The sequence below is a fragment of the Hippocampus guttulatus genome, chromosome 19, assembly GCF_054856545.1.
Source record: "Hippocampus guttulatus isolate MCC_2025c chromosome 19, RoL_Hgut_1.0, whole genome shotgun sequence".
In the NCBI taxonomy this organism is placed as follows: Eukaryota; Metazoa; Chordata; class Actinopteri; order Syngnathiformes; family Syngnathidae; genus Hippocampus; species Hippocampus guttulatus.
Window position 1 is genome coordinate 9,246,888 of NC_141279.1, and position 211,402 is coordinate 9,458,289.

Genomic DNA, 211,402 nt, shown 5'->3' on the forward strand with positions numbered 1-211,402 from the left:
GAACGAGGGAATGTGAATGACACACGACTCTGGAAAGCAGCTTATTAGTTGGAGTTATATTGTGAGTGATGGCGAAAAGAGATACGAGGCTGGTTGGGAGTACCTGAAAAGATTGCCAGAAACAAGTTTTAGGCTAGTCAACTTTGTTCCTTGTCACTCTAAAAATTTTGATTATCGCGGTTGTTTTTGGCCTCTGGAAGCGTCCAGAAAATGGCCCTCGAAATCGTTTTACAGAGAAAGTAAAAAATAAAAACGAGTCTGATGATGGAGTGGCCTCAGTCCGCTGCTGTCCAAACCAATCCCCGCACTCTGTTTTGAAGGTGAGAAAGTCAAAGCTTGTCTGCTCTCCACCTTATCAGCAGTGCCCCCCCCCCCCTCAACCCCATATTTATCAGCGCTAGCCTTTCTTCTCCTGCCACTACCCCCCCCCCCCCCCCCCTTTCCCTCCTGTTTACTCTGCACTCGCTCTTGGCAAATTTATCACCAATGGCCGCATCTCAGGGAGGAAACCGCTGCTGCTCCGCTCCAAATATCTCTGTGATAGAATTCGCCTGCGGCATACAACATCCTGTGACCATCCACTTTCGAGAGCTCAATTTTCTATACCTTTTCTACGTTGTCCTCATTAGGGTTGCGGGCGATCTGGGGCCTATCCTAGCTGACTTGAGGCGACAGGGAGAGCACTCCCCTGAACTATGATTTTGTTGAAACAATCAGCAGTGTGATTTTACGGCTAACTCGCAAAGCTCCACGCTCTTCTTAACACTACTTGGGATGATCAATCCGCTGAAGATGGCATCTGGCGGGCAAAAAAAAACACAAAAAAAACCAAACCAAAAACAATTGATGCGCAGTGTGCAATCTTGTCCCATGATGTCATAGTTGGCAAAGGATTTAAGCGTGTTTGTTGTTAATCCCCCTGCGGCGACTTCTGTGGATGAGTGCCTCCGCCAATGGTGTGCATCAACGTCACTGGATTAGCGCGTCTTTTTCCCGCTCTCTCGTTCTGCGTGTGTTGTGTTTTTTTTTTTTTTTTAAGACAAATTTCTTGGATTGCTTTTGTCTTCAAAGTAATCCGAGCACAAACGCCAACCCTGCTAGGGTGGAGTAGCACCTCCCCCCCAAAGTTCTAATATTTCAACGGGTTGAATTATTTAGTTGTGGGCCACATGATCGCATAGACGTAAGAATGAGCATCAGGGGCGACCAACAGCGGCCGCTCAGGTGTGGGTAGTGTTTCACCTCTTCGCTCCTCCCTTTTTTGATAGGCGTGTATGTAATTTGAGAGTTGAAACAGAACACATGTCTATTTTGCGATCCTATAGCGGTCCATTTTCTTTTCCCTGATGCCTAATCCGAGCGAGCGGTCGCCTTTCAGCGGGTCTCCATGCCAGCGGGGTACATATTGCTCCGAGGGCCAAAGAGACGGGGCCGTCAGTCGCTGTCATTACTGTGGGACCATTCCCGACCTGAGGAACTCATTGGCACAAGGCAGAGGTGAAGGTGGAAGTTGCTTTTTGCAAGACTTGGATCGTAAGACCCAGGTTCCGTTCCTTGGATCGTCGGCGCGTGATCCGGTCCGCCAGCCCGGGCAGCGGCAGTTCACGAGTAAGACCTCTCAGCCGGATCTCGGCGACAGCCTTTACCTCAAGCAAGTCATGTCGGGCCGGGGCGCCGCACCGCCTCATGGTTATTTTTTTCCGGCCAGCCCACCTGGTCAGCCACCCGAAGACCCGGGCTTTCATCGGGATAACCACCAACCACTCGTGAGATCAGCCTTGCATCACGGGCACGGCGCGAGGGGGTTGAGGCCTCTATGGGATCAAGCCAGAGCCACACCTTCCGTGCAGGCCTCCGGTTCTCTACCTATCCCCATGCCCCCACCCACGCCGCCTCCTCCCCTTCCTGTCCAAGAGCTGAGCCGTTTGTACAGGGAAACTCTGGGATCTAAGATTATCTCGGACGCTCAGCGAATTGCCGGCAGCTCTCCTTCACCTGCAATCTACGGACCTCAGCCCCATCTTTCCGATTACACTGCCGAGCACTCGTCTGTCTCCGCTCACCAACCAATCAACGATTTCAGCCGCTTGTCACTGGAACCCCGTCAGTCGGCTGCCGCCGATTTCGCGGTGGACCCGACTTCGCAGGGAATGGACGGCACTCTACCTCGTGCTTATGGAGCCGTAGCCTCCCAAGGACTTCCTTATGACCCCAACTATGATCCCAGCGTAGCCATGATGGCTTCCGCTGCAGGAATGTCCGCCGGATTGCCCCCTCACCACCCTGGCGCCGCGGACCCCAAGAAGATGGCGGACCCCTCCCTCTTGGCATTTTTGCGAGCTGAAGGTCTGGCTGAGAGTACCATCACTCTCCTGCTGCAACATGGCTTTGATTCCTTCTCCGTGCTGGGTATGATGGAGGACCACGACGTCCGTTCCGTCGCCCCGAACTTGGCGCAGGCCCGCGTTCTTTCCCGCGTCGTGCAGAGTTCCAAGACCGGCGGAACGGCACCGCGTACCCGATCCAACAGCTTCAGCCACCGCAACGACTATTACGTGCAGCCTCAAGGTTTGACCATGGATGCCGGCCTGATGCAGCAGCCTCCAACCGCTGTCCAAGCGGCGTCTCCCAGATTGGGAGAATTTCTCGGGAGGAGACCCAGCAGCGCTCCGTCCCAACACCTTTTGGAGACCACCGCTTACCCGGCACCGCGCCCCCTGGCGGCTGGAGCTTTACCGATCAGCCCCGCAGGATATAGCCATGCTGTGAGCCAAGGAAGACCCATTTCCATGTACAATGCCCACACTGGCCTCGCCATGTCTGCTCTTGGCCAACAGCCCCCACCTGCCCCAGGAACTCCTGGAGCTGCGCCCAAAACCTTCTCGGGCTCTTATTCCCCCATTGAGCTGATGAAAAGAGCCCCCAACCTTCCCCCGGCGTCACCGGTAGCTACTCCAAGCCCCCTTCACAGCCCGCAACTCCTCCGGAAAGGGATGAATGCCGCATCTGAGAGTAACGTCGTCGCCTCGGCTTCCTCCGCTGCTCTCCAAACGCAAAACCGCAACGCCACCAAGTTGGTCGGACGCCGCACCGGTCCACCCGTCATTGTGTCAACCATGACCACGACACCTGACACAAGTACAGTCATCTCTCTTCTCTCACTCTTTTCTTTGTTGTCCATTGATAGACTTCGAGAAATGAGAAAGGGCTGACTCCGTCATCCGTTTTATTTCGCGTAGCACATTTATATCACGTTTCGCCAAGCTGCAATGCGTCTCCTGAGCAATCTTTACTTTTTATCTTGGCAAGAATCAACTTGAGGCTTATTTGGTTGTTTTGTGGCACCCAGCTTCTTTTTTTCTGTTGGTAAATATCGCCGTCGTTATTTTACACTCCACTCTCTCCTACAGGTGCTTAACTGCCGTGTTATCCAATTAGTCTAATAAGATAGACCGTTGTATCGGCTATTATAAGAATCGGTTTTTATAGACACCTTGTCTGTTTTCGTCGCCATCAATATTTCATTACTTCTGACTGTAATCGTGGAACTTCAAGTCCCTGCTCTTTCTTCTTAAAGGTTATTAAACCCATAATTCTTTTGCTTTTATTTACACAAGGCAAAAAAAAAAAAATCCAAAGATTTTTCTGGTCAACGTAATCTTTTCCTTATGCGTGAGCGATGACCATGAACAGAAATCGCATGCTTGGCTTGTGAAAGGCACGACCGAACGTTTTTCAATTACGTTAAACATCAGTGACTGTTATTTGGAAATCTTATTTTAGGTCTGTCGTTTTTTTTTTTAACCCTCTTTTCAGCCGCTAACGCTCTCATAGTTCTTTGGGCTACCGAACAAGTTCATAAATGAATGACTTTGATGAAAAGGCTTTCGTACTGTTGATTGAATCAGGGAGCGGCGAATTGCTTCTTACCAAGGTTATATTATTATAATTTATTTTTTGTTTTGCTATCCTCGCAGCACAGCAAACTCATTTCCATGAAGCTGATATTTGTTGCTTCGGTAACTTCATCTGATAACGGCCGGCTCTCACACACAGACAATCAGAAAGCGTACTTCTTAATTGCGTGTTGCCAGGCAACCTCGGCAATGGTGGCAATCAGAAGGTGGATAATCTTCACATTTCAGGAAAGTGAGGGAAAAGGGACGGTGCTGTGTGTGTCCCCCCCCCCCCCCCCCACTCAGAGCAAGATAAAATTGACCGCAAATAACTGCTTCTTTGTTGCCGTTTACTTCTCGAGGGATTTCTTATTTCACACGCGGGGGCTCTTGTCCACTGGTGAAGAGAGTCCCGCAACTCTTAACTGACAAGTGTGTTTCGGTGGGATTCATGTCCCAGTCACGTGATTGATACACCTGAAACAATTTTCAACGTTGAAATAAAGCAGCATAAGTCTTCCGTTAAGAAAGGTGAGATTGCACAGCTCTAGAAAGTGTCGGGTGGTGGGAGGGTTCTGCGTCAGGGCACCGTCTTGGTTGGCTAAGCGGCGTTAATAATGGCATTAAAAACGCTCGAGTCCAGCTTAGTCGCGACAGTTACCTTCTTCTCCGCCAAAGTAGCGGCTGCGCGCCTTGGCCATGGAGTTGTCCGTCAGCGGCGTCCCGCAGAGCAGCAGCGCAGGTGGGTAGCTTCCACGTCACGTGACGCCAGCTCGGCGTGTAATTGGCTTTGAGCGGAGGTGGAGAATAGCGTGCCGTCACGTGCTTTCCTGGAGGAGCTAATCCACTCAGGATCAGCCAGCCTTTTTTTAGCGGGAGTATTAGGGTGGGCGTGGTGTGTTCAGGGGGCGGATTTCAGCGCTCTGGAGTCATGAGGGAAATATCAAGCGACGGCTTTTGGACACGGCGCCCAGGTGTTATGCGCAACTTCCTGGGACATTTGTCAAAAATGGCAGATCCTTTTCAGGGGGGGGGGGAATGCCTGGAAGCAGTTAAAGTTGCCTCTGACAGTTTAGTTACCTTGTGTAAAAGAACTGTTTGGCGTGTTAAGGGGGGGGGCTCGGAATAGAAATGTAATCTTTGTATATTTAATAAGAGCAGCACAATGACTGAGCGGGTCTGCATGTCTGCCTCAGAGTTCTGTGGTTCAAAGTTCCAGTCTGGGCTTGTGGGCTTCCTCCCGGATCCCAACAAAAATCAGAGCGTTCTCAGTTGCTTTGCGTCACCACAAAGTTAAAGGCTCTAAAATAAAACCGACGCGCGTTCCCTAAAGGCACACCCCCCTTTTTTCTTGATTGCTGTAGAAATATATCCTTGATAACAGGTTGCGCCGTAGATTAACACATGACATTAAAAAAAAAGAATTTAAAAAAAAGAACAAAAATCAGAACAGTGTTTCCCTCCCCCGGAGCAATTGCTCATGTTCACAGGGTGGGTGGGGGATTAATGACTGTGGTGATGGCGGCCAAGCCCGCCGAGCAAATGAGGAACAGCTTTTCTGGCCCCGCTTGTGACACTTTGCTGTGTGGTGGTGGCAGCTGACCTCTGCGTTGTCCAGAAAGTGAAAAGATGTTCAGAAATGTCACACGAAAAGAATGGAAGGCAGAATATGGAGTGTTCTTATTAAAGTGTGGGAGGGGTCAAGTAGGCTTTTAGCCCTCGTTTTAGCCTCGGCCCAACAAAATCTCACGCTTATTTTTCACAGAAGTGTCGCGTATTTAGAAACAAATCTTGGAATTTGCCCGTGGCTGCTTCAGCGAATCCTTCACGTGACGTCGCAGCGCTTCACGATGATCCCCCCTCCCCAATTACCTGCCGCCATCTCGTATTAGCGCCGTGCTCGTCAAATGGCAACAGCTGCCAAAACAGACAAGCGCGCACACCTCCTCCCTCCCGTTTTCTTTTTTCTCAGTGTCTCAACCCTCTTCCTTTCTTCCTTTTTATTTTCCTCTCTCAGTTGTGGGCAGGTCACCCTGAATTATTCATCAGTCTGAAATGAAAAAGCTCATGGATATTGAATATCCTCTGTGAAGTGTTGGCCAACCTTGTGTGTTTTATTCACAACCCCCCCACCCCCACTCTCTTTCCCTCTGAAATCTAGGGAAAAAGTGTTAGAGAGAGCCATAGCTCACCGCCAGGCTGTTTCAAAGATTTACCAATCACTTTGCCTGCTGCACATATTTACCTTAGTCTCTCCTGGACAGCGAGTGGTCAGGGAGGGGGAGGTGAGAGGAGAGGAAGATCAAAAAGCTGGAGATGAAAAGGGGGAGGAAAAAAAAATACACTGCTGTCATCTTTTTGGGCAGAACAAGGAGCCAGTAGCTGGTTAGCTTTGACGCACCGTATGCAGTACTTCCTGGTTGCAGTGGTCCTTGTCATGCCCCCCCACCCCCGCCCTTTACTTTCCCACCTTGTCTTGCGGTTTGATCTGCAGCCCGCATTGTAAATCGATGTCACACGTCGCCAACAAACCCAGCGGGGGCCTAGTCGAGCAGTTGTGTGTGAAACGGTCTCATCTCATGAAATCAACCTGACAATTACGTGAATGCGAGCGCGCCGGCTGAGTAAAAGGCAAAGTTAGCATCTGCGTGCATGTGGTGTTTTTCTGAGCAGTATTTCCTTTTAGACTTTTGCATTAATCGCTCACCCTCCAACAACTGCGCTGGGGAGGGCCATTATTTTCCTTGGTTTTATCAGTATTATAATTATTGTTATTTTGTGATGATCGCACTTAGTTTTGAGATGCGAGATCATGTGGCTAACACACATACTGGCGTCGAGTGTCCCGAGAGGCGTATAGAGAGACCCAAAATCTCGAAATCTCCTGCCGCATAATTTTTGAGGTGGCAAGAAGTGTGGCGAGACGAACACCTTGTCGGAGAGTCGATTCCGAGCTGGCTGGAGCACAGCTGGGCCGCACTTTGCCTCCCGGGCTTAATAGCCGTATGACAGCGCGGGAGGGCGGAGGTGACGGGGCGCATTGCATGTGTGCGTTTTTATTTGCCGGTGTAATCGGGGGCGCACGCGGGGAGGGTGTGGAAGGTTCTGCCTGGCCAGATGGCTCCTGTCACTGCCGAGGAGGGACGAAAAAGGGGAGGCCGGGGGTCCTAAAATGGACCGGATTAGCCCCCTTCCCCCGAGTCACCACATCTGGGGACCACCTGCAGCCGACGTGGTCGCAGCGGGGGCGGGAGCGTACCCCACATCTCCTGTTTCCTCAATTTACCCTGGGGGAAAATATTGCTTTTGTTTCTGTGCTTGGAGGGAGATTCTGAAGGCCCTTTTTCAGCTGATCCCGACCGACCAAGCAACAGGCCCACTGGCCATTTGCTGAACCGGAAAAAGAAAATTGTAGCGCACGGCTTCAAATGATGGTTTCTTTGAGGGAAATCTCTTTCATTGTAAGCGTTTTTCCTCCTTCATCCCTCATTGGTCGGTGTGATGAGAAAACAAAAAGCCAAGAGGCCCCTGTTGACTCAGGCTTGTTATCTGGACCTCTGGGGCGGCAGCAGGTGCCTCACACTGGATAAGACCTGCCGGCCTCGTGTGTAAACAGCAGGGTCTAAATGAGAAACCGGGGCAGGACTTGCTGTGGGCTGCCAAAGAGCTGCTCGTCCTCTAGCGCTCGTTTTCTTCAAATTTCTTTAATCCTCCCACAGGGCACAATGACGAGATTAGGCAATTGGTGGGATCGTCGATGCCTCGTCGGGCCAAAAGGTGGCGCTTTCTGGCAGTTGATTTGGCTCGGAATTCCAACAAATGCGTCGGAGGCATCGCGGAATGGCTTCTTGATGTCCGCAAACCTGCAGAGCATACGGGCGCGTTTGTTTCCGAGAAAGGGCGGACGGCAGTCATTTACAGTAAAAGTGCGCTTGGGCCACATGTCCGAATTTCCCCATCTGGCCGCCATTAGTGATGTCTTTGGGGGGCGGGGGGGTTTGCGCTCGACAACTACTTGCTAATGAAAGTCTTGCTAAAGAAAAGATTGAGAAGAATAATCTCTCGAGTTAAAGTCATGGTTGCTGTGCCCATCACTTGTGCGCCCCCCCCCCCCCCCCCCCAATTCAGCTTTACCGTCACTGCTAATAGCTTTTGGCGTCCGACTGCGACCCCCCCACACACACACACACACCTTCGCCGCGGCAAAGTCGCAACGACATTGTTATTCTAAACAGGCCGTTTTCGCCCACCCGTGGTCCTTCGACACAGCGACCTGTCAATCATCTGCCGTCTTGTGTCCCCTGGGGACAAAATTGAGCTGCTGCTGCTCCCAAAAAAAAAAAAAAGACAAGTAAATCGACTGAGGCGTTGTCATCCTCGGCGCAAACGGGAATGAAAATACTTGAATTTCACTTCCTTCAGCGAGTAGCTACTGTCCCCTCGCTTGATATGCCACTATTGCCGTCGAGGGGGGGGGCAGGAGTAGAGGAAATCAAATAATCTGGAGGCTGAGGGGGCGTGTGTATATGAGAGGGGAGGGGTGTGAGCAGTCCAGATCAGAAATAAAACATAGTCCCAAAAAGCGGCGAGGAGAAGGAGGAAGAGGAGGGAAAGGGGAGAATGAAGGAGGGAGGGAGGAATGGTGCTGCCGGAGCACCAAAGTAGCAGCGAGCGATGAATGGCCGGTGCGCCGCCGCCGCTGCCTGAGAAGGAAGCAGCCATTCCACCGCCTTTTTCCATCCCGGAGGCACTTTTTCCAAGGTCCAAAATTGCATCTTTCCAGCAAAGATGATGCATCTGCCATCTCAGTGATTTCTGCCCCCCCTCCCTCGGACCGTAAGGTTGGGGCGGGGTGGGGGGTCAGGTAGTGGGAGAGTGGGTAGGTCGTCCTTGGATTATCTTCCACTTTTTGGGGGGGGGTTTTCCCCCTTCCCTCAACCTTGTTTTTTTCTCCCCCCTGCCATGCGACGTTTATAAGTGAGGAAGAATGTGGCGGCAACATTTTCCAGGCAAGCGGCATGTTTCCTGTTTTCTTTGCTGGATGTCTAATAAAGTCTGGCATGTGGGACGGAACATGGGGGAGAAGGTCAGTCGGTAGGGGGCGGGGGCTCGGTCACCGTGTTGTCATCCCTCCACACCAACACTTAGCTCTTACTTCCTGGGTCGTAACTTGGCAGGTGTGCAGTCTGTTGAAATTAGCTTTTGTTCTGCACCCCACCAAAAGAAATGAGGTGTGCGCTCAATTTCTTGGGCAGCGGTGTGGCGGCCAGCCGGGTGGGGCACAATGTGGGACAAGTGGCCTTTGTGCATGACTTTTTTCTGGGGGGGTGGTGGGGGGTGGGGTGACAGCCAACAAAGGACGCTTACTCCCCCCCCCCCCCCCCCCCCCCCCCCGCCCCATGGGGGGACCTCGTGCTACCACGGGCCGATGGAGGCTTTTCTCCATGCAAATGACTCATTTGCCAGGCTGGAGCTACAAACTGTGGCAGAATAAAGGCGGACACACCACCTTAGCTTCATGCGCGCGCGTTTGTGAGAGAGACTCCGTGGGCTCACATAGTTTGCCAATATCCAAGAATGTGTTTTGTCCACTGTTGTTAAAGCACCGTGTCAAGGCCACTTGTTCGGTGTGAGAAAACGAGCGGAAAAAATGCAAAATACAGGTCTGCGAGGGCTTGGCGACCAAAAAAAAAAAAAAAAATCTCTGTGGATGTTCCCGTAAGCAATAAGCAAATAATAAGCATATGACAATGACATCAATCAAAACATGTTTTCGTTGTACTTTTTCCCCATTCTGGCAGTTGGCTTTTATTTGCCCTGATACTAATCAGTCTTTGAAACAGTTCTCTCCCCCCGTGGGAATTTACTTGCATCAACTTCTGTAGAAATCATTGGAATGTCAAAATATTTTTTCTTCCTCGGATAAGAAACACTCACAGTCACGCATACTACAGCGTACAACATGAGAATCTTGTAACTGTTCTTAAAAGTACATCAAATATTAGTGGGGGGGGGTCTTTGTGTGTAATCAATTTGCTTTGGCAAGGGACTCTGCAAAAATGGAAGTGGAATCACTTCCATTCTGAATTGTGAAGTGAAGTAAGCGGCTCATGTTTCATCTTCGGATGGTCACTCAACATCCGCCAACCTCCTTTGAGTTGGTGCTGGCCACCTGCAATCGGCAGCTTGCGGTTGCTAGGCAACCACCAGCGGGCCGTTGAAGATAATACGATGGAGAGCATGTCTGCTCGTAAATGTGTTTCCCCTCCTGGTTCTTCTCCACCCGCCAAACACCCACCATACCCGTCCTCCGCCCCCCCCCCCCCTCGCAGCGGGAAGAAAAGGCTGGCCACATAATGGAAACTCTGGCCTCATCTGCTGCTGCATCAGGCTGCCAGACTCGTAAGTGTCGCTGGCTCCACCAAGAGTAGCAACAGCAGCAGCAGCAATCTTCCAACTTAGCTTCCGTGCGTGTTTTTCTACAGGAGGAAGGAGTAGCACTGCATTGAGCAAAGTCTCATCGTCCGTGCCGGTTCGAGTCCCCGAGTAACTTCCGTTGCGACCTTTAACCCCCGCAGCCGTTCAATGCTTGCCGCCCGTGAGTTAGCACGCGGTCGCTGTCACAGTTGCCACGTTTTCATTGCCTTGTTTAGCTGTACGCTCATTAGCATTTCTATCTTGGTGTCACGGTTCATGTGTGTTGCAGTCCCGTTGGCAAGCGCCGCTGCGACAGCTGCCGGCTTCTTCCGAACATGCGCGCCTCCCGACACGCACGCGCGGCGGTGAGGCAACAGTTAAGCAACAAGCACCACGGCGACGTTCGGTGGATTCAGTGCACATTTGTTGTCACGCGTTGTGTTGTTTTCTCCCCGGGGTTGTGGTATTACACTTGCTGCACTCTCCACAGCTTGCGGCAAACATGTCCGGCGCCCGCCCCCGCGCACTTTTTATTCCTCGGCGCCACGAGAGCGCCTTTGTCACTTCACGGCTGAGAGCTCGCTAGCACGAGTTAAAAAAAAAAAGTCTTTTTGCTATTTATTGGCTTCTTTCGTGGGGATCGGCCCCCAGCAGAATCGGAAGCGTGCGGCGACAGCGCGCTTGTAAAGTAAACACGGTTCGAGATCCCAAAACGTTATCAGTGAACGTGAGGCAACCAGTCCTGGAGGTTCCGGTTTAATGTGGCTGCTGTCCAGGGGGTGACCGGCGAATGTGTGTCGAGTAACGCCAGGAAGGCACCCACCCGCCGGCCATCTCACCTGCGACCTGCTGTCCAAAATCAAGTCAAAGTACATTTGAAGTGGCAGCCAAGGCCGCTTAAGTGATCACCATGACAACAGGCTGCGATACGACACCTCCTCTTCCGTCATCCTCTTCCTCCTCCGCAATGTCAGACCGCTCGCTTGCCTGCCTGCCTTCCGCGTTCTTCGTTTTCTCCTCTTTTGTCGCCAATGCGTCTCTTGGGAGCAGTTGGGGCTAACGGGCTGTGTTACCTTTGTTTGTTTTCATGTTCGTTTCACACAAATGTCACCCCCCCACACACCCCCACACACCCCAGACCCCTCCCCTCGCTGAACAGTGAGTGGGTCTACACTTATTGTCCAAATGGTTGAATTGTAGTGACATTTAATAGGATCAATGACACTCGCAAGTGTCTTTGATCTTGTCAAATATTGAGCTTGCAATTACTGTCGTTGGAATTGCTGACATTCAACATAATTGATAAAACTACCCAAAAGAGTCTCCCATCTCGCCAAATAGTGAACCGACATTAATTGTTGAGAACATTTGACATTTCACAGAATCAATATTATGCTCCAGTATCTTTCAGCTTGTCAAATAATGAGCCTACATTTTGTGCCGGCGCGTGTTCAGGCACATTTGACAGAATCAAAACAACCATCAACTGCCCAGTAGGGACCTTAAAATTATTTTCGAAAACATTTGCATTGGTGTCATTTAAAAATAATAATAATAAAAAAATCCAAGTGTCTTAGATGCAGCGAAATAGTGAGCCTGCACTCTTTATCGTCTAATTATTTGACTTGTAACGACATTGAACAGAATCAGTACAACCACCAAGTGTCTTTGCTGTTGCCAAATAGTGAGCTAACAATTATTTTCATTGTATGTTCGACCAGAAGGATACCGGTCAGGACTGCGACATCAAAGCTGAGCCGTTGCCCTTCCTCTGTCTGTCCTGCAGGTATCCGACCCCAAATAATGAACGGGCCCATGCACCCGCGCCCGTTGGTGGCGCTGCTGGATGGACGCGACTGCACCGTGGAGATGCCCATCCTCAAAGACTTGGCCACCGTCGCCTTTTGCGACGCGCAGTCCACGCAGGAGATTCACGAGAAGGTATCACAATGATAAATATTTGCCAGAAGATTGTGGAAGATTACAGCAATGTGATTTTTTTTTTTTTATTCATTAACGTACATGCAAAGTAAAACGTGACCAGATCATCATTTCATCTGCATTTTTTGTTTGGCAGGTATCTCCACTGCAATTCCTTTTATGTCACTGTGAAGCGAATGATACGAGCCTCGCGTGTCGAGTAGCGCGCTTGCACTTTAATGTTGCCCTGGAAGCATCGGTGGCGTTGTTTTATTATCGCGCGGTGTGCAGCGGGGGGTGCACTGTAATTACTCTGGCTTGTGGAGAGGAGGCTCTTTTATTTGCTGCGAAAGCAACACACGCCCCCCCCCCCCTTAGACGGGTAGGTGCTATCTGTTGCTGCATCTTGCAGATGGCAGGATGTGCCCCCCCCCCTTCCTCCCTTAATGCGAGTATGATTAAAAAAAACACCCCCAAAAAAAGCAAGCCAAGGCAAACATTTACATGGAGATCAATTCAATCAAAAGACCCGCGGACCTTTGTGTTGTTTTCACGCCGTCTTATCAGGGAAAACACGACGGTAATGTTCACCTCAGCAGTGGGCCGTAATAAGCGCAGATAGCCGGAGGAGGCGCCGGGAAAGATTGAAAATGTCCAATCTTCTTCGCATGGGCCCGTCGTACATTTCATTACCTTGCACATTTTGACAGGTTGCTGATAAAGAAAATCACCAGAAAGGTTGGTTGAAAAAAACAGTACAAGGTTAGCGCTGTGCCATTCTAGTCATTGGGGAGGAGCCAAATGCTACATTTTCTGCTTCTCTGACTCGCCTTTCACTCTTGAATTAGACGATGACTGACAGACTTTCTATGTAATAGTTTTTTTTTGTTTTGTTTTGTTTTTTTTCAACAAAGTAGGTTTGCGAATTCGGGTGGTGGGTGGGAATTTCCACGCCGAGCAGCGGGTCACCTCCAACCTCCAACACGTATTCATCAGGCCTCGGGTCTTGTTTGGTGGGCAGGTGCTGAACGAGGCGGTGGGGGCCATGATGTACCACACCATCACCCTGACCAGGGAGGACCTGGAGAAGTTCAAAGCACTGCGCATCATCATCCGCATCGGCAGCGGATACGACAACATCGACATTAAAGCCGCCGGAGAGCTCGGTAAGTATGATGGCGAAGACCATGGCTCGGACGCCGCCACTGGATCAAAATGGAAAAATATGGCCAAGAAGACTCGAGGGTATGAGGAAAAATGTACATGTGAAAAAAAGTGGGCCCATTTTAGACCAACTGTGATACAGATACGTATTTGAAGAATATGCAGCCATTTTGGATGCCAAATGCCCCCTCCCCACGGCAGGCATCGCCGTGTGCAACATCCCGTCGGCGGCCGTGGAGGAGACGGCCGACTCCACCCTGTGCCACGTGCTCAACCTGTACCGGCGGAACACGTGGCTCTACCAGGCTCTCCGGGAGGGCACGCGGGTCCAGAGCGTGGAGCAGATCCGAGAGGTGGCGTCCGGCGCCGCGCGCATCCGCGGGGAGACCCTGGGCCTCATCGGATTTGGTGAGCGAGCGCGCCGGCTTGACAAAATGAGACTTACAAACCGTAGCTCTCATTTTGAACCTCACTTACACCCTAACCCCTCGTTGATGGTAACCGATGACGACCGCCCCCGTTTCACGGCCCCCTCGATGCCTCACCGGCCGGCGTTGTGGTTATCAGGTCGCTCGGGGCAGGCGGTGGCGGTGCGCGCCAAGGTGTTCGGCTTCAACGTGCTGTTCTACGACCCGTACCTGCAGGACGGGCTGGAGCGCTCGCTGGGCGTGCAGCGCGTCTACACGCTGCAGGACCTCCTCTACCAGAGCGACTGCGTCTCCCTGCACTGCAACCTCAACGAGCACAACCACCACCTCATCAACGACTTCACCATCAAACAGGTGCACACCCCACAGCAGGGCGCAGTCTTGATATTGCCCAATCGATTTGGAAGACCCTGCTGCAGCGAAGCACGTCATAGTTTTGATTTGTAAACATCATTTGTAACCTCGTTTGTCTGACAATGTGTTCTCCATTCAGAAATATTTACGAAGGGGGAAGGTGGTGCGGCAGATGGCGCTTGTTTTGGTCCAGATCTCGTAAAAATCCAAACCTTATATGTATATATTTACATCTTCCCTTATTTTCACAATATTGTCATCTCATGCCACCAATGTACAAACAAGGGATAGGAGTGGGCTGACACCTGCTGCCGAGTCGGGGGAACTGCAAGACCCAAGCCCAAATGCTTCTTAAGCGACACTTGTCATTTTGTGTGTGTACAGATGCGTCAGGGAGCATTTCTGGTGAACACAGCCCGGGGCGGCCTAGTGGACGAGAAAGCCCTGGCCCAGGCCCTGAAGGAGGGCCGGATACGTGGGGCCGCCTTGGACGTCCACGAGACCGAGCCCTTTAGGTCAGTCTCGATTCAAAGAATGACAACGTATGAGTTACTTTATAGTTCAGCATGAGTGAAAATGCACCGCGAAACCCCACCCCCCCAAAAACTGATTTTAGTATATTTGTTAGCGTGCATTGGATTGAAGCCCCTGTTCAAATAGCAGTTTTTTGTTTTTTCCTCTTTCAATTCATGAGCAAAAATGCAGATATCCCCCAGATATGTGACGATATAAAGACAAATTGTGGGCGTTGCAGCTTTGCTCAGGGCCCCCTGAAAGACGCGCCCAACCTGATCTGCACGCCTCACACGGCCTGGTACAGCGAGCAGGCGTCTTTGGAGATGAGGGAGGCCGCCGCCACCGAGATCCGAAGAGCCATCACGGGTAGGTGGCGCGTTTCGTCCACGCGTGGGCAGGCGGCGGGCAACCCAAAGTCTCGTTTTCGCTGTGTGGCGCGACAGGCCGCATCCCGGACAGCTTAAGAAACTGCGTCAATAAGGAGTTCTTCGTCACCACGGCGCCCTGGGCCGCAATGGACCAACCGGCTGTTCACCCCGAACTCAACGGCGCCGCCTACAGGTGACCTCACCCCCTCCAAACTAACAAACCAAAAAAATCCGACAGCGACTTCACAATTGACGTGTTAGTTTCCGCGACGATAAAGTTGTCATGACTTCAACGGACGCACCTCCGCGATTTGTGTAAAAAGAAGCAAATGCGGTGGCGATTCATGCCTTTCACACTTGTAAAGAAAACCTTGTGACGTTCAAGTGCAACGTTGCACAGTGTGTGTGAGTATGTTGTGGTTGGCGATGTTGTCGTCATGTCCGCAGTGTTGTTGGTGTCGTTCCACGCAGCCACGTCAACCAAACGCTGCCGGCTGCTGCTGCCGGCGTTCCCCAAGACAAAATAAATGCCTAGAGGGGGAGCAGGTAAAAGCACTGCAAATCAACGCTAGAACGCCACCCGTGTGCGTGCGTGCGTGCATGTGTGTGTGCGTCCTTCCAAACCTTTGATATCCGAATTATCTTTGTGGTAAGCTGTCATTTTAGTTCTTACTAGTTTGGTCAAGGATTTGTCTTGTTTTAGTCAGAATTGTCCAAAACTATAGGAAGCCTGACTTTACATGGTCATCTTATTAAAAAATGCCTTATTATGCGTGGTCGTTTTTTTCTGTCCAAAAACGCCTGACTATACATGGTTGTTTTCTTTGCTCTGCCCTCCACCTTCCTCAGATACCCGCCAGGCGTGGTGGGCGTGGCTTCGGGCGGCCTCGCCGGGGCTTTCGAGGGCATGGTGCCCGGCGGCTTGCCCGGTGCCCACACCCTGCCCTCGGGGACGCACCCCTCGCAGGCCCCGTCGCCCAACCAGCCTTCCAAACACGGCGAGCCCAGAGAGCACCTCACCGAGCAATAGCGGCCAGAAGGGACCACGAGCCCCCCCCCCTCCCCCCCCCCTCCACCCCTCCCCATCTCACGCCCAACCGGGACCAAGAGACAGTGCCCCTATTCTGACAGGTGCCGGTGGAATTTGTATTTTTATTGTATTGATTTTTGAGGTAGGATTGGCGGGCAACCACGGTGGACTTTGTCTTTGGAACATGCATCAAACACCCCCCCCCCCCGCTTTTTTTTTTTTAATGCATTCTCTGCCCCCGAGCCACCAGCCCCCCCACTCCCCATTCTTGTAAGAACTTAAAAATCATATCTACTACTCATAAAAAACGGATCTGAAAACCAATTAGTCAATAGGCGGACCAAATTGAAAATGGCGCCCTTGATTGTTGATTCATTCCAATGTTATTCCAGTGTGATACGAAAAAGGTGGCGATAAAGTTAATGACTCAGGAATACCCCACCTTTTTTTTTTGGGTGTTTTTTTTTTGCAGTTTTGTCTGCGAGTTAAAGAAAAACTGAAAAAACAAAAAACATGTCACCTCTTCAGCGTTTGACAAGTTTGGCAGAGTCTCGGGCGATTGCTGTCAATGAGTTGGATGTTCTTCTCCGCGTGGTCCCGCGTGCTTCGCTCCCCACCCCCCACTCCAATTTTCGTTGTCCAGACTCATCTTGTACTCTTTGTCAAAAGCCATCACAGCAGTGCGAGGCAGACCCCGAAAGCCCAGCAGGTATGCTTTTGTTTTTAGCCCAAGTATTTGCATTTGTTTCTTGTATCAGGTGAACATTTAGCATTCAGTGCAGTTCGAATTAAAAACAACAAAAAATGACAATATTCTCAAACACCTTGTTGTGTGGTTTGATTTTGGGGCCCACGGGAGTATTTCATTTTTTCTCCAATTCCCCTTGCTCGCTTTCATTCTTGATTCTTGTTTCCAAGTGTTTCTCGAGGGTGAGGCCTTTGTCTTTTCCTTAAATACTCATGTCGAATTCGACTCCATAGTTCCTAATATCCAATCGGAAGAAGATGGCAGACAGAAAATGGATGGATCAAGACTTGCCCTCACTCAAGAGGATCGATCGTAGGTGGTCGCTTAAATGGCTCTCTCATTTTCAGGGTGCACGGCATTTCAATGTTTTCTTCAGATCCTAATTTTCAAAAATAAATGTGCAAATACTGAATTTATAAGATGTCATTTGACACACATTTGCTTTTCTTTCACAGGTGCCATCTGAATCCCACTTGTTTTTTTGGGGGGGGGACACCCCAAAATGTATTTGAATATTAGATTTTGATCCCCCCCCAAAATGGTCTTTTTTAATGGTAAATATGAAATTGATATTTTATTTTCTGTTAAATTTCTTTCAGGACTCCAGACCAAGCGCTTCGATTCAAGGTTAGTATCTATTTGTAAATTTGATGATCAAGGATCGGATTGTAGACGGTGGCTTGAATTCTTGATCATTGATCTGCATATTTGGTCCTTTGATTTATTTTTTACATCAATCTCACATGCGCAATTCCTCATAATTTCTGTTGAAAGAGATCCAGCTGCAAGTTGCGCCTTACAGATGCACACAAGGGAGGGGGAGTCGGGGGGGGGGGGGGAGCAAAGCAAAGATGCAAGTGAATCAAATTTAATGAAATGAATGCACTCTGTCAAAAGAGAAAGCATGTGCTTCTTCTCTCTTCCCGGCCGCTGCCACTTCCGAGCATCTATGTCTCAATGTGAAACTGTCAGTAAACTGCGCCAACCCCCACCACCACCACCCCTCCCTCGCAGAATGCAGCCGTTAATCTATGCACAAAAAAACAAAAACAAACCAAAAATAAATAGCTTCAAGAATGATCAAACGGGTCGGGGGGGGGGGGGGGTCCTTGGGTAAACGTCTGTCAGGCAAATTGCAACCCCCCCCCCCCCAAAAAAAAAAGTGGTGCGGTACTGTACTGGTAAATCTATGAGGTGGACAAGTGGATTTCCTCCAGCAGCACAAGCGGGGGAAAAAAGTCCTCTCGACTGTGTCCGCGCTCTTTTTTTTTTTTTTTTTTAACAAGTGTGCGTCACTCACTCGTCGTCGTCATCGTCCTCCTCACCGTCGGAGAGCGCGGCGCAGGGTCGTATTTGTCGGTAGGTGTCCAGCCACTTCTCCAGCATCTGCGTGACCAGCGGGTGGTTGCGGCGCCGCGAGCTCTTCTGCACGGCGGCCAACATGCCGCCGTCCGTCACGCTGCAGTCCAGCCACGAGCGCAGAAGCTTCTCCTGCTGCTCCTCGTTGCCCATCTGAAGGAAAAGCCGCCGCAGCTTTCAAGGGGGCCTCTCCCCTTTCAACGTCAAGCTCACGAGGATCCGGCGGCGTACCTCCTGCGCTGACAGGAAGTGGATGTGCAGCAGCTTGCGCTCGCTGTCCACCAGAGGCAGGAAGGTGACGGTGACATCGTCGTCCGTGTCGAGGTTGGCGCCCGCGCCGCGATTGTCGCCGTAGCCGTCGTTCTCCATGGCCACCAGGGCCGAGAAGTGGCCGCGCGTGTAGCCCAGCGCGATGGGGCTCTTCCAGCAGAAGCTCTGCTCCCACAGCAGCGGTAAGTACACGCCTGCGCACGCACACGCACAATCATTTGCCCTTTTCCGCACATTTCGCCTCACTGGCCTCCGATTCAATCCGAGCCCAATTTGACATCTCTCAAATATATGATTGCGCAAAGGCACAATTTGACAAATTTAGCAATCTGGTGATGAATTCTGGAGTAGAAATGTCTTTTTGGGCACTGCAGTCAGATGGTAGAAACGTCCCCGCGTGCACTCACCTTGAAATCGCGCGTAGCCTAAAGTCTCCCCTCGGAAACTTTTGTAGTACTTCACGCCGTAAACGATGATGGGCCTACGGAGGATGTGTGCCAGCACGAAAATGTGGGTCTGCTCCAGGCTTGCCCCGGGCTGCACCCACAGAAAACGTATACACGCGCACGCAGAAGAGACGTCACACACTCAGCGATGGAAGCTTCATCTCACGTAAAGGTTGATCATATTCTCGTGTCGCCAGGTTGTTAAATGAAACGCCGAGCTAAAATGGCCGTCGTCCGCCCGTCACGTGACACGCGGCGTCGCACGACAAGAGGAAGCCAACGTTTTCCGCAACGCAACGGGACTCCACCTGGCTGGCCAGAGACGAGATGAAGGCCCAGTCCTCCTGCCACTGCTCCTCCCGCAGAGAAAAGTGAAGACCGAAGCTTTGTGAGTACCACGATTCCCACTCCTTCCAGCGAGTGTAAAACCTGCAAAGACGACAAACAAGCGGCAACGCGATGAAAAAAATATATATATGCAGGTTGATGGATAATTTTTTTTTCCCCTCCCTTATCTGACCAGTGCGAGCAGTCGTGCAGGCTGTCGTGGAGCGTCTTGCGCAGGACCGAGTCCTTGTCGTAGATGCCCCACGTGGCCTGCAGAACCGAGTCCAGCAGGCAGTCGCCGGCCGTGCGGTTCCACAGCGCGTACAGGCGGCTGTCCAGACGCGTGCCCAGCTCCATCGACCAGTTGATGACCGGCGATTCTTCCTCCAGTTCTGCGCGGGAAACGCAAGACGACGGCGGGGCCGAGTTGGCGTCAACGCGCATCTGACGCGAGGGCAACGTACTGCCACGAAGCAAACGCGATCACGCTGAAAGACGAGACAAGTACGGGAAAGCGTCTCACCTTTTTGCACGTCCCGATCAAGAACCTCATCAAACAGTTTCTCCTGGACGGTGGGGGGCAGGTCCTCAATATCTGCGGGCGACACGGCGGTTAGAAGACGGAGGACGGGCGCGCGGCGACAAAACGGAGGGGGCGCGCTTCACCGGCGGGCAGCGTGAAGGTGACCAGGTCGCTGAGGAAGTAGCAGGCAAAGTCGCCCTTGCGCTGATGCAGCGACGCGGCGATCTCCCGGCGGATCTGCTCCGTCAGCTCGGGGCACGCCATGGACGGGATGCGCTTGGCCGCCCGCTGAGTCACCTGAAACGGTAGGCGGGGGGACCGCAAAGGTGACACCCGTTGCCCGTCGGCGAGCGAATTGGCGGCGCTGACCTCGGTGAGGAGGACGGCGAGCATGTCCTGCCTCTGGAAGCGAATGGCCAGGTGCACCAGCGTGAAGCCCGTGTCGAACGCCGACGCTCGGTTGAGCAGCTGCACCTCGTCGGCGGTCAGCTGCCGCGCAATGTCGCCGCCCGACGACTTGTACGCCTCCACCGGCGCCAGGTCTCCTTCCACCACGCCTGTCGGGGAAAAGAGAGAGATAAACACATTGGAAATCATCCCCCTTTGAGGTGTGTGCATATGGCGACGCGAAGCAAGGAAGGTCATAGTCACGAAATCAATGCGTGTAGACTTGGAGAACAAAATCGATTCAAATAGAAATCTGATTTTAGGAGGGAAAAGAATCATTCTGAGATTCTCCCTGTGCTGTCGCTGCACTTCAGGAAGCGCTCGGCCGCCCTCCGAGGCGCCGGACACTTCCTGTGCTGCTGGGAACCTCGGAATGCGACGTTTCTGTGTGTGCGCGCGCGTGCCACCTGACATGAAACTAAAGCGAAGCGCCAACGAGAACGGTGCTCTCTGCCAAGAGTGAGCGTGACTGTCAACAAACACGAGAAAGAAAATTGCAGAACGTTCACAATTGTGTGGTGATAGTTGGGGGCCTACTTTCCTTTTTCATAGAAGTTGATGTCATACAATACCCACTCCCCCTTGCCATCTATTTCGGTGGTGTTTACAAGGAAGGGGGTGGGGGGGGGGGGCGAGATTGTTTTGAGCCACATCCAGAAAGTCCTTGCGGCCACTCTGCCGATGGCCAGACATGCACTTTCATTGCCACCAGCTGGGCCAGCAGGCCGCCCCTCTTAGCCCCTCAAAGGCCCTCTTCAGTCAAAGCCATAAAGGGCCGTGTCACGCTCGCCCGGATGCCGTCTGTCTATGTCAGCACCCGGCGCAACAACTGCCGACAAGTTTGCAGGTTTCGAGTCGGCCAAGCGGCACAAACAAATCGGTCGGCCGGAATTGTTTCACAATCCGCCAGCGTATCTCCTGGCCCAAACAGAGGCCGAGGAAGGACGCCATCTCTGCGTGAAGGTGGATCACGCGCGGTCCAAACATGAGAGCGACTCACCGGCACAAGCGCTGAGAAACAGCCAGTCTGTTTTCCTCATGCGGTTTCGTATCTGCTTGAGCTTCTTGAAGTCCGTCTCCCGCTCGTCCTTGCCGCTCACGGCTCCCGCCGCCACTTCGATTCTCTGGAAGTCCATTTGGACGCTGGCCTCGCTCTCGGCCAAAGAAGGCGACATCCTCTGGCCGAGAGGACCCGCGCCGGTGCCGCAGCCGCCGACCGCGCGACCCCTCCGCCGCGCCCGTTCCTGCTCATTGATGACGAGCGAGCGCTCGGCGGAGGGGGCGGCCAGCTCGATGGCCTGCGGGTGGTCGCACACCACGCACGTGAGCGTTACGGGCGAGTTCTGGTAAGTGCACGACGAGCAAGTCCAGTACTGCCGGTGGGTGTTCAGGCGGTTGCGGTCGTTGTACTCCTCGCACGGGTCCGCGGGAAAGTAGGGCGGTGCCGGGCGGCAGCCGGAGGCGTGGGGCGACTCGGTCGGGCTGCCGTTTTTGGGGCGCCGGCACAGACACTGCGTGCAGCGGACAGCTCGGGGCCAGTTTAGGTAGGTGCACATGTGGCAGGACCACTTGGTGGCCATCTCCGCCATGCTGGCCGGCCGCACGCGGGGCCTGGCGCTGGAGTCCGGGCAGATGAGGAGGCTGCCGCTGCCGCCCTCGCTGGCGCGGAGGTCCCACGGACGGCGCGCCGGGTCCACGTCGGGCCCGCTTTTGTACGGCTCCTCCGTGATGATGGGAACGCGGGACCTGTGAGCGCGGCACATGGTGCACTTGGTGGCGGAGGGCCAGTTCTCGTAGGTGCAGTAGTCACAGGCCCATTTCTCCCTCGTGTCCGTCATCGTGGATCACCTGCGCGGCAGCAGATCAAGTGCACAGGTGTCAAGCTCAAGAATCATTTGATGCGGCCCCCCACAGAGCACATCCTGTACTTCGAAAATCTGTACCAAAATCAAAACGGATTAGAAAATAAAGTCGAATACAGTGTAACTTCCAAAGATATTCTTCAACGGGTCGGCGTGGAAGAGGATCTTGCCCAGCCTGTCTACAAAATTGAAGTCTGTGAAGCACTTTAATGACTAGCAGATCCCTGTCGAGGGGAAGACGGCGCCACTTTGGCTGTTGTGCTGGGCACAGCTTTTAAATAGTGTGCATACAAACTCCCAGATTCCAAAAGCATGCATGGTCGGTGAATGGAACACTCTAAATTGTCCCTCGGTGCGTTTGTGAATGACAACCAGTTCACGGTGTATCCCATTTTTCAATTTGGAATATTCCCCAAATACCCCATCATAACATACTATGAAAATTCATCAGAAACGTCCCTGAAATTTACCATGTTTGAATTCCTTCGCAAGAAGATGCAATCCCTTGACATAAATTAAGATTGGTTGGAAACTTTTTCCAATATCAAATTGTCGGAAACAATACGAATGAAACACTGAGCAATTGTGGATACAAAAATGTAATATGATGTTTGCACCATGTGTCATTTTGCAAACATAATGGCCCCCACAGGCATGCCAGAACTATGTTTTTAATGATGCTGGACAAATATGATGATGAAGATGATGATGTGGCCAGCGGCGAAAATGAGTCGAACAGCCTTTTGTTTTATTTAGTGGCGAAGTTGAAATACGACTGTGCAGTGTGAACTCGCCATCTTTGCATACTCAGTTGACCTGGCGACGCATTGCACCATGACACGACCAAATATTTCATCATATTCGAAAGGGTGCAAATCTCTTACCGTCTCACTTGACGTGTTGTGTGGAGAACCACAACAATGGCTTGTTGTGAGGTCCCCCTTCCAATTCCTGCGCCGCCGCCTACTGCTCGGTCGAATCTTTCCCGAATCGACGTCTTCAAACGCCTTTTATCCGTTCACATGTTTAGCTCGACGGACACGTTCATCACCACGCCGCAGAAGAAACAGTCCGTCCGTCGGCCGGACCTGTGAAGAGCCACGACCTTCGTTGATTTTTTTTTGTTGTGTTTTGTTGCTTTTTGTTTATGTTTTTTTTAATGGCGGCGATGCAGAGACGAAAGCGTAGCCTGAGCCCAAATAAACGCTGGGCCCGTTGACGTCACAAATCAGCTGTCCCAGCGCTCGTCGTGATTGGGTGAGATCGGGAGGACAACAGCGTTGCGTAATGTGCGCGTCGGGAGGTGGGCGGGGGGCCGACAGAGAAAGTCATGAGGCGTTCAGTATAGTGGGATATTTGGGTTTTCCAGGAGCCTTTTTTAAAAAGGAGCGTTTTGAAGAGATTTATTTTATGTTAAAACTATATAGCCAAAGCAGTCACCCTGGCGGGTCAACGGGTGGCGCTCGTGTGCAAAACACCGTGGAACAAGCAGCGGTAGAAGAAGGTTGGCTCGGATTGGCCGACGTGACGTCAGGCTAGCAAATGAATTGGAGTCAGGTGTGCAGAGGGGCAGAAATCGAGCGCGGTGCACAGCTGCGGCAAGATGGCGGCCGAGCGAGCACACGAGCAAATGTTTGTCGCTTGTCGTCCTTTGTCACGATGTCCTTTTGCCCGATTTGCAGCGTAGGAGGTTGAACTGCAGGACGCCACGACCCGTTCGCCTTTCCCTTGATTCCCTTGACATTGTGCTCTTCGTTTCTCTTGCCGCGTTTTCAACTTTTTGGGGGTTTGTTTTAAAGCTGGCCAGCTTTTTTTTTTTGGTTTTGTTTTAAATTGTTGCAAATGACAAAACCATTGTCTTTGTGCTTGGGAATTGAACGATGAAAGGTTTTGGTTTGTTTGTTTGACCAAATGTTTGAACATTTTCTGACAGGTGGTACGCATTTATTTCTCCGATGCATATGTCTGGTTTGATGAAGTTTACTGTCTTGGTCAAAAATGTTTGGCTTTTTCCCCCCTCAGCCAATATGAGGAAGCCCAATTGCATGTCTAAATTGCAGGTTATTCACCAATATCCTTCGCTGTTCCATAAACGTGAATATTACTGCGGAAGCCTGAATCGTTTCACGAATGCACATTTTCAGCCCTTTCTGCTCCAAACACAGCCCAAAGTACATCTTTATCCGTCCACTTGCGAGAGGCAACAAGATCCATGAGGCGAGAGTAAGAGAACCAACGGTTTGAGCAGTGAAAAATGCAGAACCCGAGTTTCTCATTTTTATTTTTTGCGGTGTGAAGTCGCTATTTGGGGCAGGATGCGCCAGCGAATTAGAGCAGCATGAAGACGAGAGCCGGACAAAAGCAGTCTGCGTGCTTCGGAGGGTGGAAGAGGAGCCCGATGAATTGGAAGAGTGTGCGGAGGTGACAAAACACATGGCAATTGAATAACGAGGGGCACCTGCAAAAATGTTTGACTTTTTGGGTTGCAGGGCTCACATGGAGCTGAATGGGATGAGAACAAGGAGCAGTTCAACAAACGAAGCAAGCGGCGCACCGATGAGGATCATCTGTCCACGGGCTGCCTGGAAATGCTGAACAGGAGGGGCCAGAGTATTGAGCTTTGCGTTGTGCCTCGTGGTCGGCGTGGGTTGTCAATATCTGATGGTAACGGTGGCCGCGGCGGGCGGCGCGTTTGGAGCCGGCGGTGGAACCCGTGTTTTTGTGGGGACTCGAGTGCTCTTGGGCAAGGCGTGTTGGAGATGGTCAGCTAGTTGTTTGGCTTGTCTGGATCTGGAGCAACTTTGTGGTGGTTGTCAGTTGGGATGCTGCTTTGTGGGCGACAGTGTAGGCAGGCTCGTTTTGCTGGATGAAAGAAGGGTCAAAATGTCATGAAACACGCGGCCAAGAAATGCGTGAGTGGCGTCAGGCTAACAATGTTTTTTTTCTTTCTTTCAGGGCTCCGACATGGATGTGATCTGGAAGAAGGGCCACTTGCGCTAGTCGAAGGGGCTCCAAGGTGAACGCGGCTCCTGAGGTGACTTGCGCCTGCATGAAAAAGGACAAGGCATGTGACACCCCCCACCCGCAGCGTTCCCAAACGAGAGAGGCGGAGGCCAAGGCGCCGGGAGAGCGAAATGCCAAACCTACAAGGGAGAGTATGTCGACGTTGTACCGCTCGGGTGTTTGTCGCCGCCGCTCTCTCACTCACTCACTGGGTGTGCACTCACTAACGCGAATGCATGATGGGGACGTTGTCAACCCCTCAACGACCAATTCAATAAAATGTTTCAGCATCTTTGGTATTGTTGTCAATGACATGCACAAAACTCTCAACAAGTTGTGCAAATCTCAGTCGGTCGTCGGCGCAGCACGCGAACAGCAGTTGCAGCTTCCGTTCGGGCCGACAGCGGCAGCAGGCTTGTTGGAGGCGACGGCGAGGCGGACGGCAGCCGGGCCCTTCTCAAGGCAGCAACGCGTCGGTTCGACATGGGATTTTTTTGGAGGGGGCAACCTGTCGGCTATTTCCGTTTGTCTTTGTTCTTGAACCAAGGTGAGAAGGGCGGTCAAATGGTCTACTTTAAGCATTGGGGAGGGTGTACGCGTAACGTGTTTTGTTGTCGGGGGGTTGTAAAAGAATGACAATTAATTTGAGAAAATGCCATGACTCGAATAAACATTGGGGGGGCTAGTGACGTTTCTGCCTGGGGCAGTTGGGCTCTTGTGCATTTCATTTTATTTGCTGTGAATACAGTACCGTCCTTCCCCCGTTGTCGGTCACGCTTCACGGTTTTAGTCGGACGTTGAGTAAAAGTTTGATGGTTACATTTGCATGTTAGTTTTATGATAGAAACGTGTTGCCTCGTGGTCCAATTGGCTGTATCTGACAAAAAGTACTCTTCCTGTAATGCGTGCACTTGAGGCAAAGTATGCAGTTCTGTCGGTTTTGTATTCCTTTGAACTTCAAATAACTTGAGTTTCTGCGCCGATGAACGAAAAGCTACCTTCCACTTTAAATATTTACTCCGAGTATTTGCTGTCACTGAACTTGGCCCGGTGAGGGAGGAAGCGGTTCGTGCGTCGACCTCACGGTGCAGGGGTGCAGGCTCCGACTCCGCCTCGGGGCCCCCCGTGGCCGCGTGGATTTCCTCCGGGTACTCCGCTTTCGTCCCACATCCCCCCAAATGCACGGCAGGTGAATCGAACACTCGGAATTGTCCCGGGGTGTGAGCGCGGAATGACGGTCATGTCTGTGTGCTTGCAGGCCTGCGATGGGCTGGCAACCGGTTCAGGGTGCCCCCCGCCTCTCGCCCGAAGGCGGCCGGGATAGGCTCCGGAGACCCTCGTGAGGATAAAGCGGACGGATCGGCAAATGAATGGATGAAGTCGGCACCTGAGGTTCGCCGTCTGCGTTGCGGTCCCGTTATTGTCCGGCACGTCCCGGGACCCGGAAAAATTCCGCTTCGAGTTCTTCTGACTGCCGTACTGAGCAAGGGTCGTCGTTTTCCGAGCCAATTTGAACCAAACACGAGGACCGGCTTTTCTTAAGCGCGAGGCGTTCTGGTGTTTCTTGTTTTTAGCCTCCAAAAATACAAAACGTTTGTGCGCATGCACAAACGCCACATGAGTGACCGACGGTTAGCGTTAGTTTACACGCAGAAAAGAACGGGAGGCTAATTTTCTCATGACGTTTATTTAGGGTTAGTGCCACGCGTCGTACAGCATGAATTGGTTAGTGCGGTGCAGTACGTTGAACACAAATGCATTTCCCCTTGCCAGATTCGAACCCTGGGTGAACGAACCCGCGGCGAACCCTCTCGGCCGGCGGTGACCTGCCGGCAAGCTCCTTGTCCGTTCATCCCCGACAATCGGACGTCCCGATCCGCGGGGCGCCGGCCGTGGCTCGCCAAGAGTAAAAGTCACCAGCGGCCGGAACTCGCCAAAGCCGTCCAAATCCTCGTCCGGCTGTCGATGCTGAACAGAAGGCAAGGCACGCTCCGCAAATCCACGTTTCACCCCGCCAGCAAATAGTCACATTTTGAATACGCCTATATTTATTTTTAAAGTCATTAAGTATTTTTAAAAAATATACAAATCAGTCTGTTAGTTAACATGAAGGAATAAAAGGTTGATTACATTTCTCATGACATTTGGTTATTGCGGAACTGCTCCTTCTTCTCATCCCCAGTCGGCTCCATCGGACGCCTGCAATCCAAAAATAAACACATTTCTGCAGGTGCCCCATGACGATGAAATTGCCGTGCGTTTCGGTACCTCTACACGCTCTTCCGATTCATCAGGATCCTCTTCCACCTGACAAAGCCCACAGACGGCTTTAGTCCGGGTCTGATCTTCATCCTGCTCTGCTTCATTGCCATTTGGCACTGCCAAAAGACAAAACAAAAACCCGCATGTGTACATGTGCTTCCTCCCCAACGCGCAAGGTCGACCACTTGAAGTCACTTCACATTTTTATTCAAGGACAAAAACACCAAGAGAAACGGCTCACGGCTTCCCCCGCGGCCCCCTCAAAAATAAACATCTGAAAATACTTCACAGTACACAATGGAAGCATCGTTGCCTCGAGAAGGCTCCGGCCGCCGCTCTTCTTTCCCGTCGCCTCCAACAAGCGGACTTCCAAAAATCCACCCCAAAGGTATTTGCGGGCCGGTCGTCATCTGCCGAGGCGTGCTGGAGAATCGAGGTCGGCAAGGCTTGGCACATGGATGAGGAGCTGAAAACGACGGCCTGGGTCCAAAAGCCCCATCACGCAGTCGGCGTTCGTCAGAGAGCACAGCCAGCGAGAGGCCAAGACGTACTTACTCTCCCTTGCGGGTTTGCCACTTTGCTCTCCCGGCGCCTTGGCCTCCGCATCTCTCGTCTGGGAAAACAGAGTCCTCTGAACATGACTTATCTATTTTTATTTTTTCAATGCAGACTCAAGTTGCACTGGCCTCAATCGCTACACCGCCGGTCGCCCCTCTGACGAGCGAAGTGCCCCCCCCCATCACATCCATGTCCGAGCCCTGCAAAGATGAACATCGTCAGACCGGCGCCGCCTGTTGATCTCTTCGCCGCGTGAGTGTTTTGCCACCTTTCGACCGGTCTTTTCGTCCGGCTCCTCTTTCAGGCCGCTTGGGGTTTTCTTCTCTCTCACCCCCGTTGCGCTTCTTTGGCGTGCCAAACGGCTCCCCTTTCCCCCTGCAAGTATAGAAATGCAACAAACGAAGCGTGCGCGCAGATCGGTCGGCGACGCCCGTCCCGCCTGCAAAGTGTCCACAACGGGAAAAGGATCGCCAAAACCTACGTCGGACCGCCGCCAACGGGAGAATCGGATCACGGACCGGGACGATGCAAACGTGACTGGAGCAGAAGAACGCAAACAAACAACCGATGGCTCAGACAGAGAAGCAACAGAGACCAGGAAACGGCGCACGGAGACTCCCAAAGATGAAAACTTTTGTTCTTGCACACGTGGAATTGATTTCTCCAGACCCCGCTCTGGACGGGAAGGGCACAGGGGTCGAGGGCTTAAAAAAATAAATAAATAAATGGCAAACGCAAAGCTTAAAATGAATTGCATACACAAGTAGAGGTAAGACGTGTCCTTTATAAAAAATATATATATATCTCGAGCCCGAGCAATGAACTTGATTTGCAGGCCTGAGCCCGAAATTTCACATTTTATTTGTATTTTTAGCAGGAAAAAACGCAAGACTTCTTAAGGTTCAAATCATGGACCAATTTTAGCAATGAAATAACACTGAAACACAGAATAGGAGGACAGACAAAGATCCTGATGCGCATTTGCTTAATTATGCAGATAAATCCTGCAGCCCACGAAGCTTTAAATTGCATCATTCAAATAAATAGATGAAATTATTTCTATAATTTCATTTCAACCAAATTTAACATCAAAGTTTCAAATTTCGTTGTCTGCAATTTGGTGCGACATGTGCGCAAGTGACGGCCCGGTAGTCCAGTGGTCAGCACGTCGGCTTCACAGTGCAGAGGTACCGGGTTTCGATTCCAGCTCCGGCCTCCCTGTGTGGAGTTTGCATGTTCTCCCCGGGCCTGTGTGGGTTTTCTCCAGGTGCTCCGGTTTCCTCCCACATTCCAAAAAAAACATGCATGGCAGGCTGATTGGACGCTCTAAATTGTCCCTAGGTGTGAGTGTGGGCGTGAATGGTTGTTCGTCTCTGTGTGCCCTGCGATTGGCTGGCAACCGGTTCAGGGTGTCCCCCGCCTACTGCCCGAAGACGGCTGGGATAGGCTCCAGCACCCCCCGCGACCCTAGTGAGGATCAAGCAGTTCGGAAAATGGATGGATGGACGTGCGCAAGTGCATGCTCAGCGTCTGGCCGTCTGCGCTCCCGTTTAGTAGTTAAATCGCAATTGCATTACAGCGCCTTCTCCGTTTGCTTTAAAACAAGTATTCCTTCGTTTAGTATTCGCACGTCATTTTAGTGTACATTTAGTTTTAAAAAAGTCAGTGAGAGAGAGGCCCGACCCCGAAGCAACGATTGACATTTTCGACCCCAAATTCGGTTGGGCCACATCTTACCTCTATACACAAAAACACAAATGTCGTCAAAGAGTCCCATCACTAGCGCATTTTTCACTTGGGTGATTCTTACGCTGCAAGTCATGAAGGGATTTTTCTCCCTTCATGACTTGCAGCGTAAGAATGTCGGCCAATTAAGAGTGACGGAACAACAACAACAAAAGACAATCACATGACTCGTCGTGCCTGAAGTCAACCGCAGGCTCACCGCCGGCCGATCGGGCGCGCGTGAGACGGCTGCGTCAGTGGGAGTCGGAGTCGTCGAGGCCGGAAGCGCCCCATCAGCCTCTTTGTTGGGACCTTGGGCCGCTCGTCCGTCTTATGTACAGCAGTGAGATGACCACCCACTCGACGGCCGAGGATAGAACCGCCGAAATGCCGTGTCGTAGGTTGTCGCCGACGGGCACATCCAGCCGCACCATGCTGACCATCTCTGCCAGCACCATCCGAGACAAAAAATTCAGGTAAAAAATGGGGGGGGGGGGGGGGGGGCGGCGACGCTGCCAAGGCATTTTAGGTGGCGGCTGGAGATTACCCGGGATTCAACTGGACAGGAAGGCGGCGAGTTGGATGGCTCCACTGTTTCACTTCAAGAAAAAAAATAACCTCAATTCAGCAAATAACGTTTGTCGGCTTCGCATACTTGACAGTTTGACGCTTTGTCCACCGCGCGCAACTGGAAAAAGAAAACTCATGTTAGCGGCGTGCCCGTCACCTAATTTGCGACGTACTCCTTACCCTGGGCCGAGATCCTCTTGCGACTCCCCTCATGCGGTCCGGTGCCTGCGCGACCCTGAAACACAATGTTTTACCTTGACGGTATGACAGAGTCCTTCCTGCAGCCCTGCCTACACTGTCGCCCTACAAAGCAGCTTCCCAACTGACAACCGCCACAAAGTTGCTCCGGATCCAGACAAGCCAAACAACTAGCTGACCATCTCCAACACGCCTTGCCAAAGAGCACTCAAGTCCCCACAAAGACACGGGTCCCACCGCCGGCTCCAAACGCGCCGCCCGCCGCGGCCACCGTTACCATCAGATATCGACAACCCACGCCGACCACGAGGCACAACGCAAAGCTCAATACTCTGGCCCCTCCTGTTCAGCATTTCCAGGCAGCCCGTGGACAGATGATCCTCATCGGTGCGCCGCTCGCTTCGTTTGTTGAACTGCTCCTTGTTCTCATCCCATTCAGCTCCATGTGAGCCCTGCAATCCAAAAAGTCAAACATTTTTGCAGGTGCCCCTCGTTAATTCAATTTCCATGCGTTTCGTCACCTCCGCACGCTCTTCCAATTCATCGGGCCCCTCTTCCACCCTCCAAAGCACGCAGACTGCCTTTGTCCGGCTCTCGTCTTCATGCTGCTCTAATTCGCTGGCGCATCCTGCCCCAAATAGCGACTTCACACTGCAAAAAACCAAATAAAATGAAAAACACTCGGGTTCTGCAGGTTTCACGACTCAAACCGTTGGTTCTCTTACTCTCGCCTCATGGATCTTGTTGCCTCTCGCAAGTGGACGGATAAAGATGTACTTTGGGCTGTGTTTGGAGCAGAAAGGGCTGAAAATGTGCATTCGTGAAACGATTCAGGCTTCCGCAGTAATATTCACGTTTATGGAACAGCGAAGGACATTGGTGAATAACCTGCAATTTAGACATGCAATTGGGCTTCCTCATATTGGCTGAGGGGGGGAAAAAAGCCAAACATTTTTGACCAAGACAGTAAACATCATCAAACCAGACATATGCATCGGAGAAATAAATGCGTACCACCTGTCAGAAAATGTTCAAACATTTGGTCAAACAAACAAACCAAAACCTTTCATCGTTCAATTCCCAAGCACAAAGACAATGGTTTTGTCATTTGCAACAATTTAAAACAAAACCAAAAAAAAAAAGCTGGCCAGCTTTAAAACAAACCCCCAAAAAGTTGAAAACGCGGCAAGAGAAACGAAGAGCACAATGTACTACATCTAGGGAAAGGCGAACGGGTCGTGGCGTCCTGCAGTCCAACCTCCTACGCTGCAAATCGGGCAACAAACAAAAGGACATCGTGACAAAGGACGACAAGCGACAAACATTTGCTCGTGTGCTCGCTCGGCCGCCATCTTGCCGCAGCTGTGCACCGCGCTCGATTTCTGCCCCTCTGCACACCTGACTCCAATTCATTTGCTAGCCTGACGTCACGTCGGCCAATCCGAGCCAACCTTCTTCTACCGCTGCTTGTTCCACGGTGTTTTGCACACGAGCGTCACCCGTTGACCCGCCAGGGTGACTGCTTTGGCTTACCCCGGAAATTGCTCGACTTTCGACCCCAAAGTGATTAACATGGCGTAAATTACGACTTCTTTCTCACCTTCGACAGCCTCCACTCGTCCTCGTCCACCCGCTGCGCCGCACACCTGTCCGCAAGATCATGAAAACTCCAACAACGTGCCTTTTTCTCGTGATGGGTCCATGGGGCGATGAAGCGTGTTGACCCAATGATGCACCGTGTGGATCCTGACTCCTGCTGGACTTTCAACGTCCCTGCAGACAACCCACGTGACAGACTGAACTGACCGATTTGATGACAGTGTCTCCCATAGAATTGACATCAATGACTTTGTCTTCAAAAATCTTTATTCAGAAAAATACGTTGCTCCAGTGTTTGGAATTTGAGTCTGTTGCTTTCCTTGTTTGCTATTTCCCCTACTGAGGAGAACACACGCTCACATGGTACTGATGATGCCGCCGTACAGAGGAACTCCCTTGAGAGGTGGGAGAGGTTGGGAAAAGTAGTGTGTTGGTTCCTCCAATCGTATTCCCCTCTGCCAGGTACCGCTGGACCTCAGATCGAGCATCTGCTGTTGCGCTTCTTCCCAGTCTCCCCACCTCATCATCCAAATGCTGACGCGGGTCATCTAAAAAATAAAAACCCACGTGCGCCTGTCGCATCTCCGGTTGAATCAAAGGGGGCGGCTCTCTCACTGATGGTCTGCAACACTTGATTCAGCGGCCACTGTGTGAACACGCCGTAAGAGCTAGACAAACTAAACATGAAATACGATTACTAGCTCCAACGGTATGTTTTGCGCATCCTTTCAACCTTGCTCTTTGCCTTTGTGTATCCCATGAAATAACATGAACCATTCAGAAAATACAGAATGATCGCAAACAATACTGAACCTTGTGCTCTTGGTATTGCTACGGATTTATCAAGGTGCATTAGCACCCTCTGGTGGATGAAAGCCAAACAGCTTTACAAAGCAGCAAATCACAAAACAAAGTGAAATAAAGCGAAATTCATGACAATCAAACATTGCGTGCGAATCTCGTTCCCAGCTCAACCAGGCGTAAAGGAATCGATCACTGTTTTACGGGACTTACCGCCTTCAGATTTGTCAGTTTTTACCCTCGAGCACCTTTCTTCTCTGTCCATCGGAATTGTGCGACAATTATTTTCCTCCACCCTTCAAAATAAAAGCGATAGTGGCAAGTCAAACCATGAACCAAAAACAAACGTTATAGCACGGTTATTTCTCATATCAAACATGAACATTAAAACAGCATTTGCAACCCTGCACTTGCGTCAATCCGAAGTTATCAGCGGAGCTTTACAAGGACGAACGATCAGGGTCATACGAGGCATTTACAGTCCATCATACTCAACACAACCAAAGTGGTCAGTTTTTCCCCCTCAGTTGGCTGAAATACTGCACAGAAGAAATTGCCTTACCTACAATGCACTGAGTCGATTGTCCTCGACCATCGGGATCTGGTATCAGGGAGACAGGGAGATGGCGACAACATGGCACGTGTAGACGATGTGTTGTTGCGTGATAACCCGGGTGCCCTTCTTGATGATGTCATTCACTTGTAATTTTGTGGCATGAAATTCAAGCAACAATTGAAGACAAAGCAGTCACCGTGGCGCTGCTGGATGATGACGACGACAGGCGTGCAGGTCAACCTTCAGGTGCGCAACACTCACGATTGTACGAGTGTGCAGCACACCACTAATAGTTCACTCGCAACAACCTTAACCCAGATACAGTTTCGTTCCATTTGACACTTTTCTGAAGGCCAATGTAAAATCTCTCTTGTAATATTCAAATCAAACTGAGCGAGAACACGCAAGCTCCACGCGGGGGGGCCAGAGCGGGATCAAGCCTCGCACCTCTGCGCCGGGAAGCCAACCGACTCAGTGACGGCGGCAATAGTTGCCGTGCGACCGGTGAACAGTTTGGTGTGTCGCTGGCCTCCCGCTCAAAGCGCCCACCAAAACTCTGTTCGGGAGAAGCGGCGTTCACGTTGGATGGATTGATGATTGACAAGTTTCAGAAACTTTCGTTTGACACTCAAACACAAAAAATAAGATGACAGGTTCTGAAATATATACATATATACTAAGTATTTATTAAGGCATCTCTTAATAAAACTCCCTCGTGAGATTAAGTTAGCACGAAAACACCAGAGCTGTATATACAAGTGGGGGGGGGGGGGGGGAGCACATGGATGGAAATGCTTCAAAGTGATGCTAACCAATTTTCAGCAGTAAAAAGTTAAGTCTTTTTCGTGAGCCTGGAAAAAGGCGTTTTGCCTCTTGCCGGCGACTGAAAATGGCGTCGCGTATTTGGAGCTCAGGTCACGAGCAATCACGGCTCAGATTTCGAACTACTCGTGAGCCATCAAAAATAAAGTTAACCGTCGACCGCTGAAAATTGCAAAATTGGTTCACATCACTTTTTTTTTTGTTTTTTTTTTTGCCCGTAGCGCAACGAAGGTTTTATCGTCAGGGGAGGTTCAATGCCGCAAAGACGTTTGCCAGAGATACAGCAAGGGAGCGGAGGGAGGGCTGCGTTTTTAATACATGTAGGCTTTGGAATAGGGCTGGGTGGCGTGGGGCGGGTGTTCGGCGGCAACGTAGGGCGGCCCCCCCTCGTCCAGGTGGGACAGCGGCACCGTGTCCTCCTCGTTGACGTAGCGCTCCAACTCGGCCTTCAGGCTGGGCCGCTGATTGTCGGGGAACGCCAGCGAGATGAGCGCCTCGGGCTCGCACACAAACTTGTACACGTAGCGCTCCCCCGCCACCTGCGCGCCAGATCGACGCTTAGACCGACAAAAATGGGCCGGAAATGTTGGACTTTACCTTTTGCATGATTCCTTTCTCGTAGTAGTAGCGCAGAGAGCGGCTCAGCTTGTCGTAGTTCATGGCGGGGCGGTTCTTCTGCATACCCCACAGTCGGGCCACCTGCGCAGGACCTTTTGGTTAACACGCCTTACTGGGTAACTCGAGACTGCGGTTTCGGGAGGCTGATTTAAAAAAATGTTCACATTTAAACTGGTCAAAAAAATTGCAGTTTTTCTATCCAGCCAAAGTGCCAATTTAGTACCAGGGCTTACTACAGTCATCATTTTACAAAAGTCTTAACAATACAGTGTTTTAAAAAAAGAAATCGCCTCAGTTTACATCATGTATAAATCATTTCATTATTTTTAAAAAATGCTTTGTCCCATATTTTTTTCAAAACGGTGGGAGTACTGCAGCGTCTTCCAGCCTCATGTTTGTGCGATGGCTGAGTGCTCCGTGCCTCTAATTGCACTCGTACATTTTTAATGCCTTGTGAAAACATAATGGAAGTGCGCACCAGTGTTTGGACCCACCGCAAATGGATGCCCCCTCATAACCACGTTGCTAATAGCACAATTACAACGAGAACACAACTCACTCTTTGGTGGTGGCTGCGGCGGCGACAGTTTTTTGTTTGAATAGCTTATTTGGCCGTAAAATGCTGTGAACGGACTTGATGTGTATGTTTCATGACAATGACTACTTTCCTATTCACCGGGGCTTTGGGATCATCTTTTGGCGTTTTGGAAAGTGCACGGGGTTGCATGTACCTCTTCGGGTTCGATTAGCTTGAACTCCATCCCCCGGCCGGTCCAGGCGATGAAGTGCGCATTCCCGGGGTCGTCCAGCAAGGCCACCAGGAACTGCCACAGCTGCAACGAGCCTCGCCGCTGGTAAGGCGTTCCCTCGCGGAATACGCCGCCGCCCGCTTCCTGCTTCATCTCGCCTGCGGAGAAGACAACAGTTGTGAAAATGATAATGAGGGGGCCACACGCTGATTCATCAAAAAGATGGAGGACATTTTTAAAGGGGGTCTTTCCTACCACGGTGCCCCCTCTACTGCAGCAAATTATTTTGGTTGTTGGGAGTGGGGTTTTTCTTTTTTTGGTGTGTTTTTTTTAAATAACCAAAGGAATAAAGTTGTCGTGTCATTCCAAACATTTCTGTGTTGTGTCTCTTTGTTTTAATGCCTTACTATACGTATCACAGTTGCATACCGTCATATTGCATTCCTTAATTGTGACGTGGTCGTGGCTGCGTTACAATGTGGATTAAATCAAGTAAGGTACCGAACGCACAGCATTCACCCGGTTCCGCTTGAAGACAAACAAGGGGATATTGACCCGCACGAAACCATATTAGCAAACGGAGGTCGATTGTACGCCGTAAACAAAAGTGTGGAAATGCGAGACACGCGACCGGTGAGAAGGGGCACACGTCAGCGCCCTGAGGCGCTCCGCACCATCAGTGACTACTTCTCACGCTGAAACAAAAGCCACTCAACGTCAAGTCTGGCGTATTGCGTTTCCTTCTGAGACAGAACTCACCTTCAAACTTCTCCGGGACCACGCGGGAGTCGTTCTCGAACCCATAACCTGCAACCACAACAACAAGCACATTTGCGTTTGCGTCAGTGCGTCACAAAAGAACAACAACAACAAGAAGAGGCTCTCGGGAATCAAGGAGAATCTCTTGCAGTTTAAAAAGGGAGCAAGGAGCTCCCGACAGAAGACACCTTAGGGGTCGCACACATGAAAAACTACCATCAGGCTCAACAGGAAGAGGGACAAGCCTATGCAAACATGTTCAGACTATTGATTTTTCCAGGAAAAAAAAAAGCATTCTGGAGGTGGGATGGGGGGGGGGGTGACCTTTCCATAAAACAAACTTCCAGAAAAAGGTGGATAATAGTGAGGGGGGGATATGTTGTGAAATGGTAAAAAAAATATTTGTCATTTAAAAAGAAAAAAGTTAATTTTGGGGGGGAGAAAAGGCGCTTTTTTTGCAGTAATTTCTTTTCCACATTTTTACATTTTCTTTGTAAAGTGTTTTTTTTTAAGAACTGTTTTTTCACGTTGTAGGAAAAAAAATTCTTTTTTATTAGGGGGGAGAAATTCTCTTTGGAAACGCTAGTAAACCAATTCCTCTGGAAAATTTGATAAAAGTGTGTCTATGTAGACACCTGGCCGAAGGGAGTGAATCTTTACACCCCATTTAGATTGCAAAAAAATAAAAGTCAACCAAGTGTCAGTTTGAAAGTGTTTGAGGAGCAACCCTTGCTTTACCTTCGGGGGTCGGCTGGGAGGTCGGGTAGCCTTCACGGTGGTGGTACATGGAAGGGCATCCGGACACATCTACCAACATGTCAAATGGAAGCTTGATTTAAACTCTCAAATTGGTGTGGAGATTGATAGCTTTAGAAAACCAATAAAAACCATGCAGGGAAACAGGAGAAACAGTGTGTGTGTGAGTCCTCGGAACAAAAACAAGGCAGCATAATGCGCACAAAAGGTGCAGCAGTGAGTCAATGCGGCGGAATGCAACGCTCTCGATAAGATGCCATCGAGTGTGCGCCCGCCTACGCAAGTGACCCGACGGTTTGTCACATTTCAACAATTATTCATCATTTTCTCAAAACGTTGCATTTTTTTTTCCTATCTCGGTGTCACCTCCGAATGAGTCGGCGGCACCAACAGTTGGCCCGGGGGGGGGGGGGGGGGGGGGGGGGCGTCAACCAGCGTTGAATTGTGGTCGTCGGGTCCAAGTCTTACATTTATTTTTGTTTTCTTTCCTGCTTTTTTGGGGGGTGGGGGGACTGGTTTTGCATTTAAGAGCCGATTCAAAACTCCTTCATACCCAAATGCCCCCCCCCACCCCCTTTCCGCCCCTTCGCGAGAGGCTCGGGTTACTGCAGCCTCGCTCACTTTTCCATTAGGAGTTGATGGGGCTGCAGCGAAAGGAAGCCGCCGGTGCAACGTGAAACCCTGCAGCCTCCGCCGGGGACTCTAGTCTTTCCTCTGCCCTCCATTTTCTCAATGAAATTCCTCTACCGCAACCAGGGAGAGCGGGGAGGGAAGACTTTGGAAAGCAGGAAGGGGAAGGTGTGAATGTGCTAGAAAAGAACCCCCCCCCCCCCCACCACCCTTGAATGTCCAAGGAGTGAAGCGGAGGAGGAGTCCCGTGGCTCAAGGAGAAAAAGTTTGCTTCTTTACACGGACATTTTGTTCCACAGATGGCTGAGACGACATAAAATGAAGGGGAGGCGGGAGCTTGAGGTTTTGCCTCACGAGGATTTATTTTGGGTTTTTTTTCCCACCGAAAACACTTCAGTGTGAACGCTCAAGATGCTCACTTTGCTCCCAATCCAAATGAGTTTGTTTTGTGGTTAAAAAAAAAAGACCTATTTCAGAGATTAAGGATTTTAAGAATAAATAAAAAAAGAAAGCTGAGAAAAATAAAGATCTTTTTTTTTAGGAAAAGCATCCAGATTTGTTTTGTCTAGAAACATAAAGGCTATTCTCATAAAATTATTTTATTCGAGAAAAGCATTTTGGGGATTAAAAAAACAAACAAAAAAAAACTACGAGGTATACTTTTATTCCGAGACGTTTTTCTCGTGAGATTGAGTTTTTTTTTTTTCCAATTTGGCCCTGACACTTGTGTGTATTTTCTTATTTTTGACCTCAAAGGACCACCGTCCTCATGTCCTTGCTTCTCACCTGCGTCGTAGGTGTAGTCTGCGGGCTCCTGCTTGACCATCATATGTGCCGGCGGGAACCTGTGCGGGTGCAGGTGCGAGTGGTGCTGGGGCGCGTGGGGCCCGCGGCCATGCCCTGGTGCCGCGCCATGCGCCCCCACCTGACCCGCCCGCTCATAGAGGGGGTCCATATATTCTTGTTTGAAGCTCTGCTGCAGGTAGGGCGCGCAGGGGTCCGAGTGCTGCCGGTGGTAGCCGCCGGCCCCGCAGCCGTGGCCCGCCGGGGCGGGGGGCATTCGCTGGAAGGCCTGCGACGGTGCGGGGAACTGGGGGCCCAGGGGGTCTCCCGAATGGCCCTGATATCTGCAAGTGAGAGAGAGAAGATTGACATTTCCGACTTGAAACTTACACGGGCGGCCGACCAAATTTTGGGCTCACTCACCTGCCATTGAGGGGGTACGCGTTGCTGGGCAGCGGCTGCGATGCGGCGGCGGGGTTCATGTAACCCGCATCGGGCCGGCCGGCCGCCGCCGGTTTGGGCGAGTAGTGCTGCTGCATGGGCGACAAGGGGGTGCCCGGGCAGGAGCGCTTGGCCACCCCGGCGCCGGGCCTTTTCTGCTCATAGGCGCTGCGGATGACACGCAAACAGACTCCAGATATAGCGTCACGGCATTATGAACGGAGACTCGCAAACAAGCACCTTTTTTTTCATGCCCTCGAGCTCACAGCAAAGGCAGAGCAGTGTCACTGAATGCCAAACTCTACACGTGAAAACGGCCATTGGTTGTGGCAAAGTGGAGCGCGTGGGGAAGGCGTCTCATTCTTTTGCTGCTCGGAGATGGACAAACCCCTTCTTGGAAATGTAACCTTCTCTTCTGGACGAGTACCTTCCCTCAGACCGAGAAGCGTCTCTCTCTTAGGACTTCAACTTCTTCTCTCATGACAAGAACCTCTCTGGTACAAAAATCTTCTCTTGGGACTCGAACATTGCGACGAGAGTTTTGGAGGCCAAAGGCTATGTTCCGATGCTTACCCGGCATAAAGGCACTGCTCTCCATTGGCCACGTAGCCAAAGTTGGGCTTGTGGCTGCACGACTGGCTGGGGTCCGAACCCGGACTCTGTGGCTCCTTCTTGATGGTGACGGGCGGACTGTGAAAGGCCACCGCTATCAACACGCAGGAGAGACAAAAGACGCACGGTTAGCACGGCGCTTCAAAGGGAGCGGGACGTTCGCTGTCAAAATGCTTTCCCAATGTTTCTGGTTATTGAGACAACAGATGAAACATTTTTAGGACCTTTGAACTTGGCATTTGTACTTTAAGTAAACATTTTGCCGGCTTGCAAAGGTATTTTCATTTTGAAAAAGTGTACTGTTTTCACTCCGCGTTGGACGCATCGGGTCAACAGCGAGCCAAAGTCAAGCACTTCTCTGAGGCGTTTCAAATTGACACTGCAAATGTATATTTCCTTGATAGAGACCTGAAGACTTTATTGTCATATGACAACACGCGAGTCCTTTGTCTGGTGTCACTCGAGTATGATTATACACAGAGGCACAATACACAAGGGCAGGATATTTACATTTAAGCACTTGAACATCTTTCACATGCAACACATTGCTTGCGTGTGTGTGTGTGTGTGTGTGTGTGTGTATGTGTATAGCAAACACATGGGCACATTCCAGGCCAAAGTCTCCTCGCCCACTTTGCCTTGACTCTTGCAGACACAACAGCAAACTTCCTCAAAGCTAAACATGTCTGCCACGAAAGCAAACGTCACACCTGCGTGCCAATTGTCCACACTCACACACACACACACACACACGCACACGTGCACCAAATGGGAACTTGTTCCTATTTGCATGCAGATGTTGACTTTTAGCGGACACGTCAGCTGATATGGCCACCATAGGGAAGTCTCATATCTGCACACTCAAATCAAGCTGTCAAACAAAGGAAAAGCTAGAGTGGGATGAGGGGTGCTCCTGGTGGAACTTTCTAATGCCAACCCCCCCCCCCCCAGCAAAAGAAAAATATCCCAAGTGAAGCTTCAAGCTGTGCCGAGGACTGGTGTTTATTATGTGAGGGGAGGCTTTCGGTCCAAGACGCGTACAGGATGTTTTTCTGGTCCCAGCAGGGTAAACAGCAGCAGCTGTGCACTTCCAGCTGTGGGGGGAGGGGCGCATTCATTCATATGCGTGTCTGGAATCTCTGTGGGTGTGTACCTGCATTTGTGTGTGCTCGTGTGTGTGGAGGCGGAGGGGGAGAGGCAGTCCGGATAATTGCACATTGCGCTTCATTCACAAAAAAACAGATGAGCAGCAAGCATGTGTGGCCCGAAAGTGAAAGCGCTTGACCATTTTGGAAGGGCTTGCTTCAAGAAAATGCACTTCTGTTCACGCAAAGAGGACCACATGAATGAACCAACAATGTTTTTTGTTTGTTCTTCCTATGGGCTCGTAGTGCGTGATTCCTGAGCATCGACAACGATAACTCTTGCGCGTTTATCCCGCTTTGAGAGATCGCACCCCGCGAACCTCCCTGGGCGTGTACACAAGTCAGCGAGCGCAAGCGCTGGTGCGGAATATTGGCCTGATGCGGTGGGCTGAGCTCCTGAAATCCTTTTCAGAGCACAAATCCTTGAATGGCAATTAAAAGGTAACTGCCACGTGTATTCTTGAATGCCAGAGGAATGAAAAAGTTACAAAGAAAAAACAAAAAACAAAGTCATGATTATATTTTTGTGAGGACAAAGTTATGAAGATTTTTGGGAGAAAAACGTAAAGTGATGAAAATCACTTTTTCAAGAAAAATCCTCCCCGCATTTTTAACTAGCCCGAAGCTAATGTCTTATGTGCACATATGCACTTTTTCAAATGACATAACAAATTGAAGTCCCCATAGAAGGGAAGGGAAGGCAGGCCTGTCTTCACTCTGGGCGGACTTTCCTTGAATCAAACATGCACTTCCAAAAATAATCCCTGAATGAAAATAAAGCCAGGGCTCGAATAAATGATGGTGTCTACATTTACAAGGCAGTGGCAGTCGTGTAAACGGAAAAAAGAGAGAGAGGGAGAGAGATGTTCCATGGGTCCTTTTCTGCTTTTTATTTTGGAAGATACGAGCTCCTTTTCGGCTCACGGCTGAGATAGAGATTACGTGCGGTACGTGTAACCAAGTCAAACCAGTCGCCAGATTTTCCAGTTTACAGTTTAAAGCGAGTCCCCAAGCTACTGTGTCAGAAATGGAGCAAGTCAAGCGGCGTCGAGTCGCAACTCAAGTCATCCGATTCGCCACTGAATGGCTACTTGACCCAAGCAAGTCCCAAGACCAAAAACTGGTGACTCAAATCTGACTTGAGTCGAGTCATGTCACTCGAGTCCCTGACCTGACCTATCGGCATCGTCATGAGAACCAGGATGTTGAAGCGCTTCTACCGCCCAAGGATAAACGATGACATAAGGCTTTGTCTATTTGCTGGAATTTTAGAGCAACCTCCGATCGTCGAGGGCTCAGACAGGCTGACGGCGGGGTCGGGGGTGGGTGGGGACGTAGTTTTACATATGTAAATGTCGACGGTGGTCAGCGGTGGTGGATGCTGGGAGAAAGGCGACGGTCATGGCTGAGTGCTTTAGGAAGTGAAGGGATCATTACATCAGAGGGGGGGAGGGCAGGGGCGAGGGGGGCTTCCCATTCAATGCACGGACCACAAACAAATCATGAGAGACGGCCGGGCCGGGATGGGCCAGGTCGGCACGGGATGCCCCCCCCCCCACCCCCAAGCCCTCAGCCCCAGCCCCATTTCAACTCCACCCAATCCGTCCAGCGCACGTTGCCACAATGGGCCTCTCAGCTCAGTCGCACGAGTGGGAATATGCGTCGAGCGGGATTCCGGCGGGATCCCTAAAACACACAAGCCCGGATGAGCGCGACACACGAAAATAAGCAGTCCGGAGAGACGCGCTGTCATGGCGCTTTCAATTTTGACCGCTTTACTTCTTTTATCGTTTGCAAATGCAAGCCAGCGACTCCAGGATGTCATTGCCTGAAAAACAATCATGCCAGCAAATTTTATGCTCAAAATAAAACAGCCATTTTCAATCTTAGCACCACTCAAGTGAACGCATGAACTCCTCCCACGGCGCGTGCGGCACACCGCTGCCAAATGAGATGGAAATCGTCACCGTTTCTCCACGCCAACGATGACGTAATCAGCCGTGACAGGCACCGGAAGAGTGTTCATTTCAGGTCAACGAGTCCCGGCCGGGACTTGAGCGAGTTCCCGAAGACCAAGTTCTTGCAGCCATGGAAGGGAAGCCCGAGACGAAGACGCAACTGCATCTGGACACTCTTAAACGGGATGTTTATGCAAAACTTTGCCAAGTCTCGAGTCTCTGGAAGCCTGCGGCTCACGACAGCCTCGTTGGCAGGAACTCAGCAGACATCAGCCCGTGTGTCAAACACCACCGGAACCTTGTGACGTTAAAAAGACGAAATTTCAGAAAAGAAATGTGCAGACAAGAGCCAAGTTCTTCCTTAACTCCTTCCTGGGGGGTTATCTGCTTCTTGTCGGCCGCCTTTTGTGTTAACCCCCCCCCCCCCCCCACCCCCGGGCTCGCCAAATGCCGTCGATCAATGAGGCCACTGAAGACAACGCTACCACGCTGGCTTGAAAGGTTAAAAAGGAAGCTATTGATTGACAAGAACGACATTAGCCGCACAGCAACACAATCTAAAACGGTAAACACGAGCCCAGATAGACCACCTCCATCCGCTCTGCTTGGGAAAATATCTCGTTTGATTACAATTTCCAAGCAGAGTAAACCGCTGTCCATTGTGGGATGCAATGTTCGCCGTGCCCTCTATGAATCCATTCCAACCTCTCAACAGGGAAAAAAACATAGCACCGATGCTATTCGTTAGCCCGTCTATGGCGCTTTGCATTGTTTGCTAGCATTCGGCTCTACGGACCATCCAAAGGTAAAGCTAACGTTGGTTCGCCAGTCCGTAACATTTCTTGGGCCTGACCAAGATGGATTTTTTTTTGATGGCTATGACAATTCCAACAAGGATTATATTATGATAACTGATAGCTGTCAATTAAAAAAAAAAAAAAAAGGAATGGACACCAGAATGCCTTTTTGGGTTCCTTATGAATTACAGGCGGACCATTTGACTGTTTTATTGTTTGTTGTCCTTTAGTATTTGTTTAACTTTGCAACAGAGAAAAACAGTCACAAATCTGCTGTTTATTATTAGTTTGGGTTTTATTTTTGCCATTACAGCAATATGCCACTTCAAAGGCAAAGGCCGCACCATCTCCAATTTTGCAGGATCTCTATGGGTTATGCCACAAAAAACAAAATAACACACACACACACAAAAGCAATTACAATGTCATCAATCTATTTCTGCTTTCTGGCATTGTAAATCACAGAGAGACACCCAGGCGGGAGAGGAAGTGAGGCAAGAGAAGGCCATCCAGGCCTTCGCTGGAGCGCGGCGCGCCTGCTAACATGTGCGCGACATGTGCGCGCCTCTCGGGTCGCCGCACAGCCAGCAAGCCGGCGAGGACGAACGCGGCAGCCAGATCGGCACAGTGGCCCCCCCCCCCCCCCCCTTGGATCCATTAGTGCTCTCCTATCTGATGGATGAATTTTTAATAGCATTGACAGGAAACCGCGTATTGTTTGGCCTAACACCTTGCTACGCATAATCCTGTCCTCCTTACAAAACAAGTGGATACGTCTATCTTATCATGCATAACAGTGAGTTGTGAAAAGGAAACCAACGGTAATTTTTTCAAGAATCAAGAATTGTGCCATCTTTTCCCCCATCACCGAGGGCAAAATCGTTGGCTAACAGGATGCGCGTGTGACCCACAGCCGTCATACGTTGCCGTGGTTTTCTGCAAATGTCACACTTTCACTTCCCTCTGCGTTTAAAAAAAAAAAAAAAAAAAAAAAAAAAACGCACTCCTCGTCTGCCACGGTGAGAACCGACTTGTCCGAGGGTGTCGCCCACAGATCAGTTGGCGTGGCAGCAATTCGTGGCGACCATTTACGTAAAGTGACTGAAGTCAATTTTTGTTTGGTTCAAGAATCTGTTCTTCACTTGAGTTTTAAGTATTTAAATCAAAAAGAATTACGTCTTGTGTCTTCAACTAAATCACATAATACACCCTAACAAATATCTGCTCGCTTAATGCGAACACACAACGCAAAACGCCACGGACTAGGTAACTAGCACTGATCTTGCTGTATTTTAAGTCTTTTTTTTTTGTTGTTTTGTTTACACGAGCACAGTATCTGTAATTCAACTTAAGTGCAAGTACCGATGATGGCAGGAGATCATTATGTAAATTTTGGTTTTCGTAGGAAAGGAAAAGACCCTTATAGATGTGTCCCATATTAAGGAGGGCGATAAACCCTGCGCGCGCCATCGAGCCTTGACGTGATGCGTCAATGTTCTGACATGTCCCCCCGCCCCCTCCGCCGCTGTCCACTTCACTTCCAAATGTGCCACGTTTGCGCTTCCGACAAAATGGCCATCGAGCCGCTGTAAATCTGACGCTCACATTGCAGGACAATACATCGCTGTCCCAGAATGTGCGCCGCGAGAGCGACATCTCGCTGTAGGCGAGGGCGAGCTGTAATTAATCTGACACCATATTGACTCCTCGTTCCTTATCCCCGCCCCCCCAATATAGCCATCCCCGCTTAATGTTTAATGGCGCAATCGATGCATCCGCACGTTACTGAGATGATATAATGAGCTCCTGCTGCTTGATGGGATTATTGTGCACGCAAGGAGCTTTCGGGAGGAAACGTTGGCTTAGCTATTTGGCGGAAACAGTACGCCATGTAATGTACAACCACAATGTGCAGTGGTACCTTGAGAGCAACTAAGTTAGCTAGCTAACAAAAGCACAGCTACTGAGTGCCAAGTGGCTCACGGCGGACTATACAATGATTGAGCAATGGACTTGACTTCCGACTTGCATAACCTAAATGAACAATTGTGGACTTTGCAATGTCATAATCAATCATGCACCCCCCCCCCCACACACACACAAATTTGGCTAACAATAATAAAAAATGACTAATGGATTATCTTCAATTTAGCATACAAGGAGACCATTGTCTTGAAATTAGCAACACACAATTCTTACTGATCTGCTGAACAAGCCCCCCCCCCCCCACCCCCGATATCATGATGGAGCTCTCTAAATGCTTCATGACACATCGTGACCCACACGTGTCTTAACTCTCTTTTTCCGAGCTGATTTATCGGCACTTTATCTCTATCAACTCATCCATCAGTGACTCCTCCGGGGGGAGGGGACGGCCGCAGATCGATAGCGTAGAACTCTGCTACACAAGCCCCCAAGCCCGGCGGCTCCAGCACGCCTACTGGCTTGTGTCAGCAGGTCAACATAATCACGTGCACTCCGTGTGTGTGTATACACTGGACAGGATTTAAACAGGAATAGTGGCCAAAGAAATAGCTCGTCTTACTGCGCAGCAAACAAACGAAGAGTGAAACTAAAGCAGAGATGCAATTTTCCTGATTTTCTTGAACACATCAGCCCGTCTGAACTTGACAACTTCAATTGGTAAGTCTCCTCTTCATCATTGTGAGCCTATTCATTACGGTTCCAGGAAGAGTAAGCACCCCCCGCCCCCACACACAGACCTCTATCTATTCATGAAGCTATGTTTCTGACCCAACTTGACTGCCCCCCTTCTCCAAGTACTTTATGAACTGCATAACGGCTTTAAAGCGGCACGTCGGGTCTTTTTATACAACAAATTAGTTACCGATACTATCAATGTCACCAGATGCCGGCGATGCACTACTTTTCCATGAGACAGGGCTACGGATTGACCAAACGAAGCTCCTCCCCTCACGTCAACAGCAAGATCAGAATATTGGATGATAGGTTCCCCAAATAAGTTAACCAAAAGTTGCATTCGCGGCAGCGAAAGTTCAGGTGAATAGATGACATCAAGAGATGTCGTCATGCTGTAAAGAAAAAAAAAAGTGAGCACAAAAACAAGTGTCTCTTAGGTGCCGTGAATGAAGGCTCGCCAGCCTCAGCTGGCTTTTCACAAGCAGCCCATTCATAAAACCGCTGCTGCGTATGTGCACGCGTGTGTGTGTGTGTGTGTGCGTGTGTGTGTGCTGACTTGAGAGGACTCAAGTGTGCCAAAGAGGCGTCGCACTAGTGGCTTGTGCGCTTGTTTCTGGCAGGCACCTGGCTGTTTTTGCTGTTGCATAGCACCTCTATTTTGGAAAAAGAAAAAGACTGCCGACGACGGAGCTGCATGTTCCGGAGGCGCACAGCCAATCGAAGTCCTTTTAAGCGCAAACTGTGGTTCACTAGCTATAACTTGAAAAGAGTTTTTGTGTGTCTATTTATTTTCACGCATCTTCATCCTTAAGGAGAAGCCATTTTAAATTTTTATTTACCTAAGCTGCCAGGCTACTACCCGTTTGGTAGCTTAGCAAACGGTGCCAAATATGGACACGCATGCACCTGGCCGCCATTGTCCTTATGTGTGAATGCTTGCATTAATGGACATCTTCACATTGAACTGATTTGGGAAGCCGCGGGCTGCTATCTAGTTTGTAATCTATTCTCATCACGTCGATCCTGAACCAAATGAAACTAAAAGTGCAAATGAATGTTCTCCACTGCCGGTTAACTCATTTGGGGTAAACAGAATTGGCGCAAAAATTTGCCGGGTTCCGTAACGGAACATTGAGTGCGGTTTCGACGGCCGCTTTCACTCTGCTTCCTCGCCATTCACTCCGGCGGCGCCTTGCTCTCCCTCGCCCCCTTTCGCGTCTTCTCCCTGAAAAGGAGCGCAGCGGCGCTCGATGGCCGCAACTTCCTACGTAATTACTGCAAGGCACAAAACCAAACAATCGTCCCATACAGCTCCGAAATCACTGGATTAGTTCACATCTTGGAACACTCAAACTCTGTGTGCGTGCATGTGAAGGAGCAGAGAATTCAACACACACACACACACACACACACACAGGAAGGGAGGGAGGGAGGGCTTTGGAGTATCCACTTGGAAAGAGGGATGAGGGCGGGAAGGGTGGTGGGGTGTTTTTTTTTTCTTTCAATGAATGGAGAACGAAGGAGCTCGCAGCCGAGAGGCACACTTCCTCTTAAGCAGGCGGGGAAGAAAATTTATGAATGGCTCGCGTCGAGTGTAAACAAAGAGCAAGGCGCTCTCGGCGTCTCGGTGAAGGGTGGCTTGTGGCCGCCACACGAAACAATAGTCGGGATTCGGGACGACACGAGACTTTCAGGGCAGGAAAATATGCGGCGTTGGATTGTTTTCACATATTTGGGGACTTGATGATATTTAAACACATGTGAGGCCATTGAATACACGTGCGTTGTGGGTGTGTCCAGAACACTGATCAACATTTGTTTTAAATCAATAAATGTTTCTCTTTTTTTGGCACCGATTACTAAGCTGCCATGTTTTTTCGGCAACAGCTGGATTTTTTTTTATGTTAAATGTCATGGCTAATAATTACAATGCATGGTAACATTTGCATTGTGAAAATTTCAAAATGAAAATATCTCTGCTACCAAAAAAACAACAACAACAACATCCTTTTGATCAGCATTAAAACACAATTAGGGACACATCAAGCCACCTCTAATCAAAATTTGTCACAGCCGATGGAGCCTTTCAAGCCATCAAAAACACATCACAACATAAATGCAAAGCTAATGAGATTCACACCCTCCCCCCCAAAAATGGAAAAAAAATAGAATGAAAATGTTTTTTAAATGCCACATTTTTGCCAGTTTTACTCTCCTTTTACAGCTAAATAAATACTAAAGGACAAAGTGATGGACATGTTCTGCCTCTGTTTTCTTTTAATCATCCGATTAATCATTGTCAGAAATGACATCAGCCTAAAAAGCAAAATCCATTTTGGTGGGGCGCTCGTTCCAACAACGACACCGTTCCTGGTGAAAGTGTTCAGACACGCATGCCGTTGTTTGTGTCGGCAGGGATGAGATGCGTCAACATTTCCCCCGCTGTCAATGCAGAATGAGGAACAGCAACACATCAGCAGTCGAGCAGTCAGCAAATTGCCCCCCCACCCCACCCCAAAAAAGTTACGGGACGACCCCCACTACGGCACCTCGCAGACAGTTCTACGCTTGTTCGCGAGACGAGAGCGAGGCAGCAGACCAGATAAAGTCAACAGATGTGCTGGTTTTGCGCAATTCCTCACTGTGACATTCCCTTGTGTCTTATTAAAGTGCGTGCGTGTTTTTTTGTTTTTTTTCTTGAAGCCTGCTGGTGGCCACACCCAGGCAGGTAACAAGCAGACACGGTAAACAGGCTCTTCGGGGTGTCGCATTTGTCCGCAGGCATCAATTAGACTCCAGCCAAGCGGGATGAGAGTCGGGCTTTATGCGTTTCGACGCAAACACGCGCGAGTTTCAATAACAGGTGAGTCACCCGCACAGACGTCTTTCAATTCCAACACCGGTTGAACTTTTCACTCCTGGCAGCGGATTAAGACCGATTCCATTCTTAGCGTTTCAGATCTTAAGGCGACAAGAGAACCAAAGCCGTCGTCCCTTTGTGTTGACCCAGAGAGGGAAACCACCAATCGGCGGCTTTTGACGAAGCTCGGAAACTAACACGGAGCCAAAAACAGCGGGCAGCGGCAACTTTATCAGAACAGCTTGAATGAAAACAATTACGGTCCGTCCGATATGATTTTTATTTTATTTTTTTTAGGGCGAATCCGATATTTGGCAGGATAAAATTATGATGACCAAATAATTGCCCGATTAATTACAAAGATATAATGAATGAAATGAATATTAGCTTAGCAAGAAAATTATAGATATATATGAGCTCAAATAGTCTGTCTCGATTGACTCCCAAATTGACTTGGTCAGGGTGAAATGCGGGCCTGCAACGAAACTTCCACATTGAATGAGGAATCACTGGATTGGATATACATTTGGAACTTTCAATGACTTATTTATTTTTTTTGCGGTGTGCCGTTGAGATTCCTCTCATAGAAAATAGGCGCCTCGGCTCACTAAAGTTTACGGAAAGAGTGGGTCAGTGGTGGGCCAAAGCGGATTCTTTCACTGCCGACCTGTCAAGCCGCAAGTTGACAAAACCACGAGATCTTCTAACGTCAGCGCCCGTGTGACATTAGGCGGAGAGCCGGAGTGGCTGTGAGCAGCAGGGACGCCGTCCGTCAACACAAAGCGTCCCTCCGCCTTTCAATGAAGTGGCTGCCAAAGCGGAGCCCCAACGTGACCCCGCAAATGACGGCGGGCCGGAGGCGCTTAAGTAGACATGACCCCCGCGCGCCCTCGGGTTCATCTGCGCTTCCGCCGGCGCTTTGTGGCCTAATGGACGGCGACAAAGTTGCGGGCGGGAATGTGTCACGCGAGGATCGTGACACATGCGGGTCGAAACGGCGCCGTGTTTACACACAAAAGACGGATGTCCCCTGTGACACCTCCCCCGCCGCTGCCTGTCACGTCTTTCAAGTTCCCACAAAGCCAAAGGTGGGAGGAAGTCCACGTCAAGTCAAGTCTTTCATTAGTTCAAGCCGGGGATAGTCTTAAACCGGTCAACTTAAGTCGGACTCAAGTCATGTGTCTCCAGTCGCCCACCTGTGCTCCAAGCTGCCAAACGCTTCATAAAGACGCACCGCAGCGTCCACATGAATGGATTGTTGGATGCGGGCGCGCCATTGTTAATAAAAGGGAAGTACATTCAAATAGTTTGCTTTCCCTTTTGACGTCCCCCATCTTTAGACCTGAATCCGCTTTTCTACCGGTTTCCTGGGCCGGACCCTCTCGGCTTTTCAAGAGTATGCAAACGGCGGGCGGCGGCGCACAATACCGAGGCCCTTTGGTGTCCTGGCTTTTGTCGGCCGCGGAGATTGCAACGAACCGCTGCTCGCCGCGCACGATACTTTCCAGAGCCCCCCCTTGTGACAGGTGAACATCCACACTCTTGAGACAACATAATTTTTTGTCATCTTTTTTAAGTTCCAGAGCCCCCGCCGCCCCACGTTTGACCTCGCCGTCCCAACATCGGGCCAAAAACTACACGAGTAAGTTGAGTGACACCAGATCACATGAGATAAACAATATCAGACCCGAAAACAATTCGTTGGATAAATGAGCTCCGGAAGGACAAAAAGTCCAAGTGCAGTACTCACAGTTCTCCGAGTGGAAATCCGGAACAAACTGCTCGTCGCTGTCAGGAACCTGAGCTGGAAGTAAGAGACAGAAAATTTCATATAAGTAGCTTGTCAAACTTTCAGAGCAACAGAATTCGATGTGAAATGACAACAAGATTTTCGGAAAAGGCTTTAAACCCCAACCCAGGAAGCTTGGAAGCTGATTTTCAACACACTCCACCTGGGTGCTCTGATGCGAGTGGAAGTGCAACGCAATGGAAAGTCACATGACGAGCTTTCTGACTATTTTGCTCCTCAGCGTTTCGCTCATTCATTCGAGCGCAGCAAACAACATGCCGGTGGGGCTGTGGGGGGTTGGATTCTGACCTCCGCACCCCGACAGCGGCGCATTGGCACTTATTTCCAACCTGCATGTGCGCGCGCGACCCCGCGTCCAGGCAACACAATGGTGAATGGAAGGGGATTCCTAACGCCGGCCCACAGCACAATAGCGCCTGTCTGAGGCCGCTTGCACCTGGGCCGCCGTCGCTGACTGGACTCATTCACGTCCACCCGGGATGACTTTCATTCACAGAATTGGCTGCTTTTGGAAGCGACAAACGGGCGGTGAGGAATCGCTGAGCATTGCCATGCCCCCCCCCCCCCCCAATTCCAGATCCATCATTTCATCCAGCGCTTCTTCACGCAGGACGCGGACAGAATCCAGACCACTGCGACTTGGCTAAACAAAGTCAGCGCGTCAGTGACAAGTGGCATCCGAGTCGGCGTTTTGTCACGGCACCTGGCACGTTTCCTCGCTCTGGATTTCTGCAGTGAACATGAACAGCTGGCCGTCAAATCACGCGCTCGTAGAATTTCAACCAAATACGAGCAAATGTCTCATGTGGAAATGCGCAGAGCACAGAGAGAAAGGGTTCGAGGCTGCCGCTGACCGACGTTTAGCCGCGCACGTCCGGCTAATCCCTATTTTCCCGCTGGATCTAATGGAAACATTGATGAAGAAGAGTTTCATGACCAACTCACTATAGATAGTTATAAGACTTTTTCTTTTAAACAGAGGATAAAGAATATATGCCTGTGAGGATTCTCATATTACTCAACTCGATTTACAGAAGACTTTTTCAAACCCCCGTACATCGAGGCTAAGTGGTCGTCTGTCTGAGGGGTTTTGCATCGTGTGCGAGCATTAAGCTAACAGACTTTCCTCGGGCAAAGCTATGTGGTTGTTTCCAAAACACAAGGTGTAATTATCTTTGTTTTATGTTGAGTTTTACAGTAAACTTCAAATGGGAGCGGAAATCAATTGCTTGAAGCCTCTTTATTTTGGAAGAATTGGTCACAATCCGCCAAACCGCTGCTTGTTGTGAACTCGAAAATTGCCGTCTCCCGAATCTGCCGTCATCGTGGTCACGTAATCAAAGTACACATACCTAAAAATGTAGTTAAGCATAGTCAATGTACTTTGTTACTTTCAACGCTTCCAGGAAGTTTGAGATGCAAGTCGTCACAAGAAGGAAAGTGTGTTTTCAAATCAACACACACACACAAGCCCCCTTCCGCTCCCCCGGTGGGAGTTCCTGGGCGTACAAACCTGAGGCCCAATAAGACAAGACGCAACAAGCTTCCCCGACGCTCGCCATGCGCCGCTTCCGCTCTCCTCCTCATCATGGCCAAAAGGGAGAACCAATTTTTTTGTTTCAAAATCCCCCTGAACTTCCCTAGCATTTACAATCGGGGCAAATCCCTCACAAGTGCAATCGCCGGAGATAAAGTCTTTAATTAATGCGACAGGAAAAGGAGACGGTCTGCACTCAAGCCGCTATTTCAAGTTAAATAACATCTTTGCTGCGCTTCAGCTCAGATGCGTTTACCAAAAGAGGTCGATATGTCACATGACCTTCCCCGCCACCACTTATGATCAGGACTATGATTAGTCACGTCATTTTTGTTTTTCCATTGAAAAGGATATTTTGCCGTAGGGTTAAATGCAGCGCTTTTGTGTAGTTTAGTGGCATGACCTGTGCGGTTTTACAGGGCGAGAGTGCGTTTTGTTTCTTTGAATTATAGATTCTAAATGTGATTTTCACACGAGCCCCTTTGACTTCAAAACCACAACGTAAATGCCAACAGTGCCCTGGCCTCAGACGTCACGTCTCAGCGACCGTTTTCTTTTTTTTGTTGTTGTTGTTTTTATGGCCTGACAATGACGTGGCCGGCCTTTTCACATGCGGAATCGAAAGCGACAAGTTCACTTCACACCAGTCTCCGGACTCACACATAAACAAAAGACCAGAGCCAATAAAAGTGGTACAATAGCTTTGTAGTTGAAGGTCCGACAAGTAGCTGTCGTCACACCTTTTTAAAAAAAATAAAAAAAATTAAAAAAGGGGGAGCACAGGGGGTTGCCTATCAAGACTTGAATGTTTCCAAAAAAACACTCACTCAAACCCATTATTGAGAATTCTTGACTAACTCGAACAAATCCATTTTCAGAAAAAAAAAAGTATATTCAGATGAATCGACTCGAAGCAATGTCATAATTGTGCTTGGTTACTTCGCATCATGGCAAAGCGCTAGATGCGACAACAAAAAAGGGCAATCAATGTATTCGTCTTCCCACCACAGGGTAACGTGCGGCTTTTATTTGTGTGCCCAAAGCGGAATAATGACTCCATTAGCGCTCACATCATCGTCGTCATCAGCAGCAGCAGCAGTAGCAGCCTCGCGCTAGATCTGCATGTTTGCTGCCACGAGTGATACATACCGGCAGGGCCCAAATCAATAAGCCAACATGGCTCCTACCTTCCATTCGCCTCCATTTATGCATCCTGTACGTTGATGCATTTGGTGGCAGAAAAGTAACCGTCTATTTGCCTGGATGAAGTGAATCGATGACAAAAAAAATGTGTAACTTTTCAATTTCTCGCAGAAATGTCTGGGTGGGTTTTGTCTTGAGTAATTTCGCAAAACGTAATAGCGAGCCTGCTAGCTAACCGACGACGTTTTATGGAGTTTACGGTTTTCAGGTCCTAATTCTTCTGTTTTAACTGCCTTTGATTTTTGGAAGTCTGATTTTGACTCCACGCTCAGCACTTTGTCTGCAGCAATGTTTGTTTTGAAAGTGATTTCTAAATAAAGTTGCGTTGAGCACCATTAGCACGCTATTCATAGCATCAAATAAAGACAGCAACAGAAAAAATGTCAAATAGCCAGTCCCTTAATGATCATGTGGACTGGGCGAGGGTACACAATGTACTCAATGCACTCCCTTTCACACGTGTTGAACAATTACCAGATTTCAATCATTCTAACGTGCTGGTTTTTGGTACGGGAGCCCAGATTTGAACCCTTACCTCACAACTGTGAAACAAATGTCATGACCACTTTCCCATCATGCTGCCCCATTGTCAGTCTGCAGGGTCTTGCGGTTATGAACAAAACCACTAAACCACCATCCTGCGCGCAGTCGACTTGCACAACTTACAATAGCTAAGGAGGCTCGATAGTCAATTACACAACTTGAAGGACAAATAACACGAGTGACTCCTCTGAGTCAGTTACAGGCTGATGATGTGTCACCGTCATTGCCGACACCAGCTACCTTTGTATCTTCAAAAGAGAACGCAGACCACTCCAACCCGATAAAATTCACAGCTTCTCAGAAGCAGACGTGAAGAAACTCTTACCTTCTGTGAGCCACGTCTCCTGGAGTTGGCTTAAATCCTGGAAGAGGTCTACGGAGAACGCAAGACACGTACAGTAAGTGCAAACCCAGAGAGGAAAACAACAGTAGTGGGGAGGGGGGGGGGGCATTACTTTCGAATAAAGTGGACTTTACCTTCAGATTCCTGAGGGGGTAATTCTGTGTCCATGTATTTCCTTTTGGCGGCCATCAACAGTCTATTTGGGGGCCCATTTCCTTGAGACTTCTGCACAACAACCCACATGATGAACACTTGGACAAATGCAAGTCACACATTTGACAGTAAAAAAATATTTAGGTTGGAACTTTTGTAGGTCGAGAGGCTCGTGAACTGAGTACACGTTGTTGTTTTTTTTCGGAGGGGGGGGGCATAGAAAACGAGTTGAAGTGACCATTTGGCGCACGGAACCAACACCAAGAAAGCTTTGACGAGGTGCTGTTGTAAGTTTAAAAAGAAAAAAAGTAAGCAAGAACGCGGGCGTGAGTTCGGTTTCGAGCCCGAAGTCAGACTCGTGCACGCGCGTAGAAGAGACCAACAACAACCCCACAAAAGACCCCCGAAACTCAAAAAGTGCACGCGGAAACATACGTACGTTTGCGAAAGTGAAAGGCACTTGCTGGTCCAAGTATGCATCCATGCTACGGTCCATCCGTCAGCCGTCTGCGGTCATTTGGGCCCAAGCGGAGCGGACGGCCGCGCAGCCTGCAAAAGCTTGACGAGGAGGGAGGGAGGAAGAAGGGTGAGGAAGAGGAGGGGGGAGGACTGAATGAGGATGCATGTATAATGAGCTCCATTCACAAAAAAAAAAAAAGAGAGAAAGGGGGGGTGACGCCGAGGGACAGTGATGGCGAGTGATTGCACAGCGCGCTTGTCTCCGCTTTTGTGACAATTTGTAACACTTTACGTTAAACTTGAACACAATGCAATGTCTTGCGCGATTAAATCCGCTTTAACAAGATCGATCAACACAATTTTAGTCTACTTTTTCTTCCTTTTTGACCAAAATAGCTTCGCGATTGGTACATTTCCTCTTTCAGGGGCTCCGGTTTCAAGCCTTTTTTTTTCAATACTGCGACTTATGAATGAAGACTTACACCCCGCCTCTCGGCCAATCGCAACTCTTCACGGAGACAAAAGAGGCGGGGTCAGGCGCACACCAGCCAATCGGCGCCGTTTCAAAAGGGCTCAAGTTTCGTGCAGGACTTTACAGTTGTTTTTCATTCACAAAAAAGTGAGAGGGAGAGGGAGGAGGGGGAGAAACGTCTCATTCACAAAAAACCTGCCCTGGCTTGTTTTTCTTCTCGCTATTTACTGCATCGCACTTCTCCGAGAACTGGAAAAGCGGCGCTGAATGTGACGTAAATCGGCCCAAAGCCGCGCATTCTTGCGGTTTGAAAGTCCACAAAACGCATGGCGACGACAAAGATGTTAGCCTCTTCAGTAGAAAAACACAAAGGCATGAATGTTGTCGAAAAGAACTTCTCAACGCTGCACACAGGAGCATCGCGACTGAACTCGACAGAACAGGACAGTGATGGGTCACTGCATTTGACTCAATCCACCTTTTAATTTCACCACTGTCACCATTATAGAAACTGTGCACGTCGCCTCGAGCAGATCAGAAAAAAATACATTTAGCTTATGACAGGACAAAAGCAATAGCCTCCTCAAATAAAGAGACATCATACTCACCAGAGACGCTTATTATTAAACAATATGAATGGATGTAGATGGCTAACGGCGTGTGGTCAAAGTTGGCCGTCGCAAGTTTTACTCTGGCCAACCAATCAGAGAACAGAAGAATGCTGAAAAGTTGGCCCTCGATGACATCATTGTATAATCTGATGGCAGTCCGTTGTTCAGATAGTTGAAGTTACATGGGCCAACATGACTCATTCTGAAGAACAGATTAGATTGACAGGGCAACATGGAGAAAATGAAATCTGACTGGCCCCTGGCCACCCCAAAAAATTTGAATTGATGTTAAAAAAAAAAATTTTGAAAGCTTGTACCTTTTTTTTGCTTCAGCTCCAAGGTATGCTGCTCCTTCTACATTGCAGCAAGAGCAGTTGTTCTTTGCAGAGAATAAAGAATACACGTCAGTGAGGATTGTTGTATTATCTGTCTACATGCGTTCCTTCACTGTGCTCAAATTTCCGTTATAATGCTGCAACATTGATGGTTTAAAATCGACTCAAATTGGAAGTGTTATTACGAAAAAATAAAATAAAATTACGCATCTATAAAATCCCTTCACTGCTTATTTGCTGTATCAAAGCCTTGTTGCCCGTTTCCATTTCTCAACGTCAGCTCTTGTGTCGGCGTATGAGAAACGCCACAGTAATATTTACAGGGCGCCATAAAATATTTACACCCAAAATGAAAGCCATGTGATTACAATACGTGTCCGGAGGGGAGAAAAAGAAACACTTTGAGTCATGGCGCACGTCTCGGAAGCACATGTGTTCTTCATCACGTCTTCCAATTGGAAACAAAGGAGGTGGAGGCTCGGGGGGCCGGCGCTCGTGTCGCGCTTGCGTGCGTCCAGCTTGCTCAGCAGAGACGTGAGCGCTGACGGACGGGCAGACAGACGGATGGGAGACACTTTGGGCTCTGAGAGCTTATCGATTTGAGCGGGATGGAAGGAGCGCCGTTGCGTCTGCCGATGGAGACAAATACGCCACGAGTGAGTGACACACGACGACCGAGCGGCAGCAGAGGGAGCGGAGAGGCGGCCGCGTGTCTTTGCGCACCGTTTGGACGACAAAATGTAATTTCCCCATTGCGGGACAAATAAAGGATATCTTAAAAAGTTCCCAGAGCAACACGCCGAGACAAACTGACAGCGGGGGCTGAAGTGACGAAGCGCCGTCGGTCCATGTCAACTCAAATAGTCACTAAAAGTTAGCAAAATATTTTTAGTATTGTTACATACTCCCGAAAGTTACCCGAATCCTTTGAAAATACTCCCCAAAAGCGACCTAAACACTCTTGAAGTTATGAAATACTTCCTAAACGTGCACTCTTAAATATATCGAAATACTCTCCTGTTCGTGGCTTTCATTGAGTGATTTCATCACGTCCCGTGCAGGGAGCCGGCGAAGCGCCATCGCGGTACTCGAGACCACACGCTTTGAGTATCACTGCAACAGAGAATTTACTTCATCAAATATTCATAAAATAAAGTGGCAGAGCGATCCAGTAACCCGGTCGGAGTGAATCTCCCTTCTGGGACTCATGAACGGAACCTCTGCCATCTTTTTGCCCGTCTGTGTCATTCTCGCAGCGTTGGGACACGTCATCACGTTTTGTTCTCCAAACGCATCCCGGAATAACCACCTAGTGCCCAGTAGGCCTTGGCGAACACAATTATTAAGCAAACACTCTCACGCTTTGGGGGGGAGGTTTTTGTTTGGAGGGCGAGCCGCGCCAAAGGGAAAATAAAGGGCCGTGCAAACAGCGGCCGTGTGAACGGAGGGGCGGGGCGGGGCGGCGCATGCCCGCTTGTGCCCGGACACGCACAACTTCCACTTTTCTCCTCCGGGGGTCACCCGAAATAACAGCGGGCCCCCGCTCGCAGCGAGTGCCGCGCCAAGGCCCGAGGAAGCCGAGGCGCGGCCAGCAAGCGAACAATACGCACCTGAGAAGAAGCGCGCACGAGCACGTTGTTGTTGTGTCTGTAAATAGTGCTTCGGCGCTTCCTGCTGAGGTCAAAGGCTGGTGAACCGGAGCGTCTCAGCATGATGCTGCCGGGCCCTCGGGCGCTTTCATAATAGAAAGCCGAATTACAAATACTGTGCCACTGACTCACTTCTCGTCGATGCATTCCTGCTGAGCTCAGGTAGAGTGGCTGGCTGTTAGTTTCAAACCACTGACAAAAAACTAAAGAAAAAAAACATTGCTCAATGGATGAAAATATTGGTCAAGATGGAAGCAAAATAGTACATGGAGAGCCTCAATCACTTCAATGTAGTTCTTCGTCAATAAGATGGCACTAAAGCACAACAAAAAGCTCCTTAACGTACCATCACATAGTTCCTTGGGGAAAAAAAGGGTGGTAAAGCACTACATGGATCTGTTCAACTCACCAAAACGTAGCACAGTGGCACCCAGATGGCAGCAAAGTAATCCTCCTCCTATTCAGGACTTGGGTCCGAGTACAAAAGCAATGCAATTGGTTCGTATGTTTGGTTTGGTGCTTTTTTTCAAATGTAAAATGTGTTTTGGCAAGTCTTACATTTAATTCCGGTCGGTCATTCCCCGCGCGGCCCCGGCGTTGCCGGGACGCCTCATTTGTGTCGAGGACAAGACGACCCTGGCAAGCGATGAGGCTCGGTGGGCCCGGGCGAGCCACCTGCGGACCGACCTCCTCCGACAAGCACACTGGCTCGCTTGTTCCGAGGAGCGCGCGGGCCTTCTCGTCTGCCCCGTCTGGGCCGGTCCGGCCCCTGCCGGAGATCAATCAGGTGAGCACAAAAGCTTGGAGCTTTTACAGGGCTGCTTTGCACTCAAGAGACGCGGTCGCCGTGCAGCTGCACGGCTCAGCTGCCAATGGGAAACGCACAAGGCACACACTGACACAATCCTCCCTCCCCACACAGTGAATGCCCATAAAGATTAGGTTGGATTTTCACTCAAGAAGGCAGCACTTCATGCTGCCAAATGTAATATATATGCACGCTCTAAGCCCCCCCCCCCCCGCCCCGTAAACTATTTCGCCTAACATTCCAGTTAGTGCCTCTAATCTGCAGCTCCAGTTACTTAATTGGCTTTTGCAACCAACTTGTAGATGGGAAAACATCACACATCAGCAAATTTAGACGGGTTGGGCAGTTTCATAAGTTTCCTTCGTTGATTTTAAGTGGGCAAGCATGACTTTGTTCTGGTGCCAAGTTGTGATTTGACGAGCATAACAACAGTGGAAGGTTTTGGACCTCTGGCTTGTGAATAGTGTAAGTAGTCGCAGAGACACATATTTGCACTCTTAAATTGGTTGTAAAAGAAAAAAAAAGTCACCAAAGGCAACTGTTGTAGTGGGGAACATTGTCGCTTTCAATGGGAAGGAGACAGAGAGGATCTTTATTGATGCCTGCGTGTTATGCCATGAGCCCCCTTGCCCCCCCCCCACTCCAACACTCCCCTCCCTCCATTGTCACCCCACATGTCCATTTAGATGCCATTTAACACGACATGCTAATTTGGGTGTGGATACAAAATAAGCATGTCACTTACAGAACCGTGGTTGTTTTTTTTTGGGTCCTCCCCACCCAGCGAGCGCCATCAAACCGTCCACTGTGGAAGACGACAAAGATGACATTCAGAAATCCAACACAATGGCAGCCCGGATCACGAGTTCAAGACACATTAATAGCAAGTTATTTTAGCCTTTTGAGAGCTGGTGCACGCAAGTGCCCCTCACTATCCCAGGGGGGTTTCACGCTCCTTTTTCAAAGTCTGTCCAAACAAGTAGGGGGCTTGGACATTTCATTAGGCGCGTCACGGGTGTGTACATAGTACATACAGTATCTGGGTTTTAAAGTCACGGCTGGGAGATCATTGGTAGTAAAAAGGGGCAAAATGCAAAACTGAATTTTTGGGTGTGTTTGTAAACGGAAATGCACTTTCTTATATAGTATATAGTTTGTCTTCCTTTTACAAAAGTGTAACATCAATAGTGTGGGTCCTTTTGAGAAAAGTGCAACATCAACATTTTGTCGATTTAGTAAAGTGGAACCTCATCTGTTAGCCTTTTTAAGATAGTACATCATCAGTAATTGATTATATTTAGTTCACAAAGTAACTGTTAATAATGAATTGAAATTACATTGCAGGCTGCCCCTATTGAAATACTCCCTGAGCATGTTTTCTAACATTTACAGAAATTGTTTTTTAAAAGGTTTCCCAACACCCTTTCAAAAAAATTACAAACACATTAACACACGTCATATCCTATACTGAGAGAGTACCAATATCTCTGCGTTTGCAGTAAACAAATCCCATTTTTTTCGAAACAGAGATATGATCATTTGTTTGTTTGTTTGTTTATTGAACATAAAACATATATACAGTAATAATTTGACAGAAAATAAGGTAGATAAAAAAAGTAAAAAGAAAGAAATCAATCTTCATTCAACAGTTATGTTCAAGGGAGTAGGAAGAAGTAAAAAACTTATCTAGTCCTACCCCGTTATGTGATTGTATCTAATAAATCATTTTTATATCAATCAGAAAAGAAAAAAGTAAGAAGAAAGAAGTCTCCATTAAGGCTCATACTTTACCCTTAACCGTGATATTTTTACAACTTTTGGTTTGTATCGGGATTATATACTTCCACACCGTGACACTCTTGTGTCAATTTTCTCTTGTATTCATAATGGATATTTATATACCTTTCTCTATTTATCAACTTAGTTCTGATTTATCATCATCGAACAATATACATCAATAATGGCAGACATAGATATATATTTTAAAATTAACCTACTAACGTTGTACTCTGTCGGCGTACAAAGGAGCATTGAAGATGAGTCGGTGATAATCATCTTCGCAATTAGCCACAGCTGGAGTACTTCCCGTTTTCATTCTTCTTCTTTCAAGCGTAAAGCGTGTCAAGTGAACTATTGTGCCTCCATCTAGTGGTTGACAGTGGAGTTACAGACAAAGTCAATAGGATGCAACGCCGTTTTTTTTTACTTCAAGTTGCTTTGAATTTTATATTAAACAAAGGATCTTTCAAATTCAGATTTTTAAAATTTCACATTAAAAATCCATGTTTCAATATTCCTTCAAATTTTGTGAGATGAAACATTTACGATATACGAGTTGTTTTTTTTTTTTAATAATATGTGGGAATAAAAAAACCCCCATCGACAATAGAATTGCAAGCGATATTCAGGGAGTCATTTTTGGAAAACATTTATTCACATTGACATCAGTGTATTTTTAGTGCATTTTTACATAATTGCCTTCGTGTGCACGTCCAAGCATCACGCGTGTGCGAGTACGTGTGTGTGTTGGAAACAACGTGCCGCATGTTTGCGAATGAGGACCGAGCGTACGCGTGTTCTTTTTTTGCACACGTCACTTGAGCACGGAGGAAACACAATACTGTATGCAGATCTCGGCAGCAGACACGACACGCGTAACACATACATGGACTGTACCTACTCTATATATACTGTATACAGTCGACCCGGTGCACAGTTGATCAATACGGAGGCGTTCTCACGCAGACACGTTGCCATTCGACAAGCGACACTCATTCACATTCCTCCTCCTGCTTATTCGGTGATTTGCTGTGTGTTTAGGTAGTACTCCCTGTCCCCGGTCTTTCTTTTCCGTGTTTGCGTCCTTCCCTCCTCCCACTAGCTTCTTGTTGACTTTAATTCTGGACGTTGAGGATCTGTGCTGACAAGCCGTGGTGCCATTTCCTCAGCTTGGCGAAGCGAGGACCGCGCATCTCCGACTCAAACTTCTCTCTGCGTCAGGGTGACATGCGGGGGCCACAGGAAGAACATGGGGAGGTTGTGCTTTCACAACAGCTGGAGTGGGCCTAGGGGTGGGGGGGGGGTCTACTCCCACCCCTCAAAGCGGAGCTTACCTCGATTTCTGCAGAGCTTCCTCATTTGGGTCTTGCACTTTGTGGGCAGACGAGAGGATTTGGTAAGATTGCATATGAGCACGCATCATTTGAAAAATAGCATTCCCCCCCCCTTTTTTTTTCCCCTCCCAGACTGACTGTATTCGGTTCCGGTGACGTGCGCCAGCATCCTGAAGCTTTTGGACTGCAGGTTGGCGGCACGGCGAGCCCACTCGGACAAGTCCAGGGAGTTGTCGCTGGGCCTGATGACAGCTTGGTAGACGGGCGAGGCGCAGTCAACCACGGGGTCCTTCATGGGCAGCACCGCGCTTGACGCACAACACATGCACCAATTAAGTATTTGCGCTTACAAGACAAGCGGGAGCGGGAAACAAGTAGCAATGTATGGAGCTGTCTTAAAGGAGACATATTAGGCATCCCCACGCCCCACACACACAATTAGGAAGAGTCACATTCCGAAAATGGAGAGACAATTTTTCTGGGCTACACACACCGGCATCATTTAAGTCGAGCTATTAAAAAGTTCATTTAAATTTTTAGATTTTTTTTTTTTTTGTTGTCTTGCATAAGATGCCCCCCTTAAGTGTTTTCATGGGGTGGGATGGTACTCACGCCAGGGGGGATCCCGCCTCCTCACTGAGGTCACGACCAGGCGGCGGCGGGATGAGGATGAGGAGGGAGGGATGGAATGAGCAAGAGCAAAGTGGGTGACACCACACATAGCTTTGACGAAGAGGGTGCGGGAGAGGGGGCGGCGGTGGGGGGGGGGGGGGCGAGCTCACCCTTCATGACCTTTGGCCTGCGACTGCCCAGCGATGGCATCCATGATGGCGTCCTGCGAGTACATGCTGATGGGCGTGTTGTACTGCGCGTGCACGATGGTGGCCTTGCCGCCGGGGCCGCGCACCTCGATGGGCTTGTGGGTGGACAGGGCAGAGTCCTTCAGGGCGATGGGGTTGAAGCTGGGGGTGTACTCCACGCTGGCCCGCAAAAGAGTTACACAAGTCACACACAGAGGGGGCGCTGTTGCTTTCATTTCCAAAGGAAAATTCCACACAGCTGCTCATGCACTTAGTCTGCTGTTTGAGGGCCAAAACGAGAATATAAAATACCCAGAAAATGTTGAGTCTCTGACAACACAACACACATTCAGACACGCATGCAATGTTGTTACGCTCTATAATTGGGTATAATTCACATCACACCTTTCCTGGCACTGCATACTTCATGCACATTTATGCATGTTAAGAGCGAATACCGACTTTGCAGGTGTGTTGGCGATGACCTACATCACACACATACACAGAAATAAAGAAAGAGAAATTAGAGACACTGGTGACTCAATGAATTGCGCAATGAAACGATCAAATATGTCGTAATCCTCAATCATCATTGGCGTCATCCCCCTCGGCTCACCCCCCTTTGGCATGCCTGAGTGTGAGTGACAAGAGCAGGGGGCTCTCTATCACATGGCACAGACAGAGGGCGGGGAGTCTGGGGGTGGGGGGCAAAAATGGCCAGGAATAGCTTCAAATACCTGCACTAACGCACACCACCTGATCCGCTTATGTCATGAGTGCACCTATCACACACACACACGCGCGCAGGGACACCCTATCTCCGGCCAAAGATGATGATGCTGCTGATGATGCGTGACAGGCTCGGAACATTCCGCCAGCTGCCCCGGCCTCGTCCAATGAGGGGTCTGCGTCAGGTTTGATAGCGGCGTCCTAGTCAAGCACGTGCCCGCGACACCTGACTTATCAGTGGCACCACCCGTCCACTGATAGGCGAATGCTAAGAAGTGCCGACAGGTCAGCGTGAACAGTGACCTTATGGATGCTTTTGAAGGTTGCCATTGCAACATCCCGCCATCATCTGTTGCCTTACCCTGATCTTTTTTGAAGCCTAATCTAACCCTAATTCAAACAATACCAACTTCTCATGAGTGCCTGCCATTAGTTTTACCACAATTCAAATTTGGATTTTTTTTCAGGGGGGGAGGTCGCAACAACCAGATATTGTCAACAAATCACTGCTACTGCTTAGTCGCTACCTCGTTAGTTATGGGGTTTTTTTCCTGTTAAGTTGAAAGGTTTTTTATCTTGCATTGCGAGCCCATATTTTGATGCGTTTGGGAGCCGCCTGCACCGTATTAGCTTTTGTTGGTTTTGTTTAGTTTTTGTTTGTTTTTTTAATTCGGGGGCGGGGGTGTTTTGTTGATGTTAGCGTAGAGTGGGATAAAAGTTAGGTAACCTACTAGTGTTTTTTTTCCTCCCCCCATTATTTCATTTAGCACTTATTCATTGCTGCACTTCTAAAACGTACCACGGGTAGGCAGCAAAGGCAACACAGAAGCTGCATAGAGAATACTGTATGAGGCTTGTTTGTATGCTTAATAATAATAATCATAATAATAATAAGAAGAAGAATATGTTCACATTTGTCTTGTGTGTGTGCGTCCATACCTTCTGGTGGGGGATGACAGGCATGGGGGAGTCCATCCTGGGGGTGGCTGTGGGGACGGGCCCAGGACGTCTCGACCTGATCGTTCAACAATACATTTATTTGTACATTTTAAATGTATTTATTTATTTATTGGGGTGGGGGGGGGGGACTTGTATGGATCGAATGGGAACGTTTGGCGCACGGTTTACTTGTGCATGCTGAGCACGAGTCTGCTGGTGGCCAACTTGATCCTGTTCTGGGCCTCCAAGTGCGTCAGGCCGTCAGTGCTGACGCCGTCGATGGCCGAGATGATGTCGCCCTGCGCCAGGAGGCCTCCCGACGCCTTGCTGCCGGGCGTTATCTGAAAAAAGAAGGCACATATCAGCAAGCGCATACAAAAAAAGTTTGTGGAACAGTCATTTGTTTGAACTGCCCCCAAGTCAAGAATGTTAAAAACTCAGTTATTGTTGCGGTTGTTATTATTTTTGCTGGCCCTTTAAGGCAAGAGCGCCTCACAGAGTATGGGGTCTAAATTTACAGGAGACTCGTTAAAGAGTTAAAAATATGCCAGGCCGTTGATGCTTGCGGACGAGTGACCCTCCGCAGAGGCGCTCGCATGCACACACCTGCCGCTGACATTCACTCTTGTCTCAAGTTCTGTTTACATTCAGCAATCGGATTTCCTCCTCGCATCAACATTTGACATTATACCGTCATTTCCGAGCAATTAAATCCTTTTAAATACATGGGGGAAAAAGTTGGGTGTGTTTTTTCGTTTTTTTTTGCAAATGTAAGTAATGTATTTGTAAATGATTTTAAAGACACTTCTCTTTTTTGAGGAGGAAAGAAATTGTTTCCTAATATATATCTAGAAGCCCGCGCCTGCCGCCAGCGAAACCGGGATCAGGGAACAATGGAGCTTTTATAACTCGGAGAATTTCCATGCAAACTTTTCCACTTATGGAGGAGCCAAAGATCCTCGCTGATGACCCCAGGATAGGTGAGTGCCCCCCCCCCACCCCTAACCACCTCGCCTTCCCAACGCTATTTAAAGGGGAAGCTGTAAATACACCAAACGTCCTGCCAGGGACCAAAGGACCCCCCCCCCCCACCACCACCACCACCAAAACAGTCTCCTATTGAGTCCTCGTTAGCCATCATTTAAAAACAAGCATCATTTTGATGATAATGTACACAAGACGGGTCCAAAAGACTTGACGTTGCCAACAAGTAACCAAAATGGTCGTCTATAGATTAGATTATCTGTAGCATAGTTTGTGAGCAATTGCTGGGTGGGTCTACAACCAAGATTAGAATAGTTTGGGAGATTTCATGCTTTCATTCTGACTTTTTTTTTTTTTTTTACACTTGGCTAGTTGTAATTAGTTTGTAGAACGACTTAGTTTTTATTTGCTTCATTTTAGTTGTCATTAGTTTTCGTATTAGTTTGAGTTTTTTTGTAATATATGGAGTTTGTCGCGTGCAAGTTTTTGTGGAATGAAGTAAAGTTTGATCATCTTTCTTCTGTACTGACATACAGCAAATATTGAAATAAAAACATGCACATATGAGATATTCATCAAGAAAAACAGAAACACTAATTGTACCTACTCTCAGTTCGTTTTGCAATCAGAAGACCTCGTTTCAATTAAGGTTTCTTCCGTTTTTTTTTCAGGCATTTTCATTTTTATTTTAACAATGTTTTCTTTTCTAATTTTGAGGTTGGTAGAAGATTTGGAATGTCATTGTGCTTCAGCTGTCAAGAAGGAAGTTGATCAACTATATATTAATTTAATGAATTTATTATTTATTATTTTTAATGCATGATTTTGATGTGGTTTATGGCATGACTGGTGAAAACCAATCCAGCTAAAATAATTTTAAAAAATCAAAGACTGTTTGTTCATTTTTCATGAAATATTACATTGAACCTTACTGCGCATTCTATTCTTTTTATTCTTTTCTTTTTTAGAGAACCGAGACTTGATCCGACCGATGAAACTCAAGATGATGACCTTAGTGGAAGAGTCATGTGTCATCAAAACCAACAGTTAAATATTTGGCAAGATGCCAAAATGGACAAGCAATCTGTAAAAACAAATAAGCGGGAGAAATCATGATTGCTCTAGAAAAGTCCGCGCAAAAAAATCCCCTTGAGTTGATTTTGGACGGCAAAGTCATGGCAAATCCTAACCCAATATAAGAACATTGGAGTTGGCCCACACTACTTCTCAGTGGCTCACAAAACTGAAAGGCTTTGTCAAATCCAACAAGACCCGAGGGGTCAAAATGTACGCGTGATGGCATTTTTTGTCTATTTTTGGGGGGTCGGGGTGCATTTTAGCGCCGCTCTTACCCTGGAGATGGTGAGGGGCATGTTGAAGTCCTTCCCGCCCTGCAGCCGGAAGCCCCACGGTGCCGGGCCGTTCAGCGTCACCGTGTACGTGCTCATGTCGGCTTCTGGAAACTCTCGCTCGCTCGCGTCCTGGCTCTCCGCGCTGGACCTGCTGGTGTTGCGTGCAGCACCCTCCCCTCGGTCCTCTGCTGCTGCTTCTCACATTGGGGGCCTGGACGTGCAGATCCCCAACATTGGTGGGGCGGCGCAAAGGGGATGGGCGGGGGGTTCAGACGCTGTCATGACACACAAATATACACAGGCCACACCGAAAAACTTGTCACCTCGCGTCAATTTCACCATCAGAACCGAAATATTGCAAACTTTTGGGCGGGGGATTATAATATAAATAATCCAAATATGAACAATGTAGATGAATTTGAGGGCACCAGGCTGGCTGTGAGCGACAAGCCTAAGAATAGCAAACAAGGGCCACGAGTGTGTGTGTGTGTGTGTGGCCCCTTATAAGGTTTGTAACCAGAAGCCCCTAGAATGCCTCAGTGCCCAAGCACTTGCAGCCAATATAGACTCGCCGTCTTACTGCCACACATTCTCTCTCTCTCTCTCTCAGCTTTAGCTTTGATTTGCATTAATGCAAATAAATGTCTGGGGAGAGGGACAAAGCAGCCTGCGTCAACAGATTCAACTTGCTTTTACCTAGTAGTTAGGGATGCTCTGAAAAAAGAAATTACACAACTATTGTCTTATTAGACTGTGTACACACACACACACACACACACACAATCTAATAAAACAGGGGGGGGGGACGGAATTCAATTAGCAGGCACAGGACGGCTGTAAACAAACAACGTGAGAGCGCGCGTCACGATCTGCTAATCTACAAAACTAGAAGATAAAACAAAAAGGAAGCGCGAAGAGGATTTAACGCGCCCACCATTTTTTTTTCAGTGGCGTCAGGAAAGAAAATAAGAGTATCAATATAACGTGTAGGTGCCACGTGAACGCGTGCAGTGCTAAAAATAACAGTAACAAAGGCTGGAGGATCAAGGTGGTGACATGTTGCATTATCGCAGCCTATATTTACAATTATTTATTTTTGTGGGCGCATGTGTGTGTTTTTTATATGGGACTTTAGGGCATTATGCAGTATGAAACCACAAATAAAAACAAAGAGTCGAATCTTATTAATATGAGCAGTTATATCTGTTGTCCTACGAACATTGAATGACGGATTCAATGCATTAGCAATTCTGAAAAAAACTTTTAAGATGAGTGTTTAGTGCTCTGAGGTGTAATCTCTTACCTGCAGAGGGCGCCACAGTTACACAGGCAGACTGTCTTGTCTCAAGTGCAGCAGGGGAAGAAGCCGTCGTCATCGTCGTCGTCGTTTGTCTCAATGTTTCATTTTATCATTGTCAACGTTATTGTCAAATGTGCTCAGCACAGATGACATTTCTTTCCTCTCAACCGCAGGAGAGAGAGAGAGAGAGAGAGAGAGAGAGAGAGGAGCCGCTGCGGGTACCCGCGCCGCCATCAACAGAACAGTTAACATAAAATGACAAAATAATACAACACAACACATCAGACACAGTCATGCAATCTTAACGACATTTTTTGCATACACTTTGTTGTTTGAAGCAGTTATCGATGAAAGAGGAGCGAATCAAAGTGTTCTGTCGCGTCTTGCAGACACTCGCAACATAGCGACGCAAACACTATCTGAATCAACGCAACTCTCTTCTACCCGCCACATTTTCTTACACAACGTAGCAACAAATTTATTTAGAAAAATAAATAAAAACAACCATCGGAGACAACATCTTTGGACAAAGAAGAAACAAAACGGGACTTTGGGGGTGCACAATGTACACTTTCTATGATCCGTCATATCATATTTACAGTTAATGTCCCCAATTATCTATACATTCAGAAACAAGGAATATGCCAACGGATGGATACGTGTGTTGTGTGTGTGTGTGTGTGTGTGTGTGTGTACATACTGTGCATGTGTTCTGTATTTAATAAATCCTCTAATAGTCATTTCATCAGAAAATTGTGCTTATGTGGCAGAGATCGTGACTGACAGGCGCAATTATTATTATTATTATCTGTAGGACACGTTCATTGTGCATGTCCATGTGCCCGTTGATTTATTTTTGAATTTTTTCGATTGGATTATTTTTAGTTGTTCTGTTTACTTATGTGCCAGCTGGCGATTATCACGAATGCCTGATGCAATTTTTCGCACACCAATCACAGGAGAGGAACAGTGTGCACCGTGTGCTTGCTCCGGAACCTCCCAAACATTGGACAATTTTTGGGGGAGCAATATTTCAATGTCATCTTTTTCTTATGTTGCAATATATTAATGTGTAAAAAAACAACAACAACAATCAGCAATAAAGTAAAATAAATAAATTGGCAGATTTCCGCCGATTTTAAAAGTGCTAAGATCAGCCGATTAAATCAGTTGGACCCGACTTATCTGTCGTCGTTCAGTGGAAAAAAACAGCATTTGTATGCCCACGACATTCAGTACATACCGGATGATTCATGACTGGGCAACAGTGCGTGCTGGAGCTTTAAATTAGCATTTTTTTTAGCAGTTAGCATGCTGCTATTTGGTGGGAGAAAAAAAATCCACATTTACACACGTGTCTGTCCGTCTGATGGCGCTCACGCTGTTGCCGAGGGCGCGTCCAGTCGTGCGATGTCCAGTGACGCCTTGGCGAGAGGGCTGAAGCTTTTGCTGTGGTTGCCATGGAAACCGCGGGGGCTGTGTAGTATGGAAGGGCTGGATATGGACGTGACGAAGATACTGGCGGCCGTCGGCCTGCAGATGAGCTGTGGGCCAAACTCGTCCGCTGCTCGAGACAGCTGGTAAAAGCAATGAGATATTTTTCATTATGAAATGCAAAAAATACTTGAAAAAATTATTTACTTTTTTGTTGTTGTTGTTTAGTGTTGTTGAGGGGCGGGGTGAGCAGTTACACACAAAGTGCAAACTCCAGCGTACTTTCACAAACGCCTTTTGGACACTGTTGATTAAAGTGCGTCTGTGCCAGCAGATATTTGTTAGCCCCAAGGACAACATGAGTAGCCCACGGGTCTGTTCTAAAAAAATAGCCCACCACTATTGAGAGATTGTGATTAACAAAGAAGAATAATGTTAAGATGTATTTATTCATTTAACACGGTATAGGATTCTTAATGTATCAAATAATCTATATTTTGTTTTAAAAATAGACTGAATAGGAAAAAAATGGTTTTATTCACCCACATATTAGGGGAAAAAAATACATTTTAGAGCTGCAATTTTAATACTGAGCTTCCGCGATATTTCTGCTCACGTTATCAATAATCTAATATCGGGCCACGGCTACTGTACTATACTGCCCGTGGTGGCCAGGTCGTGCACAGCACAAAGAGCTGCAATTCATTCATCACGATGCACAAACATGCACAACAACTTCTATCGATGCTCTGAAATTTTGCTCTATTATGTTTCATCAAGTAGAATATTATGAAGAGTGTGCGCAAGAATGAAAATTATGGTGTGCGTAGATGGATAAGTGACCATTGTGTGTGGGTGTCAGAGGACATGGAAGTGGTCACAGATGATGGCCGCATTGATTGGTCACACTGATGAACAGATCGCCTTTCGATCAGAGCAGAACCAGAAGCCCCTTTTTACATCAATCAAAGTCGCTCCTTTCTATTTGAGGAGTGAGCGTGCTTTTGATTGGATTATTTGGACAAAAGGTTGGGATTTCATTCATTGGAAAGGTCAAAGTCGCTTAGATGTGGGAAGAAAAACAGCGGCGGCTAAATGCAGGGGGTCCAAAATTTGGCCCGGGGGCCAGTTGCTGCCCGCTGAAGGCTCTTTATTTTTATTTCATCGGCCAGGCATATATATTGACATGGAAATTAAATGGTCTGCTGTAAAAAACAAACAAAAAAAACATTTTAATAAAAACACATCCCACTGTATTGTGGTTCAAAAGTAAAAAATGTTCAACTACATTTTTAAAAATGTAGCACTCACAATGCTTCCCTTTTCAAGTTGAAGGTTTCATAAATGTAATCATCACACCATTTTCTGATTGGCAAACTTAAAATGACACCAAAGGTCAGGAAAAAGCTTACACTGGCGGGGAGGCGACTCTTGGCCAGGAGGCCAAGGTCCGACATGGAGATGTCCTCGGCTTCCGTCTCACACTGCGCACAGGAAAACGTGCGGGAGGTTACATACCAATAGGAAAAAAGTGACAGCACTTTTGTCATGAAAAGAAAAAAAAAATGTATGACTGTCACGTCATAATTTTGAAAAAAATTATGATATAAAAATCTAAAATGAGAGTTAAAAGTATATATTTTCAAAAACACATTTGCAAAATGTTTTTGACTGAACTACAATGAATTAAATAGAGAAGAAAAGATTGGGCTGCCAAATTAGTGCCTGTAACTCAGTGGCGAGGCGGGATCATCACAGAAAAATCAAAGCGCCGAGATTCGAGATTACTGATGCTCTCGAATACTACAGATGGTAGAATACGAGATGGGGGGAGGGCTCAGAGGTCAAACAGACAACATTATCAACCGTCACCTGTTTTCTTGGTCTGATAAGTGAGTTGAGGGGGTGGTGGGATGCGAGTTGTGGATTAAGCCTGAAACTCGCAGATTACTGGATTACTCTTTGGACCCGCTGTAATGGAGGTCTCAGGGAAACTGGCCACTGTGTGTGCGCGCCTGGTTTGGCTGTACTAAAATGATTACGTGAAGAGACGGAAATGCTCCCATGTGTCCCACATTGAAAGAAAGCGGCATGTGACGGGCCCCGAGAGGTTGCCGATTCCAAAGGCCGCAGCGCAGCACCCATTCAAACATGTGATGGAGACCCAAAGCATGTGACCTACTTGATCAAAAGAACTTTCTGTCTTGAGTCAGCAGGTCTTTTTCATTTTTAGTCAGGCCAACCAATGTGATGACTTGTTTTTTTTTTATTGGTTCGGCCACACCCAACACCGCATCATAATTTTGCCATTCGGAGCCTGCTTGTTGTTGCCTGGAGCGTTTTCCCCATCAATTGCGGCCGTTCAGCAGATGGAATGCAATGCATCAATTGGATTCAGGTCAGGCGATTGACTTGGCCACGACAAAACATTCCCACCTCTTTCCCCTCCAAAACTCTGCACTTGCTTCGGCGGTATGCTTTGGGTCATTGTCCATCTGCACTGGAAAGCACCATCCAAATTGCATTTGGCAGAACTGGAGCACATAAAGTTGCCCGAAACACTTCCGAATTCAGTCGGCAAGTAAAGCTGCCGATGAAAGTGGTTCTCTTGTGTTTATTGATGTGGCGACTGCAGACAAAAGACTTTTTGGAGGCGAACGAGGAGACTCGCATGTCCACACCGATTTTAACATTGCTTCAAACCGATTACCTTTAACCTCTGGCTGGAACGTCGCGGATGTCTGATATCACAGGGCGCCTGATGGTTCACAGGCGCTCGGAGGGAAGCGTCGTCGTCCATGTCAGAGAAGCGGGCCTAAAGGGGAAAGGCGATGGTTAATGAGGCGCCGGCTCACTGAGCGGTGGGAACCGAGAGCGAGGCGTGGTGCGGCTCAACGGGGTACAACGCGGACATCCCATAAAGACACGCGAGCGGCACTCACCGATTCGCTGTCCGACTGGGAAGATTGGGCAGGCTTGCAGTGGCGATTGCTCTCCGACTGGCTGGTGAGGGTGGAGCGGCGGGTGGACTGGAAGCTGCTGCTGCTGAAGCGGTCGTGCACGCGCACACACAGCAGCGCACCCAGGTAGGGCACATAGCGGCTGATTGCAGACCTACCACATCCACGTCTTCATGCTGGGAAATATTCTCGACATCTAGAATTTTTTGCATTCAATTCTCCCTCCTGTTTATTTCGGGTAGCATTCCACTGTCGGCCACTGGACGGTGGCACACTATTATGTTTGACACTAAATTTCAAAGAAGAAAAGTATTTCAAGCTCAGCTGTATTCAAGATTGAATGTCTTAATCCTCTCCCATCCAGCTTTTTACGCCTACAGAAAGCGACAGCTGTGGGGTTCATTTTATAATAAAAATACGAAATTACACAAATTTGGTTGTGCAATAACATTACATGCATCCCCTTGGTGTTCGTCCTACCTGTACTTGGGGTGAGTGATTGCGTAAATGATGGGGTTGTGGATGGCCGACGCTTTGGCGATCACTGCCGGGACAGAATTCATGTACGGGGTCAGCAGGTCTGCATACCTAAATCGAAAAACAAATTCAGGAGATGAAGGATAAAAAGAGAAAATGAAAAGGTCATCAGTTGAGATCATTAACAGAAAGCCACAAAATATGTCATTATTTCATTCAATGATTGGGAAAAAAAATGGTATTAAAAATAATATTAAAACATACCCTTAAGACAGTGACGCGCTGTGTTGCTGTGTGACGCTCACACCTACCCGGCGAAAGCGGTGAGCGCGGTGCAAGAGTAGGGGGCCCAGGAGATGATGAACAGCAGGATAACAATCAATGCGATTTTGGCCATCTTCCACTCGCTCTTCATCTTGTGGAACCTCTTGGCCGACTCCCTGGTGCCCTCACAGTTGATCTTTTCGAAGGCCCTGCCCAGCATCATCGGCGTTTCGCATTTTAGCTTTAGCAGCAGAGCTGGTTAAAGTACTCATGCTCTACGATTAAGTACAGTACTTGCACTTTGTTACTTCCCACTACTGTTTCTCAGTGACTGAGTTATACCGACCGGGTGGTGTGTCGGATGGCCCGGAAAATGCAGCAATAGCAGAAGACGATGACGATCAGCGGGATGAAGAAGACGAAGGTGAAAAGCAGCATGGTATAGGAGCGCACGGCCGGCGTGAACGTCATGTAGTCCCACGAACACGACGTCATGAGACCCTCCGGAACGTAAGCACCTGGAACGTACGGTACATACTATCCATACTCATGAAGTGTGTTGAGGGTGTGTGCGACAGTGAGGGAGTTGCCAACTTTCATTTCGATACAGCACTGTGACAAAATTAATGTTTGACATTCCCCACAGCTCTGCCCTTGGTCCTCTGACTTTCTGTCTGTGTATGATCGCAAAATAACACAGGAAGTTACCATGTTCCGATTGAACTTTTTTTTGACAATTTTTTAAAAAATTCATCATATTTAGAGACAGCAGTGACTAAATTCATATTTGTCTGTGGTCCCCTCATTGTCCTGTCTGTAGACTAGCACTTTTTCATATAACACAAGGTAAATTACCGTTCAGATTGTCCTTCTTAAGGCTCTTTTTTTTATCCCCTTATTTTTGTCTGTCTACCTCTGCTTTCTCACATCATCACAAGAGTTTTTTTTGTTTATTTTTCTTTTATTTTTGCTCAGCACCGCTCAAAACTCGGCCGCCTGTGCGAGTGTGTCTATTACCAGCAATTAAGGGAATTTTTCACCGTGTTTCCGAGCATTAATAAACATCCGTTTTATTGTGCTTGCATCGAAGTGCCATCTGTAGAGAAAATGTGGAGGGGCAAAGACAAAAAACAGCAATTTTCCCTCACTCGTGTGTGTGTGTGTTGGACAGCCTGTAGAGTTAAGCAGCCCCGGGGGGAAAAAAAACAAGACAGCATCGGTGTGAAGTAAGGTAAACCCTCTGGGCGCGATATCACCTAATTGCTTTTGCACTTGTGACTGACGTGTTGACACACGGCAAAGGAGGCTGGCACATTGGAGACGCACGCACGCACGCACGAGTGCACGTCCGCGTGCACGTCCGCACACACAAACGGAAGTTTGCACTCACTCCAGCCGAAGAAGGGCGGCAAGCTCCAGCCCATGGAGTACAGCCAGGCCACCGCCACGATGCTCAGCGCTTTCCTGCGAGACATGGCCCCCAGCGAGGCCAAGGGCCGCGTGATCACCACGTAGCGATCCACCGCGATCACCATCAGCGTCATCATGCTGCAGATGCCAAAGAGGGCGCCGCAGAAGGCGTACAACTCGCAGCCTGCGCCACGACAAACAAGGGAAACGGAAGTGACAAAAAAAAAAAAAAACGTTTTACGTCAAAAACATCGCAGGCGGCGGAACACAAATGTGAAGCTGCCATCCGAAATTCAACTAAAAAGTGGTTCAGAGATTCACAAGAACACAGAAGTCGGAAGGAATTGTGGTTACATCACGAAAACGTCTTGTTTTTGAAGGAGGCCTGGAGATGGCCGAATCGTAATAACGTACGGGATGGGTGATTGTGAGCAAACACGAAGGGGCCTCGGTTGCATGAGCGGTTGAAAGAAAAACCAAAGGATGGACCGAGAACGGGGTTTCAAATATTGACTTTTCCCCGCTGTAATAAATGCAACGCGCACGTTGTCATTCAGCCGTTGCAGGGCTGCAAACATACCTCCTGATTGACTTGATCAAGTCGATCCATTATGCATGAAGACGCCTGACATGCTTCTAATGGATGACCCTCACACACACACACACACGTTCGGACAAAATCAGCCAATCACGGCCTAATCAGCTACCGTATCCTCAGGCCTTGCATATTTATTTCAAAAGCAAACTATCAAACATGTTGGCAGTCACTCTCCTGCACAAACGCACTCTCTCACGGGCACTCGCACGCTCGCTCACAACAGACACACATGCACAGGGAGAAGTTGGAGAGTGGCAGCAAAGTGGACAACAGCGACACACACACAAAAAAAAAAAAAGGGAATCAAATTCATCCCGAAAAACAACAACACCCGCCAATGACACCGAGCAAAACAGATTATGTAGTCGTGGAACTGACTTAATTTGTATCTCCAGGTCCCGCTTGTACCTGTGTGTTGTCAATCCATAATTAACAGGATGAAAAGAAAAGAAAAAAGGATTGACAAGATGAAGGGGAGTTGTTGGGGGGGGGGGGGGGTTGCAATCTCTTTAATCATCTTGGGTCTTTGGTGGGCGAGGGAATGTACCGCTTTCTTTTCAAGCCTTTTTCTTTTCTTGACTCAAAAAAATGATCCCCTCCCCATCGACATCGGTGAGGTGGTGGCAATGATCGACCCTTTTCATGAAGGTCAGGACAACTCCTGAAGGAAAACAGGCTCTCTGCCGACTATCACTGTTTGATCAGCGGATCGTCCCGTTCTACACTCCCGCTGGGACACACACACACATTTTTCAACACGCCGGGTGATGGAATCGGGCAGGAAGAGACGTCCTTCAGCCGCTTTGCCAGGAGTAAGCGATGATGGCGGCGCGCGCGACGCCGGCGGAATGTTAACGGCGGTTCACGCTCGATAAGGCGGCGAGCAAAACAACGCCGGCGCGCATATGACTTGGCGATTCGCGACGAGGCTACCTCTCTTGCCGAAGATCCACCTCTTGTGCATGCTGGTGACGAAGAAGACGGGCGCCTGAGTCAGACACATGAAGAAGTCGGTGACGGCCAAGTTGATGATGAAGATGTTGGACGGCGTCCGCAGGCTTCGGCTTCTGCGAGTAGATTAGGACTTTGTCAGTTCGTCATTCGCCGCCGACACTACGTACGGGGCGGAAGAAAGTGGGCGCAAAGTTGAAATAGATCACAGACACTATAATACAAAAAAATATATTTAAAAAAAAAGTGAAATAAATAACAAAAACGGCAAATACATCCCCTCCAAAAAAGCTATGAAATAAAAGTAAACAATATATGATCAAATGAATAACGGTGAAAAAAATGAAAACAAAGAAAAAAAACTAAAAAAATAAAATACCACAAATACTAACAAAATCAAATAAAAGTAAAAATAAATATAAACTACATAAATACAATGAAAAAAAAACAAAATAAAACAAAAATAAGGTGCAAAAAACTAGTTGAGAAAGCAAAAATAAAACCACAAAGAAAATAAATAAATGGCCTAAAAAAGCAAAGTGTACAAATAAATATATCAATAAGTCCACAAAAAATCCATTTACACAATAAACACATCCAACCACAAATGCATACAGTATCTGCACTGTTGTAATTCTTTGTAAATCAAAAAAAGGAAGATCTGGACCTGCAGAAAGCATATATGACCAGAAAGTTGCCCAGAATGCCTGTGATGCCCACGAACAGGATGACCACCCCGATGGTGTAGTGCGCGTGGTCCGGGACGTCCACCGTTGGAAACAGGTGGCTTGGAGCCACGGCGCCCTGGCAACAACGACAACGACGACAACAAAAAGTGGCATTATGACGACAGAATTCCAGATTCCAATCAAACAGGGGCTAGAGTGAACTCAATCAAATAAACAAGTCAATTGAATCAAATAAAAGCGACTCGCTTGTTAAAATAATAACATAAACATTAAAAAAATAAAGCAGCGGCAAGAGCGGCCCAAGGTAATGGCAATGGAATCCACTTTGCCAGGACAATGTCCCTCATAATTAAAAAAAAGTGCACACTCACTGGCCCAATTTCATTAGCGCCGATAATGCAAAATGGAGCGTAACGCCAAATGCGAAATAGGAAGTCGTAATGATGGCGAGGGACTCGCCTAACTTGTTGCCATGGCAAAGCATTTTTTATATTTGGGTTTTTTTTTTCCAATCAGAGTCACCCAATCATGACAACACGCCGCCGCCAAACAAACCCCCCAAATCTTGATGTGGAGTTAGTTTGGGAAGATACAGTTTTAAGTGAGGATCTTGATATTGGAGTATTAAAAAACAACAAATCTTGAAAGCCCGTAAACCAACATTTGCGGCGCAGTGATAACAGGCAGTCAATGCATGACAATACAACTGGGATATCCCTGAAGCACTCAACCAAGAACATCATAAATCATAAGACATGGTGATCTCAGACCATTCCTCCCTTTACCTCGTGGCGAGTTTCAGCTAAAACGTCATAAATTATTCCGTGATTTTAGCATCATTAAAAGGCACTAAACCAGGCGGAATACTTCCAAGGGAAGGTATGGTGGCCATAAACGGACGTAAATCGAGGCACGCAAAGTACCCGCTTTAAAAGCTGCGATGCGCTAATTAACAAATTATAGTAGGGGGGGAAAAACCTAACTAATAGGACTTTTGGTAACGATGGAGGTAAAAAAAAAAAAACACCTTTTTAATTCAATGAAAAAATGGATTTAATTACAAATTACAAGGCCAGTGAACCTTTGAATCGATACACAATGTCATAAACCACTGAAAATATCGGTCCCGGGTCTGGTTTCCTTTCGATAACACAGGTGTGACTCATGTTCTCTTGAAATGAAAAGTGCGAGGAGAACCCCATGTGATGGTGCCCCCCCCGTTCCCTCCCCAGAGGGATACCACTTCTCCATCCCAACTTTCCACCATGACAGCAGTCACTCAGTGAGTCGATTATGCAGAGCAGCTTGCTTCCTGACAAAAAAAGAAAAAAAAAGAGAGGACTTTCCTCCAGAGTGAGGAGGAGGATGAGGCGATGGGGAGGGGGCTCAGAGTTGGGAAAGGCGGGGGGGATCTGATGCTTGTAGGAGTCAAAAAGCAAAACATCCACCCTGCTGCTGCTGCTTGAATGCACTTTCTCGTCAGCTTTTCGGTGCCACAGCAGCACATAAACAAACCGAGTTGAGCTCACTGCGATGCTGGGGGACATAAAATGCGTCCTGGCAGACTGAAATCCTGAGGGGCTTTTTTTTTTTTTTTGTCTCATGCCTACACCCACCACAGCTGCTTTTGCTTCACTTTCAGACCACCTCGCACCACTACAAGAGAAACAAGTCACTGCGTCCATTCGGGATGCTTGTGAATGACGGCAGGGGAGGATTGGAGGGATTTTGTCATTCATGTATGCATGCATTCATTCATTCAGTCGCACCCACTTGCTCGTATGAATTTATGAATGAAAAAACATTTTTTGGTTCTGTCCCTCGCCATCCCGTGTGTGGCTGCTTTACTCACGGCGGTGGTGAGCGGGACCAGCTCCAGGAGCCGGTGCAGCGGACCGATGGAGCTCACGTTCCACGCGGGCTCTGGCGTGGCCATGCCGGGTCCGGTCAGCAGCCGGGAGTCCATTCCTCCGCTGCGCTCACACACACACCCACACACACTCACTCACACGCTGCATGTCCGTAAAAGTCTCAGCTGAGAGGAGGGCGAAGCAAGCACGACGCGTTCATAGTGAGCGCGCAGCAGTGGAGTCCAAAGTGTGACTGCATGGGTTGATGCTGGGAGCGTTGAAGGGGGGGGGTGAGAGGGTGTGGGGAGAGGATGGAGTTGTGCGTCTCGCGCGCTCTTTTATTTTTTCCTCTCTCACTGTGCGGCATTCAATCCCACATTCACGTATTTCTCAGCACTGTGTCAGTAGGTCTGCTGTTGTTGTTTTTTTAACACCGCTTTCCAGCTTTTCATCTTTAACGGTGATCTCAGCTGCGATACATCACACACGCGCAAACACACACACACACACACGCGCGCACATAAAAATACAATACAGTATTAAGAGAAAAAATTAATAATTGGAAAACGCATTCGTTTTTTTTGTGTTGAAACATTTATATTTTGTCTAAATACAACTGAGCTGAGTGCTCCATTTAAAAAAATCCAGCAAGGCCTAATTAACGCAACGTATGCCAACGGGCTGGCACGACTTGATTGCCGCTTGCCATGAGTCGGTGCCGGTGTACCTAATGAAGTGGCCGGTGGGTGCATTCTTTCCCATAATGCAACATGTCTCTTTGTCTTCGCATCTTGGCAGTTTACGCCGCCAAGGCGCTTGCACTCGGCAGATCCGAGATGACATTTAAGCTGCCGGCAGCAGGAAGATAAATTGGAACTAATGGCACGGTGTCAAAACCCCCCACAGGGATGAGAGGAATCGGAACCGCGGACCCAATCGGATCTGCGCTTCATCGCCGGTCGGCCTTTTATCGCATCTGACCTCCACCATCAATCGGGATTCTCACCCACAAATGACAACTTAACCCCCCGACCCTGACATCCACTTCACTATTTACGCAACGCCGCATTCCATCAGACGCGTTCTCAGAAATGGGACTGGTCCCAATGGGAAAAATCTGTTGTTATTATTATTATAAGTACACAAATAACTAAATATTTAATAACTGTATATTTATGAAAAAATACAAATAAAAGTTAAATACATTAATGACATGAAAGTACAAAAAATGAATTTGGAAAAAAGAATTAATTTCTTTTTTAAGGGCATTTTTACAACAAAAAAAAAAAGCGAATCTAAAACCTGGTTAACTGTGCTAAAATCCACTTCCCGGTCGCATGCCTGCGTGTTCAATTTCCACCAATAACGCAGGGCTAATGCGCCCAAATACAGACTAATTCTTCATAATGCGCTCTAACTCTCAGAGCGTGCCCGGCAGAGCGCCTCTCGGACGCTACGAAAAAGAAATTGGGACTGTAGACTGTAGGCGGGGGGAGGGGGATGCTCGCATCACTCACAGGAATACATCCGGAATCTTTTGCGGCCCCTTGACCTTTGCGTGGCCTCACATCCATCTGCCTCCCAGCCACCACCCTGAGGAACACCTTCAATCACTCATGGCACCTTGAAACAAACAAACAAAACAAATACATAAATCCGAGCAACACATTTTGGGACACAAGTTGCTCTCCCATGATGCCGAGCGGTGGTTGGCATTCATTTAAGAGGATCACATCTGTTGGAAACAAGAACAGCCTTTGTGACACCAGCACGTCTCCCGATCTGGTCCATTGTTTCTTTTGTTTTTGTTTTTTAAAGAAAAAATACAAAACAAACGTTTACTGTGCTTTTTTTATGGGTGGAACAAATTGTAAGCGCTCCACTTTTGGGTTGGACGTGTCCAGGAGGTGCGGCGCTTGTCAATTGGCCATTCATGTCATCACAAGTGAACCCAAGGGAGAAAATTTAGGATAGTGGCGGCAACGGCCCGAAGCAGCGACTCAGCTGACTGCCACGTCCATTTCGTTTACAGTCAAGTTGACCAAAGCGGTGCGCTTTCTGCCCTCGGCCCGACGGCGCTCGGGCAAACGGGGACATTCCCCACAAAGATTTCCAAGACGACGTGAGACAAGCCAATCACGGTGCAACTATGTGATGTCATTCCCAATGGCGACGCCAGAAAAGTTACTGCGTTGTGCTAGCGACGTTTATATCGGCCTCAAAAGCAGAGCATTTCTTTCAGCAAACTCATCTTTGTTACCTTCAAGACGTCAATGGCCTCCATGTTGAATTTGGCGCACCTGCCCGACTACGTCATCGCCAATGCCGCCACTTAGCAACTCCTTCTACTACTACTATGTTTACTTTAGGTGTACACTACTGCCACCTTTTGGTTTGGAGTTTGTATCGAAATCTATTTTCTTTCCGCCCTTTCTTTTGAACGCGGTGTACTTCACGCTCACTGGCCCCGATTGAGGAATTACACGGCGATCAAGTGGACGCTTGTGGTCTTTCGCAGAAGTTACAAGAGCAATCCATTTGCTGACGTAACAGGAAATATAAACGTCCTTATGGTACTCTATGTCTCGGATATGCAGGGTACAAGCGGAGGTCACGTGGAAAGACATTCTCGGCGAGCTCTCCTGCAGCTTTGTGCCGCGTGAGAGGTTGCCAAGAAGTGAAGCCAAGCAAAAACACTTGTGAACCGCAAGGTGACATGTCAGCGAGGCCCGCCTACCAGTCCTTCATGCAAATCATGTCACTAGAGAGTGGGGTCAATTGTCAGGTGGCCGAGGGTGGCAGGGGGGGATTATTTAACCTCCTTGTTGTTTACTCGCTTGCAAAGAAATGATCACTTCTTATGTTGGATGCTGATTGATTTTTTTCAGGTCTAATGAAGGCGCGCTGGAGCTCATCCCAGCTGTCCGCGGCCGAGATGTTCACACTTAGATTTACACTTCAGGACAATTTTGACACTTTACTGAACCGAGCATCCTTATTTTGGGGAATTTAAGAGGAGGCCGGTGTACCTGGAGAAGGTGCAGAATATCAGGCAAAGATGCTTCAAAATATGCACAATGTCAACATGAGAATCAGCTGTGCTTATGACGGAGTGAAATAAGGACTTTGATTTATTGGGGGGTGGGGTTCCACATAGTCAATATTTCTCATTGAAGTGTTTTAAAATGTTCCTTCGGCTCATCCAGCCCCACTAAAAACCTTTTTTTGGGGGGGGGGGGGGTGTGCATACCTAATGATGAAAAACAGCACCCTATTCTACAAGTATAAACACTGTCATGTAAAGGCGGACCCGAATGCAGGGAAGCAGAAGAATCGAGACAGGGGAGTAGGAGTTGGAAAAAAAAAAAAAAAGACCAAGCATAAGTATATGCGCAAACTGACAAGAGGAGACGAAGCACATCTGGACGCGACACGAGTCGCTGGAGAAAGCCGATTGGTCGATAGGCAAGGAGCAGGCCTGATGGGAACATGGTGTCCTGATGGGACGGACAAGCGCGGCTCCGGACATGCGCCGCTTGCTCAGTGACAAAAACAAAAGGAAAAAAATATTTCAAGATGAGGAGTGGAAACATCAGCTTTGTTTTGGTTTGTTTTTGTTGTAGTGGCTGACGTCCCCGCATTCGGGGGGGGGGCCAATGAACGGAGCCGTGTGACGACGCATCTCGGATGAAAAGCGAACCTGACCCCAATCAACTTGCCTTACGGCGCTCCACAGCGAAAATGCCCCCTGAGCTGTGCTTACAGCCGGCGAGCAACTGCAGCCTGATGGCGAAGACGTCGGAACTGATGTCACTGCCTCATTATCACCTCTGCCTTCTCTCTTTCGCTTTACAATCCCCCCCCCCCCATTCTGCTTTACTTGTTACCGACTCGTCTTTGTTTCTCCACCTAACAACATTTGCTGCTCCGCAGGCATGCGGGAGCCGCCATTCCAATGAAGTAGAAGACGAATGAATACTGACAAGATGTGGCACCACGAACATCAGCTAATGGCGGACCTTACAAAGAGAATAATGACCACTGTTGATTGACAGCTGTTGATTAGCATAGCCACTTAGCATAAGTCCCCTTTTGCTTTAATTGGAGTACATGTTTTGTTGGGGAAGTTGGAATTTTTTTTTTAGTTAGTTGGTTACTTAGTGAGTTGCCATGGTTGGTGCTTACTGGTGAGGTGCTTGATTGGTTGGCTTGGTCACTTAGTCAGTCAGTCAGTCGGTCATTAGTCAACCGGTTGACTGGTTAGCCGCTGGTTTGCTCAATCCATCAGTTTATGAAGGCCAAACTTTTTTTTTTTAATTGGCTATCATCAGATGGTGCACGCACGCCTAATCTTGGCATGGACTCAATCCCATATTAACATTCATTAATTCCTTCGTCTCCGATGGCGCTAATCCCTTTAACCCCTTGATTCCACCGCTCGCCTCCTCGTGTCGCGTGTCTCAACCCTCGTTAGTCTTTTCTCGCTTTCTGCCATCTGGACGTCCCATGTCCGACCTGCTGTCCTCCTCCGACACACACACACACACACACACACACACACACACACACACACACACACACACACACACGCACACATGGACGGGGGGCAAAAAAAAAGACCCAATATGAATTCTGCCTTGTTTTGTGGCTCCTCTTTTACAAGTGATGGCTGGATAGAAGAAGCAGTGTCGTTCCATCAAATTTCACGCCACATTTGCACAACCCATTAAAAATCACCCCAAGTGTCATATTCAAGTTGGGGTTGACATGTAACCCCCTTATTCCAGGTACTGCACTTCCTTTGTGTTCACATTGAGCCTGACCTTGTTACACGTTGCATAACAGAAGCAGATTACAAGCCGGAGCGAAAGATTTACAAGGGATCATTTGTGCAAATGTACAGAACAAATCACAGCGGCAAAGCAGAGCCCACGCCACCGCAAGGGTTTTCATTTCAAGTGTGCACTTTCAATACACAATTTACAGTCACAACGTTGTCCTAAACAACGCTCTGCCTTTGCAAATGCCTCATGCATCGAGTACGTACACCGTATGCATTATTTTATATATATATATATATATATATATACACAGTATATCCACACACACACAGAGGTTATACAATCCCAAGCTTTTCTCTGGGCTTGTAACCCTGTTGTCTTTTATGATGGAAGGGGGGTGGGGGGGGGGGGATTCAAGCGAGAGGGAAAAAATAATATGCAAATCTAATGCTAATGCAATCTTTGATACGATTAATAAGGAAAGACAAGTGGGCGGAGGGGGAAGAAAAACAAACACAACAAGAGACGCAGAAGGCAAAGGCAAGCGAGGTTTTTCCGAGTCAGAAACCGAAGTTCTCGAGTCACTCTTCATCAAACACATTTCAAGTGCTGATGGACAGAGCGAGTGGGTGAAGGTGACATATTAACCCTTGATTATTGGACGACTGTTATGCACTTTGCTTTGGAATCAGCCAATCCTCCATTGAGCCTTTCCAGTTGTTTCAGAATGCTGCTCCTCACCTCTTGACTGGAACTCGTAAGAGGGAGCACAGACCTCCTACTCTGGCATCCCTTCACTGGCTCCTTTTTGAGTTAAGATCCTGTTGTTGGTTTTCAAATCTTTAAATGGTTTCGCCCCACCTAACCCCTCTGAGCTCCTCCAAGTCAGGGCCAGGCTTCAAGTCATATTTCCAGGCATAGCTGACTTCGCTTCTGTACGACCCTGACAGCTGTTTCTAATCATCTGACCAGATCCATCGATTGATTTCACATCACATGGCTGCCTTTAAAAGTTCCGCGAGCAACTTCAACCTGGCTGCCTTGTGACACATACAACAAGTACGTCCCGCAGACACTCCGGATGCCGTTTGTCCGGGCGGCGAGCGCGTGAGCTCATACAGCCGCGAGGATTGTTCACCTTGTCGGCCGAGATGGAAGCAGATGACGACGTGCCGCTTTGAAAGTCAAACGTCTGCCGTCTCGTTTCAAGAGTGGTTTTGTCTCTATTAGCGTGACGAGAGCCTCTCAGCCACTGTCCAAAATGCGGCCAATAAAACAAATCATCGGGTCTAATGTGCTTGTAAAATCCCTAATGCTCATCAAGGGTGCTTTTTAGTAGCGATAAACATGTCTGAGAAGGCACATTTGTTTTGCAAAATGATCCATATCAAGATCGGGTTTGAAATGAAGATTCCGAGCCAGGGTTCATGTTTCGGGAGTGCCACTCAGAGGGGAAAGAAGCGACATCGTCGGGTTGAAGGTTGGCTTACCGCCTTTCGGGTGACTTCTTCTGATGGGACAGTCACTCCAGAAGACTTTGGGAAGACTCAGGAGCACCATCGCGGGTCAGACGGACGGCTAACACGTCAGAGAACCAAAGAAAAACAACTTAGTGATCAGCCGCTGCTGCGAGCCAGCCAGAATCAAACGCTTTCATGATCATAAGTCTTACAGCGACTTATTTTTTTGCTTGCCGACAGCGTAAGCCTGCGTTCGAATCTTTGCCATCCATCTCTCGGTCAGCAAGTGGAGAACAAGATTTCATATAGACAAAGAGACTAACTCGGAAAGCAGCAAATTGAGACTTGACCAAAAAAAAAAAAAAAAGGGTGCGCTCCGGTAGCAGCGTACAAAGACAATTTGATGAAGACGTGCGCTCGGGTAGCAGCGTGAGACAATTCGACAAAAACACGCACTCGGGGAGCGACGTTATTAAGATTGGATAAAGGTGCACTCGGGGCGCAGTATTGTCAAAATGTACAGTCGGGCGTAGCGCCTAACTGAGATTTGACAAAAGCTGCGCTCGGGTAGCACCCAATTAAAAATCGGATGCTCGTGGGACAGCATTTGAAGGCAATCAGACAAACATTTTCGAGGGGGTGGTTTCTCTTGTGATTCTAAATGTGTGGCGTGTACCAGTTGATACGCAGGAAAAACGGCAGATTATTAAGAGGAGAAGAGATGAGACAGCTCAAAGGGAACAAGATACTCAACGTGCGCAGATGCACGCCGTAGACCAAAGAGTATCCGAGTGCGAGGACTCCTCTCCGAAAGGCAAGAAACGGTTGTTATGGTGACGGAGTTGTCTCCTTGCATGCTCACGTTCATTCATCAGAAGAAAAAGTTGCACGCACATGCATGCATGCACGGGGACGGAAATGGGAGTCTGATTTATTTTTTTAACAGGGAAGTCACGTCCGAGATTGCAGCACGGGGACGCCGAGCTCAAAATAGCCCGGCGGTTTCTATTTAATGCCGGTCTGGTCTCCTCCTCTGGCTTGGCTATTTTTAGAGCGCGTGAGCGGCTGTCTACCACCTCGCCGCACGTGAGCACCCGCGCACGTGCGCCTCCGTTCTTGGCGTGACGGAACCAGCCAGCGAGACGGCAAGACGGACGAGGGAGGAGGCAGGGAGCGTACTGACGATGCTGCTGGGATGGAGTGCAAAAGTCTGACGGATGCATGAGCGCACCATGAATTGGGATGTGCGGATGAAGGGTGGATTCCTTACGCTTGGCGTTTGCAGCCCAGGTTACGGTTTGAAACAAAGGTTCGAGTCTCAAAGCTGGGGAAGGCGCCCCTGGTTATTGTTAGACGAAGGTTGGGATTAAAATGAGGGCTTCAAGTCATGGGTGAGGGTTTCAAACGCTGGTTAAGATTTCAAGTTCGGGTTTTAAGACCGGTTTAGACTTTTAAACAAGCATGAGTGTCTGACATTAGGGTTTTGAGTTCCTGCCTGGTAGGGTTTCAAATAACTGCTTCAAGGCTGGGTTCTGGTTTCAAACACTGGCTAAGGTTGCAAATGAGGATTTCAGTACAATTTTAGTTAATTTTGTGAGATTTAGATTTTTTTTCAATGTTATTTTAGTTAATCATGTCTGTGTGTTTGTGGGGTTGATTGTCTATCACCATAACCTGGAATGTGATCCCCAAATGACTCAAGACGTCCCATTAATAAAATGGCCTTGTTGCGTGTAGGTGACATTTCACACAAACGCATTCAACCCGCTTAGCAACATCGTCATGACACTGAAGAGATGATAACTCGCTCTAATTAGATGACCAAGAGAAAAAGAAGGGAGACATGACGGTGCTGACAACACAATCAAGTGACCAAGTCAGCAAGACGTTTTGCTGCCATCTAGTGGCACACAGTAAAATAGCCATTATGAGGAAAATTTCCGTCGCAATTATTGGGTCGCTATGGGGCTCCTCGTGCACATGTGGAGGGTTTCTAAAGTGTGACGGGTTTTTTTTCAGCAAATTTTGCGTTTTTTGATGTTTTCCACATTTTACTATGAGTGAAGACGCTGGATTTGACCATTATTAAAAAGGTGTTGACGTGCCGCCATTACCATAAAAATAAAATGGGGGTCTCACCCGTTTAGCACTCTAGATTCCGCCATCTTTAAGATTGTTCTTTTTTAAATGGGTCTCATTTTGAAAAATACAATAGAGAACATTTTGAACCCTAACCCTCATTTAAAAGGCTACCCTGGAACCCGAGCCACAATTTAACACCTCACTTTAAAACCCCAACCCTCCTATGAAACCCTACTTTGAAACCCTAATCCCTTTTAAACCGCTACTTTGAAACCCTGACCCTAGTTTCGAAGCTTACATCGAAACACAGCACAAGTGCAACTGATGGAAGTTTTCCCGAATTGATGCTCTTCAATCCCACCAATCAAGACTCAGCGTTTTGTTCCGCTTATTGAAGTGACAATAGGAGAGGATGCGAGTTAAAACCGTGCAAGTGAGACCAGAGTGACAAAAACATGACACGATACAAGCGATGACATCGGCTCCCTGGGCTAGATGAGAAGCTTCCTGAAGCTGCTCGTTACGTAACCGCCAGCTCAGCATCTTCGGGAGGTGTTTCCACGCACGAGATAAGAACAAAAAAAAAAGCGGCGGCGGGGAGGCACTGATGACGTGCAAATGCTGCAGCATCTCGCTGCCTCCTGCGAACGCAGCCTGCTGCTGCTTCCCTCCTCCCCCTTTTTTCACCCAGCTGGAGCGAACCAGGGAGGCGGAGTCGAGCCACACACACGCACACGCACACACAAAGTGACATTTCGCATCCCGCACTTGCCTTACGCTCACCTTCAAGCATCCAGCCCGAGCCCGCCGACCAACCGACCGACCGACAGACCGTCCGCAGCAGGGGAGCCCAGCCGTGTCGTCGCCCCAGGATGGATGCACTCATGAAGGGCTTCTCCATGGCCAAGGAGGGGGTAGTGGCGGCCGCGGAGAAGACCAAAGCCGGCATGGAGGAGGCTGCAGCCAAGACCAAGGAAGGCGTCATGTATGTCGGTAAGAGAGTGGCGGTGCGGGCGCTGTGCTGACCCTGTGCCAAGGGAGAGTTGGGGGGTGGCCAAGTTGTCGTGGAAGATTCTGCGGGCAAAAAAAAACATTTGCTATTCCTCTGAATCAAACGCGAGCATTTGAATTTGCGACACCATCCTGGGACGATTGCATCATCTGTCAAAGTTACATGGAGGCTTATTTTTTTTGTTTTTAAATTACACCAAAAAAGGATTGTCAGTGCATTCTTGTATTTATATAAGGGGGAGAGAAAGATCGGCACTGCGTCACCTCATCCTCGTGTCACTTGCGTGCCGCTCGGATGACTTAACACCTTCCACTTGGAAAAAAAAAGATGAGGAGGGGAGGGAGAGCAGATTAAATGCAAAATGCGCCAATAACATGCTTAGAAGATTCAATCCACATGCATTGATGTCTTTTGGCTATAGCACGGGGGGGGGGGGGCGCTTGTCCGCAAGTGTGTGTGGGGGGGCAAAAGAAGCTGTGTCATTGCATCAATTCAGTGTGTATGTGAGATGCAGCAATGTGGTGTCTGCAGGCGCGAGGCCGGCGGTGCATGTGCACGTAAAAAAAAAAAAGGCCAGCAGGGCCTCAAATGCGCCAAAATGCGCCGTTGTTCACGCCTTGTCCTTCGCACGCCACATTCATCCCTCCTCGTCGTCCCTCGCTGTGACAGATTATATCATAAATGCCCTTAATCTGCTGCTTGTAACGAGCGTACGGGGCCGCACTGGGAAAGACGTAGCAATGTTGTCATCCGTTGGGATGTTTTGGTGAGACAGGTGGGCCAAAAGAACAGATACAAAGAATGAATGGCAAAAGACTAATCAGACGAAGAGAGATGAGAGGATCAGGGAGAAGGTAGCTGACTAGTTAGCATACAACAGAAGGGACATGACAGAAGTTGCTTGGCCCACCAGGAAGTTACATGGTACATGAGCTAGCCAATGAGCTCGCGCCGAATGGTAAGGGCGACGAAGGAGACGATTACTTGAAATGTTCCGTTTGCTTCCCTTGGTCAGGTAACAAGACAAAGGAAGGCGTTGTATCATCAGTAAACACCGGTACGTACATTTCACTTCACACCGTACAAAATGTGTAAGACCTCGCCTCAAGTCATCCCCCCCCCCCCCCCCGGACCCTCTAGTGGCCAACCGGACCGTGGACCAGGCCAACATCGTGGCGGACACGGCCATCAGCGGCGCCAACGAGGTGTCGCAGGCCGCCACGGAGGGAGTGGAGAACATCGCCGTGTCCACCGGGCTCCTGAACCAGGTCGGTTACCGTGGCAACCGCCTCCCAGTTCGGGGACCGTTTCCCTTATCGCTGTTTTTATCCACATTTTTGTGTCTGTGCCCCGCCCCTCCTAGGAGGAGTCCGTAAACCAGGTGCCTACACCTTGCATGCTACTAATAGATTGGACGAAGGTTCCGTAATTCAAACCGCATCTCCTCTGAGGCACACTTCTTACACTAACAACATGACTGTAATCAAACAAGTGCTAGCTTACTCAAGCACAGTGGGGGGGGGGGGGGGGTTTGCCATTTGGTTGCATTAGTCAGCGACTTTTCTCAACCCTCGCGCAGCTTCTTTTTTTTCTCCTTCTCCAATTGGTGAATAGCAACTTTAATATACTGCAACCAGAACATCCTTAAGCTTTTGACTGGAGGTATGTGCCCCTCAACTATTCCGCAAAAGTTCTTAGTTTAAGAACATGTTTGACTTGAAAAAAATGTTTTGAAGCTCTTTTGTTCCCAGAAGACAGAAAGAAAATCTCAGTCGCTTGCTTTCTCCATTGGGTACAAAGAGAAATTTTGAAAGAGGGGGAAAAACCCTGAGCTTTTATTTTAAGGCCATTTCCATTTTCGCAATTTTACCCGTCAATGTGGTTTCAAGTACGTTAGCATGTGAAGCCGAACCAATGCTAACACCTCCAGCATGACGCTAGCCAACTCTTGGACGACGGCCCTGCAGCATGTTCAAACGGCTTTCTTGGCTCTCAGCTGCAGGACTCCCCCCCCCCCCCCTCCCCAAAATGTAAACAAGACAAATGGCCACAGGCACTTGAACTTATGCCCAGAACCCTCACGTATTTATTGTGATTTTTCCTGTTGCCCCGACAGGGGGAATACGGTGGGATGGAGCAAGGCGGTGAAGGGGGAGAGGTAAGACGAAATATAACCATGAATAATGTTTTGTTTTGTTTTTTTGCATTTACTTTTTCTGCAAACTGAAATTCCGACTTCTTGAACAACTTGGCAATTAAAATTCCAACTTTATTCCGCTAGAAATATGCTCCCGATCATATTTTTGTCTGCATTAAGTTTACATTTGATATAACAATACTTTTGCGCAAAACTCTCCCCTAAGACTTGATCTCATCTCTCCTCAATCAGGGCTATTAGCTCCTGTCAGGACCTGCTCTCCAGCAGCCCCTCGCTCTCTGGCTCGCTTAACAGGAGTCCGGGTGTTTGTTTATATTTCATTCTATTTCTTTTTTGGTTTTGTTTTTTCTGTGTGTGACTTTTACCGGAGCCAAACCCATCTTGGGTGGAACTCTTCCGGATGCAGCATCCCCTCGCCATCCCATGTGTCAAGTGTCGTCCCGACAACGCACCCGAACCCTGGAAAAATAAACAAGACACACACATGCATGAAACAACCACACACACACACACACACACTTAAAACTAATTGGCAATAATAGGTCCAAAGTGAATTGACAAGAAAGGCTTTGAAATGAGCAATAAAGAATACGTCTCCGTAACAATACCGAGTGTCTGACTACATGCATTTATTTTTGTGTACTTCCTGGTTGCACGGCATCCTACAATCATCACGGGGACGAAGCTTTCATGATGGACTGAGGCGTCTGCTCCGATGGAAGTCATGGAGATGTAGTTGATGCGCTGCATTTTACAGGATAACACCAGCATTCTTTTGCGCAATTGCCCAGCTTCCAGTCGGCATTATTGATTTTAGACTGTCCAAGTGAAATAAAAAAATTATTTGTTGGTGTTAAAAAACAATTTGTGTCTGCCTTTGTATGACGTGTACTTCATTACACATGTATCTGTACATAATTACAAAAATATGTATTTGTTTACCTGCTACTATATTAAGCGGAAGTAAAAAAAAAAAAAAAAGAAAAACTTGGCAACAGTTGAGGTTTTAACATTTTATTGTTTTCCAACCAGAAAGGAAAAAAAATACAAAAAGAATGTCCTCTAACGTGAAAATGAGGATGTGGACGGTTAAAATAGGAGGAGGACAGAGACATCAAACAAAATGCTGCTTTACAGAACTTCATTGGGGGGGAACAAAAACCGTTGACTGGACCTTTCATTAAAAAAAAAAAGTCACTAATTGTGAAAACTTTGCCAATCACTCCTTGTAAGATTTCTTTTATTGTGGTGATATTACGTAAATCCCTTTTTCCCAGCATTAAGGCATCTGCAGTGCTCATCTAAACCAGCGGGGGGCGCACACACGTGGCCATCAAACTACAGTGAAAAAAAAACTGGACCGCCTACATAGTTTGTTCTGCGGAGTTGTGGAACTTTTGTCTGCTTCTTCTGACGTGTAAAGGCGCGTAAACGACGGCGTATACAAAAGGTGGCGGCGATATGTTTTCAAGGCTGTTTAAAGCTCGACGGGTGCGGGGAGGGAAAGACGACGGAGGGGCGAGGGACGAGTTTATGTGAAAGTCAGGCCCGCCTCGTTGTACACCTTGAACACCTTCTCGATGGCGTTGACGTAGGCGGCCGTCCGCAGGTCCAGGCCCAGGTTGTACTTGCTCGCCGTGCGCATGATTTGCTGACAAAAAAAAAAAAAAAAACAGAAGCCACGCGACACTTAACTGTCAGAAAATGGATGCACGTCAAATTTGCTGTTCTCCAACCACGATCTGGCAAGAATATTTTTTTCTTTTGTTTATTTTGCCTTTCTGTGACTCTTCCGGTCTCACTGCAGCCAGCAGCTGACGACACGCTTTCTGAGATGGTGTTCATTCATTGTCCGGTGCCATCTCTATCTTGTAATGTCAATATTTGAACAGCACGAACGAAGACTAGTGTTTCAACATCTCTTCCAAAGGGAGCAGCACGTTTGGTTAGCGGTTCAGCTACTTCGCTGAAAAAAATATTTGTATGCTCAATTTTTGTTCATTAAGCGGCCGCGCAAAATAAAATCATCCAGATGCAGATGCATTTTGAGGACGGAGAGTTATCTGGCAGGTTTCGTAAAACCCATCTACTGATCCTACTGCGCAGGAAGAATCAACTAAATGTTGAGCAGTTCTGCTTACCCTGGCGGATCTCTCCATGGTGTAGGCCAAGCCCGAGTGGACGATGTCCTTCTCGGAGGCACCCTGCAAGTCAAAGCAGTCCCATTGAATCCCCTGGCATTTGCGCACCCATCGTGCAGCCATGCGGCACTCTACGGGTGGAGCGGGCATGACCAGCTTTCCCAAATGCGGGTCTACTCACGGCAACTCTGGCCTGGAAGTCGGCGGTGGGCACGATGGGGATGGGTCCGCCCTGCTTGCCAAATTTCCTCTCCAGACTCTCCTGCACCGACACTGGGGCACAAAGCAATTTGTCGAGGGCGCCGACAAAAGAGACAACTTCACTCATCCGTTTGGTGTACTCACTGAGCAGGTGGTAGTTGGAGTCCCGCTCGTATTTGAAGGTCAGGCGGCCGTAGCTGACGTGGTTGAGATTCTTCAGCCACTCGAAATAGGACACCGTCACACCGCCGGCGTTCAGGTACATGTCCTGCAAGGCGGCGGGCGACCCGTCACAGTTTTCCCAAACACCGCTCAATATCCCCAGATGACTAGATTTTCCAGGGGATGACTTACAGGGATCACCATGACGTTGTTGGCCAGGAAGACCTTGTCAGCGTCGGGTGTGGTGGGACCGTTGGCGCCCTCGGCGATAATCTGGAGGGGGAAGGGAGAGGGAACAAAAAAATAGACTGGTCAACACATCACAGCCACCGGATCTAAGTCTTTGCATGCGCGAGCCTGGAGAACACACACAAAAAAAATAAAAATAAAAATAAAAGGGGCTTTGATACTTCACCCTACGTCTGTCATCCAAAAAATGTTTTCTGTGGGAGACTTTTTGAGATAAGAAATTTGAAACAAAAAGGGAGGTGGGAAGAGTTCGAAATGGAGCGAGGCGGGGCAGCCGTGTTCACCTTGGCCTTGATCCTGGGGGCATTGTGACGCTTCAGCTGCTTCTCGCCGGCGGCCGGGATCAGGATGTGGCAGTCAGCTTCCAAAATGTTCCCGTCGTAGGGCTTGGCGCCGGGGAAGCCCACGATGGTGCCGTGTTGCTGTCAGGGAGAGACACGAAGTTCAAGCACGGGTCGCGTCGTCATTTTGAGAAGTGAAAACAAGCCGTACCAGCTTGTAGTCCTCCAGCTGCTTGGGGTCGATGCCGTCCGGGTTGTAGATGGAGCCGTCGATCTCGCCGATGCCCACGCACTTGGCGCCGTACCTGTGCAGGTACCTCATGGAGTGCAGACCCACGTTGCCAAAGCCCTAACACACACACACACACACACACGCGCATACTTTAATCCAAGGGGATCCCAAGTCACTTTTCCCCATGAAAATGAATGGAAATGCCATGAATCCGTTTCGGTCGCCGGCAGACAAACTAAAACAATAATTTATGAACCAGCACTCTGTTCTACTTTTATAAAAACATCACATCAATGGAATGTGAGACCCGCAGCCTAAACCTGTCATAAAAATAAAAAGAATCATTCCAGCTCACTGGGGTGGTACAAACCGATGTCAGTGGTCTGAACGGTCCGCCATTGTTTTAGATGAGTGAAAACGGCAAAGCTTCAATTCTCCCTCGGCTAAACCTCGGAGAAGATGTAATCTGCAACTCAGCGCCCGACGCGATCCTCACACAAACACCCCCAGAGGGATTAGCCTTTTGATCCTGAATGTCGCCAACAAGCTGCTGTGCCCACTGGACCCTTATCTTTATCCTAAGTGCATCTTTTGCAAAAGCTCCTTCAGTGACTTGTCTGCCTGATGCATGAAGCCTCTCTTTTTTTTTTTTTCCGGGCGGCCACTGAAGTCGATGACATCAGAGTGAGGCTCAAACAGAGTCCCGTCGAAAGCCTTCGTCTCCTCCTCATCACATGCGGTCACCTGGACGATGAAGGTCTTGTCCTTGAAGCCGGGCGTCAGGCCCAGCATGCTCATGTAGGACGCCTCGTTGATGAAGTTCTCGATGCCGTGGAAGACTCCGCGACCGGTGGCCGAGATGCGGCCGTGGATGCCGCCCTGGCTGATGGGCTTGCCCGTCACGCAGGCGTGGGCGTTGATGTCCTGTCGAGACAGAATTAAAAACAACAATGACTGTTATTATTAGGAGGCTGCCTCCAATTGGCCGTCAGCGGTACTGCACCCTTCTTGAGTTTCAGTTCACCCAAGAGGCGACTGGCTGAGCGTCACTTCACACTACCCACAATGCTCTGCTCTCAAGATACTCCGAGCGTGAATGCGTGAAGCATTCCGACCAAGTTTATCTGGACCTCGTGACGGCTTGACGCAAATGAAACGCAAACGGAAGACACCTGATGAGGCACGCCAGCCCGTACGTCGGCTTTCAATAGGAGGTCCCAAAGTGCTCTCTTTGCACAGCGGCTGAGTAAACGAATCATTTGTAGCCGCCTCATCAAATACGCTTTGCATTGTCAATGTTGCCTTGTTAAGCCATTATTCATACATCATTAACTTGTCGAGTGAAGCTCTCTGTCCGGAAGGCTACTTGCTTTTCTTTTTTCAGGCAAGAGAGAGAGAGAGAGAGAGGCGGAGGAATGTTTGCTCTGGCGGGAAGGGAGAGGCAGGAAGCCAGTGGTTTGGAGTGACTCACTCTTTCTACTTCTTGTTTACCCCAAAAAGAAGGAAGGGGGGGGGCGGGTAAGGCGGCCCAGCAGCTTTCAGACTGACCGTGTGCGCGATTGTGTTGGCGTAGGTGTCGGCGATCCAGGACATTTCCCGCTCGCCTGTGCTCATGTCGGGGGCCGGGACGTCGATGCCGGGTCCTGGTCGGGAAAGAAACGTGAGAGCATTTTGAAGGAAAAAGCTCCACTGTGGATTTTTGTAGGTTTTTTTTTTTTTCCAAGCAATCGGCGATACTGGGTGGAATATTATCAACACAAGCTTTGGCTTTCAAAGTTCAAACCTGGGCTGATGTTTAAAATTTTCCAGAACAAGGTCCAAAAACATAGGCGGGGTTGCAAAAATGAAGGCGGGAGGAGGGCTGCAGTCTGAGCTGGCATCTGTGTGGGGAGGTTCCCCCCCCCCCCCCCACTGTGGGCTGCTAGAAAAGCCCAACCCCCCAAATTTGAATCCCCGCCAAAGAATGGTGCCTGTGGAATTACTGCAAAATTAATGGTTGCAAAAATTATTTGTATTCGTTCAGGTGGGAAAGTATAGTTGAGTATCTTGAAAGGGTCTGGAGCCATTTTGAGGGCAAAATTGTGTCGTGGAAAGGGACATTTTTGCAGATTAAAGATGCCCTACTTCACATAATGTGTTCACTCACCAATGAAGCCCTTCTTGGCCAGCTCAATGGTGAACCTGCGGGTGATCTTCTCCAGCTCGTTGTCCTGCCAAGCCAAAAGTTCATTAATGACATCATTCCTTCTTCTGGTCAAAAAAATAAATAAATTCTGCTGTGGTGTTGAGGGCCAGTGGCATGTGACTCACAGAGTAATTCCTGGGGTTGATCTTGACTCCGGCTTTGGCCCCTCCGAACGGCACATCTGGCAAAGCGGAACAACTTGGATTAGAATACGTGTAGGATCGTGCCCCAAGCATTGGGAAACTTACATTTCAAGCCATATACGGTGCATCCGAAAAAGAACCAAACACATTCACTGCCATTGACAAAGATCGATGTCAAAAATCCATTTTAACGTCAATGGCAGCGAATGAGTTGATGAGTCACTAACCGCGTTACAAAAAAAAAACCCGGAAAAAATGAAGTGCTGTGAATACTTTCCGGACAGAGCGCTTCACATTTCGAATGTGAATACTCTCGAGTCAAACATGCCCAAAGAGACGCTTGTGGCATCATATTTAAAAACAAAAAGACTCGCTCCAACGTACCCACAACGGCACATTTGTAAGTCATCAAGGAGGCCAGAGCTTTCACCTCATCCACCGACACCTCGGTGCTGTAACGGATACCTAAAAACACAAAACAGATTAGCAGACGCAAAAAAAAAAATTAAAAAAATAAAAAAGGATGCCAGCAATCAACATCCAGCATTTGTTTTACGGCGGCTGTAAAACAATCCTATTGCTCATCGAGCACATGTGGGGTAAAAGATTTAAGCAGCCGCCGTGATGAGTGTGTGACTGCCAGCATGTTCCATGTGAATCAAATACAACGGAATTAAACTATGATTAAAAAAAAAAAAAAAAAACAAGGTCTGATCTTTCATATGAGCCACCACGAGTCAGGACGGGGGAACAATCCCGACCTTGTGATGTTGTTGGGATCAAATTATAGGAGAGGAAAACAAGCCACAGGGAACCCCCCCGGGCTCTTTCATTTATTCACCGCGACATTGACGTCATCCTAGCAAGCACCGCAAATCAAAGAACGGATTCAGTACAAAGACGCGCTCAGACACTGCCAATGGACTTTGATATTTGACCATCCTCATTTCGCCACCGGTACATAAAACAGCAAAATTGTGGCCGTTTTTAGGGGGCGGCCATTGACTATTTGCGGCAGGTCACCAACAGCGGTGGTGCACCGTACTCCAGTGTACCTCCCATAATGACGATGATGCGTCAAAGGTAGCCTTAAAAAGGAGGGGGGCGCGTACCCAAAAACACCTCGTTGAACTTTACAGAGTAAAGTCAAGGGTCTTTGCGCCACGTCAATCATTAAACCCACTCAGTTTTGTTGCCGACTCCAATGTGAATTGGACCCGCTGTCTCCTTGACCTCATCGCCTTGAGCTGCCTTTTGGGCGAAACCGGCCGAGGGAGGAAGACATACGGGTGGCCAAGAATAGTTTCTGCATCGAGCAGGTGCGCAAGTGTTAACGGCAGCGACACGCAACAGCCGCCATGATGGAGTGAGTCTTCTTTCTATGGCACCCTCCCCCACTCGTCACGGGCAAATGGGAATGCAGGGAGAAACAACCAGCCTCACTCCCTCCCTCGGTCCGTCGACACCACGCCCTTTTGCCATACATCACATCTTGCCCACTGTCAACTACCCACAATGCACTGCATGGGGGAGGAGGTTCCATGCCCTGACATAGATTAGGCCTTGAACTTAAATGTGTCAAAGGTGCACATATGCACACAGGGGAGTATGCAAAGTCGGCTTGGTTGGCATTTTGTGACCCTGCAGCTGGGCTTTAGTTTGGACCCCCCAAGGGGAGTCTAAACTCAAAGAGGGGAAAAAAACCAATAAATTTTTTCATCTACAAGGTCTAGCCTTTAATCTGTTCATATAGATGCCAGATAAGTGCAGAAAAGCGCTACTTTGGTGTCAATGAACCTCCTCAACTTACTTCATTCATTGGCACCAGCAATTTTTCATACAAGACAGAGCTTTGGTTTGAGCACAGAAGCAGCCAAGGTGAAGGATAGGGATCTGCAGGTATCGAATCGCAAACAGGCTGGGGAACGCTGACGTTGAGCCAACTACAAAAAAAAGTGAAGCCTGTAATTTGTAACTACGTTCACTCGCTTGGTTTTATAATTTTCACCGGGACACATACTAGGTGTCCTGCTAGTTAAAATCATGTGACTTGCTGGATTCTGATTTTATAGTCCCACACTGGCCACTGCACTGCAGCTCATTTCATTTTAATGGCCCATACTTTATTTTCTTTTTTAGACTCTAAGACTCAATTTATTCTTCTGACAAACCTAATGGCGAAGCATCATACTTATGATTCGTCATTTTGGATATGCAACTACAATCGCTGGAACGTTTTCAAGAGACGAGGCCAAGAGTGGTTCAACGATAACCAGATGTGAGCTACTAGCCGACAAATCACGTAGCTGGAAGTGATATATTAAATATGACTCAAATCAGAGTTCGAGTCGAAAGTGGTAAAACCGGAGTGTAAGGAAAAAAATACACGTCATTCGTTGTCGAGTAAAAGTAAAGCAGAGAGGTTGCTGGGTAACGGTCTCGAAAATCGCTAGGTAATGCTAACGGAATGCTAGGCTAACCGCTAGCTGTCAGCGGGGAGGTCCTCCAGCGCTCACCTCCCTTGCAGGGCGTCCGGTGCTGACTGTGCTGGGCGCGGTATCCCTCCACCACCTCCCATTCGCCGTTGTCCCGTTTGATGGGGAACGAAACGCTGAGGACGTGGTTGCACGGCTTGATGATGCGCAGGATGCCTCGCACGCGGTGCCGCTTCTGCTCGGGGGTCTCGCGGGTCCGCAGGTCCTCCACCAGCTTGTCCTCCACGATGGCGGCGCCGCGATCGAAGAAGCCCTCCACCATGCGGAAGAAGTTGGGGTCGTCCGGCTGCTGCTCGGTCGCCGCGTCGGCGTAGCGGCGTACCCGCAACAGCGAAGCGGACGCCGGGAGAGTGGAGTCCACGCAGCTGGAGGCCAGCGCACTGCCCGCCGAGCGGCTCAACAGCTCCCCGAAGTAGCGATACATGACCGCGGCGAGAGTCGACTGAAAGGCGACGAGGACGAGCGGAGGTCGGGCTGTGGTCCTGTGGATGGCGACAGAGAGGAGAGAGCTGGACAGAGAGACCGAGTGGCTCCTCACCGTGTCGCGACCTCCGAGCGAGTGGGAAGTGACATACTGGGCGGGTTTGCTTTAAAAGGCAGCGGAGGGCTAGCCGGGAGCGGACGAGATGGGGAAGGAGGAGGACCCAGGCAGACGTGCACGCTCCCGTTTGCGCCACAGTTGACCGTGCGCGCTCCCGACCATAACCTTGTACTTAGGTTATGGTTGTTTTTAAAGCACTGTATCAATAAAGTTGAGTTGGATATTCGTGGGGAATTGAGACAGTTCCAAGAGGCGCCTGACTAAAACATAGAAGAATTCTTTCAGCAAATAACTACAGATAGGTTCCACCAAAGTATTTGCAAATGCTGAATTTACAATTTGAACCATTAATACAGGCAGTTATAATTATTTTCAGAAGCATCAATTTCCGGGTTGACTGTACTTCCGTTCATGGGAACATTAATTGTACCTTCTGTCCTCTAGTGGAAGAGCATTGAATTGTTTGGCCTGTGCCGACACATCATTGGCATAAAATAGATGAACAGATATTTTCCTTGTTGCAAAAAATACTTTATTTATAATACTAAGTTAAATTGGGTAATAATTAACTAGTGCACTATTTTAAAACAATTGTGGTATTCAACTCTGTTTTTACATATTAGTGGAATATTCACGGGATAATTCATGAATTGATGCTTCTCATTAAAATCTCAATGTTTTCCTTTTTTTTTTTGGTATAGGATCCATCCACACCTAATCGGATTATGGCAATCGAGGCAACATGTGCAATTGAGCCAAAGTGTGAGAGGTCAACAGGTCATGGGTGCTTTTGAGTGGTGGGTGGGGGCTTGGAAGTGTGTGTGACAGCTGGTTGAAGCGGGGAGGTGGCCAGCAAGGGTCTATAGGGGAGAGAAAAGAGGAGGGAGGTGAATGTGGGTGAGCAGGAGTCACTCTCCTCTGGTGACGCTGGTGGCCTGCTTAACTATGCTGTCAACGGTACACTTGCAAGGCATTGTGGGTATCACCCCTTGGCTAGCCGGTCCCAATTTTTCTGCATGCTGAGGCTTGGCGTCGCCTTTAGGGACAGTCTGAAATCTGCGTTTTCCTTCAGAAGACAAACACATGATCATCGATAACTTTGCTCGATTGGTAAAGAGAAGTTTGCCACAACTAGGATTGGAAAATGAAAAAAACAAAAAACAATTGATCGGAATTGGACATGACTGCTCCCCCAGTCTAAGCGCCCTTATGTAAGAGTGCATCGATGGCGTGTTCCTGGACACATACGTGCCACTCGACCTCATATGGCACGCAGGGACAAGAAGAAAATTGTATACTGCGATCGCATGTAAGGGACTGGACTTAAACCCGTGGACTCTGCACGGCAGATAAGCACTCGCCACAGGGACAAACAAGCACAATCACAGTCAGTCAGTCAGTGCAAAAACAAGAACTCGGCAACACGGTACACACATTAAAGCATGCAACGATTTTATTACCTTTTTTTTTAAACAAAATTTGTCCCAGTTTTCTTACATCTGCTCAAATTTTCTACTGTTGATAATGGTTTGGACCAAACTCAATTTGTGAATAGTGTGCCGTTCTGAGTGAAAATAGTTTGCCACGGACTAGAGTATTTCCTGGAACAACCCATCTTTAAAGGACAACCAAAAGATCAAATGCGGGGGGTGGGGGGGGGGGGGCCTTTTCATGCATTTTTAGGCTTCATGGCACAAAACGAAACCAAACTTCTTGTCATACCTGTCCTTTTCTTTTAATGAGATGAGCATAAAAATCATAACAAGATCATAAAAGATAAGCTGTGCCAGAGGGCTGCAACGGCACCGTGCCATTGGCCGAGAGCCTGACAACACCCACCGGACTATAAGGCCATGGGGGTGTGATGATGATAATGATGACAGGGGAGGGGCGGGGGCGCTGTTGTGAGTGGTCACATGCTGCTTTGACCTGAAACAGCCCGAAGCTGCAGGCGGAGTAAAAACGGATGGTTCCTCCTCCCTCGACATGCAAAGCACAAAAAAAAAAGGCAGCTCACGGTACAGTGACAGAATGCACTCAACACACACGCCGTGTGCACAGACAGAAGTGTCAAGGCCGTGGACAACTGCAAGGGTCACCTTGAAATCTTGCTGACAAGGCACATGAATGGAGGACACTTGATTTTTTGTAATATACACATATACAGTATATCTATAAATTGGAACTTATAGGACCATGTTAAATGTGCAAAAACGAGGGTGTTCTTTTGTCAATTTTCAATTGGTTAGATTTTTTTTTGTGTGTGTGTGAACAAAAATGTATATATTTTCATCTTTCTTCTCCACATTGTTGTTCGGCGGTGTGCCCTTGAGATTTTTCTCATGTCAAATGAATGCCTTCACACAATACAGCGGGAAGCACTGCTTTGCAATTTCTTTTTACTGACAGGAAACAAACACTAGAGGGCGCCAGTGTCTTTCCACATGACAGTACTGCACCGGTGTGAAGCCCTCAGTACAAGCCACACGTCACATCTACTCGATGCAGCAATGAAAGGCCAAGACAAAATATTAGACTGTAGTCAGATTTATTTGAATGCCTTTGAATAATCGCAGCGCGGTAGTTCAGCGGTCAGCATATTTGTCTGGCAGTTGAGAGATGTGGGGTTCGATTCCGGGCTGGGTTTTCTCAAAACACGTGTAAGGCGACATGTTAGTCAGCCATCGACCCTGGAACCGAGAAGGTATTCTCTGGTCATTGTGGTAAAGTCAGTTGAATCGAAACTGCGAGCAAGTGCGCAGGAGGGCCGAGGGGTAAAAAGTTGAAACGGTTCCCACGAGAACTCTCCTACTGAGCGACTATGCAGGAAGTTGCGGCTTGGCCTCGCGTCTGCTCACATCTCCCCATCGACACACGTTGACACACTCCCAACGTGTGTGCGTGTGTGTGGCCACCGTCTGACGCCTTCGGTATCAGCCCGCGTGTCAGGTGACCCAGAAGGAAACCCCAAAGGAAGCGAGGAGAGGGGTCAAAAAAAAGTCAAACGGGTCACTTTCGACAGTCTCGCGCACTGCGGCCAGATAACTGCCTGCCTGCCGACCGCAACCAAAACCATCAACAATCAGTCTTGGCTTTTGGGCTAACACAGCTTGAGTACGAGCATGAAAATGCCTAAATTGAGTCTCAAATTCAATCTGAAATAGACTTTTTGGTGGGTGTACTTTGAGATAGATATGTGCACCCAAGTACATGTGACCAAGTAGACCTGGTTTCAGGGGCTGAATTTTACAAATATCTCGAATGATCCAAAAACGGCAAAATGTCACACTTCCTGTGTCTTTTCAGATATGGCTTCTTGGGATTTTTTGGTGGGTCTACTCCAGATAGATATGTGGACCAAATGGCATGTTGCTAAGCAAAACTGGTTTTGGACATTGAATTATACAAATGTCCAAAATGATCCTGAAATGACGTACCTACCAAATATCATGAGCATGGATCCTCGGGGTGAATTTTCAAAAATGTTTTTCAGTTCCAAGTTGAACTGAAACAACTACAAACCATGATGGCGGGCTCCAATTAAAAAAAAATTGAAAAAAAGAGCATTTTAAGGGCTTGATCAGGTCCTCGGGTGCAGGTCACGCGTCGACGCCGCATTCATTGGTCCAGCGAGAGCTGCAGAAACGTCTCCTCCACGTCACTTGTCGAACACACAAACACATTTGCACAATTGCGATATTGTGCCAAGAGCTCGCAACATCAACGCATCCATGCGGATACCTTAGCACGTAGGTGACGGAGAGGATCAAGTGGGGCTGCGAGGCCCCGGTCCTTGACTTGGACCTTCGGGCCGCTGGTACCACGGCACTGTGGCTCTCCACCCACACGTACCCGCCGCCCCTCACAAGCATCCTGTAGTGACCGCTAACCGACTGGCTCTTGGAGTACACTGGAAAACACCAACAACAGTTTAAAAAAAAAAAACCTTGGTTGAGTCACATGCTGCTTCACCTTCTCTACTCACAGTTGATGTGATATTTGGTCAAACAGATTGTGTCCAGCGTGTGACAAAGCTCGTATATGGAGCGGCCCACCAGCTCGTGAGGGGTGTACCCTAAAATTGATGACACTCTTCACACACCCACACACACACACAGACACACACGTGCACACACCCCTGCTCATAATTCCCTCCACTTGCTCTAAGGCCCCAGATCCACATTGCCTGCTATGATGAACTGTTCAGAATTCCCTCCACTTTGAAAAATTCAACCTTGGTTTCATCGGACCATCACAAAATCTCGCCAACACTTGTTGGAAAATGTGTGATGTGACCTTCGCGAGAGTGTTTGGGCTCACCTGTGGTCGCAGTGCGTGAACCTCATGTCCATGCTGTGCTGGCTGCCAAAGGTGCGAGCGCAGAGGAGCGTGTGAGACACGGGCAGAGGACGACAGGTGAGCAGCAGGCATGAGGCCGGGGAGGGACCGGCGCAGGCCCTCGCTCGGCCCTGGCACTGCAGCACCTACGGTGCCGTCGCAAAGCAACATGGACACATCACGTGCACAAAATGTACAAAGGAAAAGAATTGCAAAAAATGCTCATGAAGAAAAATCATTAAAAAAATGAGTACAAGTTGTAAAAAAATAAATAAATAAGCTGGTGACAAATGTAAATGTGCAAATGAAATAGTGAAAATATGATTTTAGCAAAATACAAAGACAGAGAAGAAAATAAATAAATTAGACATACAAGTGCAAAAAATAAAAAAAATGTTAATGTCCAAATTTATGACCAACCTTCCACGTGGCCGACTTGAGGTTGGTGCTTCGTCCTCGGAAAGTTAGGGTGCTTTTAATCCTCACCACAAAGTCCCGCTTTGCGTCGCTCCAAAACCCTTCTTCTTCAAATAAAACAAAACAAAAATGACTCGTGTACTCGGCTCACACATACACGCATATGCTCACAGACCTGCAGAAAGGCGCAGGTTACTTCTGATTTCTTCGTGGTCACACGGGTGAGTAAACTCAAAAACGTTGTGGCCCATCAACTCAGTCTCAGAGGGGGGAAACAAAATCCTCAATAGGCATTTTTACCTTTGTGTGTGTGCATACGAATAATCATGTATTTTATACGTAGTACCACATGCTCACGGGCACAGCACATACATAAGACAACAATAAAATGGCATAATATCAAGAAGAAAAAGACATGAATAAAAACACAAGGCATCGCAGTTAAAGTGAGTAGGAGTTAACTTCCGACAAGCAGGAGTTGAGGGAGGAGAGTAGAGGTGGATGTCATCTGCGAAGCAGTGATCGAGAACATTTCATTTAATGGAAATGAGGTCGATGGAGAGGAGATAGATGATAAGTTCAGGGGCCCCGGGAGGAAGCCCTGTGTGCCCGCACGTGCAGTGTCTGGCATGGCGTCTGATCAGATAGACTTGAACTGGATGTGAGTATACCTGTGTGAGGCCGAGGTAGCGGCTGACGTTGTCAGACAGAAACATCATGTCCCCCTCGGAAGACACCACCATCACAAATCCCTCCAAGATCGTCAGGTAGACCTCCGACTCCTCTGCGGCCTCCGTGGCGTCCTTCACATCCAGACGGAGGTCAGGTCCTCCCGTGAAAATCTTTGACACGTGCATCTCGTCTGTGGATTGCGATGCAGCGATGAAGCAAAACATCACCCACTTTCCCCAAAATTCGATTAGACCACGTCAGTATTTGTGAGTAAAACGGAACGGCGTGTTCTTCTTATTATTGTGCTGTATGAGTCGATATACATCATGCGATGATTCAAGATAAATTCAGAAACAATATTGAAAAGAAGAAAACAAAAAACATCCACATGGATATATCTAAATATGAACATTTCTTAAAAGAAAATTTCCCAAAGCTGAAGCTTTGCGGCGCATCACCTTGCAGCAGCGCTTTGAGTCGGATGTAGCAGAGCGCCAGGCGGATGACGGACGGCTTGTCCAGGTGATCCCTGACGGACGCTCGCAGCGGCAGCAGGCGGCACAAATCGGCAAAAACCTCCGCCTCCACTCGCCGCCGCTTCCTGGCGGCCTCGCGACTGATCGCCCTGCCAGAGAGAAATGCTGCCATGTCATGAGCTGGCATGCACTGCATGCGGCACAGCCAGAGGTGGGATGAAGTCACATACAGTGGATAGAGAAAGTCAACACACCCCTAGTCTAAATAACTAAAATATCGGCAAGTGAAATCAATCTTACAAAACCTTGTCCACCCTCACAGTGAGCAAGTAAACATTAACATAGTGGGATTGCAGAAGTGTGCACACCCTCTCATAGCTGGGGATGTGCTGTGTTCAGGATTCATCAATTACATTGCAACTCACGTTCAACAGGAGCAGCATACACCTGCCACGTTTTAAAATATCCTCTCCCACCCCAAATAAAATTCTGATGTTCTAGTTGGGTTTTCTTGATGTATTTATTTATTGCTACCTCGCAGAAACCGAAAGTTTTTGCGCCAATATTGTTTGCCATTTGGAACCGTTCAAAATTCCCTCCAATAATTGTTTTAGAATTTTTTTTTCACTTGCCAAGCCATCGTAGCAGAAATGGGGATGCTTCTATTTTATTTTATCCATTTCATTTTATGTTTAGTGCTGGACCTTATGTACAGCACTTTGTATGCCGCTGTGGTTGTTTTTCAAGTGCTCCGTAAGTAAAGTTTGAGCGGAGTTCATTATTTTTTTATGTGAGAGCATTTCGTCTTTTGAAGCCGACCGAAATCCCCTCCAGTCAACGCTTGGGGAGAAAAGACAGTACGGCAGCCGCATGCAAGTTCTATTCAAATTTAGAACTCAATTAGGAGCCAAAACATTGAATTAAGGTCATTCTCTCATAACAGTAATTCTAGACTGCTTTTATAAACTTTGTCAATTCATCATTACGAGTCTGGACAAACGGCTACAACAATGCAATTTATAAAAAGCAATTGAATATAAAAGTCAATTTACCTTCTCCTCTCCTTGTCAACTCTCATCGCGCTGAGCGTCGGCCGTCTCGGTCGTCCGTCATCAATTAGACGGCGGTGATGAGAGCGGAACTGCAGTTCAAAGGTCATTGAGGGGAGAAAGAGCATCCCACCTCCCCTGCCCTCCCCTCTGCACGCATCGGCCACTGCCTCACAAGCGTGAAAAAAGAGGAAGGAAGGAAGGACGCGGGAGGAGCGCTGTCACCGGCTCGGGTGCTTTGCTTTTTTTTTTTTTTTCATTTTATTGGAGTCAGAGCAGACAGACGGACAAGCAGACAGACGACAGGGCCTGAATGCCATTGCACTACATTGGTTTGTTTTCAGTTCAGTTTTTTCTTTTCTTTCTTTTTTGGCACAGAGTAAGATAGTGTGACTGGGTTCAGGCTAATCCCTGGATTGCGCGAAGCTTCACTACACGCACGCACGCACACACACATCGAACCCCCCCCCCCCCCCCATTACAGTGCACGCAACAATGGTCCATGGGTATTTATGTAATGTGTAAATGTGTACACTGTACGATTTCTGGCATGCGCATTTTGTGCAGCATTTTGGATGCTGTGTAAATGGCTAGACAGATGTTCCCCCTCTTTCGCACCCACACAGGTGTGTGTGTGTGTGTGTGTGTGTGTGTGTGGCTGTAACAGACCGACAATATTATAGTTGAGAGTGATATACACAAACATGTCGTTCGGATAATATACTTTACAATAATAATTAGAATACAAAAAAAAAAAAGAAAAGAAAAAGTAAAGCAAGCGGTTTGGGTGCAAGGGGGGGTCGAGGGGCAAACACTGCTGGTAACCGTTGGAAAACGCAAGCGCACGAGCCAAAATGTACATTCGGGACAAAACGCCGGCTCGTCGTAATTAGTTCAATAGCCTGTGAGTAAGCTGCACATTCATTGGATGGACAAGGGCGTCATTCATACCAATTGAGAACGATGTTGTTTTTTTAAAAAGCCATAAAATATAGAGTATAGAGAGATATGATGGGGGGGATATATTGCACAAAACGGGGGAGATTCAGGGCCCGAACTGGTCCATAACGAGGGCCGTTAAAAGACAACAGGGAAGTGCTTGTCCATGCGCCACAAGCTTGCCAACGACAACGACACAATGCAGCCACGCGACACAGGCTAATATATGGATTGATACATATAGATATAGATACATATCTATATATACACATACACACGCACACACAGGCGGTCTGCTGAGAGGAAGAAGCCGTGTGCGAGTGTGTGTACGGTGGATCTGGAAAGTATTCAGACCTCTTCATTTTTTCCACGTTATCTTAGATGGACTCAGGGAAACCGCAGATTGCAAATAATTGACACTCCCTCCTAACTGCCTTAAAAAAAAAGTTGCAATAATAGGTGAGAGATCAGGTTAAAAAACAAACAAGCGTGGGTTCCCACGAATAACGGGGTACGGTTCCCAAAAACATTTTAACGTCAAGTCTCAAAAACTTTTTTCCCCCGCATTTTCATTCATTTCACATAACAAATTGTGGGAAAAGCAAAAAGCATTGTGAATACTTTCCGGATTCACTTCACGTGTGTCAAAGTGGATTGGAGCGGATGCTCCATGTTCATCCGAAAATCCAGGCGACGACATGAACGATGACGACAATGCGTGTAGAGTCACAATAGCGTCAAAAAGAGTGCGGGTGTGTGCACGTGATTGTGTGATTGTGTGTGCGTGTGTGTGTGTGTGTTAGGTGTGCGTCTCCTCTGGGGCGCAGTAGGAAAAGTCCTTGAACTCCTCCTGGTTGATCTGCCGGATGATGGCCTCGTCGGTGGGCGTGAGCACGGGGTCCTCCTTGGTGAAGTCCTGGTCAAAGTTGTTCACGTCGCGCTTGGTTTTCTGCGGAAGGAATCATTTTTTTAAAAAAATGCCGCAAAAAGTAAAATATTTGGATCAGATTGCACGAATAAAAACAATGACAATTTAAATATAAACTGAAAATGGGCCGCCTTATTGTGTACAGAAGGGCCACGCACGCGCACACTTGCCCGCACCGAGGTACATTCCCCTGGCCCACGCACACCTTGCCTGTAACTAATTCTAATACGACAGCGCCACCATCTGAACACCGTCACTCATCGCATGCCGCTGAAGGCTTCCAGAGCCACCACCAGGGGTCGTCGTTTCACTGCTTGAATTCTCATCCTTTGCCGAGTGAACATGGCGCGGCGTGCCAGGGGGTTCTGGGAGCTTTGCAATTTTGGGTGGTGGCTTCTGCTTACAATGCGTGGCTTGAAGGGGGGCCGCACTTTCCTCTGCTCCAGCAGCAGCCAGTCAATCTCGCGGAAGAAGGGGTGCGTCTTGATGGCCTCCTCGCAGCCTTGGCTCACCACGCAGCCCAGACGCTTGGCCGGGTTCTTGGTCATGAACTACACACACACACACACACACACACACACACACACACACACACACGCAGTTGAATCAGAAGAAAATTTCTTGTGTTCATGTCACATCATCAAACTTTGGCCCCAATCTCAGCCCACAGCCAATGAAATGGCCCGAAACCTTTAAAAGAAAAAAAAAAAAAAGCCAACTTGCATTGGTCAACAGTGGTGACTGACAGTGAGACAAAAAAAAAAAAAAAGGGGGGGATAAATTGAAAATATTTAATCTGTGAATGTGCAAATGCCCAAATGTGAACATGCGAGTTCAGTCCGTCGCCAGCGCCGTCGGTGATGTTTTTCTCGACGCGCACAGCACTTCAACGCATTCCATCAATTTCCCGGGAGGAGTGTCCTGCTCTTTCTCTCTTCCATCTGCTAAATGACGGGGACGCAACGGGCCGGCGTTAATCGCCACATTTGCGGCAATGGTGGCGCAAAGAGGCGTCTAATGAGACGGGTCAGCCGAGGGCCGCCGGTTCCCGGCCGCTGAAAGCGCGCGGCGCTTTTGTCCCGCTGCCCGTCAAGTACGGCAACAGCAATTTGCGGCTCTATGATCACGTTGTTAGTGTTCGGAACCTCTGACTGACTTTTTTTATTTTTTTTGCCAATCCTAACACTGCTAAATGGCGTCAAGAGCACTTTTTGTGGGTTTGAGTGGGTGGAAATGTGAATGAAACGTTTGGTTGTTGTTGCCAGTGAAAAAGACAGCAACAGACACATTATTAGGGACACCCTTGCAGTTGGAAATGGTGGAGTCGACCCAAATGTTGCTCTCGGTGGCAACACTGGAAGTGCCAGACTGAATTGAAGAAAAAAATACATATTAAAAGGAGAAGGAAAAAAAATGGACAATGTCTATTTTAAAAAGTTTTTTTTAAATCCCAATAATTGAAATGGAAAAAATGTTTAAATGAAAAAAAAGTAATGATTAAAAAATAGAATTTTGCAAAAAAAAAACTGTCATGAAGATGTACACAATTATTTTGAAAATTGCAGAAAACGAAATATGAAATCCAATTATCAATACCAGTGTAGAGAGATGATGATCACTGAGCAGGTGTCCCTAATGAAGTGACCAGTGAGTGGAGGAACACATTTCGCCGATCTCGACGGAAATGTGACCTCCCCAAGCAAGGTCGTGTCACGTACCGCTCGCAGGATGGACACGGCCTCCTTGCTCAGCCACACGGGGTAGAGGACGTCGTCGTGCAGGATGGACTCGAACAGGTCGTCCTCGTTATCGGCCTCAAACGGCGGCTGGCCCGCCATCATCTCGTACATCAGGACCCCCAGCGCCCACCAGTCCACCGAGGCGCCGTACTCCAGCTCCTGCAGGATCTGAAGCCCAGCGCCCCCCCCCCCCAAAAAAAGGCATCTTTCAACCGAAACGGACCACCGCCGGCATCTTCGGGTTTCACGGCCAATGGTCCGATTTGTGGGCGTGGCCCGCGCTCACCTCAGGGGCGATGTAGTCGGGCGTGCCGCAGAAGGTGGTGGTGGTCACGCCGTTCATGATGCCCTCTTTGCACATGCCAAAGTCGGCCAGCTTGCAGTGGCCCTCGGCGTCCAGCAGGATGTTGTCCAGCTTCAGGTCCCTGACAATGAGCGCGCATTGTTTTGCGACGGGAGCAGACATTTCCGAGACGGACGGACGACGGGCAAAACAAGAAACCCGCCGATACATCTGCAATGTGGCGTACCTGTAGATGACGCCGTTGCGGTGCAGGAACATGAGCGCCGACGTGACTTCGGCGGCGTAGAAGCGCGAGCGCGGCTCATCGAACTTGCGCGAGCGCTGAATCTGGAACATCAGGTCGCCGCCGTTCACGTACTCCATGACGAAGAACAAGCGGTCCTGCCCAACACAAATGACATGCGAGCAACTGAACAGGACTTAGGTACGGTCTCACAATGGGGGGCTTCTAGATTAGTGACGTGGTTTGAGATTGCGTTTGAGGTTTCTGCTTGACAACCCTTTCTAAGACCGTCTGATGTTTTCGTTTCCTACTCGGGTCTGGAAGCAGCAGTAGAGCTGAGTGAGGTAGGGGTGCCGGCGGGCCAGAGCCAGGATGCGCTTCTCCGTCATGGTGCAGTCCACGTCGTCGTCCTGCAGGATCACGTCCTTCTTCAGGACCTTGACGGCGTAAACCTCCTCCGTCCCCTTCAGCTCGGCCAGCATCACCTGAGACCGGGACACAAAAGGGTCAGATCACCCTCGACAACCAGACCCATGTTCGGTTTGAAGATGAAGTGTTGTCGGGCGTCGTTTAGAACCCGACAGGTCGGGTTTTGGCGCGAAAACGTGAAAAAAAACCCGACCTTGCCGAAGCTGCCTTTGCCGAGAACCTTGATCAAGTTGAAGTCCTTGAGGGTCCTCCGTTGGCTCTGTCCGTTCTCGCGGCCGCCCGTCGACGACGCGATGGACAACGAGGTGGTGGAGGTGGCGGAGGAGGACGACGACGAGCACGACGAGGAGTGCTGGGGTCCCTGCTGGTCCAGCGACAGCGTGTCCTGCAGCCGATCCAACTCCGCCAAGTCTGCGGGGCGAACAGGCCGCATGTTTGGGGAGGGTTGGGGGGTCGCAACCACTCTTGGGAAAGCGTCACCCTCAATTCCGAATGGAGAACATGCGGCGGCTAAACGAATTGAAACGGTTGAAAAAGTCGCCTTGAGCGGCACTTTGGACAATAAAACGAGTCAACTGGAGCGAGGGAAAAGTGTGAAGCGCCGATGACTAACCGCGACGAGCAAATGGCGGTGGGCGGCGCGTTAGAATTCCTCAGGTTCGCTCTCCGGTGGGCCACTCACACTTCTTCCAAAAGAAGCCGCAACATTTGTTCACGTCGTTTGCCAAACACTCGCTTGTACAATACAAATAAAAATCCTTGGGTTTTTTTGGTTTTTTTTTTTTTAAATGAAGCCTCTTTGGTGATTGCGCCCATCGTCGAGTCAAGTGATTTCTATATTTAGGTGTTTGATGTTTGTCTTGAGCAAATGTTTCTGGAGTGGTTATCTTTCCAAATATCAAGCGCCTTTGCTTCGTTCTCCACGGCGTCTCGATGAAGCCGATGCATCTTTACCCTGCCGCGAGGGCGAGGTGGCGACAGCCGGCTGGCTGAAGCTGTTCTCCGTCTGCGAGAGCTCCGGAGGAGATTGCGGAGGGTCCTGCCCGGGCGTCAACTGCAGAAACGTGCGCCGTCAGTCTCCATACCAACCAAAACAAAAACATCCCAAATATTTTGCCCCAAGTCAACAGTATGTGTTGATATTCCTCAAGATTCGCCCTGACGATGAATTGTCTCTTCCCTTTGCGCTCGTCGTACCTTCCTGCGACGCTGCGCCGTGTTGGAGATCTTGTCGGGCGTGACTCCCAGGTCGGACAGGACCTTGGCGATGCCTCGGGCGTCCACGCCGCAGTTGGGGGCCACGTTTTTCTCACAGCGCCTGTGCACGTTCATCTTACACACTGCAAATTTGGGAAACAGCAGCCACAAATGGTGACGTCATCGACGGCCGACCTTTCCGAGCGCCGCCCCCCCCCCCCCCCAAACTCACCCTTGCATTGCAGGCCCTGCCTCAGGAGGCCCCACAGCAGCGAGCCGCAGTGGTCGCAGAAGGTGGGCACCTTGTAGTTGTGGATGCTGAACTTGTGCGGCATGTTGACGCTGAAGCGCTGCGAGCCCACCTGCGGGCGGGGGGCACAGGAAGAGAGGGCTCAAAATGCTGCCACGCGTCTTGCGCAAATATGCTGACTGCTGACCTCCTCCGGGGTGTCTTCCTGCTTCTTCATGCCGGCACACTTGGTGATGATGAGCTCGTGGCAGCGCTTGTGGACGACGCACGTGCACACTGCCGGAAAAACAACAACATGATATGTCGTCGGCGATGCCTTCTTCTTTGTGGTCATCACGTAACCATTGGTTGCCGAGAGCACACCGTGGCGACGGACGGCTGTTCGGTGGCACGTCTTTCGCCGTTTTATTCATGTTTGAAATCGAGATTGGCCCTGGAGAAACACTCACCTTGACACTGGTAGCCTTGCTTCCCCAGGACGCCCCTGCGAGGTCGCACAGAGATTTAATGGTACCGTGGTGTCGTGTGTGTGTGTGTGTGTTTGTGTGTGTGTCCATATGCGCAGACCAGATAAAGTCCCTGCAGTGCGAGCAGTAGGTGGGCTGCCGCAGGTAGGTGGCCATGAACTTGTGCCCGTTGACTTGATGGACGCGCCGGCGCACCGCCCCCTGGCGCCGCCGCGGGCCGATCCTCTCCCGGAAGACGCGCTCCTCATTGTCGTTGGCTCCCGAGGCTGCGAGGAGAGCGGGGGGTCAAAGGTCAGGCAAAGACGAGATGAACGCGACATTCGTTCACTTCGTTGCGTTTAGCTTGGATGCGTGTGGATGTTTTCAGCCAATGAGATTTCAGATTCCGCTTGTTGCTAGGTCAATCTAATGGGCCCAGAATCTCCGGCGTCTGTGATGCTGCAGGCTTTTTATTGGCCTGCTGTGCACATTCCAATCACAACACATATCACCCTTTTTTCTTGAAACATTTCTTTCATGCAAAAAAGTTCAATCAAAAACATGACATTTAATTCAAAATGATATCGTGTTATGTTACAATTTCTACAAGTTCTACCTCATTGTGCTTTGACACCAAGGTGAAATTGAGACGACTGTATCGTGTTGATGGTTTTTATCATCCCAACGTGATCGTGGGGGTATTAAGAGGTGGATTAACTCCCCGCCAAAGGTTCAAGTACCAAGTGGCTGAAGGTTTCATCATTTAAAAGGGGGAAGGGGGGGGGGTGGTGCTGGTTCCCCCCGCTATTAATACCTCGACGTGTGGGCGCTGGCACAAGCGAGGATGGCGTGTTCAAATAAAAATACTCCTCCTCACGCGCTCGGCGGCCGGTTGGCTTCCCCGGAAGAGACGAGCGCTTTCGGAGGGCAACCTTAAGACAAGAGAAGCGCCTCCGCGCGCGCTCCTCCCACGCGCGCTGCAAACTTGCCGGCGTCCTACTTTACCTCCCTCCCGGGTGAGGCGGAGATGTGCTTACTCCTCCCGAGCTCAATTACAGGCGAGATATCGAGGGACACCCGTACGTTGCGAGGGCCGACGCGAACCGAAGCTTCCGAGTTTCTTCTACTGTACAGCGGCAAAGAGGAGGGGACTCGTGGTGGATGCCAAAGTTTCAGCAATGACCTTACGGCATGTGTTTCAAAACAGATCTCTGAATTCACTTGACGGGGTCTGTAAAGGCAAGATTACATTGTGCAGTGGACAAGCAACATACGCTAAGAGTGAAGCGCTGTGAACGTGGATTTCTGTCGTGTGTGTGAGACGCTGGCGAGAGCGTGGAGACAGCTAAACAAGCTAAACAGGCCATCAGTGGGATCACTTTTGTTTTACATAATACATCATCCATCTGTCCGGAGACACACACGCAGACACACATTCGGGAAGGCAGAAAAAAAAAAAAAAAAAAGGTTAGATGCACTTAACAACAGCAGAGAGTGATCGTCGTGGCGACAGACGCAACCGCACGGTATGTTTGGCAGTAATCCATCCAGTCCTGAGTGAGCAGACGTTCACGCAATCATCATTCGGGATTAAAAATATGACTTGGAACCGGCAGGGCCGCACATGAATCGCACACGGGCGCGTTCTTATTATTTGGAGGAGTGGACGGATGGAGGGGAAAATGAAATGACGGCACTTCAGAATCAAGATGGAAGGAGCAAGGGAGTGCAGATGGTCAGATTGGGTCCGATTATTTGCCTCCTGCCAAGAAAACGATGAAGACGAGAGTGAGCGGAGGAGGTGGTGCACGCACGCGCGCGCATACACACACACACACACACACACACACACACACAGCAGTTACGTCCATCTGCGCCCACTCCGGCAGGATGAACTCCGGCAGGAAGTTCAGGAGTGGGCGTGGCCGAGCAACTGTGAGGTCACGGCCAGTGTGTCCAATGGCGCCCAAGATGCCGTCGTTTGGTTGACGTGCGTGTGCGTAATCCTTAGCTCAATCTCACCTGCTATTTTAAGAACCTCCTCCCTCCCTGTCCCGTCGCCACGGAGAACCTGCCGTCTCCTCCTCGTCCGCCCACCCCCTCCCCTCCCTCACATCCATACTCATGTACACACTCCCACTGGAAGGCGGCGGGTCTATTTATAGGCAGGGGGGGGGGGGGGGGTCGTGAGGGCGCACAGGTGCAGGTGCGAGCGCTTTTTTGTATCAGACTTGCTTGTGTGCCTTCCGTCCTTTGAGGAAACAAGATGGCCACAGTAGGTCCTCCAATGTACGCGTTGGAAGTCAGATCTTTATGGAATGACGTGGAGCGCCACTCCTGTTGACTTATTTTTTCATGCCGTACCTTAAATTATATATAGGGGAGTCGTATATAGCGCATCGTCCAGCGTGTACAGTATATGCTGGTGCGGCGTGCAACTGAATTTAACAAATCGGTTTTCCCCATCAAATAGAAGTGCACTTTTTTTTCATGCTTATTTTAGTGCTCCATTTCCTTTGCCACTTCACCCACAACTGGAGTTGCTCGCAGTGACTGCAGAATATCACAGTGGAGGGTGAAATGATTTTCAAGAATTGCTTTTCTCAAAAATATCTTCAAACGTGTGCATGCGTGTGTGTGTGTGTGTGTGTGTGTGTGTGTGTGTGTGTGTCTGTGTCTGTGTGTGGGCACGCATGTGCATCTCTTACCCTCAGTGGAAGATCCAGACAGATCAATGACCACGTACACCTTCCCCTCGGGCTCCAAGTCAATCTGGACAAAAAAGGGACAAAAACTTGTTTTGTTTTTTATTTGTGTTTTTTTTAAATAAATTAAAAATGGCGATTGAGTTCTCTGCAGGCACATCCCAGGCCAGCTATTTAAGAAACAGGCAGAACAGAGAGCAGCAGTGAGAGGAACATTTTGATTCGCTCTGGTGAAAATTTATTTCGGGGGGCCCGAGAAAAAACGAGTCGAAAATAAAATGAGAATGAATGAATACCGAGTTTCAAAGAAAAATACATTAACCGCCCCCCCCCCTCCCCACCACACACACACACACACAATAAATCCACTATGGACATTTTTACCATTCAGGCCCCACTCTAAAAACACATCGAATCGAGCCAGTGTGCTTGAGTGTGCGATTACGAGGAGAGATAAGACCCCAAACGTTCGAAAAGACAACATCCAACCAAATTATTCAAGCCCTTATGACATCATCCCCTTACAATACACACGCAATTACACAGATTAGACCTGGGGGGTGGAGGGGGTGGGGTGGACAGGGGCACGAGGAAAGTGAGCGTGAATTTATTCCAAAAAAAATGGTGGGGCGCGTGGGGGTTGGTGGGGCTTTAAATCTTTGGCTAAGCTGCGGGACAGCCGCAGATCCTCTTATGCAAGCGGCCCAACTCGCACATCAGCACCGCATGAAGGATTCGACGCACGGCTGGCAAATAAATATGAGACAGCAAAACGGTTCCAATTCATACGCTTCGCACCTCACCCGGTCACCACCAAGCATCCCGATTTGTCGTGGCTATAAATCGGCACAACGATCATGACGCGGTGCAAAACCGAGCGCTATTTGCTCTCACTTTTTGGATTGCATCGCGTTGCCAATATTATGATTGGGATTCTTGACGTCTCCCCGTTACCCTTGAAAAGCAGGCGCTAATCCTCAAACGCCGCCTCTTGCGTAACTCGACAGGATTTGAACGAGAGGGAGATGCACGCGCCCGCCATTTGCCAACGGGAGGGTGGGGTGACGCCTTCAGGTTGGGAAATCTCCTCGCAATGCCGGCAGACCGGGACAGTTTTGACACCAGACTCGGCTGTAAAACTTTGTGAAATTTCCCAAACTAAAGTCTCTCTGGAAACAGCGAACTTGAACATACAATAAGACGTAGTAACAATTACCATGCTAGGTGGCTACGTGCTAGCGTTGGTCCCGCAACCTTTTGACCTCTATTTGCCGTGAGATGTTACAAATCGTTTCCATTTATTGAGCATTCTGACAGACTCGTGGCATTGCGAAAGATGACTGTGGTGTCACCCAACAACAAAACTCAAATAAGAAGACAAAGACAAAATGTCGCTCCGAGGGAAGCGGGAGCGAAGGGAGGCTCCTTAAACGGGATCCATCTGAATGTACTGGAATCCTCAGAGGGTGTCACGTTCTTCTTTAGTTCACACACACACACACACACACACACACACACATTCGGCCTAGCTACAAAAGATGGGAGGAGAGGGCTGGAGAATCTAGTTGGCCTCATTAATCTTCTTAGTCCAATTAGGAAGCACATACCAGCAGGAGACGGAGAACTTCAACAAACGCATAAATGTGTGTGCGTGTGTGTGTGTGTGTGAGAGAGTGTGTGTTTTTCTGCATTCAAAACTAAAATTTATGGTTGTGTTTTTATGGGGGCCGGAACGGACTAATGTCATTTCAATTCATTTCATTGGGGAAAATTGATTTTTAAACTCAAACCATAAATCGGGGCCATCTGAAGTCAGGAGGCCGCTGTACAAGCTTGACACCACACCAAGAGAATACAGTACACACGCACACACACACACACCATATGCGGCGCAGACAGGCCAGTCAAAGCACACACTGTATCAATAGTGTGCGAGTGGCTCGCTCACCCCCCCGCAACTCCCACTCAGATGGTGGCCCCCAGCGGATCGTTTAGTCTCGTTGACAGGCCGCCTCCCACATCCATCTGTCACATGACACATTTCGCCATGGCCGCCAAGGAAGCGCCGGCACACTCGCACTATGACTTGCCTGCTTGCGTGTGTGTGTGTGTGAAGGTCCTTCGCAAGCGAGCGTGAGATGCCTGCAACCATGTACAACACACACTCACGCGCACAAACATACACACGATATCCAATCACGCTTGAAAATAAATGCGTGAAAACGGATGATGCAAAGACACACGAAAATATAACACAAATAGGGCAACACACATAAACAATGACACGCGCGCACACACAAAATAATATACACACACACACACACGAAGCGACATACAATTGAAAGTACCGTACACAAAAACATGAATACGGGTATGCAAAAACATGGATTAAAATACACCCACACCAAAAACACAATTTCCTCATGCATAAAAATACACGTGAAAATATCCTCAGAACACAGAATACACACGTGAAAAGACACAGACACTAATATAAATAAACACACACACACACACACACACACGCGCGCGCGTTTGCGAGAATGTGAACATAAACCGGTGTGCGCGTGTCTTCCCAGGCCTTGGCCGCTGTAAACAACACCTCCGATCTCGTCCCATCGACTGCACTCTCGTTTGCATGACTGCTGACTCGGAACGGCTCTTGTGATATCGTCTATCTTGCCTCGGGGTTTGGCAGTTTTTGTCTTTTTGTTGTTGTTGTTTTCCTCCAAGTCCACAACTGCAAATGCTGAGATGGCGTTTTCAGTGAAAACATGAAAACACATTCTATGAGTTCAAGCGGACTGGCGCTAGTCCGTCGTATCCGCTCCCATTTGAGGTGCAATGCAGGCCGAAATCGGCGGAGGTCATTCCAATGAGCTTCGCACACGTTTTGTCGCAACGAGCGCACGCGCACGAGCGCCAGTAGGTACGCGCGGAGCGAAGCGGCATGCTCCTCGTGCGAGTTTAATGCAACATCATAGACGGCTAATCATGTAAGAGGAGGTGCACAGTGTGCAGCCCCCCCACCACCACCCTCCCACCCGGCAACATTGGGACACTAATGGCTGTATTTCAGACATTAATCCTGGCAAGTATGTGTGTCTTTGTGTTCGGTTAAGATGGCCTGGCGCCGTGACGGAAAGAGCGGCCTGTCGACATGATGAGACTAAAAAGGAAGAAAGTACCGGAACCGATGTCAACGCACACACGCAGAGGCAATCATAAAGCGACGACTGCATGCGACGCGGCTTCTTTTCGGACAATAGTCCAGATACCGTCGCTTTTGCCGTGATGGGCGGCGAGTCCCTAGAATGAGCTCGGTGTGGACAAACAAAGGACGAGATCCCAATGCTGAGACGAGAGCGCAAAGTAACGCCAAGGACGCAACAAGATTCCCCATTTTTACCACATTAAGATGTTTTTTTCCGTAGCCGGCGCCTCCGCACACACGCACGCGCACTGTTGAGCGCGACCGTGTCATCCCGATGACAGCAAACACACCACAAGATGTCAGCGCACGTATTTGGCTCCTGATTTTGGTAACTACCAGTTTTGATAGGACCCAATTTGCCATCTGGATTAGGTAGTACCTGGTTCAGTACTTGGATTTGGCAGAACTGGTGATACGCGATGTCCAAAGTTGAAAAGAAATCATTCAATTTCACGTGAATATGGAATCCCTTTTGACAAGCGTCTTTGAAGGTCTCCTTCAGAAATCCTTCATGCGTACTTTGTTGTCCCTCCTCCTCCTCCTCCTCTTGGTCTGTAGGTGAGTGGCTGTCACCAAGGGGACGGCCTGTCAGCGTCGCCATAGGGACGCTCTTCACAGAGCATCTCAATTACTGAGAGGGAGGGGCGGGGAGAGGGGGGGTCAGAGGTGGGAGCGAGGGAGGGCTGGAGGGGCAATTAATAAGCATCAAAGCCTGGTTAATATTTCACCCATGCGATGACGCCGCCGGCCGGTGGCGAGTCTGCTGCTCGGGATGGACGGAGAGAAGGGAACGGAACGGAAAGGGACGGGCAGCGGCGGTGAAGGGTACAATTTGGAAATCTTGTTTTGGTTGAACTCTAACCTCAGTTTAGGCGATCTTAAATAATAAGAAATATGTTTGGTGACACGTGGTTCGACGAGCTTTGCGCCGAAAACAGCGAAGATCGTTTTCAATTTTATTCTATGAAATGTTAACAGCCGGCGTTGAATTAAGATGGCCACAAAAAACTTCTTTTTTTTTTTGGGGTGATGGAGATTATGTCCAGCGACGTCAAGGATCGGTTACTTACTGACACGGTCAAAATTCAAAACATCGCAACAGCGCACCAGTATGGCGGCCGAGGAGTGGGGGCTGCGTTGCTGTGATGTAATGATTGACCGGCGAGCTAATCAATACGAGGACGGTCAATCAACAGAGTAATCCATACGGTCTGACCTTAGCTTGGGCAAGCGAGGGTGCGAGCGTGCCTCTACCTATTTACATACGTAGCGAAAGGTGGCGTTAGCATCGTGTCACTAAACGCCTCGCCGACGTGCCGAAACATTTTCTCTCGCACACTTCCTTCTCAATTGTGTAGCGCAGCAAGCAACTGAATCATTTAAAAAAAACGTTTTGGACTTATCCGATGTGTCGCAAAATATCGAAACCAGCTTTTGGTCGTGGCTGGTTTGACCCCTGGATTTGCAGGGACCAGATTTTGCATCTGGTTTTGGTCGTGACCGATTGAACACTGTGTTGTGTTTGGACCCGTTTTGATGCCTGGTTTTGTCAGTACCTGGTTTGGCACCTGGTTTTGGTCGTACATGGGGCTCCGAGACCTGCTTTTGGTATTAGCAGGAAATAATTGGTTTGACACCAGGTTTTGGTTTTGCCTGATTTGATTTTGCACCTAGTTTTGGTCCAATCCGATTTGGTAGTAAATGATTTGGTACCTTGATGTGGTACTCGCTATTTGGCATCAGAATGTGGTGGTCAATGGAGTTATGAGCTTGAAATGAATTAATTCAAGGCACCACTTTATTAAAACGTAGGCATCTGCAGCGCTAAATTCCAGAAAGCACGTGCAGCTAATTGAACCCAGAATGCCCGGCAGAATTCCCCTTTTGTTGGAACATGAAGTGAGACAAGATAAAACAAAAGTCCCGGGGGGTTGGGGGGGGGGGGGCGGACAAGATCACATGTTGACGCTGAGGAGAAACTCTCAGGCCCCCGAACAAACGGGCCCTTTTATACGTGGCGACATACGGATGCACTGGTCCGACATCACGGTGCCGAGTCAAATCTGATTACATGACAAGAAACCAGAAGTCCCGAAAAGAGCTTCGTTTGGGAGTAAGGAGTGGGGGGGGGGGGGGGGCGCTACATGCGCTTTGGAACCTGGACGCTCGGGAATGAAACTTCCCGTTCCTTCCAGCCTCGGGAGGAATGCGAAGAATTGTGCAGGGAGGACCGGCACCAGGGATGTGGTGAATTAGATGGCCACCCCAACTAATTAATCGATTTTAAGTTTGGAAAAAAAAAAAAAAAAGATCAGGACACACTGGGACAGCGCAACAAACGTTTTAGTGAAGAGCTCGGAGGGGTTCGGCTTTGTAGGCGCTAGACTCCAGTCAAACTTTTCAGTGGTTCATCGTTAACGAAACGAGCTTTATGAGTGGGAGCTGACTTGCTAACTGGCTTGGTTATATTTGATTTGGCACTTGTTTTGGTGGTACCTGATGAAGCAGTACCAGCTTTGACATCCGGTTTTGAAACTACATGGTTCTGGTTTCGATAGTACCTTATTTGCTAGTCGCTGATTTGACACCTGGATTTGGTAGTCGCCGGTTTAGTATGTGGTTTTGGGAGCACTTGATTGCCACCTCTTTTAGTACTTACGGGTACCTAGTTTGGCACCTGGTTTTGGGCACACCAGGTTTGAGAGGTTAGTTTTTGATTTATTAAACCTGATCTGGTACCTATGTTTTGTATTAGCCCGTTTGGAACCTGGTTTTGCTAAGGCATAGTTCGGTAACTGGTTTTGGCAGTACCTGATTTGGTAGTTAGCAGATTTGACATGACAAATTAGTCGAGCCTGATTTGGCAAGAGTGGGTTTGGTAATTGTTTTTGGTTGTAGTTTATACGACACGTGGCATTGGTTAGTTTTGAGTGCCCAGTTTTGATAGCAGCTAAAATTTGCACTATTTTTGGAGAGGGGGGGGTAGTACCCGGTTTGGTGCCACTTTGCAGTTTTAGCTTAACTGTTCTGACAATGCAATCACTCCTGAAGATGGAAGGCAAACGACTTGAGGCCAAATTATCCGCAGTCACGTAACAGGGCCCGTAAAATACTTCCTGTGCCGCATGATGACCACACAAAAATCTGTGAAATGATAAATACGTGACGTGTTCTTGAACTGTATCCTCCACTTTCAAACCAAAGACCATTAAATGCAACCAAGACATCAATATTCTCACGGTCACAAGATCCCAAGAAGCTGCAGTGAAGCCCACCTACCCAGTCCTCGTAGTGCCTGGTCCCGTTCTGCAGCAGGTCCTCCAGCTGGATGGTGCAGTTGGCCACGAAGTCATCGTAGCCGATGGGCGCGTCGTGGAACACGGACAGCTCCAGGCTGCGGCCCTCGCGCACCTCCGTGCAGAACTCCTGGTGCCAGGCGGGGCTGTTGGTCTTGGTGCGTGTGACCGTCTGGCCCAGGCGAGTCTGGTCGAGGTTGAGCGCCAGGTAGGGGTCCAGCAGGAAGGAGCCACTCTTGCCCACCGCGTGACGCAGAGCCCATGGGGTGGGCTTCAGGTCCACCGCCTCGCACACTCGCACCTTCAGGAGACCGCTGAACACCGGCATGGCTGATCCTTCCTTCCTTCCTTGAGCTTTCTGTTTGGCGGTCCTATGCCTTTTCCAAACAGTTTCCTTCCAATGAGTGGAGTGGGGAAATGGGGGAGCTGGTGAGGGGGCGTTCACTCCACAGAGGGGCTACATCCCATAATGATGCCCGGACTCTGCAGACATAGCAGCCGTGTGCACGTACTCAGGTCTGAGGATGACAAGGATGAAGACGTCCGATCCCTCGTTTGTTTGTTTGTTTGTGCTGGGGCACGAGTGGAAACAAGGCCGGGGATCACAAACCCGGGACGCCGACTAACGGCTTCCCGTGAGCGGTCTTCTTCTTCTTCTTCCGTCGCCCGCCCCCCCCGGTCACCCCTACACTTACGCATACACACCACACACGTCCACGGCGTGCCTTGCTCGGGCTCAGGGTGGGGGAGAGCGGGAGCAGCCGCGCCTAGCCATCCGGGATTGGCGCTCCGGTCTCCGGGGCCCAGTTTGTGGGCTGTCGCTCCCCCCTCCGATTCGAAAGATTAATCTCCCGCCGCTTAACCGCTCAATTCACGGCTCGCTCCCTCGTCCAAACGACGGCTCCGAGTAGTCCGCTACGGGTGCGTGTTCGGTTCCTCGGCGTTCACGAGTACATCATTCACGTCCGTTTCTTCGCCATCGTTCGATTTTCTCGGAGTGTGTGTGAGCGTGTGTGTGAGCGTGTATATGGGCGTGTGAGCGTCCGCGCGCGCGCGCGTGTGCATGTGTGTAAGTGTGTCCAAGCGCGCGCGCGCCCCCGTCTGCCTCTGCTTCCCGTCTCCGCGCGTGCCCGCAGGAAATGCGCAAAACGCGTCACTCGCGCGCGCCCCCGAGGACAGGAAGGCTGAGGTGGGGCGCGCACACGCGGTCGTGTCTGTCAGTGTCGCCGGCGTTCGTGCCAATGTAGCACTTCTGCAATTAGATTTTTGCTTCTCTGTAGGACTACCAAACAAGTTAATAAAATAATTATTTCGTCGATGTTTTTTTGAATTTTTTGGTTTTTGCTTTTACATTTAAATACATTTCAGTCTGTACTTTTCTCCTAAAAGGGGAACTCAAGTCCATAAGGTTCTTTACAATATGTTTGATGTGCCAACGGTAAGTCTAAGCACGGTATTCTGATTAATAAAAACTGGTGAATTTTTTCCGGGTAAATTCACATCCCACAAACGCAATATTAATCAGAATACCGTGTTCACATGCTAGTGGGTACACATAAAACATATTGTGTAGAAAATTATTGAAATCCAAATGTACAATCATCAATTGTACATTAAATGTTGGTGAAAATAGCCACTGAAACCAGGGGTGTTGTAAACCTGAGCAACTGAGCAACTGCGACCCCTGCTGGCCATCTGGGCGCGTCGCCCAGGTTTATGCGCTTCCGGGATGTGACGTCAGATTGCAGCACGGTGTGTTCACTGACACTTGAGAAATTTCCGTGACGGGAGGGGGAAACTACTGAGATGTGACGAAATAGTGGTAGGTTCGCCGTTACCTAGGAAATGACAGCGCCTTGATTTCCTTCGATTTCTGACAATCTGAAAATGACTTCTCATTGAAGCCCGGTTGGCTGCTGGGCAATTGGTTAACTGTCATCCTCACAGTGGTCATGGGTTCGATTCCGGGCGATGGTTTTCATGTGTGGAGTTTTGCATGTTCTCCCTGTTCCTGCGTAGATTTTCTTCGGGTCCTCGGGTTTCCTCCCACATTCCAAAAACACGCATGGTAGGTTTATTGAACACTTTATATTGTCTTAAGGTGTGATTGTGAGTATGAATGGTTGTTCGTCTGTGTGTGCCCTGCGACTGGCCGGCAACCAGTTCAGGGTGTTCCCTGAAGAAAGCTCCATTATGCCTGCGACACCCGTAAGGATAAAATGGTTCATATCATCGATGGATGTTTCTGCAGTGTGTGAATATTAAAACAATTAAAAATAAAAATGCCCAACAAGACACAAGCACTCATGGAAGAGCATTCACTTACATTAAATACTTTTATTTATATAAAATAGCAAAACATTTGATTTCAAGTAAATAAAAACATTGGAAGTCAACATTGAATAAATCAGGACTCAAGACGAGGGATGAAGCTTTTGAGTGATTGTCTACAGCTGTGGATACTCGGGAGATATGAATAATTAAAAAAAAAAAGATCTGAATATGGTTGCCACACGCAGGGGAACGTGTCAATGGGCGAGGATCGGGGGACATTTATTGCTTGCTCTCACCTTCCTCCCGCTGGGTGGGACCACAACAGGGTCTTTGTAACCAGAGTCGATGTTTTTCCCAATATTATTCATAATAATAATAATAAGAAGAAGAATTAATCACACCTCCAGGTCCGAGTCACTGTCCGTTACCGAGAGAATTGTTTGGCCGTCAGCTCGGTCCGCGTTCGCGTCCGGACTCATGCACGCCCCTCCGCCCAGGGGATGACCGACGCCCTCAGAACACATGCGGTGGTGCTGCAACCTGAGCAGGGGCGGCAAATGTGTGCACTTTTGAATTATATTGCAGATAAAAAATTATAATAATAAGCTCTCAATAAGTAATTTCAATGAGGACTCGTTATTGTATATGAAAAATTAAATGGCAAAAATATGAAGAAAAAAAACAATTTTGAAGGTAAAAATGGTTTGAATGACCTTAAAAAGTTTTGCATTATTTGCATTCGACTGTACTTTGATAATGCTAACGTCAACATTGAGAAAAAGAAAACACTTGAGATCAGGAAAACGCTAAACGTGCCATCATTCAACACTAAAAAGACACGTTTCAATGCATGGTGAAAACCTGACGTTCTTTTCTTTTCAAGCAAAAGAAGAGTGTCGAGAAATAATAAATCGAATATCGTCCCCTTCACACGCCCCCCCCCCCCCGAGAGTGCAGTTGGAGTCTGAGACAGACGCGGTTAGTTCTGCTTGATCGAAATTCCCCCAAACCAACAAGTTTGAATGCCTGCGCGCTTTTACGCGTGAATGCTCCTTTTACGCACGGCTCCAGCCACCGGTGGGGCGCCGCCCTCGGCTATAGTAAAGCCACTCCGAGGGTGAGGGGATCACAGAGAAGCTCGTTTAGGCAAACGGCCGCGGTTCCAAGTTGTCATCGCGACGCCGAGAAGCACAGGCCCGGCAGAGCCCCCCCCCCCCCTCCCCCAAGCAATCCCACCGGCGGGAGCATCTCACCTGTTTTTGGCGGCCGCGGCTCGGTCTCGCTGCCTGCGGTTCTTGAACCAGTTCCCCACCTGGGTCGGCGTGAGGCCGGTGGCGTGCGCCAGCTCGCGCTTCTTGCCGGGGTTCGGGTAGGGATCCTGCAGGTACCACTCGCGCAGTAGCCCGCGCGTGCGCTCCTTGAAGCAGTGCGTCTTCTGCTCGCCGTCCCAGATGGTGCGCGGCAGCGGGAACTTCTTGCGGACGCGGTACTTGTCCACGGGGCCCAGCGGCCGGCCGCGCAGCTTCTCCGCCTCGCGGTAGTGCGCCTCCAGCCACATGGCCTGCAGCTTGCCGTGCGAAGCCCGCGTGAAGCGGTGCGTCTCCACGATGCGGTAGAGCTCGCGGAAGCTGCCGCTGTGGTAGGCCACCACGGCGCGGGCGCGCCGCACCGACTCGTGCTCCGAGATGGAGTCGCGGCCGTCCGAGGTCACCGGGAGGGACCAGAGGAAGCGCGCCAGGCGCTCCACGTCGCCCGTCTCCTCCAGCGTCTCGCACACGCTGGCGATCTGCGACGCCGAGAAGCACAGGCCCGGCAGAGGGGCGCCGGACAGCGGGGGGTCACCCGAGGGGCCATCCGCCGGGTGGGGGAAGAGCAGGCGGGAGGCGGAGAAGAAGTCGAGGGGCGACCTGAACACCATGTGGAAGGGACGGAGACGCCCGGACCGTGTGGAGACAAGCCGCTCCGGGATGCGCTCTTTGAGCGCACCTTGGAGGGAGGGCGGGACCGTCGCTCGGACTTCTGATTGGACACACTGACGACGCTCTCGTTCGAAACATCCACAGCGAGACGCCCGCGCGATCCTCAAACCCATTCGGGGGACAGCACTTGATCCGACCATTTAGAATTCACTTGTTACGATGTGACGACCGATGCAAAAGTCAAAAGTCAATCAACTAAATTGGGGATGTTTCAATGGGCGTAATTGCACAATTTGCTATTTTATTTTCAAAAGTAGAGTTAAGATGGCCCGGTAGTCGAGTGGTTAGCACGTTGACTTCACAGTGCAGAGGCACGGGTTCAGTTTCAGCTCCGGCCTTCCTGTGTGGAGTTTGCATGTTCTCCCCGGGCCTGCGTGGGTTTTCTCCGGGTACTCCACTTTCCTCCTACATTCCTAAGACACGCATGGCGGGCTGAATGAACACTCCAAATTGTCCCCAGGTGTGAGTGTGAGCGTGGATGGTTGTTTGTTTCTGTGTGCCCTGCGGTTGGCTGGCAACCGGTTCAGGGTGTCCCACACCTACCGCCCGAAGACAGCTGGGATAGGCTCCGCCATCCCGTGCAATAATTAAAAAGATGTTCTGTGGCCAGATAGCGAGCAATCGACATGGACGGACGGACAGGTAGCCGGGCTGATAGACGGACAGCGCGTGTATCTCGCGCCGCTCTAATCACTTTTGTCTGTTCTCTCATATTGTTAAAACTGGCCGCAAATCCGCATTCTCGTGGCCGCTTGGATTAAAGATGAGCTAACATTAGTCTAATGGCGGCGCATCGTTCAATCAACATTAACACATGTTGGTGGGCCGGCAGCGGCATATGCTTGGGAGCGTGCCACTTTTGGCCAAGTGGGGGTCCGGAAGGGCAGTTCACGTCAGGGATCGATACATGTGAACGGTCCAAATTTTATTTTGCAAGCGGGACAAAATGAAGAGCCATGACATACTTTTTTCGGATTTACCGCACATCAATTCCTCCTTTGCCGTCAACTCTGCCGGATGATGCGATGCAGATGTGCTGTGGGTGTGGAAAAAAGGGGTCGCGCGGGTGCTTTGAACGGGGTTACGTCCAATTAGCCGCAACGACGGGCCTTGGGGGCTGGTTTGTGTTGTTGGCAAATCCTGCGCCCCTTTTTCACTGCAGATGATGTTTGTCGAGGTAATCCCTTCATCTTGCACTTCAATCCGTTTTACGATGTCATGAGCGTAAGGAAAAAGGCCTTGTGTCAATCAATTATGCTTTGGTTACAATGCAAACGTTATCAGCTCTTTTTTTATTTTGAAGGGCTAAAGAAGACGCAAGAGGGGCACATTTACTGGATATATACAACAAAAGAGTCATCCACACCATGGCGGGTCCACACAAACGACAATCAAGTCACTTGCCCCCTTTCAGAGGCGGAACAATTAGTGTAAAGATGGACGACACTTTCGGAGTGCTTATCCTTGCTCTGCGGTAAACAAAAAAAAAAACAGCCCCCAATTAACCTCTCCGCTGACCTCTGACAACTTAACACTGACCTCTTAAGCCCCCTCCTCCCACTTCAACCAAACTTTAACTGTACCTGACGCCATTAGGAGGGGCACGGGGGTCACCCTGAGCCTCCTCCGTCTTCGTTAAGCCGCTAATCACTTCCTGCCTCTTTGGGGGACTTTTGTTTGGTGTGCACTCGCCAGCAGAGTTTTTGGCACAATGGTGTGGGCAGGGGGTAGGACAGTGGTGGTGGTGGTGGTGTGTGTGTGTGGGGGGGGGCAAGTGGCATTAGCTTAGCATAGCGTCAGGAAGTAAAAATAAAAACATCTGGACTTCACAAGTTAATCAAAAATGAGAGGGAAAAAAAAGGCAGTCACCTGCAGGTATTGTCAGGTGGAACATGTGGAAGGGACCAATGCCGCGGGTGTCGCAGATGTGCACAAACAACATGGAGACAGGTGGTGGTGGGTGGGGGGGACGCAAACATGAAAACACAAAACGGACAAACAAGATAATCAGATAATTTGACTAATAAATCCGCAGATTGGGGCAGATGTTGGGCCCCGTGTGGGCATGGGGAGGCACGACAGTGTCACATGAGGGCTGAAATAACGGCGACGGTAAACGTTGCCGGGCAAGCCACAAAAATAAAAACAGCTGGAGCACAAATCGATGTCTGCTAATGGACAAACGCAAGGTAGCAATTAGCATGATTGCCCACACAAAGCTAAACATGACTTTGAATTTTAAAAAATTATATATATAATATATACTAGGCGGCCCGGTAGTCCAGTGGTTAGCACGTCGGCTTCACAGTGCAGAGGTACCGGGTTCAATTCCAGCTCCGGCCTCCCTGTGTGGAGTTTGCATGTTCTCCCCGGGCCTGCGTGGGTTTTCTCCGGGTGCTCCGGTTTCCTCCCACATTCCAAAAACATGCATGGCAGGCTGATTGGACGCTCTAAATTGTCCCTAGGTGTGAGTGTGGGCGTGAATGGTTGTTCGTCTCTGTGTGCCCTGCGATTGGCTGGCAACTGATTCAGGGTGTCCCCGCCTACTGCCCGAAGACGGCTGGGATAGGCTCCAGCACCCCCCGCGACCCTAGTGAGGATCAAGCGGTACTAATACTGTATATATAATTGTTTTACCAAGATCCAGGATTATTCATTTCAATAATAAAAAATAACTTTTTGAATTTTTTTTTTGTTTTTTGACACCAAACAATATATTTCAAATTGTATTACTTTTAAATAGATCACAGCTAAATTGTCTTTGGTGGCTTTTAAACACACACAAAAACGACGTGCGTGAAAGAAAATGGAGAAAGCTAAATTTTTTTAAAAAACAGGCGAAAGGTGGGGTGACATTGTGAGTGGGGGGGGGGGCAGGTCTTGTCTGGTGTTAGGAAGGCGGGGGGTAATCCCCCTCTAATCCGCCGCATGTTAACCTATCTGAGCAGCAAGAGCCAGATTATCCCGATAACAATGGCCGGCTGCTCATCTTCTAAATTATTCCACTCAAAATCATATGCTTCACGTGGGCATTCGCCCCAGGGAGGGTGGCGGGGGGGCATTGCAATTTGTAACCATGCATAGAATTTGGGACGACTACTTTTGCAGAATTTCCATAGAATTAAACAAATAAACAACAATTTTGGCAGGAGGCCTTCCTGCATATTTCACAATCTGAGCACATAAAATGTAAGGGTACATTAGATGTTCAGAAAGTGAAATATGGAAAACATTTCTTTTTAATAATAAACGTTTGGTAATACGCTGCGCAACTGGTTAGCTCGTCGGCCTCACAATGCAGAGGTGCGGGTTTCGATTCCGGGAGCTGGCCTTCCTGTGTGGAGTTTGCATGTTCTCCCCCCTGCCTGCGTGGGATCTCTCCGGGTCCACCGGTTTCTTCCCACATTCCAAAAACGTGCATGGCAGGTTGATGAAACGCTCGAAATTGTCCCTCGGTGTGATTGTAAGCGCCCGCGGTTGTTTGTCGAGGTGCGCCTTGCACCAACCAGTTCAGCGTGTACCTGAAGACAGCTGGGATAGGCTCCACTTACTGGAGTATCTGTGACTGAGTGTTTGTGGCTTTAAAATGCAGGCTCTGGCCTAGTGAGTGACATGGGTGCCCGTATTTTGGTGTGCTTTGTTTGCTTTTCTTGACACAAACGAATGAAAGGGGAGGAGATTAAATACGATCCCGGCTGGGGTGCGCATATGCTACTTTCTAACGGGTCAACATCGTTTCATCACTAACCCTTAAGTGGATTGTGGGCACACGCGTGCCAAACAATCATCCAAATTGAATGTAACCCCCCCCCCCAAAAAAAACATCCACTGTACTGTATTATTCATACAGTATATTTGGATTGCTCATTCACATTTGAACACAAATCCTCTAATCCCACCGATGATTGAGAAGACTTTAAAGACGCAATGTGATTATGATTTAAACGAGTGTCACAGATTAGATGGGGCTCCAATTTTGTGGCAGCGCAACGTTATTCGAGTGCAAAGGCCCAAATCGTTTTAGCAAAAGCAGCATATGCTGTGAGCACCTGTTTTAATCTTAACAGGGTCATCTTGCCTCAAACAAGGAAAAGAAGAACTAAAATATTGGCTTCTTTTCATCTCGATTTTCGCCCAAATAGAAAGGATTTCTTGAGACTAAGACACCACAAAATGTGAGAGAACAAAAGTGATCAAACCATTTCTCAAGCTAATATTCACAACACTGAGCTCTCCTCGTCACCTTTTATTTTGAAAACACCCACTGCACTTCCTTGCGGGAGAGAAAAGGATATCCAGCACTTGACCGTGGCGGGGTTTCATTCCCCCTTTCTCTCGTTTTATTTTATATATAGACGCTTTTTTTCTGTAATCAAATGTTGAGTGCAAACAAACAAACAAACAACAGCAATACAAACATGAGAACCAGAAACGTACTGAATTATTTTTAAAACAACCACTTCACTCACTCTACGAAGCGAGCGGCTAAGGAACCTCATGGACAATGGGGGGGAACAATTGAAACAACATGCCGCCATGTGCACTTCCAAGTGTGCTAGGAAAGGGGGGGGGGGTACGTAAGGTCACGGCCCCCTCACCAACAATCAGAAAGTCCAACCAGTGATACTACACTCTTAAGCGCCCCTTTTAAACGCTTACCCACGTCCACAAGATCCATCCTGCCTTTCCTTAATGTCTGATTATCACCTCAAGAGTCCAGAAGCTGCTGGGGGGGTGGGGGTGGGGGGGATCAGGGGGGCGGAGTCAGTCAGTGTCAATCAATCAATGACATGTCTTTGAACATGTGGAGTCCTCATGCAGCGCGGCCTGCGTGGGTGGCACAACACATACAGCACGTGTGGAAAGTGTTAATGCGTGTGCGTGTGTTTGGTGTGGAAAAAGGGGGGCTGGGGAGAAAAATGACACACTGTGACACACGTGCGGTCCTCACGGTATTGTGAAGTCAGGCGATGATTACTCAGGGAGGAGAAAAAAAATCAAGTAAAAATCTTTACCATCACAATGCTTCAGTTCATAAAATCTTGACAATTTCCCCTTCCCAATTTGAGGCGGTCTGCGTGTGTGGATGCGCGTCATGTTGTCGTCCCACCTGCACAGGCGTGCGCACACACACACACACACACACAACGTGCGCGCACACAACCGACACACTCCAACACACACCAAAAGTCCCCTTAAAGTGGAGAAAGAACATGGCGCAAGAGAGAGCCTCCTCTTCCTCCTCCTCCTGCTGCGGATGCAATCCAGCGCCTCGGCGGAGGGGGACGCAGGCGGTCGCCACGGCTACCAGGGGTCTTCCGGCTCGCTGGCGCACTGGGCGGGTCAAAGAGAAGGGAGGGAGACGGTTAGTTTCAAGGGTCGCTTTAAATAGCGCCGGGTTGCACTCCAAAGCAGGGGGGGCATCTTTGCACAGAGTCCGATGACGGGACAAACGACCTGACGGCGACTCACCTTGCCGGGTGTCGCCAAGACACCTGTCGGGACTTAAAAACGGGTATGGGGGGGGGGGCAAGCTTTGCTCAGAGGCAGAAATAATGTCTCTGTGGCTTTTGGAAGAGTCAATTAGCATCTTTTGTGGAAGTTTTGCAGTCCAAATTGGCTTCCTTCTGTTGCTTTCAATAGGACAGAGCCACAACTGAAGCTCGGAATTCGGAGCGGTCGAAGAACCTTTGGGGCCGGTTCTGAAACGTTGTCACCACCTCCTTCCGTCAAAAAGGTGGGAAAATGGCACCGAATCATACCCACTGATCTTGTGTCAGATTTCTCATCTGCACCATGTCCATCAATTTACGTTGGGATGAGGATGACGACGAGGATGTTGGGGGACCGGTTTGCACACAAGACACGACATAGCAATGTACCTGAAATCATTTTTATTTACCATGCGAGACTGATTTGGCCCCGTGTAACCGGACTCACGCACGCACGCACACACACACACAAAGTGCCTTGGATACATGTGTGACCTGATTCGGTGTGCACCTCACAATAATTAACGCTCGATGTGTTTGTGTTCAACTTCCCGTGGATGGAGTGTTAGCTAACATTGAAGCCTCAAGGTGACTCTCATTTTTAAATGACCGGGTAGTGGCGGCAGCGAGACACCCTCGAAACCCAACCACCCACACCCACACACAACTACACGCACAGACAGGAGACAATTTGCAGTTAACAAAAAAAAAAAAAAAAGGATAATCTCAGCAGCAATCATTGGTCACCTGCTCAGTCTCATGCAGACACACACACAAAAGTATCACTTTGCATACAAACACACGTACACACGCACACAAGAGTGTGTTCTGAGTGTGAAAAGAAAATAGTGGAGTGTGTTCGGGAAAGCAGTTCTGAGTGTCCCCTCTTTGTCCCATCCAGTGCGAGTTGGGTGTGGGGCGTAAGAGGGGGGGGGGCAACTGGGGGTACCAACAAGTAATGCTCAAGCCAAGGCTCCACTTATATGCAGGCACTCTCGCCATGAAGCTTTTCATGTTTGTTCACAATCGGTGCCAGGGCACTTCCAGATGGCAAAACAAAACAAACCAAAAAAAAAACCCTGAACTAAAAACATCAAAAATGCAGTTTGGGGTTTACAAAACTAGACATAACCAAAGGTTGTGCTTTTTTTCCATATTTCCTTCAAAATTTGGATCAATCAATGTCAATTTTGCCACCCGGAAGTACACGGGACGAAAAGGTCTGCGGCGGGTCCTTTTAGGTCGAGTGTCAAAACGGGTGCCTGGCTGGCTGACAAGCGAGCAAGGGGGGCCGGGGTGGGGGGGGGGGAGCGCAGAACAGAAAGTTGACATTGGCCCCAGGTGTCAACTAAAGAGGCAGAACGTGAGCAGACCAACGTGTTCGGAAACTCAGGATCGAGAGTAACGATGTGACGGAAGAAAAGAAGAGGACGAGGAGGAAAGGAAGAGGAGGAGGAGAAGGAGCGGCCCGTCAAGACGGGAGTCAAAAGGCGGGATCGGACTCAGGAGCGAGCGCGTCTTGGCAGGCGTCGGACTCGGCAGCGGCGGGTGAGGGCGGGGGCGAGGGGGGAGAGGGAGGGGAGGCGGTTCGCTCCCGGCCGTCGTCGTGGTCGCCTCCGCCGTCGGTCCTCCTGCGCTGGCCCGCTCCTTCGGGGCGCAACTGGTAGGCGGCCAGGGAGTCCTCCAGGGCGGCGCGGTACTGCCCCCGGTGGTGGAGGCGGAACTGCCGCAGCGCCTCCAGCAGGTGAGCCGCCGGCCCGCTGCCGCCTTCTCCCTCCTCACTCTCCTCCTCTCCCCCCGCACAAGCCTGAGGTAACACGCCAGGGGGTCAGACTCTGCTGGGGGCGCGCGCCGCCACCACCGCCACACACACACACACACACACACACACACACACACACACGCACCCACACTATTGCGTCAAAAGAACGCTTGTCATGGCGTCATGCCTCGGCTCCCTCTTTAGCTTGAACGTCAACCCGTCGCCATATTTGCAATGAATGCACAGAGACACCCACAGACAGAAGAAAAGACACACACGCCCCAAGGTGCGTAAAACCTCACTCACGTGGAGCCTGAGGTGCACACCTTAGGAAACTTACGAAGGCACACACACACACACACACACACACACACGCACACCAGGCTGGAGTGCATGTGTGAATGACATGAAGAGGTGAGCGGTTATGAAGAGGTGAGTGCTTTGGTTGAGGCTATAAAGAAGAAAGAACTGCAGACTCACCCCTTCTTCTTCTTTGTGAGGGTTCAGCTTGTTGTACACTGCTTCGATCACGCTTCGTCTGCGCAAGGGGAAAAAAAAAAATGTATATATATATACACACGCACAGAGCGACTCAAATGCAGAGACACCGATTTCATGGAGGTTGCTGAAGAGCAACACATTTTTATCCTTCCTGTGGGTGTACTTGAGGATCGCAGCCAATTTTTTTTCCCTTCAAAATAATTTTCCCCCCAAATTTGTTTTGGTTTTTGTTGTATGCCCCCCCTTGCCCAAAGACGGATAGGCTCCGGCACGCCCGCGACCCTTGTGAATCGCCCGTCCCTCGCGTGTTACCTACTTGCTAGCCAGGCCTCCACCCGGCGGAAGGTTGGGGATGTTCTCTGTGGCGACGCTCCTCAGCACAGACACCAGGTCGGGCGTTCCGGCCTCGCCGCAGTTGGCAAAGAGCTCTGGAAAATAAGAACGGGAACCGGGTTAGCCTTCCTGAGCCGAGGAGAGGCGTGTGTTTAAACGCGGTGGTGCGCCGACCCTCGACGCGGGCCTCCAGATATTTGTCCAACTCTTCCTCTTTCTTGACGGCCTCCTCTGAGATTTTGGGAGCGCCGGGTAGACACACCAGGACCACGCTCATGTTGTCTCTGCTCCCCTGCAACGTGACAGTGCAGATGTCAAAGACGAGCGAATGCCGGAAGCGAAGACGCGGACCGACTTCTTTTGCAGCTTACTTTGTGGAGGCAGGTGTCCACCACCGCGTTGCACACCTTCTCCAGGTCCTCGCACACCAGAAGTCGCGAACGCACAAACTCGCACAGCTCCTCGTTGGACATGACGTCCCAGATGCCGTCGCAGGCGAGCACCACGAACTCGTCCCCCTCGGCCGCCCGCTCCAGCACGCACACCTCGGGCTCGGGGCTCACCAGCTGCTCTGTGGGCCCCTTGCCGTCCACGCATTTGTAGTCATAGTCCCCCAGGGCCCGAGAAACGGCCAGAGAGCCGTTTACCCTCTGGATCATGACCGAGCCGCCGGCCTTTTGGATGCGCTCCTTCTCGCGCGGGTTGCAGGGCTTGTGGTCCTGCGTGGAGAAGCCCACCTTGTTGTCTCGGCTCAGCACGGCCCGCGAGTCTCCGCAGTTAATGAAGTAGAGGTGGCTGGGGCTGAGCAGCACGCACACCGCCGTGGAGCCGCTGCGGTCCAGGCCCTGCCGCAGGTCGGAGAAGCTGCGCATGTACTCGTCGATTTTCAGAAAGCCCGCCCGGATGCCGTCCTTCACGCCCTCCACGGAGCCGGGCCCCGAGCTGAACTCGGCGCCGCCGGACAAGATGTGCTCCAGCAGGTGGCCGGAGCAGTAGTTGGCCACGCGGGAGCCGGCGTGGCCGTCGTAGACCGCGAAGAAGGACCAGTCTGTGAGTCCGTGGGGGAGGCCGACCACGGCCGTGTGGGCGTCCTCCATCTCCACCCGCCAGCCCTGCATGGAGCTCAGGCCGTAGCGAAGGCCGTTGCCGTCGCCGTGGGCGCTGTGCTTCTCCGTCTTCGGCTTGTCCAGGAACGCACCCATTGCTGCCTACAGCTGAAGACCAACCGGGGGGGGGCGAGCACAAAGAAGTTACGTTGGCGACAGCGTGGCGCCAAACACGTTTTCGTCGTCGTGGTTAAGGTGTCCTCTCAAAATCATCTGCCGCCGTTCTGGCTTTGCCCAGGCAGATAAATGCCGGCTCTACCGTGACACCGATTTGCCAGCGTGAAGGCAGCACCCATTACAAAAAACGACGACGCGTTAAACCGTTTAGTGTTTGGAACATGACCCCAAGTAGCCAATGAAATGAGCCTTCTGTAAATCATCTGCTCGGTTCCTTTTTGGTGCGCGTCAGCACTTTGGCAGGACTTAAAACGCCGCCTAAGTGATGGAGCGCTTTTAATGACTTAGCGCACGGAGAGAGCCACAGTTCCTGACAATAAAGACAAGGATCGCAGAGGAGGAAAGTGGGCGGGGGGGATTACGGCAATGTCTGTAAAGCCTCATCCAGTTATACAAAGAGCCACGCAGGGCGGCCAATGCTATTAGCCAAGTTGGCTAGGGAAGCCGGTGTCACGCCGGAGCGTAAGCAGTGGGTCAAAGTCCAACCTGGTAAATAGATAGATAGCTAGAAAACCTTTATTAGTCTAAGAATTGGGACGATATCAGGGAGGGAATCACGATAATAGTTCAAAATTCATGTCAGACTTGCGCTGACAACATGCTGGGCCATTTGGTGACTCCAAGAGCGAAAAAAGAAGTCAGCAGCTTTAAGAACTTTATCTATTCAGCCTCCGCTACTCTGGAGCAACCTACCCGCGGAAACTGGAGGGGCGCTGTAGAATTTTTCAATCCCGCTCTCTTACAGTAGCTGATTAATCTTCTCCAAGTGAAAAGGCGATGTTTGCAATGGTCTAATTTTTTTTTTTTTTTTTTTTTACTAAACGCAAAGAAAATGAGTCTGCTCGCATTGAGGACGACAGAAACCAGGAAAATTCCCTTTTGAGAGGTTGAGATCCCCAGCAGCAAAATTTCAAATAAAACATTGTCCCTGAGCGAAGACTCAGTCATCAAAATAATTGTCGATTGCTTTGATTACCAATTAGTTGCAATTTAGGACAAAGGAATAATGATCCATTTGAACAGTGGCAGCACTTCCTGGCATTTTCCCTGTAAAACATTCTCAGAAACTTTTCATTTTGATGCCCAACACAAGTTTTCTCAGCATTACAAAAGCCATCTGACATATCGATTTCCTCCCATGCGACATGACGGGAACGTGCCCAAAAAAGGCCGCCGCTACAACCGTTTTCGTTGGAATGCGCGCATGAGCGTGTGAGGAAACACTCTATTAATACACTGGGGCCGCTTTAGGTTTCACGGCCGGGGCGGGCCACGACGCCATTGTGGAAAATGAAACCCTCCCGACCCGGCCCGCCACTCAGCGTGCGAGCGACGTCGGGAGGAACGCGAGAGCAGAGACCTGGTATGTTCGCGCCGGCAGTGATTCGGGTTAAAAATAAAACAAACACGCAGCCGTCGCCTAGCAACCACCCACCCTGCAGGCTTAGCTTCATTCATCGACAACGATTCCCCCGCCCCCCCCGTAAACTACCGTGTGTCTCAAACACAAGCGCTGCAAGCGAGAAGGAAGGAAGGGGCATTGCATCATCCTGCCGTTAAAGCCCTGAATGGAGACATGCAGGAGCGCTGTCAAAATAAACACGGCATACTCCCACGACACGTTAACACCGGGAATGCCGCAAAGCCACCGCTTAAGCCATCACCAAAAAAAAAATAAAAAAAAAAAACACTTGTCGTCCCCCGCCCCGTGACCGCGGGATCGACCCCGAAACCCAGCCTCAGACACGTACGTCTGCCAAAAAAGCAGCAACTACAAAGAGGGAAGTGGAAGGTCGGGGTAGATTACATAACGCCGCGGAGTGTTGCTCTAAAGAGGCGACGCGGTTAGCGTAGAAGCTTCCAGCCACTAATTCCGATGGCTAATTTGTTTGGAGGTCTGCCATGCTGGGACGCACAGTAAACGCACGCAATTTGTCAGTTTGCTGTCTGGGGCGGGACGTTTTTGGGTGGCCTTAGAACAGCCAAATTTGAATTGACCAGACGCGCACCTTCAGTTGGGTACCACATTAGCCGTTTTCAAATTCTTGTTCTCAGTCCAACAAAGTAGAAAGAATATACATCGGCCTCTGAGCATCCCTCGATCGTGTTTCGACGCGCTGCTGCTCCAAGTGGGTAAAGTAGCAGTTGTTTAAAAATGTGCATCGTTGCCATAAGATCTAGGCTCATTTCCATTAGCCTATCTATGGCGTGTCACTTTAAAGGTTAGCATTAAGGTAGCAAGCTAACTGTTATTAGATGAAATGACACCTTCGACCTAAAATGGTGTACAAATAGCCCACCCATCTCCTACATACTAAATTGCGTATCTGTGCAACGCTTATCTGGTGTTATTGTCGTAAAGGCGGGAGACTCTCCCATGAATTAAATAATTTTTTGCTGACCAACTTGTTGCTTGGGCAGCAACATTTTGGGGTCTTTTTTAAATCTGCATGGTTTCTTTTTGTTTTTGTCTCTGTACAATGGCTCTATCAGCTGGTGAGAAAGGTACGATGCATACGCCCAACATCAGGTGAGGTCACAGACCCCTAAACTGTGCCAAAGCTTGTGTTGACTCACTGACTTACATTTACACCACGCTTGTTTGGTACGATTTGGTGAAGTTGCCATAGGGAACACTTCACAAGACTGCAAGTCAATGTTGACTACGTTTCTAATTGGAGTGGATACGTAAAATGTCTTTCATTTTATTCATGGCTCATTTGCCTTTATTTTAGCATACAACACATCGATAAAACCAAAACATTCAAATATAATAAATCTAGCATTTTTTTATTCTAATACAGATGATTATTTTGCTAGTGCTTATTTTAAAAAAATACACTGTAGAGGCCCTTGATAAAAAAAGAAAATCGCCTATTCAATCGCAGTCGCCATATTGGTGGGGGGTTAGGATTACAGTGTGCGAGTGTAATCGCAGCGTCGTTACAACCTGGAGGCTAAGCTAACCTGCTCCACAGTGACAATGACAAAAATCTGCACGATTACATATCTGGCAGGCTTCGGGTCATTGCCCCACAACAAAAATAGCTTTATTGCTAACTATGTAGCTTGGCCAGTTTACGTCATTCCAACTCCGACTTTTAAAAACAACCTTTTTAATCGGAGCAACCGCGGCTGTTTATGACGACGGCTGGTGATGATTGGTTGGGGGGGGGGTAACTTTGAAAACTTCACTGTTGTCGTTAAGGACTTCTCAAACTCTGCTAGGCCTTGCTTTAAAACTTACACGTTAAGCATCCATTAACGCACGCATGTGTTTTCGTCCCAAAACCCAATGATTTATTTAACTCAAATCCAAAAACGGAATGTAACTCAAAACGATCCCCGTGTTGCTGCGGAAAGGCCTACTTACGAGTGACACTCCAATGCTAAAGTGTTAGCATACTCACACACACACAGGCGGATTTAGCATGGGCTACTTACGTTATCCCGTCGTTCCGCGACTCCGGATCCAATCTTTGCTGGCTTGTCGTCGTCGAAAAGCCTCGAGAAGCTTCTCTGCGGAGCTACGTTTCCTTATTTGAGCGAGAAGGACAAAACGGGGAAAGGGAAAAGAATAATGATTCGAGATTGGCCTCAGTTGAGCGGCGTTAAATCCTCTCTCGGTGGTTCCCTGCTTGGATGGCGTTGATTTTTACGCATGTTTGACGCTATACTTCGGCTCCCCTCAGCATTGAATGCAAGAAAATTCCGTTTAAAAAAGCTGGGGGAGAAGGAGAAGTGGGTAATATTATACAACAGTGACAAACGTAACACTTTGCTCCATTGAAAGGCCCACGAGCAGAGCTTTCCTTCGACTTTGGGTGCTGAACAAGAGGAGGTGTTATTTTGGGTACGCGCTCGCTGATTGGTGGAAAGGCCCCGGGTCGAGACGTTAACTCATTTGCTGCCTTCCATGTCAGTTAGCCAAACACGACGCGCTCATTGGTTTATCTGACAGCTCCCAACGCGCTCGTTCACTTGTACGTGTGTGCACCGTCGAGGCGGAGTTCAAAACGGGGGCGATAATGTCAGCGCTCCCGAGGGTACAACTTTGAAATCGACCCACAAAGGTGAAGTTCAAAATATACTTTAAACGATAATGGAACACCCGTGGGAAGCTTAAATGTGTTTAAAAAGCTTTTGCGATGCTCCACATTTTACCCGTAGGAGTGTCCCGATATGTAAAAATGAAGCGCCCCGCTCTCATGTTGAAAAATGTCTCGAGTCATGCTTTTGACTTTTCTCCTTTTTGCACGGCTGGCTGCACCCACGACACTTTGCACATTGATCCCTGCTCACCTTATCATAAGGACACACACACACAAGCAATCATTACTGTGCACAATGTCATCTCATGCACAAGATGTATTTGAGCAGTGATGGGCAATCAAGAGCTTAAACGCTTCCAGAACCACTGAGCTGCATTTGCAACCTACATTTTAGTAGTTGTCCAATAAATGTTTTCTTTTATTCTTAACAGTTTATTCTCTTCATTTAGGGATTCCTTGGCTGCACTACTTCGAGTATGAGCATGTTTTCTTTTTTGTCCAATTAGATTTCAGCTTCCCATGTGTTGCAGTGTCAATCAAATCTGCTCAAATGATCTTTTGCTGTTTAAATGAATTCCATTAGTCTTTTTCAGCAACTCCCCGCAAAACTACCAAAATGTTATGAGTATTGTGATGAGGGAAAATGGCACTCCACAGTATTGTACTTGAAAAATATGCAGTAGTGGCATTCTGTAAGTTTTTGGCCATTGTACCACCTTGGCCACATGGGGAGAGTGTAAAACAGACAAACAGAGATACAGAGATATACTGTTTATTAAGACGATTCAATTTTTCTCAGATCACCAGGACGATGCTAATATGAGTCATTCTATGCAGAGGACCAAGACTTGAGTATTGTTATATTGTCTGGGTGCATGTTGTAGCTGTTGTTCAGTCCATTGCTTCAGGGGTTAAAGCACCGCCGCATATTTCATGTTAGCATTAGCCCTAAAGGCTACACCACATGGTTGTTTATGATACACAAAGTCTAAATGAAGGCTTTTTCTTCTTCTTCAGTCAATGCATCAATGGAGGCGACGCAAAGACATAACACTGGCGTGAATACGACGGATAAGAGGCGATTAAAGCTTAAAAAAATAGTATACGTGTGTATAAAGATGTCATGTTGGATATCAGGACTGTGTGTATGTGTGTGTGTGTGTGTGTGTGTGTGTGTCTGTGTGCATGCGTGTGGGCTTATCCGTTGTCATTTTATGTTCCTCGCACAGGATTAGACTTGAGTCTTGTTAATGAAAAACTCATCAGATATCAGAACACGTCCCAAAGGAAGCAAGTGGGGTGATGAGACAGGTCAGATTAAGACCCACTTTTTTCTGCCAGTGTGTGTGCGTGTGTGTGTGTGTGTGTGTTGGAGCCGAGTGGTATTTAATTTTCCAAGATGAGGGATTATCAGTGGCAGAATTTGATCATTCCGCTCTGATCTTGCTGGATGTTCAATCACAGCTTATCCCAAATATTAAACTCTTGTTGTCTTTTGTCCCCCTTTTTTTTCACTGACACACACACACGCTCACACACTTCTCATCCGTTAAAGTGGCCCGCTGAGGATGGCGTGTGATTTGTTTAGCCACCTGCTCTACCAAAGGGGTTTACAGAAATCGGGGCGCATGAGTGGGTATTTTCGGGAGGGTGCGGGTTCTTCGGTCCATCTCCAAAAGCTGAAGAGTAAATTAAAAAGAAAAGTGTCACGTGTAATCCAGAGCAAAGAGAGCACGAACTCCTAAAAATGTGACACACACACACACACACACACACACACACACACACACACACACACACACACACACACACACACACACACACACACCCTGCTGTTAAATACCCCCATGACCGGATGGTCGGGGCGGTTGGGGTAACAAGGGCCCCTGATCTGCACTCTCATTTTCAGCCTGCCGCCAGGACATCTGGGTCACGTCATTACTTCAATCTTCTGCTTGTTCATTCCCAGCTTTGCTCCGGCTTACAGAGACACACGCGGTATCGCTCCCTCTCTCTCTGTCACACACACACACACACACACACACACACACACACACACACACACACACACACACACACACACACACACACACACACGCACACACGCAAGTAAGTACCTAGTAGTACAGTAGTCAATTTATATCATGACATCAACAAAAGAGTTTCGGCCCGAGGGTGTCGCTGCAGAGCAACAAATTGAATGCTCTGAATTAAATACAAATATTTGTGTATACACCGCGCATGTCCACCCATCCAGTGTGAATTTTAAAAAATGTTAGTGTTGACCATAAGATGCCGCTTTTCCTTACCGGTAAATTGATTCACTGCACCAGAAGGACGATGGAGCAAAGTAGTTGTCATGTAAGGTCTATTTGCTTCTGGCCAAAGGTGCACAAGCATTTTTCGAAGGCCACAATAATACCAGGGCGCTGAATTGTCATCCTAGTTAAGTGAAAGAGCGGACTGGTAAGCGAACTTCAATGGAGATCAAGGTTGAAACGGTTTGCGACCATTTAACTCTCCATCCGTGTGGGACTAGTCACTTGTGGTTCACCAAAACTCTGCTCCAGGTGAGGCTCGAACTCACAACCTCGGCATTGCTTTGCTGAATACTGTCATATAAGTACCGCGCGCTAACCGATTGCGCCACTGGAGCTTTAGAAAAATGTTCCATAAAGACACGTTAAGAAGAAGGCTATGAATTGGGTCTGCATTTCTTATTGACAAAAGTGCACTTAAACTCTATGAGGCTTTCTCGTGGTCAGGAAAAACACGTCTCCGGTTGCAGTCATGTTGTGTTTAAATGCCCGACTTGAAATAGGAATTACTAGAGTCTTGTCTGTAAAGCACTGTCTTCTTCGGTAAAACATGAATTGTATTGTGTTTTCATTCACTCTATCCGAACTAAAACAGGTTATCAGTTGTCCATAGCATTATTTGAAGACAATTTAACCACCTAAACTTGGTAAAAATGTAAAAGTTAAACGATGCTCGAGTAGCACCCGGCCATCGAAACGCAACCGTTTGTGATGCATTCGATAACACCATATGAAATAGGAAATCCGAGCGTTTCCCGTGTAAAGGCTGATCGTCTTCTGTAAACGTTTGTTGCGTTGCTTTTTATTTTATTCTAAATGAAAGTACTAAAATGGCTGAGATTTTATTTTGATGACATTTAAGCGCTGAAAATTGTTGAAATGTACGGAAGTCGGATGTGGGACACGGCTATTAAGTGCAACAGTGACGGTGCGTTCAATAAATTAATTAAAGTAGGAATTTTGTGTCACAATACCCGTCTTTTTAGTTACCGGGACCCCTAAATACAAAGTGACCATGTTTATTACAAAATATATTATTATTATTATTATTATGATACTGGTTGCAGTGATAATTTAACACATTTTAAATGCAGAGTTTTTGTAAATGTAAGATATCTAGTACCATTACAAACCTCACGGCCAGTTGTAAATCTTTTTGTGCCATGTCTAATGTTGAGGTCACCTTGTGTCGGAGAAGAAAGGGTGTGCAAATTTAAGTTAAAAAAATAGCCAATTCAACACATCAGTTGTGGTGCATTCATGTACAGTAGTTCATACAAAGTAGGAAATCCTGTAGTTTCATGTGTAAAACCTTATCTTGAGTAAAACCAGAAACGTGTTCAATTTCTTTTTAATCGATCCCGAAAGGCGATGTCTCTGTTTGTTGTTTAAACTGCATTTTTAATTGGGCATGAAAAAATAGCGGTCATTTGGGGAGACACATTCATGGACAAGCTGCCTAACCCCCCGATTGTTCTCTTCCTTTCCATCTGTTGCTCACTTTCACCTCGACAGGAAAACGACAGTGCTGTACATCCGAAATGCGGCTCAAGGGCTAAAAATAGACCAAGAGAAGATGAGGGCGTTTGCTTTATTATGACCATCATCAGCATACAGTATTCAGAATTCAACACGTGACATACGTACGAGAAAACACAAACATTCTCACTGAAGAAATCATCGGACCGTCGTGGTCACCTGAAAGTCATGCCTGATTTATTTATTTTTTTGTAAACAAGATCCTAAATAAAAGTTGTTGGCCAAGTCCCGCGTTTCAGAGACGACTTGCTAAGCTGTTCAAGCTCTCGAGGGGAGCTAAAACATGATTGGCCTTTAAAGTATCATTCAGGAATCCTACGATGACAACACGAATTATTTGAATATTTATTGAAAATTATGAACGGAATGGACAAAAGTGACCAAAGAAAGGTGTGCCAAGCTTGTGGGATTCATGTTTATTGATGCGCGCGCATCTCCCCAAATGTGATTGAAAAAAAAAAAAAGAACCAGCAAAAATTATGTGGATTTGTCTTTTAAAAGTGACTTTAATGTAACTTGCCTTGTCTATATTGGCTAACGCTAATGATGCCACTGCTCATTTTATATTACATATTTAAATACGTGCCTGAGGATGAGACTTTGATTTTAAAGGGAAATTTAATTCTTTTTTTTCCCGAATGGATTCTAGTGGGGTTGATTTAAAAGAAAAAAAATAAAACGGTCAACCCAGTTAAAGCCATTTTAGGCTTTAGTCCTCCCCGGAAACGAAAAACTTTATACAAACCAACATCACTAGTCACAATCAACACACAAGGTTCATATGCCCATTCCTAAAAAACAATTTGGCATTTTGGACCGTTGTTCCCATGACAACACACATACATAAACACAAGCTCGCACACTTTGATGTACTAAAATGCTTATGTGGTAACATGTTTTTTCCAATCAAGGTATACCTAATATATTGGCAAGTCGGGTTTTAAAGAGGAGACAAAAGGGGACAGGCATTTGTGTGTGTGTGTGTGTGTGTTGGGGGGGGGGGCAGGGGGCTCACGGTTGCGAGGACTAAACGCGTCTGATGTTACGAGAGAAAAAGAAGGGAGAGAATGCGGCTGTTCAGTCGTGGATGACGATGGGGCCTCGCATCCTCAAGCTGGGGTGTGGGTGCGGGGGCCCCAGGACCAGGCCCTGCGGCGGAGGCGCCTGCGAGGCCCTCCGCAGGGTGATCTGCTCGCAAGGCTGCCGACACGCATGCCGGAGCTGCGATCGGGACAGCAGCCGTCTCGCCCTCCTATAGGGGGCGCAGCACGCACACGCGTCAATCAACACGAACTGGTAATGACATAAGGTCACTTTTGAAATGGTTTTATAGCCACGGCTCTACTCAGGATGTTTTGCATCAGTAGGCTCCGAATGATTCATCGGCTGATATTAGCCTATTTGAAATCGGATGATTAAAAAAAAAATTATTATGATTTTAGCCATTATTTTTAAACACATGAATACATTACAACAGGAGACAAAGATAACGACATTCAAATAAATAACCCTCCCCAAAAAAGGCCAATTTTTGAAAATGTTGCTCTCTGCTGTAAAGTCAAACAAATGCAAACTAGGGCAAAGTATTCTAAAACAGAAACAGCCAAATATGGGCTTCAGCGTCAAAAAAATGGTATCATCGGGCCCGATTATTAAGTAACCCAATACAGTTCTGCATGGTTTCCAAATATGGTTCTCCACTTGGGGTTGGCAACTCAAATCACTAATTACAGTTCCACTTAGGTGACCAATAACAGCTCCGCATAAGTAACCACTTCACTCACAAAAAAATGTCTCCATATCAGTGAGCAAAAATGCTTTGACTTAAGTGACAAGATTTGTCAATAATGTGGCCACTTAGGTGACCACTTAAGTGGAACTAGATTTGGTATTTGAAGAGCAGTCACAAGTCACCACAAAGCGTTCCAATAAGGTTAGCAACTACGGTTCCACTTACGCTACGTCAATGACCAAGTAAACCTAAAGAGTCACACTTGGGTTCAGAAGAGCATTAATTCTGCCTTTTTTTTTTTAATCCACCTCTTTGTCCCCCTCACCCGTGCTCTCTCTCTTTCACTCTCACTCCCATCTCTCTCGGCTGTGCCTCACGGTGTTGCTCACCACACTGAGAGAGAATGAGAGAGGGAGAAAGAGATGGAGGAGAAAACCAAGACGGCGTTGTCGTTAGCGAGAGGTGGCCTTTTCTCCCATCACAACCATTAACATGTAGTACTTCCTCATAAGCAGCATTATATACCTGTGTGTGTGTACTGTATTATCCCTGCACACACATAAATACACACACGCATGAACAAAGTGCTCTGAATCTACACGAGCCCAGCAAGAGCCGCTAATGTGCTAATAACATTTCCACTCAGGACCCTGCTATGCGTGGCTCCTCGCCGGCCCATCTGCGCCAGTTAGTGGCGCTAATTTTAGCGGCAGCGGTGGCACTCTGAGAGGCAGCTGTGAGTGCCTGGTACCGTGACTCAATTAGACACCATTTAAATGGAAGAACATCTTCACCCTGCACATAGTTGTAATGAAGGGGAGCCTATTTGCATACAACAGGAACATCACTTGCAGAAAGCGTGTTGTGTTGGCGGCGGAACCATTTTCAGTAACCCGAGAGGATCCATGTTTGACAGTTTATAAGTGGAACCATATTTGCTAACACAATCGGAACCCTATTTGGTAACCAAAGAGGGCGCATATTTGGTAAGAATCCAATTTGCTAACCAAACGGAACCACTTTTGGTCAGCCACAAGGAAACCTGGTTAGCAACCTAAGCGGAACCACAATAAACTAAATGAATGCATATTTGTTGAAATATAAATTAAATCAATTTGGCAACCTAAATGGAACCGTACTTGGACACTTTTGACATGCTAAGTTGAAACGTGTTTCGCAGGTTAACGGAAACCATATTGGGGAGCTAAGCGGAACCTTTTGGTAATGTAAGCAGTACCTTAATTGGTAGCCCAAAGTGAACAACATTTGGCAACCCAAACGGCGCCATATTTACCAACTGAACCAAAATTGGTACCTAAACGGAACCACATTTGGCACCGTGCCGGAAAAGGCATTTGGTAATTTACCCCAAGTACCTTAAAAAGATGCTTTTTGGTACATGGGGGATTTAAGTGCCTAGCTCAAAGGCATCTCAGCCATCATGATCCAGGGGAATCGAACCTACGGCCTTCCGGTCGCAGGACACCCAGACTCACAGCATGATAGCGAGCAACCGGAGACATTAAGTTTGGATGAAGACATTGAGGTATTTCTCGTTTCAATGCTCTGTAATTGCTTGCCTTCGTCATGTCTTCTTCCCTTGAGCAGGAGGCCATCACTGCTGCTCCTTTTTATGAGACCATTTTTTTTACCTACACCCCCCTCAGCAAGGTCTTGTCATTTCAATCCAGTTCAATTCAAATGAGGTTTCGCGTGAATGTCTGGCATGGGATTTTAATGCGGCAGCTTTTATGCGAGACGAAGGTGAGAGGGCGTAGGGCGTAGACGGCGCAAGGGATGGGGCAGGGGGCTTACCTGGTCTCCCGAGTGACGAGGAAGAAGCTGTCGTCCGGGGCGTCGATCCAGTTGGGGCGCCGCTTTCGGATCATAACGCCTCCGCGAGTGCTTCCGCCGCTGCTGCTGCGCCCGTTGTGCTGTCGAAAACATCAAGTATTACGGTGTCTGATTAGAAACCATATTGGGCAGCCTAAACCACACCAGTAACTTGAGCGCAACCACATTTATAGTCCAGAGGAGTCATTCAACTGTATTTGGTAACCTTTGTGGCAACATTACCCAACCGGAAGCATATCCGGTAACATCAGCAGAACCATATTGGGTAACCTAAGCAAAATTGTATTTGGTAACAAATTCGGTAACTTCCGTCACCGCTGTGTATGCTTGTTCACTCACCAGTAAGGCGCCACCTGTGGTTCCGGGGTTCTCTGCAACACAAAAAATGACAGTGACAGACTTGGATGACGCACTTGTGTCATTTTCACACGGATCTAAACTCCCTACCCGAGCGCCTGTCCTGCTCGGCTCCTCTGCTGTGTTGGTGAAAACTGCGCTTTCCCAGCATGCCGTGGGGTCCGTGCGGCAGCGAGGACAGCAGTCGGCGCGGCGGAGGCGTCTGCAGGCCGGCCGTACGGTGTGAACGCGGCGCCTGGGATGCCGGACGGGACTCTGCAACCACCGGCAGAGTGGTGTCAACTGTTTGTCGCCATGGCAACGGGGCAAAAAATACATTAGGGCAGCCTGGACTTACCTAGAAACTGCACCACGCTTGTCAGTGTGCTGCGCTGCGCCGCTCGAATTTTGGGGAGCCGGGTTCCGTGACCTTCAGACGCCCTTGAGACATCTACACACACACACACCAAATACATATCAATAGAAGCTTCAAAGTCGAAACAAAATGGATGATGATGTCACTTACACTCGACACAGACATGAGGGCGTGGTGATGGCGCAACGATCCATGCGGCGGAGTGGGTGAGGGGGGTTTGTCTCTTCAGTCGATGGACAAGTAACACACACGTGATACACGAAAGCACACAAGGACTCGTCGGAGATGCTTTCAATGCGGAACTTTATTTGGACGTCCGTGACACCGAGGACGATGACGAGGTAGATGGGGATGGATGGGTGATGAGAGTCCATTGATTGATTGACGGCAATGGCGTTATGATGTCACGGCCCGAGTGGGACGGAGGGAACGTTCTGCTCCAGTGGCAAGAATAGCTTTGCTCTATAGAAAAAGGAAACATCTGATGGTGTGCAGTTCTTCCTCGTGACTCTGTAATGATTGAAACTCAAGAGTGATGAGGACAGGCAGTCTTTTTATTGGAAATGAGAGGGGTGGAAGGGGGCAGGAACGGGAGAATACAAAAAACAACCCCAAAAATGAGCACAACAATAAAAACAGGAAGAGACAGACGGAGGGGTGCTGATGGGGTGAGAATGTGCGTGTGTCCACGTTAGGAGGAATTGAAGGCGCTCTTACACTCTGCCTTTATGGCGCCGCAGTTAATGGGGACAAAGGGGCGGCGAGCGGCGCGGCGCAGCCTGATGACGTCGCGGCACATGTGGCGCGCCAGCTTGGTGAGGCGGGTGGCCTGCAGCAGGAAGGCCTGCTTGGTCTTCATGGACGACTTGGGGCTGCCGCTGTTGCGCATGGGAATGTGGTTGGACTGGCGCGGGGCGTGACTCCTCGACCGCGGCTCCTGGGCATGAGGGGGAAGCAGCAATGGCAAAACCTTTTAGACAAGATAATAACATTGCTATGGGCAAAAAAGGAAAGCCAATATTAGGTAACCGAAGTGTAACCATATGTCGTAGCCTAAACAAAACTAGATTTGGTCACCCAAATTATATCCGCTAACCTAAATGGAACCAGATTTAAAGTAGACCCATATCCACTCGCCCAAGCGCAACCTCATGACCATATTTTGGTAAACTAAGAGCAGAACCATGTTCCATTCCTAAACAGAAACATATTTGGTAACCTAAGCGAAACTGTTACCTCAGGGGACCCACAAGTTATTTAAATAGAGATACCACTCCACCTTGTGATCGGACCGGTGATGGATTATTCTTTTTGTGTTTAGCTCACTGATGGGTATCTGCACGAAAAATTCCGGGTCACGTGTTGCCTAAAAGGAAATGGTAACTTTATGGTCATGAAACCATGTCACAAAACCAACTAGAAGCCACATTTGGGAACCTAAGCGGAATCGTATTTGGCAACCAAAGTTGCAGAAGCCCATTGGAAGTCACGTTTTCTCTGGATAAATAATCCTCCCACCTCAATGGACTTGCCGTAGTGTTCCAAGTGCTTTCCCCTCGCACACCTTTTAAAAAATGCGCTGTGCTGAATGTATGAACATTGAACATGTGAGAGGTTTGCAGCGCACTGAATAATTCATGTTGACGCCTCCCGCAATAAATCACATCGTGTCGCTTCAACATCCACAAACATGTCCTCGAGAGCACACGCTGACAAAAGTGACGAGCCGCCGCGGCTGCTGGGACTCACGTTGGCAGCCGGGCTCGGGGACGTCCTCTCCTCGGGCGCCTCGGCTCGGCTGGGCATCTTCAGGCCGCCGTACTTCTTCCAGTACATCCAGCAGGACACGCACAGGCGGCACTGCATGTTGGGGGGCCCCCATGAGTACCACTGGGCAGACTGCATGGCTGCGGGAACACACGCCAGCGCGTTAGGGCGCGATTAGCGCAGTCTCGAGACGTTTATTGATCCCCGGCAAGGTCCCAGAAGGACCCCATCTACTCGCGAGCGCCTGATTGGTCTCGCTGAACGACGACCGCAAGCTGAAGGATCGCCGCTGTACTAAGGACAAAATCGATACGCGAGTAGATTTTCATTCTCGCTTCATTTTCTGGTGCACTTGGTGTGGACAAATGTGATGCAAGCCCCCTAATTAAATAATTCTACTGAGGGATTGGACTAGAACTCCCATCTAATGAGGACATCTGGACAAGTGCATGCTCCCAAATTTGTGAGAAGGGTTTTGTCTGTCTATGTAATGATTGACATGTAATCTGACTAATGAATATGAAGTGTTGCCACTCGCCGATGACTTGTCTCACATTATGATTGGCACTGTCCTAAGACTTGAGTTCACAAAGCGTATTTCAGATCTTCATTCAGGGTGGCTTCCGTTGAACACAAACTTACTGTAGCAGCTCTCGCAGGCTCGACCCCCGCCAGCCGCGTGGAAGGTTCCAGGCCCTGCGCCGTTCACGGTTGCCATCTTGCCGTTGGTCAGCGAGATCTGGTTGGGGTTGGGCTTATTACTGTCAGAAAAAGAGTGGGTGGGGGGGGGGGGGGCAGGGGAGGATTTAGACTTGGGCCGTGCATTCAATCAAAAGCATTCAATTATGCATGAATATTTCCATCTGGCGGCGACAACGGGGAACACTTAATGATCCCGTCGTCGTTGCGAGGAAGGGGGGACTTACTATGTGGGAATATAAACTTGCTTCAGCTTGCTCTCGGCCTCGGCCGCCTTCAGCCTCTTCTGCAATCGCGCACACAAACGTACATCGGAAAGTGAGTAAATGCGCTAACAATGATAAAGCGACAGCGCGTGCGGTCACAATTAATGTTTTGGGATATCAGAGGTTGATGTATGTTTTTCATTACAGCAGAACCAAGGGGGGAAAAAAAACAAAACAAATTTGGCTCGTTTGCAAGTTAAGCCCACCGCGAAGCTTGACGGTATTTGCTAACTTAAGCGAAACCCTATTTCTAGTTAAACAGTTAGCAAAACAGAACCCTAGTTCATAACATACAAAGGACAGTATTAATAAGTTGAACCCAAACCAAACTCCATTCGGGAACTGACGTAAAACCATATCTGACTTAAATGCAATCCTTTTAGGGAACCGAAGAGGACCATATTTGGTAACGTGCGCAGAACCGTACAATCTAAGCAGATACAGTAAGCTAAACAGTCCCACATTTGGTATGCTAACCAGAACCATATTTGGGTGATCCAAAAAGAACCATTTTCGGTAGCCTCTGCGGAATGATACATGATCACCGGAGCGGAAATAGTTGTCGAAACAAGCCCATTTTGAGGCATAGTAAGAAGAACTCTTTTGGGTCAACAAAAAGCCTCTTTGGTAAGCTAAGGTGAAACATTCACCTAAGCAAAATCAGAGCTGGAAATCGAAGTGGAAGCATATTTGGTAACCTGTCATGTATGATCATCAAAAAAATAATAATGAAAAAATAATAATAAACACGTGACCACGTCTCACCTGTTGTACGTATCTGTCTGTGGTCTTCCACATGTAGTAGTACTCTATGATGCTGGTCAGAGATTTCCAGGGAAGCTTGAGATGAGACAAAAGGAACAAGTGGGGGAGAGAGCGGGAGACGAGACAGGGAGCAAATTAACAATATTAATTTCTCATCTTCTTGCCATCTGGGCGTCCCTTCATGTATATTAATTCAGCGGCGTCGTGACCACGGAGGGCTGAGAGGGCTTTTGGACCAGCATAGCAGGGGGACAAAAACATAAATCAAAAAATGTCGGACACGTATTCATGAACACCTGGTGCCGACACACCACAGTGTAAACACGAAAAATGGTGTCGATGGTGTACAGGCACGACAACTGAATCAAGCAGCCACCGTGTTGAAGGCTTCAATGTTTGATGAAAAACTGCCTGCGCACATCCTCCTCGCTCCCCGAGCCAGCGCTTTACAGTCATGAGTCGCCACAGCAGAAGATTTGCGGCTCAGCGCGCAGAGCCACTTACGAAATCTTGTCGGATGTCGTTGAAGTCCTTGCCGTATTTCTCCAGCGCCTCCTCGAACATGGCCGCTTCCGAGGCGCTCCACTCCTCCATCTCGTCCCGGCAGAGCACGGGGCCACCCGCGGGCACCAGCACGCTCAACGCGCTCGACAGGTCGTAGTTGTGCGCGTGCAGCGTGTCCATGGCGTGGAACTGCGTAAAAAGTAACAGCAACCTTTTAGAAACGGTGAGTCCGCGTCGATGTCTTCGGTCTATGTTTAGTAACCAAAGTGTAATCATATTTGTGATGTCGCGCAACCACATTTGGTTACTAAAGTGAGACCATTTGGTAACCTACCAAACCGCTAACCTAAACCCGAAGCAAAACCATATTTCGTAACTATCGTGTAACCACGTTCACTAACCCAAGTGGAGGACATAACCGAAACGGGAGCATAGCACGCAGCCCCGGTGGGGGGCGTCCTGCGGGACCCACCAGCGTGATGTCACGTGACGCCGCCGCCGCGCTCATATGTAAGCTCGGCTGTCGGATCGAACTGCTGCAGTCGAGCGCCCGGGCAAAGGTGCCAACCGCCCTGCGAGCAGCACAGACAAAACCATTTGATATTACGGTACAAACGCAAAGAAATGCAATTTTTGTTTGGAAATACGGTAGCGCCGAGGTCACGTCTTACCGCGCCACCACAAGAAACTGGTCGATCTGTTTGTTGGTGAGCGGACACTCCGGATCCCAGAGTTTCTCCTCCAGTTTGGCCTGGTCTCTGTCGTCAGCTTGACCCGCTGAACGAACACACAGAACACATTTTCTTGTTTCAAACCACGACTGAATATCGTTTGCTGCTTTTCCTTTCAAAACGAGCCAAACATTTGCTCGGAAGTGGAATAAAACAAACACTGCGCTGACCCTCCAGGAGCATTTCTGGCACGTCGGCCTGGAATCGTGGCCCCACTCGGATCTCGCCTTTGTCAGCCAGCAGGGTCTTCTGCGTGGGGTCGTACACGAGCGAGTAGAAGAAGGTATCCTGGCGGGAGGTGGACGACCCGTAAAGACACGCATTTAGCACGACACTAACATCCCGATCGGAACAAGAAGGTTCTACTACAGAATTCCAAAGTCGACACACCTCCTTGTCGAGGTACGAAAGAACCGCTTCAGTTTCATTCAACAAGGCCACGCTGCACTTGCCCCTAAAGGGAGAAACACACGAGGCGGTTCAAGTCCGCTACGTTAGCGGCCGGGGGTGCGTTGAGGCTTCGTGACTAGCCGCACACGCGCGTACCTGATGTGCGTGGCGGGTAAGCTCTCGTACTGCCGCGAGAGGAAGAGTTCTCTGTGTCGAAGCTGGTGCTTCTGTTTGTCTGTGAGCTCCGCCTCGGCGGGGCTCTCCTTCTCCTCCTCAAGCTCTTCTGCGCCGGAACAAACACAAGAGGGTGAATGGAGACGTACAACAAAAGACTTTCGAGGAAACAAGATGGGACTCATTTTCCAAATAACAGCTTTGCAATTTTCTCAGAGGAAAATCTGCTGTTGCCGGGGCGACTCTCAATCACCTACTCGAGTTGCCGATGATCTTGGTGGACCCTCTCGCTCGAAAGGCTCTCGTCAAAACAATACATTTCGCGTTGACTGTAGAAGCAGGTGTTTTCCCATCTTCTGAAGAAATAGTGTCTCAAAAGCAGGCATTTTGCCACCATTTTTCACGTAACTCTTCTGTATAAATGGCACCCAGACTGAATGGTGGGCGATGAAGCTAACCTGGCAATTTTCCGCCTTCGGTGGTCACGTCTGAAATTAATTTTAAACGGACAGAAAAATGTGGCAATAATCCGCTTATGTTCCCGTGTTGCAGAAAACAGCCCCGATACTAAATGGGGGAAGACAAAGTTGACCAGGCGGTTTCCCCGTCTTTGGTGGCGGTATCCAAAGTCTGTTTTAAAGTCAATGGCTTTTTTTTGCCCGCTTTTCCTTGTCCCTTTCCAGCATAAACGTATAAAGTGGACTAGAATGATTTCTCTGCCAATCGTGGAAGTATCAAAAGCTCCTTTTATCCTGCCTCTAGAGCTGTCTTTTTTTTTTTTATGCCAAGATTTTTTTTCTTCCACCCATCGGGCAGGAAGATCCCCATAAAGTCAACCGACAAGTTTCCGCCTTTGTTCATAGTATCAAAAGTCCCATTTATACTGCCTGTAAAGCCAGCATTATTCAGCCGTTTTTCATGTTGTTAGTTTGGATAAAAGGCACCGACACGCAAGGGCCGACCAGCCATTATGAAAATGACAGTAAAAGCTGACATTTCTCAACTTGTATAACAATGCCGCAGACAGGAAATGGAGAAACCCAAAGTCATCTTTTGAGGTATGGTCCAAACAACAACTGATGCGGGGTGTCACTTTTGTGTAAGGAAATGCCACAATGTCGGGACAGGGTTGTCAAGTTTAACACTTCTCCTACCCTGTTGTGTTTTGTCCAAAACGTAATTTCTACATCAAGCCAGATGTTGGAGTCTTCGAACTATGCGATGTCACGTCGCTGAGTGGACGTTGAAGGCAGTGGCGGTAATAACCCATTGGTGGTTACTGGCTAAAAGCTAAAGGCACCACGTCGCAGTATTTCACAGTCTCCTTCTTTCATCAGAGACCGATATGGAATAATGACGCTTTGCCCAGTTGTCAAAAACCCTGGAGCGAAGTGAGTGGCTTCACTGGGAGAAGCAGCAGGGTGGCATCTGGTGGTTTTAAAAATCCATTAGCAACGTAGCCCTCGACGGCACAAAATGGGGAAAAAAGCCCTTTTGTGTGCGTCGCGTCACTGCCTCTTTCTGTGTGTACAAAATGTTGCTTTCGCTGACTTCCCTCATGGACTGTCAATTCATGAAATGTTAATTTAAAAAAAAAAAGGGAGAGATACTTATGTTTTGAATGGGTGAGAGCCGCCATTGTGACAGGGTTAATGGATGTCATGTAGTTGCTCCCTTTTATATGAATCATTCGAGATGGGAGAGAGTCATGTTGAGTCACAACCTTGCTCATGTGCAGCCGTCGTCAAAACAGAAACACGGGAGGAGACACGATGCTTTTTAAAAGCAGCAACAAAATGACAGCGCTTCCAAAAGACTCATTTTTGGCTTACTGTAGTTTTGTGCAGAAATGTCATTTTTCTCTTCCTTGCGGGGCATCTTAACAACTGAAAACTTGTTGAACGTGCAGCATTGAGAGGTTGTATTTGCCAAAATCAACGCAAAACACCTTCACAATTCAAGTTACATTTTCACAACTGAGGCTTTGGACTGAGCAGAACTGCACTGCATCATACCGAGAACCGATTCGAATTCCAAGTTGGCACTCTAAAGCCAGCAATTTGTTTCATCACCAGATTGCGCATCTAATTTAGTGGCTAATCAGGTCGTCAGAAAGTTAACCGCTAATTCGAGAGAGGTAGGCGGGGAGGCGTGTCACTGTGGTTCCACTTACTTGCATGTTTGTCTGCCAGCTGAATGAGGCTGTGCGAGATGTCCCGCCTCCTGTAGAAGCACACCACCTTGGCCTCCACGTTCCCGCTGGCCGTCTGAAGAGGAGACACACGAGGGACAGGGTGAAGGGGGGGAAGAAGTGAGGAACTACCCCCTCCCTTAACCCCTCAATGCAGCCATCATCTGACAAGCTTCTTAATTTCCCCGGAGAACGGCTCGCCTTTGTGTCCACGTCAGAGCGGCGATGACAAGCGGACCGGGAGCGCTAACGGAGGCCATTTCACTACGACTGACTGACTGATTGATTGTCTGGCTGTGATGAGGCCAACGGCATGAAAGAAACGTGCTCTATTCACGAAACAAAATGGATGACGGCTTAGGAAAGTTTCTGTAAACTGTCGCCGCGTAACTGACGTGTGCCATATAACTTTTTGGGCGCCCATCAGTTTGCACAGATGCCCGAACAACTACTATTACTACTATTACTATTACTATTGTGTTATCGGTGCATCTACAAGGTTGTTGTCATGCAAACACACACAAAAAAAAAAGACCACTGAAAAACACTGACAGCATCAGAAACCAAATTTGTGGTTCAAAGGCAACACTGCTCGAGTCGTCTGCTTCCAACTAAAATTACATCATCATCACATCCATTAAGATCAATCAAAGTCTGTTTTTTTTTCCCCAGCCTCAACAACACTCAGTATTTGATGCACGGATGCCACAGCGCTGCCCGGTCATTACATCACCACCTCGGTCTTTGACAGTTCTGTCCTGGGCGCTCGTAATCCTGCATCGGACCCGTTTACCTTGCAAAATGCAAATGCAGGGTGTCGATGAGAAGGAATCCTAAACATTCCCCCTCGGGCATAGATGGACACAAATGGAAAAAGAATGGGTGTGAAACACCTAAATACCTTGTTGAGCTCCTCTATTCGTCGGATCAGGTAAGGGTTACTGGAGGAGTTCTCGAAAAAGACGTAATCTGCAATGGGAGGACAACCCAAAAACTGCATGAGACGTGGAGGACAATGTGTATGTTTGTAAAGCATTCTGCAATCCACCTATGGTTTGGCCCTAATCCATACAAAAGACAGACTCATAATGTCACCCGCAAAAGTTGACATCAAAGCGTTTCATGAGTCCTAGTGCTATTCATTTTTTGTAATACCTCTCACTCTCATTACTAGTGCACCAATGGTCAGGTTTATTTGCAAACCAGTGGGCCAAAAGGGGCCCTCGTGGTAGAAAAATATTCCTAGTTAGATCCTCACACAAATATTCACAGGACGTAGTAGACATCAGTCGACTTGTGTCCCCTATTCATTCTCGTGTGTCGAATTGTCATATGTGTGAAGACACGAGAATCTATTACTATGGACCTGAGATAGGATATCAACATTATGGTTTACTAGTAAGGTTTCGTTGCAAATTAGTTGGGGAAAAGCAGCACAACTAGGTGGTGGAAAACATGACCTTGATAGCCATCTTAAGGTCCACGTGCAAACACTTTGTCCGCGTTAGGAGGACAGCTTAGGTATATTAGCAAAATGCTACTGCAGAAAAAAACTGCAAGTGTTTGCCAACTGCGTGCGAGGACCTCAACAAAATGCTTCATTTGTTACACTGCTGTAGTATTGAGCATATGTCAACTAGTGCACTCTAACTAGTGTCTCACTTAATTCACCCCAAATCTTAATTTGAACACAAAATGTAAAACTCATTTAACCTGATGTCTCTGGTTCAAGGGTGATGTGACCAAGTAGTCTTCCCCTGTCACTTGTAATTTGTAGTTGTCCTTCAAGTATGCAGAAATGTCATATTTAAATAGTGAGACATTCTTTCTAGTAGTGTGCTTGACTGTCTTCCGAGTGAGGGCAATTAGAGCACTAGTTTGTTGGCTATGGAATAACTGCTGAAATGGCAACGTTTGTGCGTGAGGAAAGATGTTCATCAAGGCCTTGACGCCATGAAGCGAGACAATCGCTTGATGATGAATTCCGGTGGGCATGCTAACGATTAGCCGAGGAGGCTACGGCAATTTGGCCGAATTGATCGTACCGGCGGTGGGAAGTCGGGCGCGGGTGAGGGTGAGGGTGAGGGTGGCCACACGGCCAGACGGTGGAGCGGACCACGACGCCGGTGTCCCACGTTGCTAACTCTGGAACGGTGCCCCTCCAAAACGGAACGGCGTCCTTTGAGGCGCTAACGTTAGCTAAATAAGGACGGCACTAAATGGCTGCGTGCCAATGGAGGCAAATACAAAGGCAGCCTCTCACACACGTACCGCTCATTGCTCCGAAATCACATTAAGCGCCTATTTAAGGGGTTATGGAGTAAACGCAATCGCGTTGACACGTTTCAAACAACCAAACGACCAACATACAGTGTGCCCCCCCCCCTAAAAAAATGTTTACATTTTATGCTAAGCTAGCTGGCGGCTAGCGGTGGCCAACGCGAGGCCTGACCCATTTTGGAGCCCAAATATTTAGAATTCTCTTCCAGCCCGCATCACGTCTAGTCCGGGGTGGGCAAAAGCTCACAATCAGCCGTCGGACGCGAACGTAGCCGGTTATCGGAGCAAGGGGGGGCTTCGGTCGACCCCCCAAAACCCAAATAAAAAATAAAAATTAAGCACGGACAATAACACACGTCTACACTTTTGATACAAGAAACGATCCACATTGACGTACATACCTCCGACCCGGTACATGTTGGCCGCCATTTCTGCCCTCACGGAGTGTGAGCGTGAAACATTCACTAAGAAAACATAAGAATAAATTAATAAAAACTATATATTTAGAAAAAAGAGAGTCCGGATGTGTGCACCCGATCGGGGGGGAGATTAGTTTGCGTGTGTTTTTTTGCTTTGTTTTGTTTTGTCAATGGACCCCCCCACCTGGTGTTCACACAGTAGCCCTCACAATACAGTCCCAACCCGAAAAAAAAAAATACACTGATGACGTCGAGGTCGGCGCGCACGCGCACTCACACACGTACGCGCACAAGCACAGCACATAACAGTAGAAATTGGAACAATTATTTGAGATAAAACCCCAGAATTGGGTAGTTTTTTTCATAAAGTACCGTACCTGAAAGCGATGTTGCGTTAAATCAGTTGTTCTCAAAACTTTTTCACCCCCCTAAAAAAATAAAAATTAAAAATAAAAATGCTCTACATTAAAACACAGCGTAGTGGACCTAAGTCTTTATTGAAAAAAAAAACGTTTTTAAAATTCCTAAAATGTGTGTTTCATTGTATAAGCCACTGTAACATTGTGCATAGTTAGAACATTACCACTGTAAAAGAAAAATAAACTACTCAAATAAAGACATGATAAAATGTAGCATAAAAGTTATATACATACTGAAACTAGTTTCAAAACAAACCGTTCTGTGAAGTGTGAAACCATATCAATGTTTCATCATCTTCTCATATACACAACAAATGTGTGGAAATCAGAAGTCATCACAAGAATAGCTTGTTGAACTGTTGTCCGTCCACCCAGCCATCCATTCTTTAATCCGCTTATCCTCACTAACCAGGAAATGCTTGCAATATCTGAACTTTATTGTTACATATGGCAGTTTGAAATTTTGGTACAGATTTCAGCAAGCATCACAGAAGCTGACATTACTTTTTACTTTTGCAGGCCTCATAAAATAATGTGCCAAGCCAGACCTTAACTTTACTTAGTAAAGTATCCTTTTTATTCATGAAATTTAAAGGAGGAAATGTTGCCAGAAATATACAGTAAATAACAATGTAAAGTGAAATTGTACTTCAGTACAGTAATTGAAGTAATGAAGTAAAAATATTTAGTTCCTATACTTGAGTAGGTGTTTAAGATGTACTTTATTTGAGCAATTATTTTTATAATGGCTATTGCCACTGCATTTGTGGAGGTGGCTGAAGTACTCATACTGAAAAAAAAAAGAACTAAGACGGTAAAAGCACAAGTGCTGATTTAACTCTGGTACCGAAATGTAGGTTAAAAAAAGTACTCGGGTCTTTTGAGTACAAAACTCAAATGACATGTCCTCCATGCCACACAGCTTTTAAGTCACTGACTCTGTCAAGGAGATGTCACATAGAATTGGGCTGAGAACTCCTATGAAGAAACCGTCTCTCTATGAAACTTTGAAAAGAAGAGATTCAGGACGAAATGGACACATTTGCACAACAAACACGTACTGGAAGTCCTGAACATCAAGACCAAGCCAAATCAAAGCTGCAGAAACAAGAAACGAATCTCAAATCTTCAATTTGGTCTCTTGGCAAAATAATTTTTGATAAAAATGTGTTGATAAAAAAGACAATTTTATGCTTTGTTGTAAGCTGTCCTAATTTTGAAACTGGAAGCTTGGTCGACACCGCAAGTAAATAACCTGATGTCAAAGAGAATGTCAGATTTGAACGCTCAAGGAGTGCAATCATCAGAGACGAGGAGACCCAGTGTATGTGCACATCTGTATAATACAGCCCCCCGGCACATGACAGAAGGAGCAGCAAAATGTCCATTGGAGTGATGCAAAAAAAAAAAACCCCACACATTACAAAGCTGTACAAAGCTGAGCTGTAATGGATTCTTGGCATTTTGCTCTATTATTGTTATGAGCGCAGTCAGAGACATAATTAAGATCGTATGTCAAGGCAACACAACGCACACATCCGCTATGATCTGTGCGAGACTTTTTCAGTGAAGGGATTGGCTGTCTCCGGCCCTGGGTGGAAAGAGATGGAGAGAGAGAGAGAGAGAGAGAGAGAGAGAGAGAGAGAGAGAGAGAGAGAGAGAGAGAGAGAGAGAGAGAGAGAGAGAGAGAGAGAGAGAGAGAGAGAGTCCTTTCTGGGGCTGCGGGAGAGGAGGGCAGAACAGTAGGGAGCCACATTGCCGATCGACCAACCGACTTGACTTCAACTGCACTCGGATCCCAACCACGCCCCGCGAGGGCAGGACAGGGCAGCATCCACACGCGGAGGTGTAGCCCGGCCGGCAGGTGTTCCAGCTTCCGCAATGGAAGCACCAAAGAGCCGCTGAAGGAGAGGAGGGAGCCATGAAGTTCGGGAAGAGCATCTGCGTGCTGAACGTCGGGGGCACCCGCTACGCCTTCACCCGCGACGTGATCCGGGATTTCCCCCTGAGGCGCGTCAGCCGCCTCCACGCGTGCGCCACCGAGAATGAGGTGCTGGAGCTGTGCGACGACTACGACCGCGAGCGCAACGAATTTTTCTTCGACCGCCACGCGCAGGCTTTCGTCTTCATCATGCTCTACGTGCGCTCCGGGAAATTGCGCTTCGTCCCCGGCGTGTGCGAGCTCTCCTTCTACACCGAGATGCTCTACTGGGGGCTGGAGAGCGCGCACTTGGACTCCTGCTGCCAGAAGCGCCTGGACGAGCGGCTGTCCGAGGTCGGGCTGTCCGACGGTGGGCTCTCCCAGGACGGGGACGGAGTGGAGGGGGCGACCCAGAGCCCGGTGGGAGAACCGGTGGCGGTGATGGAGCTCACCCGGCGCGCCAAGTGGCTGGAGGGGGCGCGCAGGGCGTTCGAGGAGCCCAACTCGTCGCTCGGGGCGCAGCTGCTGGCCACCGTGTCCGTCGTCTTTGTCATCGTGTCCATGGTGATGCTGTGCGCCAGTACACTGCCTGATTGGGACACGGCCAAGAGGAACACCGTGGAGGAGCACAGGTAATTTGGGAGCTATCCATTTGCAGCAGTTGATGACAAAACATTCAGACCAGTATTTCCCAACCCTGATTGAGCAGAGGCATATGAGAAAAATATTGTGGCATACCAACAATAACACAAATATTTTTAAAAAGTCTCAATTTAGTCACAGATTTACTGAGGTGAGCAAAATATACATCAGATACAATGCTGCCTAAATCTACTCATTCTTGTGGGGCTTTCTCACCCTGCAACAAGGAGGCGCTCTAGAGCAACCTCAGCAGCCCGAAGCCCCGCTCCACATGCTGCCCAACTCATGTTTCCATCTTTCTCCCTGTGAGGTGCACGCATTCATGACTGACAACGAGCAACTCTAAAGCGCCCATGTCAGCGGACTATCGGAAGGGAAGATTGAAAGCTAACTGCATGTCGCAATAGCGCTGAACAACCGCTGATGTGAATGAGGTTAAGTTCTTATATAGTGGGGAGTATATTCTATTTAGAAACAAACCTCTGAATTCACTTTATAGGGTCTTTCGTTTTAGTAAATGCCGGAATCCGGAGTCCCCTTGAAGTCTATGCTTGAGCCTTCATGAGATAACACATCGCCGTGTACTTTGCACTTGCTGGTGGATGGATTTTTCGGGTGAATCTGTAATGCAGTTTGGCCTAATTGTGTTTGCCTGTGTGCTTGCACTGGGCTTAATTTCCTTATAATTGCCTTTCTAATCAATGGAGTAGTTTAGCACTGGGGCCATCACCCTTCTCCCCCCTTGGCATACCCACCTTGACTCCTGCTATGCTCAAATGCCGGCAATTTTCACGTCCTTCATCTCAGCGGGATGTCGGTGCACGTAATTAGCCGGCAGAGTGATTCTGTCAATGCCGTCGAGGATAATGTGTCTCTCGTTTCCTGTTTACAGGATCGTGGAGGCCGTCTGCATCGGCTGGTTCACGGCCGAGTGCATCCTGCGCTTCCTTGTGGCGCGGGACAAGTGGGACTTCCTCCGCCGGCCGCTCAACATCATCGACGTGGTGGCCATTACGCCTTATTATGTCACCATGGCGATGGCCCGGGCAGGGATGCCCGGCGCCGGGCTCGGGGTGGCGGGCGTGTTCCTGCGTGTGCTGCGCATGATGCGAGTGTTCTGGCTCATGAAGCTGGCCCGCCACTTCTTAGGGCTGCAGACGCTGGGGCTGACGCTGCGCCGCTGCTACCGGGAGATGGTGATGCTGATGGTGTTTGTCTGCGTCGCCATGGCGATTTACAGTGCCCTGGCACAGCTACTGGAGCACGGCTTGGATTTGGGCGCACGCAACCAGGACTACGCGAGCATCCCCGCCGCCGCCTGGTGGGTCATCATCTCCATGACGACAGTGGGGTACGGGGACGTTTACCCTATCACCATCGGGGGGCGGGTCCTTGGGGGGATGTGCGTGGTGAGCGGCATCGTCCTCCTGGCGCTGCCCATCACGTTCATCTACCACAGTTTTGTGCAGTGCTACCACGAACTCAGACTACGCTCGGCCAGGTATGCTCGAAGCCTTTCGGTGGAAATACTACAGTGAACATTTTCCGGATGCCTTGCACAATAAAAATCAACCGAATGAAAGTTCACGGCATGCCCAGTTCCTCACGGGTAGATGCACGTTTGCAAATTACGCGTCCTGCATCACTGTAAAGAACACAACTTGTAGTTTGGGGCCTAAAACAGTCAATGAAGTTGGAGGTATATTAAATTTATGGCAAACATGTTAGTTAGTGGAACAAAGCAATCAAGCTGTTTTTACTTTTATCCGTAAATTGGGGTTTAAAAAAAGGGAGAACCATTCTGCAAGAAAAAGCCATCTTCCTAACAGCAAAGCTTAAAATATTTAGTTGACTTTCACAACTTTAAATGTCATCAAATTTTGAGTTCACCCAGCTTTTTTTTTTTTACAGTGATGGGATCGCTCCTCGCTCTACATGTGGACCGTGAGCACCCTTTGCACAATAGAAATAAAAAGAAAGACTAGAAGTAATCCACAAACCTCATGGCATGATTGGTCATGTTATGTGTAGATTTCACATTTTTCTTTTGAGATGCCTTAAGGTATAAAACAACAAAAACAAACAGAGCTTTTGATGGCAATCCAATAATTTATCTAGACTCAACAAAAAAAAAAACGCGCCGCTCAAGTTTCAGGTGCCTAAACTTGCCCGACTTCTAGCGTGTTAGAATTTCTAACCCTTCATTCTTGACGTGACAAGCTGAGATTCACCTCCTAATATTTATCTTTGACTCAAAAGCTGTACTGATCTCAAATCCGAAGCAATGCGATGTCACCATCCACGGGCAGCTGGTATCCATCGTGGTTTATCAACCTAGATTTCAAATGCAGGCTGGGCGGGACCTGCCACCATGCCCATGCGCTGAAAAACGTGCTTGACACATATATTCTGGCAATAGTCGCAATAACCCCCCCTCTTGCACGATAAATATCAACCCAGTGCCTACAGTTTCTGAAGAAGGGAAAATCTAGGTAAAGTCTTGTTTTCCAAAGGCCTCTTATAGCACGAGCGTGCCCCCTTGAAGCCTACAAATCATTATTTATTAAAGACCAGACAAATCCGTTAGTCCCTGCGGATGGTTGTTTACACTGCATTGCCATGGTTACGACATGTACAGGCCTGCGTGCGTGTGTGTACTGTGTGTGTGTGCGCTGTGGCCTTCAGCCATTCAGTTTGTCAGGGGCTGTGTATAAGGCTGACCTAGATGCATTTAGCATGTATAGAGGCGAGGATGAAGGGCGGACAACTCCGCGGCACCCTCATTTCAGGCACGCCAGTCACTGAGGCCGTTGATTAGTGTGTTTGCGTACAAATAGGGCACATACACACAACGTCGTTGCAACACAAGAGGGAGGGGGAAATGACCGACGAAGGTTATGACGTTCCATGAATCACGCCGGCTGCTTAATGAAGAGCCTCATCTGCTCCCAAACAAAACAATCCAACACCTCACACCCACACCGCAGTCTCCCGCCACCCCGTTGCCATCAATCAAAGATCAGGCTAGAGTTCATCTCTTTGGATTTAAGTGTAAATTTTTCATCTCTCCCCCCCATCAATATTCTTTTCGTCTCTCTGGTGTGCTTTTCAAGTAGCATAAATGTGACTAAAGAGTTTAATCAGTACTGTATTCTGGTTTTGACGGAGCAGTTAATAATCTCGCTACAAACACTTTTTTCATTTGTGATGTACTGAGTGGTTTTGGAAAAATAAAAGCAATTGTTGATCATTTTTCTGTGTAGTCCACTTCTTACAAATTACACCTTCAAGAGCTGAAATTGAAAGTAAGCAAATCAATGCAGCTGTCATTTTACACAAAGCTTTCTGGACTTAACATCCTTATCAACACTATAGAGCCTACATTGTTATATTTCTTCAATGAAATTCTATCAATATATTCCCATCAGTCTTCTTTTCATTTTGTAGCAATGTAGCACTCCAGGGTTCTGCACAATGATTAGTCGGTCAGGGCAAAACTTGCTACAGCCAACTTCAACTAGGAAAACAATCTCTTTGCACATATGAATACAACAGATTATTGTCATCTCCAGTGAGCATTTTGTATTTTAATGTGTTTGTCATAGATGGATAGATTTTCTTTTGCCAGCGACTCTCGGCCCTCCAATGAGAAAGGCGGGTTGGAGTCATCTGACCTTGACGTCACTTTCCCTCGACGCCCGAAGCAGGAAACTCTTTCCGCCGGTTCGTTCTGTTGTTACCAGCGTGTCCGTACGTCATTCTCCCACGAACAAAAATGTACTACAAATTCAGCGGTATCACACAGAAGCTTGCGGGGTCTTCTTCGTCGACGGCCTACGCCCCCCAGGTGAGTTCTAAAGTCGGCGCATGACTCAAAAGAAGGATGGTCACGGTTGGCGGTGACCTTCATGACGCCGTGCTCGCACGCGTCCTTGTCTGCGTAAAATGCAACTTTGTCGTCAATCGACGCTGTGTAATCTCTTAAAACTATGTATTTTTAAATTTCCATATACGATGAAGTAGCATAATCAGCTTCATGTTTAACCCCTTGATGATGTATTGCTGGCTCCTCCCCTTTCGGTTTTTAAAATGGGGTGCTGGGTTTATTGTAGCATAATTAATCTCAAAAATATTGTAAGCATTGTAAATTAACCTCTCCTCGGCAATTCTATCGTGACAATCACCCCATATTCAACCTTTCTCTTCCATTTTTTGTTTGTAAAGGTTATCTCTCACCAACTGGCTGTTGTGTAAGTTCAAATTCAATACCCGGCAGATGTGTCCTTGTCATATCTGACCTTTTGATAAAGCCCCCTCGCCAGGTTGTCTTGCCCATTATTAAATGTTAGGAGCGGTGCTCAATTTAGCGGTACCATTTTCCGTGTAAGTTGTGAATGTGCAAGTTTGGCCGGTCAAACTTTCGAGAGTTCTGGGAACCTTTTGGGGGTGGGTTCTACTGTAATGAACATATCAAATATTTCTGACTGTGGGCTAAATTATATTTTGCACATTCTATTTGAATGTGTTTTTTGTTGTCATATAACACAACAAACTGTTTAGTTACCCAGGAATAAAAGGTTAATAGGATTTGAGGTGGGAAACAAAGGATCCTGTTTCTGCAGGTTAGCTTGAGGTCTGCATGTCGTGATGAATGTGAAGTTGTTGCATCTTAGCACCTTCATTGTGGCGCCCTCGCACACGCTGTAATTATCACCTTTGCAAGCAGGTCATGTGATGACTTCGTTCTTTCAGGCACGTAAATGCTGGGGCTTGGCGAGAAACACTCTTGTACCATGTTGCCTAAATTCCATCGTAATGAGATGGATGCTCATATGTTTTTCTAGTTTCTTGCGATGAATAGAAAATTGATGTGGTGCTGGTCGCCCAGTTTATTTCATTTTATTTTTTGGTAAGTAAATGTCCACCTCATCAACCAAAATACCCACGCGCAATCTAATGATCTGAATGCGTGTAGCCGCTGTGGCTGTGTCGAGGTGCACTTAAGTGAGCTTGGTCCAAAAGTGGTTCCCTCGATATGAAGGTGCCATGTCGACATTGTGACTTATTGGTTGTCCATTCATTGTGCAGGGTTTGAGGCCGGTCGTCCCGACCGAATCATCAACCATGATCTTTGCCACACCCACCAAAGTTGTGTCAGAAGCAGGACCCGTGGTGGAGTACTTGGGGGCCAACAAAGTGCCCGACTTTCAGAGGATATTCCAGGTAATCGTGTTTTCAAAAAGCAACACATTTCATTTTCCCCTTCGATTTGGTCGTCACGAATCAATCACAAGCGCACCACCGGGGGGGAACGGAGCAATCAATAACACAAGAGTAATTAGAGTATTGATGTTTCACTCTAATTGCAGCAACTTTCTTCATTCAAGCCAAGAAACCTTTTGTTCTGTTTTTCCTCGTATGTTTTAGACGTCGGACAATATCCCCGTTCACCTGAAACGCGGCGTCCCTGACCGGCTGTTGTACCGCACCACCATGGCCCTGACTGTAGGGGGCGCTCTCTACTGCCTGGTGGCGCTCTACATCGCCGCTCAGCCCAGAAACAAGTGACCACCGTCACCCAACCTGATCCCCACGTGACACTTTTTCGCCATGTTTTCCACCCAGCGGCCCGGTTCGGTACGGTTTAGCATAGCACGATGACGTGCTTGCCGGAAACAACAACGGTGGCCGAGTTCTTGTCACTCAAAGACTGCCAAAAGTGGAATCGTACCAAAGTGGTGAACCGCACCGTTTGGTGGAAACAGGGTGTGTGACATGTTGCTGCTCAGCAGGTCAACCCAACAACGAGCCTCCTTTTTCCCATCGATGATAACTCTTGGAAATTTATGTCGCACAAACAAAACAAACAAAAGAAGATATTTAATTCAATAAATGTGATCGCAAATGACCGTATTGGGGTTATATCTTTTATTCTCTCTTATTGTCTCTCTCATATCGCTAAGTTAAAAACAAGCATTCAGCCATGATGTGTTTGTATTGATCTTCCGACGGGGTCACGTGACGCAGCTTTAAAACAACAGGTGGTCTCCACTGAATCAACTTAGCAGTTCAGTCCTCTGTAAATACCGCCCCCTCGGCTCACGTGTAGCAAATAAATGTCGCTTCTTATTTACTTTGTCATTTGCGCTACTGGTGAATAGGTTTGATTCAACGTCAGCAATAGAGTTAATATGGACAAAAGCAAGGCAGTTGGATCAATGCAAGTAAAACTAACGTCTGCCTGCAAACACTCATTTAGGTACACATGATCAAGACAACAAGAGCTGAATTGCAAGCAATTAAATGAAGAAATTCTAACCCATGGAGCAAAGTTTCCAGGCATTGAGTCAAGGCACATATTTTACATTAGGCACCTTTTACATATAGAAAACTAATCTCACGATACATCACCATACAAAAATGTCACAAAATTCCCCAGTGTGGGACAAATAAAGGATATCTTATCTTATTTTAAAAAGTGGATACACAAGTCGATTTTATACCCACTGCCATCCAGTGGAAGATAAATTAATTGTTCCCCCGTCACAATAAATCACTGGCATGTGGTTTGGAAACCACTGTAATTACTTTGAGATACCTGTAGATGGCGATGTTGCGTTGGATTTGTGATCACAGCTTTTATGTAAAAGATGAATAATTGGCAGCAAACCTGTCGCGTCGAGTATGATGAAGAAAAATGCCAACATGGACGTACAAAAGGTTTAGGCACGTCACACTTGAGCAGAGTATATATATGCGTGTGGTGGAAATAGAGTGAGAAAAGATGATGCGGTTCACAAGGTGAATGGTGAACACCATATAAAATAAAAGGCCACCCATGTTCAATTTCTTGAAAGTTTGACCTTATTTGCGCTTGGTCACTACACAAATAAAACAGTTGCACCAAGCAATGATTTGTCATCGGAAAAAAATATTTTGGGGCACCTGTTAAGTCAGGTCCCGCTTGTAAATAAAGGCCCCCCATTTCAAATTAAAATCTAACCTGTTTGTGCAGGCAGGAAGTCGAAAGCAAGACGCCACGTCAGAGCAGGAAGTGAGTGAGAAGGCGCCAAGCAAGGTTGCACTTCCCATTTGTTTTCTGATAAGTCTCACCCATCCTCCATTTCACAAAGATGTCATCTCACACTCCCTCCCCTCCGCTCATACTCCGTCTGTCTCGTCCCCTCCCCACTTCCCTTGTTTGCTTCCAGCGTGCACTCCCCATGCTTCATTCACAGTTGGAGTGTCGTGTTACCGCTAGGCAAACATTGTCATGCAATTCTCCCGCCGAGCGACAACAAAGGGAGACGGCCATTGTTACCACAAAACAAGACTCAAGTGGGCTCTGATGATGCAAGCGGGATAATTAAGATGATGGAGTGTCCTGGAAAGTGTACCTCTTGACCATTCAATTCAAAGAATATTGTGTTTAGAGTTTGTCTTTGAAGAAGACCCAGAAATGTGCAAAATTGCAGTAAAATGGCTTCAAAACAAAACGGCAGACTTCCTGTGTCTTTTCAGGCATAGTTTTTCGAGACTATTTTTGCAGGTCTACTCATAATAGACCTGACTACCAAATTTCATGTTGTTCAGCGAAACTGCCTTCGAGGGCTGGATTTTGAAAATTTGAACAGCCTTGGGAATGGCCAAAATAATTCAAAGTAAAATGAGTGACTTCCTGTGTCTTTTTGGGCACTACTGTATTTTGTGGGACTACTCTTGATCGACTTGACGACCAAATTTCATGTTGGTTAAGTGAAACTAGCTTCTGGGGCTGGATCTGGAAATGGCCATGATAACCCTAAAATTTCGGTTTCAAACCAAAATAGCAAACTTCCTTGCGTCTTTTTGAGCGTAATTTTTTTGTCACGCTTTTCATGGGATCTGCTAGAGAGGGACATGTCTGCCAAATTGAATGTTGCTAAGTAAAACTCAATTTGGTAGATTGGATTTTCCATCCATTCCTGGGTAAGGAGGCTAAAATGTTTCCGGACTTACTTTTGATACAGATGTATTAAGAGAAGAAAAATAAGGTCTGTGCAGAAATCAAGGCCACTCATTCTAGCCAGCCTTGACGCTGGAAACCGCAACGCTACGGGTTGACAAATCACCTCTGCTCGCCCCCAGAACATAATGAATAAATAACGTTCTCCCCACATGCAACGAGGCACCGGAGACGCCCGGCCACAAATCCATCAGCCAGGGTGCTAACACCTTTATAATATTATGTCGTCGCCCCCCCCCCCCCCCCCCCCATCTCACTCGCAACCCTAAAAATACACTTGATGGACAAAACGGCATGAGGTCAGATTAGAATTGGTGGACACAGCGAGAGATGGTAAAAATTGACTGATTGCTTTTGGCAGGGCCATTTTTATTTTCTTGTCTCCCTGTGTAGGAGGGTTCAAACATGGGACATAACAGACAGATGTGCCCAAGTGGAAGGAAAAATAATCCCATGAAAGGCCATCACTCAAATCTGTCAAAGTAGAGTTTCAAGCCATGGAGAGAGAGTTTCAAATGATGGCTTCAAAACCGCATTTGGATTTCAGGTCCTGGCTCGAATTTAATGTTGGGGTTTTAAAGTAAGGTCTCAAGTCTGTGTTAAGAGTTTGAAACGTTCCTAAAAATGAGAAGCCAACATGGGGCCCCAAGGAAAAGAGGAGAGATTAATGGCGATTTAAAAAAAGAACAACATTCATCACGGAACTTTCGGGCGCTACCAAGTTGCAAAAACGTGTGTGTGTGTGTGTGTCATTTCCCCTTATTCAATTACAGTTCATTTTACAAGTGCATAATCTTAGTGACTTTCGATTACAGCAAAGCCCACGGGTTCGATAGAAATCCAAAGTAAAAGCGTAATACAAAATATGCAATGTGAGGCGCAGGTATTGTTTTTGTCCACAAGGGTCAGCATCTTCTTTCTAGTAAGTCGTAAGTACTGTAGCATCTGTGACTCTGAAATTGCATGTCTGCAACTTTTTATTCTTGTAAAAATGACAATACAAAACAAGGTGGGTTGTATTACACTGGCATCGTCAATGTGTCAGGAATCCAAATAAATAGGAGAAATAAGTGATACAGCGGGTGCGTGTGGACAGTGAAGCTGGTCCATCATTTACACTTGTAAGTAAGCTGCTTACGATGATAGTGAATCCACGTTGGCGCCACCACCAGGCCCGATAGGTATCCAAACATGGCGCCCAGGCTGCAGGATATCGGCCAAACCTGAGGAAACCCCCCAGCAATGATAAGTTAGCAAGGAAGGGAGGACATTTAATTTGAGGTGTGACTGAATGAGGGGTGATGTGCTCACCTGCCAAGGCCTGTTCCAGTCTAAAGGTATTGGGAGGGCTCCCATCCACGCGCCCAACACCGTCAAGGCTACTGTGATCTGGAGGCAAGTATCCCAAACAGACATTGCTCTGCGAAGCAAAGTCAAGACATTTTAGTTGGTTAGTTTTGTTTTTTTCGAACAAACACATAAGTCCATATATGGTGAGGTCTTTACTGAACTCAATTAACTGTTCCCATTGAAATGAATCAAAACAGCTGATGTTGTGAAGTTTGCTGCCGCCACCTAGCGGCGGAATGCCTGAAGCTCACTTGGAGTAGATATATTTTTCTGGCCCCAAAAATAAAATAAAATAAAAATATTGGCCAAGCAACGCCTCGTTAACTAAAAAAAAACCTGTTACCCGTGACGACTAAAGACCCGGATCCAAGCCTGGACGTTTGGTCCGAGCACACAGAGACACCGAAGCGTGGTGAGCGAGGACAACAAGACGGCGAGAGAGAAGGTCTCCAAAGCCGAGCTGTGGAAGGTGACAGATGTGTCACGTAAGAAGAAATTTAAAATCAACTAGTTGTTTTCTTTTGCTACTCACTCGATGAGAGGAGCTCCGTAGAGAACCACCACGATGTGGAAAAACATGCAGGACAGAAAGAAGTAAAAACAGGAACGAAACAACCTGGACAGCTGGACAGAGGATGAAACATTATTATAAAATAGTTTTTTCATTGGATGTCAAGCAAACGAAAGCAAGGCTCTCGTTGGTCCAGCAATACATGGGGCGGAATTAGGGCTGCATTCGAGCGATCGGCCCCTAATTGGCTAATTCCAATGAATTACACCATGGCAAGAATATGCATTTAATTCTTGATCCTTTGTGTTTTGACGAAAGCATTCCACAAGGGGTATTCTGACTCCCCCCCGCCCCTAAAAACCCACACCACAAACACCCTATGTCTCCTTTAATATGCACTCTTGCTGCCCAGGTTTTCGCGAACCTTATATCCCAGCGTGTGCTTCCTGGTCGGCGGAGAAATGCCGAGCAGCCAGAAGACGGCGACGCTGACTGCGGCGACGGCCACAGACACCGAGTAGATCCATAGCAGGTGGGTGCCGTACACTGAGAAGCCCGGGACGAGCGCCGCGGGGACGACAGTGGCTATGAGCATCGAGGCGGCGATGATGGCGTGGGTGCTCGCCATTGCTCGGATCTCGTGGTCCCACATGGCACTTGACGACACAAAAGTATTTTTAAGATCTTAAAATTGATACCAAAGGAAGGTTAGCAAAGGGGAAACGTCCGTCGATTATTCTGCATCTCTTCCGTAAATATGGAGTTCAGCGTTCTTCCGCAAGCCAATCACAGTTCAGAATTTTGCGAAGTTTGACCAATGAATAGGCGTCAACAAGACGCATAAGGTTAGGTCCACCGCTGTCTATCTATGTTTGGTCTTCCCACTGTCCAACTGATCTAGTTAAAAATTAATATCATGTTAAAATAATTTTAGACTATAATTCTAATACTCACGAAATAAAAGTCCATTGATAACCGATATCAGATGCTTTCGGCGAGTATAAATGGACACGGTTGTCAGCCAATCACATTTCGTAATCCTGCGACATTGACCAATCAAGTGTACCTTGTATTATTACATACGAACCGGTAATTTAGGATCATACCTGCTGAATATTAACGAAAATAACTATTGAATTAACTACGAAAGCTATGAAGTACAAGATGCTTTTAAAATAGAATCAACTGCTTCCGTATTTAGAATCTAACGACACAGCTGGCAGCCAATCACGTTTCAAAAGCTCGCGATATTTGACCGATCCGATGAGTGATGTCATCCATAACCGGACGTTTACAAACATAGCAGTACCAGCTAGCTAGCTCGTAAAACAGTAGGCATTCTGCGAGCTAGTGTTTTTTCTTCAATCACTTGAAACAAACACCGCCACAAATAAGAAGAAAATATGGTCTGTGAAAAGTGTAAGTTTGCAGTAAACGACTTCCTGGCTTCAAATGTGAGCGAAATGTTAGTTTTCCTGAACGACGTACCATTCTCGTAAACTAACAAAGCTAACATGTCTGCTCGCTCAAAATGTCGCCTTTTTACGTACTAAAACCAGAATGTAACTTTATGTCACCTCAGTGCGTGTGACTTGTGTGTATTTGTCTCAGGCGAGAAGAAGCTTGGTAGAGTCATCACTCCGGACACTTGGAAGGACGGAGCACGGAATACGATAGGTAAGGTGGCGGTTACAGATTCACGTAACGTGTCTGGGGATTTTCAATAATCTAATTTTGGAAATCCGAATGTTTGTTTGTTTAATTTTGTTTTCAAACTGGAGACACCATATGAACAGGACTAATTTTGTGTGGAAAAAGTAAGCACTGAAGCTGAGTCTACAGCATGCCACCCGTCATCCAAATCCTTCATATGTGTCCAACTAAAACAAAAGCATTTCGGAACGTTTAGTCAGGCAATAGCCTTGTCTTATAGATAAATTGTTGTGTCACCATATTGTGGTATCTACAGCCATTTACAATAATCTTTAGGTGGCTGGCAAATACAAGTGCATTACCGCGGATAACAGACATTCACTGGAATGTGCTGTGAAAAGTTTTCTTTCTTCGTTCCAGAGAGTGGGGGTCGCAAGCGCAATGAAAATAAGCTGCTGACGTCAAAGAAGGCCAGGTGAGCTTGAAGTCACCCATGCTGTATTTTTAGGAACAGGGAGCCATGTAATGATCGCGGTCACCTGTTCAGGGACTCGCACACAGATTTGTAAGCCTCCACAACCCTTTTTCAGGTTCGACCCGTACAGCAAGACGGGCTTTGCAACGTGTCGCATCTGCAAGAGCTCCGTCCATCAGTCAGGCTCGCACTACTGCCAAGGCTGCGCTTACAAGAAAGGTTGGTACTATACGTCACACCACCGCTCTGTGCAAGTTTTTATGGACTTCAGGAGAATGGGTTTTGGTCTTAATCCTTCACGCAGGCTCTCTTTGACATTTTCCACCCACAATATTCACAATTTTCACCTCATAAAAAATTAGAATGTTAACAGTAGAAATTGGCATATTATAAGAATAAGAAAACCTTTATTCGTCTCACGATGGAGAAATTAATTGCCCTTGATTCATTGAGCTGATTGCACATTAGTAATGTTTTGAAACAAAGCATATATATTTTATTTGTCATGGAACTTTTCAAGACGCTGCAGCATCATAAAATAAAATGCCGTTCAATAAAAAAAAGCCAACAAATGAATAAAAATGCAGTTTCAAAAATTGGCAAAAGGTGAAGAAGTCACTGGGAAGCACGATTATAAATATGAAATATGATGGACCTTTTCCTCCAAAAATGATTATATACAAGGGAAGAGTCCGCACCGGTACGAACAGTGAGTCTGGTGCAAATTTGCAGCATGGTTGTAAGACCATAGTAAGGGGTGTTTTTTTTAATAGATCTTACAGTAAGGACGAGCGTTTTTTCTTACAAATGATTCAACGTTACTGAATTTATGTTATCCTCTGCACCGTCATTTATCTTGGACGCAACAGCATAAACAGAGCATCTGTAGAGACTTGCCTTATGGCCATAAGACCGTGTTGTTTTTCTTATCTGTTTGTGTTTTTGGTCATATGTTTCAAAAGTGAATAGTTTCACTGTCTTTTTTTGTTGTTTTTGTTGGATAGGATTCATCATACTTAAAATTCATTTTCCTGACAAACGACGCAGCTTCCAGAATGAAAATGCAAGAGCCTTGAATTTCACATATTTACAATGTCATTTTGTATATGGACAGAAAAGAATCGCATGTTGAACGTGCACAAAAGGCATTTTACGAAACAACGCAAATAGGGTGTTTCATTTTTAGTGTTTGCGCCTGCCTCTCATGCTCCAATCCTTCATCCCCTCAGGAATCTGCGCCATGTGCGGGAAGAAGGTTCTCGACACCACCAACTACAAACAGACGTCGGTGTGACCCCGCTGTATGCCATAATGTTTATCACATGTTGACCGCAAGGTCCCCCGAAGCCACACTTTAATTCTATATTCAAACATAGAGTGCAAGACTGTCATAATACAGTCATCTGTTAATGAGTTTTCAAGCGTATCTCCCGAATTACATTTTGTTGTCGTTGAGCCGTGAATATTTGTTGTTTTATTTTGTTGCCTTTTATGAATTTGTTGGTGTGTATATATGATGTGATTTACATTTTGGAGTAAAATCTTTAGTCTTAAAAAAATGGCAAACTCAGTTCACTTATTAAAAGAAAAAAAATGCACCATTCAATGAGCAAATAAGTGTTTAAATAAATACAAATGGCCAATTTACCCTTTCATGCACCCTGTAACGTGATAAGATGATATACTGTAGTAACCGCTGTCCCTGATAGGCTTAAATGAACATTTTTTTAATCCATTAATTCAAAATGCCACTTACCAATTCAAATGGAAGATTTACTCTACATCAAGACACCCAAGTGGGACACAATTATGAAGTGGATTGAAAATAATAGAATAGAAACTTTTTTTATATATAAAGAAAAAAACTGAAAGGTTTGTGATGCAAAATGTGTCCCTAACTGTTTTGCAAACCTAGAAACTGAAATCTTTGCCCATTCTTCCTTGCAAAAATGGCTCCAGCTCAACGGGTTGATGAGATGGAGAGTGTTTGTGAGGAGCAGTTTGCAGGTTTTTCCACAGATTATATCTGGACTTTGACTTGGCCCTTCTTGGATGTGTTTGGTTTTGAACCTTTCCGTAGTCGTCTTTCCTTGATTCTCAAGTTTGATTTTTTTACAGTCTCCAATGGGATTTCTTCTCAAACGGCTCTGTATTGGGCCCCGTCCATCTTCGGATCCACTCCAGCAATCTTCCCTGTCCCTGCAGAAGAAAAGCAGTCCCACACGATGGCAGTACCAACACCAGGTTTGACAGTGGGGCTGCTGTTTTCACAGGGTGATGTGCAGTGTTAGGGTGACGCCAAACCGAACAGCTTGCATTCAGCAAAAAAGTTCGTTTTTGGTCTCATCTGTCTTTGCGAAAGGGCTTTGTTCTTGCCAGGCTTCCGTAAAGATCAGATCTGCCCAGAATTTAAAGAAAAAAGTGTAAAATATTGTATGAATTTCATTCCACTTCATGATTGTGTCATATTTAGTGTTGAATTTTCTCACACACACACAAAAATCTAATTTTATCTTTGTTTAAAGCCAGAAATGTGGCAACAGGGGCGGCCCGGTAGTCCAGTGGTTAGCACGTCGGCTTCACAGTGCAGAGGTACCGGGTTCGATTCCAGCTCCGGCCTCCCTGTGTGGAGTTTGCATGTTCTCCCCGGGCCTGCGTGGGTTTTCTCCGGGTGCTCCGGTTTCCTCCCACATTCCAAAAACATGCATGGACGCTCTAAATTGTCCCTAGGTGTGAGTGTGGGCGTGGATGGTTGTTCGTCTCTGTGTGCCCTGCGATTGGCTGGCAACTGATTCAGGGTGTCCCCCGCCTACTGCCCGAAGACGGCTGGGATAGGCTCCAGCACCCCCCGCGACCCTAGTGCGGATCGGAAAATGGATGGATGGATGTGGCAACAGGTCAAAGAAGGCCGGTGCATTCTGGTCATTTTAGTTTTTTTTTTATTCGGGTAAATGATAATCAAACTACATGCTACAGATGACAAAAAAGAAAAACTCGTCCACTTTCTTCCTCCTCGCGCAGAAATAACAAATGTTTTACATGACAAAGACATGGATTATTACAAAAGGAATTACAATTCTATAATAATGATTAAGTGAGAAAGGGTTTATAACAGACAGCATCACTTGGCACCACCGCCAATGAAATTCCCATCTGGGTAGTACAAGTAAAAAATTAAAAAAAAATTCACTAATGATAATGATTACATAGACTTATTTGAATGTACTTACATAGTTGTATACTGAACAGAAATATAAAATATTTCGGTGGAGAGAAAAAAAAGGCACTTGGAATCACAGTGACTTTACAAATCATCAAAGCTGCGGCATTGAAATTCTTCAATCTGTGGTGTGTGTTTCTTGTACGTTTATGGATCCGCCTTGACGTCCTCTCAGTTCTGGGTGAGGGACAGGAACTCCTCCCGGGTTTTGGGGTCATCTCGGTAGACCCCCAACATGGAGCTGGTAACCGTGCGGCTGTTCATCTTCTGCACGCCGCGCATCACCATGCACATGTGCCTGCGCGCAAAAGGAGGCGGCTATTAAAAGATGGCGTATGCGTATATATGCATGTCCGTGCGGGCCGACTTACGCCGCCTCAATCACCACGGCGACGCCTCTGGGTTTCAGGGCCTCGGATAACCCGACGGCAATCTGCTTGGTTAGACGCTCTTGAACTGAGCAGGAAAAAAAAGACAATACAAGCCTAATGTTGACAAATGAACACTGGATCCATGAGGTGACATCGCAGGGCACAGCCGTGGGGGGTGGTGGGGTGACGTCCAAATGCCCAGGTAACAGCCATCCGCTCGCCCTATGTCGAGACTGATGCGCGACGGGGAAGGAGAAGAGCCGCTTTGATTGGCCATGAAGTCGGCTGTGACCACTCTCACAGCGGCACGACCCTCCCTCTCGCCTATCGGCCAACCTTTGCTCATCTGCAAATTTACCAACGCCGCGTCTAATCCGCAGTTCTGCCGCGCAAGAAAAATAGAGCCCGTATAAAAGGGGCTTGCGGGACATGATGGTACGGTATTGCGTCTCACCTTGAAGCCTTCGACTGTAGATCTCCACAATCCTGCAAAGAGAAGAACGTTTTAGCTCACCACAAAGGCAATCATTTCACTTCCAACGACCTCCCTCGCAAATGGTTGGTCTTCCGTCGTTTCGCTCAGATTGTTGTCCTTTTGTGTGGTGTGACTTTTTTCCCGTTATTCAGTCTGTTTTTTTTCCCAGGCCAGGCTTTCTTTCTGTTCTTCTTGTCATGGAAAATTGAAAATTGATTTTGGTGTGTTTTTGTATTTTTAATAGTGAATGCACAAGAAGTGGCTCCAGTCTGTCCGCTGAAGAATAGCAAGAGGTGGAGGTGTGAGTGGGCTTTTCATCTTGCCTTATTCGTCCCTTTTTTTGCCGTTTGTTCATGCTTTCCTTTTTTTGCCAAATGCTTTTTCAACAACTGGCTAAAGGCAGCCATTTGGATGCCGGAGCCTCCACCCCGGCCAAGCTTCCGGGCACCGGAGCCCGTTCCAATTCGGCTGTGATGACAAGCGCTGGTTCCCACGGGGAACATTCGCAGGGGAGTTTAGAATTGAGACACAGGTCAATGCGGTGAAATAACAGAAGGACGCGCTGGACCAAGACTAACGCGGCAACCGCATAAACCACAATGTGTGTGTTTTAATCACCTCGCCAGCTTGCTCAGCCCCACCACTTTCTTGTTGGGAATATATCCGATGTGGACCTACGCAAACAAAGGCGGGGGGAATCAGCTGACTTACAAAGCGGAACCGAACAAACACAAGGGAGCGCTTGGCGTTGTCGTCTGAGTCCCGAGGGAACTCACTTTGCCAACAAAGGGCACCAGATGATGCTCGCACAAGGAGAACATGTCGATGTCCTTCACGATCACCATCTCGTCGTGGCCCTCGTCGAATATGGCGTCGTTCAGTACATCTGGTGAGACATCAAGATAGTATTACTTTTTTTTTGTAGTTACAACTCAGTCCAATTTAATCCTAACCTGTACGAATCTTTCAACTCGATGGTGGGCTGCACATTTTGTACCGATTCCAATGCCATTATTGATCAGATTCCCTATCGATTCTCCTCGCCTGAGGGGCGGGGGGAATGAAATAATCGAAATGATATGAAATTTGGTAGCTGGGCCTTCAGTTGCAAGTATCACCACGAGGGATGAGCATTGGTAAGAATTTATAAATTGTAATTGAACAGTTGGGTTGATCGGTCATGCCTGGGGAGTGAGGCAAAAAAGGTGACGTAGTAGAAAGGCGTCTCGGATGTGGAGAGGAATTGCTCAGGCAAATTCAGGTTGACTGGTTAGCGCGTTGACCTCACAGTGTAGATGTGTGCGGTTCGATTTCGGCTCCGGCCTTCCTGTGCGGAGTTTGCATGTTCTCGCCGTGCACGCGGGATGTTTCTCCGGTTGCCTCCCACATTCCCAAAAAGATGTATGGCAGGTTAATAGAACACACGAAATTGTCCCTCGGTTTGATTACACGCATGGATGGTTGTTTGTCGATCCACACCCGCCACCCCCATGGGAATAAATAGATTACAAGATGGCAGCCGTCGCCATGTCGTTTCATTTGACGAGAAATAGTGACACGTGATTGACATTTAATTGGAAATAATGCAATACATTGGGCTCAAGTGTTCGATAATGCAATACAATTACTTTTAAATTGCAAGTATTTAAAATTAGTTCCGTTTTAGTTTAATATGGCTGGGCCACAAGGCAATGCTCTTCATCTTACATGGTGAGAAAAGGGCAGAATTATTTCGTTTAAATAGTACGTTAGGATTCGTGTCAAATATTGCATGGTTGATCGTGAGTGGGAAACAGTGGAATATGATGCAAATACAGAAAGTACACTATTGTGCATCTTAGATGCGAAATAGTGCATGCACTTTTCTGAAGCTCCACTGTGAAATAGTCCAATGTAGCGAGAACCAATGCAACGTAAAAAAAAAAAAAAAGTTGCAATATGATTGTTTTTCTATGTGGAAATAATGCATTAGGAACTCATATTGAGACGAGATGTTAAATAATGCGATGGCATCTGATGAATTCGAATGCGAGGGAAGGACGCAAGGTTAATTTGAGAGGCTGTTGAATTTGAGAGATGCTCTCAAGGCCAAAAGCGTCCTTACCGTCCACGGTCTCGTGGTAGCCCTTGGTGAAGAACTGCATGGCTTTGGCGGCGCGCAGCGGCGTGCGGAGCAGGCCGTGGCGGTCGACGTCCTCGCCGAGCTCTCGCAAGATGCTGGCGTAGGCGGCCTCCATGGAGGGCAGCCGGCACTGGTCCTCCTCCTCCTTGCGGGAGCCCTCTTGGAGGTTGCTGTGGGCCGCTTTCTTGACGCTCAGCTCGGGGAAAGCGTTGCTTCTTTGGAACTGCTCCGCGGCGACGTCGCTCGCCTTCCCGTTGCAGTGGCCGTTCATGATGATGCTGATGCTGCCGCCAATGATGGAGCGTTGCCTGGCCTGTCTGGTATCGTCCTTCCACGTCCTACAGGTTCTCGCTTTTAAAGCAGGCAATTCCTCGCGCGCATCATCATCGTCATCATCCAACCCGAACCGCATTGGTCATGTCGCTCGTCTTGCTCCCATCGCCTTCCCCATCACTTGACACGGGTGTATGATCGTCATCGATCCGCATCAATTCGTCTTGCCTCCATTTCCCCAGCAGCGCGCGCAAAAGCACAAGACTTCACGCGGAAACGTGGGTATCTATTTTTTTCCCCATGTATACTTTTCATATAGTCAAAATACAACACAGAGTGCTTTGCACTGACAAAAGAGCAAGAAATTTCACGTCATCACGTTTTAGGGTGAAGCAGCCATTTTAGGCTGGTTCGGGCCATTCTTCAAGCAGGAATTTGACCTAAGGATTTTGTCTGTTTTCAACCCAATTTAAACCAGGACGCCGGTGGGCAACATAACATTGTCTCGACATGTCTATCATGAGCAGACTCAGAAAATTGTTGCATGAGACCATGCCCGAAAAGAACCCCCCCCCCCCCTACACACACGCACGCACACACACAAATTTTGGATTTTTTGATGCTTAACTATTTGATCTTGTTTGTCTTCTTCCATTCGCTCTTGGATCCACTGCTGCCTCTACCTTTGCTACACCATAACAGTCCGCTTCTCAACAGTAATTATTGTTCGTTTTTTTTTTTTCCCCCCCAGAAAGGAAAACTAACTGCACCAGTAACCGAATCAGCTTGAAAAAGGTTGGTGAGCAGAACATTAATCCCTCTCGTGCGTGATATTGTATTTTTTCGTTGTTTGTGATGACTCAGCGAAGCCAGTTCGTCTCTCGGGTTTGAACCCCCCCCCCCCCCCCCTTCCGTTTGTTGCGAGCACGGCACTCAAATCAAAGACCAGGGCTTTCCAAAGCTGGAAGGTATTTTCTCAACAGAGCCGCGAAGTATGAGGGTTATCAGAAAAACATGCTATTAGAAATCCTTTTTGCCTCGCTGTTTCAAATTTGTTCCTATCAAAATGTTCCCATCGAAATTTTATGTGGCGTTATCCAGTCTTTGCTGCGACCCATCACATGCTTACCAAACTCCGCGCATCACACCAATGACATTTCTCAATGTCTCGCAGAGGGTGCATTTGATTGACACGCCGTGTGCCTCATGATATTTTCCGTGGCACTGTTTCCTGGAAAATGATAAAGAATTCATTGCCTTTTTCCACACAGTGTTCACACAGAGATGAACGTGTGTGCAGCGCTATCATGAATATGAATTACTCAAGAGGCACCGGACAGACAACAATAGTTGCCACTGTCTCAGTAATGACATTGACCCTGGGAATATTAGCTACGGCCGCACGGATGATTTTTCACATTTTATTTGATCTCCTCTGCACAGCGCACTCTTATGTTGAGTGGATCGCTCTCAGTTCAAAGTGGGTTTATTTTTGTTGTTGTTTTTTTAACAAGGTGAAACGCAGGGGCATGCAATCAAACACATTTCACTTTGCTGAAAACTATCGTTGACCGGAGTACCCAGAGAAAACCCACGCATGCATAGGGGAGGACATGCATGCAAATTCCACACAGGGAGGCCCGGGTTGGAATCTAACCCCGGAATCCACCGTGCCACCCAATTCAGTTGCATATATCTGTAATTCACAGAGGATGATACCTGCAACTAATTTGCGATATCCAAGACGTCTTTTTGACTCGTCATAGTTCCAGTTACAGATGTCCATAACATTATTTCACCGACTAAAACATGAGTTAAGGACATCTTTGATTGAGGTTAATTACAGTTTTCTTGAACTGGAATTCTGACTCATGAGATTTGGATTGTCTATTTCAAACTGGCGTTAGTCACAGATATCTCGAACATTAATTTTGACAAGGCAAAATTTAATTGAAGTTATTTGCAACACATCCAGTCAAGCTTCCTATTTTAAATGTGCACATTGAAAAGCGACGTCACTTCCTGTTTGGGCTCACTTGCCGTGGCGGGAAATTGCAGCATGGCTGTTCAGCCAAAGCAAAACCTGTCCATGGACAGCGCGTCCGAACACGCCTTCCTCAACTTCTTCTTCTCTATGCCGGAGAAACCGGAGACAACTTTCCGCATATTCGACCGCAGCGAGTACTACACGGTTCACGGGAAAGACGCAACGTTCGCCGCGAAAGAAGTTTTCAAGACGAACGCCGTCATCAAGCACTTGGGCTCCGGTAAGCTAGCGGCGCGTAGCTTAGCATCAGCCAGAGACATGCTAACAGACTAATTCAGCTGCTTTTTTTGGCCTGCTTTCGTCTCTTCGTTCCAAAACGTGTGCACATGTTTAATTTGGACACGTGTCGGTCGCCAGGGAGTCGTAAGTTGGACAGCGTGGTGTTGAGCAAGCTCAACTTTGAGGCTTTTGTGAAGGACCTGCTTCTCGTCAGGCAGTACCGCGTCGAGGTGTATAGGAACCACAGCAAGAACAGTAAGGAGCATGACTGGAAGATTGAGTTCAAGGTTTGTGTCTACAGTTTAAGCAAACGTGCTACACATTAGGACGTAACGTAAAAATAAGGATGTGTGTGTAAACCCCCCCGCTAATTTCCAGTTTAATATCTCTCACGGGATAAATAATACCACTGTCTCGCTACCTCTCACCGTTGCTGTTTAATCCAATACCTGTCATGTCCCCCGACTCTTTGAAACCACTGTATTCAGGTTGCTATGACGTTTGTGGGAAAAGAATGAAGGACATCAATCTACCAATTTTCAGCCATCTCAGCAGGCTGAGATTTTGTTTGTTGAATTGTTGATCTCTCCCACTTCATTTAGGCCTCTCCAGGAAACCTCACCCAGTTCGAAGAGATTCTGTTTGGCGGCGGAAATGGTGCTGAAGGCTGCACGGGTGTGGTCGCTGTGCGTGCCGCCTCCGGCGTGGTGGCTGTGGGCTACGTGGATGCGACGCAACGCACCATGGGCGTGTGCGAGTTCCCCGACAACGACGTCTTTTCCAACCTCGAGTCGCTCCTCATACAGGTCGGCCCCAAGGAGTGTCTTCTCTCTCAAGGAGAGGGCAGCAAGCTACGGGAGGTTTGTTTTTTCCTTGAGATTTTTTTTTGTTTCCCCTGAAAGTGAAAGAGTTCAAGAGAAAGTGTTCCAATCAAGCTCTGCAAAAATAAATGACAAAATATAACACGGTATAATTCAAAACAAGTAAAAATTGATACAATAAAACAAGGGTACCATTCAACAAAAAGATGATACTAAGAAATACAGAAGATAAGCGCCAATACAGTATAGAAAAATAAGATACAAAATGTGTCTTGCGCTGCAAAAATATATCCGGTCCAGCACGAAGCATGCTATGATAGAATACAAAAATGCAAAAAAATACAATATGATAGAATTCAAAATGAATACAGCACGATGTGATACAAAAATAAATATGTGCAGGTGGTGCAGCGCGGGGGCGTGCTGGTGTCGGAGAGGAAGCGAACAGACTTCAATAGTAAGGACGTGGTCCAGGACCTCAACAGGCTGCTGAGAGCCAAACGGGGAGAGACAGTGGCCAGCAACACCCTCCCGGAGCTCGACAAACAGGTGAGGGCCAGCGGCGGACCAATGCTGGAAAGTGTCCCTCGAGGAGATTTCGCGGTGCAACCTGCAAACGTGAAATCCAGATTGATTTTTAGAGCACATTTCAAAACAACGTGGTCACCCAAGGCGCTGACCAATTAATTGGATTAAAATCCACCTGGTAGAATTTGGAAGGCATTTTCAAATCACCATGGTTTTGGAAGAATCTCAATTATTAATCGCAATCCATCCATGATCCTATCCCAGCCGTCTTCGGCCGGTAGGCGGGGTGCACCCTCAACTGGTTGCCAGGCAATCGCAAATCGTGTGAAATTGATTTTTGCGTAATAACATGCATGTCGGAATGATTTTTCAGTGGGGTGTTTGAGCCATCGCTGGCCCAATTCGTCAACGGAGGATCAGTTGTGCCGCGCTCTTGTCAATGAAGGGTGCGATGTGTTTGAGCGTTTTGTACGAGGGGGAGGGGTGCGGTCTTTTTGACGGGCTGCGATGTTTGAGAATTTGTCAACGTCGGCCGGCGGTCTATTCCGCTTTTCCCAATAGGCGACGGCGATTTAGTTGAATGAGACCAGATTGTTTTGTTGCGGTTTCCCGGGCAGGTGGCCATGTCCTGCTTGGCCGCAGTGGTGCGCTACCTGGAGCTTCTCTCCGACGAGTCCAACTTCAACTCCTTCAGCCTGACCTCACTGGAGCTGGGTCAGTACATGAGGCTGGACAGTGCTGCTGTCAGGGCGCTCAACCTCTTCCAGGTGGGCCCCAACACCCGCTCGCATATTTTGTGGTGGTTTTTTTTTGTCGTTGTTGTTGTTGACACGTTTGCCTCTTGTGCAGGGTGCACCCGATGACACCAGCGGGGCTCACTCACTGGCTGGACTTTTGAACAAGTGTCGCACACCTCAGGGCCAGCGGCTGCTCAACCAGTGGATTAAGCAGCCGCTCCTGGACGCGACTAAAATCGAGGAGAGGTAATGTCTTGGCGTTTTTTTCCATCACTGGTGCGAACAAAATGATGTGCACGGTTGTCTTAGGAGATTTTGCAAACGTGCAGGCTGGACCTGGTGGAGAGTTTGGTGTGCGATTCAGAGCTGAGGCAGACGTGCCAGGAGGACATTCTGCGGCGCTTCCCTGACCTCCAGCGACTGGCCAAGAAGTTCCACCGCCGCAGCGCCACCTTACAGGACTGCTACCGCGTGCACCAGGCCGTCGACCAAATCCCCGCACTCATCACCGCACTGGATAGATATTCGGGTAGCAAACTCGGTCGATGGCAAACCTCTCTTTTGGCCTCTTTTTTGTTTGTTTTTTTCTCCATCATCTTTCAAAAAAGAGAGCCTGAAAATAAAATATTGCGATTTTCTTTCAAACAAAAAAACTGATTTCCAATTCGAATGTTTTGTTTTCTCCCCGGGGGAAAAAACGAAGGGTGATAAGTCATGAATGTGTCCATGTTGTCATGCACGCCGCTCGCTCCTCTACAGCATGTGATTTGGTGCTTATTCCCTTAGGCAACCACGAGGTCCTGCTCGAGGCGGTCTTGATCTCCCCGCTCAGAGACCTACAGGGTGACTTCAGCAAGTACCAGGAGATGATCGAGACCACCCTGGATATGAACCAGGTGCGGCTTTCTCACACTTGGGGCATTCTTAAATCAGTTACTCCGAGATAAACCCTCGTTGGGAGCTGACTTCAAGAGCTCTGCCGTGTTTTAATTTGTTCCATTTTCTTGCTCATTTGTTTTGTCATATGGTGTTTTTTGTCCTTGTGGACAGTTCTCAGCGTTTTGCCCCACGACATTTGTCGAAGGAGAGCGGTCCGTGCTTGATTGGCTGCGCCCTCTCGGCAGCATGCGTGTCCCGGCACAGATTTTTGATTGGGTGGGGATTTTTTTTGCACCTGGTATGGTCATCATTTGCCATAGCCCCGTTGAGTTCATCGGAGATTTCGACCCCGTTTACGACCATGTCTGGGTTTCTAATTTAATTTGAGGCGTCATCTCGGGTCGCGGAATGACAACGTACGTAATGTTTATCTGAATAGTGTCTCGCTGAAAGCCTTGATGCTCGCGACGCTGACTGTTTCAACCCTTTTGCAGATTGAACACCACGAGTTCCTGGTGAAAGCCTCATTCGATCCCGTGTTGAGTGAACTTCGGGGGAAAATGGACGCCATGGAGAAAAGCATGCAGGCCGTGCTCAATGCCGCGGCAAGGGAGCTAGGTGACTACGGCACGCTCGGGTGGCGGGTGCATTCGCAGGTCATACATAAATAACGCGATTAAAGTGTGGAGCAGCCATGTGCCGTGGCGCCGCATAACTTCTAAATTCTTGGCCTCGCGGTCAAATGGACGTTTTGTCCCAAACCGTTGGACAGCAATCCATGACGTCAAACAAGACGCGGCATGTCAATGCGCGTTGTCATGGTGGCCCTGGGCGGAAAATAAATGGGTCATGCGTGGCAACCTCCGGGCGACATCATTATCTCGCAATAATATGGATGGAAAATATCTTTGAAGTGTCTGCAATAAATTTCAAACACTTTGCACGACAGAGCTAACGTTCACATTGAAACCGGTCACGGCATCACAGGTTTGGACGCTGGCAAGACGGTGAAGCTGGAGTCGAGCGGCGTGCTGGGCTTCTACCTGCGTGTCACCTGCAAGGAGGAGAAGAACCTGAGGAACAACAAGACGTTCACCACACTGGACGTGCAGAAGAACGGTGTGCGCTTCACCAACGGGTTGGTGTGCCTCCCCGCGTCTCGCGTTACAAAAACAAACGCGACTTCTGACGTGAACGCAACGTGTCCGTGATGTGACGTGCGCAGGGTTGGAAGCGCGCACGTTTTTTTTTTTGACACCGCACACATTTCTTTGCCAATGTGATTTCAAACAAAGTCCCGCAGTGAATATCATCCAAAACGGTGACTATTCATTCCTTTCGAGTCACTTTTGAAACTGACCGCACTAAAACCAACAACTACGACTCCAGTGACATCTCTCGTTTACGTCAAACGACCACACGTGCTCCATTGAGCTCCTTCACTCTGGGAAATCTTGTTTGACCAACAAGTTTTGCGTGGAATTTGCCGGCTCTGGAGTCTCTCTCCCCACATAAAAAAATGACGCTGGAGGGCACGGTGCTTACAGAAATAAATCTGGCTGTCTCATATCGCCAGAGTTATTGAGGTGGGAGGAGGTAGAAATATTTGGGCCAAATGAGTCAACGCTCCTCAATCTCATTTGATGTGTGTGTTTTTTCATGTCTGTATTTGTGCGTGGGTGCCCGCTTTGCCTGATCTGACCTGCCGTTTGTCCTCAGCAAGCTGAGCGCGCTCAACGAGGACTACGGCCGCAGCAGGGAGGAGTACGAGGAGGCGCAGAATGCCATCGTCAAAGAGATCATCAACATTGCCTCAGGTGCGGAATCCGTGGCGTGTGTTTTGACGCGCGTCATCCATGTGATGGTTGGCGAGCAGCTTCTTGAAATAGAAAGAAAGTCAACCGGACATCCACCGGAAGCATCGTGGACTTTTCTGACTGTAGATCATTTCCGGTCGTTTATTTTTATTCATGCGACGATGGGCATTTTTAATTTGTATTTTTTAAAAACTTGAACTAGGCTACGTGGACCCTCTGCAGACCCTTGGAGATGTCGTGGCGCTACTGGACGCTGTGGTTAGCTTTGCCACGGCGTCGGTTTCCGCCCCCGTGCCTTACGTACGTCCGCGCCTGCTGCCCGACGGGCCCCGTCGCCTGGAGCTGCGGCAAGCGCGCCACCCCTGCATGGAGACGGACGCCGACACTTGCTTCATACCCAACGACGTCACGTTTGTGCACGGGCAGAAGAGCTTCTACATTATCACAGGTGAGTGCGTGCTCTCGTTTGTTTACATCATTATCCAACCAGTTGTCTCCTGTCTAACAACCCCCCCCCCCAAAAAAAGAAAAAACCCACACATTTAGGACAAGTCCTGATTCCTTCCTTAGTAGGAAGTGTAATTTGTTGCCCTTTGGAGCTCTGTCCACACATGCACAGATTTCCAAAATGATTCCTATAAAAATATTCCAGCCATTTAGGGCTCACCTTGAAAAGATGTACATTTTTTTCTCCAAAAATTAAAATAAAAATGCTTTTCTGTTGCGCCCTTTCAGCCAATCACAAAGCCCAAACTAGCATATGACCAAAAGTCATTTTCAGGATTTGTTAACCAAGTATACGTCCGTCATTTGGTCTTCAGGCCCAAATATGGGCGGAAAGTCGACGTTCATCCGTCAGGTCGGCGTCATCGCTTTGATGGCACAAATCGGCTGCTTCGTGCCGTGCGAGGAGGCTGAGCTGAGCGTGATTGACGGCATCCTTGCCCGGGTGGGGGCGGGAGACAGCCAGGTGAAGGGCGTGTCCACCTTCATGTCCGAGATGCTGGAGACGGCGGCCATCTTGCGGTAGGACCCCGCCCTCCGTCGCCGCCGTCTCGATCCCCGGCCGTAACGTCCCGGTTCTTGGTTGCAGCTCCGCCACGGAGAAGTCGCTGGTCATCGTGGACGAGCTGGGCCGTGGCACGTCCACCTACGACGGCTTCGGCTTGGCCTGGGCCATCAGCGAGCACGTGGCCGCCGAGATCGGCTGCTTCTGTCTGTTCGCCACGCACTTCCACGAGCTGACGGCGCTGGCGGCGCAGCGGCCCGCCGTGCGCAACCTGCACGTCACGGCGCTGACGTCCCAGAACACGCTCACCATGCTCTACAGAGTCAAGCCAGGTCGGTCTCCAACCAACAAGTTAGCTTCCGTTTTTTTCTTTCTTGGGGAGCGGAAGGCTTGAGCCATGTTGAAAAATAAGTTTAGCACAATAATTGCAAACACATTTGCGGCTTGATCACTTCCGTTGATGCAACAATGGCGGGTCCAGTGAACGTGAGAACCGCACTTCTTAAGCGCCAGCCGTATCAAGTAATGCTTGTCGATTTGAATTCGATTTATGGTTCAGCCGAAGTGTCCAGAAGTGAGTGTGTGGTTGCGGTGCGGTGAAAAAACTTCATTGAGCATGAAGACACCCGCTCAAATGTTTCACTTTCCATGCGGCTCTGTGTGTGTGCGCATAAAGGTGAATAGATGTATGTACCGCTATCTGCCGAGTGGCCGGGTGTGTGCGCACGCTTGATTGAGCCGTGCGTCATCCAGCGTGACGTAGCGCTCATCACAGGGCTCTTTTGTTGACGCGGGGGAATCGATGCTCCACATGCGTCTCGCTGGTGAGACGAGGTTACACGCCGGCTCAAGTCTTGTGGAATTCGGGGAAATATTGTGCCATGAAATCCTGGACTGCAAAAGCAACAGACTCGACAACTCGTCTTGACTGGCAAGTGCCTCATCTTAAAGGATCACTTGCGAGGCGTCACGTTGATTGATTGAATTTGCATGCGGTCGAGGTGAGCCGCATTCGCCGATGCCCTTGATGAGTGACGACAGCTTCCGATGTCTTTCACCAGGCCGTGCCCCTTAAAGGCTCACATCATGTGCTATTTACTTATTAATTTTTTTATTTATTACAACTTTCTGGCAGGTGTGTGCGACCAGAGTTTCGGGATCCACGTGGCAGAGTTGGCTTGTTTCCCCCCATCGGTAGTCGCCATGGCCAAGGAGAAGGCCCGGGAACTGGAGGAGTTTCAGGAGTCGGCGGCGTCTCCCAGAGAGGACGAGCCCGAGGCCAAGAAGCGACGCAGCGACAAACAAGTAACTATTCGAGTTTGGGGGGGGGGGGGGGTGACGCTAACCTCTCAATGGAATAAATTGGCTACTTTTGAGGGGGTCTTGTGATTGCAAGGTTGTTGCAATCACACTTTCTCGAAAATTAATGGATATCTTAAGTGTTGTAAGTCTTAAGGGACCCCTAAGAAATTATTTAAATCTTTTCATTTTGTTTTAATTATGAGGACGAATAATCGGTTGCCACAAAAAAGTGTTCAGTTTTCCTGTGGCAGATGGAATTTGCAAAGGTTGACTCGGGGCTCACTTCTGTCCGTCTTCTCCCACCAGGTCGGAGAAGACTTGATTCAAGACTTCCTTGAGGAAGCCAAGTGTCTCACCGCCTCCACCATGACGGAGGAGGAGGTGAGGGCGGCGTTGAGGCGCATGAAGACGGCGCTGCTCGGCAAAAACAATGCGTACGTCTCTGAGCTGCTCGCGCACTCACTTCCTGTCATTCCGTCTTGATATTTTGGACACCGAGCGTCACCTGTGGTAAATGATGAGATCCACCGTTTAGGGATTTTTTTTCCCCGAAACTCCAACAGTTTTTCAGGTCTCCGCATTTTGAGTTACATTACGCGTTTAATAAACTTTTTCATGCATGAAAGGAACAAAAACCATGTTGAAAACCAGTATTTTCATTTGAAAGAAAATGTTCTGTTTTGGGGGGAAAAAAGTCCAAATCTTTTTTTAATAGAGAAAACCCTCAAGTGGAGATACTCACGCCAATACACAAACATTTGTTTTGTGTAATGGAGGTTGATTTTATTTTGTAGTGTTGTATTAAAACTTTTGAATCTGATATTGCTCTCTATTTCCCCCACACACACACACACCTTTTTGGACCAAACAAAGAAGTGTGAAACAGTGTGAATTTCTGAGAATAATTTCTGTTTAGAATTTATTTCAGATAAATAAAAACATGTCAAAATAACCCCCCCCCAACATTATCACTAAACCTGAACTTTTATTAAATGGCAGATTAATTTTGATTTCAAAATGCAACAAAAACACCCGAAATGGAGGGAAAGTTGTATTGGGAAAGAACAGATATTTCAAATTTGGAGAATGTGCTTTTATTCAGAATATTTGTTCCTGTCAAAAAAAATAAAAATAGAAAAAGTGGATGTATGGGATTAAAAACAAATCTAAAAAAATCTGTTTCACATAAGTACTCTGGCCCCTTATGTTCAGCATTTCCAGGCTGCCCGTGGACGGATGATGCTCATCGGTGCTTCGCTTCGTTTGTGGAACTGCTCCGTGTTCTCAGCCCATTCAGCTCCATGTGAGCCCTGCAACCCAAAAAGTCAAACATTTTTGCAGGTGCCCCTCGTTATTCAATTGCCATGTGTTTTGTCACCTCCGCACGCTCTTCCAATTCATCGGGCTCCTCTTCCACCCTCCGAAGCACGCAGACTGCTTTTGTCCGGCTCTCGTCTTCATGCTGCTCTAATTCTCTGGCGCATCCTGCCCCAAATAGCGACTTCACACTGCAAAAAAAAGAGAGAAACACTCTGGTTCTGCATTTTTCACTGCTCAAACCGTTTGTTCTCTTACTCTCGCCTCATGGATCTTGTTGCCTCTCGCAGCCCGCAAGTGGACGGATAAAGATGTACTTTGGGCTGTGTTTGGAGCAGAAAGGGCTGAAAATGTGCATTCGTGAAACAATTCAGGCTTCCACAATAAGATTCACTTTTATAGAACAGCGAAGGACATTGGTGAATAACCTGCAAAGGGGGCGGGGGGTTAGACATGCAATTGGGCTTCCTCATATTGGCTGAAGGGGCCAATATGAGGACATATTGGCCCCAACATTTTTGACCAAGACAGTAAACTTCATCAAACCAGACATGAATCCGAGAAATAAGTGCGTACCACCTGAGAGAAAATGCCATGTTCAAACCTTTGGTCAATCAAACAAACAAACCAAAACCTTTCATCGTTCAATTCCCAAGCACATAGACAATTGTTTTAAAGCTGGCCAGCTTTAAAACAAACCCCCAAAAAGTTGAAAACGTGGCAAGAGAAACGAAGAGCACAATGTACTACATCAAGGGAAAGGCGAACGGGTCGTGGCGTCCTGCAGTCCAACCTCCTACGCTGCAAATCAGGCAACAAACAAAAGGACATCGTGGGAAAGGACGACAAGCGACAAACATTTGCTCGTGTGCTCACTCGGCCGCCATCTTGCCGCAGCTGTGCGCCGCGCTCGATTTCTGCCCCTCTGCACACCTGACTCCAATTCATTTGCTAGCCTGACGTCACGTCGGCCAATCCGAGCCAACCTCCTTCTGTTCATAGGCTTGCACCCTCAACAGAAAATGTCAGGATTGCCTTGTTTCTGGAAGCAAGGTATCATTTTGAAATAGACTAAATCTGTTCTCTGTGCATTTATTCTCTTTTTCCTGTCTGCAGACTCAACAGAAGGCCCAAATGAGTCTTTCGGGGCATGGCTCTGAGACTTACCAGTTCCTCCTTCAAGTCACCTCAAAGATTTTCATGTCATTATGTATCATTTTATAGACTTAAAGAACCATAACAAATTAACATTCACAGAAGAAAAAAAAATAACCTTTTTGGATGCAATCCATGTTTTTTACTCTTGACAAATCAAATAAGCATTTTCTCACACACATAAATTTACTGTCATTTAAAAAAAAAAAATTGCAGATGGGAATAAAAAGTGTCAAGTGTCAAGTGAGCACAGCGACTACCCTGGCAAAAAAAAAAAGTGGTCAGCGTCGCCTGAAGGCTCTGGAGATCCTCCAGGCGTTGGGCTCCTCGTAGCGGTTGTAGAGAGGCTCCAGGCGCTGCTGCTTCTTCCGCTTGCTGAGGCGCGTCGGGTCGGACACCTTGAAGAAAGCGGGCGCAAACTCCACCAGCCAGCGCGGGTCGATGGTGGTCACCTCGCGCATGTACTCCTTGGTGGTCAGCACCAGCTCGTGGTAGACGAGCCTGGACAATAGCGGCGCCATCATCAGCATTCAAACCAACTGCTGTGTCACAAGTCCAAAGCGCCGATGTGCTCGTGCCAACCAAGGTTATCACAATTCATGACAACTGACAAAATGGTGTGCTTTGACAATTGTCGTTTTTAATTTGCACTCATCAAGCAGGCCATACATACTCACAAAAACTCAAATGAAACGTTTTCAAGATAGTCAACTGATTGAGGGAAAGAGAGAGAAAAAAACCCCCAAAAAAACCCCGACAACCCCAAAACAACCTTTGGTTTGATGCTAACTTACCATTCCGGCTGGCGGTTGAAGAGCGTGCTGGACGGGTGGAGGTACACCACCTGCTGGTCGATGAGGGTCCGGTAGCCGTCTTGGGGGTGCTTCCTGGCGGCGTTGCGGAAGTAACCGCTGCAGATGGCCTTCTGGACGCGCATGGTCGACTTGCCGCAAGACACCACGTCCAGCTTGTGTCTGTGGAACGGACGTCGAAAAGCGGGCGTTTTGAGCGTCCCTCTGGCCGACGGAATGAATCACCTGTCCATGATGCTCATCATCTGCTTGCGGATGTCCTGCGCTCTCTTGAGCGAGCGCCCCTGGATGAAGTTCTCGAAGCACCAGGGGCCGGAGAACTTGTTGTTCTTCCACGAGTTGAAGACGGCCAGCAGGGTGAGATGGTCGCCCTCGGGCTGATGGAACTTGGCCTTCTTCTGGTCCGCCTGGATCTGCTTGTCCTGCCAACGAAAGACGCCGCACACGTTTTCTGCTTCTGTGACATATTTTACGGCAAAACAAAAATTGCATGACTAGCGAACTGACATTTCCATCCTACAATATTTTTGACAGCCCTCACATGACAGCTGATTTGCAAATGTGTCACTGGATTCCACTTTTAGGATGACATGATTTGCAGTCAGATCGTTTGAAGCAAGATGTGACCTACCATATGACGACTTTTAAAAAGACTTGTAGCCTGTTACATGACTTATGACATGACGTCTGGAGCACGTTGATATTTCATCAATTGAAAAAAATGTGACATTTTGGAAGGAATCATAAAATGTTGGGACACAATTCTTTGTAACAAAAAATATATATACCTGTATATGTAGGGGGGGGGTTTTTGGGGGGGGGGGGTCACAATGCGATCTGACAATGTTTACAACGTGATGGAGTTTTTTTTTTTTTGGTCGCACATGTTGAGCATGTTGTACCTTTGGCCTGTAGAAGACGTTCTGCACGGACAACATGGAGACGATGGTGAGCATCTCCTCGCTGCAGCCCAGATGCACGGACATGATCAACATCTTGCATAACATGGGCTCCAGAGGGAATTCGGCCATCTGCACGGGACGCCGGCGTACGTGCGTCAGAAAATGGAGAAAACGCACCGCGCGCTCAGGGAAACCACTTTCCGGCGGCGGCGGAGGCCTTTACCCTCCTTCCGAGTCGCGTGAGCAGGCCCTCGTCGTCCAGCGCGCCCAGGGCGTACAGCTGCTCCATGGCCGTGATCAGCGTCTCCATGGGGGGAGAGTCCATGAAGTCGAAGGCCAGCAGGTCGTTGATGCCCATGGCCTGGTGAACATTTTGAATCATGCCGTACTAGGCTGCATGCCATTTCGGAACATTTGTTTTCCTTTCCATCCACGTCACAACGCGCGTGTACCTTGAGCGAGAGCACCGTGCTGGCCAGGTTGGTCCTCTGGATCTCCGGCACGTTGGAGGTCAACATCTCGTCCCTGTACGCTCGCTCCGTGTAGAGGCGGTAACACTTGCCGGGACCCGTCCTGCCCGCTCGGCCCGAACGCTGCTTGGCCTGCGCCTGGATGATACGACAGCGTTTGCCTGCTAGCATGGAGTGAATGCGAATATTTTGAGGGCCACCTATCGACATGAGTACGCAGCGGGGGGTTTAAGATAAGATAACCTTTATTTGTCCCACACTGGGGAAATTTGCAAGGTGCATTTTAAGGGTAATGTGGAAGGGCGGGAGTCCTATTATTTAGAGTGCATCTTTTGCAAAATCTCGTGTCATTTCCAGAGGATGACAAACCTGCGAGATGGGCGTCACCACCAGCTGGTCGATGCCTGACTTGGAGTTGTAAACAATTTGTTTGACGAAACCGGGGTCCACCACGTAGTAGATGCCGTCGATGGTCAGCGACGTCTCGGCGATGTTGGTGGCGATGATCACCTAGCGGTCGGCATCACGATCAAACACTCCCATGTGTTCAACCGATGCGCTGGGTCGCATTAACCGCTGACGTAAGGCTGTACAATCCGCCCGTGAAACAACATCCCCGATTGTTTCATCGAGTAGTTTGTGCTCACTTTCCTGCTGCCGAGTGGGGCCGGATCAAAGATCCTGGTCTGCATCTCGCTGGGCAGCGCCGAATAGACGGGAAGGATGATGAGCTGCGGAACGTCGGGGCCCAGCATCCGCATGCGCTCGAAGAGCATTTCGCAGGCCGTGTCGATCTCCTCTTGCCCGGTCAGAAACACCAGGATGTCACCTGGAGAGGGGAGATTGGAATTGACATCGCTCATGTTCTTCAACTGGGAACGCTTGGCCTTGCAGGTCGTCAAGGTTCCTCTCACAATATCAACAAAGCACAATCCCAACACAAAGAGGTTAGATTTGGAGTTTCTCTCAGCTACTCTTGGACTTGGAGTACAAATGACTTCGGATTTCTTCCGAGCTTGGACACCGTCTGCTGCCCGTCATTGAAAGTAGCAAAAACTTTTTTTTAAATGAACAAAATGGCAACCGGGTAGCGACTGAGCGTACCGGGGGGCTCGGTCAGGTGGATCTGCATGACAGTGATGAGGCTGGCGTCCAGGTAGTCCGTTTCAGGCTCCCTGGCGTAGAGGATCTCCACCGGGAACGTCCTCCCCGGGATGGTGAAGATGGGCGCCTCGAAAAAGTACTGCGAGAATTTGACGGCATCCAGCGTGGCCGACGACACGATGAGCTTCAGGTCTTTGCGCTTCTGCACAGTCTGCCCGGGGAGCATGGCACGCTAACGACTGTTGTCCCAACTGTTTGCATGGCTGAGACCTCGCGCGGGGGTTACCTTCTTGAGCAGCCCGAAGAGGACGTCCGTGTGGATGGTCCTCTCGTGGGCCTCGTCCAGCATGATGAGGGAATACTGGCTCATGTCGGGGTCGATCAGGCATTCCCGCTGCAGCATTCCGTGAGTCATGTACTTGATCAGCGTCTCCGTGCTGGTGCAGTCCTCGAAACGGATCGTGTAGCCCACCTACAAACGAGCACGTTGCTAAAATTGTGTCTTTCATTCTAGTTAGTACACTGACTTCATTCAAATGGACTTGTCTGTACCGTGCGGCTTTTTGTTATGAATTTGTAGTTCAGGGGCTGCAAAGCCCAAAGTAAAAGTAGTCTTCTGCCACCCGGTGGACACTGTGCGCACGACAGGCGGCTTCGCTCTCACCTCCTGGCCCAGCCGACAGCCGTACTCCTCCGAGACCCTCTTGGCGACGGACATGGCGGCCACGCGGCGGGGCTGCGTGCAGCCAATCTTGCCGCGCGCCGTGTATCCGGCCTCCGCCAGGTACTGCGTGATCTGCGTGGTCTTCCCGGAGCCCGTCTCGCCCACCACGATCAGGATCTGGTTGTCGTGGACGGCCTGCGGAAAGCGAAGGAGAGAAAATGAGCGAGTTAGGGCGGGACTTCCTGATTGCGCCAGCGGCCTTGCGGACCTGAACCAGCTGCTGCTTGAGGTTAAAGATGGGAAGGCTCTCCCGCTGCTGAATGATGGACAGCTCCGTCTTCCTGCCGTAGGACACCTGCTTGCCCCCGAAGGCGTACCGCTTCCACTCAGGAACGTCAGCAGGCAGGACGCCAATGCCGCGCATATTGGCGGCAATCTGCCGCCCGTCGTCTGCGAGGGGGGAGGACAGCGAGTGAGCCCGGCTCGCAGTCGCTCCCTGCGCTAAATCGCACGCCGCGGTGCTTACAGTCCGGCATGGGGTCAATCCAGTTCTTGTGGAGGCCGGTGGGGATGCGGTCCATCTCGTCTGCGCGGGCCGCCTGCTTGAGCTCGCGACGCTCTTTGGCCAGGGCGCTCTGCATCATGGCCGCCTGTGACAGCGAGCCGTCGGGATTCTAAAAACAAAGAAAATGGACAATCATTGGCCACTTTGCTCATGAGATCCAAAACAAATATTCTGCCTTTCAAAAAAAAAAAAAAAGACTTAAGAACTACAGTTCAGCACACAGAAAAACAATATGAATATAAATTATGAATGCATTTTTTAAAGTAAACATCACCTTTATTTTTATTGAATGTGATAAGGTCATTTCAGCCCAGGTTCTACTTTACTTGCGTACAAAGATTGAAATATCCACAAAATGTCCCCATTAAAAGGTAACCTCGTTCAAGCTATTTTCTAGAAATATGATCAGAATGCACCTTGACGATCTTGACAGGACTCATGCTGGTGCTCCACCGGGTCTGACCCCGCAAGAAGGGCGGTTCCTCTTCTACCAAGTCGATCTCCACGTCCACGTCTGTTGACGTGATCGGCATGTCATCACGCGGTCACGTGAATGGGCAAAAAATAACCGGCAACACGCCTACCATCCTCGTCGTCCAAGTTGGGAAGGATTCCAGTTTCTTCATCAAACTCCGGGTATTCCTCCTTCGGGAGCGCGTTGGCGGCAATCATCTGGATGAGGAAGGGGAGACTGTTTGGAATCGGAATGAGGAATCTACTTGATCGATTAATTCTAATGATTTGTCTTTGATGACCGCTGACCTGTTTGATCTCCCATTTTTCCAAGTCGGTGATCTTGGCCATTCGCTTTTGCGCACTGGGGTTTTCCTCGCTCTCCACAATGCAAACCTCCATGGGAAAGTCTGGATTCCTCAGGGCATCGTCCCCGGCACCTGCGCCCATTTCAAAGTTCCTCCTGCGGTTGGGGTTCAGGTCCTTTCCGGTTTCTTGGTCGACGTCCTGGAACAACGTTTCCAGCTCTGTCAAAGTTCTTTTTTGTCGCTCGTCCTCCTCCGACTGGGACAGACCTTCATGCTGAGGCTGGCCTTTGTTCCGGTCATGGACAGCACTTTGACCCGGACCCGTTGTCCCCTGCTAACCACAGTCGACACATCTGCTATTCGCCCTTCCTTGCGCAGTTCCGACACGTGCACCAGGCCTTCCCAGCGCTTCCTGCATACATAAAATAAAATTACCCCCGACAATGACATTCTCATCAATTTTCTTGTTCCTCTTCCGCTTTTTTGGTTTATTTTCTACAGTTTTGGGCAGGATGTGGAAACAATAATTCTCCTGGGGTTTGTTTCAGAGCAGGACTTGAACTTTCAGGTCATGACAGTGGTCAGAAAAGGTTGACAAAAAATAAAAATAATTCCACAAACACCGGGGCATACCTAAGACCTTCCAGCTGGACAAAGCATCCAAACTGCATGACGCTGGACACTTTCCCACAGTAGATGTTGCCCACCACGGGAACGTCAGACAGAGGCCGCTCGATGGGTTTCGGCTGCGGGATCACCTCCTCCCGGGCGGCATCTCGGGACGGGCTCGGCGGTGGGACACTCCAGCGGGACGGTCGTTTCCGTCGCCGCTTGCGTGACGCATCGCCGTCACAGTCTGTCAACTTGAGACCATGCGACTTCTGAGTGCTCACCTTGCTTGCGTCTTTATTTCTGGCACTGTGCAATGTTGTGTTTGTGCTGAGAGAATGACAAAGTGACATTTCAATTCCTCATTTAGGTAAAAGCCACAGAAAATGGGTGAATCTTTAATATGCCTGGTGGTGGTGATGGGGGGTGTTTATGCAATTTTATTGGAAACTCGCCCAGGTGCACAGTGAGGCATGAGCATCTCCAGCTCCTTCATGGCTGCTGCGGCAACTTGCTCATCGTTTTTACTGTCTTGACATGATGTCATCTGAAGGCCAGAAAGTCACAAACTAATTTCAATATTGCTTTTTCCAACAAGAGACGAATGTCAGGATTTTCAGGGCTGACTTCAATATAAAGTGGATGCAAGAAAGTTTATTCATTGTTTGAGCATAGAGGGCAGTGCCATACCCGCCACACGGGATCATCTGCTTTACATAAAGCAGGATATTTCTCTTTCAGCTTGTCTCGTTCGCTCTTGGGGTTTTGCTGATGTGCTATTGTGAGCCGTAGGGAAACAAAGACCATATTCAATACCCGCAACAATATTCATGGTAAAAACATTACAGAGAAGGAAGAAAATGTCTACCTTGAGTCGTTGACGCTTGCATGGTTTTGATAATCCGAAATAAATTCGTGGTGAGCGTTTCCTGAAAGAAACAACACAATACGTTGACCAACAACTGTCTGAAATGTTAAAATTGTCAATTCTACACGAAACCTACCGTAAAGTCGGCTCCATTTTGTGTCAAGGCAGCTTTAAACTCCCCAAATGTTGGATGTTTGGCTGCTAGGCTGATGATGAATTCAGCTAGCGAACAAGAACATGTGAGCAAAACCTTCAACATTAAAACGTGTTACCTAATAAATTGTGGCATACCAAGATCCTTTTCGCTTATTCCAAGGTGGTTTTCCAACTCCGTGCACACTTTGGACACCAAAGATAAATACTCCAAACATTTCAGGTCATCCAGCGCTGCCATTTTGGTTCGACTCGTTTGTCATGACACGGAAGTGACTCTTCATCTACGCTAAACTGAAACCAAGCGGCCGCACTAACGTCGCCCCCTTGTGGTCACACAGGTGAAATAAATGTAACTATCGGAACGCTAAGGAAAAAATAGATGGGACTAAAATCATTAAAAACTAAATATTTAAAGCTACCTGCGTATTTCACATGAAATACCTTAAAGTGATTCTATAATTTCTTTTATCATTGTAAATTACTTGTCCCCACTCCTCCATTTTGCCCCAAAAAACATTAAGGCCATTTTGTATTCAAAAAAGAAACAATTTTATAGACTGACGAGCAAGAACGGGAAAACAAATTACTATTCACAGAAAAAAAAATATTTTTGGATCGTATACATTTTCTCGCAAACATAAGCGTGACTTCATCATATGATGAGCACAACATGAAATGTTGAAAATAATGAAGGTAAAATTTACAGTTGTATGGGTTTTTTTTGTGTTTTTTTTTAAGACGGGAATTAAAAAAAAAAAAAAACTAAATGTGAAGTCAGCACAGCGACTACCCTGACAAAAAAGTGGTCAGCGTCGCCTGAAGGCTCTGGAGATCCTCCAGGCGTTGGGCTCCTCGTAGCGGTTGTAGAGAGGCTCCAGGCGCTGCTGCTTCTTCTGCTTGCTGAGGCGCGTCGGGTCGGACACCTTGAAGAAAGCGGGCGCAAACTCCACCAGCCAGCGCGGGTCGATGGTGGTCACCTCGCGCATGTACTCCTTGGTGGTCAGCACCAGCTCGTGGTAGACGACCCTGAGGACAAAAAGGGAATGCGGTCACCCCATTAAAAATAAAAAATGTCCAATCGAGGCAAAACATGTTTATGAAAAAAAGCTTAGAAAGAAAAAAAAAAAAGCTGAGGATTTTATCTTGAAAAAAGTGACATTAAAAAGATGTGTAGCACGTAAATGAGGTAAGTCAACTGCAGTCGTTTATTATTATTCCGAATATGTATGAGATCCCATCAAATAAAACACAAAAACGGAAAATCTAAGCAATATAAAAATGCAAACAAATATTTTTCCATACAACAGTTTCCAATTTCCATAAGAGGAAATTAATCACATTTCATATTTGTTTTGGAAAATCTAAATAGTCTCGTTTTAAAATATCCGACAAATATTTCAAAGAGAAAAAAAACAATTTGAACCCCCTCGCCCCCCCCCTCCGCTCACCATTCAGGCTGGCGATTGAACAAAGCACTGGAAGGGTGGATGTAGACCACCTGCTGGTCAATGAGGGTCCTGTAGCCCTCCTGAGGGTCCTTCTTGGCGGCGTTGCGAAAGAAACCGCTGCAGATGGCCTTCTGGACCCGCACGGTGGCTTTGCCGCAGGACACCACATCCAACTTGTGTCTGAGAAGCAGCGTTTAAAAGCTTCTGAGACGATGACGTGATTTGATGAATTCGGGCCGAGCCATGAATCCATTTTCTTCACTCGGTCAGTGCTCGTGTGTCATGACAGTACCGGTCCATGATGCCCAACATCTGCTTGCGGATGTCCTGCGCTCTCCTGAGCGAGCGAGCCTGGATGAAGTTCTCGTAGCACCAAGGGTTGGAGAACTTGTTGTTCTTCCACGAGTTGTAGACGGCCAGCAGGGTGAGATGGTCGCCCTCGGGCTGATGGAACTTGGCCTTCTTCTGGTCCGCCAAGGCCTGCTTGTCCTGTGTCGCACACACAAGAAATAAAACAGTTTATGAGAAACGCCGATAACAAATACGTCAATTCCGAAGAAGGGAGATCTGGCGGCGGCTCGCCTTCGGCCTGTAGAAGACGTTCTGCACGGACAACATGGAGACGATGGTGAGCATCTCCTCGCTGCAGCCCAGATGCACGGACATGATCAACATCTTGCATAACATGGGCTCCAGAGGGAATTCGGCCATCTGCACGGGACGCCGGCGCACGTCAGCCATCGGCGAAAATCCAACCAAAGAACATTGCCGGCGGTGCGGCCTTTTACCCTCCTTCCGAGTCGCGTGAGCAGCCCCTCGTCGTCCAGCGCGCCCAGGGTGTACAGCTGCTCCATGGCCGTGATCAGCGTCTCCATGGGGGGAGCGTCCATGAAGTCGAAAGAGAGCAGGTCGTTGATGCCCATGGCCTGCCGGAGACAGGGCACAAATGGTGTTCGGCGCGCGGGTGCCGATGGCATCCACGCGACCTCGTCGTGCGGCGGCCGCCCGCGTGTACCTTGAGCGAGAGCACCGTGCTGGCCAGGTTGGTCCTCTGGATCTCCGGCACGTTGGTGGTCAACATCTCGTCCCTGTACGCTCGCTCCGTGTAGAGGCGGTAACACTTGCCGGGACCCGTCCGGCCGGCGCGGCCCGCCCTCTGCTTCGCTTGAGCCTGTGGGAGTTCAAGACGCGTTTTAATGACGAGCTCGGGTTTAGGGGAAGTCCCGGCGGGGGCCGCAAGCCACCTGCGAGATGGGCGTCACCACCAGCTGGTCGATGCCCGTCTTGGAGTTGTAGACTTTCTGCTTGACGAAGCCGGGGTCCACCACGTAGTAGATGCCGTCGATGGTCAGCGACGTCTCGGCGATGTTGGTTGCTATGACAACCTAACGGGAACAAACTAAGTTCAGAGAATGCACGCGGAGACTTTCCGGAGCAGCGACTTGACCTCTGATTAAAAAATAAATCAGGAGTTACGTACAGTATTGCTGAGTTTCTCAGAGGATTTTTTTCAAAGTTACTTTATTCTCAAGCGACACACTGGAGTTCTGGGCTTCAAAATAATCAAGTGGTCACTCCGGTCGATGGCTAAACGTACTTTTCTGCTGCCCGGCGGCGCCGGGTCAAAGATCCTGGTCTGCATTTCACTCGGCAGCGCGGAATAAACCGGCAGAATGATGAGTTCGGGGACGTCGGGGCCCAGAGACTTCATGCGCTCGTAGAGGATCTCGCAGGCGGTGTCAATTTCTTCTTGCCCGGTCAGAAAGACCAGGATGTCGCCTGTAGGAGGAGGAGGAGGAGGAGGACGTCATGACTTGACGGTTTGGAAGGGAGGGGGGGGGGGGGGCACAAGTGACATACCAGGGGGCTCGGTCAGGTGGATCTGCATGACGGTGATGAGGCTGGCGTCCAGGTAGTCGGTCTCGGGTTCTTTGGTGTAGAGCACCTCCACCGGGTACGTCCTGCCGGGGATGGTGAAGATGGGCGCCTCGTAGAAGTACTGCGAGAATTTGACGGCGTCCAGCGTGGCCGACGTCACGATCAGCTTCATGTCCGTCCGCTTCTGCACCGTCTGCCGATCGAAATCACCACGGCAGCCATTTTATTTATTTTTTGCAAAAAAAAAAGACAATGTCGCAATATTTGTATGTGGTCTCACGATACGGTGAATGTGAGAAAACCACAAATGGGAATACAGTCATTGAACTAGTCACTGGCAGTGTCGAATAAACCGATTTCAGGCAGTGTTTTTGATCATGTAATAAATAACACGAAAATAATATCAATGACGACACGCATATGAAAGTATGCTGCAGAAAAAACAAAACAAAAAGTGCCACGAACCTTCTTGAGCAACCCAAAGAGGACGTCGGTGTGGATGGTCCTCTCGTGGGCTTCGTCCAGCATGATGATGGCGTACTGACCGAGCTCCGAGTCAATCAGACACTCCCTCAGCAGCATGCCGTCCGTCATGTACTTGATCACCGTCTCGGGGCTGGTGCAGTCCTCAAAGCGGATGGTGTAGCCCACCTATGGACACGAGGTTTCAAAACAGGAAGCGGGCCGTAAAATCGCCGCCGGGGGTCCGGCCACCGGAAAGGGCGTGCGACGCGCACCTCCTGTCCAAGACAGCAGCCGTACTCCTCGGAGACCCTCTTAGCGACGGACATGGCGGCCACGCGGCGAGGCTGCGTGCAGCCGATCTTCCCACGCGTGGTGTAGCCCGCCTCCGCCAGGTACTGCGTGATCTGCGTGGTCTTCCCGGAGCCCGTCTCGCCGATCACGATCAAGATCTGGTTGTCGTGGACGGCCTGCGACGAGAAGACGAGAGCTCGGCGGGCGAGTCGAAGCCAGGGCGGGAGTCGAACGAGGGCGAGGGCGCAAAGCAACCTGGATGAGCTGCTCCTTCAGTTTGTAGATGGGTAAACTCTCCCTCTGCTCCAGGATGGAAAGCTGAGTCTTCTTTCCGTACGACGCCTTGTTGCCGCCAAAGGCGTGCTTCTTCCACTCGGGGATGTCGTTGGGCATCATGCCGATGCCGCGCATGTTGGCGGCTATCTGCCTGCCGTCAACTGCAACGGAACGCACAGCGTCACTCGGAGTAAATAAAGCACAAAACGGTTACACATATTTTCCAATGGGTGCATTCATCAAGTTCAATTGAAACAGAATGATTGTCTGTTTGAAGAGAAATCATTTTCCAAACCCACTTGAACGAGGTTTTAAATACTAAAAAATGTTTAAACAAAATGAAATCATGGGACTGATTCGTTTCCCTTCTACAATTGACATCACATCCATTTTATGAGCAGATTTCACTTTTTTTTTTGTGGATCTGCACTTTGAAAAAAGCTCCAGCCAAGTCTTCCGACGTACGCGATGCAACTTCCGTCTTATCGTGTCCTGGACATCTCAACTGACGGCACATTTCCACCGCAGCGCCTCACATGTGTAATCCATCCGGTCCGTCTGCATCTCTGCAAGTCGGCGGCGCCGCTTACCGTCGGGCAGCGGGTCCACCCAGTGTTTGTTGAGGCCCATGGGGATGGAGTCCATCTCGGCCTCGCGCGCCGCTTGCTTCAACTCCCTGCGCTCTTTGGCCAGAGCGCTCTGCATCATGGCCGCCTGGGACAGCGAACCGTCGGGATTCTGCGCGCGCACACATACATTAGCATACGGAAATGTTCATCGGCGTGGGCGCGCCGCCCGGGGCAAACTTCACATCAAAGACCGTCTCGCCCGCAGGAGCGTCAGCATCAGTGCACCTTGACAATCTTGACGGGGCTCATGTCCATGCTCTGTTTGGTGTGTCCTCTCAGGAACGGCGGCTCCTCTTCCACCAGCTCGATTTCCAAGTCTTCATCTGGGGAAAGCGTGACGACAGATGGCGTGAGCGCAACGCCTTCATGCGATTTCTGAGCGGACTTTGAGATGTTTCGTTACCCTCTTCGTCGTCCACTTTGGGAAGGATCCCCGTTTCGTCATCAAAATCGGGGAATTCCTCTTTGGATAAAACGTTGGCGGCGATCATCTGAGGGAATAATGAACCGTTATTCGAGACGGCGGCAGTGACTGCGATGACTAAAAGCACAGGCAATCAAGAGTTTACTGTCACAGATGTGCCCTTGGACTTTCGGTGCATTTTTCTCTCTCGATCAAATAGTCTGTCAGCCATTTTTGCCGCTCGATTTCGGTCTGTCGTGTATTCCACATGTTCCAACCAACCTGCTTGATCTCCCATTTTTCTGGATCCGATATCTTGGTGAGTCTCTTCCTCTCAAGCGTGTCATCCTGCTCCAGCTCGCGGGCGGGGCCGAGGTTGAGGTTGCTGGGCCCGTCGGGGTTCCTCATGTTCACCTCCTCGCTGCCGTCGGGGCCCACGTTCCTCCTCCTGTTGGGGTTCAGGTCCTCACCCGTCTCCTGGTCCACGTCCTGAAAAAGGCGGATGACAGCCGTTGACGACGAGTGCCGAGACGTCTTGCTCATAACGGCCTTGTTCCCCTCGCTCACTTTCATGCTGAGGCTGGTTTTGGAGCCCGTGAAGGACAAGACTTTGATCTTGACTCTTTGCCCTTTGCTGACCACGTCGGCCACGTTGGCCACTCGGCCTTCTCGTCGCAGCTCCGAAATGTGCACCAAACCTTCCCAACGTTTCCTGCGGCGTACATTTGATTTGTCACGCAGTTTACATTATCAGACAAATTCGGCTTCAAAAGGACACCAAAACAGGAAGGAGCATGTAAAAATAGCCACGGGAGACCGCTTCCGTGTGAAGCGCGCAGATTGGCAGAGCAGTCACAGACCTGAGGCCCTCCAGTTGGACAAAGCATCCAAACTGCATGATGCTGGTGACTTTTCCGTTGTAGATGTCACCCACAGAGGGCTCCTCCGGGGGCGGGCGGTCCACGTGTTTGTCCTTCCAGTCTCGGTCGTGATCTCTGCGGGGGCTCGGTGAGCGCTCGCTCCAGCGGGAAGACCGCTCGCGGCGCCTGGAGCGCTCGCGGTCTCTGGGGCGATCGCGGTCTCTGGAGCGAGATCTGGACCTGGAGCGCGAACGGGAGCGGTGATGCCTCCTGCGGTCCCTGTCCCGAGGTCTGTGTCGGTCCCGGCTTCTGCTCCGACTACGGCGTCTGCTCTTCTCCGTGCGGCTCCGATCGCTTTTGGAATCGGTGCCGCTCACGCTCGGCATGAACATCTCCAGCTCCTTCATGGCATCAGACGCGACCTTCACGTCTTCTTCGTCCAGGAGTTTCTAAGGAAACACAAACACTCGGTGCTCTCGGATCACACGTCACGTGATCAGTGGGTGAGTCGTGTTGTCAAGCTCATACCGGCGGTGCTTCGTTTGGTCTGCAAAGCGCAGGGAACAGCTCCTTCAGCTTGTCCTTCTCTGACTTTGGCATCTGAGCTTCAGAGGCTGTGATGGCAACGTCAAGGCATCTTTTTTAGTGTATTTCTTTCACGTGTCATTTCAGAGAGCAACACAGTGAATGTCTAGACAACGCTGAATGTCGACAGGAAATTAAGGTTATTGCTCTTCTCGGGCCATTTAACCCAACATAAGTGAGAATTTAACTAATGTGACAGAATTTCTCTGAGGGGAAAAATGACAAACCACCTTTACTTGTGGACGATTTGGACGGTGGTCTCATTGTCTGAATAAGCCTGAGCAAGTTGCCGATGAGGGAGTCCTGCCAAACAACGCCATGGGGTCAACGGCAACTTCACGATCAACATTTGACATGTGATGAGACAAATTTGATGAGACGAACTTACTGTGAATTCGGCTCCATTTTTCAGCAGTAGAGCTTTAAAGCCGTCAAATGTAGGTTCTTTTTCCGCGAGGCTAATGACGAATTCAGCTGAAATACAAGATAAGAAAACCTTTATTTGTCTCGCAATGGAGAAATTCCCAATTCACAGCAGCAAAGTTATGAAAGGAAGACGTAGAACAACAAAATATAGGAGCTGCTGGAAAGGCAGCCACTCTCGCGGCGCCATTTTGAAGTCAAAATAACAAAAATAACACAACACATAGGACACAGACAGTCGTGCAATCTTCACCAATTTTCTGCATACACGTTGTTTTCTGAAGCAAGCACCTTATTACTCTTCTATCGTAGGCGAGTCGCACACACAAAAAACAGCTAACTCCGAACTTGAATAAGCAAGACAAGTCAACATTAGCTGGAGCGAAGTTAGCTTTAGCGAGCTAGCTCGATTGTTCGGCGTGGTGATCAAACCTAAATCTTTGTCACTGATTCCAAGATGGTTGTCGAGCTCCGTGCACACTTTGGACACCAAAGATAAAAACTCGAGCTGGGAGAGTTCGTCGACGTCTGCCATCCTTGCTCGGGTCTCGTTTACTCGCTTGGTCTGAACAGAAGCTAACAATCCATGCTAGCACATTACTGGATACGGCCAAAAACTTCCGCTTCCGGTCTGGGCGGAAATACGAAAGCGTGACATGTCGTGGGCAAACTGACTTTGGTTTCATCCACGAGATGGCGCCCTCACTGCTTACAAACGAATTTTGAATGGCATTTTTATGAATACAAATTGTCATTATTTTTATGACTACATCTTGATTTTAAATTCATAAAAGTGTTTCATAGTGGAGCAAATAAACATGATAACCACCTCCATTCGATTTTTTTCAGCGGCTGGCCAAAGTTTGTTAAGTTGTACTTTTAACAGGGGGTGCCCCCCCCTCAACCCCAGTATGTGTGCACGCGTGTCTGTGTGTTATTGCCTGAGAAGCTTCCAGCACAAAGATGTTTTCATTCCTCTCAAGTCCCACATAAGCTCTTCAAACACGGGGCACCTTACCAAATATGCCTTCCTGCGCCATAATCACTCTACGTGCAATTTATTGTTGTACGCTCAGCGTAAGACCTGCTTCGTTGCCTATCTGAGAGCCCCTGTCAACAAAGACACATTGGTGCTGCTGTTTTCTCTCTTTTTTTTTTGCAGAGTAAGACGTGTGTGTGAAAAGCTCCAATGATCATTTACTAAGCAGCCCTGAAAACAATATTTCATCAATAAAATCACTCCCCATCATCTCTCATGAATGATGGACATACAGCAGTTTGGCAATCGGCATCAAAAGGAAGTGAATCCAATTCTGTTCATGTACCCAAACAGGCCGCTTAGTAGTTGTGCTAAAATCTGATTCACTAAAAACTCAGCAAGCTGCCTGAAGGACATCCTGTTCTCCTCGTTATTGCTTTGCTTCAGATGAATGAAGGGCCTTCCCGGGGGGCAACAACATTGACCGTTTCGCGGCATAAAAATCAGTCGTTTGTGTGAGTGCGTTTCGCCGATGCGTTAGCGCTTCAGTCGTGCGCGTGAGAGTATTGCAGTAAACACTTTGTACTGTACTGAAGTGTACGTCGCAGTTGAGCTGTCTGGGCGCGTTGTCCTCGCCTGACCTGATTTGCGGGCCCACGTATGTGCACCGGGACAGGAGGGGGCGGGGGTCTTACATAAGCGCAGGGCCTCACATGCTCACATGCACATGGCCCGCTGCCGCTCGGTGTGCTCATGCATGAATGGACGCCGCAGACGAGCGAGTGGAAAAAGTGATCCGGGAGAGGGAGTGCTCGTGGTTTTGAACACTTGTGCCAAGAGAGAAAAAATAAGGCCAACAAACAAGACAACAAGAGCGTGGTGCCCACTGGGAAGCGCAGCTGGCTGCGGCTTTCCTTCTCGGCCTAGTGGAAAATTCCCCGCAATGACCGGGTAGGGAGCGTGAAATGTGTGTGTGTGTGAGGGCGGGGGGATGCGCTGTGTGTGAGGTGGGGTCTGCACAAAAGGGTGTATCCAGAGGGGCGGGGCTCACGTCAGAGAAATGAGGCAGGGATTGGTTGAGAGGAAAGCTGCCCGCGTGAGCTCACGTCCCCCACGACAGGCCCCACCCATCCCCACATGGCCCACTTGACAACAACAACACATCCACAACTCAACACTTCGACGCCCTTCAGGGCGTCCTTTTCTTTTTTTTTTCTCTTGCTTGTCCCATGGAGCCTCACCAGAGCTGTAAGAAGGCAGGGGTCGGGGGTCAAGTCAGTCGTGTATGTGATCCCCTCCCCTCCAAAAAAATCTGAAGTGTGAGAGGAGATCAGTACTGTGTGCAAGTGAGAGGAAAAAAGCAGTAGAATGTGAGTGTTTTAGTAATGTGCGAGAGCATTTTAGTTGTGGTGATAGAAAAAAAAAACGGGAAAACCGTTCTCTCTCGGGTTTCGGTCCACAGAAACCAACAGCCAAAGCTGCCCGGTTGGAGGTTCAATTTATTAGCGCCTCATCGAAAACAAAGCCAACAGACCAGAGATGTCACTTAAAGTCACATATTTATTACATAAATATATCATTCAAATAGACCAGCCACAATTACCAGAAAAATATCTTCCTTTGAAAAGCCTGACCAACAAAGAATAGCTTTAAAAACAAACAAACAAAAGCAAAACGACATGGACATGTTACACATAAACACGCTGATTGTCACACGTGGACCAACACACACACACACCTGACCTGACCCCACCAAGGGCGTGTGTGTGTGTGTGTGTGTGTGTGTGTGTGTGGTGGTCAGGTGCAGGTGGGCGAGGGTCCAGCGAGTTTTTTGTTGTTTACATGAAAGGACATCACAGTAGATCGGCGGCCATTTTCCTGGGGGTTTTGTTTTTGTTATTTGCTCCTGTGCTGGGACCGCAATGCATTTCTTTAAAAAATTATTTTTTTTTGGGGGGGGGGGCATATTGGCACCAGACTGGCTTGCGCATGAAAGAAAAGTGAAAAGTTGCAGATGTTTCTCGCCAATTCCCGAAAGACAAATTGTAGACTCGGCGCACCCTTATGACCAGCATGTGATGTCGTTGAGGCGAAAAAAGACGTTTTTTTGGTGTGCCGCGTGAAAAAGCGCGGAACAGGCGGTTTCGCCATGTTCCGTGTGAAACACACCGGCAAGTCATTCACCTATTTTGCACACACTAGTTGACATCGAATGATCGATTCTGCAGGATATTTCCATGTTACTTGCGCACAGTCGAGACAAGGTCTTTCTTTTCTGGGTTCTGTGTGAAAGACAAGGTGTGTGTGTGTGTGTGTGGGGGGGGGGATCCAGGCTCAGATAAAACCATTTTTCCAAACGCCGAATAATCTGATGATGGCGTTGCATACAAGTCACAGCAACGTCCTGCTTCACTGGGTTCTGTGTGAAATGTAAATGTGAACAACTGTCCTGTCATGTCTTGATGCAGCAATTTTGCAGATTTCTCCCGGGATGCGAAATGAATTTTCCCCAAACTCAGCAGATGTTTGGACCAGATTGCTGGACGCAGTGCTGCAGTGCTTGCGCACCAACATGGCAATATTCGACTTTTGCTTGGTACTGTGTGAAAGGCAAACAACATTTCCATTGTTCCGTCTCTTTGGTGGGCCAATTTGAAAGATTCCAAGTACGTTGTTTAGCACACATAACAGACAAACTTGCGCACAGATGGCAAGATCCTCCTATCCATCCTGACACACTTCACAGTCTTTGGCACCTTCCATCTAACCTCCCTGAGTGCGTGCAGGGCCAGGCCGCGGTCACACTGAGGCCTTTGGGACGGACTGAAGAGCATCTCTGCGAGGTGGTATGTGTGAAACTATTTTTGTCTTGAAAAATAACAACAACAACAACAAAAAAGGAGAACTTCCCAACAAAGAAGCGCTTTGACATCTACAAATGAGGGATTCGGCGCATTGAAATCCGTTTCGTTGCAGACCGGATTTTGGAGTCTGCGTCTTTTTTTTTTTTTTTTTTCTCCTCGAATGCAAACAGCGGACACACATTTGTGGACAACGTGCGACACAGAAACATCGAGGACGAGCACGCGAGCTTCGTCTTTTCCCCGTGTGACGAACGGCGTGGGCAAGCGAGCAAGAATACGTCGCGGGTGGACGTGAGGTCTGGAGAGGTGTTTGGACTTTGCTGGTGTCGTGTGAGGCGGCTCGGACCTGCTACAGAGGGTTTTGTTTGCTTTTGTCGTCCCTTCATTTGGGCTGCCGGCTTTGCATACGACCGAGGACGGACGTGTGCGGCGGAGGTCGTCGTGAGGCGGGACACAAACCAGACGCGGGGGGAAAGGGGGAGGGGAGCCTCAAAACACACTCGAAGGCCCGTATTTTCTTTTTCTTTTTTGAACCTGAGCAGTCATTTTTCCACCTGACAAACATTTGCATATGTAAAGCCGACTATAAAGCATCTCCGGTTCAGACTCTCATTTGCGTACATTCTTAGCTGTCTTGGCGTGATCATTCCCAGCCGCTCCTTTTAAGTGCTCTCTGTTGTTCATTTTATCGGGCAGACCAATCACACTCCTCAGTGGCAAAAAGTAGCTCGACAACGACCTGTGCAGAAAGCGAAAATCAAAATGTGGGTCTGGGCAGGGGTTGTGAGCTCTAAATTCTGGAATCCGATCTCGCGCTCTGCACTCCAGAGTGTAGAAAAAGAGGCTTCAAAATGGTGAAAAATCATGTCATGGTCTCCACTCAAATGCTCAGCTCAACTCTAGCTAAACAACGTGGCGCTCGAAAGCAGCCACCCCAGCCCAAAGCAACAGTCCAAACGCTGGCCGTCAAGTTGGCCTTTTAAACTAATTCTTGTGCACTCACAGCCAACGAGGTACTCCAAAGCTGTCTAAGCGGCGCAATTGGACACGGTGACTGTCAAATTGGGCATTTATCTCTCTTGTTTCTCCTCGCGCTTCTCTTTTTCACCTGGCACGCCTGCACTCACGGCCAACAAGGAGCCAGGCGTAGGCATAGCTAGCCAGCTAAGCGCATGCCGCAATGGCGCCGGATGCGAACCAAGACCAGATTGATGAACAAACAGTTTGTTTGTTTGTTCAAGACTGCATATAAATCCACATTAATATTTGGCAGCGGACGACCTCACGCAGACATGGCTTCATCTCCCGCATGCTTTGAATCTCCTCCGCGACAAACTTAAATATGAAAAACGACCCGCGCTCTCATCATGGACACCGCCTCGGAACCCGCGAAAAAGCGTTCACTCGCCTGGACTGAATCACGTCGGACACATGATTAGGTACATTCCTCCAAAGTGTGGCACGCTTGAGACGGGCCTCAAAAGGTGCTTTGAGGCTGGAAAGGGCGACGATGATGAGGAGGAGGAGGAGGAGGGGGAAGCTGAGGAGTCGCCAGACGTCGCACACACACACACACACACACACACACACGCACACACGCAGAAAAGGAGGCTGGCATAACACTACATCAAGAAATTAAAAATCTGGATATGATTCATGGCTTGTGGGAACAATGTCTCATTTTCGACTATGAAGAAAAAGATGATGAAAATGGAACATTAATATTAAAATCCCACGGTGAATCACAATCATGGATGGGGGGGGGGAGAGAAACTGATTTGATTAATTTGAAGTGCTGAAGACGGCGTGTTGTGATTTTTCAAAATTAAATGAGTGCTTCGAGAAAGCATTACCGGTCCATTCTCCACCATTTTATATTCCAGACTTGCTTCATCATGGAATCCAGTCATTCATACTCAAAATTTGAGAGAAATAACTAAATTCTATTTCAGAATAACTCTGCAACATAAAATGTGGAGGGGGAAAAAAAAAGTCCGGATGCACTCAGGTATTCACGACAGTGAAGAAAAAAAAAATGGAATTGAATACAGCACATAAAGAAAAACGGGAGGTTGAGGAGCAACATGTTTGACATCCCGACACTAGGGGGCGAAAGGAGCAATGGCAATGATCGAGGGCACATTGAATGAAGACAAACAAAATAAACGTTTGTGTCCATCTAAGTTTCATCATCATTTATTTAGAAAAAAAAATATTTTACCTGAGAGAATCCTTCAACAGCTTTCGATACCTAGTCACAAAAAGTGGTCTGTGTGTGCGCACGCGTGTGTGTGGCCTTGCTGCTCTCAGGTGGGCGCATCAGAATCCCTTGTGCATCTAAGTGCATCTTACAAAAAAAAAAGAACTCACTTTCCTATTGCACTCCTTTGAAACTGTAAACTTTCAAATTTAAAATCCCCTCAAAACCCGCAAATCACATTTGCGTGGTCACCCAATTTTTGTGGAGACGCTCGCGTACGTCCAAAGTGCTTCTGAGTTAAGTGCTTTGCGTTGGCGATTCGTGACGTGTCGCTAAATAGATCTGCGTCGTCAGCGCTCTTTACATTAACTTGGTCGCTGGGTCGAAAACTTTAAAGCTTTGCGCAGGTCTCCAAGAGGCGGTTAATTTAGCTTGGTGGAGGGCGGCGA

The 211,402-nt window shown here is 48.3% G+C and overlaps 21 protein-coding genes, 2 long non-coding RNA genes and 1 other non-coding gene across 70 annotated transcripts; 7 read left to right on the top strand and 17 right to left on the bottom strand.

The window, feature by feature from the left end:
* Positions 1–1,297: 1,297 nt before the first annotated feature.
* On the top strand, positions 1,298–16,914 carry ctbp2l (C-terminal binding protein 2, like). 3 transcript variants are annotated; one of them, XM_086138558.1, is made up of 10 exons: positions 1,298–3,138; positions 12,100–12,254; positions 13,255–13,399; positions 13,599–13,805; positions 13,965–14,179; positions 14,564–14,694; positions 14,934–15,061; positions 15,139–15,256; positions 15,535–15,609; positions 15,913–16,059. In XM_086138558.1, the coding sequence occupies exons 1-9, from the start codon at positions 1,347–1,349 to the stop codon at positions 15,596–15,598; spliced, it is 2,955 nt and encodes a 984-aa protein (XP_085994684.1). In that variant the 5' UTR covers positions 1,298–1,346; the 3' UTR covers positions 15,599–15,609; positions 15,913–16,059. The 3 variants fall into 3 exon arrangements, with proteins under 3 accessions (XP_085994684.1, XP_085994683.1, XP_085994682.1); XM_086138557.1 differs by having other exon boundaries at positions 1,301–3,138; positions 15,511–15,609; XM_086138556.1 differs by lacking the exon at positions 15,535–15,609 and having other exon boundaries at positions 1,302–3,138; positions 15,913–16,914.
* On the bottom strand, positions 16,907–23,290 carry LOC147190154 (ubiquitin thioesterase ZRANB1-like). 4 transcript variants are annotated; one of them, XM_086138561.1, is made up of 11 exons: positions 22,960–23,290; positions 21,214–22,061; positions 20,136–20,323; positions 19,910–20,063; positions 19,767–19,838; positions 19,437–19,635; positions 19,225–19,345; positions 18,878–19,007; positions 18,432–18,664; positions 18,142–18,353; positions 17,694–17,870 (listed from the first exon to the last, which is right to left on the bottom strand). In XM_086138561.1, exons 2-11 carry the CDS (start codon positions 22,049–22,051, stop codon positions 17,810–17,812), a joined length of 2,208 nt encoding a protein of 735 aa, XP_085994687.1. In that variant the 5' UTR covers positions 22,052–22,061; positions 22,960–23,290; the 3' UTR covers positions 17,694–17,809. The 4 variants fall into 4 exon arrangements, with proteins under 4 accessions (XP_085994686.1, XP_085994687.1, XP_085994688.1 ...); XM_086138560.1 differs by lacking the exon at positions 17,694–17,870 and adding an exon at positions 16,907–17,077 and having other exon boundaries at positions 19,910–20,323; XM_086138562.1 differs by having other exon boundaries at positions 17,694–18,353.
* Positions 23,291–23,368: 78 nt separating this feature from the next.
* On the top strand, positions 23,369–28,637 carry LOC147190155 (uncharacterized). Of its 7 annotated transcripts, none has more exons than XR_015104094.1 (7): positions 23,369–24,496; positions 24,565–26,267; positions 26,337–26,470; positions 26,852–27,057; positions 27,261–27,907; positions 28,010–28,150; positions 28,286–28,637. It is a non-coding gene; the product is annotated as an uncharacterized LOC147190155 (long non-coding RNA). The 7 variants fall into 7 exon arrangements; XR_015104098.1 differs by having other exon boundaries at positions 24,565–25,230; positions 25,428–26,267; positions 28,010–28,637; XR_015104099.1 differs by having other exon boundaries at positions 23,369–24,298; positions 24,374–24,496; positions 28,010–28,637.
* Positions 26,747–33,725, bottom strand: LOC147190156 (uncharacterized). Of its 20 annotated transcripts, none has more exons than XR_015104089.1 (11): positions 31,117–31,944; positions 30,913–31,042; positions 30,374–30,843; positions 30,171–30,222; positions 28,167–30,068; positions 28,027–28,098; positions 27,896–27,953; positions 27,635–27,763; positions 27,347–27,456; positions 27,209–27,277; positions 26,747–27,046 (listed from the first exon to the last, which is right to left on the bottom strand). XR_015104089.1 is itself a non-coding variant. In XM_086138568.1 (10 exons), exons 2-5 carry the CDS (start codon positions 32,051–32,053, stop codon positions 30,403–30,405), a joined length of 339 nt encoding a protein of 112 aa, XP_085994694.1. In that variant the 5' UTR covers positions 32,054–32,164; positions 32,351–33,725; the 3' UTR covers positions 26,747–27,046; positions 27,209–27,277; positions 27,347–27,456; positions 27,635–30,068; positions 30,171–30,222; positions 30,374–30,402. The 20 variants fall into 20 exon arrangements, 2 of the variants coding, with proteins under 2 accessions (XP_085994694.1, XP_085994695.1); XR_015104086.1 differs by having other exon boundaries at positions 27,635–27,786; XR_015104077.1 differs by lacking the exon at positions 31,117–31,944 and adding exons at positions 31,992–32,164; positions 32,351–32,538; positions 33,005–33,725 and having other exon boundaries at positions 27,635–30,068.
* A 284-nt stretch (positions 33,726–34,009) lies between these two features.
* etv4 (ETS variant transcription factor 4) lies at positions 34,010–61,132 on the bottom strand. Of its 3 annotated transcripts, none has more exons than XM_086137841.1 (19): positions 60,863–61,132; positions 59,607–59,666; positions 58,612–58,822; positions 58,463–58,520; positions 58,015–58,138; positions 56,387–57,517; positions 56,067–56,271; positions 54,967–55,085; positions 54,509–54,599; positions 54,357–54,404; positions 50,689–50,742; positions 39,479–39,611; positions 38,888–39,073; positions 38,468–38,808; positions 37,034–37,102; positions 36,296–36,343; positions 35,519–35,694; positions 34,767–34,868; positions 34,010–34,708 (listed from the first exon to the last, which is right to left on the bottom strand). In XM_086137841.1, exons 8-19 carry the CDS (start codon positions 55,021–55,023, stop codon positions 34,481–34,483), a joined length of 1,533 nt encoding a protein of 510 aa, XP_085993967.1. In that variant the 5' UTR covers positions 55,024–55,085; positions 56,067–56,271; positions 56,387–57,517; positions 58,015–58,138; positions 58,463–58,520; positions 58,612–58,822; positions 59,607–59,666; positions 60,863–61,132; the 3' UTR covers positions 34,010–34,480. The 3 variants fall into 3 exon arrangements, with proteins under 3 accessions (XP_085993967.1, XP_085993969.1, XP_085993968.1); XM_086137843.1 differs by having other exon boundaries at positions 60,859–61,132; XM_086137842.1 differs by having other exon boundaries at positions 56,387–58,138.
* A 141-nt stretch (positions 61,133–61,273) lies between these two features.
* ldb3b (LIM domain binding 3b) lies at positions 61,274–69,425 on the bottom strand. Of its 3 annotated transcripts, none has more exons than XM_086137845.1 (10): positions 68,082–69,425; positions 66,779–66,989; positions 64,632–64,783; positions 64,443–64,518; positions 63,237–63,259; positions 62,757–62,954; positions 62,587–62,610; positions 62,113–62,282; positions 61,975–62,011; positions 61,274–61,852 (listed from the first exon to the last, which is right to left on the bottom strand). In XM_086137845.1, exons 2-10 carry the CDS (start codon positions 66,872–66,874, stop codon positions 61,756–61,758), a joined length of 873 nt encoding a protein of 290 aa, XP_085993971.1. In that variant the 5' UTR covers positions 66,875–66,989; positions 68,082–69,425; the 3' UTR covers positions 61,274–61,755. The 3 variants fall into 3 exon arrangements, with proteins under 3 accessions (XP_085993971.1, XP_085993970.1, XP_085993972.1); XM_086137844.1 differs by having other exon boundaries at positions 66,779–67,053; XM_086137846.1 differs by lacking the exon at positions 62,587–62,610 and having other exon boundaries at positions 66,779–67,053; positions 68,082–69,423.
* On the bottom strand, positions 68,365–85,070 carry LOC147190159 (melanopsin-A-like). 4 transcript variants are annotated; one of them, XM_086137838.1, is made up of 13 exons: positions 84,983–85,070; positions 80,229–80,334; positions 78,714–79,181; positions 76,840–76,976; positions 76,155–76,288; positions 74,604–74,807; positions 73,560–73,731; positions 73,261–73,422; positions 72,953–73,060; positions 72,455–72,626; positions 72,223–72,327; positions 70,925–70,996; positions 68,365–69,655 (listed from the first exon to the last, which is right to left on the bottom strand). In XM_086137838.1, exons 3-13 carry the CDS (start codon positions 78,825–78,827, stop codon positions 69,455–69,457), a joined length of 1,581 nt encoding a protein of 526 aa, XP_085993964.1. In that variant the 5' UTR covers positions 78,828–79,181; positions 80,229–80,334; positions 84,983–85,070; the 3' UTR covers positions 68,365–69,454. The 4 variants fall into 4 exon arrangements, with proteins under 4 accessions (XP_085993964.1, XP_085993966.1, XP_085993965.1 ...); XM_086137840.1 differs by having other exon boundaries at positions 72,455–72,554; positions 78,714–80,334; XM_086137839.1 differs by having other exon boundaries at positions 72,455–72,557; positions 78,714–80,334.
* A 2,584-nt stretch (positions 85,071–87,654) lies between these two features.
* On the top strand, positions 87,655–91,068 carry sncgb (synuclein, gamma b (breast cancer-specific protein 1)). Of its 2 annotated transcripts, XM_086138216.1 has the most exons (6): positions 87,655–88,027; positions 89,062–89,103; positions 89,187–89,314; positions 89,410–89,427; positions 90,163–90,204; positions 90,436–91,068. In XM_086138216.1, exons 1-6 carry the CDS (start codon positions 87,907–87,909, stop codon positions 90,442–90,444), a joined length of 360 nt encoding a protein of 119 aa, XP_085994342.1. In that variant the 5' UTR covers positions 87,655–87,906; the 3' UTR covers positions 90,445–91,068. The 2 variants fall into 2 exon arrangements, with proteins under 2 accessions (XP_085994342.1, XP_085994343.1); XM_086138217.1 differs by lacking the exon at positions 89,410–89,427 and having other exon boundaries at positions 87,668–88,027.
* Positions 91,069–91,202: 134 nt separating this feature from the next.
* On the bottom strand, positions 91,203–98,917 carry glud1b (glutamate dehydrogenase 1b). The gene is made up of 13 exons (XM_086138215.1): positions 98,315–98,917; positions 96,183–96,263; positions 95,781–95,836; positions 95,617–95,680; positions 95,019–95,113; positions 94,215–94,394; positions 93,450–93,587; positions 93,242–93,379; positions 92,901–92,981; positions 92,691–92,814; positions 92,527–92,618; positions 92,346–92,408; positions 91,203–91,855 (listed from the first exon to the last, which is right to left on the bottom strand). Exons 1-13 carry the CDS (start codon positions 98,715–98,717, stop codon positions 91,736–91,738), a joined length of 1,635 nt encoding a protein of 544 aa, XP_085994341.1. The 5' UTR covers positions 98,718–98,917; the 3' UTR covers positions 91,203–91,735.
* Positions 98,918–101,365: 2,448 nt separating this feature from the next.
* Positions 101,366–105,929, bottom strand: epas1a (endothelial PAS domain protein 1a). 2 transcript variants are annotated; one of them, XM_086137922.1, is made up of 9 exons: positions 105,790–105,929; positions 104,720–104,886; positions 104,261–104,451; positions 103,765–103,849; positions 103,593–103,693; positions 103,155–103,318; positions 102,820–102,926; positions 102,576–102,744; positions 101,366–102,495 (listed from the first exon to the last, which is right to left on the bottom strand). In XM_086137922.1, exons 1-9 carry the CDS (start codon positions 105,912–105,914, stop codon positions 102,453–102,455), a joined length of 1,152 nt encoding a protein of 383 aa, XP_085994048.1. In that variant the 5' UTR covers positions 105,915–105,929; the 3' UTR covers positions 101,366–102,452. The 2 variants fall into 2 exon arrangements, with proteins under 2 accessions (XP_085994048.1, XP_085994047.1); XM_086137921.1 differs by having other exon boundaries at positions 103,593–103,696.
* Positions 105,930–106,493: 564 nt separating this feature from the next.
* On the bottom strand, positions 106,494–122,583 carry prkcea (protein kinase C, epsilon a). Its single transcript, XM_086137920.1, has 15 exons — positions 121,440–122,583; positions 114,950–115,013; positions 112,363–112,528; positions 112,245–112,279; positions 111,983–112,071; positions 111,778–111,907; positions 111,546–111,688; positions 111,303–111,402; positions 110,542–110,759; positions 110,231–110,404; positions 109,923–110,077; positions 109,679–109,817; positions 109,372–109,560; positions 108,058–108,204; positions 106,494–107,674 (listed from the first exon to the last, which is right to left on the bottom strand). Exons 1-15 carry the CDS (start codon positions 121,782–121,784, stop codon positions 107,525–107,527), a joined length of 2,244 nt encoding a protein of 747 aa, XP_085994046.1. The 5' UTR covers positions 121,785–122,583; the 3' UTR covers positions 106,494–107,524.
* Positions 122,584–123,778: 1,195 nt separating this feature from the next.
* On the bottom strand, positions 123,779–125,664 carry six3b (SIX homeobox 3b). The gene is made up of 2 exons (XM_086138659.1): positions 124,984–125,664; positions 123,779–124,270 (listed from the first exon to the last, which is right to left on the bottom strand). The coding sequence occupies exons 1-2, from the start codon at positions 125,646–125,648 to the stop codon at positions 124,126–124,128; spliced, it is 810 nt and encodes a 269-aa protein (XP_085994785.1). The 5' UTR covers positions 125,649–125,664; the 3' UTR covers positions 123,779–124,125.
* A 4,278-nt stretch (positions 125,665–129,942) lies between these two features.
* ppm1bb (protein phosphatase, Mg2+/Mn2+ dependent, 1Bb) lies at positions 129,943–138,912 on the bottom strand. Its single transcript, XM_086138802.1, has 6 exons — positions 138,525–138,912; positions 134,169–135,011; positions 133,972–134,089; positions 133,781–133,892; positions 133,444–133,501; positions 129,943–133,008 (listed from the first exon to the last, which is right to left on the bottom strand). The coding sequence occupies exons 2-6, from the start codon at positions 134,997–134,999 to the stop codon at positions 132,685–132,687; spliced, it is 1,443 nt and encodes a 480-aa protein (XP_085994928.1). The 5' UTR covers positions 135,000–135,011; positions 138,525–138,912; the 3' UTR covers positions 129,943–132,684.
* Positions 138,913–139,888: 976 nt separating this feature from the next.
* On the bottom strand, positions 139,889–141,881 carry LOC147190166 (uncharacterized). Its single transcript, XR_015104120.1, has 2 exons — positions 141,442–141,881; positions 139,889–141,148 (listed from the first exon to the last, which is right to left on the bottom strand). It is a non-coding gene; the product is annotated as an uncharacterized LOC147190166 (long non-coding RNA).
* On the bottom strand, positions 141,695–141,788 carry trnai-uau (transfer RNA isoleucine (anticodon UAU)). The gene is made up of 2 exons: positions 141,751–141,788; positions 141,695–141,730 (listed from the first exon to the last, which is right to left on the bottom strand). It is a non-coding gene; the product is annotated as a tRNA-Ile (tRNA).
* Positions 141,882–143,022: 1,141 nt separating the features above from the next.
* On the bottom strand, positions 143,023–157,700 carry mta3 (metastasis associated 1 family, member 3). Of its 2 annotated transcripts, XM_086138922.1 has the most exons (19): positions 157,456–157,700; positions 155,676–155,743; positions 154,757–154,850; positions 152,566–152,692; positions 152,410–152,473; positions 152,190–152,307; positions 151,960–152,065; positions 151,761–151,860; positions 151,289–151,477; positions 150,785–150,859; positions 149,981–150,039; positions 149,697–149,815; positions 149,037–149,194; positions 148,005–148,224; positions 147,270–147,362; positions 147,023–147,187; positions 146,915–146,946; positions 146,537–146,655; positions 143,023–144,241 (listed from the first exon to the last, which is right to left on the bottom strand). In XM_086138922.1, exons 1-19 carry the CDS (start codon positions 157,481–157,483, stop codon positions 144,067–144,069), a joined length of 2,109 nt encoding a protein of 702 aa, XP_085995048.1. In that variant the 5' UTR covers positions 157,484–157,700; the 3' UTR covers positions 143,023–144,066. The 2 variants fall into 2 exon arrangements, with proteins under 2 accessions (XP_085995048.1, XP_085995047.1); XM_086138921.1 differs by having other exon boundaries at positions 152,190–152,473.
* A 1,945-nt stretch (positions 157,701–159,645) lies between these two features.
* Positions 159,646–161,993, top strand: kcng3 (potassium voltage-gated channel, subfamily G, member 3). The gene is made up of 2 exons (XM_086138805.1): positions 159,646–160,445; positions 161,348–161,993. The coding sequence occupies exons 1-2, from the start codon at positions 159,814–159,816 to the stop codon at positions 161,991–161,993; spliced, it is 1,278 nt and encodes a 425-aa protein (XP_085994931.1). The 5' UTR covers positions 159,646–159,813.
* Positions 161,994–164,147: 2,154 nt separating this feature from the next.
* cox7a2l (cytochrome c oxidase subunit 7A2 like) lies at positions 164,148–167,951 on the top strand. 4 transcript variants are annotated; one of them, XM_086099357.1, is made up of 4 exons: positions 164,148–164,302; positions 165,544–165,678; positions 167,471–167,533; positions 167,667–167,951. In XM_086099357.1, the coding sequence occupies exons 1-4, from the start codon at positions 164,231–164,233 to the stop codon at positions 167,802–167,804; spliced, it is 408 nt and encodes a 135-aa protein (XP_085955483.1). In that variant the 5' UTR covers positions 164,148–164,230; the 3' UTR covers positions 167,805–167,951. The 4 variants fall into 4 exon arrangements, with proteins under 4 accessions (XP_085955483.1, XP_085955484.1, XP_085955482.1 ...); XM_086099358.1 differs by having other exon boundaries at positions 167,471–167,509; XM_086099356.1 differs by having other exon boundaries at positions 167,471–167,951.
* Positions 167,952–169,408: 1,457 nt separating this feature from the next.
* On the bottom strand, positions 169,409–171,094 carry pigf (phosphatidylinositol glycan anchor biosynthesis, class F). The gene is made up of 5 exons (XM_086099347.1): positions 170,746–171,094; positions 170,343–170,434; positions 170,154–170,270; positions 169,772–169,880; positions 169,409–169,683 (listed from the first exon to the last, which is right to left on the bottom strand). The coding sequence occupies exons 1-5, from the start codon at positions 170,971–170,973 to the stop codon at positions 169,570–169,572; spliced, it is 660 nt and encodes a 219-aa protein (XP_085955473.1). The 5' UTR covers positions 170,974–171,094; the 3' UTR covers positions 169,409–169,569.
* Positions 171,095–171,579: 485 nt separating this feature from the next.
* Positions 171,580–174,096, top strand: cript (cysteine-rich PDZ-binding protein). The gene is made up of 5 exons (XM_086099348.1): positions 171,580–171,740; positions 171,933–171,998; positions 172,395–172,449; positions 172,565–172,668; positions 173,679–174,096. The coding sequence occupies exons 1-5, from the start codon at positions 171,725–171,727 to the stop codon at positions 173,741–173,743; spliced, it is 306 nt and encodes a 101-aa protein (XP_085955474.1). The 5' UTR covers positions 171,580–171,724; the 3' UTR covers positions 173,744–174,096.
* Positions 174,097–175,371: 1,275 nt separating this feature from the next.
* On the bottom strand, positions 175,372–179,127 carry gch2 (GTP cyclohydrolase 2). 2 transcript variants are annotated; one of them, XM_086137751.1, is made up of 6 exons: positions 178,620–179,127; positions 177,292–177,401; positions 177,134–177,189; positions 176,495–176,526; positions 176,041–176,125; positions 175,372–175,967 (listed from the first exon to the last, which is right to left on the bottom strand). In XM_086137751.1, exons 1-6 carry the CDS (start codon positions 179,047–179,049, stop codon positions 175,841–175,843), a joined length of 840 nt encoding a protein of 279 aa, XP_085993877.1. In that variant the 5' UTR covers positions 179,050–179,127; the 3' UTR covers positions 175,372–175,840. The 2 variants fall into 2 exon arrangements, with proteins under 2 accessions (XP_085993877.1, XP_085993876.1); XM_086137750.1 differs by having other exon boundaries at positions 176,041–176,526.
* A 652-nt stretch (positions 179,128–179,779) lies between these two features.
* msh2 (mutS homolog 2 (E. coli)) lies at positions 179,780–190,843 on the top strand. Of its 2 annotated transcripts, XM_086137748.1 has the most exons (17): positions 179,780–181,177; positions 181,315–181,463; positions 181,779–182,036; positions 182,400–182,546; positions 183,143–183,292; positions 183,375–183,508; positions 183,592–183,791; positions 184,049–184,158; positions 184,636–184,759; positions 185,129–185,279; positions 185,861–185,958; positions 186,161–186,406; positions 186,780–186,984; positions 187,052–187,299; positions 188,103–188,272; positions 188,576–188,703; positions 190,703–190,843. In XM_086137748.1, the coding sequence occupies exons 1-17, from the start codon at positions 180,904–180,906 to the stop codon at positions 190,722–190,724; spliced, it is 2,814 nt and encodes a 937-aa protein (XP_085993874.1). In that variant the 5' UTR covers positions 179,780–180,903; the 3' UTR covers positions 190,725–190,843. The 2 variants fall into 2 exon arrangements, with proteins under 2 accessions (XP_085993874.1, XP_085993873.1); XM_086137747.1 differs by lacking the exon at positions 190,703–190,843 and having other exon boundaries at positions 179,782–181,177; positions 188,576–189,089.
* LOC147190175 (ATP-dependent RNA helicase DHX8-like) lies at positions 189,158–197,945 on the bottom strand. 2 transcript variants are annotated; one of them, XM_086137746.1, is made up of 25 exons: positions 197,788–197,945; positions 197,633–197,718; positions 197,497–197,557; positions 197,319–197,404; positions 197,084–197,175; positions 196,653–196,958; positions 196,287–196,431; positions 196,021–196,218; positions 195,843–195,930; positions 195,675–195,772; positions 195,220–195,367; positions 194,962–195,143; positions 194,694–194,888; positions 194,316–194,501; positions 194,030–194,240; positions 193,573–193,754; positions 193,295–193,435; positions 192,908–193,063; positions 192,679–192,816; positions 192,456–192,584; positions 191,779–191,975; positions 191,536–191,715; positions 189,845–191,242; positions 189,648–189,777; positions 189,158–189,579 (listed from the first exon to the last, which is right to left on the bottom strand). In XM_086137746.1, the coding sequence occupies exons 1-23, from the start codon at positions 197,888–197,890 to the stop codon at positions 191,023–191,025; spliced, it is 3,528 nt and encodes a 1,175-aa protein (XP_085993872.1). In that variant the 5' UTR covers positions 197,891–197,945; the 3' UTR covers positions 189,158–189,579; positions 189,648–189,777; positions 189,845–191,022. The 2 variants fall into 2 exon arrangements, with proteins under 2 accessions (XP_085993872.1, XP_085993871.1); XM_086137745.1 differs by having other exon boundaries at positions 189,648–191,242.
* A 232-nt stretch (positions 197,946–198,177) lies between these two features.
* Positions 198,178–205,523, bottom strand: dhx8 (DEAH (Asp-Glu-Ala-His) box polypeptide 8). The gene is made up of 22 exons (XM_086138741.1): positions 205,343–205,523; positions 204,876–204,961; positions 204,718–204,790; positions 204,431–204,516; positions 203,903–204,351; positions 203,610–203,754; positions 203,325–203,531; positions 203,043–203,130; positions 202,865–202,962; positions 202,601–202,748; positions 201,990–202,171; positions 201,716–201,910; positions 201,444–201,629; positions 200,961–201,171; positions 200,698–200,879; positions 200,345–200,485; positions 200,116–200,271; positions 199,889–200,026; positions 199,683–199,811; positions 199,393–199,589; positions 199,101–199,280; positions 198,178–198,678 (listed from the first exon to the last, which is right to left on the bottom strand). Exons 1-22 carry the CDS (start codon positions 205,443–205,445, stop codon positions 198,459–198,461), a joined length of 3,600 nt encoding a protein of 1,199 aa, XP_085994867.1. The 5' UTR covers positions 205,446–205,523; the 3' UTR covers positions 198,178–198,458.
* Positions 205,524–211,402: the final 5,879 nt, after the last annotated feature.

Bases quoted from the DNA above. Each gene is read 5' to 3' on its own strand.
- pigf (XM_086099347.1), bottom strand. From the start codon at position 170,973: ATGTGGGACCACGAGATCCGAGCAATGGCGAGCACCCACGCCATCATC. The intron at 169,881-170,153 runs GTAACAGGTTTT...TTTGCTTCGCAG, and splicing joins CGGGTCTTTAGTCGTCACGG to AGCAATGTCTGTTTGGGATA. The intron at 169,684-169,771 runs GTGAGCACATCA...GGGTTTCCTCAG, and splicing joins ACTGGAACAGGCCTTGGCAG to GTTTGGCCGATATCCTGCAG.
- cox7a2l (XM_086099356.1), top strand. From the start codon at position 164,231: ATGTACTACAAATTCAGCGGTATCACACAGAAGCTTGCGGGGTCTTCT. The intron at 164,303-165,543 runs GTGAGTTCTAAA...TTCATTGTGCAG, and splicing joins CGACGGCCTACGCCCCCCAG to GGTTTGAGGCCGGTCGTCCC. The intron at 165,679-167,470 runs GTAATCGTGTTT...CTGTTTGTGCAG, and splicing joins ACTTTCAGAGGATATTCCAG to GCAGGAAGTCGAAAGCAAGA.
- epas1a (XM_086137921.1), bottom strand. From the start codon at position 105,914: ATGCTCTTTCTCCCCTCAATGACCTTTGAACTGCAGTTCCGCTCTCAT. The intron at 103,319-103,592 runs GTTGGTCATAAA...ACGGCACCGTAG, and splicing joins TCAAGTCGGCCACGTGGAAG to GTGCTGCAGTGCCAGGGCCG. The intron at 102,927-103,154 runs GTGAGCCCAAAC...GGGTGTGTGAAG, and splicing joins TTCACGCACTGCGACCACAG to AGTGTCATCAATTTTAGGGT.
- kcng3 (XM_086138805.1), top strand. From the start codon at position 159,814: ATGAAGTTCGGGAAGAGCATCTGCGTGCTGAACGTCGGGGGCACCCGC. The intron at 160,446-161,347 runs GTAATTTGGGAG...TCCTGTTTACAG, and splicing joins AACACCGTGGAGGAGCACAG to GATCGTGGAGGCCGTCTGCA.
- ctbp2l (XM_086138556.1), top strand. From the start codon at position 1,347: ATGCCTAATCCGAGCGAGCGGTCGCCTTTCAGCGGGTCTCCATGCCAG. The intron at 3,139-12,099 runs GTACAGTCATCT...TCTGTCCTGCAG, and splicing joins GACCACGACACCTGACACAA to GTATCCGACCCCAAATAATG. The intron at 13,806-13,964 runs GTGAGCGAGCGC...TGTGGTTATCAG, and splicing joins CCTGGGCCTCATCGGATTTG to GTCGCTCGGGGCAGGCGGTG.
- ldb3b (XM_086137845.1), bottom strand. From the start codon at position 66,874: ATGAGCACGTACACGGTGACGCTGAACGGCCCGGCACCGTGGGGCTTC. The intron at 62,283-62,586 runs GTGAGTACCATC...TTGTGCGTCAAG, and splicing joins GAGGCGGGATCCCCCCTGGC to CGCGGTGCTGCCCATGAAGG. The intron at 62,012-62,112 runs GTCAGTCTGGGA...CTGCCCACAAAG, and splicing joins CGTCACCGGAACCGAATACA to TGCAAGACCCAAATGAGGAA.
- prkcea (XM_086137920.1), bottom strand. From the start codon at position 121,784: ATGCCGGTGTTCAGCGGTCTCCTGAAGGTGCGAGTGTGCGAGGCGGTG. The intron at 115,014-121,439 runs GTAGGTGGGCTT...TTTTTTGTCCAG, and splicing joins CCAGGCACTACGAGGACTGG to ATTGACTTGGAGCCCGAGGG. The intron at 109,561-109,678 runs GTGAGCGCGGGC...GCTGGGCTTCAG, and splicing joins CCGACTACATCGCCCCTGAG to ATCCTGCAGGAGCTGGAGTA.
- etv4 (XM_086137841.1), bottom strand. From the start codon at position 55,023: ATGGACCGTAGCATGGATGCATACTTGGACCAGCAAGTGCCTTTCACT. The intron at 50,743-54,356 runs GTAAGAGTTTCT...TCTTACTTCCAG, and splicing joins GGAGACGTGGCTCACAGAAG to CTCAGGTTCCTGACAGCGAC. The intron at 36,344-37,033 runs GTAAAGCAAGGG...TTGTGGTTGCAG, and splicing joins CTCCCAGCCGACCCCCGAAG to GTTATGGGTTCGAGAACGAC.
- LOC147190154 (XM_086138559.1), bottom strand. From the start codon at position 22,051: ATGACGGACACGAGGGAGAAATGGGCCTGTGACTACTGCACCTACGAG. The intron at 19,008-19,224 runs GTGGAGTCCCGT...CTGTGGGTGCAG, and splicing joins TCTCGTCTCTGGCCAGCCAG to CCCGGGGCAAGCCTGGAGCA. The intron at 18,665-18,877 runs GTGAGTGCACGC...GTGCGTGCGCAG, and splicing joins AGGCTACGCGCGATTTCAAG to GCGTGTACTTACCGCTGCTG.
- gch2 (XM_086137750.1), bottom strand. From the start codon at position 179,049: ATGCGGTTCGGGTTGGATGATGACGATGATGATGCGCGCGAGGAATTG. The intron at 176,527-177,133 runs GTGATTAAAACA...TTCTCTTTGCAG, and splicing joins GGGCTGAGCAAGCTGGCGAG to GATTGTGGAGATCTACAGTC. The intron at 175,968-176,040 runs GTAAGTCGGCCC...TTTTGCGCGCAG, and splicing joins GCCGTGGTGATTGAGGCGGC to GCACATGTGCATGGTGATGC.
- ppm1bb (XM_086138802.1), bottom strand. From the start codon at position 134,999: ATGGGTGCGTTCCTGGACAAGCCGAAGACGGAGAAGCACAGCGCCCAC. The intron at 134,090-134,168 runs GTAAGCTGCAAA...GTCACGTTGCAG, and splicing joins TGGACACCTGCCTCCACAAA to GGGAGCAGAGACAACATGAG. The intron at 133,009-133,443 runs GTGAGTCTGCAG...GTGTTACCTCAG, and splicing joins CTCACAAAGAAGAAGAAGGG to GCTTGTGCGGGGGGAGAGGA.
- LOC147190175 (XM_086137746.1), bottom strand. From the start codon at position 197,890: ATGGCAGCGCTGGATGACCTGAAATGTTTGGAGTATTTATCTTTGGTG. The intron at 194,889-194,961 runs GTCCGCAAGGCC...CGCTTTCCGCAG, and splicing joins TCAAGCAGCAGCTGGTTCAG to GCCGTCCACGACAACCAGAT. The intron at 194,502-194,693 runs GTGAGAGCGAAG...GCTCGTTTGTAG, and splicing joins GCTGTCGGCTGGGCCAGGAG to GTGGGCTACACGATCCGTTT.
- cript (XM_086099348.1), top strand. The intron at 172,450-172,564 runs GTGAGCTTGAAG...ACCCTTTTTCAG, and splicing joins CTGACGTCAAAGAAGGCCAG to GTTCGACCCGTACAGCAAGA. The intron at 172,669-173,678 runs GTTGGTACTATA...TCATCCCCTCAG, and splicing joins AGGCTGCGCTTACAAGAAAG to GAATCTGCGCCATGTGCGGG.
- LOC147190159 (XM_086137838.1), bottom strand. From the start codon at position 78,827: ATGGACTCCCGGCTGCTGACCGGACCCGGCATGGCCACGCCAGAGCCC. The intron at 76,289-76,839 runs GTCCAGATCTTC...ATCTACTCGCAG, and splicing joins GTCATATATGCTTTCTGCAG to AAGCCGAAGCCTGCGGACGC. The intron at 74,808-76,154 runs GTAGCCTCGTCG...GTCGTGGCGCAG, and splicing joins GTGGATCTTCGGCAAGAGAG to GCTGCGAGTTGTACGCCTTC.
- msh2 (XM_086137747.1), top strand. From the start codon at position 180,904: ATGTGCACATTGAAAAGCGACGTCACTTCCTGTTTGGGCTCACTTGCC. The intron at 184,760-185,128 runs GTGACTACGGCA...ACGGCATCACAG, and splicing joins TGCCGCGGCAAGGGAGCTAG to GTTTGGACGCTGGCAAGACG. The intron at 187,300-188,102 runs GTCGGTCTCCAA...ACTTTCTGGCAG, and splicing joins GCTCTACAGAGTCAAGCCAG to GTGTGTGCGACCAGAGTTTC.
- LOC147190156 (XM_086138568.1), bottom strand. From the start codon at position 32,053: ATGATCTTGCGGACAGGTGTGCGGCGCAGCGGGTGGACGAGGACGAGT. The intron at 31,043-31,991 runs GTGAGAAAGAAG...GGTTTTTTGCAG, and splicing joins ACGAGTGGAGGCTGTCGAAG to TGTGAAGTCGCTATTTGGGG. The intron at 30,429-30,722 runs GTATTGAGCTTT...ATTGTGTTTCAG, and splicing joins GCTGAACAGGAGGGGCCAGA to GGTCGCGCAGGCACCGGACC.
- dhx8 (XM_086138741.1), bottom strand. From the start codon at position 205,445: ATGGCAGACGTCGACGAACTCTCCCAGCTCGAGTTTTTATCTTTGGTG. The intron at 202,749-202,864 runs GTGCACTGATGC...GTGCGCGCGCAG, and splicing joins GCCCCGTCAAGATTGTCAAG to AATCCCGACGGTTCGCTGTC. The intron at 201,911-201,989 runs GTTGCTTTGCGC...TTCTCGTCGCAG, and splicing joins TGAAGGAGCAGCTCATCCAG to GCCGTCCACGACAACCAGAT.
- glud1b (XM_086138215.1), bottom strand. From the start codon at position 98,717: ATGTATCGCTACTTCGGGGAGCTGTTGAGCCGCTCGGCGGGCAGTGCG. The intron at 93,588-94,214 runs GTGACCGCATGT...TGTGTGTGTTAG, and splicing joins ACAAGACCTTCATCGTCCAG to GGCTTTGGCAACGTGGGTCT. The intron at 92,409-92,526 runs GTGAGTAGACCC...TTTGACTTGCAG, and splicing joins ACTTCCAGGCCAGAGTTGCC to GGTGCCTCCGAGAAGGACAT.
- sncgb (XM_086138216.1), top strand. From the start codon at position 87,907: ATGGATGCACTCATGAAGGGCTTCTCCATGGCCAAGGAGGGGGTAGTG. The intron at 88,028-89,061 runs GTAAGAGAGTGG...TCCCTTGGTCAG, and splicing joins GGAAGGCGTCATGTATGTCG to GTAACAAGACAAAGGAAGGC. The intron at 89,104-89,186 runs GTACGTACATTT...CGGACCCTCTAG, and splicing joins TGTATCATCAGTAAACACCG to TGGCCAACCGGACCGTGGAC.
- mta3 (XM_086138921.1), bottom strand. From the start codon at position 157,483: ATGGCGGCCAACATGTACCGGGTCGGAG. The intron at 152,066-152,189 runs GTCAGCGCAGTG...GTGTTCGTTCAG, and splicing joins GCCAGAAATGCTCCTGGAGG to CGGGTCAAGCTGACGACAGA. The intron at 147,188-147,269 runs GTAAGTCCAGGC...CGGTGGTTGCAG, and splicing joins AAGCGTGGTGCAGTTTCTAG to AGTCCCGTCCGGCATCCCAG.
- six3b (XM_086138659.1), bottom strand. From the start codon at position 125,648: ATGGTGTTCAGGTCGCCCCTCGACTTCTTCTCCGCCTCCCGCCTGCTC. The intron at 124,271-124,983 runs GTGAGATGCTCC...GCCCCTGCTCAG, and splicing joins GCCGCGGCCGCCAAAAACAG to GTTGCAGCACCACCGCATGT.